The sequence below is a fragment of the Megalops cyprinoides genome, chromosome 12 (assembly GCF_013368585.1).
Source record: "Megalops cyprinoides isolate fMegCyp1 chromosome 12, fMegCyp1.pri, whole genome shotgun sequence".
NCBI classification, from domain to species: domain Eukaryota; kingdom Metazoa; phylum Chordata; class Actinopteri; order Elopiformes; family Megalopidae; genus Megalops; species Megalops cyprinoides.
Window position 1 is genome coordinate 16,407,992 of NC_050594.1, and position 274,677 is coordinate 16,682,668.

The 274,677-nt window shown below is 41.9% G+C and overlaps 5 protein-coding genes and 1 non-coding gene across 6 annotated transcripts; 3 read left to right on the forward strand and 3 right to left on the reverse strand.

Annotated features, from left to right (window-relative positions):
• Positions 1–50,711: 50,711 nt before the first annotated feature.
• On the forward strand, positions 50,712–133,962 carry ldah (lipid droplet associated hydrolase). Its single transcript, XM_036543028.1, has 7 exons — positions 50,712–51,327; positions 55,546–55,710; positions 82,540–82,674; positions 98,247–98,413; positions 112,456–112,696; positions 126,318–126,400; positions 131,401–133,962. Exons 1-7 carry the CDS (start codon positions 51,144–51,146, stop codon positions 131,590–131,592), a joined length of 1,167 nt encoding a protein of 388 aa, XP_036398921.1. The 5' UTR covers positions 50,712–51,143; the 3' UTR covers positions 131,593–133,962.
• Positions 133,963–145,444: 11,482 nt separating this feature from the next.
• gdf7 (growth differentiation factor 7) lies at positions 145,445–151,148 on the reverse strand. Its single transcript, XM_036543025.1, has 2 exons — positions 150,766–151,148; positions 145,445–146,561 (listed from the first exon to the last, which is right to left on the reverse strand). Exons 1-2 carry the CDS (start codon positions 151,091–151,093, stop codon positions 145,570–145,572), a joined length of 1,320 nt encoding a protein of 439 aa, XP_036398918.1. The 5' UTR covers positions 151,094–151,148; the 3' UTR covers positions 145,445–145,569.
• Positions 151,149–152,611: 1,463 nt separating this feature from the next.
• On the forward strand, positions 152,612–152,693 carry trnas-aga. The gene has a single exon. It is a non-coding gene; the product is annotated as a tRNA-Ser (tRNA).
• Positions 152,694–152,935: 242 nt separating this feature from the next.
• hs1bp3 (HCLS1 binding protein 3) lies at positions 152,936–179,938 on the forward strand. The gene is made up of 7 exons (XM_036543027.1): positions 152,936–153,105; positions 155,730–155,895; positions 157,145–157,352; positions 159,396–159,630; positions 170,770–170,945; positions 171,431–171,569; positions 179,527–179,938. Exons 1-7 carry the CDS (start codon positions 153,080–153,082, stop codon positions 179,768–179,770), a joined length of 1,194 nt encoding a protein of 397 aa, XP_036398920.1. The 5' UTR covers positions 152,936–153,079; the 3' UTR covers positions 179,771–179,938.
• An 81,370-nt stretch (positions 179,939–261,308) lies between these two features.
• Positions 261,309–263,265, reverse strand: LOC118787460 (rho-related GTP-binding protein RhoB). The gene has a single exon (XM_036543030.1). It carries the CDS (start codon positions 263,072–263,074, stop codon positions 262,484–262,486), a length of 591 nt encoding a protein of 196 aa, XP_036398923.1. The 5' UTR covers positions 263,075–263,265; the 3' UTR covers positions 261,309–262,483.
• Positions 263,266–265,479: 2,214 nt separating this feature from the next.
• LOC118787459 (b(0,+)-type amino acid transporter 1-like) lies at positions 265,480–270,433 on the reverse strand. The gene is made up of 6 exons (XM_036543029.1): positions 269,729–270,433; positions 268,988–269,121; positions 268,356–268,485; positions 267,895–268,019; positions 266,375–266,462; positions 265,480–265,710 (listed from the first exon to the last, which is right to left on the reverse strand). The coding sequence occupies exons 1-6, from the start codon at positions 270,428–270,430 to the stop codon at positions 265,480–265,482; spliced, it is 1,410 nt and encodes a 469-aa protein (XP_036398922.1). The 5' UTR covers positions 270,431–270,433.
• Positions 270,434–274,677: the final 4,244 nt, after the last annotated feature.

Here is a 274,677-nt window from a genome sequence, read left to right on the forward strand (position 1 = left end):
AATGCTAAGTGAAACTAGTAACTGATGAGTGATAATGTCATCAATAATTATCACAATTATCACAATAATAATCAACAATTATCATCAATAAGCTATTGTTGCTTGTGTATGTCGTCACTGCCACTGCTGCTGAACATTTGTCCTTAAATACAGAACAAACTCAAACACTCAACACACATTCTTCCTTTTTTCATGAGACCTTTAGTTAACCACAGTTAGCACAGCTGTATTTTTTTCTCTACACTGACTTTTGCTTTTAGCCATCTGATGGCACTGTAAGACAAACTCACGGGTGCACAGTGGTCAAGCTAACAGACTCTCCCTCTCTGCTCCCTCCCCTCTTTCTGTCTCTACCCCCACCCCTTTCCCTCTCCACTACGTGAATGGCCTCTTGGCCTCTCCATTATTACGCATCAAATTCCCTCCGCTTGTTCCCCCTGGTTACCTGGTAGGAAACTGTACCCCCCCACTGATATTTCATATACCCTCCTGAAACAGACCCATAACAAATGTTGCTAAGCAAGGAGGCTGCCACCTGTTAGGAATCCGGGGTCTGGGTGCGCGCTGGAGCGTGCTGCTTTTCCCACAGTAGTCTGTTAAAAGGTTACAGATCATCCCAGCATCTCAGGGGCTGGAGCGCTGCCCCTGTCTCGGGCAATGCTCATCTGTGCTGTTGTGTCCCGGTGCGGATCCTGTCCCACCCCAGCTCTGTCCCACATCAGACACCACAACAGTGGCCATTTGCCTCAACTGTCCATCGGTATCAGTTTTACTGTTGATGATTATTGTGATGATTGTCTACACCTTACAACTCTTTAATGGATAACTCAAGTGAATGCCAGTCCCTGAGATAAGTTAGCACATTTCCAGGGTGATATTATGACTTCTAATGCAGGTGTGGGAATTGGAGCATGTGGACTGCGATTAACTATTACCTGTGTTAACTGAGGCCGCCCAATAAGAATGAATGAAATTTTCACTTAATTTTCTTTATAAGAAAGTGACTCTGATCATGTTGTTTAGAAATGAGTGCCTTGTTGCAGGTAATTTATTAACCATGGAATATTCATCAGCACACTACACAAAGCAAACACTACAAATAAAGAAGATAGTGGACATTGGTTTTGTTCATATTCTGCATGTGAACACCACTGGCCAAGGAATTAACAAAAAAGATACTTTGATGTCACTTATTTAATTAAATATCCCCATAGCTGACAGTGTGGAGGACTGAGTAACCGTCCTTCAAATAAATGTGAATGTCACTGTTTTTCAAAGCTTCGGCACTCATCAGACCATGGAGTGTACCTTGCACCTTTTTGTTTTCCCATCTCGTTGTGTTCTGCTACATCACGGTGTGAAGTAGCCGAGAGGAAGTGTCCGGCGGAACCAGATGTCCGGCGGGGGCCGCTCAGATGGGATTCCTCCCAGAATCCCCGGCATGCGAGCACTCCTCAGGTGACAAAGGGAGCTGCCATCATGGAATGTGAGGATGTATTTACCAGACTGGTACGCAACATGCGCCGACTGCCGGGGCGGCAGCTGGAAAGCCCTCCCTACGGTGTGGGCCTAACATCTGCAGCCTGCGAAGGTGGACTATTTACTCTGAACTTTCAGGGCTGTTTTGATTTCCTCTTCAGGGAGAGACTGTGAGGAATAGGTCCTCAAGGAAAAGCCAGGGCCAAAGGTCTTTACTTGGGTCCAACAGTGATGTGGAGTATCTAAGGCACTGGATTCCTGAACAGAGGACAGTGGGGTTGAATCTCCTTGTCTGACATTAGAGACAGAGAAGCAGAGTTCTTTACCTCTGATACTCCAGTAAAGCTCCATATGAAACGTGTAACAGTATAAGCTGTGTACATCTGGTTACAGGTGATTTTAATAATGGGAACAGGCCATTCAGTCTGGCTGCACTTGCCATTCCACTTATAGTCTAGACTCTAGAGTGTACCTAACACTGTCTCTCTGACAGGTCTCTGCCCCCACTAAAAATTATGGTGTATTCACAACTCTGAGCATAAAAATCCATCAGCTGGGCGCATAATTGTTCCACTGTTTCTGAGATCACAGGTCTGTTTGAAGGTGTGCCGGCCAACAAAAAGAGAATCCTTCTGTTTCCAAGGGCCAAATTGGGTTTAAATTGGCAGGTAGCTATCTGCCGGTGCTACAAGGATCTGCCACTGCCCTCTGCTCTCCTGTCTGTTCATTGAATATCTCTGTAAACAGCTGAATGAGTCAGACCCTGCTCCTGCCTCCCAGAATTCATAGAATTCCAGCCTTGATTAAAACCAGCACTAGCATGATCAAGGTAAAGCTCCATGTTGTGCCAGTGATGAGGGCTTTATTTGATCTAAAGTAATTGATTGATTGCAGACTACTTGTCATACGATTTTCACAAACATCATCAAAAATAAAATGCTATACATGGTTTCTTGTATTACTTGTGTTACACACACACACACACACAGGTGTGCACATACACTGCTAAAATACCCTAGAGTTCCCACATTCCATAACAACTGATACATTAGATGAGCTTCAAATGATTGTCTTAACATCTTTATAGAAAGGCCTTTGTCTTTTTAACCAAAGTTAATTCAATTATTGAACTACCTGATAAGGTTAAAATGTCCATAAGTAACAAATCATCCTCTACAGCAGCAATCAATAAATTGAAATAAATAGTTCTGTAATAATGAGTAAAACTAATTGTATTTTTGTTTAGAAATTGTAAGTGTTTAATTAAGTTTTAACTTTTTTGTATACAACATTAAGGCTATCTTTTGAAATTGAAGGTACTATTCCTTGGAACAAAAAAAATAATAATAATGATCCCTGATCATAAATTACATTTCATGATATATGTTGTCCCCTTATTAACCTAGTTCATGACAACATCAATCTAAATGTAATGCTCTAATATTCTACAAATATGTTACTGAAGTAGTGCCTTCTTCAAGAACCTGCTTTTTATATATAGCTACTATGAAGGAGAGTTAACTGAAAACTCATAACATTTGACATTAAGTGTGTTGTCTAAGTACAGTGGATACCATTACACATGGAAAGAACAGACCTTTATATTATGAGGACAGTTTGAATGAAAGAGGCTGTTTCAGCCCAGTAAAACTCAAGATTCCAGGGACAAATAAGTGAACTACCACATCTAACAAAACAATATGGAAAAAAAAACTGAGAGGCTTATTTCACAATAGTGCAATGGTGGAATTCCATGTTCCCTTTCAATTTTATCTGACTTTGACCTTTACACACTGAAAAAAAAAACATTTAAACATTTTAAACATTCAGAGGAACATTGCATCCCCTTGTTTTAGAACAATGACTTGAAAACTTTGCTGGAATCTTTATTGTGTATAATTAGGCTCTGTTCCCTGAGATTCCCTTTGGGTGCAAGCAGATTTTAGAATTTGCACTTCTAAAGCGAATGATAATAATTTCCTCTATAAAAATGCTTTCCACAATATACCCATTTAGCAAAATGAAATACATATTTTTACACCAGTTCCAAGGGCTCTGTGGGGACCTGCAGAAAAGGCAACACCACGCTGGAGTGGCTCACTCAGTTTGTATAATATGTCACCATGGACTTAAGGGCAATAAATTGTCAGTGTGATGGCTGTTCTTTGCACGCATGAAAAATGTCCCCTACGAAACCCCAGACAACTCTTTGATTACGGCTTGATTTGTTTTCCTTCAGGCTTCTCACTTTTACCTTTCAATACCTCTGTTCATTTGGTGTGGTGCGAATGAATGGGCAGTGCATGAGTGGAGGGAACTGTGCCGTTGGCCTTCCTTTTGCACATGTGGCTTGAAAAACAAACAGATTCTGCTCTCAGCGAAAATCCACGGCTGATGTTCAGCAAAATATTGTCACAACAGTATAATACGTGGTTGCTAGGCTACTGTACACACACACACACACACACACACACACACACACACACAGACTGGCACAGACACACACGCATGCACTCACATGTACACTCAAAGCCACAAGAGCTTGTACACATACATATGCACACACAGGCATACACACATACATGCAAAGAAATATACAAACACATATACACACATTCAGACATTCACACATACAAACACACTCATATAGGCACACACACACACACACACACACACACACACACACACAAGAAGGCACAGACGTCTCATGGAACAAAGTGCTAAAATTGCATCACTCCTTTTTCTGTATCATTTCACCAAGAAACCATTAAAGGTAAGTGGTGCCTTTGAAACCAGTAAAGAGACGGTGATGTATAGTACACAGAAGGCTTGCCTGTGCCAACACCAACACATTTCTGTTTGAAAGCAAATATCTGCAAAGAGGAAAAGGCCTCGCATGAGATGGACCAGAACCATAACAAGATGTGGAGCTATAGCTTTTGTAATGTCTCTCATCTTTGCTTGGTGAAGCCTTAGGTCTGAAACACAATAAAAGCCTGACCTGCTAATCACACACTGTACTTGACTCCATGGCCCACTTAATTTAACGAGCTACAATGTTAGCACAGTAATAGTTGCAACAAAAATATTTTCCATTATTTTTGGTAGGTCTCCTTTCAATTTTGCATTCATTTATTAGCCAGTTGGTCAAACGTTTAACTGGGTCTTCAAAATATGAAGTACCACATTTATAACATTATTATTCTTACAATAATAAATACTATTAAGTGCTTTTCAAGATCCCATAGGCAGACTGCAAAATTGTTAGTGAATGTGAATTATGAGAAATCCTTTTCATTTATTGATAATACAAAGTGTCATATTAATTATAGCACTTAAAGAAATGTTACACTTGTAATCATTAATCTTTACCAGAAGGTGTTTTTAATATCGGCGATTTGAAACTCATGAATGCTCAGAAACCTTACCCCTTTTTGTGTCTCAGAAACTTCGCTGTCTGTATTTCTATAGCTGTTGACCCTCACTGACCTTTTTTCTTACCTTTCCAGGGTGATTCCCAAGTTCCTGGAAAACAATAGCTCCCTTCAATGTTTTATTTATTTATTTTTGTTTGTTTTTGCATGTGTCATTCGATATGATTTCAGGATTTGGGCCTGTGTTTATGAAGTCTGCCCCTCAGGATGTTGTTTGGAGATTGAAAGTAGGAAATGACAGAGGGGAGATAAAAGTGTCTGGTTTGCAGTGATGCGAGTTTCATAAATAAATAATTACCCTGGACAGAATGATGAGTCATTCCCATGAGGGAGATGTTTTCTCTTGTGGTAATGCTTGGGGATTGACACATTACCACTGTTCTCCATCGGATCGCACGGCAAGTCCCAGCAGGGCAGCTGTTGGCAAACATCTCAACAGGGGAAATCACAGCACAGGGGGGACCCATTCATAAATTGTCCCTTCCCCTCCCCCTCTCCAGAAATCATATACTAATTTGTTACTTTTGGAAAACAGCATGCCTTGTTTACAGATGCATATGGAATGATTTATTTTGATTTCTCAGGATGCTGGCATATATACCGATATATAATACCATCATTATGTCTACGTCCCAACTCATGTTGAAATTAGTTGTGGATGATGTGCTGAAATATCAGTACTACAGCTTCTTATTCCTCTAGTGCCAATTTTTACATGCTTTTAATAATACGGCTTGGGTGTGTTGGGCTTAAATGTTTGTGTGTTTAGTTATGTTTTAAACTGCTGTACTTGTATTCTGTGAGATGGTAAGTCTTTGTATATGTATTTTAATTGAAAGTCAAAGAAAAATTTTTGATTAAATACAGAGGTTGACAGTTTGAACATTTGGAATAACATTTTGGGGGAAATGGAAGCCAAAAAAAAGAAGGAAACAAAACTCACCCACCACCCAAATGAATATCTTGCTGTGTTGTTCAACATCGTTGTGGATTCTCTAACGGAGGCACTGGCTTACAAACACGCTCCTCTCAGCTCCCAGAAAAAAAGTCCCACAAGGCAAAAGGTTTTGCTTGACTCTGTTTGTTCTGAGGCCTGTACGGAATCTGTAAGAGTTCACCGTCCTCATGTCGTGAGAAAACTAACGCATACGATGACAAATGCACTGGCAGAAGGTCCCTGCGGAGAATTAATTCAGTGGAGATTAAATCCAATTATAACAAAATAAAGGTGAAAAATATCCCTCTCTGTTCTCCAAACATCTGGATCCTACATGATTCCTTACATTGCGATTCAAAACACATTTGTCTTAACGCTATGTACACAAAAGCACTCCTGAGCTGCGTACTACCGTTTCTGTCTGTCTGTGCACACACCACATCCATTGCTCAGTGCATTAGATCTTTCTGCTTTGGTGAATCCTCAAGGATTTCAGCATACAAATCTTTCTTTCAGTACAGTATTTCCATCTGTCCCTGACCTTGTTCATCAGGACACAGTCGAGCAGGCCCGCTTCTGGGCCAGAATTTTCTGCAGCTTGCGGCCGCTATCCTCGATATATTCTCACAAAACGCTGTTTACGGGTAACTTTACATTTCTGTTTGAAATTGCATTCAGCATTGCCTTGAAACTCAGAGGCAGTGCCTACATGTGATTTGTTTTTACCTTTGACTGATTTGTGTGCACAAAAAACAACCATAGTTGAATGAGATAATTGCCAGTGTCGGTTACCTATCTGTTACATGAAATGTGTATGAAATACACCAAACTCCGCCAGGTAAACAGACAGAGTCGCTCTAGAAGAGCTAGTGCAGAGCGCACAGTGCCTGGACCATCTCTGTATCATTTATGGAGTGGTTTAAAAAATGTATCATGCTGCCCAATATAATGAGCTCCAGACTGACGTTGTTCATTTTGATGTTGTCCAGCTCCTAATGGCGGAAATAATAGAGTGAGACCAAACTGGCTTAATTTCATCTTCTCTTTATAGCACAAGAATGCAGACCTCATGTGCTCACTCAGCTGATCACCAGAGCATGGGTCCTCAATCCTTTGTGATTGAACTGTACGCCAGCTTCTGCAGAAAATTCACCAGGAACTGTTTTTTTTTTCCACATATTCCACAAAGTTTTAAGATAGGACACTGATTATAGTTCGGTTCAAAGCAAACATGCATGTGATATTGTTCTGAGCCCTCTGAAATCAAAAACACTTAGTGCAAACAAAAAAAAGAGGAATATAATATGAATATAATGCTAGGACGTTGACGAGACTGCTTGCTAAAGAACATTGCAAACATGTTGAACTTGCACCTGTCTGAGTAAATGGATGTGCACATTAACCTTGAATGCAATGGCTACAAAATTATTTGATTCTGACCGGCCTGCAACTTCAAGCTCAACTCCTAGCGCCTAATGATGTGTGATGCAGTGTTGAGCATATGATCTCAAAGCCAATCACATAGTAGATGTGAACTTCCTTGTTTTAAGATAAAACTTTTTTTTTACTTATTAGGGTAAATGCTTTTATCCAAAGCAACTTACAAGACTAATAGGGCTTTAAGCATTAAAGACATAACAGCAGAACAATACAGGTACAGACAAGCCAATTTACAGTAAATGGGTATTACTGAAAACAGAATTAAAACAAAAACATAACAATAAAGACTAGTCTCATGCAATTATCCTTAAAGACATCAAAATTCCACCTTACTGAACTGACAATGATCTATAAAAATACTACTTTAGGTCATAGTGTTTACATGGTGCCAAACAATGATTCATAAGAGCAAAAGTAACTTGCATCATATTACCATACATATAGTCACTGAAAAGCGACCAAGAGAATGATGCAGAACTACATCAGAATTCATTTAAGGACTCAGTGATCCAATTCTGGGTGTTACTCCTGCCATGTGGATATTTTACATGCTAAAAATATGTGTCAGATCTCATGAAAGTTTTTAAACACATTTTAAATGATGGTGTAAGGAAAGTCTAAGTGGGTGAGACTCTTATCATGTCGCAGTACTGTTACACATGCAGGGAATACCATTGGAACAGGAAAATATTTGAAAGATTGTTCTGCAATAAACTTGCTTTTCCTTCCAGTAGTTTTACATTAATTCTAAAACAATTTTTATGTCTTTTGTGCCATTTGTCTACTAAACCTCATGCAGTTTGTAGCATGAATGAGACTCCTGATGTTTTGCTGGAGCATAAAGCTACAATAATTATTAAAATTCAGCATATCCATTCAATAGCTATAACACATTAAAATATGTTTTGATTTGGTATTTCCATTGCATGAGAATGGATGGATGGACAGAGGTACGCAATTGAGATTTTAAACTTGCTCTTGATTCATTTTTTATTAAAATATCTTTTACAGGACTAGGGTAATAGGTGTATATTCTTGTATATGGTCTGCATGGTATGCTTGTTTTGTAGAACAAAGTGAAACATACTGTACTCATCTATCCTGTACAGAGCAACATCTTTTTCCATTTTCTAAAACAACACTTGCTATCTGTGTTTCTCTCTATCCACCGCAAAGACCCTTTGTCTTTCTCCAAGTCAGTGCCCACGTCCTAATTAAATGCCATCCACAAAGATTCTTTTGTCTCTTGTAGGTGTAAAGCAAGAACAGAGCATATTGTTCTGCAGGTGGAGAACTCTTTGAGGTTTGTCTTGGGACTTTCAGGTAGAGAAGTCAAGACTTTTCATTGTGCATTGCTTTGCATAAGTTGGGACTGGGCAGCAATATCAGATGACTTCTTCATTGCAGATATAAATTAATGTTTTTGTTTTGCTTTGCCTTTTCTTTTCCTGAGGTGGGCTCGGACGTGCCTGTGGCGCCGTATAATGGCCTCCATCCTCAAACGGATTGAAGAGAGCTGCCACCTGAGCCTCAACAGCACACGAGCAGATGTGTTCTGAACTCGCCTACGGTAATGCTAACCCCTTTGTAACATCTGCTCAGCTTCAGAACAAGCAATCCCCTTTCACGCCTTAGCCTCCTTTCACAAGAAACTTTACCAGGACCCTTAAGGTCAAGCGTGGATGAGTTTCCTTCACAGTCCAGATTGTTTCTGTAGCAGTGTAGCTTAGTGGTAAGGAGCAGGGGCTCATAATCCAAAATTTGCTGATTCAATACCCAGGTGGGGCACCTCCATGGAACCCTAGAGCAAAGTGCCATAAATGGATGAATGGTAAGTCATGCCAGTTGCTCTGGATTAGGGCTTCTGATAATCAAAGGATCTAATGTTTGTGCAGTTGATGACACTTCTTGACTCATGCAGGTCCATCATCAGCTGAAAGACAAAGCAACAATTCTTAGGTGCCCAGGACAGCTCTAAGAATCAGAGGGTTCCCACCATGGGTTAGGGTGGTGATGGAGGAACCAGGGTGAAAGCCAACTAAGTGCGACTGACCGGGCTGGGCTTTGGTGAGTTAGTTACCAGGGTCCATTAAGCAGCTCCCTGTTTGGATTTTACAGACCCATCTTGACAAACCCCTGTTGATGGACTCCTGTGATGGTAGGGGGTCAAGGACAGAGCTCATACACAAGCAGAAATGGGTTTAGCTGAAATACAAGCAGATCAGATTCTCTCAAGGAAAGTCCCGTACAGCATCAGATACCAAATGAAAAACCTGTGGTTTTCCTGGCCACTGTAAGCCATGTACATCAACACTCAGGGAAATGCCATCACCCACTTGATGAACAGCACACACACACAAGGTGGAGAAGCAGGTGCAAGGCAAAGGAGATGCAAGAGTTCCAGCACAGGCTACACAGACTATAATTTTTTTGATTTTCTGTGTGAATTTGATGATCTATAAACTCATATGCAACATTTGCAAGTCCAAAGTGTCCAAAGTGCAAAGAGTTTATAAGATTTCAAAACTTCTTACAAATTGTTATGGAAGTTTTGGTTACTGACTTACTGTATACTATATAATTGCCAGCACCTTAAAAGTACAAAAGAATTTACATAAATTAAATGCAGTGATGTTTGTTTGTGAACGCACGCATGCACGCACACACGCACACACGCACACACACATATGTAGAGTGAGCGGTGACCTCAGACAAAGTGAAAGACAGGCCTGATGGATCAGTGCTTGAGTTTTGCCCTCGCATTTATCACCGTGGCCTAAATGAGCCCTGCTCATAACACAGTCATGGTTTGCAGGAGTGTATATCCCCGTCTTTCGACAGCGGCCAGTTTGTTTAGGCCCTGCGTCGGTGTGACATCACTGCGGTGCAACCTGTTGAGGATATGTGAATGTGGTGACAAGCCAGTGGCATTTCAACATGTGAGAGGCTCTCCAGGTTCATGGGTAATTTAGCCGCTGCCAGTCCCCCTTAGCCCCCACTGCCCTGAGGGTGTGAGAATAAATCACTCACTCAGTCTGTGGCATTACTCAACACCCCTCAGAACTACTACTTTTTACAGGATTTATAAGACTGTGTGGTAAGAACTGCCTAGAAAATTCAGTTTTGGTGACTGAATTCGCTCATGTGTATACTTTCTTGCCTTGGTGGGTAAAATACAAGTTTTCAATCTCTAAAAGATCTGATCTTTTACATTTTAGCATTATGCTGATCCATTTTCTTTACATGCTCTAGTTAACTTTGTCTGAAAATTTTTACTGATCCACCTGTGTGAAAATGTATTTACTAAAATACAGACACACGTGTAAAACTGTTCATTACTAATGTACTGTACCAGTAATGTATCAGTTGTCTTAAGTTATTTATTTCATTTGATTTTGGTTTCTATCTTTTCTTCATAAAACATCAAATGAAATCCCATCCGAGGGACTTAGGGACTTAGAAATTAGCCTTTGCTTCTGAAATTTTGCATAATGCTTCAGGTAGCCAATTTTTTAAACAGTCTTTAAAACAAATTAAAAGCGTGAAGAAATGAAACACATGGCCAGTGCATTCTGGGCTCTTCATATTTGAAATGAATTCATACTTTTCATTGGTACTCTTACTTTGTAAGTTTCTCTGGTTAAGGGCATCTGCAGGGGACCAGTGCTTTGCAGAATGGCTCTGTTTGATGTGCTGTTGAAAGCATGCGCCATGTGTCAGTTAGGGTTGCCAGCTCACATCCAGACTGGGCTGAACCACAGTGGCTAAACATCAGGTTTTGGTGTGCGTGTATGTAATCCCAACATTATCCTTCCTGTCAGTTTTTCTCAGATGCAAAAGAATCAAAAGTGCTGTACACACAGAGAGACGCATATTTATAAGTCAACACCCAAAATTCCATGGACATCCTGCCTACTACAGTTTCTTTGTGCATTTATTTTTACATAATTTGGATTTGTTTTGCAGGGGACTTTATGCAGTGTATCTTACACTTAATTTCTAAAGTAGGTATGTACTGAGGCAATTAAGGCTCATAAGTAAAACAGCAGTACCCCACCTAAGACTTGAACTTTCTAGTTAAAAAATCACTGCCGTAATCACTGCACAGACCTGTTACAGATTTCTTACTGAGGACATCGCACACTTGCAGCTGCTGTCCAGACCCCTGGTCTGCTTGTGAAATACATTCTCCCAGCATGCACCTTGCCATAAAAGTCCTGTTCCTTGCTATGTCAGGCATTTTGACGCTTGGGATAATATATGTATCTGAACGTTGTCAGAGCGGATTCTGCTGTCACAGGGTTCAAGGATGAGAAGCTGTAACATTGTAATGACTTTGTGCTAAATCGTTGAATGACTTTGTGCTAAATCGTTGTTACATAACACCTGAATGTTCTGGGAGCTGCAGAGCTGTTTGATTTTTACAGGCAAGACACATGCAACAGATGTCTGGGCCAAGATCAAGCTATTAACAACTGGTTTCTATTGTCACTGGATCCACTTGTGCCGGCATGCCTTCCCCCTTGCATGTTATCGGATGTTTACATTATAGCCTTATGCTGTTTAGAGCCTGACAAACGTATATTTCTAAAGGAAGGGGAGCTGGGCCATGGCTGCACACACTCTGTTTTCTTTTTAAGAGCTTAGTCATCTCCTTTCAAGTGAAACCAGATGTTTTTGCCTTAAAGTGAAAGCCAATCATTTCTTTTAATTATGTTCACTGGTTAGGCCACCAGGAATGCCCAAATGTGCACACAATGATTTGATTAAAATCAAAGACATCGTCACAGAATGCCAAGGACCATTGAATGACAAGGTCTGTGGTGACCCAGGTCTCCTGCCAGTAACACACATGTTGTGTTTTGCTTTTCTTTCTTTTTTCATGTGTCTAACCTCTTCCTTTTTTATGAAAGAAACACAGCAGACACACAGGACACTATCAGAAGTTGCAAGCATCTGACTGGTTTCCACATGGTAGCGCTAACTGTGCGCTAATGGTTTTCGTCCATGGCCATCCACACACATGGAATGTAATTGCACCCATGTTCCAGAATCTCAACTTATGAGGGCAATGACAACATGGCTGCTGTAGTCCTTGGAGTTACTCCTTTCTTTGTCCTTCGGCCCTGTGAGGGTTTAAGCATGGTCAACACAATCACTATCTTATCATCAGGTTCTCCATCCTCTCTCAGTCCAGGGAGTGTTCATGCTACCCAACCACTTGCCTTTTGAAGCATGCATTTGAAACCTTTTCTTGGTGCATGTAATACATTTATTCTGATGACACATATACAGTAGACAAACATATATTTGAATGGTATTTGGGATTTGACTTAACAATAGAAATGTGTGCCTTATATAACTGTGTAAAGTGTAAAATATTAATACAGCATTATTTATCTCACCCTCTTTGAAAAGCAAGGCCATACAATGTGTTGGTGTGCTTCAAGATTGTTGCCTGTTCTCTAAACCAACCGCTGCACATCAATGAGTAGAGACATGTATTGCAACTAAAGATATGTTGCATTGCTAAGAGCAAGAGCATATATTTCTCCTGGGTATTTAAAAAAAAACCTTTAAAAAATGGACCACACAAATATCTCTGCAAACTACTGCAAAGCTTCAAGGCAAAACAGTGATGGGAACACATTACAAGAACAGCCCTCACAGAAAAAATATAGGAAGGTTTAGAAAAGACACAGAGGGCCCGTGTCAGAAAGTCACTCAGGAACAGAAGATATTTTTCTTTAAATATATTGCCTCTCTTCACCAGCAGGAAGTACCATCTGGAAAAGGAATTTCCCAAGGAAAAGTTTTATTTAGAGTTATTTCTGTGATTTTTAAAATATATGTCCCTCACTATTATTTCTTCACATGTGCTTTCTGTCTGACACATCAGGTCTTTTTTAATCCAAACATGAAATGTAAGACTGAGGTGAGGGTCTTCACTCGAGACAGATGGCAATGCACCTGCTTTTGAATGACAGGCAAGTGTAGGCTACACAAACAAGACATCAGCCCCCTAGAATCTATGCAGAAATGACATTTTATGTGAAACTAACAGGGGCTATATCCACGTTTTTACACATACATACCAGTGTATGTGTATATTAAAACAGAAACAACATCAACAGCGCTGTCGCCATAGAAGGTTTGTTTTTTTTTAAGTAGACTCCATAGTGTTTTGCTTTAAATGATGGCAGTCTAAGCCAGACTTCATGCTGAACACCAGACTGGATTCAATAGAGAATTGACCTGTTCCTGCACACTTGATAAACGATTGGGACGGAAGTGAGGTGCTGCATGTTCACCCCTTTCCCTGGGTACTTGATTGAAAAGAGCTGTGACCTCTGACCTCCCCCTGTCAGCAGGTATGCTACCTGTCTGTTCTGTGAGATTTAGCTGCAGTCGTTTGGGCTTTACCATTTCTGGGTCACTGGTATCCAATATTTTCTCCAGAGTCCATACAGCTGCTTTTGTGTTTATGTGTGTGTGTGTGTGTGTGTGTGTGTTTGTGTATGCACAGTTGTGTGTGTATGAGTGTGCCATAAAAGGCTGATTTAATGAATTCAGACAATGAGACACATTGTGTAACACAAAGGCAACAAGACAAACAACAACAACCATGAAGGATTTGATCCACTATGAACCTGGTGCAAGGTGAGTGTGACCACAGCTCAGTATCACACAAGATTTTAATGTCAGGCAATCTGATATGATGAGATAAAGAATAAAACCTGAGATGTGTGATAATGTAAGCTGATCTGTCATGATGAAACAATAGTATTACCCAACCTGAAGTTTGACCATATCAGGTTTGCTCACGTATCTGAATCACAGAACATGACACTTCTTTAGTTGTGGTCGCATCAGTTGATTCTCATTCATATGGATGAGGGACACCAGCAGATAGGAGTGAAATTAAAAACAGTGTGAGACACTGTTGGGGAAACGTGATACTTCCTCTACAGGGTACAGTAATTACAGCTACATGACTGTACACCACAAATCTCACTCGTAAGGTTTCCCCTTCTTCTGAGATGTCACTTAGTTACTATTGATTGCTGGGTTGATAGACAGAGGTGGTGAGCAACAGACAATGAATCACAGGGCTCATTATTTTCTGACTTAAAACAATACCACCATTCACAATATTTTAGGTGACGAAGTACGAGTCCCTTGTACTTTAGTTCCAAAAGCTCACTTCCCTGAGGAGATGACACATTGAAGTCAGCACGTAGTGCACTGACGCCATGCCATAAGAAGCAGGTGCTAACAACAACGAGATTGTACCTGACTTCAACAAAGTCCGCAAAGTAAGTCACTAAGCATTCCTGCAGTCCGATTCATGTCCATGCTCTACAATTTTTTTTTCAAGAGGAAAGAGTTGAATCTTAAATATGACAAATAAATACAATTAAAAGGTTTTCCTTTGGGGATGAATCAGTCCATTGTGATAGTGTGACTCAAGGCATTGCCACCTGAGTACGGATGCTTAACCTCAGGGTGAGTTTAGTAAAGGTGACATGAAAGAGTTGTGGCTTGACTTTTCCAAGCATTTATTCAGGTAACACACACAATGGCCGTGCTTACATAAGAAAATGAGAAGTTTAATGTTGAGAACAGGCTATTCAACCCAGCTAGGCTCGTTGTTTTGCCTTTGAGAGTGTATCTAGCTCTTTGTTAAACTTACTATAAGATTCTAAGGAAAGGTTCTCTCCTTCCATTACAAATTAAGTTTGTCCTCAAGGTCTTCATGTAATGGGCCATGATTGTGTGCCTGAATATTTACAGCTTTTCAAAATGGATAACTACTGTGCTAAAATATAGTGTGAGGAGCAAAATATTAAACTTTAAGTTTAACACACACCCATCCTAGAGGAATAAGATCCTGTTGACCTGGTTTCGAGCGGCCGGTTCTGAGCTGTGATCTCACACTACAAGCGTCCCCTGATCCCTGCTATTGGAGCCCATGTTCTCACATTGTTCTGGAAAGGGGTGGGGGGTGGTGGTGGTAACGACCTGCATGCGCATTACCCACGTGCCTTTGCTGCTCAGCCCATTGTAGCAGGTGTTTGAACAACCTTGTGGCCCCGTCGCTGCCAAGGAATGTGTGACCCCAGTAACTGGGGTGCCCCCTCCCTCCTGCTAGGACTCTCCAGAGTCAGAATGAGCCTCACTAAATCTGGATTGAAAAAAGGTGTGAGAGCAGGGACCTTAAATCAAGCCACCCTAAAAGGAAATAATTAATACAGGAGATAAATCATGGCGGAGCGAGGAGACGCGTCTGTGTTGTGCACGGAACGTTGCTGAGAGGAGGCTAATTCTTCCTCAGAGGCACCTGGCACTGTTGGGGAAAACCCACAAACCAGGGGGAGTTCATTCACAGGGGCGCTCGGGCTGGAATTCAAAAGCACCGACCCACCTGCTAATTACTACGCACAAACCTGGAGCTATTATCTTTGTCTGTTTTACGTTTTAGGGGTCAAAAAAGCAGGGACCGTAAAACACAACGTGCAATGTGCAACTGGTTTGTGTTGTGCATTTTTTCTGCTTTTTGATTAATTGGAGGGTGTTTTTGGTGTGTTAATTCAATCTGGCCCCTCGGCTGTGAAGCAGGTGGAGGCCCAGAAAAGGAGCCGCACACATGAAGAAATGGTGGTTTGACATTCATCTTCAGCGAATTTTACATGAAAATATCGTTTCAAAGCAGTAGTCACAATCACTGCCTCTCCATGTAACAGAACCACAAAAGCAGTGGATGGTAGACAGGTGTCTTTGTCCTGTGGGGCCACTGTTATTGATCTATCCTACTGGGATGCAATAGCAGTGGCCTGCAGCTTCACCGCCCTTCCTAGATGTGTCAGACATGGACGGGGTTGAGTTATAGGAGAGCTTGCATCCAGGGTCCCATTCTTCAGGGCTGGATTTCAGAGGAGGCGTGGATGGTGTCTGCTGAACCACTTATGAGTATCCAAAATGACCCAGGGAAGAGGGGAGAGTGGGAATTTAGGGTGTGTTTAAATTAAATGACCGTGGTCACCAGTGTTTAGCTTCCTTGGAGTGTAGTACGTATAACCCCGAATTCATTCTACATTTATCGTTAACTGTGACTCATAATGTAATATAAGTGTTTTTTTTTGTATTTCTTTCTCATTGATACTGGTGATCACTGAAATCAACATATTGTGTTTGGATGGGAATAGCAAAGCTTGCATGTAATTGTGAATCAAAGTCAGCAATAAACGTACCTTGACTGAATTTCTATTGTCCAGCCTTTTGGTGACTCACTCTGTGATTGGTTTGCTGGAGCCCTGCATGGTTTCCACACAACAGTCTATCTTACATCAGAGTCAAGGAACTGTCTCTCTCTCAGTATGTAGGTGCACTTGGGCAATTTACGCATTTGAGAATGGCGTAAAGAACTGTCTCTCAGTTGGTAAAGGTAGGAGCAGTTCAGCAGTGCTTTACATAAGAGGGTGGAATGAGCACAAATTAGATGAGAAGAATGGCTTCCATTTGGTTAGATAGAGTTACATTACTCTCATGACCACAAGGGCAGCTTGTGAGGGCATTGATGGGGGTTATTTGACTTTGGGCATATCACTCTTCCAATACTATGGATGACTAAGGTTAAAAAAAAGGCATTACTGTTACAAGATATTTCATTTTTTATATCACCTTACCTTTCACCTAATTTGTTTGAATACATAAAAATCTTCATAGCAAGATGAATTTTTATAACATTTAGCCAACGAGACTGGTGCCAAATTCCTATAAGATCAGGCTAATTTACTGAAATGTCCAACAGTTTATTTTTAGCCATTCCCTCCCCTGGCTCTCACCTCCAAAATTCGCAGGTTATTTGTAATCAAGTGTTTGTCATGCACAATTGCTCCACAGCTGGCCAAAGAGCATTCCCCTGTCAGTGCCTGACTTGGAGAAATATGCCCGTCGTTATGTAGTTATGCACACTTGGCAAATACACCATCATTGATACTTGACTGCCAAGCAGAAATACCTCCTTTTTATGTCAATGGGAAATCCTTTTTTTTGCAGGCCCATTGTAAGTCAGGGCACTCAGTCAATGGGACCCAGTTGAGTACATAGGTATACATACACGTGCGAAATCACTCGCCTTTTTCACCTCTGAAAACAAGGAATCCCTGACATTTCTCTCCGTGTTTCCTTTTTCAGAAGAACGAGAAGCAGAGAACATCAGATGGCACGCAACAGTTACGTGGGATCAAACAATGTCTACGGTTCCTCAAAGGCTGCCAGCACTTTGTTTGCAGGGGAAATACTTGCGAGGAACAAGCAGGCAGGCGAGAAATGAAACGTTCCCCTCTTTTGTGGAGCGCGGGAATGTGACACGGTTCACATGAGTCTCCAGGGACCTACAGTCAACACAGTGAATACATTTTCAATAATAGTCAAGGACTTGAATCGCTTTCCCGTTTCCAGCTCTGTTTTTGTCCTGACAACGTGTTAATGTGCAAGAGTTTTGTTTTTTATGATAACAAATTTGTTATGTTGTCAAGTTAGAGGCTTTTTTCTTGTGTCAAAGAATACTGACCTAATTCTGTCTTTTGTAGGGGGAATTGCTTTCTTCAGATTTAAATAGTTTTGAACCATGTGGCTTTCTCATTCCAGAGCAAGGAAGGTAATGTACAATATGCATAGCACATAAAACACTGCAATCGTATGTGTGTGTGTGTGTGTGTGTGTGTGTGGTGCCCTGACAAAACCCTACTTATGGTGAAAAATGGGACTTTCACATTATGTATGTCTGAATCTTGCAGCTATGTATTTATGTAAAAGCAGGACTCGATTATCACTACTGTTCTCTTAGTTTACATCTTCAGAATTAAATAAACATTTTTACATTTTGTATAATCAAAAAACAATTTGTGCAATCTTTCAAAAATAAAGAAGCATACCAAGTGACTTCAGACTGGCTTCTATAGGCTATGTATATACTTGGAAAAGTATAATCATAAGTCATATATGGCCAGTGTGCTCTGCACCCTTGCAGGGGCACGAACTGGCAACACCCATTCATCACATGGCACGGTCTTTCCTGCATGAGACGAGAGTTCAGACCACCTCTATGCCAAAAGACCCAGGTGTTCGGCCTGGGAGACACTGTACGTACTCCTGGGGGTGACATCACCGCCTATAACGGACTCATTACATGCATGAGTGGGCCATGTTAGACGAGGAAAATGAAGCCAGACTGGAGAGGATTCCAGGCACTCATCCACTCAACAATAACAAATGACAGAACTGAAGGCCGCTAACAGGCACCCTCCAGAGTGGTACAGCACCTATCTGGGGAAGAAGGGGACGTGTTTGTGTGGTGATATTAAATCATATTTAAAGGTTTGTATGTGTGCTGTTTTCTCCAGTTGGTTTGACCTCCATTTATACAGGTCTAGTTTGGGCACTGCATCTGTGAATATGCCTTAATTCAATTTAGACTGAGGGACACAGAAGCTATGCTCGCAAAAAAAAAAAAAAAAAAAATCATAGTCATGTCCAGAAGAGGTTAAACCTTAACCTCTAAACCTTATATTCTTTAGCCTCGGTGCTTTTGTATCTTTCAACAAGATAGGCATTGTCTTGATTTTTCAATTATCTAACATGAGGGATCATTTTCATTGTATGTTGTAGGTATAGCAGTGGCTGTTGACATGTTTATAAAGTAGAAGATAGATTGTGACTTCAGTGAACTCAGTCCATGTAAATCATACTCTGATGTGTCCTTGAGACATGATCTGAAAGAAGACCCAAAAGTGCGGTCTTAATTACATCTCCATGGAAACATTAACTGTTCTCGCTATCCAAAAAGGAAAGTCGAAGAGAAAATCAAGCATACCTCAGAGCTGTAATAATAATACAAATAATAATAATAAAAGTGAAAACCATAGTAACACAGTCATTCTTTTTTTACCCAGCAAAACGGCAAAAAAGAGTATTGGTGAATTATGTCATTGCATATTAGGGATAACATACTTGAGAAAAAGAACAGCTTTCCCTTGATTTTCAGCAAAAACATCACCCACACCCCTTCACATCTTTACCAGGAAGTTGAAGAATGTAGCTCTGACAGTGTCTTGTAGTCTTTCCCAGCATCTGAAAAGGAGAGCCGTTTCAGCGCCTTTGCACAGGCCATCAGTGCGGCTCCAAGGAAAGCACTGATTAGCACCGGGACGTCAGATCTCCTTTCTTCACATGTCCTATGGACAGAACACTGCCAAGCTTATGCAAAAATAGAAATTGAAACTCAGGGAAGGGATGGTTTGGGGTTTTCTTCGGCGCTGAACAAGCCCAGAGCCTGCCGCAGATTCAGGCCCCCACACATATTCAGCAGAGACTCCAAACAATAGACTCTTCCCAGCATGCACCATGCTATTGAGTTCCATTGATGAAAAGTACCTCATCAATAGGACAAATTGATGTGAGATCTTGTAGCATTTATACAATTAGGACATTTGGCATTAGGCTACTGAATGTACCCCTTAAATCTAATCTATTTTTTTGAGAGGACATTTATATCATATTTGACACACAGCTCAACATTTCAACATTTTCAAAACTTGCCATTGTTAAAGGGACGTAGACATCGCTGAGAGTGAATCAGCTAACTTCAGTAAGTCGACATACAACATGAATCACAGACAGGAAATAAAATTACTCTTTTCTTACCAAGAGCTGAGCTGATTTATGGCCACTAGATTTCATCATATGACACCCTTTTGTGATGATTAGCAAAGCTTTATTCTGAGTTAGAATTTATCACTCACAGTAAACAATATTTAACATGATGAATAGACTGTGGTTATTGGAGTTTGATAAACTAGAGCGGGACGCGTTCAGTGTAACACAAGACATTGCACAGATGTTAGAGCCATGTTAGCGGTCATAAATAAAGATTTCTATTGTTGAGTACTCCCCCCCCAACACACCCTCCAGGCTGTGCTAATGCCAGTTGTGAGTAATCTCATTTCTGTGAAAGAGTAACAAGGCCCTGAAAGAAAACAAAATGTCAGTGAGTTATAGGGTGTGTAAAAGGCAATAAAAACATCATCTGTTACACCCCCCCCCAACACACCTTGTCCAGCTCCCACAGTGGCAGCTGTGAGTGGAACGCACCACGATACTATCACACGGATGACGGTTTCATGCCATTTGGTCCTCCCAGACTGGGCTTGACCTTCACACAGATCAGATGCTGACTTGGCATTTGGGCCTCATCAGCACCTCATGCCTGGATCATATTAATCAGAAGGTCACTTGTCATTTCCAGCGCCCACCTAATCCCCTTTTGCAATGAAGACGCGCTGGCTCTGAAAGGAGACGACGGCGGCGGCGAGGGGGGACCAGCACCTGCCAGTCCGCGTCCCTCCCTTCAGCCACTCCGCTCTTGCTCTCTCTTTGAAATAAAAAACTGCTTTGTTCACCAAGCGTCCCATGAAATGACTCACTGGGACACACACACACAGACGCATGCATGCACACACATGCGCACACACAACCATGGCCATTAATCTGAGGATGAACTGGCAATTTGCAATTCACAGTCATATCACAGATACAGATTAATTAATTTCATTTTTCTAAGATGAAAAGGCCTATTACGCAATATTTTTTTAATATATCCTTTTATGTTGTACCTCAGTGAACTGGTTTAAATTCTGAGCAGTGCCCAGACACAGAGCGGTAGCATCTCTTTTATGAAGTGAGAGTGGGGCAGTGGGATTGGCCAGGCCCCCTGCTGCCAGCTGTAGATATGACCGCATTCCTCAGTGACAAAGCCGATGATGCACATAACAAAACACTACACCACAAATCTGGCTTTGAATTCAGCCATTCATTTCCACTACAATGGCATAAAAAGCCCATGTGGTCCAAACCTACTGCCATTACTCTTTACGGTGAGTTATGATGACATAACTCCTGGAGACTGCAGTGTATCCTAACAGGCAGGTCTGAAGGATTTATATCACGGAGATATTGAATGACCAACAGGGGGCGAAAATATTACAGGCCATTAGTCTAGGTTTCAGAGTCGAGCGTTTTGGAAACTTGAAAAGTTTGGGGGTGCGTGAGCGTGTGGGGCCTCATTCAAGTATTTGGACAGAGTAAGCGCAGACGGGCGAAAGGAGAAGTCAGCAGAAGGGTCCGAAGGACATTTTTTCTTCCACCGACCCCGCGAAATGAGATTGACACAGTTGCAACACCTTTGCCGTTAACAGCACGTGGGAGTGCCCCCAGCTTCTGGGAGTTGTACACTCAGACTGTGGAATGCATTTCATATTTTTTCAGTTGCTACATAAACACCATTTATGATTTTCCCAGCTGCTGACTTGAATATTCGGGGATCCTTCTTTTTTCACTCAGTTTGAACCTGTATAGAACGCACACAGATGCATTAAATTAGAAATAATGTTTTTGTAAATTTCATAGATCTTCATCTACAAGAATAATACCCATTTGACAGTGCTCAGCTGCTGCTTAAATCATGTCCCGTGTCTAAAATAGCATGACGGACGAAACAGCTGAACAAACATCAGCATATTTTATTATTTTATTATTTATTCAGAGTTAGAAGGTGCATTGTTGTTTTTCTCCTGTTTTCTTTGACATTCCTGAGACACTGTCCAGGGATAACATTTGGGAAAGCATTTAAATATACATATTACAATATATTACATTGAAATACTTTACAAAATCCACATATATTGCTACATTTAGTATTTAATGTCTCCTCTTTAAATCCGTAATACATAAACACTCCACGCGACTGGATCTGAGACCTAATAAATTATCATGGTCTGCAGTAGCGTGCACATACCTTTATGGGTATGATCATACTGAAAAATGAGATTTCAGTAAGGTAAAGCATTGATTGATGGAAGGGCACGTCATTTTGTCGTGGCACACGGTCATTCTCTGATGATTTACATTTGGCGTATTGATGAAATTAGAGTCCAGGCGATTAAAGCATTTCTGAGAGCTTTTTGTTGTATAACGTCATGGCTACAGAAGCCAAACCCTGTCTGTCATTCTCATCTCTACTCTCAGTCTCACACGTGTTACAGAACTCAGTTTGCTCTTTCCAAAAATTACAGGGAAAAAAGTCCATCTACTATACTCAGTGATAATAAAGAAGAAGAAGAAGAAGAATTTGCAGTGGTTGCTGTAAGCAGTAACTACAGACAATTCATAACAGTAGAATTAGAGTTTGTGGTAACTAAAGTAAATTAAAAATATTATATAAGAATATGAAATGAAAGTACTGACAGAAAGTTGTTATATTTAAGGATCAAACTGCAAAGTGGAAAGATTGAATCTTGGCCTGACTGTGCTTACAGAGAACTCCCAGGTTTTGCTTTTCTTTCCTGTTGTGTTCTCATTAGCCTTTTGTATCAGTTTTTCCACAGTGCACTATATCCTGTGCCTTAACGCTGCCATCCAACACACCGTCTTCAAGCTCAGGTGTTTAGCTTTGGATCTGATCTCACTGACATTGCCCTGTGATAATTCCAGATGGAGCTGGTACTGCGTATTCACCTACCGCCTAGGAGCTCCTAAAAAAGCAAGCACAACGATTCTTTTCTTAATGGAAAAAAACCCCTTACTGATAATAGCACACTGCAGAGACCAGATGTGTGCTGGAAAATGAACACTGGGTCTGACAATGCGCTTTTCTCCTCTGCAGCTCAACATCTTAAAGCACTAAAGCGACACCACCGCGATGCTAACATGGCACAATAGAATTTCTTGCAGCACACATCACAAGCAATTCACAGCCGTCTGAGCGGTAACCTTTTTTTTTTAACACGTTCTTTAAAAAGGAAAATTACAAGCAGGCTGTGGTCACAATTTATCAGCCTTTCCACAGCGAGCAATTTAATCAACATTAACAGGAGCCGATGCTATAGCCCTGCTCTCCACAGATTCCCAGGGCTAAGCTGGCAGGCAGGACAATTGCAGTTGCTATTGGTTTCAATTTGAATGTCTGAGAGGTAATAAAGATCTGGTTGATTAAATCATTCCAGACGCTTCCCAGGCAGGAAATGGGTCAATTAAACCAACCTAGGACATCGTCAGGCTTAAAGAGCAAAGCAATTCTGTCAGGAAGGGGAGAGAGGCACCGAAAAGGCAGGACAGTCCATTAGCGAGTCTGAAGGAGCAAGCTGAAGATCTGACTTGAAAGAAGCTGGGACGCTCCTGCGGTGGCCCCCATTTCCCTGGCCGGGTAAAAAGGGCAAAAGCGAATGTTTCATAAGTAAATGAATGAGGTAAACATCCTGCACTCTGTAAACAGTCAATTAGAAGACATGTCAAATTGTCACCAGTCAATATCCCCCCCATCCTAACACACACACATACACAGACACGCACGCACACACACAGATGCGCGTGCACACACAAACAAGGAAAATCACTGCCACATTACAAGAGGGCATGGTCCCATGAATTTGTCTCAGATGTCCCTGTTTTCTTCAGTCAGGGTAGGCATGGACTTGTTCCTCACCCCCATTCTTTGGTCTGGAAGTTCATACTATTTGTCTTTTCTCAGACAAGGTCTTTGATATTTGCCTCAAAGGACAGTGACTTGGTCCCATTCTGTTACCAAACAAATGACAACTTATTGCCATGGTTTTTTGATTTGCTTGTATTTTCATGATCAATGACAGTCTGTGTAGTACAATAACACTTGCCTAAGCTTTGTTTTTTTTTTTAGTTTTGACTTAGGAATGGTTATCTTATGCACATTTATTTATTTCCATAATTAGACTGATTGACTTTCATAATTACAGTGCTTTTACTGCTCACCCAAAGGATGCCACGCACATACAGTGTAGACCTATGTCTTGTAACTGGAAGGAAATGGAGAAAGATACAGTATATTGCTGGTACAAGCTCAGTTCTCTCTCTCTTTTACTCTCCCTGTCAATCTCTCCCTTTGTCTGTAGCTTCCTCCAAACACCAGGTCAGTGCAGATGCTGGGCAGAGTTGTGTAGGGGGCGTTGCAGCAGTAGAAAGGCATGATAGGGTGGCATGCCAGCCCTTTCCTGTCTGTCAGGTGATCCTGGGACTCGTTTGACAAATACATCAGCTGCCTCTCTCTGACAGTTCACAGTGCATCCAAAAGTTCAGTTTGGTTTGGCAGTCTAAAACCATGTGATGGGTTAGGCTTAAAATGCAATTAGCACACATATGGTACGCTTTACTTCTCCCTGGCTGAGAGATTGAGAGTGAAGTGTCCACACCCTCCTGAACCCAGCCCCTTTCTTTCCATTCAACGGGCTCCTCTTCAGCACAACCGAAACTCATTCCTCGAATCGTAAATCACACAGTAAAGATCATTAGCATTTACAGCCAGGCAAGGCATTGATGTAAATTTAATCCAACCTTTAAATATTTTCCCTGAAAGCCTCAGAAAAGAATGTTAAAATCCTTAAATTCGATGTGACGAGACTCGTACTCTGCTCAATAAAGTTTTACATGTGACAGGTAGCTCAGCAGAAGAAAAACACACCTTTTGGCCAGCTCTTCAAAAATTTAACTGAAATTGTAATAATGCACTTATAAAATGGTTTAGAATAAATTTAGGCCTGTCAAAGATCTAATGATCCTTTTCCACAGAAAGAATTAAAAGCTGATATCCGTGTTACGGGTGATTGCTCAATGTTTTAGTTCTCTTGTCAGGACATTTGCGCTGAAGTCGACTAAGGAACAGTAGACCGCAATGAGCTAAAATTACTGACAAATGTTGGATGAAACATTGCAGGCTAAAAGTGTTTCTTTGCATAGCATGTGGTGAAGTTTTGATTACTTTTTAAATGCCCTCATGCATAGGCATAACAGAGAAAGGTGTCAGTCATTACTGGGTCATTATTGGTCCAAGTGATATGAGACGACAGAGACGCCAAGTGCTTCGAATTTGCATTTGATCACCGCTTGTCTAGTGGATTGGATGACCAGTGTGTTGGCTGCGGCCCTTCAATGAGACCCTGCCAGGGATAGCCCATAATTTTGCCACATGACTACCCCCTGGATTTGGAGAAGCTCTTAACAGCAGGCCCTGCAGCCCCCCCCCCCCAACTGACTTTCCTGACCTCCGTGGTCCTGTGGGCTCCATGTGCGTTTCCCACCCTTTTCATTTCCTTAAGAGGGAATGACAACGATTTGGGAAAACATCACTGCCGTCTATCCATATCGATATTCCGCGAGGACAGCTGACGAGGAACATCAGTGCGTTTGCGGCCCTGATTTGGCCTCCAATCAAAACACCCCAACCATTGTTTGTGACCATGCCGGCCACAACCGCTGTACACACTGCAATTGGAAACAGCTGCCACTGCAGGCGAGGGCCGTTCACTGAACACGCATAGGCAGGCATGCGACACACATGCACTCACGCACGCACACGTGCACATCTTTTAACCCTGTTTCTGATACTACCGCTCAGCCTTCCTCCGTCCTCAGACTTGTAATAGACTAGGACAGGAAGCAGCAGCACTATAGGCCAGAGTGTGGAGCCTTTTTTGCAGGCAGTCAGCCTAAATCCATATCTTAAAAACGGTCCCAAAATCCTCTGTGGATCATTGCTGTTGTCCATTCCGCTGCGGTGCTTAACACAATATCCAGCTGGCCGTGCTCTGCATTCTGGATGTCTAACCTGATGTCCATACATGGGTCAGGTCAGAGCAGGTTGGCTCGGGTGAGGATGTCTGCCAGGAAATTAACTCCCTAATGGAGAGTCTGTAATATTGAGCATGAATAGAGCTGTGTCGCAATTCACAATTCACACAGGCGCACAGTTAAGGGGGCTTAAGAAACAAAGGTGTGATGCCCACCCACCAAGGCCAAATAGTTTAGGATAGAGGATCTTATCAATGAAAAATTATATACAAACTGTTGCTCTTATAACAATTTACATACCCATATACAGTCTTCTATATAATTTGACTCTCTTGTCTCTTCCCCATGGGGGAGCAGGCTTCTGGCCACAGCACTCCACCTCACTCTCTCCTCTGCCAGAGTTTCAGCTTATTGCGAGTTGCTCCCCTCCCTGCTTTGTCCAGATGTGTACATACAGCACACCAAATGAACCCTTTACAAAAGGACATGTCATTTACAAACGATGTCCTATGCTGAAAAACATATAGATGTTCGGAGCAACTTCGGGCCAGTTTTAGATGTCTGGCAATTGTTCTGCCGCTTGGCACGGACAGTGCTGGAAATGCCTTGTACTTGTTCGGGATGAAATATTGGTTCAGCGAGCCCTACGGAGAGTCTTTCTGCGAGGTCTTTGTAAATCTTTTCACAGCCTGTCTTTCACAAGTAACTGCGAGCGGATTTTCTGTGTGCCTCGGGCCGACACCCTCCAAAGCCATTCTCAGGCCTCCCCTCACGGTTCACTGTTGCCCATGTGACACAAGGGGTCAGGGACGGTTTACTGCATTACAGTGTGAGAAGAAAAAAATGCTTGACATTGAAGATTATCTCAGGGTCCTTTGGCCTGTCCCAGCCAGAACCTCCGGAACAGCACGGTAACTTTAATCCCGAACTTTTCACAGGCAGCCCTATAACTCCCTTCCCTAAGCTGACAGAACAAAATAATTTAGAATATTTCTGCATCACCTTGTCTTGTATCTTATTTGTAACGTGCAGAAGTCCACATATTCTTCTAAGGGCTACCAGAGATTCCTCTGTCATTGGAACACTATTACTGGAAAACAAACCCCTGAGTCATTGTAAGACATTGTTGTATGGCTTTGGATAAAAGTGTCTGCCAAATGAATAAATGTTAATGTAATGTACATGTAAGACCTTATGGACACGATTTGTCTGAATTTTGATTATTGTAGCATTTGTTCTGTATGCAGTACAGCATTTTTTATTATAGTGCTGTGTGACAGACTGTTGTTCATGTGGGTTTATTATATGCATTTAAACACACATCTGCAGAGCTTGCAACCGTAATACAAATGTAGAAGAACAATCCCGGAGTGTTTATTCACTATTCTGCCTCTCTGACTGGACCGCGCAACCCCAGGTGCCCCTTGGAAGGGTTCACCTTGTGGCTGAGACGGTGATAATCCTGCTGAGAGCATCCCCCACCAAAAAAATTCACAGAAGCCCAAGCAGGACCTCTCACACTTCCTCTAGCAGCGGGAGGGAGGCACCCCCGCAACCACAGAGGAAGGCATTTACTGCCAATGTGCACACACACCCGCTGCAGTGGCATCTTCTGCCTCTCATCTCCCTGGCCCTGCCGTTTAATGGCTCACGGCTTGTGGCTCCCAAAAAGGCATTTCAGGCTTTTGCTTTTTTTTATCCCAAAAGAAAACAGCAATACCACCACTGTTCCCCCCCCCCCCGCTACCGCCGCAACCCCCGAAAACTCCCACCCGCCCTCCCATCCCATCCCCTCCCCACAGTGTTGGCCTAGCGCCAGCCCATTTCCAGGCCTGGTTCTGCATGAGGTCTCAGCAGCTGGGGTGAAACGACTTGCAGGTGTCTCCATGGGCAGCACATCACAGGGTCCGCGTGCTGTCTACCCCTCAGCTGCCACCGGGGGCACCACCTTCACCATCACAGGGCCCAGAGCCGACCCAGAGCGAGAGCAGGCAGGAAACGTCTGACAGCCTTTGGCATGAACCTGAGAACTGCAAGAGAAAAAAGAGCAAAGCCTCACGGATAAGAGAAGGAGAGACAGACAGAGAGACAGAGAGAGAAAGAGAGAGAGAACGACAGAGAGGGAGAGATAGATATTTAGAGTTCACTCTCCATGAATGTTATTGTCATATAAACATGTGCGTGTGTGTATGTCTGTGTGTGTTGTGTGTGTGTGTGTGTGTGTGTGTGTGTGTGTGTGCACTTGCGTGTGTGTGTTTGTGTGTGTGCATGTGTGCGAGGGAGAGGAAGACAGTGTGTGAGAGAGACTTATGATTTTCATTTAATCTATTTTTTTAAGCAGAAAACATGGAAAAGACACTATTTACCTTTGAGAAACAAAAAACATGATAAAAATTATATATGTAAACAACAAAAACTTAACCAAATCCAAAACAAATACCACAATGGACCCAAACAAAAACAACAACAGACAATCCTTTTAATACAAAAGGCTAGCACGGTCACTTTGGTTAGCATGTCACTTTGATTTCATCAACCTCATTTACTTTGCAGAGTACATCATTTACTGCCAAGTGCTGCAGAACTGAAAACAATTATCATTTAGTTTATAAACAAATTCTCCAGTTTTAAATGAGGGAAGATCATAAATTTCATCTCTGCAATACAGACACAGGACCACTGCTTCTCTAAGCCTTGTCTTTTGAGTCTTGAGAATAGCCAATTTAACTACACAAAAATTACATTTTTCAGTGTACAACTGTTTTTCTGATATTTTCTGCACCCGGCTCCAAATACAAAAGATCTTTTTTGAAGAACATTCCCCAGTCTTAACCAATCCAATCCTCTAAACCCTTAAACAGTAATTGCAAACTATGGCAGTTGGTGAACAAAAGACAACTTTTCTCCACCAATCAAGCATCTTTCCTCAGTAGTGTGGTGGTGTACATATGATGTACATTGCCACAATGTAGTGTTCACTGCTGGAGATTACCAACTTGTTTTGGGAGTTGATTCTTAAATATTAAGGTCCTTGACAGCAGAATCTCATTATTAACAGCCAGAGAGAGACAGAGATAGTGACAATCAAACACACACACACACACACACACACACACACACACACACTATAAATGTTATTGATATAAGCACTTGAGAAAGTATGTGTGTGTATAACACATAGAGAGAGGGAGAGACAGACACAATGAGAGAGAAAAAAGAGATTAAGGGTCATACACTATGAATGTTATTGCTTGAGAAAGTATCTCTTTGTGTGTGTGTGTGTGTGTGTGTGACAGAGAGAGAGAGGGAGAGAGAGAGAGACATTTGGAGGTCACACCTTATGATGGTGTTGTTTCTGTACACTCGCTTTCAAATTGGCTGTTTGGGTGCGACAGTAATCCGTATCAGACCATCAGATCTGAGGAAGGCTGTGAAGTTTAGGTCTGAATGGTGAGAAACAGATGAGGCCCAGACCTGCTTGTGTTAAAGTCCCAGTCGTACCCTCCCACGCACACCCCAACTCCGCGGAAATAGGCTTTAGCTCAGGCCACACATTCACCGTGCTCTCATGTCCAGGACTGGATCAGGCCTTCTTCAGCTGCTCGACCCACATGAAATTCAATCGCTTTTTCAGACCACAAACTTAAAATAAATCGCGCTGAGCACCTTCAGTGGAAACAAAAGAAATCTGCTTCATGATTTAGGATTACAGTGCTGTGATAACCAGCTCTCTCCTAAGTATATTTTCATGTCTCTTTTGCAATAAAAAAGATATGATATGATGAATTAGAGCACAATCACCTCCATATTTTGTTAGTGTGCAGCTTGTTTTCCAGTTGAAAAAGCATTCATTCCAAGTGAGACCAGATGGGAAAATCAGTCCTTAATCACTAGGGAAGAGTAGCAAGATTGTCCTTGATGTCAGGCGTGTAGACTTGCAGATTTATAAATGGCTTAAAATTGGTTTCCAGGAGTCAACATTTCCTGCCAATGTGTTCTGTGTGTTTAGAAAAAGATACAGCATTTTTTAACATAGCAGTATTTTTATATCAGCGTAGTCTTGCTCAATACATGTCAGCAATTAGTTAAGATTGTAGGTGATTATTTTCAAAGGCAGCAACAGCACACAGCCTCAAGGTTTGAGTTTATTAATAAAATCCTAGTAATATTTTAAAATATTCAATTTTGAGTGGAACTCATACAAAGTTTCAAGGAAGACTGGGCTGTATGGGGATAATATTATGTTATATAGTATAAGTATTTCTTGCTTTGGTTCAAATATTTTGTTTTGCTTTGTCATAATTTGCACCAGGTGCTATATGTTTTCAAAACCCATTTTGCCTCATACCTCCAAATCTCAATCTACAGGGGATAATTAATCAATTGGAATACGATCCCACACAGCTAAGGATGGAGCCTGACAGGCCCTTGCCGCCCTGCTTTTGAGGCCAGGCCAAGGCAAGCAGCCCCTCAACCACTGATCCTCGCATCCGATATCTCTGGGAAGTGAATGTGAAAACCTATGGGCCAAGTTATGACAGCTCTCAAACAGCAACACACAGAAAGACGGGGAGCAAATGTGCCAGAGAAAGACCTCAGAAGCTGCCACGTTCCCCTCGTCCATCTGGATTTACCCAAAGCCCAGTAAACACCTGTTCCCCCGGCTCCCCCAGTCTCGATGCGCTCCAGTGAGGCACCCGGCCATCACACTCTTTTATGTTACGCTTCTTTTTTTTTTTTATGAAAGGCATTTTGGTCTCCAGCCATCGTGTGAAACTGCACAGTAAAACGGTCGAATTCCTCAACAACGTTGCACTGTTTTATTAAATCTGGCAACCCCAGCAGGCTACATGGAGCAGAACTTCAAAAAAATGGGGGAGGGGGGGGGGGGGACTCAGCAGGCATTGCCCTCATCTCGAGAATAGGGGGAAGATCATCAACCTTTTCATCGAGGCAAGAGACAGGAAAGGTCCTCCAAGGCTGAGAGCAGTGCACAGGCTATAACACATGCACAGCCAATGGGATTGCAGTGTGTGGAACCACATCGATGTGACCTTTATGTCACCATTTGTTCTGCTATAATAATGAGCATTATTGTGTGTACAAGTATGTCATTATTTACACTTCTGTAAGAAATTGGCAAGGTCTAAGCTTTTACACCTTTGTTGCGGTTGTTGATTTTGAAGCAATAATAAATGTCTACAGAATTTTAAAGAAATGTTGAGCAAATGGAAGAAATGCAGTAACGGGTACATCCGTCAGTCACAGGCAGCATAATGCTGACAGTTTAGAGGAAAATCTGCTGCATTTCAGAAGCCGAGAGACCTGTAGAGAAAGATGAGGAGAGGCAGCCAGAGAGGAGCTGCTCCAAGGGTGGAATTCCAATGTAAAAGTCAAGCTAAAGGACAGATGAGGGCTGGCAGACAAGATGAAAGAAAGGAGCCATCTGGACACCTTTTGGAATGGATCAGCACATCCAAGGAGTGTCAAGCCGTACAGTAATACCTGAACACCTGAAAGGAGGAGCTGGTGCTCAGAGGATATTTTTATATGTGATTTGTCAGGTGTCTCTTTGTTTAGGCACCACGATGATCAGCTTTTCCCCTGAAGCTGAACATAAGTATGATATTTATATAAATATAAATATAAATATAAATACACACACACACACACTAACACACACCATGCATTACACATACACACACCTGCACTCTGACAGCATTATTCTTATTGGCAGGGAGCAGTCATGACCTATCTCAGTTCTCTTTTTTTTGTCTGTACTTTACAGTTTCCTTTCCTGGAAGTCACCGGTAGCCCACAGAGGGGAATGCCAGATCCCGCGTCAGGTGTAAAAAGAGCTGGAGAGGCTGAGGCAAGTGAACAGGACGGTCCAGGTGTTGGCAGGGTAGCTCTGCAGCGTGCCTGAGAGGAGAGAGATCTGAGGCCCTGCCTGGCCCCCAGAGTCATAAATCACAGTCTAAACATAAAGAGAACCTCTCTGTGGCCATCCTTGGACATTTCAAGAAAGGAAAAAAAAACAAAAGCCTTTATTGTTGCCGGGTACAATGAATCTTACAGAATGAGTCAATTTGATTTTATTTGCGTGCGTGTTTATGTGTGCATATTGTGGTTTTTTATTCAGTTTCTTTTATAATCCACAGTTAACGGAGGACAGGGAAGACCATACTCTGCAGAACACTGAGGGAATCACTCATCCTTTTGGGTCTCTAGTGCCCTTAAATCATTTTGCCATATATATAATGCAGGGACAGATACATTCTTCAGTAGGGCTATAAAATAACAGCCAGTCACTGTCTGAGAGACACATAGAAACTGAAATACGCTTGGGATCATGGAACATGTGTGGGACATGTATGAAACAGGTAATACAGTGTTTCATCACAATACATTTCACAATATGTACTATGTTGTGAATGCTCCCACTTTACCCAAGAGCAGAATAACAGTTACAAGACAATATCGCTTTGACTTTCACATGGATGCTGGTGATATTGCCTGGCTTGACTTGGGGGCAGTAGTAAAACAAGTCTCCATGTCTGATTAACATAATCACTTGAATTTCCTCTCCTCTCAGTTATCAACAGCCTTTGGATTTACCTCCTAATAGTACATACTGTATCCGCATATTACACTTGACTTGCATTTTAAAAATTCCAGCCTCAGTAAAAACACTGTTGTGTTTACATGCTATACATCAAAAACCCTTTGTCTCATAAAAAGCTCGGATTCCCCACAAAACTCAGCCACCTCATCCTGTGCTGAAATTCACCTCTGGGAAAAAAGAGACAAACTGACAGAGCCAATAAATTGCCAAGGAGAAGATCAGCATTTCACGCAGGGTATCCATAAATCTGCCCGCCTCGGAAGCGCGGTTTTCGGTCAAAACGGCATGCCATGTGTTTCGCCCACAGGGTGGCTCAGTTAAATCTGTGACGGGGGCGATTTCCACACCGCTGTGCACGACCACCGCTCGCGATCAAAACCGCGGCTCTGCGCCCAGCACGCAGTGCGTGTCCAGCACCAGCCGCTCCTCGGCCCTATTGCTTATAAGACCCGGGGGGAGGGGGGGTGAGGGGGGCTGAGGAGGGGAAGCATAAATCTCTCACTCGAATTTATTGATTAAAGTCTCACATGCCTTTGGGCTGGGGTGGGATACACCTCCTGTTGAAACGATGCACTTGTCGCTGCAGCAGGCTTGAGTGGATTATGAGAAAAGAAAGGGTCATGAGGCCTCCAGAACAAAGTTATTGTGCATGCTACTCTGTTTAAATGGCCTAAACAACATATTTTATCGTATTACCAGGATTTTATCTATTTTAGTCTGGGCTGCAGAAATAACAAAATACCTCCTGTGTGTTTACTCAGTTTATAAATCCCCTCTCAAGGTCTCTTTACATCAAGAGGCCACAGTAACATATGGCCCCTCATGGATGACTACCTATTGTTGCATTACTTTGTAATGTAATGCAACAATGTGTATTAAAAATGTATTAAAAAGAAAACAGAATGTGACAATACTAAAATAGGAATCAATCAGACTTGAGTGTTTAATTCATTTAGAAGGTGGTTTCACAAGAACGGAATAAAAAACACGGAGTTGGAGCAGTGGTGCCAATACTTGCTGCAACCAGTCCTCTGGTCTTCTTGCACTCTGGTGCCTCCAGTGTTGAAAAGTCATTACTGCAGTTGCCTCTCTCAGAGCCCATCAGTCACTCAGTCAGTGAACGAGGCTCAGTGCTGTTTCTTGGGCTTTCTAATCCAAACCCAAAGGGTTGCAGGAAATAACAAAAGACAGTCACAATGAAATACATGACCTGCAGACCCATATTATCTAGGCAAGGATGAATTAGCCCCACAGTAATCAAGTAAAGGACAATGTCTGGATATAGTTCGTGGGATTTTATCTCAGATGACTAATTACAAGTTTATTGACTGGACTGTATTTACCTGGGAGTATATGGCACATGCTAGTATAAATTCAAAAATTCAAAAACATTCACAATGTTGAAATGTCTGGAAACCTTTCCAAAATTTCATCAAAAGTTTATGCCTCTACATTTGGCTCAATAAGAACCTCTACTTGAGTCACTTCTGAAGAGTTTTCCTCATTGGGCAGAAATGTGGAGGTCAATGAGATTTGGTTGCTTTTTTAACTCAGACCAGAACTAGGACAAACCTCACTGATTACACTTAAGGGCCACAGAGGCCCTCTGAGTGCTGTTGAGCTCCCAGAATGCAGCTCTCTGGCCACATCAGGACACTGCTATGCTGTCCTATCTGTCTGCTTCATCCCCAGCCTCCTGAAGCAAAGGTCTAAGCTCCCAGATGCTCTTTTGCAGTCCTGGTGAGTGCAGTTCAGAAAGCCCTCTTTATATTACTTGGATTTTTTTGCGTTCGGGTCTGGAAAACAGATTAGATACATAAGAGGTACTATATGTTAAAAAATGTCAGTCCTAAATCTTTGTGGCTCTCAAGAAATGCTTTTTTGATGTCTTTGCTACTGTGAATAATAAACCTTGTACTCTTCCTCTCCCTCGTTTGGGGGTTTAAAACAGGCTGTCATACAATAATGTACAGTCATAGGCGTCATTTACGCTGGGGACGCTGGGGACATGTCCCCACCACTTTTTGTCGTGGCCCATTTCGTCCCCACCGCTTTTTGAAAGCCTTTAGTCAGTTGAACACATCGAACCCGTTGTTGTCCCCAGCACTTTTAAAAACAAACTGACGCCCATTTGTACAGTAAGTAAATAATTCAGGTGCAAAAGGTGTTAGCAGTCTAGGTATTATTATACAGCTGAGAGATGACTGCAATATTTTTATAGGCAAAGTCCACTTGTCTTTAGTGATACAATCATTCTTGAAGTATAATAGTAAATGATGTTTTCTACAATAGAAAAATACTAAATAACTGACGTTTATTGCTTTCCAGGTAATATATTTATAAAGCATTTTAGTGAAATTAAGCATTTTAAGTGGATCTTAAATATATAAAGAAACCATAAGCCATGCAGTTCTTTTTTTATAAACTGGCTGTTCAGTTTTCTGATAAATAAGGCCCTCCCGTACTCTTATTCATGATTTTTTTTTTCATTTTTCTCCATGTTTCCTTTTTTTCTGTCCCTGGAGTTCCACTCTCCAGTGTTGAGTCCTTCACTCCTGCAGCTGTTGGGTCAGTGAAAATGAAGCGTATGTGTGTACACGGCAAAGCTGTGTGCGATTTTTCAAATTGCTTTGCGCCTCCCCTCTCCTCCCCTTCGCCTCTGTCGGTCTGCGTTCCCCATCACGGTTCCTTTGGATGGATGTCCCCGCTGAATCGGATGGGGCTGCTCCCTCGTCTCCCAGGTGATGGGTGTTCTGGGGGCCCCGCCCATTCTTCATGCCTGTATCACCACCGCCTCACAGTCAGACCACATACTGCAGAAAATCATATGTAATCCGCTGTGTGTCAGCCAGGTCTTTTTTTTCTCAGCTAGGCAAGTGGCTGTTTATTGTGCAACAGGAATCCTCAAATTATTCTGGCGTGCATAATTGCAGGCTATTTCCTTTTATATGTTTTACAGTATTGTTCAGCCAGTCAAATCAAGGTTGATGCTGCCCGAAAAAGAAAGGAGTAAAATGATGTTGGACCCTTGGCGTATCTGTTGGGGGCAAAAAGCCGACAACTCCGCACTAGCGCAGTAATTATTTCAATATGGTTATGAAAGCAATCGAAAGAGATGTTGAAATGTGAATTTCATAGAGGGAGCGTTTAGAGAAACAGCCCAGAGTGTGTGATGATGAGTTGCTTGTATGTTATGCTGTGCTGTGTGATGCACTGGGGGATACCCCTGTATTCCTTTTCCAAAACATTTGCAAGGGCAGATTGAAGTTGAGCGAATCTGTCTAATAAACATTTCAAAGGGGAAACATAAGAAAAAAAAACTAAGCAAAATATATTTTCCAGCCTTTTTTTTTGCCTGTGTGCAGGGTGGGCTGAGAGCTCACAAGACTCTGATAGATCTCTTTTCCATTCCTCTTGTGAGCGCTCTGACCTCAATGAACAAGACCCATTCAGGTTTTGAATCCTTGGTGGAATTCAGGATATTTGAAAATCACGCACTTGAGAAATCAAAACCTTTCCATCAAACGGAGGCCATCCCGATTGGCTGGATGGGGTCTGGCAGACCTGCGTACTTGAAAGAGTAAAACTGGAAAAGGACATGACCTGCGCGAAACATGTGGAGCCCCTTTACTTGGTTCCCTAAATCGCATTAGAGAGCCTCGATACACCTGTCCCAATCCCAGCCGCCTTCTCCAAAATGCGATTACAATCAGCTGGGCCACTCCGGTTTGCTTCAGTTTTCACCAGCTCCCCTTGGAAGTCAAATCAGCGTTGCATTCTTGAGTGTCAAATGGCTAAAGCGTGATTCCACGTCTTTAATTACATGTCAGCCGCCCGAGCCCCCCGAGGTGCGTACAAAAAGCAGGAACTCGCTCTTCTTTGGAGGACTGCGCATTCCTCTGCACCTCTGCACAGCTTTAGAGCCGGGGCCTGAACGTCAGCACGGCCCAGGGGATTCACACCAGAATTCTGCTCGAGCACGTTAAAAAGCAACAGAGCACTCGGAAGATGAATGGGGAGGGGGCCAGAAGGGGCCAGGAGGTTGGGGTGGGTGGTGGCAGCAGGAGCAAAAAGGAAAAAAAAAGAAGACTTGAAAGGTAAATGATAACTTTGAAATTATGTGTGGCTATATGTGGGTCTGGAGGACCTCCGCCCCGCCCCTACCCTAAGTAAACCACATTAGCAGGGCACTGATCCAGACACCTGTGTGAAAAGTAATTAGTCTCCAAGCTTTTTGCTGGTAATTAGATCACTCCTCACTCATCACCGCAGCAATATCACTCTAACTCTAAAAAAACAGTCAGGTCTTGGCTTGGACTTGAAAGTAAGAGGGGACACGCAGCAATTACCATAATGGGAACGTCTGTGGCGTTCTAAAGCCATCCCTGCGGAAGCCAAGGGGAGCAGCAGAGGAAAAGTGAGGAACAGCAGCCAAGCTGCCATTGGAGGATTAATGGAGTTTAGAGCAGACCAGCCTGTCACTCCATCTCTGCTGTAACAGTATTCGGGGGTCAGCTGTGGGTGTGATGTCTCCCCCAAGGACCATGCCGCACTGAGATCAAGCAGATGAATCGGCCGAGATGCTGTTTCCCCCAGGGGAGAGCAAGTCTTAGTCGAAAGAGGCACCTTTTATGTCTATTAAGAGCTGAAGAGGGTATGTCCTTGACCTCGAATGCTTCCGAACCTGTTCAGTTACAGTGGCACTCGAGTTTTTACTGCTGTCACGCTTAGGTTACGCACGGTCAGAGGTCATGTGTGAGTTTAAATGTGCCTGGTTAAAATGTACTCTTCAAATAGGGACCAAAGTGAGCAAAGTGAGTGTAAAAGCAAAGACCATGCCATCTACACAAAAGCAATAGTTAAATAATTCATCATGACCAGGAATGCCTCAAATTCAAAAATGTCACAAAAGGATGCAAATCAATGTTCACATCTGGGATGTGAATTTACAAAAGCCATGACTATGGGATGGGAAGGGCCAAAGAAAAAGAGGTACTGGAACGATATTCGAATTGCTTCGAAATGACTCAGTGGGAAAACATGATGTCAATCTCATAGCTAATTTACATATCCCATGTCTGCCTTCTTCTCCATTCTGTGTAATGAATGTGGCGTTAAACTAGAGATTGTAGCTTGCTCTTTATGAAATCATCATCAGCACCTCTTAAATGTCATGCAGTTTCAGAAGTGACTTATTTTTACCCCCTTGCCACCTGTGAATCATACAAATTTGGGAATATTAAATCTAAACAATGCTGGGTGACTGCATCTTAATGAACCCCATTACACATTATGGACTCTGAGAGAGAATCAAATCATCATTATGACATCTTATGACATCATTGACCGTGTCTGCAGACTCACACAAACTCTGGAACATCAACAAGCGGGAATGGGGCAGGTATGGGGTTGCTGAATCCATCTCCCTACCAACCCCCTAATTCCAGGCACGTTCAAAAGCTGAATGATTGCCATCCAGGCGCATTTATCAGGTATTAGCTAACTTATAATGGAGTCATTGTTTCAGAATTAATGAGATCCAGATTGAGGCGGCCTGAAAGTAAAACAAACTATTTGTCTAAAATAAAATAAATCTCCTGCTCAAGTGCCGTGCCTTCTTTACAAGTCATCCGTGGGTGGCAGTAAACGTATCAAACATTTCACGTTATCGTAAAACACACCGTGAAGAGGTGATTATTTTATTCCCTACCTGTACCATAAAATGTTTTAGCATTGTGCATGGATTTGGATGATTAGTTAAAGGTGGGTAAATATGAAAGTATTCCCATAAAAATTGTGGAGGGTGTGCATGGAAGATATAGAGATATGTTTTAGATTTAGAGAGGTTATAAATTTCAAGACCAAATCTTGCTTAATCTGGAATATATTAACGGACTGTTAACAGAGCGTTAGTAGAAGTGGACACCCAGTAATGATTAATTGGGGTTTAAATGTCAATAATGACTTCAGGCCTTGTCATGTGCCACCCATAAACCCAAACTTTTAGTAACCTGATGTTCTGCTGAAAGGACAGCTTTGGGTCGATCCACAGACAGTGGGGTTGCCAGCAGCCCGCCTGTGAAAGTTCTGTTGCCATGGGCCTAAGTGTTGACAAGCACAGAAACACCACTTTGGGTGTTTCATCTAAACACCCTTGACAGTTTATGAGCCAGCTCATATGTGCACTGTACAAGTAAGATGTTGACGAGGAAATGGCAAAACTTCCAAAACGAAAAATGCACTAATGGAATGTGCAGTATTTAAACAACGACAGAAGAGCGATCTGGATGGAGCATCTTTCTGAAGCAGCTGTGTGCGCAGATCAGCACAGAGTAACTCCATAATTTATTACCATTCCATCACTTTCCCTCATCTGTCATCTTGTTCTCCAGTAATGTCATTTCTTTTAACCATTAACACACAGTATTCTAATTTCATCCCTTTGTGTCATAACTCTTTAGATGTCTGGATATTGCATGTGTAATGCATTCCAGCTAATCCAGCTAGACCAAGAATTTGGCACTACTCACAAATGGCTTCCTCAAAAATAAATAAATAAATAAATACCAATGGGAAAAAATTAGTAATAAGACAGGTTTGGTTTTATGTAACAGGAAGTTTTAAAAAAATGTGCCTGTTTCTTGAAGTTTCTCCTTGAAGTTGACCAATGGCCCTGCAGATATTTTACAATGTACAGACTGCGATCTATTTGCTGGAAATGCTCCTGGGGTGACATCATTTGTTGTCTGCGCAGCCCGGGGGTGAATCATGCTGTCCTTCCTGGTAGAGAGAGGGTCTGTGGCGCTAATTAAACCGAAACCCGGCGCTTAGGTTATGTCTCGTCCCTGCAGCTGGACGCTGCTCTCTCACCGTGTGACCTCAGCCAAGGTGAACAGGGACGGCAAGTCGCACAAGCGCTGATGCTGTCACAACCAAAACAAATATTGCTCAAAAGAAGGCGATTATGATAAAGACATGTTTTAAACATAAATAAAATACCTTCATTTTTAAGTCTCTAGAATTAAAGAATGAAAAAAAGGAGGATCTTTTGCCAGCCCCCCTGTTTGTAAGCAGCCTGTGTAGCAGGATATGGCAGTTAAACTGGGAGCTTCCTCCACTTATGTAGCAGGCGCTCAGGGGCTAAGTGATTTGACCTTTTGACTTCATTGTCTGCAGCATGAAGCCATCCGTGGGCGTAGCAGCCAGGAGGCTGAGGGGGAATTCTCACCAGAGGGAAAATGTTCTGCTTGGCGTTCTTTCCTCTTTCTCTTTCTCGCTTTTGAGAGGAAAAAAAAGAGGATTAACATATTATTGGAGCCATAAGACCTATGTGAGAGAGGAGAGGAGAGGAGCACTGAGAGACCTGCAGTTTAACTCACTTTGCACCTTGGTTTAGGTTTGCCTCCTTTTTTTTTGGAAACATCAGAGAAAACAAAAGGCCTTCATAAAGCATAAATAACACCTTTATTAGCAGAGCACTACCACTTTATAATGCCACTATAAATAAATGCCAGGCTTTAAGATGGCCAACGCGAAGTGGTACACCTCGCGTTTACATATATGGTTTCTTTTTTTATACAACAAACCTTATATTACAATGTCAGCCGTCATAAAGCATTGCAGCTCTTTATGAATGCTTTGCAACTTTTCACATCATACGTGGTGTTATGGGTGCTTTAGGAAGTTAAAATGAGACAGGAGGACTATCAAACAGGACTCACATGTGCTGTAGCGTACATGTTTCCTGTGCTGTGGCTCGTTTCTCTCCAGCTTGTGCTTCAGCCGACTGCTGCACTCCTTACAAGGGCGTGAAACAACCATGACCCAATGTTTTCATGTCAGACTGTGAAAACCCAAAATTTTACAAGACTGGTTGCTTCTATAAATTCTGTCAGCTTGCATCAAGACATTAGATGAAGATGTTCAAATTGTCTGAATCATTTTTTTTTTCCTTTGTCCTTTTTTTGTCTTGACATTTTGAAAGGGGTTCTTCATCGACTCCACAGACCATCTAATTCCTAAAAAAGGGGAGCACAGTTTCAGGTCTGATGTGTTCCTGTTTACAAATGAATCAACAAATCAGCCATCTTGATTACACGGAATAATCCAAACCACGCATATGATATCGGATACCGCAGTGTGATGTTTTACATATGAAACTAATAAATTGTTGGCCTCTTGTCATGCCTATTTTCCCTCCTCCTCTTACAAAAAAAAGATCAGTTGTAAAGGAATTTGATTAATGCAACTTCTTTCCCAAAAACAGCGTGGAACATCTGGGTATTAAATTCATTTATTAAATTATATCAATATGCTCTTTAATGAGTGAAAGATACTTACTCTGTCATCCATCAAAATAAATTCAGGAAATACTTAACGTTATAAACATTTTTTCTTGTTTGAAAACTGGTTACGGATCCCACGAAGAACACTGCGCTTGCCATTATGATCAAATGTGTTTTCACAGGTGCACTAAATATTCCCATTTTTCCCCTCACACAGAACAGTTAAAAATGCATTTGACTTTGTGGTGAGGCCCTTCCAGCGGTTGCCAGCGGTGAACGTTCCTCACGTCCTTATTTGTACCACAGGGGCTCTGAAGTGTCAGGTTTAAAGGATAGAATATTTTTCAAGATGTTGTGACAACAAAATTACAAGGTAACGCACCATATGGAACTAAAGCCTCTGGCATTTTTTTTTTTGTTTCTTCAGTGAAGATGATAACGTAAGATCATCTTGGGCACGCTAGTGAGCATCAGGCCTCAAGAACTGGAAATTTAGATTACTTGCCTCAAAAGAGTATTCTGCTCAAAGTATTACTCATAATCTGTACTGAAACATTATGTGCTCACAGTGTGGATATGTGATCATGTTTTTTGTTAATTTGGCAGCATAAGCATCTTTCTTCTTTTTTTTGCACTCATCAGAGTGGTTCCCACAGTTCCTGGCCTCCTTCTGACTCTTGCTGTCATGACAACTTAGAGAGATACATTCCTGTGTCTTCCTTTGACAAGCAACAAGCCATCAAACACCCCTACTCATCCACTGCCTTTGGCAGCTAGTTGTCCTGTTCATATAAGGATTGATTAGTGGTGTCTACCTCTATAATAACATCATCTTCCCCTGTGAGCTGACATTCTGTCTCTCACAGGCCCGACAACCCTCTCCCATTGGTTGTTGCACCTCTGGGGTCTTTCTCTGGGGAACCATCCGCTTTGACCGTCCATTACATGGAATTAACCACATTCAAACACAAAGGGTAGAGACGCCCTTGGGTTTCTGTAATCTTCTTCTGGAACTCGTCCTGGATGTCTTGAAGCCATTTCTATAGTTTTGGAGCATTTCACTGTGGCGTAGCATGTGTGTCAATTTTTCATCCACAAACACAGGACAGGAAGGACATCCTCTCTGCAGAATTCCACAAGATACAGACAAGGTTTTGCAAGGGGACATACAGAGATCGGCCTCTGAGGACACTGTGTTGTATTTGTTGGCCAATGGACCTCTCTTATGACCATACTGCATTCAGGATCACAGTCCTCCAGATCATGTTCAGGATGTTAAGAGTTTGCGTGAGATGAACAATATCAATTTAAGAGTGTAAGCTGAAGACGAGGAAAAAAACCCCCAGAAAAACAGATGAAATCACACAAGCAGGTTCAAGCTGTTTCACATAACATGGCTTAAAAGGGAGTGAGTGACTTATTAAAATGCTGAACTCAAATTTGCTCTGACGGGACATGAGGTAAACCTTGGATTGTGCTTCACTGTGAACATGACAGAGTAATTTCATTTATTAATACACATATTAATAAGATAAACCATTCTGGGGCCCCTAAAGAGAAATCACTTGTGCAGGAAAGAGTCACGGCTCGTCAAGTTTCACCAGAAGGCCTGCCTTTAACAAGGCAAACCTGATGCTGTCCCTTGAAAGAAAAATGCATGATTGATATTGCACAAACTATGCAGATTGCCCTTTGTCAGTTTTCAAATTTTATAACCAATTATCCCTTTGAATAATTGCAAGCCAAACTGGAAACTTCCTCTCAGACAGGGGTGTGGCTCCAGTTCACCCTGGGAGATTGCTGGGCTCCACAGGACTACAAGGGCTCATATTTTTTATATGAGACAAATGTTGCTTAACAAATAGAAACCAGGAGTTGCATCGGGGGTGGGGGTTGACAGAAGTTGATCTGATATTTGGCTTCACTAAAGTAAGTTGGGGCCAGCTATTAGCAGAGTTATGTTAACAATAAAAAGCAGGTCATCAGGGAGGAAATACAATAGTTCTTGGCTACATTCTATTTACTAAAACATTACATTGCATATTTAGCAGAGACAGACATAAGTCTCATGAACAGGTCCCTCCGACTGGTCGGAAACAGATACTGCACTGAAGAGAAAAATCCATAAATTGTAGATGTGGAAAACTTTAATTCAGTCTGATCTTCAGGGTATTGTGTTCGGTGATTGAAAAAAGCATGGAAAAAAAGATACCGTGTTTCCATCAATAAAGATATAAAGGTTGATTGAAAACAGACTATAACAGTTTGATGCAAAGGAAGTAATGTAAGGAACATGTTTATGGTGAGGGTTTTGGAAGCCAGTTTATGCTAGTTTCTTTTTGGCCTGCATTTCTCTGCCCCAGCAGAAGCAAGAAAAAATGGAATAATTCAGTGTAAAGCCACTGTTAAACATCACCAACATCTAATTCAGCAGGTCCATTTTGTCCAATACTGAGGAGAAAAAAAGGTAAATAATAGTACTTTTTCAAATCAATGTGATCTGAATAGTTGTTGGGATATGACTTCAAACCCTGGAAAAAACTTAATAAATAAACTAATGGAATTTTGGGGTACATATTCACCCCAGGTTATAGTAATTAAAGATATTTTTAGGATGCTAGCTGTATTACACACAACGATGATTAGATGAAAATGAATATAAATACTGTGTATGATTAATGAATGTACATTGCTTGATGTGTTCCATCATATTTTACTGACAAACTCAAAAACCAAACTTGCAATCCATCATAATATGGCAATCATCATAATAATAATACAATAATTGATCAATAATAATAATAACAAAAACATTTGGAGAGCCACAAAATTCATTCTCTACACAAGCACGTAGCTACATCCCCAATGTCCCAGAACCCAAATTTTATTATCACATGGTCATAATAAATTAGTTTTTTCATGCCATGCCGCTGTTTTTGTGCACACCTCTTTGGATCATGTATCATCGGCATCATACTGAATATACCCATAATCCACTGCCTAAAGAACCAGCTACCTAGCATCAGGGAATAAAACTAATTAAAAAAACAATGCTGACAAATTTAGCTGTAGCTAGATAGTTACCATCATAACTCAGTTGAATATTAATGTTATTACACAGCTACCATTATGAATCATTCAAAGTATTATAAAGAAACAAAATGACATGAGCTTATCCTGTTATCCTTACCTTGTCTCCTCAGCTCCCCAAAATGAAGACAAGAATTTACTGTGATGACATAAGGAGATACTACTTTGAAGGTGTGGACAAAAAAGGAAGGATGACACATCAGTAGACAAGAAAAGGGAGGTGTGGCATAGCAGAAGTACTTTTGTTGTGCCACTATAATAAATTTGGATTCCTAGATATTTGTATCATAGCTACATATTTGCCTGAAGACTGCAATGGTCATAAAATGACAAGACAGACAGTGGACTCTTTGTTAGAGAGGACTGGTAAGGAGGAAGGTCTGGGAAAGTATTATTTCAGGAGGACCTGCAAGGGAGAACCTAACTGTCTGGACGTATTCCCTTTTGAAGAAACCATAGGGGAAGTGCTCCAAAAGTGGGTCATCATTAATTTACTGTAGAGGAGATAGAGGAATGGTTTGGAGAGCATTACGGGCCAAAATAAATCGGCTAAAAGTTCACAACTGAGGATAAAGTGATAAAAAGGACATATGCCTATTAAAGAGGTTTTCGGAGGTGTAAGGTTACCTTAAGGCAGCAATCATTCAGCAGTTTGCTGAAATGTCCATGACTTGGCGCTGCAAAGATAGAAAGAGGAAGTGGTGGTCAATACACTGTACAAGTAGCTAATGGTACAGTAGGAGCAAAACACCTTGCTGCTGGAATTGCATTGTGAAATGGCCTTCAGAATGCCTGCCATAGTGGTCTTTAGAACCTCCTGGTACAACATATGTTTGACGTAACTTGACAGACAGAGGCAAAATTTGCTTAGCAACACAAAAACATCTAATGGGAGCCCCTCAGGCTTGGTGAACATTACACCGGCAAACCCAGCCAGTATGCAACCTCATATTTATCTTTTATATTTTGGCTGTGAAATTTGAGTTTTAAGTGCTGAACTCGGTTGTGTGAGAGTAAGCGTGCTTCAGTGGAGTTTGGTCTTTTCTTGATACCATTGTTTGGTACTGTCATTAATTCAAAAAAGTAATTACCTGGTGGTGTAGTGAAAGTGTGACACCATGATGGCAAATATGATCTCGCTAAATCACACTTCTTAAAATTCCTAGCACCAACATTTGGTTTGCTGCCAATTTCTCAAATTATGGAGGAACCACAGTTTACAATACAGAGGCAAAAAAGATTCTCAGTGGAAGAGATGGAGACAATTGTGTGGGACGTGGAAGCCAGAAATCAAACTATTTTGGCATACTCTGCGAAATTCTAGAAAACTTTCCCACAATGTTCAAATATTCATTCAAAACAAATGGCGAGCAAAAGAAAAAGGAAACAAATAATCTAATTTCTAGTGGCTTTTTGTTTTGTTTTCGTGGTTTAAAATAAAGCAACAAAATAAAAGAACACTCAATACCTATTTACTGATGTGAAGTTAATTCATTTTTCAAACATGCACATAAAACATCAGTAAAGCAGCTTACTATCTGGGGCAAATCTCCACAGCCAAAAGGTTCCTTCTCTTCTGGACGATTACTGCACCCTGGTCATCTGCTAACCTTAAATGCAATTCCGCCTCATGTCTTTTTAAGTCTCATTACGTATCCTTTGGGAAATGTATGTTGCATCCATGGTTTATGGCAATGTTGTGCAACATGCAATAAGCCACAAAAAATGCACTTACTTTCTGAAGGCTGTATTGTAATTTACCACCTGATCTATCCAGACATATGAAACGAATAAGTAACACAAAAGTTCACTCAATCACAGAGACCTTATTTAACCTTGAATTGAACGCATGCTGTCTTGTCACAATAGGCATGATAAATGGTGCTATCAGCCATGACTTTAACAGGTAGCTATTGTTACATATCAGCCACCCATTCAGAGGGGATGTAATTCCCGCAGGAATGACAGAGCTGGCCAAGATTAAAGAGTCATAATGGCAGAACCTGAGAAGTTAGTGAAAACGTGTCACACCATAGTCTGCATCACAAACCACACACTAATGGAGTGGATGGTTGACATAGATGACACTGTTGTCCGGAGGTGCATGGAACTGTACATGAACATAATCAATGGCACCTAGGGGCTCTAGGGAGGCCAGCTGTGTTGATGAAGCCTCCCTTTGTTTGCTGTTGACACGGAGTTAATGGAAAATGAATAAACCTGTCTTAATGTGGGCCTGAAGCTGAAGTGACTGCAGGCACAGCAACCACTGGTGGCTAATTGTGAGACCCACATCAGTGAGGCCAGGGCACGCAGTGGCACAGAACTCAAAGGCTGAGCTTACCTTAAGGACAACAGGAGGAGCAGAGGGATCTGGCATTGTGAGCCATTGAATTGCATACTTCCGCCACCACATCTCCAGAAAAGCAGTTTTCTCATGAATTTGGATAAGCTGCGGGATGCTTTTTTCATTCTGAACACTCTTTGCTTATTCCTCTGTCTCATCATATGGTGGGCCAGGATGCATTCCATTTTGCAAATTTGTGGGAGCAGAAAGGTGCAAGCTGTCATCAAATAGTATTAAATATGAATTGAGCTGTGGAGGCGAAGTTGTTTTACAGAATGTTTCACAGCTCATGTTGTTTGCTCCAGCTGAATGGGTTACCTAGATATAAACCATAATCATGTGCTTTAAACTGCTTACTTTTTGGTTGGTGTGACATAAGGCTGTAAATAATAACAGCCAATGATTAATTATGCTCATGATTGCATGGGTGTGCCTAGTGGAAGTGAGACAAGTTCTTTTGTATGATAAACGATATAGTTTTCTGGCATCATCGCTAAGGTTGTTAAATGAGGCTTATAAATTAACACCAGGTTCTTCAACCAGACATCTACTGGAATGCTGTGTAGTACTTGTGTTGCTTATTTACAACATCCTGTTTTAAACAGTGCTCTGTGCAATGTGGATATGTGCAATGTTGTTTACTTTTTTATATTCCTACAGAGATGCAACACAAAAAGTTCCTTTGGGAAAATAATGTTCTTCTCTCTGTTTTTTCTAATCTAATCTATGTGCGCTGGAATTGGATAATTACGCTATGACCATTCCATCTCACGCTTATGCAAAGAGGGCGTTCTGGTCGGCGTAAGTATTCTGGCCAGAGTTTTGTTATTCCAGTTTAGTAATCCTGGTGCTCACAGCGCTGTGCCATTCACCTCGTTCGGGAACACCTCGTTCTGCCCTTCAAGGAAACTGCGGCTCATTCATCTCTGTCGAAATAGTCAAACAGTGGCAATACTAAGATATTAACAAGAGTGACAGTAGGAATTACCAATGAGCTTGCATTTGTATGGTCTACCCCATAATACTGGGTTGAAATTCAGTGTCTTACATTTTTTTTAGCAGGTTCAGTACCCAGGTCAGGTATTGCACTCTTGAGCAAGGTACTTAAAATTCCTGCTTGTAAATTCCGAAATGTATAAATGCATAATAAATAAATTAAGTAAAGTAAAAAATAAAAATAAATAAAGTAAGCATCAGGACTCATTCTGAGCAAGGAAGACTACCAAGCCAATATTAGTGGTGTAACATGAGGAGGATAACACTTGGGCACTAATTATTGGGCACTAATAACACTTGGGCACTAATTAATATGCATGTATTAATATCTATGTATTAACTAATACATAGCACTTCAACATGTATGAAATTTTGCATCACAAATATAAATATGTGACAGTTTATTTACAAATACATTTGTCATGTAAAATAATATTTGGGGGAAAAAAAAGGCACACTACAAAAACGGATACAGTGGTTCTGTCTGTAAAGTTAGCAGGCGAGTTTATTGAATTCATATTGAGTACCTTTGGAGCATTTTTGACAAGCTCACCGCTTCAGACCATCTGTTTTGATTTAGTGATGTACTATTTGTTTTTGCTGTTCTGCCACTGAAAAATATTCTGTGTTGTGTCTCTTAATTGAAGCTGACAGTTGCATTGGAGATATGAGGAGTATGTGTTTGAAAAACAGCAGCTTGAAAAGGGGCCAGAGCTGATTGAACTCAACACAGTAAGCATTCAGGAATTGATCCACTGGGAGAGTGAGATACTGTCATCCCCATAAGACATTAATAAGGTAGACAGGAAAAAATGTTTTGTAGATTTGTTTGCAATTTTCGCCATACAGTATTATGCCAAAAAAAAATGTTGTTTTACACAAAGTGATTGTTGACTTACACAATATATAACATTGTTACCTTTTGTTGTCTGGTACAACAAGCAAGCTTTTTAGCAGACTTAAGAACAATGGGCAAACAACACAAATATGACTTTTTTCCTTCATATGAGAGAGGTCACAATTTAGCCTACTGAGTCCTGAAATATTAGTAATAAATTTAAAGTGCCATATTTTTCCAATACACAGCATCAGGCAGGCAGATAGTTAGTTAGTTTGTCACTAACATCAATGAAAAAGAAGGGATTTTTAAAAAATGTAATACTTGCCTTTTGATTGATTTTTAATGTAATGTTAAGGACAAAACACTACAGTGGCAGGACTGAATCTGGGCCTATTCTGCAATTTTGGTATGGTCTGCGCTTCTCAAATTTCTTTGTACATAAACCTGTGGCGCAATCACAACTGCATGCCTTTTTAACTCCCCTTCAGAAATAACTGTCAAGCTCACAAAGGGTTAATTTCTTCATTCAAAGCAAAGCATCTCAGGCTTGGAATAGGTGTCCTGCTGCCCAGAACACCAAGCCTGCTGTAGGCTGGCTATGTGACCGGAGTAAATGTTTAACTAATTTATGCCTGTAAAAGCTCATAATCCCTCTCGTCAGCCTTTAAAACCAGAGCAAGCTGCCTAAAGTAGTGATTGTCCAAATGTTTATTTTTCTGTCTCCCCCTCCCCTCCAATTCCGTTTTAAAATTCAGCTTTTCAATGAAATTTGTGGAAGTGTGCAACAGGAATACTTATACAAGATGGCACTTGCCAAAACCCATTCTGCTAAGATTAAAATACTTTCTTTTCCGCATAAACAAGTGGTGCTTTAAGTGGTTAAAAGTCTGACCTATGGACTTTTGCACATTCTTTTCATTTTCAGTGCTTGCTGTATTTTTGTTGGCCAGGGTCCAAACATCACACCTGTGCGTTAGCTTAACAATATATTGTAGTAATAAAACATGTTCTTCCATTGTTTGACTTGGACCTGGTGTTGAGCAGTTTTGAAAATACATCTGTAGCCTGATCTTCATAGTAAGCAATACAGCCCTAAATCAAATAAAAATGAAATACAAGATCAAAATATTGAGCATTATACTGTGTTTTACACTGTGCAATGTGAGCCTTTGCTAAAGGGAAAAGCAAACAATGCTTTGCATGCTATTCACTTGAGCAACAGGGATGCAATGCAGTCCACCTTGAACCAGTTCATTTCTCCACCGAAACAATAGCGAAGATGTTTCTACTGGAAACAATGGAAATTCCGTTAAACTGTTGCTGTTGGACTCTGAAGACATTCCTACAATGTTAACTTAAAGGTTCAGTCTTAAGAGAGCTGCGTGTCTGCCCCAAGCCCCTCTGTGGACGACACCAGTGGTTTCTTTGACAATGAATGTATAGGTTGCCTATACTTTTTAGGGTGTTGTGGGTGGTGTGTGTGTGTTTGTGTGAATGCTTATTTGAGGGATTGTCATAGCATGCACATTGTTGTGTGCCATTTACATTTGCATCAGGGAGACCCTCAGTGTCCTTTGATATTTTGTAGTGAAAGGATACGTTTATTATTAGTAGCGCCTTGTGAAAACACATCGTGAGAATGACAGAATGTTGCCAGATGTGAATTGGTGTGTGGCTGGATCATACATGATTATCTTTCTCAGATCTGAGTGAATGCCCTGGTTGTACTTAATGGTGTTTGCCAATATGTACAATAAATATATGCAAAGAAAATGAAAAGAAACAACTGTAAAGTTACACATCTAACAGAACATGTGAAGTATTTACATCCTTACTACAGTGTCATCCAGCTGGTGCCTTATTATATTATCAGTGTCATATGCACATGTTTCCAGTTATTGTTGTCTCTGTCACTTGGGCGTAGATTTTCCTTGATTGCCTGGAGCTTCTGGTGTATGAGGTAATCTGTGTGTGTGTGTGTGTGTGTGTGTGTGTGTGTGTGTGGGGGGGGGGGGTGCAAAGAAATGTGTTAACTATTTACGTAATGGCTTACATTTATGAACAAGCACAGCAGCTGGAATGCTCACATTCATGAAATTCAGTATTGCAGCTTTAAATGGCCTATCAAAGCAACATAGATGACAGACAGCTGCCTGTAAGGGTTTGATTATAACCAGTTGGTCAGAATGTGAGAAAGCAGAAATATTTTAACTAGTCATTTCACTCTTGATGCATCTGAGATAAGAATTTGTAAATCCCACATAATTTCTCCACATACATTTTGATGAATCACTTTTTGATTTGATTAAGCTGGAATTGAAGATAATACATGAACTATATGCTGTACAATAATTTGGTTATAATAACTTAATAAAGCAAACACATTGGAGTGTATTAATATTAGTATTATTATTATTATAGTTCTACTAATACTACTACTACTACTACTACTACTACTAATAATAATAATAACAAATCAAAATCTGTTCGTTTTACATGACACAATAGTCGGTGGGAACGCATACTTTTCAGCCCTTGTATTACAGTCGGACGTGTTTAAACAGCTGTACGCTACAGTCATGTGACATAGGTTAGAAAATTTAGAGTGGCTGGCTAAATCATAAATGTTAAGTTTGGCGGTATTTTGTATTTTTTGTATTTTGTAAGTGCATCAGTAAGGTCTTGTTTCACTCTACGAACATAGCTGCGGAGGTTTTTTTACGCAAAAGTGTGCGGCAAGTGAAAATATAATTACTACTTTTTGTATGAATAGCTAGCGTTAGCAAGCTAGCCAGGTGACTGTCATCGATTAGCTGCTCCACTTTGCGGGTAGCCTACCAGCCAATGTTGAAAATACGGCTTTTCAGAGTTGATCATTGAGCCTCTGTCAGGTTATCAGGCTAGCTAATTAGCTAGTGACAGCTACTTAACTTAAAAACACACGCGCATTGCTGTAGCCAACAGCCTGTTGTCCCCTTTTTGTCCTGTCCATCATACGCTTGTTACCTGTGTATGTCTAGGCAGCTTTGCTGTAATATTAGAGTAGTTTGTGGACTCTGCACCTGCCACGTTCCAGGTCCTGCTCACAGTAGCTACAGAACAGCCCACCTTTCATACTCGAAGAAAATATCAAAGCCATTTGGATCGTTTCGCATCTTCCTCAAACGAATAAAGCGGATCTGCTTCCACAAAACAGGTAAACCCATCAGTTTTTCGCATGCATTTAAAGTTAGGAAAAAATGCACTTACGAGCTTATGAGCTGAAGTTGACAGTAAGTCCAATCTTAAACATCATGAAGAAGAGTACTGCATTTGGAAACATAAGCGCATGCGTTTACATCTGCAATCCGGAAAACTGCAGCCTGTAATTCTTATTTGAATCACAAATGCATTTCCACAAGACAAACGAGTATTATTGACAGACAGAACTGGGCTTAAACTGCTATCTTTGCAGAGTCAGAACGTTTTGAATACAGTGCGTGTCGTATGATGATGCTTAGCGTGGCGATATTTAGTCCATGCAATTTTACATGCAAGATTTTCCGTTACTTCAAAACTTAGGATGTGATTCATACTTGAGGCCCGCAGGTACAGACTCTTCATAATACAGTCTGTTAAACATCCTCCTCCGTTGCTGTACACACACACACACACACACACACACACACACACACACACACATTAATGGAGCAGGCACAGATGCAGAGTGATGTCATCTCTGTCATTACAAAGTGCTGTGGTCACTTGTATAATGGCCTGTCAAACTTTTTTGGCTGTAATGTTTTAGTAGGTTAGAACCTGATGGCTCTTATTATAGAGCACAGCAGTGGTGCAGAGGCATTGTTTCGTGGCAGGTTAAGCCATTTCACCTATGCCCAGTTACCTTTGTGACTAATGAGGTGAGGTACTTATTACATAACAGTCAGTCATGACTTATACAGTCAGGTGTATAAGTCATGATAGGCATGAACACTCCGTTTGCCTATCCAATTGCCTGTTAAATTCAGAACTTACATGTATGAAAAATTATGAATTTGTTTCTCAGTATGTTGCTAGTGGAGTATCTTGTGTAACTAAGGCCAAATAGTCAATACAGGTACTTTTAGCCTGGGTTTGTGAATGGATTCAGGGTAAGGTACATCTGTCATGTTACGTTCTCAGCATATTTCCAACACTCAGTATGAGGACTGTCACACTTTGAATCATCATTACTTAATTGCAGTTTTGTACATAGAAGAAAGGTACTCTTCTAGACCTAAAATGCATTTTGATGCTCATTTCATATTATCCCCAGCTTAATGAATGAATGTGTGAATGAACACATGTGTCATTGAATGTCTGTTTCTGTTGTGAAGTCTTAGTGCAGGCAGATTAGGTCATCTGTGTTCTTCCTTCACACCACCAGGTCATTTTTCAGAGTCCTCAAAACCTGCTGTAAAATTGTATGTCCTCCCCTCATTTGCTGTGAATTTTATCCTTTTCAGAGATTCACAGATTTTTTTCAGTTAGTATCTGTTTTTGTTAGATAAATTAAAGAAGGGGAAATCCAAAAGTCCTTGGGTACGGTATGTGGAGGAAACCTCATAAATGCACATAGGTCAGTGTTTTACTGTGAAAATGTGTTTTGTCTTTTTTTTGTTTCTCAAGACCAATAAAATGTTAGCAGGTTGTACTTCATTGTAAATGTAATATGCTGTTCCTTACCTTTACTAAACCTCATACAAAACTCAGAATTCACTTCTCCCTCTGGTTTGAAGCAAACTACATTTGCAAATCAAGTTGTTGCTAATTTGTTAAGACCAAACCTAATCACTTACTCTGCACCTTAATTTACATGTACAAAAGTTGTATGCTGAAAATATATTTTTTTAGTTTAATCCATTTATTTAAAATACGTAAATGAATGCTGTTTTGGTATGCTGAAATATATTCCAGATTTGTGTTAATATATTTTAATTATATATCCAATATATTCTTGGACCAAGCAAGATATTTTTCAGTGTATTACAGTATATGTCATTTCCGTACTGCATCATACTCTAAAGAATTTGAATTGAGACATGCTGTTGTTGTGATTAAGAGGCAGACAGGAACAGCGTGAGACGAGTATATTCAATTTCCACAAAAGTTTTAATAAATGCCACAATTTTGAATAGAAATGGAACTGCTTAAGCCTAAGTTTTAGCACAGTCACCTGATACTGCTTTGAAGGCTCATATGGAGATTGGGGAAAACAGAATGTGGCTCGTTGCAGGGAGGCCTAAACAAATGTCCCTCCATGACGCATTAATGAGGTAAAATGTCATGCACTGACGTTAGAGCATGGCGAACACATGGGAGGAAATGGAGATTTCTCAGCTGTGAAATCGCTTTCTTGCTTAGTCTGTTGAATTGTAAGGTACACTTCCTCTGACGTTGCCCTTTCATCTCTAACCCTAAGTGATTTTGGGGTTTAAAGTGGTCGTATTTCTGCTACTCCACCACCACCACCACTGCCACTGAAAAACAAACAAACGAAAAAACCCTAGGGGTACATTGATGAGTAGATATTTCAAGCGCTCAGACAGTACCGGAGACCACTTCCATGAGTCATGAATCTCAGCAGCAGCAAGAATGTTTTCTAATTGTTATGCTTTTTGAACACCAATGCTATATCGCTTTCAGTGAATGGGAAATAATTACATTGGTATGTGCTTGGCAAATTCCTGGTTACTGGACTTGACCTGTTCCTTTGTTAAGCGATTCTCTTCATTTTCTGTAATCCATAAACATGATGACAAAGTGCTCAGAGCCCATTTCCGTTAGAAAACAACAACATGGTGTTTACCCTCTGTTTACGGAAGGCTCCCATTAAATGCAGAAAGATCCCTAATTATCCAGGGGAAAAAAGGTCATTAAGCAGGGAGCATCATTGCAGATACCCTGCCGTGTAGGTGCCTGACCTCTGAATCACTTCAATAAAGGCCCCTGCTTTATTCTGGAGAACCTTCGTGACACGAAGGCTTTTATTAACAGCACCGTCTGGGAACGGATGTGTGGCGGACATCGCGGTTATTTCCCCATGCGCCCCCCCGGCCTTGCAAATTAAAATCCATGTCCTTCTCCTGGGCAGAGTGTCTGCTTTTGGGATTCCACACTGAAGAGGCCCGTTAAACGGTAGAGATACGCCTCTCTTCCCAGGACAGCTCCATGAGCGAGAGAGGGAGAGGGCTGCTCTCAGATTGGAGAGCGTTTCCGCTGTGTCACTTTTCATTCTGACAAGGCGAGGGAGCGGGAGTTAAGCCCTGCCTCCCTCCGTGCACACAGGGAAAGGCATTCCCCACCGCTAGGCGCATTCTTGCGGCTCGCAATAATATGCTCAGCAGGTATGCGGCATTGTGGGAACGTATTAAAGCATTTCTTTTTTTTTCCTTTTTTTTTTTGTTACCGGTGGTATTTCAGAAGTTAACATCCTCTCCAAAAAGAATTTTATGAGGGTTGACCTTTAAAATGCTCTAATCAAGGTAGAAAAAAAAGCAAAAAAGAAAAAAAAACTGAAAAACAAAGTGTCCACATTATCAGAGAGATTAATATAGCTGTTTGTTGACACTACATACACTGAGTTTTCACTGAGAGTGCTTATGTGCTTATACTGCACCTGTGGAGTGGTCACAAATGAAATATCCTGCTGTGGAATGGTATTACAGTACTTGTGCTTTATTGCTGTGTATTGTGGAACTTTATTGCAGTCATATATGGAGAATAAAATTTAACTGTAAAACTCTTCTCTTGTCAAATATGTGGAATTGGTGTCACCCCCTGAATTGCAATTGTTCCTTCTGTCCTGTGGTTGCAGCAGGTTGTAACAAAGTACTGAAGTACATTTGACTTTGGACAAAGATTCTTTACCACGCAGTTCTGTTTGAGGCATTTCATATGTCTATCTATTGTTTTTAATGCAATCAGGAACCATTCTGATAATTCTTTACCTGTGGAAGGCATGTCATAAATCCCACATCTTTATTCCTCTCCAGTAGTGGGTATCATAAATGTTTGTTAGTAGAGACTTGGTGTTCCCCAGTGATGCTTCTCGCAGAGTTAATTACAGAAATAATGTTTGAGATTGCTTGTCCAAGCATTGCTGCATAGTGAACGGGAATGAGCCAAATGATATAAAAGGTTAAAAGAAACCCATTACCTTTCAGCAATGACTGGGACAAATCCAAATAATTCATGGCAAAGTCTCATTCTCTTTACTGTTGAGTGTTGGAGTTGAACAGCGTTAGTAGCTGTAACCAAACTACAGAGACAGAGCACAAGAAATCAGTGGTCTTTGATGGAGATTTTGGAAATGAGCACTTTTATTTGGAGCTGCGTCTGGGATGTTCAGATCCCTCTCCAGCTGTGATATTTATCCTCTCTTCTCTGCACACAGCTCCTGAGATGGGATCCCCCGATGCAGAGGACAGAGGCGAGGTGTTCGAGGAGCACATATACTGCTCCGGTGCACTCACAGAGGTGCTCAAATTCGGGGCCCGGGACCTGCATCCCATCAGCAGGCACCACAGTCCTCCCAGAGTGCTTTTCCTCGTCATTCCAGGTACGGCGCTGCACTGTGTCCGGCACGTTTACCATGCCAGCGCGGGGCCACAGGGACATGTCATTTCCTTACATTTCTCAGTCACACTTTATTTAAAGGACCTCTTAATACTGTTATAAAATATTTAATAAAATGTCACGACTTGTTAACTGAGTATAACTTGTTTTTTTAAAACAGTTGAACAGATGGAAAGCACATCAGTCAGGGGACAGTAGGATTTCTGTTTTGGTTGCTAGGAGACCTATACCACTTTTGTTTGGAAGTGTTTACATGTTATTTAAGTAAATGTTAATGTTAAAACTTGGCATTAATTGAAAACAACACATCTGAACATACCAGAAACAATTACATCTTATTTCACACTCGTGAATTGGATTTCATGACCTCTTTATTCCTTGATCAATATCTGTTGGCTAACTGCTTTGATAATGCCATATGTAGTAGATAGCAGTGTGTTTATCAACATTTTTAAAAACCTATAAATCAGCCCTTCAAATAAAGTGTGAGGTTTTGTCTTCACTAAAGTAAAGGTCTAAGTTATTGTGGTTAACTCTGTATTTTGAGGTCATTCGTAAAATATGATATACTTTATATAAAAATCAAAAGGCTATGTAACAAAAAGACTGAGTGAAAAAGTAAGTAAACTGAGGTATTTGTGGATAAAATGTATGTATGGTAAATATATCAGTGTGATGTGCTCAAAATGTGTTATATTCATGTTTTATTTTCAACGTGTGATTTAAACACTATGTCTTAGATAGTTGTGACACTTTCAAATCACAGTTTGCCAAAACCCAAAAGAGCTTTCCAAATATTGCCTTTTGTAAAAGAACAAAACATGGTTGTAGGACAATTTTATGTGCTGCTCATGAGATAACCCAGATTTCATTGTGTTTATCTTTGGAAAATAAGCTCTTCTGGGGGTGAAGAGTGCAGGCCTACACAGTTTTAACCAAACCAAGATGTATTAATTACAATTATTACAAGATGTGTTAAAGGACTAAGGGATTTTTTTTTAATCAGCATAATCAAAACCTGTTTAATTTCCTTGATTACACATGTCTAATTGTTGACTTATGTATTAGTGTGGCCATGTGTCTGTTTCATTTCTCTATTATTTTTTACTTTATTGACATACAAATAGGAAAAAAGGAGCATTTTTGGCACTGTTGACAGCTCTGATGGAAAATGCCAGAGCAGCCAGAAAATTTCCCAGCACTCCCAGTTTTTTTTACCCTGATAAACATTGTATCCCAGTTCCTGTCTGTTCTAGTGGCACCCTCTGCTTTTAAGCATACGCTCCACTGAATGCCAGCACCTTAGTGCCAGCTTAGAGACGCACTTTCGTCCCCAGATACCACCCTTCATGTGTGGTGTCTGATGTGTGGTATGGTTTTAACAAGCATCGCTTTGCTGTGCTCTCCCGCACAACTGTTAACTGCTTCGTGATGTTGCTCTGTTAGTTTTGAAATGGGGAAACCATTTCATTCTCACTGATGCACGAAATAGCATGTGCAGTGCTGGAGATCTGGGAAAATTTGTGTAAGTCTGTTCTGTGTTGTCGAAATATTCAACAGTTTGCATACTGCATACGGAGGCATGTTTTGTTGATAGTGTGAGATTTCAGAGGGGTTTATGAAAACTGCTTATGTCTGACAAATACAGCAGATCATTGCTGGTGAGTTATAAGGGGGAAAACATCTTCCAAAAAATCTTGTTTTTCTGAAATACAACTTGGAAAGAAGCACAGTGTAAAATGGAAGTTATTTCCCTGAATAAGTAAAACTATTAGGAAAGCACATGAAGTGGCAAGAAAAAATATCCCAAAAGAATAGAAGCTGAGCTTATATTGTAAGTAGATTGGGCCTCTAAATTAGTATCATTTCCTGGTGCCCTCTATAAAAGTATGTTATTAGTACTCATAGAAATAAGGCTGAAGTAGTAATTAAGTCATTGATAGATAGATTGATAGCCCCTTAGTTAAGTCCCCCTCCCCGCTTAAGTAATCCCCTTTGACCAAACCTGCCTTTGGGCTGAAGAATTAAGTTCAAACAGACTCTTTAGTATCAAACTGAGAATAAAGCAGTGCATTTTATAGGGCCACCAAGATATACAGGTTATTACTTTCTGTTCCTTGATGTGTGATCTGCTTTCCTGGCCAGTTTCTGGCTTGCAAACAGTGTACCATCCACACACACTCTGCGACTTCAAAGGAAAGGGTTTCCTCGTGAACGCCATTAAAGTGGCATAGACAATAATGAATCGATGCGCAGTTGAGATGTCAACCATATTCTAAAGGCTCATGATGTCACCAGAGCGCTCGGGTTGCTGTTCCCTCCTATAAATCTGTCCTGATGCTTTTCTGTAATCACCCAGGGCTTACTTATTTTATGTTGTGTTGTATTTTTTGTTGCTATGCAGTGTAAACAAACACAGCCTTTCCCTGTGGCTTGAGTCCAAAGCTGCCCACATATCATCTCTGCATGTACAGGTGGGACAATTCAGCCAGACTTAGAGTGAGCAATGCAACTCCGACACATTTTCACAGTATGAATAATAATTGAAAAGAAAAAAAAAAAACAAAAAACAAACAAACAACTTGTCATCAGCTATGAGATGGACCTTATTTCTGTGCCGTTGTACAAAAAAGAAAATGTGGAAAGCGACTGCAGTTTTTTTTTTTTTTCATCTGCCAGTAGCTCCGTAGCACATTTGACGCGTAAACTAAACAAAAATGACCTTATGGAAAAACTTGTGTTGACCTTCAACAGATGTTAAAGCTGGAAATATACTTGATCACACAAACCTTTCAAAGCTGTAGCCAGGAAAATGAAAAGAAATATGTGACACTCTCAGGGGAATAGTGGCACATCTTTATTTGAAGTTTAAGTGGAGTTTGTTCAGGGAGTTGGCTGTATAATTGTCTTCTTGATTGTTTATAACCTGCTTAGCTGGCCATCCCTTTCAGAATATGCAGTGAAAAAAGTAGAAAAGAATTTTAAAACCACATGTTAATCTCTCCGTTGACATTTAAACATTTTAATTCCAGAGTTTAAGAGACTAAAGAAGGATGTATAATTGTAATTCTCATATCATGTTGTTTTGATTAGAATTTGATTTATACATTTTTTTGGCACTCTTTGGAGAAAGAACGATTTTTTTTTCCTGGCTCACTCCGGTCTTGACATCTAATTTTAAAGCAGGACTGTAACATTATTCTTTATTGATGATGCCACATGCTCTTCCTCCTGTTGGGCAGGAGATTATCTATCAGTCAAGTTTGATTCATATGTCTGCTTATTGCTTTCCACTGTGTTTTTTTCAAAGCTGTGTTTTATTTTTCCATCTCTGGTTATGTTTGTGGCACCTGATCAACCTGAGCATGAGAGGTGTTAGTAACAGTGGGAGATAAGTGAGCCGAGACTTTGATTTATCCTATTTCCTGTTTTGGCTGAAGAATAGCTGTTAGGCCTAATGTACTGTAGGAGGCTTGTTCATTCTACTTTTATCATACCTCTAGAAGCACGGTTTTTGAGTCCTAGAGAATAATAGCATTATTACAGTACAGCCAGTTTTCTCAATGATTACTGCAGTGTAACCAGAATATTCCGTACAGTGTTACATCAGTGGTGAATGGTTGTGCGTGTTCATCACAAACAGGCTGCTAGATTTAGTTTTTACAGTTTTGTGAATGACAAGGAGATGCTACTTATGATGATTAAGTGAACCAGGTGTACTGCAGGTATTTGGCATGTGAACCCTTCATATGCCCTCCATCCATGCTCTTTTATGTTTGTGTGTGTGTGTGTGTGTGTGTGTGAGAGAGAGAGAGATCAGTGGTTTCTTCACATCAAAAGCAAGATAACTTCACCTTACAGAATTACAGTACCTTTGTGCAGTTCATATTCATTCATTTATTCATGCATATGCTTTGGTAAATCATTTTTGAAACAAACACATTTTTGTTGTTATCTAAGTACACTAAGGTAACGTTGTCACAGATGTAATTAAGTAAATCGGAATGAAGTCCGAATGGGTGATCGTTTTAAACTGGCACGCTTGTTAATGGTGGGAAACACACTGGGAAATATCAGTGAGTCCTAATGCAGGGAGCCATTGTCGTGGGCTCTCCTGCCCGCTCTGTGTCTGGCTCCACAGCCAGTGCATGTGCATGTGATCATGGCTGTAGGGGTGGAAAATGAAAGCTGTGGCGGCTGCTCCTGGGACGGCAGACTGCGCGATTCAGCTGCAGACAGGATGGACGTCTACTCTCCCTGCTCTGGAAGTGGCAAATGTTAGGTAGTCTGTGAGGTAAACCCCTGTCGTCCCAGCTGCACCTTTGAGTCAAACGCACTTTGAGTCATGTTTTTCTTTTTTTATTCTCCCTCCCCTTGCTTTTTGTAATTTTTTTTTTTTTTGGTAAGGGAACATTAAAATGAAATATGCTCACTCTGCCTGGATTTACAGGTCCTTCAGCTTTGAGACAGTGAGCTGTAAGAGAGTTTTCACCAAGGTGTGCTGTGCGGTAGGAGGTCAGAGAGATGAAAGTACACAGCACTGAGTGCTGTATGTGGAGCTAAATCTGATTTATTGGATTGAATCAGGCTGCCAGTATATCTTTTTTTTCACAGCAGCAATTCAACTCATCACAAGAATTAGCTTATTTGGGGTTTTTTTTGTGGGTGTGGAAACGAGCACACCTCCTCTTTTTTTTATAATGTAACATTGTTAATTTTTCCTTTACAAAAGTGTCCTTATTCCGCCCCTGTCTGCTATCAACCCTTAGTCGTAAATTGTTAAAAGCAGAATGGGACTCTGGAGGGATTCTCCCCAAACAAGACTAAAAGATATAAATTCACCTACTGCTCATGATTACAGTGGGATGAAACAGATTTATTCTTTTAAATAAGAAGAAAAAACTTCATATGCACTTCATATGATTTTTTTTTCCAGTCTAGTCATTTTTTTTCCTCTAGAGGAGCACAATTGACATATTTATAGGTATTACTCATTTGGGGACTGGTACATTTTAATAGTTAATGAAAACAGGAGTTAAGCTACCTTTCCATAAGTTGATTAACAGTGTGCTTTTTCCATGCCTGTTTTCATCATCCTTTTGGAGTGGGAGGTAATACAGGGAAGGAAAGCACTTAGTGTAACACCACATGTACCTCGTAATGGAACAAGCAATCCCAATTACAATCATAAAAATACCGCCCATTACCTGGATGCAGAGAAAGGGTACTTAAATCACAGTTGGCCTGTGGTGGGGAAGACAGAAAGAGATTGGTCTAAAAATAGGACCAATGGTGAAGAAAGGGGCTACTGGGCTTTTTTGGCGGGGAGGGGGGTGGGTGCTATGAGGGTATTACTTTTTTTTTTTCGGTAATAGCACTCTCTGATCACATTAGCCATGTGGTCTCTTGAATGAGGTGCTTGAAAGTCATTGAAGGCCGAGCGAAATGTTTCCATTATGTCATGGATGCGTAGCGATTATAAATAGACTGCCTCTAATGATCAATTTCGCCATTTTCCGGGTTTCTCGTGTCTCATGATATTTTCCATCAAAAGGCCAAAGCTTCATGGTTACTCAGGGTCCTTCGGCCAGTGACTCTGTCCCCCCTCTCGCCACCCGAAATAGTAAACATGAGTAGTTAGGTCACTGTGACTGATGAGCAGTTCCCTGTACCCATTTTGCAATCACGAGGACACCCATGCATTTGTGTGTGTGTATGTGTGTGTGTTTTCCCTCCATATTTCCTCACAGAAACTATAAGATGGTTATAAAAAAAAGAAAAAACTGTCAGCTGGGGATAGAAGGGTCGCTCGTGCCCTTTCGGAGGTCCTTGTGACTTGAGCCTGTTTGTTCATTGTCCTCTGAATGTCATTGAGCAGGAGCTCAATGGGCCCTTTATGGGTGATGGGGGGGTCCCGAAGGGGGCCTGTTACTGTAGACCGTCTGCCCTTTCTGCCTGATAATAGCAGTGATCTCTGTGTCCTGCCTCAGGTACCTGGTTTCATATCCACCACAGCTGTAGCCTTATTCACATCATTTTCCATACATCCACGCTTCACACGATTCAGTATTTACTGTGTATTTTAGGTTTAGGGAGATAAAATTAACATTTTAGTAATCAGTGCTTATTTTCATTACAGTGTAACATGATCAGGTCCTGATGGATAACAGTACGTTTAAAACACAGCATGGTGGCCAACAAATTTTAGAAGTAAGTTCACAATGGTTGGACCGTCTGGCTTGAATAGACTTTTTCAGGTGTGATTTTATTCATTTGTTAGAGTTTAGTGAAATAATTTACTGATTTAATGTTCAACATCAATTACTGGTCAAATTGATTCCTAGAAAACCTCCCTCAACCCCCCAGTCTCTCTCTCTGCTTCTGTCCATGTCAGATCAGTAATGCCCTTTTCATGGACAAACACGTGAGCCGTATTGAGAGCAGACTACCATTCCTTTCCTACCCCTACAGTTTGATGAAGCAGTAGTATTTCTCCTCTCACTTGCTGCTGCTCCCAACACAGCACTGATTTCATGCATTGAGGATGGATGGAGGTGGACAGCATTAAGATATTTATACTGTGTGTGAATTTGATAACGGTAAAAGCGAAGTATATGACATGATGCCAGTAAATCCCCTTAAGTGCCATTGGGACAAAAAAAGAAACCACGGTCGTGTTTCCTGTCATGTTAAAAGTGCGCAGCACAGATTGGGAGATAGGCGCTAATGTGAAATGTTTCTTATCTGCCTGGGTGTTTCAGTCATTAGGGAAGAGCTCTCTGACAGATGTAGCAGACGGGATAGGGCTGATACTGAGGTGCTCACTGTGTGATACAAAGAGCCAAAATGGAACGGGTGGATCCCACTGGATCTCCAGTGATCTTTGACTCCTCCTCTCAACCTGTACTACTTGGAAGCTGAGCCATCTTCTTCTTCGTTAGCATTTATGGTTTTGTTTGTTAAAATACCCCTTTTTCCCCAAGTCTGCATATCTGTATCTATATATGTATATATGCCTATATCTATTGTTGCTTTTCATCTTTTAGAGACCTAAATTCAACATGTATCCTCATAATTTTAGAACCCAGGTTAGACATTATATTGTGAATTCATTATTTAGTTTTGTATCATTCAGTATTTGGTTCTTGGCAAAAAATATGTTTCTCTTTGGTGGGGACTGGGGGGGGGGGGGGGGGGGAGAAGGGTTAAAATTTGTTTTAGGATATGTTATGTGTGGCAATTAACCATATTAGCTGAGTTCAAAATAAGGAAAAGGCTATTTATCTGTGCGTCATCAGTAAAAAGAATGGTCGCTTATTAAGCCTAATATTAAAACCATAAAAATGCTAAATCAGTAAGAGATCTGTAGCATCTGTTTCTGATTTACAACAACCTGCTGTTTAAGCCCTGAACTTGCTGTCCAACTGTTTCCCTGTACCCAGCTGCATTCAATAGCCCTAAGTACCACATTGTTTTATAACTCCTGACTATCTACAAAGACCCTTTTTTCCTCCCCGTCTTGCAAAATGTATCCATATTTTTCTGCAGGACCGGAGGGAGATGTCATTTTATTAATCAGTTATGCTGTCTGAAGATTTATGTCTTTAATAACAACCGAAAATAATGCTGGCCTTTTTTCCCTTCTTCTTCTTTTTTTTGTTCTTATTACTATAAACACTCTTTGCCACACAGTGGGTTCCGTGTTGTTTTCAAAGATATGCGCAGAAAAGGAACACCGCTGTGTCTGATCAGAGTCCTGCTATCCACTATCAAACATGTGCGCCCTACATGCAAGAACGTCACGTCTTCCTCCAAAGGCAGTTTGCACTACAAAAAAGGCAAGAAAGAAAGACAGACGGAGAGAAAAAAGAAAGAACGGGAAAGAAAGAATGAAAGAAAATCAACACAAAAAAAGTATTAAGCAGTCTGTGTTAATGGTTGTGAGCCAAATATCTGTTGCTGGTCACATAAAAAAGTGAAAATGCGGTGATACTGCCAGGTGAAGACCACCCTCCAAGACTCTGCTGATATGAGTTCAGGAGAAACAGCTTGCGTGCTGTGCCAGCCCATTAGGTCTTTGGAGATTGCACACATCCCCTTGGATTGCAATGTGTTCTGGCTGAAACTGCCCTTAAGTGTGCTTTTGTCTGGTTAAGAGTCAAGAGATCCGATAATAAAGCCTTAATCTGGGTGAACAAGTTCAAGTAAATTAAATTTTGCAAAAAAAAAAAAAGCCCAAAATGGACTGCGTCTCTGAAACAGGTTTAATGCTCTTTTTTGTTTTGAAGTACCAGATGACCTTGGCAAATGATTCTGGCTGGGAGACAACAAGGTGATGTGGAAATTATTTCTTGTGATACTAACACTAAAGCTTTACACACTTTGATTTACTTCCCACATATTTTGTGCCACAATTATTACTGATCATTTCCCATCTATTTGGGCTCCCAGTAGCAAGTCAGGAACACTTAACTCTCCCTGCTGGCGCTGCCAAGTAATATATACTGTATGATCTTTATTGTAGTCTTAAATTTAATTCTAGTTAGAATTTGAAACTCATTTGAAACATATGATAATAAGCATTACAGCAGACCTAACACAGCTGTTGTATATTTTTTCAGAGCATTAACAGAGGCTATTACCTGCTGATAGACCCAGGTTTTGTAATGTAGTGTTTCATTAGCAGGTGCATTGAAGTTTCAGTTGAATTTGGGATTGTTTTATTTTTTTCGTTGCATCGGTCTGGCATCAGGTGAAGTAGTTTCACAATGTAGGCAAAACTCTGTTTGAAAATAATTATCCCCTTTTTTCTTGACCTTTCTATCCACAGATGACCTGTTCACTTCTTTATGGGAAGCAGCGGTGGTGGACTAGAGTAAGGGATTGAGGACAAATGGAGGAAAAGAGAAATGGTGTGGGAGGGAGAGGAGTGTTGGAAGAGTGGTATCTGTGGGCAGATCTGTGGCCTACTGAATCTGGGTTTGATTCGATTTAAACTCATTAGCATTATTTTGTTTGGGTTTTTTTTTGTTTGGTTTTTCGTTCAAGAGCAATCGAGTAGACTGCCAGCTAGCAGTCTGGCGCACTAATTGAATCAAGCGTACTTTTGTGTTCCACTCCCAAGCCATTGTGTCTGAAAAAGAGTTGCGGTATTGCACCCCACATCCTAGCTTTCAGCCCAGACCTCCCCCAAAAACGGCCTGTGATCCCCTTAAAGCCTTTTTAATGAACTGTGTGAAGCGTGGTAATTATTTCGTGATGGACAGACCCGACTTTGCACCGCATGGGTATTGTGAAGTCTTTGTTGCGGCAGTGCCCGTCTCTGGTAGACCGCGGCTCATCTGGAATTACATACTTTGTGACTAATAAACAGCAGGGTTGTGGTGTGGAGGCACATGAGGCCTCCACCATATCAATTTGGTCTCTTTTGTCTGCATGATTGCCAAAGTCATGAAAGTGGTCTCGTTTGCACCTTCACCCCTTCGGTCCAAGACTGGCTGCCCTTTAGCAAGTGTTCCAGCACGGTTTTGATTACCCCATGTAATGTGCTCAATAGAACATGCTCAGCCCAGGTGTCTAAAATTTTGTTGAAAATTGCTTGTGACTGCCTATTTGTCTGTCTCTTTCTCGCTTTCCTGTAATGCAAATGAGGGATACTTGTGGGAAGTTCTCGGTGGTACGATATTGGGGAAGATGTGGGCGGTGAGACGTCAGGGTGAAGGGCTGGGGAGATGTCCATCCGTCTACCTCCTTCACCGTGAGATGGAGCTGTGTTTGGGCTTCGTGACTTGCCGGAAGCCCTGCTGTGTGTCTGACTGTCATGTGGAAGCTATGGAGAGTAAGAAGTTCACCAGCAAAAAATGTCCCCTACGTGCCTGGGGTCACCATCCTCATCCCTCTCAGTGAGTGATGTGAAACACATCCCTACTTCTTGGCTACTGCTCAGCTAGTGCTCAGCTACCTTTCCGCTAATGCTCAGCTTCTGCTAGGCTAGTATTCAACTGCTGCTGGTCTCCTACTAAACTATAAAATAAAATTTAAAAAAGCAATCTAATGGTTTAACGCACTTGTTAGCTTTACCTGCTAGTTTCTACCTTGCTACCTGCCTCTACCTCACTTGTAAGTCGCTTTGGATAAAAGTGTCTGCCAAATGAATATATATAAATGCAGCTACATCAGATCTCTGTTAAAGGCTCAAAATAAACAGCCACATTGCAGAATAGTGCTTTATTGGTGCCAGCTCTATTGATATTATAGCACACAAAATTCAAATTTGCTAATGTTTAGTGAAAATTGGTTGTGTAGTGTAGTGTAAAGCTGAATCCCAATGTCGTAATATTGTATATGTGCCTGTGTTTTATATATCCATGTTTATATGAGTGTGTTTTACTTTCCCCCATGTTTTGTATATGCCCCTGTATTGTATATGCCCCTGTATTTTAGTTGCTCCTCTGTCTTTGAGAAAACCAATACACTGTAATGTAAAATCACATAAGAGAAAAAAAAAGCAAAAAATAAGACAATTTCCTTTTTTTGTGAAAGACAATGACGTATTTTTCTTTGTATGAGTATCTTAAAATGCCCATGAAGTGATAATGGCACTTTTTACAGTAACTGTGTGGGTCTGGGTTTAAACCGGTTCTGCCAACAGTGTCCACTGGAGTGTCCTGCAGGTCCTTCCCCAGCCGGGTTTACTTCCCTGGGCTCTGCCCCCCTCAGCCGCAGGTGTGCGGGGTAGCCGTCGCCTCAAATCACTCTCAAACGGCCAATTGTTTGCCAGGGGCAAGGGGTCTGTGCAGCCAGGTGCTCTCACTTCACACTGACGTCCCTGGGCAGTGCTAACCTTTAACAACGTTCCCCAAACGTCACCGCCGCGTCTGACCGTTCCAGCCGGCGCTAACCTTTAACAGCGTTACACAAGTTTACAATACACCCATCTGATGAAATCCAGCTAGCGCTCGACTTCATCCTCTGACCACAAGAGTAGCGGAATGCGCTTTGTGTCTTTAAGCAGACCCCGAATTTGCTTTTGTAAATGATTCCCCCTATCCTTCAACCCCATCCAATCATGTCTGTTCTTTCCCCTATTTAAACAGCCCTGGGCCTGGTCTTTTATAAGTTACATTCCCATGACTTTGTGAGCATTATTTGTGACCCACCGTGAAGAGACTGTTTAAAACCCAGAACAAATCCGTCTGGACTCCAGCAGGTTATCTTTTAGACCGCGCTGCGTGTCTTGATATAGACGCAGCAGAACAAGATGCATTGAGTTAAGCGCCGAGCATCCTCGGCATATGCACCTACGTGCGGATACCCTGTCAAAGCTGCTTCGCATGCTTGGCTGACAGTGATGAGTGGGTCTCATCAAGGAAACCGGTCCTTCTTTATCTTGAAAAAACACACATTAGGAAGGTGGACTCAGCAGATGGTTTTTGCAGTCTTTTCGCCAGACTGAGTATCTGTGTGGGTGCAGTGCTCTGGGGATACTCAAAGCCTAAGTGATAAGCCCTGAGAGAGCTGCGCTCACTTCATGCCTTCACTGCTGGCCTGTGAGTCCATGTTCTGTGGCAGAATTTTTGCCTCAGAAGGTGACCACTTGTTCATGCTTTGAATTTTTTTTTTTACCAGGTTTGAGCTTCATCCCTAATTCTTTTTTTTTTTCATTGTGACTACACTGAAAAAGATGATGAGGTTGAAGGGGGATAAACTCTAGAACAGTAATGGACGTGATATTATAGTTTCAGTGTTAGGGGAAGATACATGGCTATTTTATGATTTACTTCCCTCTGCTCCCAAGCATTCCTCTAGTATTTTCATTGAACTTTTAGCTTTTTGTGTAATCAGTAACACATGCCCTTCAGTGACATATTGTATCATTTTTAAAATGGAAAACGCTGTTTCATAGGAGCCCATGCATGGCCATTTTATCCGAATATTTCAGAAGGTACCGTTGCACTGAAAATTACTTTTAAGTGAAAAAAAAACCTTTTAAAAGTTGTTTAAAATTCCTAGTGGGTCAAGTGATTCTGTCACCTATGAGGATGTGTACATGCGCTTTGTTTTTCAGTGTGTAGAAAATGAGAGAGCTGAGTGCTGAGGTGAATGGTAGACCAGACAGCAGAAAATTAAACATTCTCGTAAATTGTGCTTGTTGTTGTGCTTTGAAGGCTGAGACTAAGGACCGGTGAGGTCATATGGAGTCATGGCTGGCACCAGCCCGTAAGGGAGTTTCTCATTGGAGCAGGTCCTGCAGCTCTAGCATGCTCAGCCGTTCATTTAGCACAGACCGAACACTCACTCACTCACATGCACACAGAGATTCACTCACACGCACTCACTCTGTCATGGACTTACTCGCACACTAACTCACTCACTCACTAATTCACTCATACATTCACTTAGTTCATACTCACTCATTCTTTGCTCATTCTCATTACTCATTTCACATGCTCACGCAACCACACACAAATTAACTCACACACTTGCACAGTCATATATGCTTATGCAGTCTCACACACACTCACTCAGTCACCCATTTTCTATCTCATGCACATACACAGTGTAATACTGCTCAGCAGTGATTGACACGGCGCTCACAGTATGTTTTATGTCCTCTTTACTGAGAGAGAAAGAGAGGGAGGCAGACTGATGTGTGTGTGTGGTTTCTGAATAAATTCCTCACCCTATCATCAGTTTGATTTCTAATATCACTGGGGCCGTAGCGACATGTAAATGTGACTGATTTAGTCAATATCCACAATGTACTAATTTTTTACATCATGTTTTTTGAAAAGTGTAACTGTAACTCAGCCTGTGAATTGAATGGTTCAGGGTCTGGATTTTCCTGCACTCATAGGATATTAATGCATCTTAAGCCAAAGAGGCCCATTGTGAATGCGGAGGTTTTATCTGTTAAAAAGTCTACACACAGTAACCCAGTTGCATTGATTTTGTTTCTCCATTGAGCAGATGGTATTGTACAGTGCATGTTGAAAATGTCTCCAGATGAGGAAAGAATATTTAAAACTGCCTGTTTTCTTAAGCTATTACAGAATGTTTCCCAAAGGAGTGTTTATGCATTCATTAAAAAGAAAATTCAGCTGTGTTACATCTTTTTTATTTCTTAGGTAATTTTGTGTGTGTGGCTGAATAGTGTGTAACGGTGATTACATTGCGTAATGCTTTCAGTGCTGCTAATTTCAAATGGCTTCTTGAAATGACCTTTGCATGTCGTAATCCTGCGCTAGCCATTTTGTAAAAATGAAAGCATTAATGGGGAGAGAGAGAAAAAGAGGGAGGGAGAGAGGAAAGTGTTTGGACAGGAGGAACAAAACTCCGAGAGTAGCACATAATCTTCTTAAAGTGCAATAGCAGCTTCCTCTCACATCACTGTCAAGTGTTGGCTACTGTATTCGTCTTAGGCCTCTCTGCCCAAACCGCACTTCAAATAAATCCTGAGCTTAAAACTACAGCTTGTTGCTTTTTTTCCTGTAGACACGCTGGGGAAATCTGACAATGCCTTTGTGTGACCATTGCAGTAGCTCAGGGTGGGTGTATGCTTGCATGTGTACGTGTGGGGTGTGCTTTTGTGTGTGTGTGTGTGAGAGAGAAAGAACATTTGTGTATGTACATGTACGTGCCTTTGTTTGTACATTTGTGTGTCTTTGTGTAAATATATGTTTTGTCATGTGTTGAGGCTAGTGTGAGTATGTACGTATTGGTGTTATGCATTTGTGTGTATGCTTGTGTATGTGTGTTAGTGTGTGTGCGTGTATGTGTGTACATGTGAATTTTTTGTGTGTCTGTGTACATGTATGTATGATGTTTGTATATGTGTTTGTATGTATACACATCTGTTTGTGTGTGTGTGTGTGTGTGTGTCTGTATGCGTGTGTGGGTGGGTGTGTGTGTGTGCACCCGCATGTGTGTGTGTGTGGGTAGAGGCAGTCTCGCACGCTCAGAGGACATCAGTGCAGTCTGCACCTGCAGGGCTACGTCAGTGCTGCGGTGCTCCAGGCGGTCACAGGGTCAAAGCCGCAGGGGAGGGGGCCTGCTAAATGTTCAACTGAACAGCCCCAAATTTATAGACTCTGGGAAAACCGCCGGCCACTTTTTTTTCCCTCTGCTCTTTCAAAAAAATAGAGGGAGGAAGATAACAAGAAGTGGGACTGACGAGGAGGATCCTAGAGTTTGTTTTCTTTCGACGGATCAGAGGAAGGGAATGCAAGGAGTTCAGTGGTTCTGTCAGGCAGAAGTGGGAGGGGATGACCCCAATCACACACACCCCTCCCCTCCCCTTACCTTTATTTCTGTCAGGACCAGTAGGCTTCAGTGATGTGCCGCATCTCCTTGTGTTCTCTCTTAAGAAAGCTTGTTGTAAGAAGCTACAATATATTTCTGTGTGAGTGTCTGTTTGGGTCTCTTTGTCTTTTCTGCAGTGTGTCATCTTTAGTTGTTTATCAGGTTGTCAAAATATGAATGAAGGGGAAAATTGTCCACTAAAACCTAAGCTGAATATGTCAGCCTCTTTCTTTACTTAGTTTTTCCTCATTCACCTCTCCTGCGCCCAAAGATAGAGCATACATGCTAAAGCACAACACAACGAGAAAGATGGCAGGTTAAGCTTGATTACCCTAAGGCATATTTTGTTGGGATGTATGGGATGGTCCAGTTAAGGTTTGTCAGGGTCCCTGGTTCTATTTAAATACTGATATAACATTAGATATGTATGTGGTGGCCTAGGTCAGTGTCATGGAATGATTATTTTAGAAAGCTTCCAGAGAAACTGAAGAACAGCGCTTTTGACAATAAGGATATAATTTGAGCAGAGAATCCAGCAGGCCGTGGCATGGCCCCACCCTGCCTTGCTTTTACAGCCTGGTCTATTTTTCATGCGGAGAGAGGACCCTCAAATGCACCCACGCTCAGGGCGTAGGGTTGGAGTATTACGGCTCCTGGAAAATAGAATTCGTATGGGAAGTTCATTGAGATGCTTCTGAAAAATGCTGGGAGTGGAAATGTTTAAGGAGTCTTAGGCCTGTGCTTTCAGGGATTTCTGAGGTTAGATCTGAGGTAGGCACTTGGCAGGGTTGGTAGAGGTTTGCTGGCTTCTGTACCATACTAATAAAGGTTATACATTGGCTTATGTGATTTTACAATTTACTCTGCACCATTCTGTTTTCTAAATGGAGAAATGGGTATTGTTACTGGGAATGTACTCTTCAAGACATTGAGACCACCTTGTCCTTTTCAGTTGTCTGCTTATTTAAATTAATCTTTTGTAATTATTACAGAACTTTAGAATGTGACTGCACATTAGTGTAAATTCCCAATACACAGGTCCATTGATCTGAATTTTGTACAGTGATATGATATATGAAATGAGACATTTTGGCACTTTTGTGAGTGATAGTGAATATTCAATTTTTTTTTTTTAGGAAATCCTACGATATATGTATGTTTCAGCAGCTGGAAGCATATGAAGTCATGTGATATGTATAAAATATAACGCTGATATAGCATTATATACATACATTATATGCATACATTACATACTGTATTACATACACAAAGTGCACTGAAATACAGCAAACAGGGATTTAGGCTATTTGTAGATGATGTCTTCTATGCTGCGAGTACCTCTGGAAACTGATAATGTCAGGTCTGAATTATGTCCATAGCTTACACTTTTTAGTGACATTTTAGCTTTCTGGGATATTTATTTGTGTTCAGCTGTTTGGTTGAACCCTTCACTACTTATTTATGTGCTTCAGTTTTCTTGATCTTGTAAGGCCAGGATCTTAGAAGCTAGATAATCAGAATGTCAACATGCTAATCCTCAGATTTAAACTTACTTAGTTTTTTTGTCTTTTTAATGTAAAATAAATTTATTTTACAGAAAATTTCATAGCTCTTATTTTACATATATTGATGCAGACAGTTCAAGAGAGGTAAGTTGCTCCAGATCACCAAAAATGTGCTCCACAGGGGATTCATTCCTGCAACCTTCTGGTTACGATCCAATCCTTCCTTACACAATATGGTTCTCTGTGAGTTAACTGGTTTTACTTTTTAGTATGCCTTTTTTTTACTTTGAAAGACAGCAAGAAAAATTAAATCCAGTTAATGTTTCGGTGATCTTTTATCAGACTCTTTTGGATGTGCAGTTTTGAATTTCATTTTGAAATAGAGCTGCGAAGTAAAAGGGGGCAAGCTATACTTCTGCCATTCTTTTTGTGGTCCTCGTGGATGTTATCCAGTTTAGCAGCAGAAACACACTAACTCATCATTAAAATTGTTATGGCAATCCTGGGGAAAACAAGATTGAATCCGCATGTTTTCTGTTTTTTTTTTTTTTGTTTTCAATGGGGACACGAGGCCTGTGGACCTCAGCACCCAATAAATCTGAAACTGCTCCCCTTGTACATATTATAAAATCATATCTTTCAGCATGGGGTCCAGTGCATTGTTTTCCAGGAAGGGGTCAGAGTAGAGGGATATTGCTGATGTGGTCAAACCTGTGATTCTGTCAGAGATGCTCTTTTTACTTTGGTTCCCAGGCTGCTTCCCACCTGTAGAGGGAGTGGTTTTACTGCTGCACAAACTGGAGTGCATTGCCCAGCCGAGCGTCTCCTCTCCCAACCTGCCTCCTCGCCCTCATGCCTGCTCTTTAAACCGGCACAGTCCCTCCCCTGCTATTTGATACTTTGACCTGTTGATCTCTTTTAAAGACTCTGAAAGTAAACACTTTCTTCCCTGGGTTGAATAAAACACCATTAGGCCTTAATAATTTGTCTGGGTCAGGACCTCAGGTTACATGGTTTGTAGTTCGCTCTGTTAAATAAACATGTTGTGTTTGTCTTTACCCCTTTTTGTTATGCATTTACATTTTTCATACTGGAATGTGTCTTTAAAAATATAGCCTGAATTTGAAATAATGTGGTGACTTGGTAATGTGTATTGCCCTTACTGGTATGTGAGCATTTATAAATGAATGATAAGCGTAGTTTAAATATTTTGTGATGTCCATCTGACACAGTAATGCGCTTATTTTTTTCCCATAATTCCTACTGGTAGCCTCTACTTAATTCAATTTCAATTAATTCAATTTCAATCAGAAAAAAACTGTTTGAACAAAACAATCAATACTCTCTGTCTGAGTGTGCTCCTCTGATAGATTGTAGAACAGTGTCCAGACAGAGGACCGAACCATTTAGTCATCTAGTCGAAAACATGGTGTATGTTGGTGTGTGTTTTCATGCGTACATGCATGTATGTGTGTGTGTGTGTGTGTGGCTGCATGTGTGTTTGCATGTGCATGTCCCTCACATTGTGGGGAACATACACACATATTGCGACATGAGGAGTTCCCGCTGGTGCTCTGCTGGCCTGCTTTCCCCACAGTACATCTCTGTGGCTGTGTGCTGTGTATAGTCACAACCCTGAACAGGAGCAGCCCAGCAAGGCCCAGCACTCCCCTCTACCTCCCCATTGCCTACTGTCATTAATCAGGTGAAAGTGCAGTGTTACTAGCCAAACTTTATTTTACCACTACTCCTTCTTGTCGGGACCTCCAGTGCTGTGTATTTGTATATATGCATGTATATACGTGGATGGGTATCTGTTTGTATGTGTGTGTGCTTATTTGTATATCTTTGTGTTTTATGTATGTCTACATGTTACTGCATGTGTTTGCTTTCTGTGTGTGTGTGTGTGTGTGTGTGTTGGCATGTGTGTTGCGGGCGCACACGTGTGTGTTTGCGCATCTGTGTTGGGTGTGTCTGGTGTCTGGGTATGTGAAAACCGAAGCCCATGTGTGCTGTGGTTGCTGGTATCAGGCAGCTAGGCTGTGTCAGGATGATGAAGTCACCACAGAGTTCAATTGATTCATGGGTTTCGATTACTTATTTTCCTCTGCTTAGCCTTGTGCGGCTGTCTCCCTCTCTCTCTGTCTACAGATGTAGTATAGACAGGGTGTGTACCTCATGGAGTTGTGTCAGTTCCTTTTCTGAAAGATTTTTAACTGGATACACCCATATCGAAGGCCATGAGGACCTAGTCAGTATTCTGATACTGTACTGAAATAACAGCATCCCTGGGTTGGTGGGAGAAAACCTGAAGTACAACCACATCTGCTGTACAGAAATTCATTCTACACTTCTGCCACTCAACGCAGACATAAGTGTGGTTGTATCATAGCACCACTTCTGGTTACAGGCTGTCCTTAATACTGAATCAGAAAAAGAGCTTCCAAGAACACTATTGATAATTGCATCAAACATTCGCCCACTGGATAATCATGAACTGTTCATGTTAATGGGTTTCTTCTGGGACAGTCCAGTACAAATAGCTCTCTGAACAGAAAGAAAGAAAATGTAGTATTTGTATTATTTAACCGCCATTGCCATAATTTGATTTCCCAGCAATATTGTTTCTCCCCCCGGCAGTGACACACTGCTCTCAGCAACACAGTGATTGATAGCCTTTTCTCCGCCTCTCAAGCGGTCCTGCTCTCCGTCAGTGACCGCTGGCCTGCGAGTGCCAAGCGGGTTTGTAATCTCTAGCTGCAGCTCTGCGAGTCTTCCCTCCTCCGTCTCTGCGTCTCATCAGGTCACTTTCTCTAAGTGCCAGTGAGAGTCTGTGTAAATCCGCACTTTGACACTTCATCTGCAAGTACTTTGGATCCGCTGCGCTGCGTTTCTCTCGTTCCCTCAGCATTAGTGAAAGGGGGGAAAAATGGCTTCTTCCATAAATAAAAATGTTCAGGCCAGCGCAGCCCTCGCCCCCCCCTTTCTTTGGTTGCTGCATTTGATGCTGTGTTTGTCTTTCCATGGTCCTTAGACACTATATTGTGGCTTTTATGATGTTGGAATGTTTTTTTTTTCACAGAGGAGCCTGAAGAGTTGAGCAAGCGTGTAGGCTGGAGATTGTCTTGTGTCTCTGCTTTGCTTTGGTTGTCCTGAAGCAAGCTCAACCCATAGACAGCAGTTCTGCAGCGACTGCTGCCGAAGGTCAAGGCTTTTTGGGTTTACTCTTTACATAAAATACTCAGTCTCTCTTTCTTTGTCTTTCTTTTTTCTTTTTTTTGCTTCTTCTAACTTTACTGAAGACCCCCAAAAAAAGAGCTGAGTCTGACTGAAAAAGGTGTCTCTCAGCACTAAGAAAAGCCCTGATACATCACAGCGCAAGGAAACAGCCGTATCCTCGAAAACATTGCGTGTTTCCCAGCGAGCTGACATCACTATCGGATTACTCCAAAGAAGCCTAAAGAGCGTTATTGGTTTCAATCAGCGTAATGCGCTGTGCAGGACAAGGGGAGTGGAGGCCGCGTCGCAGGGCCTGCGGTCGGCCCTGTCCAAACTGCGCTCTCGGCTTCATTTCCTGCGCTTGCACACTCTGTGACGAGGTCTACCTTTTTCCTTATGTTTCCTTTTAAGTGTAATCATATTTTGCACGTTTGCCTTTGCCAAAGCCGAGAGCACAGCGCATACCAAGCTGATGACATGGAAGTGCATTGAAGTAGCCAGCTATGCACTGTGGCTAAATTATTTCAGTGGGTCTAAGGAGAAAAGTAAATAGATTTGCACTGATTCCCTTTATAAAAATAGATGTAATTCCAGTAAACCATAATGAAATGATCATTCTATACGGCAATTATGTAGTCCCTGGGAATTTTCATTGAATAGGCATTCCTGTCCTTGTATGCTCAGCGCTCTTTTGTAGACCCCAAGACGAGCATACAGAATTCACTCGCACTCATTGCACATGTCTGGAATCTTCTGTAAACTCCTGTGATTGTCACCTGTCTGGCACCAGCTCCCATCGTCTCTATGGTGACTGAGCATGGGAGATTGCGGGAGACCAGGTGTGCCTGTCTGTACCTGCAGTGTGTTCCAGACAGTCAGAGACCCACACTCATCGTGACTTGCGCTCCTGAAGGCAGGACAGAGACTACAGTTGGTTCTCACAGCGAGGGACCTGAGTCCTCAGCCCTTGCCAGAGTAGTGTCGTGTGATATTGCAGGCCCTGTCTCCTGTGATGGGATCTCTCGGCGAGATTCTTTAAAAATGACGCCCTTTTCTACCCCACACCAGCCTCTCCCGCAGCAGTTAAACAAACAAGGCCCTTTGTGCAGTGCTTCTGTGGGAATTGGGAAGTCTTCCCTTCGCCTCTTCTGGGACAGGCAGCAGCACGGGGGGGGTGCCGCAGCTTTATTGTGGTGCTGGGTGAAAAAAAGTGTTGTTTCTGATGGAGCTGCCTTCGTCTTGCGAGTGGCTTTTTTTTGAGCATATCTAACCCATCTGGGAGAGATTTGGAACCTCAGCATGAATAAAAACATACAAATGTATTTAATCAGTTTAAGGGGCGGGAGGGGCTGTGGAGCGTTGCCATGCTAGTGACACTCGGCACCCTCCATGTTATCGGCGTGGAGCATGAAGGGACAGGCACACGGGAGGGGACAGAGGCAGGGGACGTTGCTGTGTCCTCCCAGCATGTCTTAAATAATGAGTAAAGGTAGTGAGATTGGTGTACTGATTGAGGTAGGCGTGTATGCAGAAAGTGTAATTTGTAAAGGCTTTGTTGGGCTGATGGGAGAAATCGCAGGCAGCTGCACTGTTTTGCAAATGTTTTCATTTCCACCGAAAGGAACGCCTTTCAGTCTTCCCCTCCTTTGTCCAATTTTTAAACATTTTTTATTGTTCCTCTGTGACAGTTCTGTTGTGAAGGTCACTGCACCTATAAAATTTGATTGACTGATTGACTGAACTTCAGTGCTCTGTAACATTTACATGACTGTGATTGTGCTGTAGTGCTGGACAACACCAATATGAGAGTAACCCTTTACTTGTTCGGTCTTGTCTGGATTTTGGTTGTCTTTTTGTTTAATTGCTAGTCCTTTATAACAAGGTAATAACAGTAAAATTATGGAAGACAATGAATTTTGCTTATTTTATGACATTCTTTTGAGGCTGCTGCAATCATCTTTCCAGTGAGTTGTCTTATGTTGTATGGAGAATTTTTATTGCAGTTTCTGGAAAAGGACATACCTGAAAATAGTTTTGTTGAAGAAAAGGATGGACTGTGTATTTCACTATGCAACATTTAGATGGTACTCACACATATGTTGAATGAGATGTGAGCTGAAAGGAGTCGGTATAAGAGTGCAGGAATCTCTGACACTAGATTTGAACCTAATCTGAACCCAGCTTCTCCCCCCTCTGTAAACTCTCTCACACACACACACACACACACACACACACACACACACACACACACACACACACACACACACACACACACACACAGAGTAAGTCCGAACACAGTCCTCTTTCCAGTGGCTTCCTTGCAGGATCCTTTGGACCAACTCTGTGTCTAGCACCTTAATGCCCTACACCTCTGTCTCTATTGCTCTGTATTGCCCCCTCTGTCCCTGTCTCCATCGCTCCCTCTCTCCCCCTGTCTGGTTTTGCTGTTTCATCCCTTCTCCCTCTCTCTTTCTCTTCCTGTCCTCTGTCTCCGTCGCTTTGTCCCTCCCTCTGTCTATCTCTCTCTTTCCATTGCACTGTCTCTCTGTTTTTCTCTCCTTTCTCAGGTCATTAATCATTGCAGGAATGCTGCCAGACAGATTCAGCAGTAAAAAGCAGGTGCCTCATATCTGTAGATTGTGTATGCCATATTAATAATAAGGATTATAATGATAAAGAAATCTGTGTGGAAATCGAGAGAGAGAGCAGCAGGCAGGATTTAGTGAACTTTGATGTTGGTGAAACACTAGGGAGGAGTTATTAAGAGTCAAAGCGATTTGGGCTGCATGCCTGCATGCTCAGCATACACACACACACACACACACACACACACAGAAGTTGTATAACACATTCAGCTGTGTTGAGCTCTTGATTAATGACTCAGGATATGTGAATGAAAATATCAAAACGAGTCCGGGAATCATGGAAAATGTTCTGAAATTGGCCCCACAATGTGAAGGGAATTGATGCCATAGCGATCTTCAGCGGTTTTCCTTTCTCTTTCTTTGAATCTCCACTAATATTTAGTCATTGTTCCGGGTTCACTGGTGGTTTATTTTGTCAGACTAAATCCCTCAGAGAATTCATATGGAAATATACTTGATCTTATGAAGGCATGAAAGTTTTTTCCCTCCTGAAACCCACCTGCTAATCAGACATCAGAAAATGCTAATGCTTTGTGATTGGTCCTCCTTTTAGCCTTGAGGGCAGCAGGTTGGAAGCTGCTGTTGTAGCCTTGATGTCTAATTCCTCTACTCAGTTTCAGCTGTATGTATGGGTATTGAGAATGTTACAGCAAGATGTTGTAATACTGGATTACAGCATCTGGTAGGCACATAACATAAGGAGTAAATGCTGTAGGTCGGTCTGATTTTTGGGAGTTGTGGATGGGGGCTAGGTGTTGGAAATAGTCCAACTTGAGGTATCCAGTAATAGTAGGTCTAAAATATCTTAGACCAACTTGACTATTCCTTATGTTGAAGAAATTACTGTAGCGGGAGACGGCTAACTAACAGCAAGCATGATTTTTGTTGAGCGCAGCCTGAAAACTCCATTTTTATGCTTTGATTGGCCTCTATGTGACTCTGTGTAATTGAACATGGCTTTAAATTGGCTGGATCTGCGATTTTGGATAGGATGTGGGGCTTCCCCTATTTTTATTTCCATGCTGCATGTTTTTAACATCGGCGTTTAAGCCGTCAAGCGTCAAAAGCCATTAAACGGAATAAGTGGAAACCAAGTGTTTTAATAGCTGCCATCAAAAAGAAATCCACTTTTCCACTATTAGTTTAAGGACATTTTCAAATTGCCCTAACTAATCTCTGAGCAGCCTTTAAATCTGGAATATCGGTGTGTGCTGATTGGCTGTGTTGTTTTAACACCCCATCTGTTAATCAGAGACGAAGGCTTTACGTGTCTCCTCAGAGCGCTCTGTGCAGGGCTCCAGCACACCTGTAGCGCTCCCTCGCTTTCAGTGTATTTGCACTTGGCCAGAAACACTCTGTGAAAGGGCATCACTCATATCAAAACAGAGAAAATGACTGAACTGAAATTAGACACGGAAGGCCTAGTTACTCAGCGCTTCCAGTGTGCCTGGTGCTGAAGGATGGTGCCAGAATGAAGCCCGTTCCAGGGACCTATTAGCAGTTTTTCATCTGCTGTATGGCCTTACGTCTCTCTCTCGCCTGCTCTCACACACTTGTGCTTATGCGCGCACACACACACACACACACACACACACACACACACACACACACACACACACGCGCACTTGCACACTCATACTCATACACACTCCTTCAGACATATGCACACACAAACTCTTTCCCTCTCTCTCTCTCTCACACACACACAGACACACACACACACACACACAGAGCGTTTCTGTCATTCTCAGTTCTCAGCCCTCTCCGGTTATTGTTGTTTCAGAGTAAGTGAACGCGGTCGACCACACAGGCTGCCCATTGTTCACGGCCAGCTGCGTGTAAAGAGATGCTTTCTGTCTCCTGCGCGGGGGCTTATCTCGCCAGGCTGCCCAAAATAAACCGCCTTGATAGACTGTCCTATTTACCTGCAGGATAAAAGTCTTCCTTTGTCCCTGAGAAGACATTACTCACAAGTGCCATGAGCTAAATAAAACCCAGCACCTGACACAGGCCCTCTGAAGTGTTGCTCTGGCTCAGCCTGTTAGATTGATGGCAGAGACCAGGGGACTGCCTGGAGCTGGTGTGTGCACCACTGTGTTCTCCTGCATTACGTTACATTACCGCCACAAAGTCAAGAGGCAAATGCAGGAGTCACAAGGCGGTATGGGGTGGCGTTGGGGGGGTGGGGGGTGGCGGGGGGGTGAGGTAAAAATGAAGGAAAATGGATCTGCCGGTTTGTGCGATGACGGAGTTCAGAGCAGGAGGGCTGTTTGTTTAAAGTCACTTAAAGTGTTTCCGGCTAAGGTAAATCCTTTTAGGGCATTATGTTACGGAAGGGTCCTGTAATGGGGTAGTTGCTGAGTATTGTTGGGGTACAGTGACTGACCGTGACTTGTCGTGCTGAAAGACGTGTTAATGTTAAGCATATTCTCCCTGTTTTTCTTCTTTCTTTTCCACTTTCCAGGTACCACTTAGGTGGTGCTTGTTGAACTGAGTATTGGGATTGGTTTTGTGTGTCGGTTTAACAGAGTTCTCTGTTGATCTCTCACAGAAAAATAATGCTGACATTCACAAATACACATCGCATCACTTCACATACCAACTAGGTTTGTGGTCAGTTGCACCCTGAGAGAGTGTAAGCAAAGGGCTTTACTGCCTGACGTTTCAACATCAAAGCACCTTTTACAGGTAAAGACATATTTAAAGGCTATGCTCTGAGAAGTCTAGTCACACACACACACACACACACACACACACACATATTCATATACATACATGTGTTTGTTATGGTTAGGACCAGAAAAATGAAGTCTGAAGTCTAGAATTCTGTTCTTGTTTAGACAGTCTGTGCAACTGTCAGTAAATGTTGATGGATGAAATATAAAAAGCAGTGGTGTGAGGATATCATGTCCTGAGGAGCTCTGTGGAGAAGGAAGAGCCATGGTAAAGGGAAGAGCCATCAACATGGAGGAGCCACAGTAAAGGAAGGTATGCCAAGAGGGAAGAATCACTGAGAGGGAAGAGCTGTGCAGAGTGAAGATCCATCATAACAGAAGAGCCATGGAGAGCTGTAGAGAGGGATGAGCCCTTAGACCCCATTCAGGAAGTCTCTCCTTTCTTCGCCTAGTAGTACAGCCGTAAAGTCCGGCTTTATGAACTGAATTTACACTGACCCCGAAACAAGCTTGAAACTCATTTTGAAAAGCCGTGTCAGGTTACCCGTTGTTCCTCGTTAAACCTTTTCCTTATTGCGTCCTCTGCGTTGGCTTGTGGGTGTTTTCTGTTCGTTAAACGTGTTTCCCGGGATTCTTTCTTACGGTATTAACATATCGAGATTCCCTTTGTTGTCTTAGCCAAAATAAACGGGCAGGGAAATTACAGCAATTAAAAACACACACCTGGCGGGCACCCATACGCGTCATTGCATAATAGAGCCCTGTGCCCATAATTGATTCCTCATGAGTGTCAAACATTTTAATTGGAGTGTCTTTGTTCACCCAAAAGGGCAGTTCATTTCAAAGTCGATGCAGTTTGTGTGACTGCCTGATGTACAGTGAATGAAGACAAGGTTTACAGAATATAAACATTTTACTGTACGTGATCAATTGCCACAGTAAATGCTAAAGCACAGTAATGATGGCACAGTATCCCTCATCATTTGCCAGATGCAGGAAAAGCCATTTGGACCTGTCATTGTTGGTGCTATTGTGTGGTATGAGTGTAGAGTTTCCGTATATATCACATAATTCTATTTGTCTATGTGTAACATTACAAAACATCTCATTTCCTCCACATTATGAGGCATAATGCAAAATATTTTTCAATGCTGAATGTCTTCATAGAAGTTTTCATTTTCTGCTTTTCACATTTTTCTTTTCAGACATCGCTATGAAAGAAATGTGTGCTGCAGTGTTCAACATTGCCTTGTGAGTGTTGTGTAGGGAAGTTTTGGTGGGCAAAAAAAGTGAAATATGTATTTGGAATGAAATAGCCTTTTAATGTGGCATGTTGTTCCGGTGTTTCCATTCCACCTCTTTGTGTCTGAAGTGGCAGCAGCTGGAATGGTGACCTGCTATCCCTGAGTCACACACAAACACGTTACACCATACTTTCCTGCTCCTTTCCTGAGGCGAGTGCCGTAGCGTGTGTACAGTATATGGTTGCCACCGACGTGTGGCATTTAGTTGTGTTCACAAAGCTGGGCCCCCCAGACAGATAATTAATTTATCGAGTTGTTTCATGCAGTCTTTCATGTGCTGCTCCCATGCAGTGAAGTGAGTGTGTCTTATGCAGGGGGTGGTTGGTGGCAGTGGGGTTGACTTTTCTCAGCACTTGTAATTTTCTTGGCGAAGGCTCAAAGCAAACAGTGTCATGGTTATCTCAGAGATGGAGAGGATGACACAGCGCTGGTTCAGACCAGGAAACAGAAGGACGGAATGTCAGATGGCAGGGGGAATGCCCCTACTGGCGACCCAGGCCCATGACGTAATGGTTTCTGACGCGAGTTCTACCCAGCTGACCTGTCTCCCTTCCAGCCATCCACATTTTCTTTGCCAGCCCAGCCTGAGAATGTATGATTGGAGGGAGAGGTTTTGTTTCATGAACCCCCAGAGCAGTCAAACATTTATACATTTGATAAGTGTTTTGATTGGTTGGTTCAAGTCAGCAATTGATGGTGCATTGCAGCTTTATCCATGGTGGGGATCATGAGGCCTTAGGCTGTCATCACTATGCCATCACTGTTCCATTTTTTCAGCTTAACCATGCATCTCCCAGCTGATTCCTACTTTCCCAGCATGCTTTCTTGTGTTCTTTCACTCCAGTCAAGGTGACCCTAACTAAATCCATCCCTTTCGACTTCTTCCTCTTTATTTGGTTGTGCTGGTGCTCCCAGCGCTCTGTTATTCCCCTCATCAGACCCAGGTGTGACAGATCTGTTATTTAACATTGCAGCTATATCTTGTCTATTCCCACTGATCCCTGGTCCCGTCAGTTGAGCGATCTGATCCTCCAAGCTCTCCTGTATGTTCCTCCCAGCTGATCCCGGGTCCCCCCAGAGTAACCCATTCTTTTCTCCCAGCTTTTCCTTTCCTCCTGCTCTCTCCTCAGTTAGTGATTTCTTCCATCTGCTCCCTTTCACAGGTAACCCGGGTGTGGTGGGCTTCTACAAGACCTTCATGCAGGCCATCCATGAGGGGTTTGACAGACGCTTCCCCGTGTGGGCTGTGAGCCACGCGGGACACTGTGTACCCCCAGACAGGATGGGCATGACAGCAGGTGACTCAGATTTATCCTGTAAATCCCTGAGGTCTGGGATGGGTCAGCATTATATACCTGGGCTCCCCAGTACTGGGCTTCAGGCTGCAGTCCAACAGATTTCCCAGCTGTCTTAAATATGCTAACACCCTCAGAAACTGGCAGGGGCGGTCAAAATGGGTGTATTGTTGATGATAATGATTATATTAGATTATAAAATTACCCATGGGATGGAAACCTGTTGAAAGCTGCATCCCCCCCTCCTCCACAGGAGGATCGCAGGAGCCTCAGCAGAAACACACACTGAAATGTGTCAGAAACACAGTTTCATGTAGGTGTGTGGTAGGTACATCTTCAGACATGGTCTGTCATTTCCTGTTTACACTGTTGTGAATTTGACCTGAATTGAATGTGCTTTTGTTCCTTTGTTATGCAAATTACTCTGTGTAACAGCATCTGTTAGGTGTAAATGTGTATTGTAAGTAAATATATTGCTTAATACCGAGAAGAGAAGTAAAAATGTAACAATGCAGGTGTTTCTCTGATGAGTGAAAAATGCGGGGAGACAATACAGAGCACAGGATGGTCTGGTATCGCTCAGAACCCGCACAGCAGCAGGATGTGAGGTCACAGCCCAACACGATGCGCAGGATCCCGACGACAGATCCGCGTTGCGTAACCCGAGACAGGGCTTAGCCCGCGTTGAGACCTGACAGAGTGCTGGGAGAGCAGCACCACCACGGGGGTTTCAAGGTCAGCAGAGCGTAGACTTGCCTCCAGCCCTGCGTGCATGTGTTGCCGAGGAACCCCCGACCTCACAGGAGGGGTGGCGTTCTTCCTCTATGACGAAATTTCCCTGATCCTCCCGCTCCGCTCACGGCAAGCCAGAGGTGGCGTTCATGCCGCCTTGAGTCTGCACGCGAAGGTCTGTTTAAGGAATTACGATCAGGTGGCTGGCTGAATAAGAGGTCTCACCTGGTTAAAAGAAAAAGTCAGATGCATTTTTATGATGAACCAGTTTCGGAGGTTCAGAGAGTAGTCACATGAGGAAAAAATAAATGCTGTGAAAATTACAATAGTCAGATTGATAAATTGACGTGAATTTCTGCCTGATAATGTCTGTAATATGTAATCTTCAATACGTCCCCCACCATCTAACATTCCTTTCTGTTCTGTCTATTTGTTTAAAGTCTGGACCTCAAAGGTAAGAGTTTATGTGGCTTTAAAAGAAATGCTTGAATCCTCTCTACAGAAACCTTATTTTTTGTGAATGGGGTTAGTGGCACAACTGCAATAACCTGACCTGCTGATTGGCTGGTGACTCAGTGATTCTTTTAATTTGGCAGTGGGTGAAAGTGTTACTTTGATTCGTGCCCGTCGTGTGCTGTGTGTCGGATACCTCTGAGCTTGATGACATCACTGCTGTTCCTGTGGTGTCAGTAGATGGCAGCAACTGATTAAAGAGCCTCTCTTAACTGGCAGGCAAACAGCAACATGCAGAATGTGCTGTCACATCTCGGCTGTGCATAGTCATTCTTTGCTCTTGAGGCAGGGAGCTATTAACACCTAATGAATGTACTGGGAATTATTAGGTGGGATACCCCTGGAACCTTCTCAATGGACCCTGAGTTCTGACTGGTTTGCATGGTCAGTGGTGTTGACTTGGCTTGACTCATTCAGCAGCAGCACCTCCTGTCCTTTCTGTTTATTGCCTTGATATTGCTATGCATCTCTATCATGGCACGATTGGCTGAGGTGTGGTTGTGCTGCATACAGGGTGACCTGTGTGGAAGCCAGGCCAGCCCTGACGTGGAGAGTGCAGGCAGGAGCTCAGGGGGAGTGCCGTATGAAGTTGGCTGGACAGGCAAGTAGAGCCAACGGCCTCTCCCTGTCCTTGAAACGGCAGTGTGTAAAAGTACAGTATATTCATCCATAAAGCGCCAAAGACATTTTTATTGTCCGCGGTACGTGGGAAAGACATTGCCGAGCCCTCACCTGAAACAAGCCAAATTGCATGCAGATGTCCGAGATCTCTAAAACATCTCTTCCCCGGGATAATTTGATGGATACGAGGGCTCTCTCTGCTCGCCAGGTGGATGCTGTCCATGATGGGTTTGTCTATACCGGCAAAGGCTGAGAGCAGTCTGATAACCAGCAAGAGGCATTTAGGTTAGAGGGGGCTCTCATCGATACCGTTTATGGCTGGATTTAAGGCATAAAACCATAACTTATGTTGTTATTTATATAAATACTCTATTTCTCAAATGACCAGATTACTGAACACATGTGTGTTAAAAAGTCAGATAAGACTTTAACTTGATGAAAAAGTATTTTTCATGCATACAAGACAAAGGATCTTTATGTGAGCTGAACTCTGAATGGACTCAGAGCCAGATGATTCAGATCATATAGATATTGTTACAGATTTAAGCATTGAAAGGTTCCTATTTTTATTATGAACATATGACATATTCTTTTGGAGACCCACTGTCATAAATTATTCATGGACACGCAGGCAGTTTTCCGGAGATGTTCAATATATTTAGGAAATCTGTGACATCAAGGAAGTTCAGGCATGATTACAAGTTTGCCAGTTTGTCACATCTGAGAAGGGCCTGCTCTGTCTTCACAGAGCGATGATTAAAAAGCAAAGCCTTCTGGATTGACTTGACCGTGTCTTCCATGACGACAAGCAGAAGTCTTTGCCAGTGATACACAGATGAAACACAAGACAAGTAATTAAAAACTTAATTTGTCCCCTCAATGCAGGATCTGACTGACACATTAGATTACCATCAGTGGGCTGGTTCTAATGCAAAAAAAGAATGTAGGCTGTACAGAAACGATAAAACAATCATTCTGTTCAACAGATGCCCTTATTCAAGGAGATTTGCATTACTGCATATGCTTTTGGAGAGGATGTGATTGTTCTGAGGAATAATTTGGTAGCCAGTTTCCCCAATGGTAACCAAATGGGATATGGCAGTGCTGTAACTTTACAGTTCACAGACAGTTTTCCCACACAACGCCACTTTTATAGGACACCACGTATAGGAGACTGTTTGATAGTTTGGTATAGAAAGAATGTCTTAGTTGTGTTAAACGTAGGGCTTGAGAAATGAGAGCCCTGTTACAAAACACTTCTGATATTGTTGACTCCCTATGGTTTTTTGCTTGCGTTGTACTCTGCCTCACTTGTAAGTGGCTTTGGATAAAAGCGTCTGCTGAATGAATAAATGTAAATGTAAATGAACAAATGCAAAATGCTTAATATAGAGGAGCTTTTTGATGAAGCACTGTATTCCTTAACTCTGTACACTTCAGTGGCACCACATGTTTACTGGAGTAACTTTGATGATATGACCGTTGCTTGAGGGTGCGGCGATGCTGCTTCGATTAGGATTTCAACACGTTACTTATTTTGGTTCAGAGACTACTCTAGTGGTCAGGGACGTGCGGCGCTTGGTCCGCGCCCAGCGTGGTGTCTCCTCACCGTCAGCTGACGCGGAAAGGAAAACACGTCAGACAGTTTGTCTTCTCCCTGCTCTCTTTTCTGTGGCTTTTGCCTCTGGTCTCGGGTGACTCCCACCAGAGCCCATTCTGAATGGTCACATTGATTTACGCCGCTCAAAGGGAGCCCAGTCCAATGAAGGCGGCCTGCGTTGTACCGTAGCGCTGTCGAAAAACCCCGGGTCCATCCAGGAAAGGGCCCGCGGACACAGAGAAACCTATACACTATTGATTAGGCTTGCCTCTCCCTTTCCAGTACTTTCGGCAAATTAAAGAGCGACAGTGATTAGCAGCTAATACATAATGCAGGTTATGAAGAAAGAAAGAAAAAAAACGCTCTTTGGTTTTCGGAAAAATAAACAAAAGAAAAAAAAAACTGAAAAAAAGAAAAAAGCAAAGCTTTTAAGTTTATATTTAAAATCTTCCAGTGGAATAACTGTTCCTGTGGCGAGCAATTTGTGCTTGATGTTTTTGATTACAGTAAAAATATCTGTTAATACAAACACAGGGAATATTTCGCTCTGTGCCAATGTCAATAACCCTTCCGGGGTCAGGCTTTCCTCTTGAGTTGAAATTTCATTCATTTTGTCAGAAAGAGTTTGCAGGGCTACCGCTCAAAAGCCACTTTTCCTCTTTGATATGGCTAAATTGCCCTATTAATGTCCAGACTACTAAAGCGTTCATTCAAAAAATGTCATTTTCCTTTCGCAAGACCCGCCAAGGTCTAATACCACAGCAAATGGATATTAATGAGAGGTTTTGTTGATGTGTCTCTGATTCCAGTTAGTCTCAGTCCTGCTCCTGTTACCACTGACTGGAGCCGTGCAATATTGGTAGATCACTTGAACATATCTTTTGAAAATAAACATCGAAGACAAATAGCAAGAAAGCTTTCTGAAACAGTCGATATAATGACTTCTAATGTTCAAATTCACCTTTCCTGTTTACGTCAATTTGCTAAGTATTGGTACCATGCCCAGTTTTCACATTATTTTCAAATATGTGATCCAAGACAACCACCCACTCTGCACCCATTCCCCGATAGATTGCATTGTATGGACACTGCCGTTGCCCAGATTTTGAGCCTTGCCCATGTGTATGTAAGCGATTCTATATATGAAAAGAATGCACAGGAACCAAATCTGGAGGGAGCAGTTGCTGTGATCTGCCAGGATTGAAATCACTGCTTGGCACCATGTGAATATGATACACAAACAGACCTAATGTTTACATGATTCATAGCAGGAGACGGTCAACAGAAACCGCGTGCTAAGTGAAATTGTCTTTGCACTCTAACATTGGGTCATGCCCAGAGGCACTGGCCTCCCCTATAGTGAGGATATCAGATAGCTGAAGGACGCACACTTAAGCAAGAGTGCAAATGAGATTTACATATAGACACACACACACACACACAGTGTGAGTATTCTTTATTCTTACCATTTTCTACATTTTAGAATAATAGTAAAGACATCAAAACTATGAAATAGCACAAATGGAATTATGCAGTGACCAAAGAAGTGTTATATTTCAGATTCTTCAAACTAGCCAAAAAATACATTTAATTTTTTTTTTTTAAAAGAAATTCATACACTTCACTATTCATATTTGTCTAAGAAACAATTTTCAAGCATTTAAAAAAAAGTCTTTAAGTCAAATGTCTTTGAATGTATGTTTCCTATTATCTTAATCAGGTGTGTCCAAACTTTTGACTGGTACTGTATATATAAAATTACACTACATACAGTATATAAAATCAGTAAGCTTATACTGAGATGAAAATGGGGCACACATTTATTGCACATTTGCAAAAGCTTTCCTCGTTTTAACAGCCTGCTCCAGTGCTGAGCTCTCTTTGCCAAAAAGATCATTATTTAGTATGGGGAATTTGCCTTTGCCATATGTTATTCTTTATTGACCCATTAATCACAATTTGCACAAGTTTTAGCTAGTTTTTTTCCCTTTTTTGTATATGCATACCCCCCACCGCACACACACACGCACACACCATATATCCCAACGATTTGTAAAAAAAAAAAAAAACAGGTCAAAATTCACTCTAGTGTAAAATATGAACTCTTTTATATATAAAAAAAACAAACTTCAGTAGAGTTTGAGTTTCATTATGTCAGTGATTTATCCTTTTTAAAATTTCCTTTCAATCAGTGTTTTGTTTACATATGTTTACATAAGCAAATATCTTTGACACTCACTTGCTGATCAACATCAGAATACAAAGCATGCCATAATTCAGTGATAGACCATGACATAAAATCCAAATGTATGTTGGTTTTAAATTACTTATTTACAATGGCAAAAAATGGATCCTAAGAATCTATTGTAACATGTATACTATAACACAGGAGCTGGCAGGAATGGATCAGTGCTTGGAACTTTTTTACCTTAAAGGTCAGACCATTAGTAGCTGAGAGTACTAGTAGTTGTAGCTGATGACAGAAGAATGTTGAAAAATATAGACTGACAAATGTGCAGTTGAATTGGGGTCATATCTGAAACATATCATTTTCCACACACCTTCTTCAGATGCATAAATCTTTTTCTTTTTCCTGTCCTTTAGAAAGTTTTGTTCTTTTTATTTGTATGATATGTGCATGAAAGAAACTATTGGATGGTAAGGTTATGCTTGTACATGAACACCAAGCTTCATTTAAGCTTGGTTTGGTTCTTCGATGGTTCTGAAACAGGCACCGTTTAAATTGCAAGGAGAATAGAAGCTGCATTCTGGCTGTGTGGTTTGATGAAATGGTTTGCCAATTGAATAAGAGTGTGTAAGTGATGTGAATTATGAAAGCGCTCTGTAAGTGTGTAATTAGTTCTCTACATATCCTGTCTGTAATTTTTGCAACATGCATGATGTGCTACTTGTTATGGGCCTCTCTTATGGTCCACATATGGCAAAGCTATTTTTTTATCCCTCCCCCTCTTTTCCTCTTCCTCTTTCCCTCCGCATAGCTAGCTGTGAAATGTGAAGAAGCCACAAAGGGGAACATCTTCATATCTGGTTGTCCTTTGTCTCTGTACCACAGCAAGTGCCTGCTTTTCTGTCTTGATTAGATCATACTCTGTGGCTCGGCTAAGGTATTGACGTGATTGATGCCTAGTGGTCCCCATATGTTCACACTGAAAGACACCCAAAGTTGAAGGCTCTGGTTATAAATATCATGAGATTCTTTGTGAGGGAAGAAGCCTGTGGGCTTTGGAGTGTAATTATTGGACTGCGTGATCCAGCATCTTTAAGGATGACAATTATCATTGAAAGGGGAAATAATGGGGAGAGTAAACATTCTGTCCAGTTAGTGTTTTACAGCACCCTGCAGGTCTAAAAGGTCGTGTGTTTCGTGTTTTTCCAACATCGATCTTGATATTGGCTGGAATGAATGGGTTTTTTTTTCCTCAGGTGACACTTCTCGCAGATCAAAGTTCCTTCAGCGAGTTTTCAGAAGTCCCTCACAGGATGTTTGCTTAGTGTTAAACGCGTTGCCCAGGTCCCAGAGCGATGTCAAAGTCGGGGGAGCGGGAGCAGGAGCGCCGCCAGGGCTAGTTGGCGCTATGAAAACAGGAGCCGAGTGGCGGCGGGTGGCAGGTCATGCATACGCCGGGATTGATTGGGTGGTCCTAATAGGGCTGTTATTAGGCTGAATAAATGCAGCTAATGGTGTCGAGGCTGCTGAACCAACACTGCCCTCTCTATAAAGTTAAATAAACAGAAGGCTGTGTCACGTAAAAGCCAGGAGGCGGGGATGAGGGAAGTCCTAAAAAAGTTTAGGTGAGGAGCATGAGAGCGTCTGAGAAGCTTTTTGCTTTACTTAGTCAATGAAGTGTGTGCTTTACAACAGCATCTAAAAACTGATCAACAGCAGGTTTTAGTTTAATCCTTATTGATGTATGATACATATAAAGAAACATAAATACACAACAGATCTGAGTCCTGTAGCACATGGTGCATACCTGATTAAATATTAAGCCTGAGCAGAGGACCATACAGTTGTTGGTAACTCTAGAGAAGAGCACTCGAACCCAGAATCCCCAGAGCCCAGGCCTCATGTGCTCCCCGCTAAAGTGAGGTCACTCGTTCTTGGAAACCGAAATTCCTCCTAAAGTCTCGGATCAGACCACAAGAACAAAATGAGGCTGCTTAAGAAAAGGAGGGGACGAAGAGTGCTATTTCTGATCCCTGCGTGTCACTGTTACTGGAAAGCTTTGGCGTGTGCTCTTCGGTGTGTGTGTGTGCGTGTGTACGGTGCATGCATCCCTTTGACTAGGAACTGGCAGGAAGACACGCGTTTTAGCGGGGGGAGCTGGTGGGGGCAGGAAGGGTGCTGTAACACTGCAGTATTATATAGTACAGTGTGTCAAATCTGTCACGTTTAATGATGTGGGTAGACATTGCCAAAAGAGACCACTGGCTCTTAGCGGCTTTTCTCCACCGATGGCTGCCCTGGAGCTTTTCCAGGCTCTTGAGGGTTGTGTGGAGACTGCAGTGAACCGGATCACTTTTAATTTTTAATGACCACTTCCAATCTCTGGTTTTTCTACTGTATTCTTCATGTCTGATGTCTGGGTATCATGGGTGCTACTGCTTTTGATTCTCTTATTTTGCATTTCAGACAACTTACAGCGCTCACGATATACATTAGAGCTGTCATGATTATCTGATTGATGGCATCAATTAGACAGCTGTAGTTTAGTTAATATAGATGTATTATAATTCATTAAAAAGCCGTCACAAATACATCATACACACTATTGGTAGATTATAAAAAACAGTGACAGTAGTGTGCATGGTGAGGGAGTAACTGACTATTTTTGTGAAGCGTCTATCCAGGTGCCTGACTGTGAAGTGGGAAGCAAGACTTTATGAATGCAAGTAGTCAGAACTCTCTGTTATAACATTTCATCTCAAGTGTGGTGCCTCCTATATCACATCATCCCCATCACTGCTCTGGCTTCTACGGTACCTGGTCTGTAGTCGAGGTCGCCCCCTACTGGCCAGTCAGCGGCAGACAGATTTTTTTTTTTCCCAGGGATTGCCCATCCCAAGTACAGAGGGATCTGGATTTTCACTGCCAGACCTTATGGGTTTTCCAAGAGAAGGGTACAGAGCTGCCAGAATGGGATGACTGCTGCGTTTGGGCTGCTCCTCTGCCGTCAGATTTTCCAAAGCTCAGTCCTCCACGGCCTCTCCCTGGATTATGGCAGAATTCTGAAGGGTGACAGGGCGTGGGGTGTTGGGTGTGCGGGATACAGGTTAGGGTGGTGGGAGGTGGTCCTTTCACAGCTGATTCCTGCCCCCGTAATGAGGCCCAGCTGCACAGACAGCCACAGCGCTCTTTAAGAGTTTAATCTGGAGAGGGAGGCAGAAGGTCAGAGGTAGCAGTGCGGCGTTATCTCCTCTGAACCCCCCCCACATGCCTGGTCCCTCGCAGTCTGTCCCCAGCTGTACTGCGTTTAAGTGGATAGATTATGTGTGGGATGTGAGTTTGTACACCTAGTTCCACCCCCCTCCTCACACACACTTCTGTACCTCTCTCCCACCAATCCCTACCCTGTCTTCCACATTGTCCTATTGGAGAGAGGCAAATGAAACATGCCTGCAGCTCTGGTTATTTTAACATCTGGTTTGAAGCCAGTGATTCAACATACAGAAAAACAGCTTCAATAACAGCAGTTCCAGTAAGAACAGATTGGATGAGCACATACACTGTACTGTACGGACCTGAGGGTGATGCCCATAAATGTTGTTCACTTCTCTCATACCATACATGTCTTAGACTTAAAAAGGAGATGTGCTTTTCAGTTGTTTTGTATGGTGAATTTCTCCCTAAAGGCAATTGATTTGATGCTTCTTGCCCAAGATTTTGACAGCACTGTCTTCTTGCCACTCACTCCTTGTCATAAACAGTATTATCCCCAGCAGTTTGATAGGAAGAAGAAAGTGCTTTCTCACTGACCCACTGACTCGTTTATGCTGTATGCGTATGGTCAGCATGGTGGTTGTTTTCCCTTTGCTTGCCTCAGAATGTGAAACAGTCAGCAAGGGGGTTGCATTCTCTTAATTTACAAGCAGTGTGAAAAAAACCACATAATTTTTTTTTTTTTTTTTGGAAGCCCTCAAAAGAACATGTTACTCCCCTGCAATAAAGGGTGACTCTTCTGGACATTCATCATTTATTTCTGTAAATGAAGCTGAAAAGAGCTCATGGAAAACCATGACATCACCAAACTTCTGACTAGAGTGTGTTGTGTCTGCAGGTGTCCTCTTCAAGAGAGTAGAGTTAAAGTGTAGAATATATTGTGCGTCTTCTCTTCTGGCATCCTCAGGGACCACAAAAGAAGAGGGCGCGACTTATATTCTGTATGTGCCTATGTGGCATAAGTTATCTTATACTCTTAAAATGGGACAGATTTCTGTTGGGCATCGGGTCTAAAATCTCTCCAAACCCAAGTTTTGTGTAGCTCATTGTGGTTAGTAATATATCTTTGCAAAAGTGAGTTCTGCCAGGGATGACATATTCTGGCACACCATATGCCATTTAGGTTTGATATATTTGATATTTTAGCAAATATTTTATTTAAAGTTGGGAGTGACTAATATAAATCAGTTATGTGAGACTTCATGATTTCATGATTTCATGGTATTTAATCTGAAACCCTCCTAGTTTAGAGAATTGCAGGTAAGTCTGGATAAGAGCTTTAGCTAAGTTAACAGATGATGTGATGTGATGTAATCGTAAAAGCTTTCTGTTGGACATCACGCCGTCCCTGGGGTTTGTTACCTTCTTGGCGTTAGTGTAATGTTCTTGAAGCGCCCTGCTAACAGGCTGTATTGTTATCTCTTTAGTGTAACAGAAGCAGATCAGGTCTGAGACAATGCTTATGTGCAAATGGGGTTTATCTCTCCTGAGGGACTGGCCTTTAAATCACTGCGCTTACTAAGCTGCTTTAGCGAAGTAATATAAAGGAACAAGTTTAGACTGTGTTTAAAGGTTTCCCTTGCGTGAAAGATTTTCACACCTCAAGAGCACACATCCACGCACACACACACAATTCAGGTTTTTTGGGCCTCATACTCAGTCAGTTCCGCTGTTGGCTTTAATGGCTGAATGTTTCATCATCTAGTTTCAAAGATTGTTAGTAGAAGACAGTGGGAAAATGTGCCGTGCAAGGGCCATTTAACAAGCGTTAGCCTTCCTATTGACCTGGAGCAATGCAAACACAGTGGAGAGGACTTGGTTCACAAAAAATGGAAGAAAAATACATTCTTCCTTATGTCATAAGTAATAAATAAGAGCCTGTTCTTATTTGGAACAAATCAGAGTTGCGTAGTCTTTCGATACGGACCGTGAGATTGCACTGTGCAGTACATTGTTGAATTATGCGCTCTGTAATGGATAGTCTTGTTGATTCACAATTCATAATTATAATGGTGTTTTTTCAGGCCCTATATTTCACATTAGCTCTTTCTATTTTCCTTGGATGTGCTCTCTGGCAGTCTGCACTTGTCACTATTTCAGCATTCCTTCATAGTTTTCATTGAGTGGTATCAATGGGCGGTTTGGGTTTCTGTGGTGTTAATCCAAATTAAGATGCACTTCAAGTAATCTCAGATTGCAGTAAACTCAGGTGGGAGGTGAAGAAACCTAGGTCACTCTGCTAAGTGTTAACTATTGTGCAAAGTGCACTCTATGTCCGCACAACTATATGTTTACATATTTATAACACACTGGTGTACATATAGTTTATATTCTGGTGTTCTTTGTGTGTACAGATCTTTTTATATTTTATTTTCTACTTAAAATTAAAAAAAAAAATCTTTATGGTGGTGTGCCAGAGGAGGACCAGCAAGGTAAGAATTTCATTGCATGGTGTAACAACACATTTTCACTGTGCATATGACAATAAAAGACTCTTGACTTGACTCTTGACTAAGTGGGTAACCTTCAACCATTTAGCGTGATATCAAACTGTGGTGAGCTATTAAAAAAACAGCATGGCAAATAGGAATTGTCTTAAGAAGTGTCTTAGAGTCTTTAAAAAAAAAAAAAAAAACAACACATGGTCATATTGAGTCCCCTGACTGTCCCCAAACCAAGGCTGCCTGTCTTTATTGCCATCTGATAAATCACATCTAATACCCAAGTAGTTCTGTTTTTACATCTCCGCCACTGAAATACAGCATGACATTTTGTCTTGGCAAGTCTCCTAGTTTTGGTAATTTGAGTCCATGTACTCAAAGAAAGAAGCTAATTAACCATGTTTAAAAGAATCTTAAGAACTATCCCCCGGAGTACAGAAAGGTTTAGCAGTGGGTCAGGGATCATAAATCTCTGTAACTCGCTTTCGGAAGTGTGCCCTGGTGTTTCTGCGGGCTTGCCTGCCTGCCTGCTCCGTATTTCACAGCAATATTATTATTCTTCCTGATAGCACTGAAACGGCTCTCCGAAAGACCCGCTAAACGGGTGACAGGTTTCATTGAATAAAAACAGAGATAAAATTATGAAATAAAAGAGATCCCTGTCTGTTCTTTGTCTCTTGCAGTTCAGTCCAACTGAGGAAAAGAAGCATTGCTTTTGTGTTTTCTCTGTTGATTTCTTTTCTTGCAACAGAGCCAGTTAATCAAAACTTGTTGCTTCCACCAAAAGTCAGTTTGTCTGTCACTTGTAACCTGCTTTGCTTTTCACAGGAAATCTTGTATTTCGGTCTCTGTGAGTTAAGATGAAGAAACAGTTGTTATGATGAGATGCCAGAGGAAGTTGATAGGAGAGGTTGTGTTTTTCTTGCTGTGTAATGTAATGATTTAATCACAAATGAATTTCAGCTGCGATCTCTGAAAATAAAAGTGCATTTAATATGTAATAATGATTGTAAAAGAATAAAAATGGAAAAAAAAAGAAAAAAATGTCTGATTTAAAACAGGGCTACATTATTCTGACAGTGGAGTCCTGAATGGTTTCAGGACTCTGTCTAATTGAAAGGATCAGTTGCTTGATTGGTTGCGTTCAGCCTTAACTTCTGAGAGTGTTGCAAGTGAGAGTGTTGGAGGGTGTAGATCTGTGCACTGCTCATTTAAAATCTGAGTAATCGAACAAAGTTCCAACAGAAAGCCAGGTACTAGAACTGTTCAGCCCTTAAAAATGATTAGCTCAGTGCTGGGGGTTTACAGTATGCAGTCTATCATGTTGCACAGTGTTGATGTGTAGTGCCTTTCAAGCAGGGCAAAGCTCACTCCACAAGGGTCAGAGATCACACACACCAGTATGCACGGATTATTAGGTCATAGCAGGCCGCAAGTGAGTCGTAGTAACAGGACTAAAATTTGAATGGATTTTGTGCACCAGATATCGCTGCTGTGTAATTAGCTTGAGTTTCTGTGTCTCTACAGTATGTAAGTAGTGGGGTGAGAAATACAGTGAGACTCCAGAGGACATGGCTATGCCCTGGAGTGCTGGAGACCCTCAGAACCGAGCCTACCTCTCTGAGAACCCCATATCTCTATCCAGCCCTTGTATCTTTATTCTTTTACTATGAATATAGAGCTCCCTGATGCACATAATCCTGTGGGATTTGTGTGCAGCCTGTGACGTGACCAGGGGTGGACTACAACGCCCTCCTTTCATGTCTGTGCAGAGGGAGCTAATGGCGGCCATCTTGAAGAGGCTGTGAGCCCTGCTGTCGGCTTTCATTTTCACGGGTATTTCATGCAATGAAAGTGATTTACAGTGCTGAACTTATCGTTCGGTTTCTCCCTTTCTGATCGTAACATTTTTTGGAGGTAACTGGAGGGCTTTAGGCAGGTTGGAAATGTTAATTGCTCCCTTCCAAGCATTGTTCAAGGGCTAATTTAACCAGGGATTATTTCAATAACCTGTAATTTAAGCCCTTTTTGAGCAAAAATAAAGAAATAAAATAAAGAAATGAGATCAAGATGTTTCGAAAAGTAATACACATGGACTGCCTCTTAACTCGAAGTGCCCTTTAAAGGTTTCTTTTTTGAATGAAAAAATCAGCATGCTCATTTTAAACAGCCACACCTAAACAACAAAAACAAAGTGACTGTAATGGTTGTTACTTATTTCCAAGAAGTTCTGATTAGGCTTATGTTCAATGAGGCTATTTCAGTATATATTGTTTATAACAACTGATACCCCCAATTTTTAGGAGCTTAGGTATTAAGACGCACATCATGCTCCCAAGGGTTTTAAGTGCAAGAACATTTTTGACAAAAATGCAAAGATCTTTGTCTGGATTTCACTCCAAATGTATAGCCCACATTCTCTGGTCAGTTGAGATGCAGACAGCAAACCCTGCATTGCTTCCCCGGGGACCCCTGTGGGCCCTGGGGGACCTTTCGCAATCTCAGAAGTCATTCAGAATGCGGGATTGAGTGAATGAGTGAGTGGATGAGTGAGTGATGCATTGAGGTCGGTCGGACTGTGCTGGTTCTTTAATGGGAGCGAGGGCTGAGAGATTCGCCTTAGGTGGAGGGTCGGAGGAGTTGGACCCACTCTGGGGGCAGATCTGGGAGGGCTAGGGGCCAGGAGGCCAGCCTGGACGGGGGCCCTCCCGCCCCGGGACTCCTCCGGTCAGTGCGGAGGGCCTGGCTTGTGTCAGGGCCCCTACTTCATATTGATGAATGAGCAGTAATTGCATTCCGGCCCAAGAAATAGAGGAGGCAGCTGGCAGTGGGGTACCCATAAAAACACTGCGATGACAGATTTACTAAACTACTCTTTGGGCATGTTTCTCTTCTTTCGCTAGATGCAGAGCCATGCATTACTGGCGGGAGAAAGCCAAGTACAGTCTTTTCCCATTAAGTCTACCATCAGCTTCGTTTCGCGTTAGGGCCCTGGCTCTCCGATTTGTCTCTTGCACGGTGCTGTCTCCTTCCCAGCAGCCTCCTCAGCGGCTTCAACTGCAGCTGTTACTGTTGCGGTCCGCTGCAGGGCGGAGACACACCGCGGACAGGTAGTGGTTCCTCATTTCAGAACTTTAAATTTAGAAGGCTCCCCTGTATTTATTTATGTGTTTGTTTATATTTTAAACCTGTGACACCTGCACGACCAGGCTGGTCGGGATATTTCGGGCAGGGCAGCACAGAGTGGCTTTGTCAGGGCTTTTAGCTGACCGCTGGGAATGTTTGTTTGCGGAACATGCAGGGTCCTTCCTGCCATTGCCGTCCCGCTGGAGGAGGAAAGTTCAGGTGAAGAGACCTGTGTTTGCACAGATTCTGCTGCCGAAGCAGGGGACGTGTCAGCCGACATGCTCTCAGAAGGACCAGGCTCACCCCCAGTAACATAGTGACTTCTGAGCGAGGAAAAGCCAGGCTACGCATTAGGAGCAGGGAGGCGGTGTTACGGGAATGTGGGGGGATTTTTAGTAACCTGTTTTCAGAGACACGTGATTGATGGTCTCCTTTGTAGGTGTGCCCGTGGCAATGCCCAGAAACTTAATTTGGAACACCAGGTGACTTAGGTTGGTATTTAGGGTTGTGTGTCCAGTAGCTATAGTATTTGTCATAATACCACAGCTACTTCTCTATATAAATGAATAGTCTGTCAGTCTATTCACTTATATATAGGTTATAGTACAAACTGTACGATTGCCTTCAGAAGGTATCCTAAGATGTTAATCAAAATAAAATTGACTTTCTGACATGCCATCATACCAATTGACATAACCAACTGACATAACGCCATGCATGGTAAACTAGCCTGTTCCTTATGCTTGATAATAAATAATCCTAACCCTCTAAAGAAATGGATAGTTTCAGTTCTATGCTTCCTGGAACGTGATTAAGCGTTAGGAAATGTGCAATATGAAAATGGAGGAAACATCAATATCAGAATAAATGGCCAGACTGCGCTCAGTTCACCTGTTAATGATGTGTTTTAGCAAGAATTTGTTTTGCACTCTCTTATCCATATAAACAGCATTAGTTTTGATCACATAACATACTTCACTTGAGTACAGTGATAGTGTCCCACCCTGGGCCTAGTGTCGTAACCAATACTGTTTCCCTCCACCTCTGGTAACGCCCTCTTTGTGATTGGCTGTTCCCACAGATGCCTTCATGGATGTAGAGGACGTGTTTGGGCTGAACGGGCAGGTGGAGCACAAGCTGACCTTCCTAAGAGAGCATGTGCCCCGCGACACCAAGCTGGTGTTGATTGGCCACTCCATCGGGTGTTACATCATCTTAGAGCTGATGAGGAGGCAGCCGGAGCTTCAGGTGAGAAGATGCCACTGCCCTGGAAAAGAACCGGGACTGACTGCTGTTCTGCTGAGCCTGGTGAAAAATCATGAACGCACATACACATGCACACACACAGAGACAAACACAGGAAGGCACGCACACACACACACACACACAAATTACCCACCAGAGGGGACAGGCATTCCCTATTTTGACTCACCGAGTTCATTCAGCACTTTGGATCCTCCATGCCAAGAGTAGCCAACCCTGGTCCCTAAGAGCCACAGTGTGTTCTGCTTTAATTAATTAAAATGCCAGCTTTCATCAGTCCAAGCAGCTTTGCAGTGTAGGTGGCTGCATGAGCGCCTTTGGTTAAGCCTAACGCAGGACTAATTGTGGTTCTCTTGAACCAAGGTAACCTTCTTCCCACTGCTTAATACACCGCACTAACACAGTAATTCTTCCTGGGCTCCTTCACACCACTGCTTCTTGCTCATTGCATTATTATTGCAGGAGAATGAAGATATAAATGGCCCCGATAATGATTTACTCCACTTGGGCTCTCACAACATCCGCTTTCCTCCTGGAAAACGGGGCCCTGGAAATTAGCTTTCGGAAATAAAGTGGCAGCAGCGTGGAAGAAGGAGACGTTTAAAGTGCTGTGAAAACAGTGCAGAGCGAGACAGGACACCACCCCCCTCCCCGCGCCGTGCTAAAGGTTAACGCGCTAAATAGGAGAGGATAGCTTCCCTCTTACTCAGAGTAGCTCTTCATCATTTTTATTTTTCAGCTCTCATTTCAAGGAGGATGTGGCCTTCTTGTAAAGCATTAGATCATCACTTTGTTTCTCTCTCTTTTTTTAAATAATCATAAGAATAAAATCTCATTAATTCCCCCCTGCCCTCCAGGGCCAATCTCACCCCTCAACCTTTCCAAAAGGCAAAATCACAGGAAACCCCCCTTTCCTGCTGTCCCTCCTTGTTCTGCATCCCGTCCCATTACCTGTACAATGAAACACGTTTTTTTTTATAGCCTGAGAGTCCTAGTTAGGCTGTGGACCCTGCATTACACACACCTGGCCCTGCAAGCATCCACAGTAAACCGGCCAACTCTCACTGTCTCCTTCTCTTCCTCTGGTTCTGTGACCCACTATCCTGGTGTGAGCTTTGGCATGGCCTGCTTATCCAGGCAGGTCTACCATACTTAAAGGAAAAAAAAAACAGAAAAGATTTCCCTTTTCCCGCCAAAGATTGCCGGCTGCCAAGAAGCAAACACAAACGATTATGTTCTGTAACATATGATGTGTGATAATCAGAACCTCCTGTTCCTCTCAGCCCAGATATTTATGTTGGAGTAATGGATCCCCTCATGGGTTTGGGCACAAAGGTAGGGGATCGGTGGCGGGGGTTTAGCGTACTTACGGACGGAAAGGAGCAGAGTTCAGCGTGTAACAGGGAGCTGCCTGGGGTGGGTTAGCACACTTACAGGGCCTGGCGCCCTGCCCAGCACTAAAATGACATTCTGGAGGGGCTGGAGACAGCGTCTGGGTCGGCCCGGTCCATTTCTCACAGGCATGCAGTCCAGCTCAGTGGTCCGACCCCACATTTGCATCCGTTATGGGTTAATGAGGCGTGCGTGCGCGTGCGTTTGCGCCGAGGCCGAGCGTGCGGGTGATGTGCGGTGGGTGGGAAAATTTGGACCCGTGTGGCTGTTTGCACGTCTGTGTGAACAGTGTGGAGGCGTGTGTGCATGTTTGTGTGTGTGGGTGAAGTGGTGCGTGTGTACGTGTGGGCTACACGGTGGGTGTATTTGCTTGTGTCTGCATGTGAGCATTAAGGAAAAACACTACAACAGGCTGACCAGGGCCAGAGGCCTGTTTGCAGGATTTGAGTTAACCCATCAGGTTTCCCTTACTGAAACAGAGCAGTCTGCCCTACAGTCGCCCTAGGGACACAGCCGAAAACGGAGGCTCAGAAAATACGTATGTTCCATATTCACCTCCACTTTGTTTTTTTGTACCTGCCAATTACAGATAAACACAATCTAGCATCGATTTTTTTAAAGCAACAGATGGTTTTGCATTTCCTACATGAGTACGTAAGGAGTCTCTGGTGATTTTGGAGACATAGGAACGCTGTACTTTAAATCATTCTCAGCCCCAAGGGCGGGTAGTTCTGAATTGAATTTAACTGATGTAAAATGACAGGCTAGCTCATGAAAGAGAAAGAAAAAGGAAAAATGAACCTAAGTCAGATAGTAATCAGATAATCTGTATATATTCAATAAACCATGTGTGTGTGTATGTGTGTGTGTGTATGTTTGTGTGTGTGTGTGCATTTATGAAAATATATATTCTAGAAAAACCAGCTGCGGTCAGTGTGTCTCGCATGGTGGCTGTCTAATTTGACATGGCTGGCTCGTTGTTGTAAAGTGAACTTCTTTCAGTGCCCAGTGTTTTTTAATATCATCGCTGGAGATGGTGGTTTCCTAAACAGCCACTGCTGGGAGCTGAAGAGTGCCAAGTCTCTGCTGTCACACATTGCAACCCCTCACTGTGGCAGTGTCTCTGCTGTCCCCATAGTGAGCCTTGCGCTGTAGCTAAATTTAAGCACATTTCCTAAATTGTATATATAAAACTCATAACTTTGCACTTTGCTAAAAAGAATTAATACAGGATACAGCTAACTGCAGATTTACTTTTGTGTTATAGCAAGCTAACTGCCACATCAATTGCTGAATGAAAGCTTGAGAACCCTATAAGCTTATGTCATTGCTTCCTGGTTAGGTGCTTAGGTGTCTACACAGGGGTGGTATCTCTTGGGGACAGCAAAGACAGCAAAGAATCCAGCAAAGAAATCTGCCCCTAACCCTAACCCTAACCCTAACCCTAACCCTAATTTTTTTAAAAACCCCCCCGCCTCTTGAGAGGCTCGGGTCAGGATGGTCACTGGTTGTAACTGTTATCAAGCTCATTACAGTACATGTTTAAGGCTATCATTAAGCAGGCATAATTTAGTGCAGCGGGGGGGAAGGGAAGTCACCCTCCCACATTGATGGTACGGGAAGTGTGTCAACTATGATGATGCGTTAAATCTGTTATTCATAGTTGTTTGCGGGCCTTCTCTGGAGATATCATCCAGGGCGGGCTGAAAGCAGCAGCAGACTAGCTGGAGGGTGCGGCAGCAGCGTTCCTCTGGGGTCTAAACCCATGACCCATCCAGCTGGGAGCCCAGTGGCCTGAGGGGGTCGGGGGTCTGTGCGGCACTCTCCTGGGGCTCAGGCGTGAGAACCGACGGCCGACGCAGGAGCAGGGGGTGTTGGGATATGGCCGGACTGTGGCCTGGGAGCACTGATAGCCCGAGGGTCAGTGGAAGTATGCTGCAGGAATGCAGCCCCCCCCCCCCCCCCCCCCCCCCCAAAGCCTCATGGGGGCAGAGGGGATCTGTGAAAACAATGGATGCAGCTCACAGGCCATGCAAGAGAATGAGAGGCTGTGTGTGTGTGTTTTTGTGTCTGGGTGCATGTGTGTGTATTTATCTGCATTTGCTTCCATGCATGAGTGTAGGTGTGTGCCTGTATGTGTGTGTGTTTGTGTGTTTGCTTGCATGTGCTTTTGTGTGTGTGCAGGAATGAGTGTTTGTGTATAATATTTTTGTGTGTGTGCTGTATTTGAACATGTGTACGTGCGTGTGTGCATGCGCGCGCGTGTGTGTGTGTTGTGCTGTTCTGGGCCGATAGGCTTCGCTGGTGGTATGGTGATTACAGGAGCTTAGACTGGGACACTTAGGAATCACTTAAAATACTTCAGTGGCTTTTTACACTCACCTCACTGAGAGGTGAAAGGGCAGGAAGCAGAACACTTTGCTGGTCATGCAGAAGAAAACAACACCAACAGAACACAGCGCCTTCCATATTTCATACAGTTATTTGTGAAACAAAAATAAGTCATAGATAATATTGACAATACATCTGAACACATTTTTCATGTAAGATCTTCTTAATGTAAATGGAATCATGACAGTGGCATCAAATTTGAAAGGAATCTTTAACATAAGGTTGTGTTGGTGTTGTCGCTGAACACATCCATGCTCATTCAGCAGAGAACAGCACTGGGCATGATACCAGGAGCTTTATTTTGTACTGTTTGAATAAGCAGATGGATTATTTTGTTGCAGAGGGGAAACACCTTTGTCACTGCAGATGAAATCTAAAGCACTCCTTTGTCTCAAGCCACAGTGTGATTTACAGTGAAAGTTCATGAAAATAATAAATAAGATAGCAATAATAATAAAAATGTTTGGGATACGACTTTGGCTCGATACATGAGCCGGAACAACAGTTTAGCATGCACTCTCCCTGTGCGCCTTTAGCTGAGGGAAGCAAGGCCCGTGACTTAGCAGCTTTAGCACGTCTCCCAGACGAAACGCCCGCAATTCCTCCCGAGCGGCTCGTTTATTTTCTCTCTCAGAAGATTTAGGCAGATGGAAAGGAAGCAGTTTGTGAATGGGGGAGGGGGGGGGGGGGGTTCTGATCCAAATAAACATGGCTAATGGTTGTGAAGTGTGAAGTAAGTGCTGTTTATCTGCGGGATTACGGAAGAGTAAACCAGTCAGGGCGAACTGGGAGCAGAAGAGCAGGGACTGTGTGTGAGGAAAGGGAACCTGCTATTTTCAGGGTCACCGAGTTCCCCACAACAGCATGAGAATTTCAGCTATTCTGTTACAATTAAATCTGTTCTGTTATTTAAAAGCATGTGAAAGAAATAAAAAGCAGTAAAAAAAAAAGACCTTCTAGTCCGTAACACTGTTAGGTTTGACTTCGATACGCTGTGCTCTTCAGATTTATAAAGATTTGTGATTGTGCTTGTGTGTGGGACATAGTTCATAGGGACCTGTTTTGGGGGGTGCTCAGGTGGTACTGCCATAAGGGCTCGGAAGTGTTTTGGATCTGTTTGAGGTTCCGGCTCTTTCTGGAACTCGTTACGGTTCGAAGGAAGCTAGTGTCCCCCCCAACAAAAAAACTGTACCTCTTGGGATGACTTTAATCAGGGTTTAGAAAATAATAAATTTCCAGCAATCGGTTCCAGAAAATGGGCACGAATCCCAATTCCTGGTGCGTCGGCTCCAGTTGCGAGGAAGCCGATACTCCACAACGTCCAACATCCTCTTTGTGCCGGGCCCAAACAGGAGGTGATCTCGCTGCCCCTTTCACATTTGCTCCCCATCCTACGTGCTACATTTTGTGCGCAAAAAAAAAGAAAAAAAAAAACTGCTGCATTTTCAAGGTAATTAATGAGGTAAGGTCCAGACCCTCACTGAAGAGTCAAGTTGCTTTTTAAACAGACTTTTAACCTTTTACAGCCCATAAACTGGTACGGAACAAGAGTTTACGACCTCACTGGTTATTAACGGCCACTAGTGCCAGCCATATTAATTAAACCTTGTCTTATGTTAATGGTTATTCATGTGTTTCTAACGCAAGCATGGGAACAGCGTGTGCGTTTTAAGAAACGTCAATGTAATATTAAACAGTCTCCAGGTTTGCACCGAAGTGCATGTTTCTGGTGCTCTGTCGCAAACACCCCTGTCTGCTCGGCATCTCTTGTTGCTCAAAGTAATGTTTCTGGACAGACTCTGTTTTTCTGCAGCATGCAAAGATGCTATCGTTTGAAACAGTCCAGCTCATGAACCAGGATGTTTTCTATTTACTTAGAACCAGGCTACGTGAACATGTGCCACATGCAAATGTATTGCGACTGCTGGCAGTAAAAATATGAAGGAAATGACCAAGTCCTGCAGAAGCAAGGCCCGAGATATAGGCTACACGTTTGTGGTTTTTCAGTCCTATATATTACAGTGTTACTGCGTGTATACGCTTTCTTGTGAACCTTTAGTGAACCTTCATTCAGTGATATTTCTTAGGCCACAAGATGAGCCCAGTGTGGTTAACTCCTGCAAACATTACACTTGGCTCCACAAAAGTCGGAAAGCTAAATTCGCATGCCTAAGATCTTACTGTCTCATTGTTTTGTGATTTATAGGCAAAATGTGGACCTTAGATGGGCTGAATGGCCTGTTTTCCTCATTAAACCTTCTTATGTTTCATTGCATTTCTGTCTTATTGGTGATATTTGAAACTGCTAAAATCGTTAGAATTGTATGATATTCTGGTGCTGGCTTCCTCAGCTTTCATCAAGCTAAGATGTGACTTTGTGGCTTAAAACCTACTGTACAAACAAAACCAATTGAACTGACTTACAGAAGACTGACAAGACACTGACTAGTCAGTGTAAGCGTGGAAATAAGCATGCTGTAGTTACCACGATCATTAGTTAACCCCATGAAATGCATTAGTTGCAAGTAGAAAAATGAATGGTGGCTGAAAGCACAAGCGTACTGCTCATGTTTTCATTTACTTTTGTGAGAATGTTTGAAGTGAGTGCCAAAGGTTTCTCCTGGCTTACACAAAGCAAATGTGTGTCAAAAATAGCATCTAATGGGCCGTCTGTGTTAACATTGAGAATATAAACATTTTACCTAATGGTATTTTTAATTGTCATTAAAATGGTAGTATATTCCAAGCTTATTAAAAGCTACTTACCTCTTATACTTAAAGTGTATGAACAAGACATTTTGATCCTGGATTAGCCAGGTTGTTATTTTGATATTTTATTACCGCAATAATTAAATCTCCAAATTAAGGCAATTTTTTTGAACAGAGTACAGGCTGCCTTTGCCTAGCCGCCATAGGCGTTTTAATTGTGAGTGGGAAGCTGGTGCCGCTCTGCTGTAAAAACTCAGGTGAAACAAACATGTTGCTGTAAACCTTGGGCTGCCCTATAGAGAGGCAGTAGTGTGGCTTTGGTTAGGTGAGGATAGCCCCAGCCCCCTGCAGAATGAGAAGGGAACGTTTTGCAGGTCCTGTGTTCCAGCCCAGCTGTGTGGAGCTATGGGTAAGGCTAGGTAGGAGCTCTCAGGTGAGAGTGACTGACCTCAGGTTCAAACCTGTAATGACATTTGGAGGAGCTCAGAACACCAGGCCTTACACTGTTGATTGAGACCTTTGTGAATGCCAAAGTATGCCTTTCCTTCCACCTCATCTTGTATTGGCATCCATCATTGGGAGATAAAGTAGGATTGCAGACGTCTGGAATAGACAATGGGGTATAATGCTTCATAATGGTGACTTGGGAGCCACAAGCACACTCTTATTGCAGTTCTGTGTCATAAAATGTCATGTTATGAGAGGAGAGGGTTTTAACTGTGAAAGCGAGATCACTGTAAATAAGAAGAACATGCTTTCATTGCACTTTCAAAATTTTAAAAGCAGCGAGAACCTTCTTTGGCCTATTTAGCAACCCTCTCATGGATGATAACAAAAACTTTCCTCACACATTTGAGTGCCAGTTGAAATTTCATATCTGCCTTTTATTGTGGTGCCAAATTGACCCAATGTTACATTTCATCAGTTGAATTCAAGTATATGCTTAATTTTTTTTCCAAAGATTGCGTTTAAAAACAAGGGACTTTGATGGTAAACAGACCTGTGTGCTTGTGATCCCAGGTGTCTCCATCAGTCTCCATCTGTTTTAATTTGGTGGCAGATTTGACTGACATGTCAATGGCAAGAGAATGGGTTTTTGAAAAAAAAAAAGAGGCCCACAAGAAAGATTAGAAATTTTCCTTAGGTTCAAGCCGTTTTTCTTTCCCTTCTGCTAAGAAATTCCATGGCCGCGGCGTGACTGAGAGTGCGGTGTGAGCCGTCCCACCCAACCGCTGCTTTTATGGAGTGAAAGAGGGGCCTGAGGAGGGCTTCAGAGCGACCACTGCGGTCCTGGCGCTCCCAGTTTACGGCCAGGCCCACGGCGCGGCTGATGTTAGCAGTCAGTTAATTTGCGGTTTTATGATCAGGAAAAAAAAAGAGTACCTGTGACTAATCCGCGTTGGCGGTGACAACGGTGACGCGGGGGTAGCCCACCGGACCTTGTTAAAAGAGCGCGGGCGGTGAGCAGGGCGGCCTCCCCGGTGGACCCGCCAGACCGCGCAGCTACTTTCTCCTTTTGTCACCCCTCAATTACCACAATGGGAAATTATGGAAAACCTGGAGGTCAAGGCTGGTGATTGACAAATTATTCCCAATTGGGGAGAGCTATTAGGCCTAATATAACGCGGTCTTCTGACAATGGGAAATGTCACATAGCAGGCGGAACAGCTGGAAAACTTAACACGTTTCACGAAAGAAAATGGGCTGTTGGTATCTCAGAGGGGTTTTTAGTGGGGCTGGCGTAAAGGAAACCTCCAGGCCTTCTTAAAGGAAAACTCTGGTAAACTCTGTCGTTTGACGTTGATGTGTATTCTGTATCCAAGGTTTACCGCCCGTGGCTGGGAGGTGCTTTTGTGACCTGTAGGCTGCCTCACCCGTGATTAGGGCGATTGGTGTGGTTATGGAAGCACAAAATGAAATGGTTTAATAGATTAATGAGGGATAGAATGCAAACAAGTGTGTTATGGGTGGGTTAAAGGGTAAGGCTATGAAGCACAGACACTTGTGGAATGGCTAGGGCCATTAGCCACTTCTCTATGTTGTCTGCCCCCACCCCCCTCCCCCCGAATTCCCATGTTGCTTTGCCATCCAGTGCTTTTGCAATCCCTGTCTCGGCAGGACTATGTCTGGTAAGAGCTCCGTGCCTGTAACCCTGCCCCCTTCTGTTCTCAGAATCAGTTTAGAGGGTCTGGATACTCTACTGCCCCAGTTAGTGTAGAGTTCAGAATACTCTACTGCCCCGGTCAGAGTAGAGGACTATCTATACAACCATTCTCTGCTACTTTGCTGCAGCCCGATGCATCTGCACGACATTAAAATTCCTTTCCTGTTGTATTTATATCCCGGGTCTTTTATTGTGACATCTATACTCGGCTCACTCACTTCCCACTCAGCGGCAGCGAGACGCTAAATAACAGGCTGCAGGTCCGAGCGCTCTCTTGACTCCAGCCAAGCCAACCGGCCAATTTGTTCCTTGATAAAAAAAAGAGGATGGATAGAAATGTGAACTTGTGTCTGAATGCGGCGCACATCTCTGGTCACCGTGAACTGTGCGTCTGAGGTGTTTCCCTTGTAGACCGAGCGCTTCCTCTGCATTCTTGCCTGCATTCCTCAGCCCACTGGAAGAGGAGCTGCTTCTCATCAAAGCTGCTGCTTTACACATCAAAGATCACCTGCGTCCGTGTCCACCATCACCAAGGCCAGCATTCCTCCACATACTGTTACACACACATGCGAACACACACACACACACACGCACACACTTTCTCACACGCATGCGAAAACACACAAACATGTATACACACATGCACAAAGGCATGCTCACGTACACTGACACATACACACACACACACACACACACACTCAGATGTTTGTGCCCACAGCAACTGCTTGTTCCTTATGAACATCTCTACATAAGAACACACATACACACACTGTATTAAGAACAAAAAGTAGGGATGTGCCATCCATGAACACACTCAAATGAAACTCAAACCCAACAAGTAAACACAAGCATGCACACTCGCATGTGCTCATACCTATGTGCAGTTTTCCACTTGCTCAAAAGTTCACAAGTAAACTCAATTAGCCAGAGCTTTGACTGAATCTGTAATGAAAAAGCGTGCAGGCATTCCCTCTAATTTATGAGCCCATCCCCTTTAAAGAGGGGTGTAATGGACTGTACGTCCCTTTACAGAGATGTTTCATCCAGGACTGATAGATGAGCTGGGAGGAATTCTCTGGGCTGTGGTGCACAAGGGGCTGGGGCCGACGCCCCAAGGTACCCAATCAGACACGGGCGTAACACTAGGAAAAGTGTATCTGCTTTGTCATTGGCAGCACCTTGGACTCACCCTTGTCTCCAGCACAGCTGTGCTAATAGAACCCCTTCTCTGTGACCTCAGCCACATGGCCCTTGGGTCCAAACACGTCGCCCTGAAAAAAGGAGAAACCCTGATGAATGTGAAGGATCTGTCAGATTCCTGCTATAGATCACCATTAAGGACATTATGATGTTATCTTAGAAAAATGCAGTCGCTTTTCTCCTGCCTGATAATAGCCTTTCTTCCCTCACCTGTCCTTAAGGGCAAAATGTGTTGAGGAGAAAAAAAAAATTGCTAACTAGAGGAATACTGTACTGCTCCTGTCTTCACTCCCTGAAAAGGTTTCTAGTGTGACGAGAGATTGGATCAGCATTGTTGTACTGTACTTTGAAGCTCACATGGGCTTCGGAGCAAGGTCAGTTCAATATCAGTCCTGCATTGGTTTTCACTCTGCTCTCTCTACACCCTTAAGAGAGTCGGTGGGACATACGTTATGTTGAGAAACGGCAGGCGCGGAACGGCTTTACTTCGTTGACAAATATTTGGGCTGCAGTGCGAGACAGGACCCAGGCAGAGCGGACCACGGCGCTTCTCGCCTGCAGAGTCTCGTTGAGTTTATTACCGCCGGCCAAACGCAGGGCAGGTGCATCCTGTTGCCGAAACGTGTACACCGCTCTCCCTCTCCCTCTCTCTCTCTCTCTCTCTCCCCCCTCCTCTCCCGGTCCTGTCATTGGAAGCACAGAGACGCTCCTTTCTCCCGCAGAGTCTTAAATCCACCACGGTGGCAGGGCCTGTGGTGTCTCTCTCAGCAGAACATTCGGGACGGACGAGAGCGCTGATTGATGATCTGCTGGTTTGTCGTCGGGCTTAGGCCGTCCGTCTGCGTTATTTACTGTCAGAGAGTCTGCGGCCACCGACAGTGAGGTCCTCTACAGCACGGCGAAGCGCGGTGGCCTCAGCTCTCCCTCCGCGCAGCCTGGCAGGGTGACCTGATGCCGCCAGTTCACCCCGCTACGTAAAACCTGCAAGTAGTAATGTGAAGGAGCCCCCCCTCCCCAATCCCTGATGGGCTTTTTATGTTTGTGACTTTTTCCTGATACATTGTTTTCTCAAAGTATTGTAATGGTTGATTTTGTGAGTGCGATGTTCAGCTAAAAATAGAAGCCTCAGACATTCAGACACTCTGCACATCATATTGTGTCTTCAATGAAGAATTTAATGTGAAGTTATGTATCAAGATTTAAATTTAAAAGTTTTTTAAAAGGCTGTTTTCCTTCCAACTATTATCCAAACTATTATTAAATTAAACAAAAAGATTAAATTATTTATCAGGAAGTGATTGTTCAACAGATAATCTAATAACAGACCCATGAGATTATCAGTAGAAAGTGATCACTGATATGATATGATTACATGATAAAGACAATGTATTGCCAAATAACCACTTGATAATGTAACAAGTTATCGGGTATCATTCACTGATAATGTAATAAGTCATTATGTTATTACTAAAAATTAGCCTGTTGTGTTTTCCAATAGAATATTTTTGAGTCATTATTTGGCAGGTGTTTTGCCATTATATGTTAGGTTGTTTTATTATATTATTAGTCAAAAGTTATTACATTGTGATGAGTTATTACGTTATTGTCACAGTTGCAGCAGTGCTCATTGGAAGCAGTGTTTGGTGCAAATACTGTGCCTAATTAATGTTACAAAATTTTTTTCAGGCTGTGGCTTGGAATGTTGTTTCATTGTTGTTCGTACGGGTGGGTCGTCATAGTGACCATTTGCTTTCACATGGCTTTTCCTCCAGCGCACATGTTGATCATTACATGTCAAATGTCTCCATTCCGTTCAACCAAAAGCACCTGCATGTTTAAAGTGTGCTGTTTTAGCACCTGAGTGGGAATTGCACCAACAACAAACACCTTACATGGACTTTTGGGCATTTTTTTCCTCCTCACTGGCCTCATGTTTTTTTCTTTCTTTCTTTATTCCCTCACATAAGCTTAATGGCATGGGTTGGCTTCGGTGTTCTGGAGAAAGGAGTGGATCAGCACTGACCCCGTCCGCTTGCACTCCGGCCAGTTCAGACAGAGAAGGTGTCAGGTGGAAAGTGTGAAAAAGCTGATGTTGTTCAGAGGCCCGTTCGGTAAAGGGCTGTCCGTAGAGAGCCAGGCAAGAGCTGCCGCTGCCGCCGCTGCCAGAGAAGGATGTGGAAAAATGAGGCAAACACGAATGGGTCGGCCCCAGCTGTTACGAGTGAACTCCACGAAAACCTACCTGGCGGGTCGCTGGCTGTCCCATGTCCGTCGTTATTCTGAGGGCAGTGTCCCTTCCCATGCGGCTCCTCCGTTGCCTGCTTGGACCGGGATCACTCGGGCCAGGGGTTGGTGTTGGCTGCGGCGGGCGGCAGGGCGGCCAGCGCTTGAGCCGTAAGCAGGGGGAACGGTGCAGAGATGTTAGCTAATAAGTTGTGGGTAGGTAGAGTGCTGCTCTGAAAAGCAAAGGGCGCTGTAATTAAATAGAGAGATCATTTTCTCTCTTAAACTGTGAGAATTAAGAGCAAGGCAGGGCAGGTTTCGCCTTCCAGCAGCACACGTGTGAGGCAACTGAACGGGTTGTCTACCGCGTGTCTCTTATCAGCGAATCGGTTCTGTTCTGTGCCGTCTGTCACTCACAGATTCGGCTCTGCACATGGTGTTTTTCAGTCACTGAGTGGAACCCCTTCACTGTTTTTGTCTCCTTCAGGCACTTTTTGTCCCTGCTCCATGTGTCTCAGTCACTGGCTCTGCAGAGCCCTTTATGTTTAGTAGTACAGCCTCTGTCTGTGTGGTCTGACTGCTGCGTCCCTGGTCATGTCCTTAGCACCAGTCTGCCTTAGGGGAGGCGGTACTGTAAAGCGCATGAGGGACCAGGGGCTGATTTACACCTCCAGACCGCACTGCACTGAGGGATTGTTGGACTGGAGTTAGCTGGGGTAGGGCAGTCAGAACAGCAACAAAGCGGCGTGATGTTAACATCGTGTTCTTGTAGCCAGTTCCAGCTGTATGTCACCTAAATGGCACACTCACATGGCAATAAAAGGGGAGAGAATGGGAGTTCACCTTTCAGATGTGTGGGGATCTGAGGGTGAAGCATGGTCCCAGTGCGTGCAGCTGTAGTAGAATCCAAATTTGTCCGTGGACAGACACTGAGAAGCAGGATGACCAGCCTATTCCATCACTTTTCCTCAGTGTCAGTTGCAATAACCTCACACTCTGTGATGCAAGGCTTTTTTTCCCTTAAGCTTTCAGTATGTTGTTTATTGTGTCATTTTGTGGAACAAATGTGTTTCTCTAACGAGCACTTTCATGTGTCATTCATGTGTATAAATGCAGTTTTGGGGTGAATGCTTGCTCGTCCCTGGCATTGAAGTGATACGATGTGTGTCGGGACTTATACTGCTGTCCCCCTGAGATTTTCTGCAGTTCACAGTGGGGTATGTTGCTGCTGGGGTCTCCTGCTTACGGCATGGAAGCAGTCTGAGCTCTCTGCGTAAAAAAAAGGCCAATCACTGCAGTGTGCCCCACTTCCGTCACAGCGCCCCCTGGTGGTGCCAGCAATGCACATGGGGAAGCCGGGTGGTGAGGAGAATCGCACCTGCTCCTCTTGCAGTGGGGCTGCTTGACTCACCTTCTACCTGCTGGGATCCCGGGTACATTTCTCTGCCGTCAGAGTGACTGAACCAGCCATGTTGGCGCGCTCCTTTTAGTTTAAACAGAGGGATTATAGCTTTAAAATGAGTAACACACTGTACACTCCCGTACATCTGACTGCAGGGGCATGTTTCATTACCATGAGAGACAGAAGTGTCTGCCCCCTCCCTCGGCTGATATATCTCCCCTGCAGCTAGTCAGCAGAGAAAGGTAGGCCAGAAGGCTGGGCTGCAGAAATGAATGTGGGGCAGATTCACAGCAAGCCCCCTATTGCACAGAGCATGCTTTTAAGGACATTCTGACTCAAAGAAGAAGAGGCATTTGGATCGTCCTGTGCGCGGACCCTAAAGCTCTTTGTCGGTGGCGCCTATGTGTTCTATCCCTGTTTTGTACAGGACAAATAACTTGATAACTAAACTAAATAACTAAACCAGTCTGTCATATGTTTTTTGCTGTTTTGCTGTTTTGGTGACGGGGAGTTTGGGGAACCTGAAACGGCGCTGTCCCGTTGCAGGTGGTGAAGTCCCTGCTGCTGTTCCCCACCATCGAGCGCATGGCCGAGTCTCCGCAGGGCAAGGTGATGACGCCGGTGCTGTGCAGGCTGCGCTGCGTGGCCTACCTGCCCATCCTGCTGCTCTCCCTGCTGCCCCACTGCCTGAAGGCGGCCATGGTGAGGCTGGCGCTGCGGGGCCTGCGCTCCCTCGACCCCTCCATTATCCCCGCCACCGTCAGCCTGATCAACGTGCACTGCGCCGGTAAGACCGCCTGCCTGCCTGAAACCTGCGTGCTCTCCGGTGCGGCCCACATCGTTAACCCACACTCACACTATCAACCTGTGCTCTACACATTTACACTGTATACTGTGCTGTTCACAGTTATACCCTACACCGTACACACTCATTCCTACACTCTACACACTTACACTCTGTTCCATTTGTATTTAAATACTAAACTTTACAAGCTTATATCCGACACCAAACACACTTATATTGCACACCATACACATACGCTGTACTGTACATATTTACATCCCACACTATGCACATTTACGCTGTAAATGCTAATATCCCATGCCACACATTTATGCTGTAAATGCTTATATCCCACAAGGGTACAACAGCAGAATTGATCTGGCAGCCTGTTAATATTAATAACCATTAATGTCATGTAATGGTCCCGCTCCTTACCAGTACTGCTGCCCTTCTTTCTGTGCCCTACAACAGAGAAACTTACGCAATGAAGGACACTCCACACAGCCAGTCCCACCAGCAGAGCTCCTTTCCCCCAGCCTCTACTGTGCTAACTGCCCTCAAGCCCCATCCACACTTCCAGGAAAAGGCATTTTACAGTAGTTGAGTTGTACATAAAGTATTTGTAATCGATTCATTCATGGCTATTTCTTTTATGGACTATTACCCACAACTGGAGTGCCAGTGGATTCCTGAGAGCATTCAGTTTAACCGCTGTGGCACAATATCCTGTTTGTGTACTCACATTTTGCTTGAAAGCAGACAGCTAATGGAGTGAGTTGTTTAGTTTAAAAGAATCAGTGAAAGAGAACAGTTTAGTATTAGATATTTATTGAAAGACGTAATCTTTGTTTTGTTGTACATCTAATCTTCCCCTGCATGTTCCAAATTGCTTTCTCATTTCTTGAGGTGTAACTGGACACAAAAGTAGCTTGAGGCGCTTAAATGGTTAATGAATATCATCTTTACTGAGGACATTAAAAGGGGATAAACCATCAGTTTTGGCAGGGAAAGACACATTACAGCAGCATCAGAAGATATGATGGTTGTAATTAGGACGACATAAAAAATAAGTGTAGCGGCAGCCGCTGCCAAGAAGGCATATTTTTCTGCCGTAGATTACATTTTATTTATTAGAACTCCTCCTTTCATATCTCTCCTGTTCTTAATTATCCAGATAACTGCAGGGATATGGATCAAACAGAGTAATTATAACCATTTTGAGAAGTTTGATCGTCCTGGTACAGACTCTGGGGAAGTGCGAAGAGGTATTTTCCTCAGTGAAAACACTGTACTGTCATGGTCTGACTTGAAATGAGACTGATTGATGAAGTGCTTGCCAAAGCTCTTTCGCCAAGGCTCTGTATACCAGAGTAGCTATGTCGTTAGTTTGGCCCAAACACTCCACAGTTTGGTCTCTTTGGAGGCAGAACATTTCTCCCATCTGATTTACACAAGAGTCTGCTCCTGTCATTGTGGCTTTTTAATAACCGTAATAAACTGTGATGGTTGTAATACATTGCAACCACTTAATTCTTTGATTTCTCTTTTGTATTGTTATATGTCAGTTTCAGTCCATTTGGCTCAGTTAAAATTACTGAATGCTTTTAAGCAGTTCGTTATTTATTTAATTTTTCTTTTTAAATTGAGTTTTTATATAGTTTTGAACATGATTTTTTTACATGGATGTCAAAAGGAGAGGTGATTTGAATGTACAAAAATTATCCCTCTTTTACGTGCAGTGTTGGTGTATGAGATGATTTGTATAAGTGTAGTTTTGCACATTTTGGCATCTGTCTTTAACAAGAACACAGAATCCCTACATTATATTTCCGTAATATTTTATATGCAGTGCATGCTGTAATTAATGATCAGAATGTTATAAATGCTGTTTTATATATTGTAGGGTAATTATATTTAAAGCAGTATCCTGTGTAATTACAGTAATGAAACGTCTTGTAGTTATAGTCATAGGGAAATCTCCTTCCTCTGAATTTTTTCTCATGGCATACAAAATAGGATTTTATAGAGCAATAATACCAGTTCCATAATAAAAAGGCTGCATTATGCATGTACTGTTACTCATTATGTTTGATTATTAGTATTAATGTTTTTAACAGTTATAATAATAATTCTCAATCATTATTGAAATATGAATGCTAACCTGGCTATTTTTAGGTAGCAAACTAGAGCAAGCAAAGTCCCATTTTCAAGAAACATGTCTATTTTTATTAATATTTAATTCCACCTTTGGTTAAGTAGGGAGATTTAAAAAAAAAAGAAAAATCAGCAAACTGGTATTACACTCCTGATACCTAGCCAGTGAATAGTCAAAAAGATGGGCAAACGTCAGCATCTGAAAGTAAACACTTCTCAAGTAGTAATAGATTATCGTGTTTGCTTTTATTTTAGGGAGTTTTTTTGCGGTATTTTTCTCTTGCATGCATGCACGCGCACGCACACACAAATGACTTTACGTCATGCAAAAAAATCTTGGAATTGCTTCAATTAGAGTTGGCAGACCTGTGTGAAAGCAGAGACAGGCCGTGGAAGGCTGTCTCCGGGCCTGTTGCTATAGGTGGTTAATATCCCACAGATCTCAGGTCCAATAGGAAACCATTAAACTCCCAACCTGGCACCTTGCAAAATGCGTAACAATATAATTTCCTCTTTTACAGCTTAAGGGATTTCTCCGGGACACCTGTTTCTGTTTGGGCAGTAAGTTAGCATGGCAAACAACATCCTCACAAGAGTGAACGATGCTGTTTCTCAGTGAACCCGGGACAGACAAACTTCAACCATGGCAGTGGCAATCAGCAATTTAATAGTAACCACGTTTAATTTCGCGCTTCTTTTTGTAAAACATTTTGTACCTCATGGAGATTACCCAAAATTAAGCCTACTGAGAGACAGTCTTCTCAGTTAGGGCAGTGAGAGTGTAGGAAGCTGTAGGCTATCATGGATGTTTTTTTTTTTTTTTGGAGGCGGGGTAAGGTGTTATTTTGCAAAAAAAAAAAAAGTACTGTAAAGAAAAGTCGTCCCTGATTCACACAGTTTGTTTTGTTATGTCTGCGAGTGTCGGCACAGAGAGAGCCTCCGCCTAGATGGCCGTGCATTGTTAAGGAACAAACATGCCAATATTCTCGATGAGAAAAAGCCTCCATCTTTTCGCCTTAGCCTACAGAGTGCACGGAGTTGGGCCTCCTCCTTAAACTAGATTAAAGCTCCTTTTAAGGCCGGCCACTTGTTTTGGGGTGTGTTTTTGTCAGCCGTGTTGTTGCTAGGAAGCCTGAACGTGCAGTATGCCCCCAATAGGAAGAATCCTCGATGCCTTTCCTGATCTCTACCATCTTCTGACCTGGAAATGACTGGGCTTAGCCTTTCCCTGTTTAGTTTGGCCCTTGCGTGTTTATACATTTTTCGCCTTAAGAATCCAGCTCCCAATGCAGGCACTTGTACAGAAAAAAAAAGCATGACTTTTTTGTCATTGGGCTGGTATGTGGAAAAAAAAGACTCATTCTTCGTTTTATTGCAAGACTTTTGAAAAAATGCTTGTGTTTATTCTGTTGAGTTTTTGAGACAGCTTCTTATCTTGTGTGACTGTGTTGGTGAAAGGAATCGATGTTACCCCTCCTTACAAGTCCTGTCCTACGTCACAGAAGCGCTTCACATGTGATAGTGTCTTTCAAGGTGACTATCAAAGAGATGCAGGGTTCTTATGTACTGTGTATACATTCATGTGTCTCTGCACTGTGAATCAGAGAAGACCCACTTGTTGGGACTCTCATGCTGGTTGCTGCCTGCAGAGTGCTGATAGGGAGAAATGTTTTCGTCACAAAATGTAAAATTAGCCTGACTGTCATTTACAGTGACAACTGTTGGCTGTATTTTTGGTTGTGTGGTTGGTGGAGAGGAGTAGGTCACCAGAACCCTTACAATGTGGTATTTATTGCCTTATCGCCATACAAGTTGTTTTATGTGACTTGTCATTAGTCATCTTCTCTGGCCGGGGTTCATCTCCATGGAATATCTTCCAAGTTGTTCTACACTCTGGGGCTGCTTGGAGCTTCTTTGATAATAGTATCTGTGTATACATAATGTATATCTATGTGCATATACATATGTATAACAAAGAGTTAATAATGTCTGTTGCTTCATGTCTAGGCTGAGACCCATTCCATTGGAGACACAGTGGCAACTGATAGCTGTTTTTGCACTGTTCTGGTTATGTTGCGGTTCTTTATTTCAACCGGAGGACATTATGTGAGTGCGGTCGAAGCCCAAACAGTCTGAGGTTCATGGTTGGTTGTGAGGGGGTCGTCTCTCAGTACCCTTGCCTCTGAACACTTACTGACCTCTTAGCTTTATCTAAAAAAGATCTGGATTGTAACATCACAAAGTGGCAGTTGCACAACAGGAAACTGGATCCTCTCTCTATGGTCGCAAGAACCAAAGTCAAATGGCTGACTTTCAAAGACCACAATGGAATATGTAACAGTATACATATGTTATTATTGCTTTTATTTGTGTAAGTAGACACAGTAGTTGAAGAGAACCCACTGTAATTATTGCCATACATACAGAGAATTATTACAATTGAACAGTGTGAACTAAATATGGTTAAATGGTACTGTTTAGACATATTAAACTGAAAAAAAAAACAAATTGAATTTTTTGTAGTTCTCTTGTTGTTGCATAAGTTGCGTGTGATGTTTTCATTAATACAGTGTTTGAAAACAGCACAGCACTATTTAGATTGGCCCAAAGCAGACACAACTGGCACTAAGTAGTCGAGGGGCATGACATTTGATTAAAAATCACTTCACTGCTTGCCAAAAAGCAACTCTAGGGAGAAGTGGTCTGAAAGACTCGGGAAAAATCCATTGAATGAAAGCGGTGACGTGACGCTCATTGTTATTGAAACTTAATGTCAGAATGGGGCTTTGACCTGACGGCGCAGATTCCTGATTTTGCACACTTTTTCCTGCCGTGTGTATTAAGTTATATTGAAGTTATGTCCGTGACTTCATACTCTGGGAGATATTTGTTTTAGGAACCTCCGGGCACATCTCTGAATCTATTAGAGGGGGTCAGAGGGAGTTTTCCTCAAGGTGCCCTCCACCGAGACGTGACCCCAGCTGTCTGTCGTCTCCGTGGAGATCAGTAAAATACCGAGAGCAGTAACAAAACCAAGAGCAACCGCAGCAAGCAAACTGCGGAACCAAATGGTTCTAAATCAGCTTACACTTCACACAGCTAATACCGTGCCTCTGTTGCTGCTGAACTTCGCCGCATGCGCCCGCCCCTTCCTTGCATCAGCTGCATTCGCTTGGATACAGTGGCTGACCACGGAATCCTGCTGGGAAAAATCCCGGTGTTGAAGTGTCCCATTGACACGTTCCCATGTCTGTCTCTCTCAGGCTGTAGAGGGAGCCGTAACCGGGCCGCGGGGATTTCTGTCTGCTGGCTTGAGTGCCGTTCTCTCAGCGGGACGCCCCGCGGCCCATTCATCGCCCCGCCGACACACCGCCCTCGCAGACACATCCTCCTCGGACCCTGTGGAGAGTGGCCCGGGGGTCTGGTGCTGGGGTCACAGTCCGTCTGGCCTTGCTGACACCAGTGGCTGACGGGCCCCACACTGTAATTAAAGCCCCCTATGGGGCCAGCGCACTCCTCAGACACTGTGGTCAGAGCTCATTTCTGCCTTTCTGGATGGGAAAAAGGGGTAGAATGTGGTAGGAGAGAGACCAGTGGGATTTGCATATTTGGATGCTATTATTATTTATAGTAGTGGCAGTAGTAGTATTTCTGCTTCTTTTTCTTCTTCTTTATATTATTATTGTTGTAATGATTCATATTGTTATTCCTAGTCTTCTTATGATGCTGTTCTCAGATTTGGATGCCGTGTGTGGCTGTAAGCCATGGGTTTTGCAGGTTTAGCTCACCTGGATGAATTGGAGTCTTGCTGGAAAAGAAATCTGCTAAAAGCTGTTTCGTTTTGGAATTATTCCATTATGAATCCTGGTGGAATACTTGGTTTGCTCTCGTCAAGGATTATTTCCAAGATGGAAATAAAATAAATAGAAACACATTGAACTCTTGCTCCGGAGGAGCACTGTTTGAATCCTGGCTGTTTTTAGACACTGCTTTTTATTGAGGGCCCATGCATGTTTTCAGTTTGTGCTGGCTGTTTTGCCCAGGCCCTGGATGTCACAGACATCTCTATCTCCTTCCGACTGTGTTGCTGGATGAACTCAAATGTTCAGCTATGTACCTCACACAACACTGACAACAGATCGCTTATCGCCTCTCATATTCTTGTGGCTAAAAAAGGCATGCATGCTTCCAACAGAATAGGTTGACAGTGGGAACTTTAGGTAATATTTTTGTCAGCTGTTTATATATGCACAGTGGACGTTTATTCTTTATTTTTATTATTACTATACTATTTTTGCTATTTTCCCCATTTTAGAATAATAGTAAAGGCATCAAAAATATGAAATAACAGAAAAGGAATTATGCAGTGACCAAAAAAGTGTTAAACAAATCAAAACTATCTTATAGTTTAGATTCTTCAAAGCAGGCAAAAAAAATTTAATTTCTTTTTGGAAAAGAAATTAATGCATAGGCATCAACTTTTCTCTAAGAAACAAATTTCAAGCATTTAAGCAGAAGTCTGTAAGTCAAAAGGTCTTTGAATGCATGTTTCCTGTTATCTTAATCACGTGTGTCCAAACTTTTGAGTGGTACTGTGTGTGTAATTTATATATACACACACATTTGTTTAATTGATATTTGGAATTCATCACACATCCTCCTGTGATAGTCGTTTTCTGTATGTGTAATGTAGAAATTCTGACCTGGCTTTAGCCGTGGGTTGAGTGTGGGAAATCCAACGGCCTGGCACACGCTTATACCTTTTATGTGAACCCAAAGACTAATCAAAGGTGTATATAGGGCATTTTCTTTTCACAGTAACCTTTTTGTTGGTATCTTAAAATGAAATTACCATGCGCATGTTGGTTTTTAAGACTGTGGCGAGGAAAACTATGAATGCTATTTCATTTGAAAAAAGTAATAATGTGTAAGGCTTCTGTGCTTCTAATGTGAATCGGGGCAGGCAGTGGCCTCAGAGCTGTGGAACAGTAGAAGAGTGATGAGTTACCGTAGCTCAGGGCTGATTCCAGAGGTGTACCCCTTCAGCGGACAGTAACGAGGGGCATGTGTGAGGATCTGTAAATTAGGTGGAATGCTGCACTCTGCCAAGAACCCAGTGCTCCAGAGATAAGTAAGACACATCAGGGGATGTCTCCCAGATCACTGAACTGATTGGCACTCTCTCTCTCTCTCTCTCTCTCTCTCTCTCGCCCCCCCCCTCCTCTTAGCTTTTTTCTCACTTTCTTCCTCTAGTCCTCCTCCGGTTGCTTTCTCTCTTGTTTTCTCACTCTTTCTCTTGTTCATTCACTCTTTTTCTTTCTACCATGTGCATGTGTATGCACGTGCACTCTGTGCATGCGTGTGTGTGTGTGCATGTGTGTGTGTGTGCTCGTTCGTGTGTGTTTGTGTTTACGTCTGGGGAATTGTTCCTAGAAGACAGAGCAGAGGCTACGCACTGCTGCCGTCAGTAAATGTGTTCTCAGAGCAGGTTAATGATTGACGTGGAGTCTTTGTTCACTGCACTGGTCTGGTGTACTTGGTGTGGGAAAGAGAGCAGCCCTCTCCCTTGCACCTGTGAGCGCTTCACTGCATTCCTCTGTCTGTAACCAGGGGGGGCTGGGGGGCTGTGGTGAACTTTCCACCTGGCTATGAGGACCACCAGTATATCTCCTGCGCAGGAAGTGATATGGCCTTGTGTTTCCTCTTGAGTTTGAGACCGGTCTCCCTCTCTGTCACAGTAACAAACTCACGAACAGTAACATAGCCCTTGTGTTCGAATGGAGGACGTGACTCCAGAATATTGCTGCATTGTTTCAACATCGCAGTAAAACAGTCATATTAAACATTTGCGTTTCAGAAGGATTGTGCAACCCTGAGTCTCTCTTTATTGTTGAGACCTGTTTATATTTTACTTTATTTATGTGCTGAAAAGACTTCTTGCGTAGCTTGCATTTGCTTTTTTATGCATTATCCATTGGCACAGCTGTATAGTTACTGAAACAGTTATGGTTAAGGACTTTTCTCAAGGGTACTGTCCCACTTAGGATTTGTATCTACAGGCCTATGCTTACACTGTTTGCAATGTCTTCCCCCTCACATATACTACATAAGTTGTTAATATACAGTTAATAAATGTAGTAATGTTTATGTATAACTACTGCCACATTGCACATACTCTATAAACTGTTAATATAAAGTTTATGCAGTCATTCTTATTTTGTTTAAACCCTGCCACCTCACACATGTTATATATAAGATTGATATACAATTCGTAGATATAGTTTTACTTTGCAAAGTGTAATTAATGTACAGAAAATAGACATTAAACAGGAAGCCATGAATCTATGACCTACCTGTTTGAAATGTTTGAGAAAATTGGATTTTTAACATTCTTACATTTGTAGTTTTTAGTTAATGTTGGGGCATTAATATTACTAACTACAGTGAGTATGAATAATTATTTCACTTGATGTGACTGAGCTGGTGTACAGTCACCAAAGAATGACTCATTTACCTTGGTTACAATGAGTTTAAATATATAAAATACATAAATTGTGACTAATAAGTAATTAATTATCACGTGCTCTGTAACTCGAGCATCAGACCCTTAAAATAAAAACCCCTTATTCTTAAGCGTGCCATCAAGCAAAGCCCAAAAAGGAACTATTTCATTTATTAAAAAAGGTGAGTCAGACAACCATGGTCATGTGTTTCATGTAAACACGGCTTATTTTGACATTTTTAATATATTCCATTTGGCGGTGATGGACGATTTTGGTAAACTCAGTTTAATCATTGTTCCCATCATCACTAAAAATACATGCTTTTCGGAATCATCGCGTTTTTAAAGCACTGTCTGAGCTCCGTCCATGGCCTCCCCACCCTCCGCGGTGCAGCCCACTGCTGTAAAAAGGCCTCATTTAACTCTGTTCTCTCACTGCGGCTGAGGCACTGCAATAACAATGAATAACGGTCGGCGAGAAGGACTCACACACGCGGTCACATGCGTGTCACCGAGGGGCCTACGCGGTTTGCGGTACATTTGAGGTTCCCGTTAGTAAAGCGGCCCTTTCTTTGTTGCTCGGTAACCGAGGATAAAACGTACACCACGATGGGTCACTACAGTGTGCTTTTTGTCACTAATATTTCAGATCATAAGCGTCAGTGTTTTCCAGCTGTGTGTTAGTCACTGGGGTCAGTGGTAGAGAAACGCTGCTCAGTTCTGAGTCAAAGAGGGCAGAAAGCTTTTTTATTCCTTTTTCTTTTTTCGTAGCCGGCAGCAAACTGGCCATTTGTTTGGAACCGAACAACATCCAACCCAAACACTTCTGTCACTTTGAACTGGTTTGGGTCATGTTTGCGTTGAGGAGGGCCTTCAAGTTTCTCCATATAACCTTAGCCTCCAAACAGCAAGCATCTGTTTGAAACATGATTTGGTGTGTTATTGTAAATAACATCTATAGGTACAAAAGTTCATGTGGTATATGATTCAGACGACTGCATTAATACATGGTGGCAGACATTGAGTGTATTGAGTATATGATTATATATCCCTAACTTAGTTGCTGTAGCAATTTCATCAAATTGTGGCAATGATTATTTGCACATGTATTTTAGTTTAAGGCTTTCCTCTTCAGTTACCTTTATTGAAGTAGAAATTTCTACAAATTCTTTTGTAGACACTTCTACAAATTTCTACATTGCTGCAAATGATTTGCTGAGAAACAGCTTCTGAGGTCGTTAAAAGAAAAATTATATTCAGCTTGCATCTTTCTTGCATACCTGAAAAATGGTACAAAGTCCAGCTAGTACATAATGTGTTCCTGGAAGGCAATAGCAATATGATAGTATTGATGCAAAATCAAAGAATGCCATCATAATGCTATGCTCTTGATCATTGTTTATGGCAGGATCAAGGCTTTCTATAAGAAACGCCTTATATAGTATGTAATGGCAACAGTTTTTTTTTCTGAATGATAAAGCTGAGTGAATGGAGTGCACATGTTCTTGTTGCCCAAAATTAACATGCCTCTCCCCACACATTCACGCTGAGGTCTGAAATGTTTGGCTGCTTTGTGAGCATGATTAAACTCACTGCATGCCAGCTTCACACCAGCCCAAGAGTATGTGCCAAAACTGAATGCTGGACAACCAATGACATCAGCAAGTTTGGCTGAAAGAGCAAGTCACTGACAGCCAATGACGTTCTCAGGAAATGTGGTGGAAAGACGCACTGTGTGTGCTTCTGAGTATTAGAATGCGGACGCCAATATATTTTGGTGTCTGTGTAATGTATTTACAAGGCCTGCAGAATGGATTTATTGTCTTGCACTTGCCTTAAAAATCTGGTAGTTTAATATTGTCAAATGGGTGTATCGACCTGGAATATAATAGGGCTACAACTCGATCCGTGAATTCAAAGTTGTGCTAATAGACCAAAAAGTTAGATCAAGATAAAAAAAAAAGTGTTTACCCAAAAGAGAGGGGAGTGCGTTCGGCCTCACATGGGGTTAAAGGCCTTAAGAGGCAAAGGGATGTTCTTGCGACAGAATTTACGCACCAATGGGCGAGGAGATTTACGTACAGAGATAAAAAAGCAAGCCTGGAATGTGGGATCAGTACGTAACAGCACAGAACAACGCCTCTTGTGAGTTTACTGATGTTAGCGAACGAGAGAAATTTCAAAAAACCAGAAAAGCATTACGTGGGTTTCCGTGATGATTCCTGGATTCCTATTTGAGTTAGACTGAGTCACATGTAATAGTTACAGAGTAGTACCGCGTAAAGGATCAGGTCACTGCTGTTGTAAATTAAGGCTCGTTCTGATGAAATCTTAGCCTCCCAACACAGAATTGCATCTTTTGAGACTGCATCTTTTGCATGTATGCATGCAATCATTGTCTACAGATTTCTGTCTTTAGACCTCCAGAGATTCATTTTTTTGGGGGGAAGAATCAAGTCACATTATAGTGATATTAACAGGAAGCAAATATTTGACAAGTCATGTAAAACTGTAATACAGCTTTGTGTGAGTGACCAAAAATAGCCAATGGATTTTTGTCAAAGTTCACATTTTTCTATCAGGCGTTCACTGCTTCATTTTTTGGAGTGACCTAGCTGTTAATTGAAACAAGGTTGCTGTGGAGTCTGAAATGACTGCTATTAAGGTTTCATATTATTCAATCAAGCTCTGACTTTTTTTTTGCCCTCCTCTTTCAAGTCATGACCACGCAAGTCGTACTCTTTGAAAGCCTAGCTCACGGAAGCTGTGTGCCACTCATCTGGGATGTAATTTGAATTACTGACTCATTAGCCAGAAGATAAACAGATATGCGTTTGTCTGAAAAATCAGAGTGGTAATGTAATATCAATTTTTTATTTAATTTAAGGGGACCGGCTGGATTTTTGTAACATATGTGGCGCACATCTGTTAATCAACTCCTTTTGATTCTGGGAGTGCGTGTATCACCCCCGATCGCACACACAATGCCCGTATTCAGAGCCCCCCTCTCCCCTCTGTCGCCGCTCCTTTCTGTCGTAAATTAGAAGCAAAGCGTGGCCCTCTCTGTGTGACGCCCACGGAAACCCAAACTATCAGGTTTTCTGACGAATAGACAAACTGCACTAAACAGCCTCTCAAAAGTAGGAAATTACATAAAAGAAAAACAAAACTTTGATATATGGATGCATCACCCGCTCTTACTCACTGGGCCCTGTCCATTTTGACCCTTTTTCTTTTTTTTCCATTTGTGGCCTTTTTTTCCCTATTTTTTTTTAAAGAGGGCCTTGTGTTCCAATATTGGGTACAAAGTGTCTCACGGTGTGTGTTCGCAATGCAAGGTGACACAGTGCCCAGATTATGATTAATTTGCACGCAGGCAACGTGTACGCATACGGGGACCCGCGTTTCCTCGTCACTGACCCAGCAAGGTGGAAATACGAGGAGGCAAGTGATCCCAAAAGCAGCGGCCAGGGGATAGGCGTGAGTGATCGTTCGGAAGAGCGCGGAGGTAGCGGGGCTCGGGCAGGATATTAACACTTTTCTCTTCCATATATTTTTGCTTCATGGAGCAAGGCGGAGATCATTCTTACTGAACACTTCCCAGGGTCACAATGTTAATCTCCTTATATGAGCTCATGAATCTCGGTTTTTGTGTGTGTGTGTGTGTGTGTGTGTGTGTGTGTGTGTGTGTGTGTGAGTGTGTGTGTGTTTCTCTCCAAACCAAAAAAAAAAAATTCTACAGCCTTTCAAATTTGTACATTTCAGAGCGGAAAAGACTCACAAAAAAAGCGTTCCTGGACTAATGGTTTTAATAAAAAGTACATGCTGCTCAAAAGGAAATAGGATCGAAGATAGGATCAAAGACGTTGGGCTACTTTCTTCTCCAGGGAGTTTTTTCCCCCTCTCTTTCCTTTTTTTCCATCATACCTTCTAACACTTTGTGAATATCTGTTCTCATGCTCTACCAGCAGTTTTCTGTGTCGTGCTCTATTAAATTCAGACAGACAGTTTGAGTATGTCAGGCCAACTGGAAAAAAAACCTTAAAAGCACTGAGATATATATTGCATTGCATTGTTTCGTGTCTGTGTGTAATTTCATCAACACAAGGAACACGCTCTTCCCAAATAACCATTGAGGCCAGCGGAAAGGAACTGAAACGGACCGACTGTACAAAAGACGAAGTCTCATGAAATGCTAGTGTTTTGGTAAACAAATAAAAACAACAACAAAACGATGCAGAAAAGATGCAAAATTTGACGCTTAAATGTTATAAAGAGTTATAAAAACAGCCGATTGCTACCCCCTCTTAGAGACAGCTCTGTTTTGGAAAATCTCACTCATGGGACACATTTAGATGTGTAGCACGGTGTTCCCAGCCCACAGTCATAACTTAGTTCACGGATGGCTTGGAAAACAAATTTTTTACGTTTATCATTTTCAGGAAATGTTACAACTGTTTTCATAAAATGTATTTTGACTGGGGATATGTCTAGTTGGGTATTGACAGTTCACACATTAAGACATGAAATAATAATATGGTGGTTTACACCACAGAGAAATTCATTTGACTGTAATGTTTATGATGATTTGATTAGTTTATCCAAAGATAGATTGTTTAATATTATTCATTTTCACACCCGACCAGTGACTTAAACATTTCAAGCTAACTGCAGCATTGCCTGACCAAGGACTGGAGCCCACAGTCTTCCCATCTGAAACGCCAGACAGCCTCCATGTTGACTATAGTAATTTTTACAGGAAAACATTTAATTTTAAGAGATTATTTTCTCATCTGTGTTTTAACCCCTCCCGCAATATCATTTTATTGTCCATTGTGTTAGTTTTATGATTGCACTGCACTGCAGATGTGGCTCACTGGTAAGAGACAGCTTTTCTTCAGCTCTTTTGAAGTGGGTGCCATACCGAAGACTGAACTTGTTTCTGCTGTTGTTGGGTGCTTCCTCCAGCTAATGCCATGTACATGGGGAGTCAAGAGATGGTGCAGGTCCTGGACAGAGACAACTCGACCATCCATCAAAATCTGGATAAGGTAACTGCGGAGCTTTGACTCAGTATAATGAGCTAGCTAATCCACCTTTCATATTAAATGTTGAATATGAAATTGTGCCCAGTTCCCAATGTAAAATATATCTAGGCAGCTTTGCTTGTCATATAATAGATATATTATATATAAATATTTACAGTGCACACGCACACACACATATTAGAATATGCAAACATAAGAAAGTTTCATGATAAAAGCAGTAAGTCAGACAGATCATTGTCTATATTCCAGAGTGTGGAGTGTGTCTGAAATTGCGCCAGCTCTAGTGTTCATTTCAATGTATCACTCTGATGCTTCACCATGACAATAGAAAAGAGAGGCTGATGGCCATGGTAGTCCTAGTAAAAAAGGTTTGCTTTGTGTTCAGAGGTGCAGTACATGTCGTAGGGCCTGGGCACCCAGCCGGTTTATGGCTCCCGATTGACGGTGTCCTGCGGGATCCAAATGGCAGTCTGGTGCACATTAACCACTGCCCCTAGGTGGGGTTCATATGAGGCCAGGACAGAGGAAACTCTTTGAGCTGCTCCAGCAGGGCCCAGGACTCCCCAAATGCAGGTCAGAAGAGGCAAGCAGGCAGGCAGGCAGGCAAGCAAGTGGGCAGACAGAGATAAGTTACAGGTACGGGGCAATAAAAATTTATTTGATTTCTTTGTTCCATTCTCTCATCACATTCCACCCTCAACATGTTTTACAATGAAGGGGGGGCGGGGGGGTTGGTTGGGGAGGGGGGAGGGGGAGAGGGGGATTGGTTGGGGGGGAGGGGGGGGTAACTCACCTCAACCACCATCAATGTGTAACACCCAGCTGGGTGATGCACAGCAGCCATTTTATATCAGAAGGCTTACAGCACATCACCTGAGGCTGAGAGAAGGGGAGACTTGCTTTATGCAAATAAATGGTTGGAATTTTTAGATGGCATGGTTACCATTTGGGAATTGAACCAGAATCCCGGGAAACTCTCTGCACTTTGCAAAATATACTAAATATTTCCATGCTGAATATTTCTCTTCCCATGAAGCTGGATATTTTACAGTGTGATGAAAATGGTCAGTGTTACTCCACATCATACAGTTGACTGCCCAGCTTCAGAATAGCCATAGTATGCCATGTCTGCATTTTCACATCGGATTGAACCACAGTTGATGAAAGGACACCGAGCAGTTCCGTTACTCCTATTGCGCGGTGCAGCCAGTACTGACACATCACCTTGCTTTATGAGAAAACAGGGCATACTGTATGTATTCATTTTCACTATTTTATTCACCCTTTTCCTGATAATGCATTTAAGGCCATGGCACACCAGTAATATCAGCCCCCGCCTCTTTTGTGGGCATCCAGAGAGATCGGAGAGGAGAAACATTGGGTGTTGCCCCTCGAGCAGCCAGGGTGACGCTAAGCACAACCCGTGAGCACCTGGGGCAGACGGGCAAGGCCTAGTGGACTTAATATCTCACCTTTTAAAAAGGGGATATCGTCCCACTCTTAATGTTTATCCTTACCTAACCTGACCTTATCCATCGCAAGCGTACTTGTGTAGGGGAGTGAAAAATACTGAGCTTTGAGTGTTTTGACTGGGGTTGGTGTGTTTCAGCCCCTGGCCGCTGATGCAAGTGATGCAAGGCAGCGTGTTTACACGTTAGCACGCCTCGCGCTGCGCGCGCTCTGAGTGCAAGCGGCCGCCAAGGAGACATCACTTTCAGGATGACACCGGGAAGTCCTGCCCCTGCCGATCCGAGAGAGAGCAGCGGACTTCCCCCGCCTCGAGCGGTGGCCGTGATGCACCAGAGTGTGTTTCTCTTTTTGTCTTGGTCTGGGCTGCAAATTGAGGGGTCGGGCCATAACTGCTCTTCATTGAAAGTGCTGTGCATTTGCACGCTGGCCAGTGAGCGTGTGGCCACGGTCGGTGAACCTGTCAAAAATAAGAGGTTTCACCTCCAGAACAGTTGCGAATACAGTACATGCCTTTGTAGGAGTGCTTGTTGGCTCAGACAGTGAGGTTAGTGATGCACAGAAGATGTCTTTGACCTTTGGAGTAGTAGTTAGGACACCAGACATTCGAACTAAGAGTTCCCTGGTGGAATGCTGCCGACTGACCCTTTGACCCTCAACCTTGCATACCACAGCTGTATAAAAGTGAACGTGATATGTGAGCAGGGTGCCAGGATACCTGCGGACTGAGCGGAGTAATGCCACGTGTCATTTCTAACACTGCTGACATTGGCTGAGTGAGCAGGGATACCTCCGTCTGCATTCCCACATTCTTTCAAGTTCATTGAAAAATTCATGAGAAGTAGTCAGATATCCACAAACAAAAATTCCAGATGCACTCTTTTTCATGTACAGCTAGTAAAGTGAAACACGTCCATATTACCTTGCTAACCTACTAACATAATGTGATACCTACTACGCCAAGTTTTGCTGTGCCAGTCTGCTGTTGCTGATTAACTGGTTGATGAATCAATGTCTGGCTTGTACGCTAAGCCCACTATCAGAAGTCACCAATGACTTGTATTTGCCTTCAAGAACATCGGCCAATTTGTGTCTGCACAGATGCAAGAGCTGTGTTTAAATAAAGAAGTGTGTTTCCAAAGGTATTTCCCCCTCAGGTCCATCTCCAAAGGAGACCAGTTTCATTGGAATTTGACTGTTGCAGAAATAATAATAATCTTTGAAACATTTATCCTTAAAATGCGATGGAAAATGTTTTGAGTGATTTCAGTGTGAATGCCACTCAGTGCCCGTACTGCACTGGCTCACTGTAATATTCCTGGGAAACCTGAAGGTGACCTTTGGTGGCAGGGTATCACCGAACCACAGCGTGCCGCTTCAGCCAGCCCGTTTCCTTCCACGGCGGCTTCACCAAATACATCCTGGATGTTTTCATTTGCGGTGCCCGAATTTCCGCAGGCCTGCCCAGCCCATTCAAAGCCATCAATCACATACTTATATTAAATTTTAATTCAGGTGTAAACACACAGACTGACGTTTCCGAGCACATTTTAACTCCCAAGACCACATTAGAGTTTGCTGTTTATACGGAATATTCTGCTCTATAAGGAATGTTATCATCAATAAATGGAAATTTGTCATGTACTGTATACAGCTGTCTACGGGAGTCTGGAATATATGCAAAATAGACCACAGCCACCAAGCTTAAGAGGGCAAAGACCAGCAGTTCTGCTTTGGACAGGAAACACAACCTTACTGTGAAGGTGGCTTGTGTTTGACTCTATGGGTGTCAGGATTGAGAGCAGAGTTGCTTTAAGACATTAATTTAGATGTCCAAGTCATCAAATGTCAAATAAAACAGGGACGCGATCAGCTGCAGATAATAATCTCTACATTAAGTATTTTTTGGACGCAGAGTCTTGAAATGGTTTCACTTTTTGTGTTTTTGTTTTTTCCTAATAAAGGCCAACATGTCTGCCTGCCAAATCAGCATGTCATACTAATATAATGGTTTTAGCAAAATATGATCGCTTTTCCTTTGGGCATTATGAGCGAAAGCAGAGTAAAATGCGGTATTAAAATGACAGCCGCCTCCTACTCGTCTGTTTCTCGGCCCCGGTTTTGGAAGCACATGCTGGTTTGTGCCTGCTGGTTTTTGGTCCGAGTGCCAATTAGCTGAGTCTAGTTAAACCGTTACTTCAATTCTCATTTTTATTTAATACTGCTTGTATGTTTATCTGCTTGCCCTGTGTGGAGAAAATGTGTTGGAGGTGTGGTTTTCCTAGAAAATGTGCAGGTAAAGCTGTGTAGGTCATTTTTATTCACCTAAATTTATTAATTTAATTAAATTTAAATTTAAAATTTATATTTTATTTAAATAAAATTTATAAAATGTAAATCATTTAAATCTGGGGGAGCTGTCTTAATTGATCAGTTTAATTGATTAGATTAATACTTTAATTGTTTGAAGTCCTAAAGAAGTTAATTGAACCTGCCGGTTAATCTCATTTACATTTTAGTACCAATGTGTTACAGTAACTTATAAAAAAATTATAAAAGGTAAAAAAATTAATAGAAAATTAGAAGAATACATTTACTTGTGTATTTCTTATAACACAGCTAGCCTTCAAAATACTCTAAATTGTCTTTCACAAAGGACTAACTGCAGATACCTGCCACGTACCAACAGACCCAGATCAGTGCCCGATTAGCAGCTCAGTCTAAAGCCAACCCATTATAGCTCAGCTGGAATGAAAACCAGCATACCCAGTGTGATCATTTCATGTGATTGAGAACGGCAACTGCATACCAGACCACCATATGAGAAAAAAAAATCCCAGTAGATTTAGGGGGCACTGTAATTGGTCTGTCTGATTGCTCCATAACTTGGCTCTGTGGAAAAGGTTGGAAAAGGTCCACCCTCTGTCGATTATATTGTTGTAGGAGAGAGAACACAGAGTGACTGTGTGGTATAATGGAAAGGCATGGTTTCAAATCTGTAAAATAAGGCGCAAAGGTTCTAGAGATTGACTTGACCCAGAAGGTTTGGTTCAGATCCTAGATAGGGTCTCCACAGATGCGCTCTACAGCAAAGTGAATATTAAACAAGACGAATTGGTATTATGTTGAACAATACCATGTGAATAATGGTGCAAGCAAATAAATTATCATATGCAATATAATACTAGTAAATGCATATAAGTCCAAATAGTCAAATAGTCACAGTCAAAATATGGGTTTTCATTGCAGCACAACTTGGTTCAATACCTTGAATTGAGCCTTGGTTAAATTCTTCTGCAAACTTGTCTCCAGATTAACTCAACATCAAATTAATTAAAACTAAATTGCCTAACTTGACATTAATTTAGAATTTAATTGCTGGAAACATTACAGTTTCAAGAATTGCATGCAGAAATACACAGAGCATCATCTTGCTGTTGGAAAAGGGGATGCCGATGTAATCAGTTAAGGCTGTAGTTGAGAGGAACGCGCATGCCGCTGCTTTTTCTGAACAGCGTCTCTTTTCCCTTCCCCAGCTGATATTTTACTATGGAGCCTGCGACCATTGGTGCCCAGTGCAGTACTACCATGACATTAAGAAGGAGTTCCCGGACGGAAACATCCAGCTCTGTAAAAGGGGCATCCGCCACGCATTTGTTCTGGACGCAGGGGAAGAGATGGCCTCCATGATTGTCGACTGGGTCCACTCCGACCTGGAGAAGTTATAGCATGGGACTCCGCTGGTGTCTACGCTGCGCTGAGGATTATGGAAGGCATCTCCATCTGGTGCTGCGTGGAGGAACAAAACCGTTACTCAGTCTGAGGCGCGATCTTTCTCTTTCTCAGGAGGAAAGAAAAAAACATTCAGCAAAAAGGTTTTCCATACATATAATTTTACATTGACAGTTTAACTATGTGTAACACGCACATCATTTCAGTAAAGGATTTGATTCCTAGGTAGCCCAGAATTCTTGTAGGCCCTAAACAGGCCTAAATTGTTTTAGTTAATATCTGTCTGTAAGAACTGATATGTAAAAAATGTTAGCTATGTAATCACTTGGTACAAGAGTGTCTCCTAAGATAAGAAATTAAATAATCTATTGTAATGGTTACCATTAATATGAAATAATACACTGGCAACAGAGAAAGGAGAATGATGTAGTTATGCATTTTTCTGATGCAGTTGGCAACAAATTTAATTGTGAACACAACTGACATTCCAAAATTTTGATTGTGATCCAAACTTCAGTGTGATTTTAAGCATTGTTATACGGTGAAAAGTTTTAGCTTTAAAGTATGCATTATTAATATTGTGAATATCCCAATCATATTTTCCTTTCGGGACCTGACTATAGCTGCCTCAATTAATTCATCAAAATTTTCTTTTTTTAACATCCTTGAATAGTACAAAAAATGTTATTCGCTCATTATATATTTTAGCGGGTCCGATGTTTGCATCAGTAATTAGAGATCTCAAAAAGCACATACAGTTAATTTCGAAGACACAGAATTTTGTCCCCCTCTGAAACACTAAGCAGGTCCAGTAAACATTCAGATCATACACAGTAAGCTGAAATCCTTTCCCTGTGATTAGGAAATGTTTGGAAATCATTAACAGACATGTGTAAAACTACCAGTGGGCAGATGGAGCATTAAGCCCTCCTGGTGAAGCTCTGCCGTGTCCTCTGCTGCTGTTGGAAGCAACATGGAGGCACTCAGCTTTGACCAAGTCCGAGTTCACAGAGAAATCTGTGCGTCGACGCACAGAGGAACGTTGTGGCGCTGACAGAGGAATCCGCATGCACTGGCTGCACACGCTCACACTCCCACCTCTGACCTCTGACCTTTGACCCCACACACCCTTCTAGGGGTTGGGCCCTGGCCACTGGTGATGTAAGAGGTAGCTGACCTAGCCCTCGTAAAAACTTTCCTGGAGTGTCTTTAGATCGTCTGCATGCCTTCCTGGATGCCTTCCGAACAGCACGGTTCTGTTACCGGTCTGCTGTTTGTTATCTCTATAGATGGCCACATATAGAGATGACATGGTCTCACAGAATGTTACCCTAATGGCCAATGGGAAGGTTAAGGGTTTGATCCAGTGAGAGAGTTGCTTTTACAGGCGTGGTTGTGGACATTGGGCCTGGTTTGTGGGTGGAAAGAGTCTTACGGGGCAAGAGGGATAAAGACACATCCTCAATATCTGAATCTTCCAAGCTACACATGTTTCTTTGATATATCCCATACTGTCATCCTGCGGGACAGTGTTCTCTGTGTGAACCCAGTGTGTATGGGTGGAAGGCAGGAAGAAAAACCCCTCAGAATACAGCAGACCAAAAAAAAAGAACAGCAACAACATACAGGGCTGGTGTGATCAGTGATGGAGGATGCTGATGGAGGGGGTAACCTGTTGTAAGTGTTGTTGCAATGTTTTTGACACATGCAGTTACGCCACTTTTCTGCTCAGTCCTATCCAGGTGCACTTAATCATGACCAAGCTAAAGACACGCTTTGAACATAAGAGCTACTGTAGGTGAGAGTTTGTTGAGAGCCAGTCACTCCGGTTACAGTGGGATACCTAGTACTGGATGTGGCCAGGGCACAGTTTTATTACAATGGGTAGAAGAAGGCATGTTTGTGGACCAGATGAAGGAGGTAGTAACATGGCCTGGTGCCAAATAAATGGTGCGGACTCCAAAGAGAACATGCCTTTCTGTAAACACTGTTGAGTAAACAGTGAACATGTCCAACCAGACGGAGACATAGCTAGCTATCTTTTAGCAAATACCAGGGTGCTAGGTTTTTTTTTGTTTGTTTTTTAGCTGACTAGCTAGCAGTTGTACTGGTTCCTAACTGGCTGTAACCAACTTACTCTAAGGAAAGAATGCAGCTTTAGTAGATGGTCCTGTCTACTGGCGTTGCCACCCCATCGGTTATCCTGATTTACGCAAGCAGAGTAAAATGTCAGATCACAAAGGAAAGTTTTATGAATGACTTATGTGTCCCTTTTGATATTAATACAGGGACTGTAACAAACCTTGTGTAGGGGATTGCTCCAGATGGTAGACTTGCATTGTTACAATACAGATATTTCAAAATAAAATCAGTGCTCACTTTCTGTTGTCTCCACTGTTATTGTATGTGTGCCTGTGTGTTTCTGTACGACAATGAAATGTAAATGGACTCCATTAACGTCATTTCCTTGTACAAGGCAATTAGCTCGTTTGGCATTTCAGTCGAGCCTTTAAAAGGCATGGCCACTTTTTCTTATCAGTCAAACTACAATTCAGAAAATCCTGGGGTACTTCATTCTTCCTGCTTTTCAAGGCGGTCGTTGGGGTGGGGGGGGTCCTCAGTTTCTTCCATAAAAGTACAACTTGATAGTTATAGAAACAAAAATGCAGCCAAAGCACACAGATGGGGGCAGTGGGTTCCAGCCCCACTGAAGGGGCGGAGCTACAGGCGTGAGGCCAAGCCATCTGAAAGCATGGATCAAGAAAGAACCATTGCCCACACTGCCCATGTCCAGCATCAGAATATAAGAATCCACAACACACAAATTTTATAGTTATAGTTGAATAAGTTGGTAGCCTGCAGTCAGAACACCCAGAGAAACACTGGAGAGAAGGTCTCAATTTTTTTCTGTAGTGTTTCACACACTAAATTAATGTTTAATAGCCAGCTACAAATTCCAAGCCCCTAAAGTCATTTTCTCTCTCTTTATCTGGAAACACTTGAAATCTAATAATGTCTATTTTTGTGTGGTATGCCCAGTTCTGGTCAAACTGACATGCTGCAAAATCCACAATTTGGACAAACTGCAAGATTCTTTGGAAAGTGGTGTGTTTGAAAATATTGAAACATTCACACTGGAGAGGAGTAAACGAATGTCATGGCAGAATGGAGTCCAAGCAGAACCATCAGTGGGAATCCCACTGTGGGTGCAAATTAAGGAAGGTTGACGAGAGCTGGTTCAAAAAAAAAATGGCCCACTGGCCCCAGGTTAAAAAACAGAAATATGGGACTATGTGTAAACCATGTATTGCATCTGTCTCATGGTTGAGTTTTCTGAATTAAATATTAAACCCAACATCTTTGCCCTCCTATTTCTCTCTGAGGACAGTTTTTGACCGACCAGTTTGTGAATAAATGAGCCCTTTTTTAACTTACACAAACCCAAGCAATGCCCGGCATCCAGAAACTTGGAGGCCGAATGGAACCTCCCAACGTCCTTGGGCGTCCCTAGCCATTCAGAGAGATTTCGGAATCATAATTCACCTGGAGTTGCTGCTTTTTTCGCCCCGGCTGAGTGAAAAATATGGATTCCGAAGCCCCACCAGGGAACCAAAGCATCCCAAGCGGAACGTTTGAGGGCGAGAAAGGGGAGAGTTCCCGTGAAAACTGCCGCCTTCAAGGGCGGCGGACTCGCTCCATCAGAGGGCCGCAGCCGCGGTTCTCACGCTGCCAGTGACCGTGTTGTTCTGCGAGTGGTCATGTGGGGGTCGTCTCCTTATGTGTCTGAAGAAACCCCCCCCCTCGCCCACACACACTCCCCCAGTACAAACCCTCTAGGCCTCCAGGCCTGCTGCTCACACAGGGGCCCTGTTCATCCCAATCCCAAGAAGTCTTCAAAAGAACGTGCACATAGGAAGAAGAGTTAGGGTAAAATTTCCAATCAGGCTACGGAGAGTAAGTGGCACCAGCCCCTTCCTTTCCCAGAGAATTGAGGAAGAAGATCCCGCTGTGGAAACCAGCCCTGCTTTAATCTCCTCCTTGGCCCCATCAAACAGAATGACAAAGCTTCTTCATTTGCTTATCCTTGATTTAAACCATGAGGCGGGGAGATTTTTTTTCATATAAGGAAATGGAGTAATCCCAGCCTGGTGGATCGCATTGTGGCAAAGCAAACAAGCTTTACTGTTTTACGTCTCGGAGTTGTGCGAGTCCTCTGTGGTGACTGCGAGCCGTTCCAGAAATATTTTGGCACGTCACTGCTGCAATATCATCTGCAACAGATCAGAATTTTACAAAGCCGTTTTTTTTTTCTTTTGTTATGTTTTGTTTTGACAGTGTAATAGCCTCTTTTTTTCGTTTTTTTTTTTTAACCTCCAAATGTTAAAGCAATGTAAAATCATAGGATACATTCACTCCGTGGTAATCACAAAAGCATCAGCGTGGCAGGAGAAAATGCTGCGTTTGTAATGGAGAGCACACTTTGAAGGTAACATCGGGGGTGGGGATTCGAGATGCTTCTCCAACCCCACGGCCGCGCTTTCCGTCGGACCCGAGCGAGGATAGTCCTGCTTGGAACCGAATCGCACGTTGAGCGCCACCTCATCCACCGCCACCACGGAATCTCGGGGCAAATGGAACACTTATTACGCAGGGATTGGACGGAACACCACAGGCATCCGTTAGGAAACTCTCTCGATCCAACGGCAGACACTGATCCATTTGTACTGTAGCGTCACATGGTGCATGGCGCCTATTTCCAACATTACTCACCCTTTCTCTCTCTCTCCCTCTCCTGCGTGCAACTCATCACCACTGATTCACAAAAGAGACAGTGGACAGGCGACTGCAGTGCTTTACGCTCACGCGCCACTAGTAGTGGCGGCTTTTCGGAACTTTGACGCCACCAGCAGCTTAGTTCAGCATTCCAGATTCAACAATATTAGTAACATCTTACTGGTGGCAGTACATCTTGTTTGTGAATCCGTCCTGTTGTGACTGTGAATGTTAGGCAACATGCCGCCAAATGGTGAAACTTAACAGGGTTTACAGGTACACATTAACAGAGCATGTCAGAGAGTGCTGTACGATGCTATGACTGATTTACTCCTGTGTTTCTTTACAGATTCATGTCCACGAGAGGTCAAGCTCTGTGGCTTATCGTCCATTACTTATTGAATTTGTTAGGGTGGTGAATCAATTTGGAGACGCATACGCTTAGTGTAAGGGTCTGCTTATGAGAAGGTCTGTGGCTAGCATTAAAGCATCGAAGGGTACATAATGTACATTATTGCAAGTGGGAAAACAAAGCATTTGAAGGAGGCAAATTAAGAGCATGGTGTTTGCCTGTGTTGGCTAGACATTTCAAGACTGACTTGGATATGAATGAAAACATCTAATATAAAATGTTTGTCTCTTTCTCTCTCAACATCAATACTATATGAACACAAAAATTCAAAAAACAGTCAAAATTCTACTAAAGTTTAGTTACAGTTTAATTGGAAAAGGCCAGAAATATGAGGGTGTCATGCAATGGTAAACTACATATGACTGAAATCATAAACATGTACATTTACTTTTTATGAATTGGCCGATCTTCCCATGATGACCCTTTCTTTGGCCTTCCACCTTTTTATGTCCTTTCCTCATGTGGAATACTCTAATACCTGGACTCATAGAGAAACGCACTGTGCGGAACTGGGCCTTTTTCCTACGTCATATATTGGTCCCAGCACAGCGCTTCCTACTGTTACAGAGCCTCGCTGAACCTGGATCCTGGCACCGCTTGAGAAAGGAACATCGTCCAAAGCTGCTATATGATAAACAGATGTTTATAGTATTGAGCAGTTAGGCTCTTTTATTTGTTCATGTTGGCAGCAGGAGACCCACCTGCAGGTATCACTGCTCGCCTCAAACCAGCTTCCCCCTTGTAAACTCAGCCGGAATCTGACATTTTTTAGGCATGGGTCTGAGAAGGAGGGGTTTTCTTACACAGACACACACTTGCACACTCAAGACACACACATACACGCATCAGAGTGTTGGCTTCTAAACTAACCTAACAGTAACGTAATGTAGAGCCTGTTCCAGCCTTGTACTTTCAGGTAGTTTGCACGGTATGTGTGTACCTTAATCTGATATTTCATTAAATCAGTCTAATGTTTCTTGCATCTATGCATTTAATGTAGGGATCAAAGCATTAAATTCCAGAACTCTGTTCTGGGCACAGATCCCAACAGATTTCACTGCTCTGATACCTTTGAGAGAAAATCATTTCCTGATATGTAATATAAGGGAACAGTTTTGCAGAATGTTTCGCTATTGGGTTACATATTACACTATCGTTAGTATTGTAGACTTTTACATAAAAAACCGTTATGTATCACTGATTCCTTGGTTTAAAAAAGGACAGTTTTGAATCCTTATGAACAGCTGGTTTCCTAATTTGGTCACAAACCACATTTTCACATCTAAATTCATTATACTGTACATTAAGTGATAAAGGTTTCTCACCTGTCTGGCGAGTTTCAGCTCCATTCTTCTGTTTTAAAAAGACGCCTTGCTTTACACTGCAGTTTCTTTTTAACTTACTGGCATTTCTGCTGCCGCTTAAGTTGTTTCTACATTCAGTGGTCAAATAAACTCAGGATGAAGGAGCAATGCATCCACCTGCTCTTCCCATTCAGTTGGAGGCCATTTTATATCATGCCTGTTCATTTATATCAAAACCAGTCTGAGATCAAGCTGCTTTGAATTGTTTCACTTTTATCCTGAGGTGATTTTCCAGGCTAGAGTGACCCCTCCTCCCAACCCCAAACTCCATTTTGCAAAGGAAGTGACTTAATGAAAAGAGACTCCAAACGCTCTCCGGGAAGATATAATTATTTTGAAACTTTCCTGTAAACAACGGCGAAGGTTGCGATACGTACAAGGAAATAAAGAATTAATGCTGCCGAACTGTGATATTAACATCTTCCTGTTGCATTTCAGGTCTCCGCAAATTGATTTTGCCGATTCCGAACATCAAGTCTGAAACAAGAAACAAAAACGCATCAAGGATTTTCATTGGTGCCAACACGCCTTGAGAATTATTGATACTTTTCAAAACAAAAAATACTTTACAAGAAAATATGTTTCAGTCTATCTTTTGATCTTTTGGAGTGCATCCCTTCTCTCTTAACTGGCTCTGTAGAAATTTGTGAAAATGCACTGGGTAAATGTAAAAGTGTGAGTGTACTGGCAGATTTTGTTTTGTCTCTTTGTTTAAAATTGTACTTTTGTTGTTGAATGAGTCATTTATGACTTATAATGTCGGTAAAAATACTTTAGTTATACCACTTTCCAGATGTAGGATGCTTTTCAGATCCAGAATTGATAATCCAGTGACATATTCTCCCCTAAAAGGGGTTGAAGAAGTGAGGTTTCTGTTTTCCTTTCCTCGTAAGGAGGGCAGATGTCCACTCAAAATATGGCCACCATTTAGTCTGTTGAAATTTCAAAGGCACAAAGAGGGAAGAAAGAAATCCAGTTCTTCAAATGAAGAAGAGTTCTAACAATGACCATCAATGGGCATTTAATCTTTGTAAAATGTGCCAAGCATTTGCATAAATATACTGCTGGTGCCCTGACCTAAGGGGGAGTGGTTGTAAGGGCTCTGGACTAAACCAGCAGGCCGGGGGTTCAAATCTGTTCAGTCAGCTGTAGTTGGGTACCTAACCTGAATTGCACCAATAAAAACACAGCTGTCCAAATGGACAAAAATGTCAGATATACGCAGGGATAAGCCTTCCCAGATAAGAGGGGTGTCTGTCTGCTGAGCAAATAAATAATGTATTGTTGAGTTGAGCCGCCTCAGGTCAGCTCTTCCTCAGCCTCCTTCTCAGAGACAAATCAACCCTATCCGGCCCCTTCTTGCTGCTGGGCTATAAGTCAACATTTTTAAAGCCACCTTAGAGATTTGAACCCCCCACCTCCCTCCCCAAAACCCCACCCGTTACCAGCGCACGTGATGTCTCCCCCTCGACTCCGGCGCTTATTGGAATCTCATAATTCCAAACACACTCCTCCTCCTGTTTTTTTTTTCTGTCTTCCTTATGGAGTACGGAATTCTGTATCACCTGCAAACTTCCTGCATATTTGCTGGCAAAAAACTGAGACAAAACACCAACCCTATAATGGTTCCAGGAGCTGGGGGTGAGGCAGACAGTCACAAAGGGTTCACTTTCAGATACATGTCTAGGAAAACAGACTCACAGCAACTGTGCTTTTATTATCAATAAAATATTTAATAAAAATCATCTGTACAAAAAAGAAAAACATAGAAAGGTTAATATTAGAGGGGTACAAAGTGTGCTTACCTTTTTTGTTTTCAAATATATACTACTATATAATATTTCCAAAAGAAAAAATACATTGCTGTTTACAGTTCATTTACAATTCAATTATGTACAGTCCTTTATAAACCATAGATTACATACACACAGTGCATTTTTATATCAACACATGTAGAGTTAATGGCCGTCTAACGGTTAAATCTCAAATGCTTCCCTTGTCAAAAACAATGTCACACGTCCTTTCGAAGTTTCCTCCCACAATACATTTTTTGATGTCTCATCTGATGGTTGTTAGGTAATTTTCATAATGTTTAATTGAGATGAAATTGTTATAAATAGACAGACCAAGAGGCCAAACAACAGTAACACTCAAGGAATATATGGGGACTCCAATATGCATTGTTGTACACAAGATATTCAATACCTATTGGAGTTACTGTGCATGGGTGTCTGTGCATATATGGACATGCAAAAACACACACATACACACACGCATACAAACATTAACATACAAATATATTTATAATGAAGACATTTAGGCACAGTGTGCAAATGGCAGTTGTTGAGTTCAACTTGACTCACTCATCCCTTAATCAATCCACTCTAAAATCCAGTAGTCATCTAGATTAATTATTACATATAATTCAATATTTTAAAGAGTCAAATTAGGGAGTCCAAATACAAAGTCTATCTAATCCAAGATATAGTTTGGACATCTCTTTGAGTGATCTTTAGACACCCCACATTTGAAACAGCACTTCACTCTTGGAATGAGTTAGTGGATCGCCTCCACATAAAAGGAAAGCTTTTGTACACTCTGAAAAACAACTTGCATTTTACAGGATTTTAATTTACTTTCCACATATTCCACATAATCTGGAAAAAACCTAAACAATGGTTTTATAAGACATTACATAATGTTTGGTCATCTTGGAATAGCCATTAAGGAATGTGTACATGATGGAAAATACAAGGCTCAGTACTGACATAGTTATCTGCATGCAAATGAAAAAATACTGTATACATCTCTATGTTAACTCTCATTATTATTGATCAATAGTATACTTTTTCCTTGCTGGTAGCCTCTATAGATTCTACAAGGCCATTAACTACAGCAGCACTTTAACTGAAATATGTAAGTTTAGCAAGATGATGCACGTTAAAGCTAAAAGTAATGCTATTACCGAAATTGGCGCACTATAGCACACTCAGTCACACGATAACCTCCTCCATGACATTTGCCTGCTGCACTACTGTTTTTGCTGCTCCTGGCGATGACGCTGTTGACGAGGAACACTAATGCAGATTAATTGTGGCCAGTGCTGGCCTTTATTACATTTCGGAAGTGGTGGAGGACCACCCTCTCTGCACGGTCACGCTGGGAGAAGAATCATAACGGGGAAGTCGCTGCTTAAACAACCAAATCAAAGCCAGTCATTCATCCCCCGCCTTGCCGAGCACAACTGAGTCCTGTTTGTTAACACCTGTTAATATTGAGCCAAAAAAGAGTCACAGCCATGGTGACATCATTGACCATTCAGGCATCCCCTGTTGGGACCACGCAGTCTGACCCAATTGTAGGCCCGCGACGGAGCCGATCAAAACTCTGCAATGAATGGTAGCAATTTCCATGATGACATGTCACCACTTGTCCCGGGGAATTTGCCTGTATTTTTTTCTCCTAATACATGTCAACAAGGGGAAGTATCTTCTTGCTAAGCTTGTTATTACTGCAGAAGGCTCCATAGGGTAATCAGCAAAGTAAATAAATGGGAATACAGAGAATGGCACTATGCAGCAAGAAAGGAGAAGCCGAGCGAGTGAGAAGGAGGGAGAGGGGGAAACAGAGGGAGAGGGAGAGAGACAGCCTGTTGAGAAAACCCAGGGGCAAATGTCGGGAGGATGCCAACTCCACGGACTAAAAACACACACAGTGCAACAGAAGGTTGTAATATCCCTTTACACGAGCCATGTCCCATTTAACAGCCTTTGAAGCAATGTATTCTCTGTTGCTTATAGCTGACGTGGTTGTGACTGTCTGCATATTCAAAATGGCGGTTAAATTACAGCTGGGTTCATCCCAAGTAGTTGTCAAAAACCCCCAGCAGTACCTTCCTCTTTGCCCTTGAGATGTGCATGGTCTCATCTCTAGATACCCAATCTGCAAACTGCTCTCTGGTAACAGCATGGCTTACATAAAATGGAGAAACCTGAAAGGGGCAAAGTTCATATCTTGCCAGGAAGTGACACAGCACCTCTTACAAAAGATCTGTGCATTGTGCAGGGTTTTTTTCTCTTTTTTTTGCTTTCAGCGGTAAGTGTGTGACAGAGTGGGAGTTCAGCTCGTAGGGAAAGTGGAATGGAATGGGACCTCTCTTGCCCAAACGGTAGTTTGGAGTTCTCCATACTCCTCAAAATCTCACTGTCTGGGCCACAGGGCATTTGTGTCTGGGGCACGGCTCTCTCTCCTGCACAAACACACACATTGCAACAGGAAAGGAGCTGGATGCTGCTTTGGTTCAATGTTCTGTCCCTGACATTTTTCATTGAAATGTGTTTGCCATTATGGTTCACAAAAAAGCCTCCTCGTAACAGGGTGAGCACACAAACAATGAGAGTAAAAAACATTTGTGTGATCACGTAACAGAGAAAAAGAATCATTTTATACAAGGACATATGGCAGACTCCTACAGTTTTAAATATATCCTCAGCTGAATTATGCCAAACTGCGTCTGCATTCATATCCTTCGACATATCCAGGTATCATCTGGATATGTGAGTCAATCAAATATATATAATCCTAGCTATTTTGTATTTGTAAGCAGGATGCAAACATTCACCGTTGCCCACCAGTCATTCAGATGCTTTTTGTAAAAACGTCAGCTGAACAAGCATAATAATTCAAATTTACTGTTGAAACACACACATATGTGGACTATAAAATACACAGGTAAAAAGACCCCAGGGGGAATAGGGTTTGGCGGTCAAGAAAAGATTTACTTCGAGGACACTGCAGACTGGTTAGATCTCTTAAATCATTTAATATTGCCATCCTACTGCTGGATAAATCTTCAACGTGAAAAAATGTATTATGCATGCTATCACTGGTCAATAACTTAATGGAGAGTTCTAGAATTTGGAATGGGGGCATGTCCAGGCATGTCCTATAGTAACAGGTCTCTTTAAGGCAACCACATCAATATAGGTTATGTTCATGCACGTAATGTGCCACTGAATTTTGTTCTTTTTTTGTAAAAGGGAAAAAATGAACAGATTGTCTTGTGGTTGGTTTGTTTCGGAACATGGTCCTTATTCATAAGAAAGCTCAATATTGTTTCTCTGAATTTTGCTTTAATTCATAGACCCAGACTGGTTGAAAGTAATCGTAAAAGAAAACCATAAAAAAACAAACTCTGGTTAGGATTAAAAAGCATGGAGTGAAAAAAGAGAGAAAGCTGTTTTGCATTTTGTTAAAAGATGTATAAAACAGTATTTCAGACGCAAGCAGCTGGCCCTCCAATATTGCATTACAGAAAATTCACTCACAGTTATCTAACTATAAAAGATGTCTCACACACTAAATTACATACCAACTACTGTTGAAAGGTTAATGTAGCTAAACACAAGCTAAAGAATCTGTCTTTGTGTTCAGATGAGTAAGGATACAGTTGTATATTAAGAAATATATTTTACTAATAATTACTGTCTGGTTTGAACCAAAAAAAAAAACTTTATTTGAGACGTCTTTTTGTTACTGCCTTTAAGTCTTGCTTCTGAATCTCTTCTGAGGTATGTATTCCAAAGAATCTCCAGACCATGGATGGATGAAAATAAATAAAGCAAGCTGAAGCAAGTGCTGACTATCTTCACGTAAAAAGGAAGCTGTGAAAACCGGCAACCAGTTTAGCCGCATCAATAAACAGGAGAAGGTGACCTTTTAAAGCTCTTAATAGCCTTTTTTTCACGGTGTATTGACATAATTCTATAGCGCTTAAGTTTTAAAGTGACTCGCACCCTGGGTGAGTACACTGTATTTTCGCAGTGAGGGAGCACGATTTTCAAGTTCTGGTGACACTCTGGTGAACTATTGTATTGTATGCCTTGCGTAACAGGCACAGTATTCACGGAAATATTCATGGCAAGCTGTCATAATTGTGGTGGAAACACCAACCGGTTTTTATTTCAAAATAAAGTGTTTACATTAAGTGCATTTTTTAGTGACACAAAGTCATTTGCAATTCACAGCAATGACAGATTTTACTCAGTCCATCACTGACTGTCTGTTTTAGTAACAAGGGTTAGGGGACCACAAACAATAGTTATCACGGCAACACATAACAGGCTTTCAATGTTACCGTAACATTGTAGCAGCACGGTAATGGCAATACAATGTTAGGGGAATGTTGTGCTGTCTGGGTTGCAGTATCTCAGAGGGATGCACACAGTTTCACAATAGCACAGTAATGCTAAAGATCGCCGGGCGGGGCCGGAAGCGCACTGACATGTTCTAATAAATTAAGCCAAGCGGGAAATGAGATTACGTTCCACTCAAACAAACTTAAACAAACTCTACATGGATGAAAATACATTTTAGTTGACATACTATGCTTTAAATAAAAAAAAGAAAACAAATTATACTTCTAAACTATATCCCCTACTTTGCCTTTATGTTTTGTTCATTCTTTGTTTGTATCCCACGTTCACTCTCCTCCAGATCACTTTGCCAAAGACACACTGTACAGGCAACAGCAGAAAAAAAAAAATTAAGAGTTAATCTTATTTGTTTTCCACATTGATCGGACCAAGAAAGTGAAGATGAATCCACCGTGTCAAGTTAGATATAATACAGACAGACCATGCTATTTCCTAGTGGAGCAGCTTTCATCAATTGTACATTATCCTGTTTCTTGGCCTCTGTGAGCCTGGCCTCTGCAGATATCCATTCAAAGCTATTCCCACAGCACTTTTAACCAGCCTGCTCACACACTGACTGATCTGAAGAACCTGATGCATTCACTGTCTATGACTCAAATGTATGTTCAATGACTACTGAAGTAAAGCTTGAGGTCAGCCCCGTGTGCAAATTATGGTAAAAAAACATGATTCTGTTTGGATGTATACAAAATTCTACTGAGGTCACTGAATCTTGGTGTGTTTTGGAATGATGCTCTTTATGTTTTTGCAAAGTTTGTCATTCCTCAATGACAAACTTTTTTTTGGCCATTCTAATGATAACCTACCCACGAAGAGAGAGGATTTTATTTTATTTTTGTCTTTCACCCCTATTATCATCTTAAAGGGTATTTCTGGTCAACTAAAAATACAATCAAACGAGCGCTGGGTGTGGAAGATCCCCCGCTCTCTGTCCTAATAGTTTAAATCAGGACCACTAATCAACCCCCTCTTATCACTCCCAAACACACCCCCTGTGCACACACATAAACATACACACTTGCCCGCAGGTACTCACACGCACACACATGCACACAGACGCACGCACACACAAACCGTCACACACTTGTCCGCAGAGTTGCACACACGCGCGCACGGCGCCCGGTCTCGCGGCACCACACAGCGTGCCAGGGAACTGACGGGAAACGCCGTTTTCTGTTCGAGTACACGAGGGCCGCACGCCCCGCGGTGCTACCTGCACCCGCAGTTCTCCACCACCATGTCCTCGTACTGCTTGTACACCACGTTGTTGCCTGAGTCGATGTAGAGGATGCTGATGGGGCTGAGCTTGGAGGGCACGCAGCAGCTGGGCGGGGTGGACTCCGGGTCCATGGAGTTCATGAGTGTCTGGATGATGGCGTGGTTGGTGGGCTCCAGGTGCGAGCGCAGGGGGAAGTCGCACATGCCCTCGCAGTGGTACGCCTCGTAATCCAAGGGAGCTATAATCCAGTCGTCCCAGCCCAGCTCTTTGAAGTTAACGTGAAGCGCCTTCCGGCTGCAGCGGGTTTTCCTCCGCCCGCCCCCCCTGCCCCCGCCTCCTCCTCCTCCAGTCCCTCCTCCTCCTCCTCCCCCGCCTCCTCCCCCACCTCCTCCTGCTCCACCGGGGCGGCCGGAGAGAGCAGTCCTCCTGCGTCGCCGCCGCCTCGGGGGGTGACCTTCCTGGCCGGGGTCTGGGGGGTCCAGGAACCCCATCCCCCCCATGGCCTTCATCTTGTCCCGGATCTCCCTGAAGAGGTTCTCCTTCCTGCGGGTGCGGGAGAAGGCCACAAGGAGGGCCCTCTCCTGGGGCTGACGTGACCAGCGGCCCAGGCCCAGCGCGGAGGGCTGGGCCGCCTCCTTGGTCTGCTCAGAGACGACCACCAAGTGGAAGCACAGCGGGCTAGCTGTCCTGTGGCCCCGACGCTGGCTCTTCACACTGGCCCACACGTCAAACACCTCCCACTTGGCCACCTCCATATCCAGGATGTCCACGGTCCTGGAGTCCAAGAGACGCCTGCTGAAGCTGCCCTCGGAGCAGGTGTAGAGGAGAACGCGGTACAGGTTCCCACCCTGGGACAGCGCCAGTGGCAGGTTCGGAGGCTGCTTCCTCAGGACTCGAAGCTCCGCCCCCACCAGCTCGTCTGTCTTGGAGAGGCTGGAGAGGTCGAAGAGGTACCGCTGACCGGGCTCCCCGGAGGGGTCGTCTGTGAACAAAAAAGGGGTAAAATCGAGTTGAATGCACACTTATTGTGAACATAACAATCGCCAAAAAGTGACACACAGGATGAATCCCTAGGCTTTCGAAAGCCATTGTGAAAGAGCCCCTCTATTTTCCCAGATATATGACGTCTGAATACCTGTCAGTGAAGCCCTGCTGCTGCTCCTGACCTGGGAGAGCTATATCCTGGCCCTGAGTGTGGCATATGGAGACCGTGTGGGAGCGAATGGTTTCCCCAAATGTGAGCAGCGCTGATGCGCTCGCCAAACAGGGCCGAGCGTGGAGCACTTGGCTGACCTGGCACCTGGCCTCTGCGCTTGGCTACATCTGCTAATTGCTCTGATTGGGTGACAAGAGAGCTTGGCGAGACAGTGGAAACTGTAGAAGCCTCTGCACTCCATTCTCCATTTCCATATTTCTTGTGAATAGGTTGTAAATTGAGGAGAAGTGGTGGGAGGGGCCGGGGGCTTCAGCGCACCGAGTGACAGAAATGTACAACCTGATGTGTTCAACAGATTATTTCATATTACACTTGATGCTTTTACAACACGTTATTATAGCTTTAAAAAAGCAGTTGTGTAAGACTCACCTGTACATTAGGTCATCCTGCACTCTACCCCATTTCAGAGTTTCTTTGTTACACTAGCTGTTAGCCCCATCATCTTGCCCCCAGGAAATGCCCACAAATCAGATTTCTACAGACACTATTTCTACTCCTCTCCATCTTCCTACATCCACTGTGTGGCCGCAGCCATGCTTGTGATGCTGCAGGGGAAGCCTGTTTCAAGGAACTCACAGTCACTGCCTTGCCAAGAGTAAAAAAAAAAGAACTTGTGGCGACCACTTTTACTGCCACTTCAAAGTGCTCAGACTCACAGAGAGCTCCAACATCCTTAATGTCCAGGAACATCCAGCTTAGGGATCCCATGCAACCCGAGGAAGAAACCGCGGTTCCATGGTTAAAGCATAAAGGGGGCTTTTGCACGAGCGCAGCATGGGAACTCCAGGCTAGCTGCTGGTATCGCGTTGATGTGACTTTGCAAAGAGCCCCCCGAAAATCATGCCTTACTGCACACCACGAGGCTTCGGGAAGAGGTGAGCGCCAGACCGCAGAAAGAGCACCTGCCTCGTGGCGCGGTGAGTGACAGCGGGAAGCGCGTGCCTCCCTCTCCCCTCCTCTGCAGCAGACATCAGAGCGGCCTGCTCTTCAATGGAATGCTGAGACAAAGAAAGGTCAGCAGAGTTCTAAAGAGCAGCAGCATCTTCCACCGAGCTAATATCCGTCCTCCAGACAAAACAACAAGATAACTGAGACAATAAACCAGAGGGAGACCCCCGCCACCTCGTGAAAAAAAGAGTTGCATTCCTCATCCTTTTTTTTTTCCACCTGATAATTGTGTTGAATGTGCTCCTTGGTTCTTACTAAACCCAAGAGAATTGAGTCAGCTGTAGGTGGAAGCAAAAGGGCACACTTACACAGATTATAATATAACTTTCAATGCAGTTCAAAGGAAAGGACAGTGAATTCTGTCCTTCAGTGTATGAAGCACATTTTTCTGAAGAAGAAGAAAAACTATTCATCTGGAAATATTGCACTGAACTTCACTGGCATACTTTTTCATACAAAATGGCATTATATGTAATCCGGGTGTTAATTCAAAATAGAACCGAGTCAAATGATCTAGGCAGGAAAACTGAGAGTGAAAAACGAACGGCATGCCAAGTTAAATGCAAACAGCATGTTAATTAGGAAATACATGTATACGAACAAGCAACATCCATTCTGGCCGGGGTACAAATCTTTGATGTATCCTTTTGAGAAGTATCACGTTGCACGTAACTTAAAAAAGTCAGGACAGGAGAAACGGAGGTTACAGCGTATTTTTTTCCTTGGCGTTCGGACTGAATTAGTAAGAAGACAAAAACAGTCAACATTTCAAGTGTTCCTTTTCGACGGTCTTTAAAATCTTAAGGTTTGCCACCTTTTAACAAGATTATTAAAAATTTACAGTCCCCAGCCATGTGAAACTTCCTATTATACCTCCAATAATATTTACTTTGAGGAGAAGCACGGAAACTGTTTCCAGTAAATACAGTGCGGAGTTGTAAGACGCCAAAACCCAGCCGCAGAAACTTCCCATTTTTAAATTTTACTTTATTTTTTTCATCTTCAACTTTTTACACCAATACAACAAATAGTAGTACCGCTGTGACATATGCTAATACCACTTCTTGTAAAGCAAACAGAAACCCACGATATTTGCGTGTTTTTACTCCCTTTCTGCATCCCATAATGTAGCAAACCCTATCGACGATATGTCCATTTAGTACAATACAGAATTTTAAGATGGAAACTTCACAGCTACAACTTTTCGAATTAACCTATTTAATCTGTGAACACCAGCTTTCTTTTTCCTTTTTCTTCCCTTTCTTTCTTTTACCAAGCTTTACTTAAATCGATGTTAATATAATATTCTAAAAAAAAAAAATAATGAACAGTGCATTGTAGAGCTGCTGTTGTGCTTCCTCAGTAAATTGTATTTTATGCAACGTAGTGTGCAACAATACACTACGTTGCATAAAATATTAGGCTACATCAACAAAAGTTACAACATCCGAAATGAGATACACTGTTTTCATTGGCAAACATTTTTCAAAGTCTGAACAGACGTAATATTTTAAGCAGAGTATTCTAACAAATAACTGCCTTGTATAAATAATTGCACGTGTCTTAAGCACCGTTTCTTTGTGTATGTTGCGGTTTCTACAAGTATTAGACTTTCTATTTGTGGATTGTGGACAACTGACAGAGTATATTTGTCAAAATAAATATTCTACGTGACAATCTTTATTTGAACACCAGTTTTAAATTACACGTATGTTTCCCTGTCTTTATCAGCAACACCTGGGCTTGGGGGAACGCAGGGCCTTTCGAAGTGTTTAGCTCAAGGTGCCAGTGAAGTTTATTTATCGCAGATGTTGGAAATCCGAGACATTTGACTTCATATTTCGTTGGAAGTATTTAAAGTATTTTGAAAACACCCATATCTGAATATCAAAAGCACCCAGACTTACTTTACCACCCAAATGACTTCTCTCGCAATGAAACAATGCGCCAACTCCTAATTTTAGACCAGTTACTTTCATCAACACTTACGGCATATATCATCCAGCAAGTGGATATCTCAATAAAGCAATGTTTCTGGCATCTTGTCAGCTTGTTTAATATGTCATGAGAAAGTACCAACAGTTAGACACCTAACAAATACTCAGCAAATAACATGCCCGGTGTGCAGAAAAAGAATGTAATATGGTAAGTACTGATACCAAGTGGTACGCTCTGGCTGCTCGGGGAAGCACAACATAAACGCGCCTCATTCACTTACTCATCTTTGTCAAACATTCACACAACACAATTAATGAGATAGTAAAAATGCAAACAAAGCATATAGTGCGTGGTGTTTTATGGCATTTTCAAAACAATAAAATAACAATATGTGCCGTATTAGTAGCTATCTCGAAACAAATGAGGTTTATGCGACATGAAACTAGTGTTTTCAGTGTCGTTTGTTAGTCTAGCAATTTGTATGACAGTAGAATAAAGCAATATTATTATATTAAATTACAGTCTAAAACATGAGCAGTTTCAGCATTGTTTGGGCTTGTATATCTTATATAGGCTAAAGGGAGACATCTAATTCCAGGTTAATGATTTGAAGAGTCTGAACAGGGCCTAGAAAAAAAAAAAAGTAAAGTTTGCCCGGGAGCCGAGACGCACATAACCCACGGTGCTAAATCACATACAGCAGGTTGCGTTGATGTAATGAGATTACTTTATTGTGTCTTGAATATTATGAGCAATAGTGAAAAGAGGTCGCACAAGACAGCGGAAACATTATTTTGATTTTAAAAAATATATATATAGTAAAAAAAAAAAAAACAATAAACCAACTGACTGCAAGATAAAAAGAATGCGCATTTCACGCTTATCTCTAATATTTAAATGAAACAAATGCATCTACTCGACATTCTGTGAACACGCTGTGTAATAAGTGTAAAGAAAGCGGTACTCTAAAATGCTGCTTAGTTGGCGTGAACGTAGTACCTAAAAAAATGACCGACACAAACATTCTTTCGTGAACCGTAGCGTTAGATTTCTCACCCACTCGCGCTCATTCAATTTCACTCACCTTTTCCTTGGTCCACGAAGCTGGTCACCGTGTTGGCATGTCTCGTGGAACGCGAAAGACTAGTATTCGAGCCTCTCCTCTCGATCTCAGAGAGGGTCCTATACAGAGATATCATATACTCGTGAGGGACAACAGTACCATTCCTCAGAGGGTAGTTTCTGGAGATCGCATTCGATTCTCTTCGATTCCGCTCATCCAGATGTGAAGCTAGCCCGTTATCACCCGCGCCGGAGGGGTACTGCAATGATCCAAGCACCGCTGCTTCAAGAAAATTCCCAAAGCAGAAGGAAAACCATAGGAAGGGAGCCGCAGCCCTCATAAGATCCATTTTCAGTGGTCTCTGGCCGAGAATGAGAAAGTTGGAGGGGTTTGATGACTTTGGAAACTCCCCTTTGCTCTTTAGATTGTGTTAATATCAGGGATCTGACTGACACCGAGTAGCTATATTGCCTGTTGCGCAGCGGTCAACCAGCGCCCCCAGCGAATATCCATAGCTTTAAAAGTTTTTTATCAAGTTGCTATTTTTTTGCTTTCCCGTCCCAGCACTAAATTCCCGAAAGGAACTTCAAAGACACTAAAATATTACGGCCACTGACCAGTTAAAACCTATCTCATGAAATTGATAGCAAATCTATAATACGAGGATTATACGTGGTTGCTTCATGTTCAGAGTGGCTTTCGGATCATGACTGCAGTATTTATATGTAGCCTACAGGCGAACAGGTACGGGCAAGGGGCAGTCTATGTAGGCAGCCCACACGAACAAGGAATCTGTGTCACTGAGTGTGCATGATCATTCACTCGGGTGATGGCAAGGGAAATCCCCAAGACACAACTACAGCTGTGGAGAGTGTCGCCTTCTAGTTGAGAGACACATCTAGGACCAATACATGAGCTACCCGGCTTGCGACTGGATGTCACTTTGCTTGCTACCGCTTCCCTAGAACGTCCTTCGTTACAATCAGTTCTCCACAAATCAGAGAAAGAGCTTGTGAGAAGATGCAACACAAATTATGTAGGTAAAACCCATACATACAAATTTCTGTATTTCTGTATTATAACTAAAGTATTGGTATATCTGCAAACATAGCCTACGACACAAACATTCAGTAAGTTGCGAAGAACCGAGTGAAATACTGAAAAGACGCACAGCACGAATGTTTCCTTCCATGTGTCAGTACATATCGTAAATTACATGATAAGGAGTGCGTCCAGTAAAAAGCCACAACCCCACTGTCACAGGACACCGAAAATTACATTCGCATAGCTGTTTATGCATTTACTGAATTACAGTGGAAAATTAAGAAATTAATTTTTGCGTTCATCACAGCAGAATTCAACGGGGACCTCAAGCATAATTCCATTTTAGCTTATTTAAATAAAAAAGACAACCTGTGGGGGCTAAGCCTACTGTAGCTATGAAGTTAGCGTTTTTCCAGGACTTCCCTCATATGTGCGCGTATGTCGTCCCCTGGTGTTGGATGCAGAACTAGGAGATAGCAGATGTGTGAAAACGGTGAGGAGATGGAGGAATAAAATAGAGGCGTATTATTTTTCTTCGTAAGATAGTATTGCTAATAGGCACGGTGGCAATTTTTCCTTTATAGGGTTCTGTTTAAATCAATAATACTCTTTTTAGACTGTATCTAATAATATTTGTATTAGCACATCTCTTTTGTTATTTCATGTAAGTTGCGTGTATGATGCTGTCTTGTTTTTAATCTCACCAATTTAATAATTTAAATTGACTCTATTTAAACATACGGTTTGATATTCAACTAATTAGCGAGTACCGATTAAGGACTCAATTTTATGTGCCTTGTTACTACGTTTATGTTTGTAACATGTAGTCGTGGCCGAGTGGTTAAGGCGATGGACTAGAAATCCATTGGGGTCTCCCCGCGCAGGTTCGAATCCTGCCGACTACGCATCTTTTTTCATTCAATGTACTGTTTTGTTTGAGTCTCAAATTATGACTAGTATAAGAAAATATAAGGCAAAACCCATTAAACTTACACGCATGTTATATATGATTTGAATCGTATCAAAAATGTCCGCCATGTTTGTAAGGGAACGACACCGTTGTGGTGCAGAGCGGTTTATCTTCCGACTGCGACCTTTGATTTCAGCTCGTTTACTGCCTCTCGCTGGGATCTCGTGACTTTGAGTCACAAATAAAGGGGTCGGGTTGTAAGGAACTGCACATTCGATTTTGAGCAAAATATGACATGTTTGTGCACAATAAATTAATTGAGAAGAATCTGAGATTACCCTTTAGTTTAAAATAAGGAGTATAACATACTACTTTTGCGTAATGCCAGACGGACTTGTTACAAGCAGGTAAGAAAAAAAAGTTTTGGTAACTTAGTTCCGGAGCATGTAATTGTAGCAGGCAAAACAACGAATTGGTAAAGAGCTAAAGCTAGCTAGCTAGGTACTGCAACATGTTTTATTTGTGTGCATGTTGTTTTTAATAGCAAACTTCTTACTACCTTGTCAGGGTGTCAAAATACGCTTCTTTCGCTTTTGCATGAGAATACTCAATTTACGTGCTCAGTCGGTTAAGCCTGTTTTTGGGTAGGGGATCAGTACCTACTTTCATCAACGGGGATACTTGAACTGGATTATTTGACTAATCGGTTGGGGTGATGAATCAACGCTGTTGTTTTCCATATATTACCCACTTGATGCTCAGCCAAAATATGACTTTAACAGTAGGCTAAATAACAGCTACACGATGTAGCAACGCAGTATTGCTCGCAGACATGCAAACAAACCTGAACAAGTGTGGACTAGCTATTCACCTTGGTGGACTACCATTCTACGGTTAGTATGACAAATAAAGCCAGTTGCACTTTTATGCGGAATACAATACGAGCATATTTGAGTTAGGTACACTATGTTTTCACTCAGTGAATTACACCACTCATGTACAGCGATTGTGCATGATCGTTTTCGACAGCCCAGTAATTGTAGGCTACATCAGTCCATCGTATAGGCTACATTTCTAAAACAGAGCTTGAGTGACCAGTTGACCATTGTTTGTAATTTCTGCTGAAAAATTATAGCTCATACTATGTAATCGCGGTTTGTATTACACCAAGGTAATATTCAGATAGCTCTTTCTTTTCATTGTGAACACGTTTACGTTGCGAGCATGCCACGAAATTATCATACCCACTCACAGCTTGTCATTGTATTACAGTTTTGAGAGTGTCCGTATTGTATCACTCACTTCAGCTGTCCTGACATTACCTCTTTCACAGTGTTCATTACGTGTACACTTTTCAGACGTTGAGTCATCGAAAAGGAGGATCTTCCGGCACATAATAAAAAGCAAACACGTTTGTGCATGGAAGTGGTGTAGTCGGCACTTTCATATCCTGAGTTAGTTCAGCGTTTTCTCATCGACAAAAAGTAATAGCAGATAAATTAATGACACCCGTTTTCCGTTGAATAGTTCTCGATGTAATTATGCAGTAATTGTTTTAGATTGCTGCCGGCTTTATGCTGGATTTATGTTTCATTCACACTGCGGCTTTTAGGTGACCATGATTACATTAATGAACTGTGCTTCTTTCTAATTAGGATCTAGCCTGTCCTACACATTCAACTGCAGTTGCGTGGAAACCAAGTTATACCATTGTGCTGCTATCTTCTACTTTAGATACAGGGCCAATAATATCGACCCTTTTCCAGGCTTCTCTGTTATCGTCTTTACAGTATCCTCTGCGTTTGTGCCATTGAAGGTCAATTTTCGTTACACTCAATTTGTTTCAACTCTGATTCATTTGAGTACAGAAGCGATCTTTTAAAGCAATGTCATGGAATCATGGACACTCACAGTCTGGTGACCTTGTTCAGTATTTCCACTGACTTGGTCACTTGTATCGCTGACCTATTCAACATGTTTGATCAAGAACTAAAAAGTAGCCATTTTGGACAAATGTCAACTAATGTTCTTATGTTGATCCATTTGTGTTTTATCTAGGTACCTTCCATTTTTGGGACAAAAATGTTAAATGGAAACTTTGAAAACATAGCCTTAAAGTAAGACTCACAAAACAGGAAGTGTGAGAGACTGGTGCATTTAAATAGAATAGTCTACATTGTACAGTTTGATTTCCAATGCCATGTAACTGAGAGGCTTTTAAGCATTTATTCAGACAGTGCTAGTGCATTTACGATAGTCTTTTAATAAAAATTTATTTAGAGATTATAGATTTTTATTGAATCTATACCTCAAGACTTTACCTTTGGAATTACATCTTGTAGATGACACCCCTGATGGCACTATCATCGTAACTTAAGCTATATATTTTAAAGCAGTTTTGAAACAGATTCAGTTGTCATGAAGCATTTTCTTAAAAATGCCCCTCTCTGTTATTTCATGCTTAGTTGAAGCCTGGTTTGCAATACTAAAATTTGCATTTTTTCCCCCCAAAATGACATATTACACATAGGCCTTGATTAATCGTGAATATTTTAATATTTGTAATCACCATTGTTATTTCAAGTAAGTAACGGAATGGGTTTTACCTTCAGTTGTTCCTGGCATTTTGTATGCATTAGTGCTGCTGTGGATTCATAAAAGCTTTGAGCCCTGGGTTTGTCAAATTACAGATGAACTTTAACCTCTAGCAGTTTCTCTCTTATGAACTGAAAAAGCAGCTACCATAATGCTGCCACAGTTTTTTAAATGGCTAGGCAAGTTTTGATTTGATCTAAGATGCCTATGTATGGACATAATCCCTGAGTGAATCATTAGCCTCTGTGTTTGCTGATTAAAAAGTGGGGCCAGCACCAACATTCCTGTCAAATACTGTAACAAAGCTTTCAGCAGTGGCAGGGTTTTAAATGAGTGAGAGTGTTTAGGTTGCAGTGATTGCTACGGTCTCAGTCCTGGTCCCTGTCATTTGTGGAGTCAGGCTTGTGTTTGATCCTGTTTCATCCCCATTTTCCAGACAGCTCCAGAATGAGGCGACGGGCATTGACCTGCAGGTGCCACTGTACCAGGAAGTCCGGGGCACCATGATGACGGGTCATGTGGAGTACCAGATCGTGGTGGTGACCCGGCTTGCTGCCTTCAAGTCTGCCAAGCACAAACCGGGAGACGTGGTGCAGCTTGTGGTAGGGAGTTATTAACATGCGCCTGTTATGTTGGCCTGGATATGTAATGTCTGCCTCTCCTATCAGTGAATGGCCCAGTGCCTTAGTTAGAACTACGACATTACAGACATTACAGTGGTGTAGCCCTGAGTCATATGAAGGTAATGATTGCCTGTCTGCTTGGTCTTTTACGGCAAACTGATCCATATGTCATATGTCATCCATATGTTCTTCCTCTTGTTGGTAAATCAGCATTTTTTTTGCACTAGTTAAGAGCAGCATTTCAAGAGATAATCTTTTGAGGAAAGTAATAGATGAGGACCATGAAAGTGGACATATTCAAAATACAGAAAAAAGTCTGGCTGTTGTCACTGATGCATATAATGGAGAAACATTTAGTATAGTGATTGCAGTGTAAGCTACAAACACAAAGCTGATGCTTACCCTAAGGGCTAGCAAAACCAAATCATACTTCTTTTTAATTATCTTTCCTCTGTCAGGGTGAGAGAAACCCGTCAAGTGAAATGATTCCACAGTATGTAGGTCTGTAATTGGCATCAAAACTGAGCTGAGCCTAGGTAGTTTAGTCATACCCACACGCATTATTTTTATTCACCACATGGTGTCACTCCTGCCATACAAATCAAGATATAAAGAAGAACCTTTAGTCAGGGCAAAGCAACAGACAAGTTGCTTAGGAATATTATCTAACCATAGTAAGAGTAACAATGACTGATGTGTTTAAACTGAGCATTTCTAATTCCAGAAGGCATTGTCATTGTCCCAGTTTGCAGAAATAGAGTTGTGTCGGATAGGCCCAAATGCTCTTTACAACCAGATCTAGTGCAAGGTGCTGTTTGAGGCCCATCAACATTTGGAGGCAGGCAGAATGATTGGACAAGTGTCTGTAATCAGACTGAATTTTTCATTAGTCAGGGAGTCAGGATACAGCTGCGTAAAGTCCTGCTGTAGTCTCCCTGACTGCTGCTGTTGTTCTACAGCAAGCTTGTAATTAGGCTGTAACCTACTATGCCCAATTCAACCCAATGCAGGGAAACTGTGTGTCATAGACGTCTTACATTTACATTTACATTTACATGTTGTCACGTGGCAGACACTCATATCTGATGTTACTTGCAAAGTGAAGGTACGAAAGTGCATATAATAAAGCCACTTGAATAAGAGTACATAACAGAAAATGACAGGCCACATCAGAACAATGCGTTAATCTGTCACACAGTAACCAGTGGCATACTGAATTATTTTACAGGTGTCCAAAAAGTACAGTGAAATCGATGAGTTCTACTACAGGCTGAGCACCCAGTACCCCAAGATCGCCCTGCCCTCCATGCCACGAAAAGCCCTGTTCGTGAGCGAGTCGGACATCCGGGAGCGTAGGGCGGCCTTCGACGAGCTCGTCAAATTCATTGCCAAGAACCCCACCCTGGCCACCTGCCCCGAGCTGCTGGAATTCCTGGGTAAGAGGAACGTCGCGTTCTCTCAGACCTGATGAATAAGGAGCTGTGTCTAACTCGATAACCGAACTCAGTCGTGAACAGCGCGACCTCGTTCTTTTCTCCGGGACACCTGATGACAAACACCCTCTGTCTCCGGAGGGCCTTCAGTCTGGCAGCCGTAGCACGAGGGAGTAAAATTCATTCATCAGTTTAATCATATTACTCAACTTATGGTCTGCTGACTGTGTGAAAGACTCATTTGATTTAAGCCCGGTTTAATAATTTGGAATGTGTTTCGTCTGCCCGCGTCAGTAGCTCCCCGCTGCCCCTCTAGTGAGTGAGGCTCTTGCGGACCTTGCAGGCGCTTGGGAGACGCGGCTGTGTTTCTTCGAGATAAACACTGGTTCTCTCCAGCAGCGCTCCTCATAAATATTCTAAGTTCACAAAGAGCGGTGTGTCAGGCTGCGATTGCAAGGCAGAGGTGGACCTCGAGATTAAGTACCTTTTGAAGAGGGCTGGATTTAAATTCAGAACATTCTGTACTCTTGAAATAGAGAGGCATAATTATAATTTGCGTTAATACTGGCAGGCTAGTGCTTGGTATTTTAAACAGACATTAAACAGGAATGTACTGTAGCAGAGGCCAGAGGATGTAGTAGGTATTTAAAGAGATATTTCCTTTCACTGAGTGGCTGCTCGATGAGCAAGCTCTAGAATTGGAGTCTTTCATTGACAGGCTGGGGGAAAGTTCTAGAACAGCTTCAGCATGGCTCAAGTGAATGTTGAGGGGAAACCAGAAATTCTGAAGACAGTGACTGGATAGGTTGCTGTGATACTCAACCCGAGCACAAAAACAACTGTCAGATCAACTGTCACATCGCTTCACTTATCTTAGCCTTCATTGTTCAGTTTAGTCGTCTTGTTAATAGGTAGCATGTTAAATTGCTCAATGGTAAACATCTTATGTGATTAGTCATTTAAGTCTTGTTGGCAGAGGGCCTAGTTCCTGCCATTGCTATTGCTAGCACTGTGTAATGTGCTATACTATATTGTTTATCTATAGTCTTTATCCAGTGTGACTTGCTTAGCATAGAGACCTTTTGAATATTAGTTTAAGTACCTGCTCAAGGATACAGCAGAAATGTACTGTCTGGGATATGAACCATCTGGTGACACATTCCATTACTTTCCAGTATATTCTATATGTAGGCAGGTGACATTCCCTTCCCATGTCGTCTGTGCTTTGTCCATGTATCCTACAGCTGTAAATGTGCATTGGACTGAGACAGGTCATGTGATGTGATACCACACCATTCAATGAAACTTCTTATGAGCTCAGCGCAGACGGAGACATTTGTATATCTTTTTAAAATCTATTTTGTCAGGACCAAGCATAGATGTATTGATTTAAGAATTCCAGAGTGAAATTAAAAGTGTTTTGTATCAAGAGCTGCTTTACATAACGCCATGGGCGAGGCACTGTGTTGAATTACGTATCATCAAAGAATTACAGTCGGACATATGCGGGTTCAATTTATTACACTGAAACAGATGTCTTTACAAATTGTTTGGACATGTTTTCGTTCAAACTACTTGGCATAATCAAATTTAATCTCTGGTGAAAGCAGAAATCGCTATGGGAAATTGATGTACAGTACATATTCAGAATCGTAAGTGGTTTTGCTGGTAAATAAAACATGGATTATTTTTCTAATGGAGAAAAAATAAAGTTGAAGCCAAATTCATGCACTGTGCTTTTGTAGATTTGAAGCCTTCTTCTCTTACAGTTTAGACGGCTGTTAGTGTACCATGCACTCAAGCTGCTGTGTTATATTTTGCCTGGACTAAGGCCTCTATTCAGTTTCACCATCATGCTCTTTGTCCTTATCATGCAGTAAAAAAGTTAAGCTTTTTTTTTTTACACAACATTGTTACAATATTTCCACTGTAACTAAATTCAATTTAGTTAACACGTAAAGACTACTAATGTTTACATTACAGATGTATATCTGTTGCACGCTGTCGATGATTGTTTTCTCATTCTGGCTGGTATTGTGTTTGTAGGTGCAAAGACGACAGATGTGGCCGACTTTAAAACCAGGAATGATCCAGACTGGGAGGAGGAGGAAGAGGAAGAAGCCTTTGACTTCTTTAAAAAAGGCTTTAAAGAGGCTCCAGCTGCCAAAGCCACCCCTCCACCCAAACCAGTGAAACCAGCAAAACCAGTGGAGCCTCCAAAGCCCAGTGAGGAGGAAGAGGAAGAAGAGGAGGAGAACCTAGACCCACTGGGAATTATGAAGTAAGAGTGATGGAGCATTATGAAGTAACAATCTGCCGGGAATCATGAAGGAAGAGGGAGGGGCATTATGAAGTAACTGTCTGAGGTAGATTATGGTGTAAGAGTGGAAAGGAATACAATGTAGCAGTCTGAGGAGGCTTGTGACGGAAGAGTAGGAGTGCGATTATGAAGTACCACCCTGAGGGTGATTATGAAGTAACAGTCTGAGGGGTGTTGTGAAGGAAGAGTGAGAGAGATTATGAAGTAATAACCTGAGGGGTACTATGAAGTAACACTCTGGCAGGGGTCATGAGGTAACAGTCTGAGGAGGGATTATGAAATAACTATTAAAGGAGGGTTGTTAAGTGCTGTTGCTTCCTTTGGGATGGCATTTAATTTTACAGGATCTTCTTCAGAGCGTTCAGTGAGGAGTGAGTTGTAATGTTCATGTTAAATCTGCACTAATACACCCAGGTGTTGATAATCACAGACTCTGAAGGTAGTAGCAGTTGTTAGTTTAAGGAAAGTTCAGCTACAGTGCAGTGGATCAGGTTTGTCATGTTTCAGTTGGCTTCAGATGCCTCCCCTGAGTTAAGTGGGGGTATGGGTAGAGGTATAACCTTCATGCTGGTGTCATAGGGATCTGGGACTCCAATGGGACTGTGGGATGCAATCTGTCAGGGTCATCCAGGGGTGGAAGTGGGAAACGGCCAAAATAACAAACATTTCAAACCCTGCTGCGCTTAGACAAGAGTTTTTGATGGCCAGTATCCTTCAGTGTCAACAGTAGTAAATCACAAGGGGGAAAGAGGGTTGATGGTTTTCCCTGCAAAAGAAAATCAAAATCTCGGTGTTTGTGGCTCCCAGTAGAAAGCTGATATCTGAATACAAATTTGTGCGAAGCCGTTAATCTGCCTTTGAGATTACTCTGTGTGCTGCATTTGTATCCTCCACTTGAAAAGAATACGAGGAAGAAAGGAGTCTTGTCCAAATAAGTTGGGAATGATTTTCATGATCTGACGTAAACATTGCGCCATGCTTTGTTTTTGTGCTTTTCTGGGGCTTCTGTGTGTGTGCGTCTTTAGCTCTGAATAATTTAGCAAGGGACTGGAAAAAAACAAAACTAAAAAAAAAAAAAAAAAAATTTAAACGTCAATTTAATAGCGAGACTCCCATTCAGTTCCGTCTATCAGTGCAGCCTAGAATAACACTGACAGAGACGGACAGCGCCAAAGCAAGCGTCCCTCGATGTCTGAGGAATGAGGCAGAATGGTAAAACCGTCCCTGTGGAATGCCAGCTGTCTGGATGTGTTATTTCATTACAGTGACAGGCTGGAGCTAAACAGAAGCAGGGAGAGTTCAGAGACGGCAGGTGAGTGACTACAGCAGGGAGACACCGGTGCTGCTGAAGTCCTGGATGCATGTGGGGATGCAGACTTTTCGTTTGCTTACTGTGATACAGCCAAACAATGGATGTAACAGCTAACCACATGATGCACACGCGTTCAGTGATGCAACGCCATCAGTGCTACCTTAGTGTCACAGGACCCCTGGCTTTTGGTTTGTTCTGTTATGGCACTGGGTTCCTTAAAGTTTTGCTGTAGCCTAGCCTACCCCACTGACCAGCGCAGTCTCAGACTTTTTGCTTTCTCCCTTTGATTTTAACAGTATTTTGGTTAAGTGCATTACAGACTGAAGCATTCCCCCACTCTACGTCCCCTCTTGCCTCCAGTTTGAGGAAGACTGCGAAACACATTTAACAGGACTGATGATTCTAACAATAATAATAGCTGTGAAGGTATAGAATTGCTTAAAAAGCTGGAACACAGAACAGTACATTTTTTATTTTTGATGCGATGGAACTAAGGACAGAGCTTTGCCATTTCTTTGTACTGAGATGCCTGTGATTTCCCAGGGTTTTTGGGTTTTGTCAATCCCACAGCCATATGCATCTCTTTATAATTCTATTCTCTTCACGATTAGTGTGTTCCAGTCCTTTCTAAAGGTATCTGGAAGCAAGACTTTCAGCTAGCTGCTGAAAAGAACTTAAATGCTGTTGACATTTACTGGAAGGGCCCTGGTGAAAACTTGCGCCTCGAGCATCTTCGGCCATGTTTAGGGGTTTAACAGACATCTTAATTAGCTCTTGAGCCTTCTCAGTCCCATCACACAAACCTGTTGACTGAATTTAATGTTTTTTTTCGGAGGGCACAAAGGCTGGGTCAGTTACACAGCCATACAAGTGGTTTGATTCAGCAGCAGACAAATCATCCTCAAAAGCAGAGGATGCTCCAACTGGAGTTCACTGCTTACATTATAAATCTCTTCTTGCTTTCCGAACAGGAGAGGCTCCAGTTTAGACGGATTAATGCAGGAGGTTGCTCGTCACTTTGAGGTAGATCCAGAGGTTGTGTTTTAAGTCATTCTCCAATATGCCATCTTGTCTATACTTGTGCGAGTTGTCTTTCTGGCCCTCTTGTGATGGGAAGGGGTTGGCTTGCTCATCTGTTCCTCGAAATGTTTGGCAGTAGGGTGTGTACAGATGTGTGTGTGTGGGTATCTGTGTGTGATTCTTGAAGGATGGCTTTGTGTGTATGTAAGTGTCATGGCATGCATGCAGTCATCACATAAATGAAGTTACCACTATCTCCACTAATAGCAGACTATACATAGGCATTAAAAGGTATTGATGCATAATTATAGCATATTGAGATGGTCCATCCTTTAATGGACCTGTGTGTAGGTGTGTATATGTGCCCATACAGAAATTAAATGGATTGTAATATACTGAGAAACATGTTGTCCAGCCCAGCTGGCAGTGTGTTGTGTATAATATATGTGATCTATTGTGTGTGTGTGTGTGTGTGTGTGTGTGTGTGTGTGTGTGTGTGTGTGTGTGTGTGTGTGCGCATGTGTATAATAAACAAATTAGATCAGCTTATATTTTAGATTCTTCAAAGTAGCAAAAAGATATTTTTAAAATTAAGATTTTTGTTTTGGAAATTCATACATAGGAATCAACTTCACAATTTATATTTTTCTAAGAAACACATTTCAAGCATTTAAGGGTTAGTCTTTAGATCAAATTGCCTTTTAATGCATGTTTCCCATTACCCTAATCAGGCGTGTCCAAACTTTTGACTGGTACTGTGTATATATATTATAAAACATAGTGACCTGCTGCGGTGCCTCTCTTCACTCTGGCACCATGGCACTTACAGTAACTGAATTTCTCAGGAGAAATACATACACAAATACGGATAATTTGTTCTAGGACAGTGGTATGTGCCAGTAATCTTATTGAGATATTGATATAAAAGAAAAAGAAACTGAAAATGAAAAACAGAATCCAATGCATATTTAATCAGCAGGTTTCACAATTTCCAGTTTGGGTTCAGGTTCTGGCAGCAGAGGCATCGATTGGCTCTCAGCATTGCAGGTGCCCCCTGAATGGGGGAGAGAGGGCACTGGCTGCAGTGTCTAATACTGATTAATGAAAAGAGCTCACAGCATGATGTCATCCCTCTGTCCTGCTAAAAGCATTGTGGGATTCCTAGGGGACGCCAGAGTGATGGTGAATCACGGTCTATTCATAGCTGTGCCCACTGCATTACCTCATCGATAGATAACCCTGCTTCGCCCTTGATGAGAAGAGCAGGAAACAGATTCCCTGAGTCATTGCTTTCCAGTGCAGCAGGCCCTAAAATCTTAATGATGCCCCCCCCCCCCCCCCCCCCCCCCAGCTTAGACGGAGAGAGAGGCGCGGTGACTGCAAAGATAGCGTTATTCTGGAACAAGCGCTCGCAGCCTGCTGCAGTTTCGCAGATCTTGCTGAAGTTGCCACTGAATCAGTGCTTTCCTCGCCGCTTCTCTAAATTTAGTTGAGGCGTGGCCTGCACAGCCGTTCGTGCAGAGCAGTTCCCAGAATGCAAATGAACCGAAGCGAGTGTTTGTTGTGGCTGCCGTTGCCATAATCCTGTTAATTTGATGCTGGTGGGCACATAATTGCAGCATTACAGTTCATTACCATAGGAGATAAGAGCTAAACACGCTGATGTTACAGAGGCAGACTTAAAGATGATATTTTGCGGACCTAAATCTAATTAAGTCGATCATACAGACTTGAAATTTCCTGGCTTTCCTGTGTGACATAAGCTTCATAAAGGGCTGAGATGTAGGTCCTTACACTACAGGCAGTGTCGAAGTGTGTATGCTTACTCTGGATGGTCATGGAAAATTAAATTAAAATTCAGTTATACACTGTTACTGTCCATAATCTTGAATTAAGCATCTGCAGAAAGTTGCATGTTTCATTATGACATTTTGTAGATCAATCTATAAAAAACTGAGTGCTGGAAACTGTAGTGCATCATGTTCTTCACCATATGGTTGAGTCTCTCTGAATCTGTAAGGATGCCTTTTGTCTGAGGGAAAATCTAACAATACCAACAAAAAAAGAAGTTACAAGGGGTGCAGGGCATACAGCTAAAGATAACGGTCTGTATAAGTTTTACTGCCAGTTTAAGAGTCTGTCTTTTGAGTCGCCTCTACCCAAAAACATTGTACTGAGGTGTCTGCATTATTAACTTGTCAAAGTTATAGTGTCACTTGTCAAACATCTCTTTGAATGTTTTTTGCTTGGTTCATGTATAAGCCTACACCGATATTCTGTCAGTAAAACTGATCGCACTGATGGTCCACTTGTGGGGCTAGCATATAAATGTGGTTGTACTGGTATATTATTATTTACGGAAATACCTGGATTATTTTTGCATTGTTTTGATGTAACACGTATTCATAAATAGGGCAACAGCATTTATCATTTAGGTTTGCCATCTCTCTCTTCTTTCTCTGTTGTATCTATCAACCGTTTGTAAGGCAAATCACTGAAAAGTCTGGTATTGAAAGAAGCTGAAGTCATTCCAAGGCCATTTTAGTAATGAAGTCTCAGGCACTAGGGGCCTGAATGCCTGCAGCTTTCACACTGTTTCGCAAGGTGAATGGGAAAAGTCTTTTAATCAGCAGCCAGTTTATTTTTACCTCCTGCTCGTGTCCTAACACTGTGTTCTGCATGTCTCTAAAAGTGGGGTGGTAGTCACGCGAAAGGCCACAGGAGTGTAACAAAACAATTCCCAGACAGAGTTATGCATCTGCAGAACATGGTGAAATTTTGTCAGAGACTCTGTAGCTCATTTATTTATTTTTACCACAACAATAATCATTGTGTACCCACATGATGTTGAAATTGTGTGTGTGTGTGTGTGTACGCACGCGTGTATGTGTGTTTATATGTACATACATACATACATATGAAGTACTCTTGTGCTGTAACACTATCCTAGCTGAAGTTGTCATACTTCCAGCTTAGTTTTCCCATGAAAACATGGTTGTGACTGATCGCAGCAAGGTCTGGTTATTTTCAGTGTTGCCTTTGCAACCATTGGTTACAGAGTTGGCTCAGACAAGCTGGCAAATTCTGTGACCAGGAAGAACATGCCGTGGACTCCCAAGATATCCTTTCTTAGAAAATGTGTTATTTATGTTCTTTTGGAAGGTTTTTTTCCCACTTCCCGCAAACAGATGACTGTAGCTACCAGCTACTTTTAAACTTTGTCTGAGTAAATTAGTTTTTTAACATACTATTTCCATATGACACACACCTTGCGAGTCAGTGAATGCATACCATCAGCACAGTAGGGTGCCACGATTCAAGTGGTGAAAGGCAGTTCTCTGTTTGATCCTCAGGCTTACATAACTGCATGATCGACACTGGCAAATGAAGGTCTCCGTTCTTCAAAATTCCAAGCTTTTAATAGCAAACTATAAAGGTGATGGAATGAAAGTCTGCTATTGAGTCCAGGAGGAAAGATCGATCATCTGTTCCACACGTGTTGGCAATCCTTCGGCTGAAGCAAATGGAGAAATGGCAGGCATGAGGTAATAAAGTCAGCTTCTGACAGGTGAAGCCCTGGCACCTGTGGTCCTGGTTCTGTTCTCAGCACCAGGGGTGAACTTCAGAAAGCAGGGCCTCGTTTTCAGAAGGATGCTCTTTAAAGCAGGGAGCACTTGAGGAATGGAATCGGGCAGCCATCGTCTGCTCACCCCAGGGTTCCAGAAAGCAAAGCCGCAGGTGATTTATGTAAAAGATTAACTGCGTATCTCTGATGAATGATTGAGGAAAAGAAATTTTTTGCACTCTCTCGCCCCAAAATGAGTTGTCTTTTGGCTTGTCTGCACCCGTGAATCACAACCTTGACTTCCACAATGTGGATGCTGCCTGTTTGAGGCCTTCACTTCAAAGCAAACAAACCAAAAAATTTGCTTACGCACTCATGCCATTGCAAAACAGCTGCATATAAATTGCTTGACTGTAGAAAGCCGAAATGGAAAATGTCTGTTGTGCAGCTCTGTTTTTGGTACCATTAGTATGTTATTTTAGTATGTGTGTACAGCTTTTGCTTTACACTTTTTCACAACCGCATGTGTTAGCAAATGGTTCAAATTACATTAAGTAGAAGTAAATTTGTCCAACTGTTGGTAAAACCTGCTTCTTCCTCTTGCACGAATGCTTAACTTAATTATGAGTGTGATACGAATCTGTGGACATGAGGCTGTGGTAAGGCTTTGTCTCCTATTTGGAAGGCGTGAGAAAAGCAAAAGGAGGCATCAAATCCCAGGCCACCATTAACTAATGGAGTGAAGAAACCAACAACCCTCCGGAAAATGAAGTAAAAATAACTGGAAAAAGGACATTCCAAAGGAAATGAACCTGTGTAATAAAATGTCTTGGATACGTTTTGTCTTGATGTCATTTTTTTGTGCCTGAGAAATGTAGATGAGGAGGAAGTGGTGTGCTTGTGACGTCTGCAAGTGCAGACGCATTCCTTAGTCCCTGGTGCGTTGGTGAATGATGTCCCCAGCTCCCCAGCTACGGGAGAAGAGCTGAGTCATAGCATGATGGTAGTAGGGAACAGAGGGTTGAGGGCATTGTTGACCTCTCTTTCCTTCGGGATGTTTGAGAGGGAAAATTAGCCAGCAGCACAGTTATGTTGCCAGGGGTAGGAGTTGTTTCCCTGCCCTAAGATCATAACAAGTCCCTCTGCCTTCCTTCAATTCATTGTGGGAAATCACTATGACTAATAATGACAGATACCATTTTGTGCTGAAGAACAAAAGCATAACTTGAGTGCTGTTGCTTTTGGGAGGATGAATCGGCAGATTTTATGTGACTCATATCGCTGGTGTTAAACTGGTTTATTCTTGAACAGATCTCCCTGACCATCTTAATATCTTGAACTTCCTGCAGAATTTCAGATATGCTATTAATCTGTTCTCCCTGTTTTTCAGATGAAAAATGAAGTGGCTGCATTGTTTTGAGTGCCTGTAAAAGAATTCTTATGAAAGAGAAGAAGAAACAGAGCATACTTGTGCAAATCTGTGCTTTGCTGAGTGCCTATGCCATTCAGCTCAACCGTTTAAGGAAAGCTATTCTGCATCAAGGCACATCCTACTTGCCTGTTGTTTATTGAATTTACTTGCTCATATTTGCTGTGTTATCTGTGTTTAAAATCAGCTGAAATTGTTTTGATGACTTTGTTATTACTATTATCAATACTAGCAATAGCACTAGCAGTCGTAATGGCAGTAGAATAAGAAGTAGAAAAATAAGATCTTAAAACACTGCTAAAATAAGGGTTTAATATGTAACAGTCATTGAAAAAAAATTGATCTTCAGAGAGAATGGCAGGCCTGTCTGTCCCTCATACAGTACCTGTGATTTACTAACAGAAGCCAGACAGTTGTCTCATAATGTTTTCAGTATTTCTGTAACTGGAGTGTATGTGTCAGAGGACTGCAGCTTACAGGAGCTGTGAAATGGGGGCACCGCACAAGAGACATTGAAGTGAAGGGTGGGGCATAGAGCTCATTTTCAAAAGTATAGTAGAGTCAGAACCCCAGGTGGGGAACCTGGGATATAAACCCACCTTAAGACCGCTGTCGTGTTTAAGCCCTCGCTCGATATAGCAGTATAGCTGGTTGGATGTAATAGGTCAGCACTGCAAGCTTCCTTTTCTGAGTGTGAGATAAATGGGGAAATTCACTGAGTCAGTGAACTGTCTGGACGCCAGCGAGGGGTGGAGGTTTACTGCAGTCATGCATCAAGTGCAGGAGATGCGGGCGTGTAAATGGAGCAGTGCATCTCCTCAATGGCTCTGGTACTTTTCCCACCAGGACCTCTCACAGTCAGCAGCATGGGCTTACCCACAGGGTTGAAAAGATGGACGTCACAACAGATTTTGAATTTTATAAGCAATATTGGGCATTTCTGGTTGCCCCAAAAGTTATAGACTGAGAACACAATGACATATATATTTGGTGCGTAGTAGGCATTTGGTAAATTTCTGTACCAGGGATCTTGAGGTGATTCAACTAAAGGCAACAAATGGGCCATGCTCTATGCAGTATGCAGATTTTGGTGTTGTTTTGTGGCATGCATGAGTTTTTTTTCCCCCGTGAAAAATGTAGTCATTATATCACTCAGCGTGAGGTACAGTACACCCAAGACAGCACACCGTCCTGACCCTGGATGGCTGCAGTATCTCCTCATGCCTTCAGTAATTCTGCCTGTTGACACATCTGATAGATACCTGGAGAACTGCAAACCTTACAGGACTGCGGCCCTACTGGGACCTGGCTGTTTGAGCTGTAATAATAAATAATACCCCATTTATATAACACTTTTCATACAACAGTTGCTGCTCAAAGTGCTTTGCTTTTGCTTTCCTTGTTATACACATGTAAAACCAGTTTAGTATCTTAATAAGTGGTAAAATAATATACCATGGTCTATAGTGTACAAAAGCAGTATTTACATCCAAAAAAAAGGATTGCTACATTGTTGCCATCAGTGATTAGACTAATGTGATTAACTACTTTGACCAGAGCTGTCTCAGTGGTACGATTAGATCTTAACCTTGATTTTTTGAATATAGTTTTCCTTGAGGAATTTTTTAACATCTTTTGTAAACTACTGTTTCCCAATTTTTACTTAAGAACAGTAGGTTAGGCATGGGACTGAAAATGCTGAGAACTGAGCGTGAAGATTTTTCTTTAGTAAGGGTTTTACTCATGCAGTTTTAAGGGCAAGAGTGTCTGTTACTAAAGAGCAGTTTACTAAGCCAAACATACTTTGTGACAAATGGTCAAAAGTTTTAAAAAAGGCTGTTGAAAATGAATCAGGAGAGCAAGTGGAGGAATTCATCTGGAAGATTATTTTGTGTCGTTCAGTTTTATTTATCATGGAGCAGGAGTTAAAGTTGGTTGAAAGCAGACTAGATGGTAGATCTGGCTGTGCTCCGAGGCTTTTGTTAGACTGTTGTGAGTGATTTTTTTGTGGAGAATTGTGTTTGAGCATTTTTTCCCTCTATCAGAAATAATTTTACAAAAATGGGATTGTCTTTCAGTTCTTACAAACTTGTGACAGGCTCTTTTCAGCTGATGGGTAGGTCAATTTTCCATACCATGTTTGGACTGGGAGATTTTCTTTTGGGTTTCATAGGAGCTACAATGTCTAAGGCAGTTTTTCATTCTGCAGTTAAAAATGTTGAATTAGTAGTACTTTTCAGTGATGTGCTCTTTTTTTTTCCTTTTTCTCTTTTTCTTACCTGCACACACTATGGTTCAAAAGATAACACAGTAGTGGTCTGAGACATTGGCATCAAGAGTCATCAGTATTCAGCCCCTGTGATATTACATAGTCTAGCATGTGACCGCAGTTGTGAGTCAGTCCAGTAACCTGTTGAATAAAATCAAGGCAGTGTAAAAGACTGATAATCTTCATGGCTGTAGAATCAGCACTGTGATCATCATGTAGATTAAAATCACAGAGTAGCAGCATCTGGTGATAGTTCGTGATGATAATGGATAGCACTTCAGATAATTCAGACAGGAAAGAAGTATTCTGCTTGGGTGGTCGATAAAGAGTGATAGGGAGCACTGATGGTGTACTCTCAGTGCAACACCCAGGTATTCAAAGGAGGAAAATACGGCAAAGAAGCTATCTTTACAACTGAAGTAATGATCAAAAAAAGCGGCTTATCCCTGACCTAGCTTACCTCGCCTAGCAGACTGAAAAAAGCTGTATTTTGGGGGAGGTATGTCAATGAGGGAAGCAGACCCATCTGAGCCAAGCCATGTTTCCATCAAGAAAATAGAATCTGAGCCTGCGCTCAGACATGAGATCATTTATGAGAAAGGTTTTTACTACTAAGTGCTGTACCATTCAAGCCATTTTATGTTTCTTTGAACGGAGTACCTCTGAACATTTCATGCATGTATAAGGAACATCAGACTATATTGCTAGCACATAAACCCGATCCAGCTTCCTTCCATTAGATTTCCTACACTGGCTAATCACACGCTGAATGCAGCATACATCAGGACATGTCAAGGTGGATGGTACGTTCTGATAATTGGTAGTTTCAGAGTGAGAATTACATCCTTTCTGAATGCAGCACTCTTACATTTCTAGTGTCATATTGCAGAGTACCAGAGACATTGGTCAGCTCATAAATCCCTTATTGTTAGGTAATTCTAGTTGCAGGCAAATGGCACTCATGAGAATATGGCATTGACACATTCACAAGTGAACAATCACTAGTAGCTTCAGGATTCATGAGGTGCTAATGCTTACCGATATGCTGAGAAACACATACTCCCCAAATTACTTATAACACAATTGAACCACCTCTTTTGGGATGGAGACCATAACGTTTCAAAAAGCAAGGCCTTTCCCAAAAGCTATAGACGTTGTCAATCCAAGCAACATCAATGTAATTGCACCGCTTTCTTAGTTGCTGAGTGACAACAAGTGGCTGAATCATTCATCTCCTCTCATCTTCTTAAGATTGGTGTCTGTTAGAGATGTGAAATTATTTTTAAAGATTTTCTCATTTCTCATTGTTGTTCAGCATGTACAACGACAGTCCCTGCATTTTCATGCTTTGCCAGCACGGAGACATCCATTGCAATTCCATAGACCTGTGCCCCGTGCAAACGGCAGACAGCAGGTTTACCTGCTGTGCTGCCGAACTTGGTGTCGTTAATGACTTGCCAGTCACGACAGCATCCTTTGTCAGATTCTGCATCACTTATTTCCAGGTCAAAGAAGCCCAAACCGAGGAAGCGTGTGGAACCGCAGGCATCGGCTCCCCCTCCCAAACCGGTGCAGAAACCCTCGTTCTCCCTATTCGACGAGGAGGTGGACCCAGACGAGGCCCTGTTCCAGCCAGCAGCAGGTTCGAGCGCAGCTGGGAAGCCTGCATCTGCCAAGGACAGTGAGTGGCATTGATTACCTCATGTTCATCAGTTTCAGTGTATCCTGTTGCCTGGCAACTGACTTTGCCTATCTGTGACATCATAAACATCACCTCTGGAGTGATTTGGCTAAAACGGCTTCATGCAGTGTGTTTATAGTCTGCCATAGGGGATTCAAACCCATGTCCTTGTGGATCAGCACTGTTACCTCTGCTTCTGAAAACTTCCCCCTATTGTGTGTGCTGGAAGCTATTTTGACATGGACTGACTATTGTGAAAAATATATTTGAATGAATGAATGAATGTGGTGTGCTGTACTGGAATGCATTTGTACAAAATGAGTGAAAAACGAAGGATCCAAAGGTTTTTATTTGTGTTTTTTATATTTTCTCACTGTTAAAAGCTCTTTAAAAACTGCAGCGTTGCTGCTGAGAGTGCCTATTACAATGGGCAGCATAGTCTCTGTGGTGACCGTCTGACTTGTGTGTCCTTTCTGTGGTGATAGGTGACATAAAACTGTTCGAAGACCCTGATCTGGGAGGAGCAGTGACGCTGGGGGACTCCCTGCTGCTCCCGACAGCATACACGGAGACCGGGCCGCTGGCCGACACAGGACTCGACATCGACACAGACGAGCTCTTCAGGTACAGAGGTCAAGCACTTTGTTAGATCATTGTCAAAGTCACTGGAGGTACAAAGGATCTTAAATTCAGTCTAACCTACAGTGCTATTCAAAATGGCAAAGAAAGAGGTGGATGGAAGAGAACCCTCTAAATGAGCCAAGGACAATACTAGGTCAGGATTGTTTAATTTTTAAGGCAATTTAAATCTGATGTTTTTTCAATGCTTATAGAAAACTAGAATGTCCCACATGAAAAAGAAATACATTTTTGGTCATCAGCTTATAACATATTTACACTGAAAGTTGACAGTGAAACAGTGTGAACATATGCTGTCAGAGCTACCTGATGAATTTTAAATTTCCAGTTCAGGAATAGTTTTGGATGGGATAAAAACCGTAAGCATATCTGTGTTAGGCAAACAGAACTGCCAGTGACATGATGTATCCACACACAGGCATTTTATTAAAGTACCTGCTGGTGCATGAGGAGGCTACAGGGGGCGCTAAACACTAGCGTTAATGGGACTCTGGTGTCTTGATGCTGTCCTATGGGGAGTCCTGGGCAGAGGGAGAGGTGGACAGCTGAGGGTGGTGTGCAGTCTTCACGGCCCACATAGAGGCCTGCTGCCTGTCAGCCTCAATGCCAGGGGGTCAGTGCTCCAGCTTAGCCTGAAATATATGCTGATAGGGAGGCCATTTGAAGAGGAGATGCCATGGGTTTCAATATGGGGAGGTCCTTTAGAGAGAAGCCTTGGGTTTAAGTCCCAGATGTACACCGATGCTGTGCCTTTGACTTTGAACCTCGTGCTGAGAAATTTCAGCAATGACCAAACTGTGACTGAATGATGAAGTTTTCGTAGGTAATATGTGAGCATTGGATGCACACACTTAGCACTATAGTGCTTTAGTACAGCCCTGCTTGTTAGCCCTGTATATTCAAAGCAGTCAACTTTGTATGATGTGTTTTTCATTGTTTTTAGGTTGTTTTGTGGAGGTTGATCATTTTTGGTAGACATTTTGGAAAGCTGTGTGTGACACCACATTCTGCCTTATCATAACAGTGTGGTGGTGGTCTCTCATTTGGAGGCTGTGCTGCAGAGTGTTTGTAGAGTGGATAGCAAACTAGAATGATTCATAATGGACGAAATGTTCTCTGTACCGTAGCCACTACTGTATCTTAAGAGTCCTGCACATGCACACACACACACACAGATACACACACACACACATGCACGCAAGTACACAAGCACACATTCCCTGCTGATGGTGAGGGGCTTGTGATTCAGCCCCCCTGAAACAGGATCATCTTGACCTTATAGAAATGCCTTATAGAGTGTGCTCCTTTTACTGGGTTCCTGTCCACAGCAGCAGGCAGAATTTACTCTCACTTTTTATTGGACTTTAAAGATTCCAAGTACGTATAAATCTGGAACTTGTTGACAGGTTGGAGGGGGTCCCACATAACAAATGTGTTTTCTTCCTCTCCCTGCCACCCAGGGCTGCCTGTCTTCACAGGGTTATGTAACTCCTAGAAGCAGCCCTTGATCCCGAATAAGGCAGACAGTAATGTATTTTAAGTTCTTGTTAAGTGAATGCTGTGCTGTTCCAGGCCCACTGCCTCTCCAGACAGTGTCAGAAGTGATATTTGGAAGTGTGTGTCTTATTTAAGGGCCTTTGGGCTGTTACTTCTTATGGGGGCAGAGGCCAGGGCCACAACAAAAGGCTGTTGACCCTTTCTCATTCTATATTCCCCCTGTTGAACACCCCCCACCACCAGCCTGCACCACTTATCCAAGATGTATTCATTTAATTTTTGTTTGACGAAGCTAATGAAAAGACAGCAGCAGGTAATACATTATGTGTAAGTAGCTCATTCTACATTCTTTTCTTTGACTTGATAGAGTTTTTGATTAAAAATTGCTTTCAGGCAGAGCAGTTAAAGGAAGACATGTTTCAGAGTGAAAGCAGCATTCAAGTGAAAGCAATTTAATGAAGGATTTTATCAGAGATACCAATGAAAAACAGAAAAGAAACCATTAAAATTCAGATGTTATATTACAGAGTAATGGGTTCTGTGTCACTGTACAGTATTAGAAAAGTGCTCCCTCAATCACCTCATTCCCTATTTCTTTAGGGGCCGATTCAGACTTAGTGGTTGAGCATTTTTTTCCACAAATCTCAGTTGTGCCTTTTTCAGTTTTTGGGATTCAGATTTAACTTGCGCACAGGTATACAGTGTCTCTTAAAATGGGTGGGTTTAACTTGTGTGCTGTGAATAAATGTAAATTGCCCTGGAAAAATCACGCCTCCCTTTCTGGAACCTGTTAGTCAATAGATTTTCTCACTGAATTATTACTCATTGCAAAATGCAACTCAACATACTTGTTTGAATCATACTTCTGAGAAAATAAAGCAGTTCTGGAACCAATATGAGCCTTGTCAATGCAGCATAAGTTGGTATTAGTTAAAAATGTCAGTATTAATAATTTTTATTTTGAAAAGGAACAACACCACATGCTGCCTAGTTCGAATTTGTTGTTTTTTTGTTTTGTTTTTTTCACTGTTAAAATGTTAACGTTAGATCAGTAATACAGAGAAGCAAACCAGTCATGAAGGTTATTTGAACATATTGAATTATGTTATATGAAATTATCAATTTAATATTAATGATGGAAGGTTGTCTGAACTAGTTTGTTACTTTTCAGACGACTAGCACAATATTTGAACATATCATTGAATTATTTTATATGAAATTATCAATTTAATATTAATGATGGAAGGTTGTCTGAACTAGTTTGTTACTTTTCAGACGACTAGCTAGCTACCTTGCTAAAACAATTGTGTCACCTGTCTCATACCACTGTGTTATTTTTCCATTTGCAACTATATTTATACAATGGCTCTGTTATGGTCATCAGTATGAATGGGCCTATGTTCTATGTAGACTTGCTAGCTAGCTACTGTTTCAGTTGTTGCGAATGATATAGCAGTTGGTATGTTGCTCACCCCCTTCAAACATGACAGCATGAAAATGTAATGTATATAACACAAGAGTATAAGTTTTATTCTCTTGCTAAGCTAGCTAGTTACTTCATTTTCAGATAAAATGAGCTGGCTGTATTCATGCATGAGTAAGTTTCCGCTAGGTCATGGAACTACATTGTGAAGATTTTAGAAAAAGAACAAAAGTTATAATGCTCACAGGACATGGTGTAGCTCACGCAGCATAACAAGACAACTGACACAAAAGTATTGCCAAACCACTGCGCAATTTACTAGCAAGCTACACAAAATATTGCCACTGGGTTTTCAAAAAACAGCAGCGTTCCCTGTGTCTCCCTTCTTGTGATTGGCCCTGTCCTCTCTCAAAGAAGCGCAGCACAGAGGTGTGCAGCATCGGGATTCTGCCTGTCATTCCACTGTCAGCCTGTCTGCTCCTCCATTTCATCCCTGAACTCCTGAACTGAAGCCAAAGGCTGGCAACCCCCGTCTTCACAGGGGCAGAGACGTGATTCATGCTTCCTCAGTGGAAACGTGTCAGTCATTCCAGAAGGTGCTGAGATTGGCTGCACTTTGTACACTCTGACAAAACGGGCCACACCCACAACAGGCTTTTTGCTGCAGTGCAGTAATGGTTTTGTGCGGCGATTGCGGCACTGGGCAGTTGTTGGCGAGACGGTCTAGTCGTATACCCAATTAAGCGCCTGCATTTCTAAGCTTTTCCCATTTGATTAATGTATCAAGCAATGCTTCATGACAGAGAGTCTGTGGGGGCTTCACTTGAATTGCAAACCAGAAAGCCTTTAGATTCAGAGCACAAAAAACCAGAGAAGTAATCCAAGTTTGCTGGTATAATAATTTTTCTGCGGTTTGTTTAGAATGGGGTGACATTAGAACAACAGTGAGCTGACTGGCAAGGCTCAGAAATCTGAACAAAGTCATTAGAATAACAGATGTGTCACTCTCTACTTCATGAGGCAATAAATGAAATGAATCTCAATTTCTGCTCTGCTATGAGCCAGAAAAAAAAACCAAAAAGCCCTCTCACCAACAATTGCTCTTTCACTGCCGTCACTCTTAACCAGCAAAAACACAGAAAGAAGGCATTCTTACCTGTTGCTCACAGTGGGTTAAGGAAAGGCCATCTGGTCTGGCTGTCTGGAAGTTGTGGTGAAGCTTTTAAAAAATAAAACTGATTGCTGTGCCATTCCCTACAGGAAATGGGGATTTATGAATGAGAAACATTCTCCAAAAGCAGCCCCCCCCCCCCCCTCCAAGCTTTGTGCTCATGGGTCCAACAAGTTGTAAGGACAGCCCCGTCAGCAGTAGTCACTGAGCATTTACGGTGTCAGTGTCGGTGTCTCTGACTTCATGAAATTCAAGTTCGTCTCTGTGGAATATTGTTTTTATATTTCACATTTATATGTGCAACTTGACTAGACTTGTACTGCAGCTCTGTTGACAGTTTGAATGCACTAAAGTGCTTTGCTGTTCCCAGGGTACCGAGTGTGTTTCTCACTGAGTTACATCTAAGCATAAGAAGTGCAGAAATCAAACCCCAGTCAAACTGAGTTTGCACCCAATTATGTCCCATTTCTATAATCAAGCATAGCTAATAAATTGTCAAGCAATAAAGCCATTCACTGTGTAAGGTATCATGGCCTCTGCTTTATAAACTATATTTTACTTTGTAATATAAATATTAATTAGATATTTTATATTCAGTTGTTTATATTTAAGTATATATAGAATATATATAATTTAAAAATATAATTAAAGTATAATTAAAATTATATGTATGTGTAAATAAAATGTAAGAAATGATACCGGCACAGTCTGGGGAAAAAAAAAAAAAATTAGATGATGCAGCTAGGTAATCATTGTTTTCTAGAATTTTTGTAGAATTGTGGAATGGAGCTTAGTTACTAAACTTGCAACATGAAAAAAAGATTTTTTGTGAATGATTCAAAGATTGAGGCCCCAACCTGTGGATGAAAGGCATAATCAATATCATGATCAATATTACGAATTTGACCTGGTCATTTTTCTTGTTGTAAAAAATGAAACAAACCAAAAAACATCTCGGACAAGTGCATGCATTTCCAAAGCCTCTTGGAGGGAAACGTTGCCATTTAATCGACCTTGAGTCTCAGTTTCCTTTTTTTTTCAATTGATGGATTGTTTTTGTTTGTTACAGTTAAGCGGCATTTCCATTCCCAGTGCATACCCAGCTGAGCCTTTATTTGGGCCTGCGAGTACAGCTTCCCTGCTGCCCTCAGCCTCTGGCACTCGGCCTTGTTTATTTTCACAGTGGAGATACTTAAACTGCAGGGACTCAGCTCTGCTGCCTTCTTCTGTAAGGTTGGGTTTGTCCTCTGGGGAAGCTGGGGTGAAGTATCAGGGCTCCCACGACCCTCAGACTTCCCAGTGCTCTAGGGGCATTCCCATCAGCAGCTTTATCACTCTCCTCAGCTGGCTGTGCAAAGCCTAGTAAACTACACGCAATACAGCGTTATCCTGGATATAGCTCTTTTAATAACCACTGTTAGTGAGTGTGATGACTCTTGCTGAAACCATATATCAGCTAAGCACCACAAATTGTGTGTGTGTGTGTCCCACAGCCAAATCACTGTTTCTCTGGAGGTCCTGGCATGGATGGCTACAGGGGTGAGGGAACCCAGTTAAACACCAGTGGGTGGAGAGTTGGCCATCCTTTAGTTCCATTGGCCATTCTCCAGCGGATGGTGATGGTGGTGATGATTAGTAAGAGGGGAAAGGTTGTAAAAACAGCAGCAGTGAGTCATGACCCTCTAGGACAAATCAATCTATTCATTCATCTGCCAGTCACAAAATAATGAGCCAACCCAGTGCAAACTGCCAAGGCCAGGTGCCTCTCATGTGGAACTTTTCAAGTGTGAAAGGAAATTATTTAGGTTTTTCTTTTTTCCAGTTTTACAAAAAATCCATAAGGGAGCAAATATGCCCTTCAAGAAGTTTTTCATTGACTCCTACATTGCCTTTTATCTGTGTGCTGCAGTTTCTGCTTCAGAGAAGATCTTTTCCTATCAACCCAGCTTACATGGAACAAAATTTCATTAATTTTCGATCAATTGAGAGCACTGAAATGAACATTGTATTTCATCAGCGATAAAGGTCCCAAAGGTATAAGTTATTATTTTATCAGCTCTCTTATATAAATCACTTTTAACCACTGAAAGCAGTCAAAGCTGACTAACCAGCCCTGCTTATTCTCTGATGAGAATAGGAATATGGAAAGCCTATGAAAGCATCTGAGTTGTTGTGCAGGTGCACAAACATGTGTTTGTGTGTTCAGGGGAGTGTGGCGTAGTGGGATGGGGGAGTGGGATGTGTGTGTGTGAGAGAGAAAGAGCATGCTTGTGTACGTGTGGGGTAGTGGGATGGGGGAGTGTACTATATATATGTATATGTGTGTGTGTGTGTGTGTGTGTGTGTGTGTGTGAGAGAGAGAGAGAGAGAGCATGCTTGTGTACGTGTACTTAGCAGGGGTGGGGGATGACGGGGGAGGGGCAAGTGTGTGTGTGTGTGTGTGTGTGTGTGTGTGTGTGTGTGTGTGCGCTCACGCGCATTTGCGTGAGGGAGCGGATGGGGGATTAGTCTTCACTGTCTGACTTACTGTTACAGAGCACCACTTGCTCTCTTGTTCATGTGTGGCTTAAAAAAATAATTGACAATGTTCTGTTGAACCTTTAGAAGAACAAAACATGTCATTTGTTTTATTGCAGCAATTGTATTGAAAACGATTGTATTGAAAGTGATTTGATGTAGGGGGATGGGAGGTGGTGGAGGATGTGCAGAGCACTTTGCAAATTGGTGAGGCTCATCTTTATGTGAGGCTGAATTTTGAATTATTCACTTGCAGATTTCCTGTCAGTACCAGCATAAGTTATTACATGATTTGATTCTTCATGTTCATGCGGTTCTCACTTCAGAGTTTAAAGGAATTAGATCACAATGTCTTTCTTGTGTTTTTCTTAGAATGCTTAAATTGAAAAAACTCATTGCACTGGAAAATCTTACAACTTATACTATATGTGATAGAAACTTCAGCTTGAAAATGTTCTTGTATTACAACCAGACCATGGAGAAAGAGTCTATTCTTATGCTGAATAAAACACAACTCAAATTCATATGGATAAAGATTGCTGTGTTCATATATCAGCTCTGCAGTTATCCCAGGTCCTAACTGAACAGTGTACAGTGTTCATATTCATAGTGCTTACCCTGTTCCTACACTCCGACTTTAGCGTCCAATATTTTAATGGCTATTTTTGCCTTGTTACCATGAATGGCCCTGAAAGCTTTCATTGAAAGGACTTTCTCTCAGACTCATAACGTGATTCATTTTAAGTTGTTTCTTTCCAGAGAAAACACTTGTCAGTGGTTTTTTGCCTTGTTTTCCTGGGAGGAAAATGAAGCTCTTATGTAATATTGGAAATGTGTTTTTTTTTTTTTATTCTTCATAGAAGGAAAAGGTGGAGCATGTAACGTATCCACTGAGGTCAGGCACTGTGTGTCACCGGCTGTACCAGGCTAATACACACTGGCGGTTTTATGTGCTTCTTTAATCACTCCAGCCCCCTCACCCCTTGTCACAGTCCCCTCATCTGTAAATGAGCTCTGTCTTACACACAGAGCAGCTCAATACAGCTCAATATGAGCTGTAAAGGTCTGCATTCATGTCTCTCTGAAGGGTGTGACCAGGGTCTCTGTGGAGACAGAGAGCACCTGTGATGTAGTCATGGTAACTCTCTGTGTTTCAAAAAAACAGGGAAACATCAGTTACACCACAGTCTGTATTTTCTCATCCTGTTCCAGCTCTGAGCCTCAGACTCAGCTCGGAGGTTCCTCTGAACCTAACAAACTGCTTATTGCCCGTCTTTTCTTTTGTGGTTCTAGTTGTTTCTGATGGTTTTTTTTTTTTTTTGCAATCTCAACAGGGTAGAGGAAGACTTAGACAAGCTGCTCACAGTCAGCAAAGGTGCAAAACAGAAGCCTGCCCTCGCCCCCAAACCGAAACCAGCCCTGCCCAAGAAGCCCTCAGCTCCATCCGCGACCAGCGCTGCAGCTGGCCCAGCAGGCCCGTCTCTCCAGAGCAAGACGGAGACCATGGGCCAGATGGATATCCTCAAGTACATCCAGCAGAACGAAGCGGCCGCCAGCGATGACCTGGACCTGTTCTGAGTGCGAGGGGACAGGAAGACCGCGGCGGGTGGTAAGGGTGACACAGTCACACAGCCTCCTGCAGCGTGGCGCAGTGCAGTATCGCAGTGGGGAACGGTGGGAGAGGCGGCTGTTCTCAGCTCCTGTGAGAACTGCGCCTCCAGATGTTTTCGGATTGTTTTTAAAGGATGACAGACGATCAGAAAAAAGAATTTTTTTTATCCCTTTCTGACAAAAGTGAAATTAAAATACCGTTGTTTTGTCATGGCATATGATGTAAAGGAATTTTCAATTTTTAGCCAATGTCTAATGGGATGTTGTTGAAGAAGGCAATTTTTAGTCCAGTTATTAATATCATTATACAGTTTTTGCTATTTTAAACAAAGGTTCAAAAGCGATATGTGAATGTAATTCTCATGAAGAGTTTCCTTTCTTCTTCTCTGTCAGCTGTGTTTTCTTCAGAAACAAGCTCTCTGGGGGCACTGTATGGATTTCCCTTTGTTTCCATTCCTTTGTAGTCAAATGAAGTGCTTCCTGTCTCCAAAGGAATCGTGAAAGTGACAGAATAGTGACATTTCCTCCCTCCTGACCGTCACACTGACACACACGACAGCTTCTGATGCTCTTTCAGTGTCTCCTGCAAAGAGATTTACGTCTTTCCATTGTGCAGGAATCGCACATACCTCACGCATTTTCAACAAGCCGTAAATGGTGCAGACGCTGTTGTGATGGATCAAATGCACTCAGTGCAGATTTGTCAGCCACATATATCAGAACCTGTGTTCTAACAACATTGACAGCAAAAGTGCAGGCTGACTTTGTTGGTGGTGAAATACAATGTGGAACAAAACAATCAGTTGGAAAGTAATTTCAGAACTTCTAAGAGTTTGGGTATGGAAAAAAAATACAGTGGAACCTTTCATTTGAAAAATTACAATGTGCAAAGGTGCAGTGAGCAGATGTTTTTTTTTCTTTCTTAGTGTAAGGGACATTACTTAACGATGAAGGATTAATGTTACAGTCCTGTAAAGTACATTCTGTTCTCTGGAATACACCCAGGGAAGATGAAACAGTTTCAGTTCTTGATTTAGACACTGGATACATGTTTTCATCTATATTCTGTACAGTTGGCTGCCGTCACGTCTTCCCTCTTAAATCATGTCATGCCTTCTCTTCAGCTGATATAGGAAATCAGCGCTGGATAGGCCATCCGGAATTTTTGGACCTTGTTTACTTCATAGTTTTCCTGAAGTGTGCACTCTCTAGGTGAGAAAAGATAGCAAAGCTGTCTACACCTCTGTATTTTGTATTTTGTATTAATTCATCATACTTAAACACATGAACTCATGTGTTTTTCCCTGAACAAGAACAACAACAGTGACTATGGCTGAGCATGTGTGAGCATTTGCTCTATACTGTCTTGTAAGGCACAATATTCTGAATATCTACAGGAAAAAATTGCATGTATACTCTGCCAAACCACACAACAAAAAAACAAGTCATTAAAGAGGCTAGCTGAGTGAGTGTTAGAAGAGCTGTGTTTACACATTATCTGAAAACAAGCAATATGTATTTAGTTACCAGTTAGTGTTTTTTGTGTGTGTGTCATGGTGTTCAATTAAAGGACAAATATGAGGTGTATATGATATGTAAGCTGGCAGTGAAATGTATGTTAGGGCTATCTCTTTCTCATCCACCTCTCACCAGATTGTGATTTTAAAAGCACTTTATACTGTTTTGCTGGAAACCATTCAGAAGTTGCTGTTGATGTCAGTTGAGGAAAACAGACATTGTACACTGTAACTGAATCACAGACAGGTCAGCCAGCATCTTCAGAGTAAACTTCTTACAATTCACAGATTATTTGTAATAATGATAATTTTGCACCAGAATGCTCACTGCACGTAAGATGAGATGGAGAGTGAGGCTTTATTTGGTAAGATGTACTTGCATTTTTGCTGCTGGTCTGTGTCATATCTGTTAAGCTGTGTTGATTTGCCCCTATCGTAACATTCTGAACACGATCCATTTAATGAAAACTGCAGCTGCATTCACCCCACGTCCTCAGTGGAAAACTGGATATGAACTATTGACTGGATCTGCCTATGGGGACATTTACACCTCCAGCTACTCTGCAGTGTAACTGTGGAAAAAAAAGATCCACCCACTAATACTCTCACTGCCATTACATTTGCTCCTAAACAACAGTGCCTTCCTCTCTACCACTTAGAAAAATCAAGTTTTTCAGTCTAATGTCCATGGGACTTTGTCCTCAACTTTGAGTTTTGACAAACTTAACAAAAAAAGTAAATGTGTATTTTTATTGTTATTGTTTTTACATATCAGCAGGGGTTCACCTGCCACAGGAATTTTAGAAAGAAAATGGTTTGAATGAATTCGAATTCGATTCAGTCTAACCTGAAGTTTTTTTTTTTTGGTTTGTTTTTCTTTTTTTCCATTACTGAAGGTCACAGTGACACTGTGGTTAAATTGATGGCCTGTCTAAACTGCATAGAGGGGTCAATGTGTACTGAAAGATTCTTCTTTATAATGACCATCTGTATATTCATTATCAACTACATCAACTATAAAACACTAGCAGGTAAAAAGTAAACATGCATTTTCATTATGTTTTTTTCCTGTCAGGAATGTACTATATCTACAATGTACTAAAAGCAATTAAAACAGAAAAATCCCAAATACAATCTGAATGATTCTCTGAGTCAAATTGCCCAGCCGGTTTATCCTTTGGTAGATGACAGACACGAGACATTTTTGTCCTCACTGTGACAGTTTAGACCCATTCATTGTTGGGATTTGTCATGTAATTCAATGTGCCAAGTGTTTGTTGAATAGTGGTTGAGGATTGTCACAGTCAGCGTTTGCACCTCTCTAAGTTAGGGGTCTGTTCAGACCTGCTCACAGCCAATAAATCAGTGTAATTTAACCATCGGGCAGCAAGAAGGCATTACTATCAGTTGTGAGGAAAATGTTCAAGTTGCAGGGTGCTATGAATTTGGTGGTACTTAAACGGATTTAAACTGACTGATTCCAAGATGTTTCAGGACATGTAGTAAACTATGGAAGGTGTATTGTGGTCATTCAGTATTTTTAGGTGATTTGCTCATTGGAAGTTCAAATCTGTTTCAGGGTTCCAGAACCTAATTGAAGGTACCATAATGGTCCTTGACTAACACAATCTCACAATTTTTCCCATCCATGTAACAAAATTATTGGGCGTGACTGAAACATGTGAGAGAAATATTTTTAGAGAAATTGGGAAAAGGGAGAAATTGTGAGTGTAAGCCACTAAAAGAATTTCCAAGCTGTTGTGCTTGTGAAGCCAAGTAGGCTTCATTTATTCTAACCTCATAAACAAAATTGCACAATATTTGTATTAATACAATTTTGAAATTCAGTATGTTTAAAATAAAAAAAAATGGACATAGTCAAATTCTGTCTATAGACTGTCTCGTGAAATATCTGATTTTTCTTAAACTATTCTAAATTCAACAAGTTTCAACATGTACCCACCTGTCAATAATGTGTGTTGACAGGTGGGTACATGTGTAATAATGAGTTATACAGTGCATTGTTCTTTTCTGAGTTTATTCTGTGATAATCAACTCTAAAGTCATTTTGGGGGCATGTTATAGAATTAAGTGATATGAATATTCGCTGTCTGAGGTTTTCCTTAATTCTCCTTAAAGACATGATGCTGATCCTTTAACAGGTTGTCAACGTCCAGCATGTCCAAAATGTCTCCCCCATACCTGATTCTTTCCCATTGGTTTTGATTATACTGCCAGCTCCAAGTGTTTTTCCACTTTCAGCAGTGTTGATATTTTAGTGCTGCTTTAATTTGAAGTAATATTGGAACTGTATGTTTGCACATAGAGCTGTTTGATGTTGCTGCTTCTCAGGAATACAAATTTAGTCCCAGCATAAGTGAGTTCCTGCCCAGGAAACTCTTTTGACAGACAGAACATTCCCACAAATCTATGAGACAGCAGCAGACTGGTTTTTTTCCTGACACTGAGGGTCACATTACACATCAGGGCCAAGCGATTCACCAGCTGTTTTTTATTTTTTTTTGCCTTCTCTGGCAGTATTTATAGGGTTTAGTGCTCTGCTTGACCGGTATCCTTTACATGTGATGTATCAGGAAAACCGGCCACTAAAAATGACGTTGAGTCATTGAGTGAGTCAGACCAAGTACACCACAATAGTCGTGTTTCTGCATCTTTTTTTCTCTGAATTAAAATATTTTTCCTGCTCTTGTCAGCCCAGAAATGGGCAAACATCAGTACTAAATTAAAAGAAAATAAATAATATGCAGCTAACAAAGAGTTTAGCTCCAAGTATTTATTTATTTTTTCAATTTACTTAGTGTGTGTGTTGAAATATTCATGGAGGGGGTTAAAGAGGTATTAATGTGGTATTATTTGGATAGCTTTGACCATTGACTTTAAGGAGAAGGGCTATTCATGTTAATGTGTTTCTGTGTTAATTCAATGGACAAGAGCGATATAGCCAACACAATGCGAGAGTTTTGGTACATAGTCTTGCAGAAAGGCAGTATGTAGTGACATTTATGTATCTTTATGTCTGTTCAATTTAATTTATGTATTAAATTGAACAGAAGCCATAAACAATGATACAAACCAGACAATGCCATGATTGTGATGATTTTGTTGAAAAATGTTCGTTATAAAAAGCAAATAATCCCAAACTTGTACTGAAACTGACCAATGGCTTTGAACACAGTTATTGTAAGAAAAAACATTATTGCATGATCAGTAAACTTGACTGAATGGATACTGCCAATAGAATGGATATTTCCAATGTTAGGCTTTAATGAATCATACTCTGTATACACAATGTGTATTCAGTGGTCATACCGTGTCTTCTCCTGAGCTCATAGCTATTTAGAGGCAAAGAACATTGAGGGCAAATCTAAGCCCTTGTTCTCTGAGACTAGGGTGAAATATGTGCTGTCAGATTATGTGGAATAAATTGGGGGGGGGGGGGGGTGAGGTCATGGGAGGACCAGATATGAGTATTTTTGGCTGTCTTTATCTGAATATCCATAAATAGAGATAGAGGACTGTTGTTCCTCAGAACAGCCAGAAAGAATGCCGAGGCCCAAAATAACACCCTGACGAGGAGGGCGAGAACGATGTGCCATGCTCCTCTGTCAGGACGGCTCTCTGCTTAATTGAATAAACGCATTCCTGCAACAGGGAGTATATGGGTCAAGCAGACAGTAAGAAATGTAACCATGCTTTGAATTCTATTTTAGGTGAGCAGAGTTGTTCAAAGCCATTCCAGGGAATCAGGGAACCTACTGTAAAAAATGCTAGTGCTCAAGTGCCTCAACCACTCATACGGGAAGCAAAACACATGGCTAAAGTCTATCACAACCAGTTGAAGTGTACTGAAATGCAATGAAAAATAATGTTGTGGGTACAATTATCCTTGTATCGTAGTATACTTGCCTTTTGTCAGAGTACACAAGTTAACTTGTGGTAGGGCTTGAATGGTGTTATGCTCACACGTCTTGGTCTGGGAGTGTTGTGACCCTGGTCTGACAATGTTGCTCCTTTAATTTGAATGGATACACGTATGTTCTGTTGTGATGGAAGTCACTCTGGATAAGAGCATCTGCTAAATGCTTGTAATGTAATATAAATCAACAAGCAGCAAATTGGGAAAGCATGGTTTAATGCTGAAAGTTGACTGTGCATGAGTAGCTTAAACCATAGACACAGTACAACCACAACCACAAAGTCAGATACTGGATTGGATCCTGTCAGCCCAGTTCTGGCACCTGTAGGCTGTTTGCCGTCACAGCACACCTACGAGACATCAGCAGTCCACATTTGGTCAGACTGCGCTTCATTCACCTGTAATTGGCCGCAGACTGGCTGCCTTCCCAGTGCCTGCTCTTTGGGAATTTCATTTGTGGGAACTCTTATATAAGGCCATGCCATCCTGGTTAGTCACTCAAGCTCAGACCCTAGCAGCACTGCAGTTACTGTAAATCAGCTCAGAGCTCTCTTTCAGACCAGACAGGACAAAGCAGGAATCAAAAGGGAACAGCAGGAAAACCTGCACACTTAAGGACTCCAGGGACTCTTAACTGCCTCAGAGACCATCTTGGTGAGGTTTAAAATACTGTTTCCCGGTTTAAGAGCAGGAATCCCAGCTCATTTTGCAAGTTCGGAGGACACAGGTGGAAGCACACTGGCTCTCCAGTGCAGGCCAGGCATAGCAAGAAGGGCTCTTTTTCCCTGTCTCTGGCCCTTCACCCTCTCCAAAGATAACATCTTCTTCCAGGCAAGGAGTTCTGGATCGTGGCATCTGTGATCCGCACTTTTGAAATTGGCATAATCTCACAGAGGGTTTGAACAAACAGTTGTCATTTCCAAACACTCTGGCTCCGCGGGCTCAGGCTGGAATGTGGAGTGAATGATAGCGGGCCCACAGCAGAGCACAGCTGCTAGAGGGAAAAAAACATGACATAAATTTCAGTAAAATATATTCAATGCTCTGCTCCTCTGTCTCCCCCCCCCTCCCCTGCTTTGGAGTAGGTAGAGCTTATGAAAGTCCTCCCTCTGGGAGCATTGCCTGGTGGAGACTGGGAAAGATTGGAGGGTGCAGTTTTGGTCCCTGTTTTAACTAGAACTCCCGGGTGCACTAGTCTGGGGGAGTTCGGCTTGGACCACTGCCCTGTAGTGAAGAGAGAGCATTTTTCACGTGTTCAAAGGAGCTGAAGAGTGCTGTAAAGAGATCTGTTTGCAGATGGATCTTTACCTGAGGAGATACATAATGGTGCTTTTCAATTCAAAACTGCTTCAAATTCACAGCCAGGTCTGGAGAATTTGTGTGAGACTGCTTTCAGACTCTTTTACTAACGTGATATTTCATTAGCTGTCTGAAATGTCACAACCAGAGCAGCACACAACAACAATACGCTGCTACCCTCTGATGTGCTGAAGAGCATCTACTGAGTGTGTCAGTGCCTGAGGTGTGGAATTGCCTTATTATGTGTTAATTATGCAGGTGCAGCTGTTAGCTGTGCTCTTACCAAATATGCCATCCGGCCAAATCTCCCAGGACCAATAAATGTTTAACCGAGCACATGCTTTTCGGATTGATGAACAGTCCAACAGTATCTCAATAACAGAGAATATTCAACAGCATTGGTACCAGTCTCAGCCAGATATCTTTCTGATGTCACTCCAATGTGTCATTCCCAATCTTTCAAATGGTTGAAAATGTCATGACCAGCTGACTTACTGATCCAAATCCTACATTGATTAAAAAAAGACCCATCCACCCCAACTTTAAAAAAAAAAAAGAAAAACAAAGCACTGCAGATAGCACTTAAGGATAACCTAACAGAGTAACTAATAATCAGACCAAGTTCCCTGCTGGAAGTTGATTCAAAACTGTGATCCAGAATTATCCAGTTTTCTGGGAGGTCTAATTCTGGAAACCATGATTATGCTATTATTATAACACAGACCTGTAAATTGTGCAACTGTATACATTTCCATCTCAAGCAGCTCTGAAAACACTAAAATATCTCATGGGAGGCATCCAACTCACAGCTCACTATCGTTACAACATTGATTGATCACTAGAGGGCGCTACACTCAAATTTTCGCTAAGTTTCTACCCTGTCAGCAGGGTTTAGCTATGTTCTACAGGGCAGGAGGCACCGAGTTCTGCCGGGTAGATTTTTCCCCAGTGAAATCAGTCCTATCTAATGCATCCTTATCTATTACAATTAATATCTAGGTGTCAACAGGGACCTAGAGGGCCGACGCCTCTCTTTAGATCCTCTTCGTCATTAAAGCAAGCGAAACAGGAAGCAAGAGAGACGGATTTGAATCGGGAGTGTCGCAGGCCGGGATGGTGGGGTATTGTTTGGAGTGTTAATGCCTCAGCGGTGAGGCAGCCCTGTCGACACAGCTGAAAAGAGGAAGGGAGAGACTCTGCCCAGCTGGCACTGCGGCAGTGTGCTTGGCATCAGCGCGAGCACAGCCTGGCACTTTGGAGGACAAAGCGGCAGGGATGGGCACCCTCCCCCGCGCCAGACAGACCCACAGCAGCTCCGCAAAAAAAAACAAAAAAAAACAAAGCAGACACACTGCAGCTGTGCCCAGCGCCGCCCCTACACCCGATCCACTCGCTCTCTCCCACCCGTCTACTGCACCTCACTGCCACACCCGCTGACGCCCGCAAGATCACACTCTCTGACCCCTCACTCCATCACACGCACTCAGACTCACTCACTCACTCACTCACTCTTTTTCACTCACTAACTCAGTTGTAGGCCTGTACCCGCTGACACGCACTCACTGCCTCACCCACTCACTAAGCCCCATGAACACACATCCACCCAGACTCTTTCAATCCCATGGACAAACATCCATTCTCACCCACTACATCCAGACAGCTCATTGGACTCTGGCTCCGGCCGCCATTTGTGCAATCTCAGCATCTGTTATTTGTGCAGAAATTGCAAAGCCTTTACTTTCTGGTCTTGAGCGTAGTATCACAGCAACGATAAACTGAAGCGCAACAAAGGCTTCCCATACACGCATGCAGGAGTGATCCGCATACTATAAACACAGTTAACTTGGGGGCTGATTTAATCTGAACACCTCACAAAAAATCTCAGAGTCCAATTTAACAGAGCTCTGCGGGGAAAAAGACAGATAAGGTGCAGCTTTGTGGGAATTATTTATACTGTACGTATTGAAATACAGGCAGCCAGGCAATTCCTCACAGGGAAGAGCAGGATGAAGCCGTGAGAAGAATTTCATCTGTTCAGGGCTGCGGGTGAGGCTGTCGCCCCTGCGGCAGAGAGAGTCCAGGCAAATCTCTTTCAGGCATGAGATTCCTCAGCAACAAGTCCGGTAATGCAATAGCATTCATACTTCAAGCCTTTAGCAGTGAAAAACACAGGAACTGGTAACTTTATTTTATCAGGTGAAGCAACAGCCTCTCTGGTGTGATACTGAGGGGCCTGTGTTGTGGACAAGGTGTGAAATGATGCTTGGGTGAGAGGGAGAAAGCCATGACGAATTATCCTCCTGTGCCCCCCCCCCCCCCGCCCTCCTTCAGCAGTCTACACTGGTGTATGCTGGGAGGGAGTCCAGGAGGAGAGTCATATGGGTATCTATGAAAGCTGTGAGATGAGTTGTCACAACATACTTCTCCAGGACTCTGTACCCCTCCCTGGCAGTAAGTCTGAGATGGCATGGCCAAAGAAGATAATTATATTTTATCTTTCTCAATTCTCTATTTCAGTAATAAGTTATCATTAATGTCTCAACTCCAGCAGCTTTGACATATAATTTTGTCCTAAGTGCATGCTGTGTAATGTATTTTGACAACACTCAGGAGAGTCTAATTCAGGTGAGAATGTCTTATTTAATTTGCTAATATGATTCAAAGTAGGTCCACTCTAAATTATAAATGGCTCCCTGCATCTTAAGGGCAGGAATGAATACATGCCCAGAGTATATGTCCGAGATGAAAACATCTTCCAAAATACAAGAAAATTATTAGTGCAAGCAGAAACAGTCAATATTCTTTACCAGAGTGAAGTTAAAGCAAAAAGTGGGCTACACACTATGTGATTGTGGACTACCATTGACCTGTGAACTGCATTTTGTTTTGATGATTCTGTGCAAGCATATTTGATGTTGTTTTCATGGTCCCAGAAATTATGGATGCATACATGCCAAAGAGCCCTTGGAGAGAGAGATCATGCATGGTCATGTATGGAGCGCTGCCCGTAACAGCTCGGCTGCTGTAAAACTGGGTCATCATTTGTGCCATCAACCGTGCCACAGTGTATGCACAGGCTGTACACCCAATGAAAGTGTTGGATTCTGGTGAGGATTCCACAGACCAGTTCACCAGAAAGCGCAAACAATGGTGAGCCACTGACTCAGAGACTGACGCTTCAGCTCACTTCCAAAGGACGGGGTTCGGTTCCCTTTCAGTCCTATTTCCCTGACATTTAACATAATCTCAGCTCTGTTGCTGTATGATGTTATGAATTTGTCCCTTTCACATTGTATTGAGACATACAATTCCTATGCCATTATGGAAATGAACATTTCTTACTGAGCTCAACCATAAGCAAATCATAACAGATGAGAATTTTTCATTGTGTGACTTGAAGATGTGCCCAATGTGTCCATATACCAACATCCAAACACCACAGCTCTACAGCAGTCTCCAGTGGGCATGGTTTTACTCTGTTTTTTTTCTTACAGTGTTAAAAGGTTACACAGTACAGTGCCTGAATGCAGACCCAGAGCTGATTTCCACTGGGAGTCTGTGTGAGAACCAGGGACTTGCTTTTCTGCAGCAGGCCTAAAGGAGCCCATATCTCCTGGCACATTTCACAGAGCTGTTAAACGATCCTCTCTACAGCACAAGGTCAGGAGTGATTGCCATCAAAGCTGTGAAAATTCCCTATTAATACAGATCGCAATCAAGTGGCCAGGCAGCCTGAATCCCCCCTTCTCCCTCTCCAAGGAGATTGCGCTGTAATTGACATTTTATGAAAACTTTTCAGCGGAGGCTGTGTGAGGCTGCCAGTGTGCCAGCAGAATCGGATGGGGGAATAATGATGTTTTGAGAATGTCAGATACAGCGCACCGGGATGCGTTCATAGGATGCTTTAATGACATAATTGCAGGGGACCTTTTGCATTTTGGTGTGCTTGTGTGTGCACATGCAAGTGTATGCATAAGCGTGTGCTTATGTGTGTGTGTCTGTGTGCGTGAGTGAGTGAGTGTGCACTCTCACCATGCAGTTCAGACACCACTGTATTGCTCTGTGCCTCTTGCCATTTCCCTGTTTTATTTATCCCTGTAATGGCATATTTCATAAGATGTCAGCCTACCTCTAACCAGAGTGACAGCTCTCTTGAAAACATTCCTACACACAAACACACACATGCACACACACCTGACACCTTCACAAAAACAGCTTCCACAGGTTTAGCCACAGATGGAAGCATTCATGTAGGGTGAGGGAATAGTGGGGAATCATGGAGGGGGTTGGGGGTCAACTGGACTAGAAAGGGTGCTGATTCATATGTTGTCATGCTAATTCAGACAGCTGCCTATCCACGGGCAGGCACTTTAAATGTTAAACAGGGTATTGGAAATGTAATTAATGACATATGGGCCTACCTTTGATCACCCCTTAGCTTAAGCATTCATCTGAAAATGACAGAGGAGAAGGGAGTGGACCCAACATATGGGGTGAGAGTGGGCATGGTCTAGTGTTTTTTGATGGGTGCCAACTGCAAGACTGGTGGCTTAAAATGTCTTTTCCTTTTCTCATATGTTACTTTACCCCTTTATACAAAACGTGAGAACATAATTGAGCAACAAAGGTGTGTGTGTGTGTGTGTGTGTGTGTGTGTGTGTGTGGCTGTGTTCATGAGTGTTTACGTGTTATTGTGCAGTTTCTTTCTCTTAACAAAGGAGGTCAATAGAATAGTCTGCTATTGGGCTTCAGTCAATCAATACTTCTGTATACCTAACAATATTCTTTAGTCAATGATATGCGCTGTCACCCAGCTGAGGACGTGTGAATGTCCTGCTTGCCCCTTTGATTGGTTCCCACATCCACTGCGCTCCATAACAATGGGGAACTCAGATGTCAAAGGTTTTGAGCAAATATTATAGATGGTTCATATTGCTCTGGTCACCTGTTCACTAGAAGACCTCAGTAACAACCGCAGGGCAGCAGTAGCTGAACAGGTTGCACAGTTGTATGTACATTGTGAACACATGGGTCTGTGCAATGCACTTCTTTTCATGTACATAAATGATACTGTTGCTTGAATAATTGTTTAAGTTTCATAAGCACGATTTGTGCATCTGGTGACAATTACAGTAGCTATTTTACAACACAAGAGAAGAATGTTTGTTTCAAAACATCTGCTGTTGGGAAATTCCATTGAAAATCTGATGCCATTTGTACAGCTGCGGAATTGGAAGCCTACATCCCTGGCGCACTATGGAGACGCATGGCTGAAAGTTTAATAATACAGCCTGCATCTGAAATAGACTCAGCAGGGAGAGAACAGACTGTGCACACAGCTCTGAGGGTTGCCTAAATGAGCTGCTGCTGCAGAAGTACTGAACTGCGTTAGAACCAATGTCCCCTCTGTGGCTGACGCTGTGGGTCGCCCATATTGGAGCGATCTACGTCTCAATAAAACTGCAGTCTGTGGCAATGTTCACAGCTTTAAGATGACAGTAACCATTCCACTCTTGAAAGCCTCACCTCACTGTACCATAGGTATAGTCCAATGATTAAAATGAGTCAGAGGATATTAAAAAAGTGAAACATGTCTTTGGGTTATTCGATTTCAAAATTGCCTCTGATTGGACATGTCACAGGGTGTGCGTTGTGTGCTGAGAATTGAATAGCCCAAACTTTTTGTGTATGTTTTTGTCTTTGATTTATGGCGTTAGAATTGTGAGTGGATAGGATTACCTGAACAGAGAACAATCTGCTCTAATCTTAAATCGATCAACTTTCATGCAAGGTTTCTCTGAGCTATGCAATGCCTTCATTTTTTTCCGGATGGCAGTTCTTGGTAAGTAATAATGAACAAAATAGCCTAAACCAGTCATTTCCTGGGAATTTACAGGTTTTTTCAGGACAGGTATCTGACATCCTCTCCAGTACATTGAGTTCTGGCCTGTTGCAAATCTTGGTTCAACTTTCAAGTGAGGGATATGCCAAGTTAAAGGGAATGACAGCGTGTGAAATTGCATTGCTACATCTGAAGTATTGCAGTGTTATTGGCCCATTGCACATGGTGGCAAAGGTTATATTTTCATCACAGCATAAATGTGGATGACTTCAATAGGAGCAGAACTGTTGTGACTGTGCATAACTCTAATTACCCTTGACCAAGCTGATGTGGAAGAGAAAGTACATTTTTACCAGTATTTTGTCCCAACCATTGCCCACTGCCCACTTTCCACAATGAAGTATTTTACTACCAAGCGTAGCTTGCCATAGCACTTCAAAACATTAACAACAACAAACAAAACAGCACAGTAACATTTCGTACCAGAATCCCAACATTTTAAATTTATTAAGATAATGAGAATTCGGGATGGTCATGTAGCTAAGTGGAGAGATTCATGCTGACAATTTGGCCAAGCCACCAGGCAACACCCCATACCATTAAAGTGCTACATTTTAATGAACAGGTACCTAGAACTTTTGCTTTAACTTCTCCTGCATAATAACAATCCCTATCTTTGGACTAGGCTTGTGGTTTTCCATTTCTTCTAAAGGGAAGACTGCCCCCAACTGGTCCGCCAATACCATCGACAGCAGCATGTTTTTTAGTTCTTTTCTCTAAATTTTCTGTCTAAGGTCACCCATCTCAGTAGGTCATCCATCCCCCGCATAGTTTCAGTTGTTTGCCAATAAACGACTGCAGGATGGTATGGTAGCTGTGGTTCCCATGACAACTACTTCTGGTGGAAGCATGAAAAGTTTGTTCACCCAGACATAAAGCGAAACACATATAGATTGATATCATAATTGTTACTGTTACAGCACGATGACATGAAATGCATGAAAACACACAAGAACACCGTATGCAGTCGTATTTGGTGATACATTTCATTTTGCATGCTTTTTGTTTGCGGAAGGTATGCACGTTACATAAGCATTCCGATCTCTGGGACTGTCTGAGCTAGTTGCATAATCTGGAGCGTAATCATTTTCTGCACATTGAACAGAATGTTGAACGGTTCACGCTGGATGAGAAATGACAGAGGCAACGCTCTCACTGACGCAGGTATTGTCATGCAGATTTGTGATGCTCCTGCTAAATGGGTTAACCTCTTTGAGTCTGCAGCGTTATTGGAGTGCAGTTCATTTCGACTAATGGAGCCTCTGCCCGTCTTCTTCCCAAAATACCCCTATTGTTCCCACAGATGCAAACAGCTCCCTTGATTCATGACAGCATAGACATAAGAGGTGAGGGAGACCAGGCTTTCCTCTGCAGAGAATGATGTCAGCTCCTTCCCCCTGCATCTGACACACCTGGGAGCGATTGCTGAGGCAGGCACAGAGAACAGGCTGTGCCCTTACTGGACAATTGGAGGAAGCGGATGGGGATGAGTTCACAAAACACCAAAAATAAAAGAACTTGAGGCACTGTGTGCCATGCAGGAAGCCAGGAGAATATGTTGGCAATAGTCAAATTCACACCACAAGCAAATTTCTATGAAAAGACTAATTTCTGAGAAATTGCAGGAAAATTAACAGGAAATCACGTGTAGGTCTGTATTGCTCAGTGGTACCTTTCTCTAACAGCAAGAGGTTGCAATTTAAAAATAAGAAAATGAAGAAGAACACATCTGTCAGAGACACAGAAATAAGTACATGGATGACACAATCAGGTCATGTGACATCAAAAGGGAGGATGTCTCAACAAGGGATTAACTGCCATTATCTGCCGTCAAAAACCTTTTGTAATGATTTCCAATAAAGCACCGCATGACTTATGAGACAAATGGGAAACCAGTCCCTTCCAGGGATGTTACACGTTCAATCAGGAGGTGGAAAATGTCCTAAAAACAGAAAACACACGATGCAAGGAAGGTGCAATCACACTACAGAGGACCTGCACAGCTGCAGAGCCCTTACCTACACTTGTCTGAACTCAATGTGTCAAGTTTTATTAAGAGAATTTAGTCACATTTTTGTATTACACAGGCACGGTCCCCTGTACCTCCTCCTGTGGTCTGACCTGAAAAGAACAACCCAAGCAAGGTTTCGCCAAAGGCTTAGGTGAAGTGACAATGTGCTGTCAGTCATTGCCATCAATAATTTCAATCCAGGAAAGAGTGTAGCTTCCAGGGTAAAACACAAATTGGTTTAAATGTGCTTGCCCCAAAATTTCAAAATCCTCATATTACTGACAGAAGCCCCATTTACAGGTCCCCACATTACTGATCGAGCCTAGACCCTTTATGCACAGGTTGCCCGGACCACCAGGTGATTTCTGGTGGAGCTGCTGAACTCTCAAACCCGGCACTGCTCTTCTCCACCATAAAAAAAGGCCTGGGACCACTGGCGGTGGGGGGGGTTGGGAGATGGTGACAGCGGGAGAGGAGAGCAAAGTGGCCTATCCGTGTGATTGCGTGCTGTGTGGTTCCTGAGAAACTGCATCTGACATGTGTTACATTAATCCCCTCCCTCGTCTCCGACATCTGGTGAATGGCCAGCCACTTTTACAGACCAGATGTATTGTCCCCCTCCAGGGTTCCCTACAGAACACTTTAAATCAGCAATATCTCTGTGACTGAAAGGACTCAGAATGGGGGTGGGGGTTGGGAGGGGGGTTGTGGGGGAGGGGTTTGGGGAAGGGTTCTAGTTTGAGTGGCCTTCCTGTACATGAGAGCAGGGAAAAATATATGTCCAAGAGGCAAGCTTTAATAACATACACCGATAAAGATGTTAGCTCATGATTCCCTGAGAAATGTCCATTCACTCGTTTAAATTAGGTCATATTTCCTGAGCAGAGACACACTAAAATCAGATAATTATGTCTTCTGACCCTAAGAAAATTCAACAGAATTTATGTAACTTACTTTACAACCTTGACAATGAAAAAAAATCATAGCATCAAAACTGACCACATCTCTATTTTTAATCTTTGATTTTTCAAAGACTATTTCAAACGGAGTGCGTTGTGGGCCTGTTTCACAAAACATTAGCATCATCTTAAATTTATAAAGGCTTTATTATGAAGATGTGACATTTTCTGTGAGCTTTCATAACAGCAAAAGAAAAAAGCAGGCTGTGATCCTAAGATGTTTTTTTCATGAATATTCCTCCATGAATTTCGATGGCAGCAATGCTAATCGCTTCTGTAATTAAGTTCCGTCTTTCTGTCTCGTTACTTGGTTCTGTCCTCTGTCAGAATAGCACAGTAGAAGATGTTTTTTTTTTTTCAGATTGACGTGCCTTTCTGCACCTCGACGATGGTTAACTGATGAAAGTCCAGTTTTCTGTATTGGCGAGATGAGTTACCGTCTGGGGTTGTGGTGATGTCATACCAGTCTGACCCGTACATGGCTGTGTTTAGTCTAGGAGGAAAATAAGCCTGTTCACCAGACATCGCATAAAAATGTAAAAGAAACAAAAAACTTCCGATTGGCTTCTGGCAACAACACTGTCCTTCCATGCTCTCTATCCCCTCTCTTTAGTCTAGGGTCTGTTGTTATCATCCCAGTACTTCCTATTGTCAGTTAGCCGCTCTTTTGATTTTTCAGTATTTCACATTCAGTTTGTAGTTAATTATTTATTATTATTATTATTATTATTATTATTATTATTATTATCATTATTATCATTATTATTTTATTATTAACCTCCTGGATTTGTCCTGAGTTTTAGAATGCAGTGAAATGAAGCTGATATTATGGGATGGTTTAGGGTTTCTATTTATGTGGCTGTACTCCATCTGACAGCTTTGTTCTTGATTTGGGCATTACGTTGTATGCTAGGGACGGGTAGGTGGGTCATGACTGGAACAATGCAACTGTTTTCCACTGTGATCTTGCAATCCTGTGATCATTTATTTTTCTTGTTATTCAGAAGACAGGAAGTATGCATTGTACTTTATGTTAGTGTTTTGATGATCTTTCTCAGAGAGAGGACAACAACATGCCTCCCATTTCATCTTCTCCACAGTGAAGAAAGCTGAGACTGAGAGATGAAAAGAGTTAGTAACATTCAGTTCTGGGGTATTCTGTGTTGCAGTGACACTTCAAAAATGGTTTAGCACTTAAAACCCTGGACATCTTGTAACCTTAAAAATGGCAGAAGACTTCAGCCAGAACATAGCCAAGACTGTCTCCCACAAACACAGAAAAATCTTCTCAGGCATCTAAGTGTCACCCCACCCAAGATTACCCACCCCCACCTGTTAGTCAAATCAACAAAAACAAAAAACTTCACCATCAGAATCAGAAAACCATTCTTTCTGAAATGACTCACTCAGATTCCACAGACTGCCTTTGCCGGAAACCATTCACAAACTCACTTGTCCATTCTGTTCAATTTCTATTCACATTTGGAGGGACTGGCAGTATTTCATTCAAAAATGACTCCCAGAAAATCCTCTTGCTCACAGAAATATCCCAAACAGATCCAGCTGGTATGCTGTCTTTCAGTTGTCACATTCAGAGAATTTAACAACTGTGTTTAAAAAGCACAAAGCAGCTAAAAAAACAACTGGACTCATAAAAGTGTTTTCAATATTGTTTATAACTATACATTTCTTAAAAGTAAAAGAACAAAGGAACTCTTAAGTACTGAATGCAGAGGTTGAATGAGGACAACCTGTCACTTTTCTAAGGAATGGTGTAATGCCTCTCTACCTTCTGAAAAGTGAAAAATATTTTTAGGCTATATAATTTAAAAGAGCAGTCTGCCACTGAGAGGTCAGTGCTGTAGGAAGAACTTAAAGATAATTAGAAACCCTGAAGGCCGGGCTGGGAGTCATAACCCTCCTTCAGCTTTCTGTAATCCATGATGCGTGTAAATGAATGCTGAAGACATGCTTCACTCAGAGACATTTTTCATTGTTTATGGTGAGATGAGGTGGGGGTGGGGGGTATTGTGTACCCAATGTGTTTGTATCGGCTGTGACGGTACCAGAGGAGTGGTGGTGGAAGGGTGGTATATTCCTTCAAAGCGGCTCCATTCCCTGACTGAGTGAGACCTTACCATGTCTTCTAGTCAGCCTGAGAGAGAGAGAGAAAGAGGGAGAGAAAACAAGACTTTTTGACTTTTTAAAGCTTCTTATTAGAACTAGTTAATACAACAAAGAGCCACTTACTGCAGTATTCAGAAAGATTATTGTTAATGTTATTGAGAGAGAGGAATGGGGGTTGTGGGGAACCATTACAAAACAGGAATACAGAGGTATTAACACTTTACCCTGCATGTGGAATTCTGCAAAACAGACAAACCCCAAACAATGCATGCGGGGCTTAATTAGGTATGTACCCATTTATTGTCAACATACAGAAAAGAGCATTAAAATTCTCAATCCACCTGAAACACAGTGATCCACACTCACTCCATTATATAGTTATATTTATTCCCTGAAATACCAAGAGCTGAACCCAGAAAATACCCCTCAGTGTATGACACTCCCCGCTGTAACTGTACACAGTTCTTATCCTCCTGAGTACACAATATAATCAATTATATAATTTTATAAACATGTAATAAATTTCCTTTGAAGAGTTTTTATTGGCTCTAGTCAGCCTGTTTTTCATCTTTCTTTTTTATTTTCCCCAAAAACGCTTAGTTCATTATATTACATTATTCCATCAGTACTGTGGTGATTTAAGTGGGAAAAGAATCTCTGGGGAGCAATAGCTCCTCAATATCATACACAGAACCAATGTCTAACATTTCCAAAACATAACAACATGATAGAAAACACTTTTAACAGTAAACAAACTTATCCACTGCACAGAATGGGGCCAGGTCGTTATGTGAAAGACATCACGTTTAACGCACTACTAATTTGAAAGCAAAACTAAATGTACGGTAAAACGTGGAGATATTGTAACATTTATGCTGTGTTTGAAGTCATGGGAAATCACTGTAAGTGAAACGGTTTTGGCAGTAGACACTGCATGAGGAATCGGCCAGCTCGGGCACCAGCGTGATGAGTCCAGGACTCCAAGCTCGTGCCGTATCGCACACGTAATAATGACGAATGGCGACCTTCTCTTTTGCAGCGGTCAAATTTTTCATCCGGGTTTTTAATCTGCTGGAATGACGAGGCATGTAGGCGGTGCGCATTCCCTGTGCTCTCTCCCAAGTCACATCTGTTTTCCTGCCGAGCCGCAGCACGGCACTGACCTTTTGATTCCACTCTGGCAGTAAAGCACAGAGAGATCACTTGCTATATTTTATAGAAAAATTTTGCTCAACTGCAGGATTTCATTTCTTTTTTTTTACCACAGCACTAAAACCTTGAATTAATTACAGAGGGACCGAAGACTAGGAACAGCTGTTTGGTCTGAAATTGGTCCTATATCACAGGGTCATTATCCACAACACATTCCCAAGGTAAAGAGTTTCCTACCTTTCAGCTGCCCAAGTTTCCTGTTTGTATTCCGTACTAAACAGGCATTGCAAGTTTAGGGGAACCATAAGGCTAAGGGAGAATAAGGTCTGTTTCTGCCTCCGCCCCATCTGGCCAATACCCTCTTACATGTCGTTTTACAAATAAACTGTCTCTTCACCCCCCCCCCCCCCCCCCCCCCCCAAGGAAACTTGTGGGTTGTCCATCATAATAGGAGCCAACTGTTCACTTCCTGTGTGTGGCAAGAAAGGACACTTGAGATAATTTGTCAGTCAGGGAGGGGGGGTAGGGGATGGGGGGTGGGCATTCAGGAAGAGCCCATCATTCAAGCCAGACAGTGGGGACCCTTTGCTGTGCGTAACTTGAGCCGGAGTGTGCGTGGGAGTGTGAAAACTGTGACTCCTCTGACAAAATGAGTCCCTCTGTAGCACGGAGGAGTCCCGCTGCTTGCCTACTCTTTCTGCTGCTGCTGCTGCCGAAGTCGAGACACAGTGAAGTTCACTTAGGTCGCTCAACTCAAAATTCCCAGACATTTTTTTTTCTCTTGGTCCCCGATCAATAGCGCATTGATCGGTTAAAAATCTGTCGAGACTGGAAAAAGTTGTAAGTTTCCTTTTTTTTTTTTTAGAACCCTGGAGATTTGAGTTATCCAGACTCCCTTATGAAAAAGTTCTCTCGACTGTGCCAAATTAATTCTCAGCACTTATTCCTGTCCAAGAACATTCCAGCACACAGAATATTTAGCGGCTGCGGCTCCCACCACAGGACACAGTGCATCTGGAGAGTACATGCTTTCATCTGGTATTGGAGTAGACTACTGTCCAAAACCTGAGAAAACAAGGGCATTACAACAAAAACATTTACAACTAAAACAAAACATTTGCTACAGTAATACTGAAGAGAACACTGTCTTCTTGCTATGGAAGTACAGAAAATCCCTCTGATCCAACAAAGTTTTTTTTTTTTTTGTGAACATCACTTAAAAAAATGAAGATCACATTTTCCATTTGCTGTAAATATTTTATGATTTTCATATTGACAGGGTATGTTAAATGCTATGTGTCGTGTGGGGATGTCTGATAGGTCAACACAAAAATGGTGTACATGTGCCGAATGAGAATATAGATAATATTTATTTTATCCTCATCATTTCATCTTCTGCCCAAATAAGTGTTGCAAAAAAAACCCATCTCATCCCCTGACCACAGCACCATCAGTACCCGAGTCTGAGACTCTGAGAATAAATGAGGCAGGGATTAAAGCTGCTTTTTATGAGATTCGGAATTGGAATGGGATGGGGTTATAATTCATCTGCCACAGTGATGCTTTCAAATGCAGCGTGGAGACCCTGTCGGGACAGGATTTGACTGCAGGAGAGGGTGCTGCTGCTGTGATGTTGACAGTGAATGAGGATATGAGGAGATTTTGTGCGTGTGTGTGTGTGCGTGTGTGTGTGTATGCGCACCTTTGTATATCTGTGTATGCCTTTGTGCCCATGTATATGTGCATGCACGCATGCACATGCATGTGTATATGTGTTTGTGTGTTGCATATATGCATGTTTTGGATTTAAGGTGAGCAGTAAAGAGTCTTCAGCTGATCTTTCCCTGTCTGCTCCTACAGAGGTCTCTAACCCCACCAAGACTGGACTCAATGTCTGAGTCAGCATTGGTCTATATACTTGCATTGAGTGCAACTGAATCGCCCTATCCATTCAAGAAGAATTGACAGAGCCTTGCTCTGTCCTGAGAACCTTATTGTCAGCTTGTTATTACCAAAGTTTGAATTTTACCCAATCTATTCATCTGATAAGGTTTGTATTGTTGAGTGTGGCGTTAGATGGTGAGAGATGTGCCTGGCTTCCATTTTACTCCTCTGGTGCACTCTGTGACTTGTAATGTAGGGAGGATTGCATTCATTATGCCCCAATGCTCCTGTGCAAAAGCAGAGTATGTCCTGATGAGCTGAGCAATACAATTGGTGATTCCTATGTTAGGAATGAACAAGGGGGTAACAGCAAGAAAAGGAATACTGGCAGGGAAATCATTTATAATGTTTTGATGTTTGATGCCTTGAGATAGATACATTGAATTAATTCTGCACAAACTCATGCAAAATGCATTTAATATTCCGTTGGTATACATAAAGGTTACTTTCTTGCATGAAAAGAGAAATTATTTTTGGTAACCATAGCAATCCAGTCTTTTGCAAATGATACTATTTTTCATGCAACATTGATAAGAAGTCTCCAAAGATCAGAATTGTGAGAAAAGAGAAGAGGGATGGCAATCAGTCTAAAAATCTCAATATCAAAGTCCCCTCACCCCCTTTCCCAATACACACAATTTTTTGCCTTTTTACTTCTAAAATGAAAGAAATGATATTTGTTATCCATATCTAGACCCTTGAAAAATTCCCCTTTGATGGTTTCTGATGCCTTTTTTCTACTGGCAGTTCATTTTATAAATTATCACTTATTTTCTAAATTTTCAGACAGTTGACCTAAAAATGAGGTCCCTTGAGCCTCTGCTTTCATATGCAGCTGCTCTGGCTGAGGATTCTGTGATCCTTTTAGAAAGGAGAGCTTTTCCCCAGTCCACAGCTCATTTCCGCTCAAACCCAAATGTAAAGACCTCATTTCTGTGCCCTGGCACTGAGTCGGTGCCTTTTCCAGGGAGAATGAGCCGCCTCAGCAGCAACGATCTGTGTGTGTCAGTTTGATTGTGAGGAAAGGGGAATGTTCGAACATGCTGTCCCTATTTTCTTCAAAAGAAGGGAAGGAATCCAGCAGGTTTTGTATTTATGTATTATATATTTGGAAAACAGATATATGCACACAGTAACAGGTGCTTTAGAACTTTTTTTATAACCACTGTTACATATATATATAGACTTGTTGGTCATGGTCGCAAGCAGGAGAAGGGAATGGCGGAGCAAATGTGGTTAAAAGGAAGAAGTAGGAAGAAATGGGTCCATCACTGCTTTCTTTAGACCTGCATTCTTAAGGAAGGAAATCCATGAAGCTGACGGGAGTACCTTTGGGTGATCTGGCTACAGTACGGAATAGTGGCCTGAGGTAAAGGGCATATGGCCAGCTAATGGCAGAGTTAAACCATGCAAGGACAATGTCCTGCACTTCCAGGTGTAAAGGAAAGTGAAGGGAAGCAATATGGAAGCCACAATTTCCCAGCAAACCACTGTAATTCCATTAAAAAAAAAGCTGATGAAAGGAACCAGATCAGATGGAGGCTGAGATTATTGATGAGCACAGAACACACCCAAGGAGGAGGGGCTTTGCTCTATGCTTTGTTCATATTCTTTTAAACATCTGTCAGATCAATCAAAGCACAGAAGCTTCTGGTTTCACCTGCGGCTAGTCCATTCTTGGAAACGTATTGGGAAGGTTCTATCGGCAAGGCTGGATGCGCACACACACACACGTTCCCATCCCTGTCGACACCCAACCAGAGCTGTGTCACGACACAATGCGAGCATTCGCGTTCGTCGCAGCTGAGCTGTGGTGACTCAGAGAAGTCCAATTAGCATTTTAAATTACGGGATTACGGGCTAGCCTCTGAGGACTTGGATGCACACCAAGACCTGCAAAGCCCACAGCAGCGCCGGCAGAGACGGAACATAAAAGCCTGCAGCCAGAGTGAAAGTAGGTGAGAACTACAAACGGAATAATAATGAGAACCGGGGAGGAAGCTGCATGCAAAGCGGATGGGACTGAATGAGGGCTTAAACACCACCATGAGCTCATTAAAACAAAGCACTGCGGGCGATACGTATCAGCCCGACATCTGAAATGCACACAATGCAACTACCCCAGGGGCAAAAAGGTTTGGGCTGTAATGCGGTGTGTGGGCCAATGGGGCACGATCTGATAGTTCATTGGTCTGAGCCCCTGGGGTGGAAAGCCGCTGTTGAAACTACGAGCAGGGTGCTTGGTTTTATTCGTAGTGGTAGATTGGTCCAATGGTTAAGTGGCTGAGTGACTGACACACAAAATGTGAGAGAGTGCACTTCTCATGATGTCTGCTGTACAAATATGTGAAATATCACAACAAGAAATCCCAGAAATACATAATGTAAATACTGTAATTAAAATAATAATAACAGTTCTGTGTGCTGCCACTGGCTGGCTGATTGGTGTAATCATTTGGATCAACAAATTATGTCTTGTTCTCTATTTATGCACATCCCTGGACAACAGTGTTGTCATAATCTCCTCAACTAATTCACTTATGTCTCCATTTTCACAGTTTTTGTTTCTGTATGTGGGGTGCATGTTACACAGGCCCAAACAGGAGGCGTACAGGATAGGAGAAAAAAAACAAAGCCTAATTCATATTCCAAATGGAGCATTGCAAATTTTCATCTAAAGCATGAAAGAGATTTTTCAAACTGACTAAAACGGAACAGAATTCATCACTTATAGTCACAGTCTGCTTGTTACAAAGATGAGAGAAATGTACATTAACAAACCATTTAGCATTGAACATTTCCAGATATGTGACCTGCATCAGTGCTTTGCACAAAATGATCAAATTTCATATTCATGTAATTCATAAAATGTAATCTTATTGATGATATGGTCAAAATTATGAATGACAGTATTTTGTTTCCACATCATTTCAAGTTCCAGTTGAGCATGGCCTCTGATGACCATTAACTATGATGATTTGTTTGTTGTTATGCTATATTCTTACTATATTCACAAAATTGTGGTCAAGTAAAATATTACTGATTGAATAAGATTGGTTTTATCTGAGTATCTTAGGGCTCAGCTCATTCAAACCACATTTATGTAAATAAACTACAAGTTTAACTGCCTTATATTTACATAACTCACACTTCATCAGATCCGTTCCTTTGAAGGATTCCGGAACAAACACCACTGGCACGATAACTCCTCTGATAAGCTTTGTTGCATCAATAAGAATTGCAATCACGGTAGAATAATTACCACCTATCATTTCTGAATCATGCCTGTAAGCGATACCGCAAAGCTCGGAGAAGAACGGGAGGTGTTTACTGCATGTGATCAGACTTGATGGATAGCAATTCACGTGCTCATCACATACCATCTGATTAGATTCACAAAAGGCAGCACTCAGCAGCTAACAAACAGTCAGTGTCTGTCACGCACTATACATATTGAACAGCAGGTGACACAATGCATCAGAAGAGCATTCTGGGATCGCAAAGCTCCGGTAATGAGCGCTTCAACCTTCTGTTCTGACACTTGGATGAAATTAACTCACCGTTCAATGTCACGGATGCCTTAGATGTGTTTACTTTACTAACTGTGGCTGCTATGAAACTGTGCTCTACAGCAACGTGCTCTACAGCGGTCTGTTGCCAAGGAGTGGGCTGTCAATCCGGGCAGCCTGTGATCTGATGTGTTAGTCACACGCACGTTGAGTGATCGTTGCTTGATAAATGGAGTGACGGCATGAGACGCGGCGCTGGGTCTGCTGCATCTTTGGAAACGAGCATTTGCCCACCAGAGGATACGGGAAATAACTCTGCCCCGAAGGGTGTTTATGTTTTGTGTTTCATCGCCTCGGCACACAGTTGTCTGTAACTAATCTTCATTCGCAACAGTGGGGCGAGTGAGAGTCAGATGATCCTGGAGAGATTACATGCTCTCAGTCCTGAGTTTGCACACATAGATCTGAGGGGAGAAAAAGCCTCACAGGAAAATATCATTTTTAATATGCCGCCTCTGATGTAGGACAGAAGGGAGGATTTCCTGGAGGCTATGATGGCCCTCTCTCTCTCTCTCTCTCTATCTGACTTCCTCCCTCCCTCTCTCTCTCTCTCTCTCTCTCTCTCTCTCTCTCTCCCTCCCCCTGTGATAATGTCTGCCTTCATACAAATGTCTCCCTAAATACAAAGGCCTTTGGACTGAATTGAGATCAGTGCTGATTGCGTAGCCCAGCTCAGCCAAGACACACATGGATAACAATTTTTTGAAGAGTGGGTTTGATGTGTCCCTCCACCCTTTCACCACCTCTTCTCTTTCTCCCCCTATCCCCTGTCATGCACAATCGACCGTAGGATCAATAAACCCACAGCATCAACCGATGACGGTTAATAGACTATTACCATGACATTGAGCTGCCTGGAATTTTATAGATGGCCTGTTGTGTGGAAGGAGCTTTGGGTGGCGATTAACAACAAACTGACCCTACTCCAATCACACATACACACACACACACGTACACACACACACACACACACACACACACACACAAAATCCCTTCCCCTCATCCCAGTACCAACCCCCAGCCACCCTTTTCTTTAGAGACACCTTGCAAGAACTTTTAGATACAAATTCTGATTGAAAACCTGACTGGAGATCCACCATTTTCTACAAGCCCATCTTAGATCCTCATACTCTTTCCCCAGTAACTCTCCTTCAGTTTAAGCATCTGAGCAGAGTGCAATGCAGTCTACTTCAGATGCTTAAAATGCCTGGAATCCTCCTTGTAATGTGTTATTAAGATCAACATGTGAGGCATGCATATATGAACATCTGACTGGGGAAAATAATCATTTGAAGAGTGGAGTTGTGTGTTCAACAGTAGTATGTAAAACACTTGTATGCTCTTTTGCTTAAAAGATGCTTTGCATGTTTGCATGTTATCAGACATATCTGTGTGACACTGTTCAGTGACTTTCTGGGTGCAGGAAAAAAATGTGACTGTGACCACACAAGACTTTTGCACCCATTTTTTTTCCACCCACCACATGGCACATCTTCTGATAGTCCTTTTCACAGTGCCATGGGTCACAGTAATTTTGAGGAAGACATTATTCCATTCATGATTCCAGTGTTTCTCTAACTTAAGACAGGATAAGTGTCTGATAAGAAACATGCATTCAGACTCTGGGAAAGGCCATATATTCTGACCTCAGAAAATTACTGCAGATCAGGGAACAGATGTTTTGTGATTCTGCATCATCCGGAAACTAGCAAAAGACAGCTTCCAAAACTGGGATTAACTTCCCAGTGTGTGTTCACCCCTTAATTGCCATGGAAAATAGAAGCTGGACAAGCAAGCTAAATGTCACAGGGCACCTTGGAGCTATGTGAAGTAGGTTAGTGAATGGCTACCTTCCATATACAGCAGTGGAAGTGTCATGTGTGATGATCTGGGATTTTGCAAGGGGGTGGTGGTCTGGACAGTCATAGATTCCCACAATGCACCGCTGCTGTGTGTGCTGTATTTTGGACACATCTGCTGAGGAAGTAATAAGGTCATATGTATGGGACATTTGGCTTCAGCAAAAGGATTCGGTCTATTATTAGATTTTGTGACAAAACAGACAGGAAGGCATCTCTGGGTCAGGACTGTAGGGCTTTGAAGACTGTTTCCTCACCACGTACTTAAATCCAGCTGCATCTGAGACATGCAATTGACTTTCAATCAAATTCTTCACCTAAAAACTACTACGGTTATTTCCCAATGGCATTCCAGGAGCCCATAGCTCATATATTCAGGTAGAACCGTTATGACTGAAACCATGCTGTTGAAATGGAAAACAAATAAGTAGTGATGTCTGTACAAAATCGGGAAGTTGCAAGATCTCTGAAAGTTCCACTACAATTTTTGTGGGCAATACGTTATCATAAGGTATGACAGGTGAGGCTCCATTGCATAAAAAATCGTCGATGTCTGATTGAGAACGACAACCATCTCACATCCAGTTTAGAATCAGAGCATGAGACAGCATCGCTATTGTGTGGGTAGGCCGTGGCTCAACCTCTTTTATTGCATTCACGCTAAATTGATTTCCTGCTTGTTCTCACAAGGATACCAGTGTTTTTCTGTCTTCACTCTTAAAACACTGTCTCCACTAGACCAAGTCCAGCTGCACCTCGGCCAGGGCTAAATCCATCTCGCAATTAAGCTGACCTTAGGCTCACCTGAGTGTGGCAAGTTAAAAGGCTCAGAGTCTTCCATCAGTCTGGTTTTCTGACAGCTGAGGGGATGCCAGCAATGATGCAGGTACAGGGTGGCGAGAAGGCCTGCTAACATGTAAAGCTGCAGGTTCAGAAAGTGATAAATGAAACACATTGCGACATTATGAAGTGCACCTTTCTGTCATGGTATGCTTGCAGTAGACCTGAAGCTGCCTGAAGCCACTGGAAACACATTCCACACACATTTCAGTTGGCCATTACATAATAAACCCAAGCAAAGGGGATGTGTGGAGCTCTGCAGTGGTGAACAAGGGACAGCCTCACCTTATCAGAAATGAAAAAGGGGAGATTAATGAATTAATTAGAGAGAAGAAAAAGAGCTGGAGACATAAAAAAATGCCTCAAGTTGATTCTTTCCTGGCAATCAATGGCAATTAGCCCTCGCGTGTCCAGGCACAAGGGAGATGTAAAATTCAAATGATTCCCTTTCTCTTCACACACTCTGTCTGACAGCTGGTTTTAACTATGATCCTCCCAGCACAGACCCTGGGGTCTCTAATGTTCTGTGTATGACTTCATTCTCCAATCTTGGTTGGGTGTGGGGGCTGAGTGTTCTTAGTATGTGGTCTCTGTCTATGTATTACCTTCCTATGCATGTGAAGACAATATATATTCAATTTTGTCTATTTGTGGCACTGGAACCATAACAAAAAAGTCACAACTGTAATGGCACATATGTGATTCCCAGTGATGTATGTATTTTCATTAGTTGATTGATTACATACCAGATGTGATGTAATCTTCCTCTGCTTTGACATCCATCCCTCCTTCTGTTAGTGCTTGCATTGAAGAAGTCTTCCTAACCAAAAGTTTATTATCATAATAAAGCCTAACATTTACACTTGTCACTCAAAAGTTACTGAAATTTCTGAACTTAGTGTCTGTCAGCGTTCAACATTTATATCAGAATGTTTTAAAGTGAACAGTCCAATGTGAATAAAGTGGTTGTTAAATAAACAGTGTATCATATTTTTCTTTAGAAGAGGCAGATGGTGCTGTAGATATAGTCTGAGCTGTAACCTTGAGCAAAATACCTGAATGAGAGCTCCTTTAAGGCAATCCATCAATTCCTCCATTTCTGGTAAGTGTATTCCCTTTCAGAGATTTGCACTAATAAAGAACAGTATGTACCTGGCATGGAGCTTTTCATATGAGAATTTTGGATTCTTTTGATTCCTCTCCCTGCCAGCATTATTAGCAGGATGTTGTTACTGTATATTGTTGACTATGTGACTTAATGTAAAAACTTGGTTTTGTGTAATAGTGTGTTCAGATCATGCATATGTGCATACTTGACACAGAAAAAGGCAAGACTGAAAACCATGACCTTGAAGCCATTAGCAAGACAATGCTTCGGGTTTGCCTTAAAGGATACATGTTGTTTGCCACAGAGAATGAATCATTTACCATGTTCACTTACACCTTTTGTATACTGAAAAACAGGCTTTATTTCACTGGCACATCTGACATTGCTTTTAACAGTGTGGGAGAATCTAAAGAGGAATGGAAAACCACAGACATCTGTTTCTTACACATTGAGTCACACCGCCACTGGCCGTCGTCCCCTCCTCTGTGTTCCTCTCGCGCACCTGTTTGTCCCTCGCTCTTTCTCTCCTGTCCTCTCCTCCTCGGCGCGGCCCATCTCCGCACACCCTGTCTCTCGCGTCCAGCTGGCGGCCTGGCTGTAAATGACAGGCCTCAGAGGGCGGGTGGGGAGGGAGGGATGACGGGGACGTCGGGAAGCCCAGCTGTGACGTCTCCTCTAAGGGAATGTGGCTGATAGGAATCTCCTGCGTCACGCACAGCTGCAGCCGCCACTGCCGAGAGGTTAATGACATGGCAGAGGCTCCCCGCTGCTGACTCATCCCTACCTGAAGAGCATTCCTGCTCCCGGTACCCTGGAGGGGTGATTCCTGTGTGCTGTCTGTACACTAGAGAGGTAATCCTTATGCAAACTCTGCAAACTAGACAGATAATCCTTATGCCATCTATGTAAACCTGAAGAGTGGTCTCTGCAGTCACTGTAAACTTGAGTTGCGATCTGTGTTAACTAGAGGGGTAATCCTTGTGCAATTTCTGTAAACTGGAGGGGTGGTCTCTGTGCAGTCCCTGTGAACTGGAGTGGTGATCTCTGTAAACTGGAGGAGTAATCCATGTGAAATCTCTGTATACTGGAGGAATAATATAACATTTTATTCTATATATATAATAATAATATTATTATAATAATGTTATGTGCATGCTCATTGAGTGGTACACAGATACCAGCATGGCTGTGTCACGTCTGTCATGCAAGACCATTAGGCATTCCTTGTTTTGGCAATATGTCTTTTTGGGTTCTCAGAGGAAGAGCTCCAGTTCTCACAGATATAACAAGCAGATGCCAGCTGGACACCATCTGACTGTAGGATTATCATTTTTAAATTAATATAGCCAGACTGCCTGCCCAAGAAATGTATTGGGAGCTTTTTTGATGCAAGTCAGTGTAAATAAGAATGGTTAGTCTAGTTCTTCCATTGGCAACGGTGAGATCTCAGAAGTCAACTTCAGTCACTTGTTTTTTAACGTTTTTCTTACCAGAATATAGAGTCTCACTCACATTCACACAATGCAGAGAAATGGGTCAATGACCCCCCCACCCCAGCAAAACCCCACAGTTCTTTTTCATTCAGCAGTCAGTGTCAGCAAGGTACAGGTGAAAATAATAGCCACAGTGTAATGGGAATGTTCCTCCCAAGAAAATACATGCAGTGCCCACAATCAATAAATAAAAGTAGCACAGGGAAACCCCTGAATTACTAGATCAGTGAGTTCAGAATGGTGGACATGCAGGCTGTCTCACTGATACAGTACAGACTCAGTGAAGACTTAGAACAGACATGTTAAAGATTCAGTGTAGACTTGGTACAGATTCAGCACACACTGAACCAGCACAGTACAGATACATTTCATTTTCTTTGGTGACATTGTCTGACTTTGAGATTGTACAGACACCAAAACATTCCTTCTAAGCTTTGTGCCTCATGTGATGCTCAAAGTTCATGCCCTGACAGGCACGTAGTCTGGCCTTTGTGTCACTTTGAGCTGGATGAAGAATGGTGCCTTCCACTCTGATGTCGAGACAGAGGGAGAGACAGGGAGAGGGAGCACTTTGAGAGTTCAGCTGCACCCAGCAAAGTTACCATACATTCAGATATAAAACAAATCATTGATGTATGACTGGCTGTGTCTGAGTCATCCTAGGAAGGCAGGTGAGGGAGAAAGTCTCTTGCTTGAATAAAGGCTTTCTTTTTTATTTGAAGTGGAATGATCTTTCACCACTGCTGCCAGATCTCTTGCGAGTTGAATGGAATAACCTTTTGCCTGTTGTCTAACCTTTAATCAATGCCATAATTTTCCATAAAAGCAAAGACAGGAGACATTACCCTAAGTGTGAGGTTTCGTCAACTCTGCTATACTTTTTAACTGATTTGATTGATTAACATCACTGTCCATTATTGACGTTCATCATTTAACTAACGTCCAGTGTTACCATGCTTTCAAGAGCTTACAGGACTGTTCTACGGAACTTTGGCTAAATTGTTCAAAGGAATTGGAATGCTGTTTAATGATGCCATGAAAAAGATAAGAAAAAATATACTCCAGCTTCGTCTATGCTCAATTTAGTCGATATGTTATAAGCCTACATTTCACAAATGCAATTTATCGTTTGGTGAATTACTACTGTACTGTAAGGATGACTCAGAGTTTGGTGGAACGGAAGGCCAAAGACCAAAGCTTTCACTGACTTTGCAAATAAGAAATGTGCAAGCAAGCTGACAAACAAATTTTACAGCCAATACAAAAACACTGACATCAGCCAAATTTTGATGCAAACTTTCAATCAGGTTTAGTTTATGAAATGTGAGTTTGTGAAATGATTTGCGATGGTTGCTCAGAGCAAATATTGAGGCATATGGACCTGCATGTTTTCATGCAGCCCCCTACACTGCATGCAGAGCTCACTTACTGGTCATTATTTGCAAATTGTTTATACACTCAAAGAGAAAGAACAAAACTGTTAGTCTTTACTGTTGTATGCCCCACTGTCAATGTTATTTGTTATGACGTTCCTCAATTCACATATCCATCTGTTGAGTCGTGGACAGACTGTTGATATTTGGCAGGAGCTATGAAAACAAAACAAAACAGTGGTACGGTTTTCTGATTTATGCATGTATTTGTTTGGCTGACAGCCTCATCCGATGGCTTTAATTAAATAATTTTTTTGCTGCTCAGGAGAGGACCAGTTGGCCCAGCATTGGATGGGCGCCCGGTTTTTTTTCTGTTCAGGCCGTCTGTGTTTCTCCGCTCTCATGACTCACCCGGTCTCGAACAGAGAGTACGCGCCGCGCCTGCTGAAGGGGAACCACAACAATGAAGGAACTGTACTACACCCAGACAGAAAAAAAGATGAATATCTCCATGTCCCACACTGCAAATCAACAGCTGTTACAAAGGGCAGTTGAAGAGTTAAACTGTGGTTGGAGGGCCTGACATGAAGCTCTCTTCTAAAGTCAGTAAGCCATCTTAAAAACTGAGAGATGTGGTCTGCGGAGATCAGAGAGGACAGTTCTGCTTATCTCCGCAACTATCTCTCAAGAACAGCAGGATCCTACAGAGCCTGGGGAGTTTTTCCCTGTTCTGGAACAACTGAAAAAAAGAAACAGTTTAAAATGGAAAGTGGAGATTTGTCACTGTGTAGCAAAATCTACAGTCTGAAGTGAAGTGCTACTCAGCAGCTATAGCAGTAAATCAGGAAGTCTGTCTCTCGCAGATGCTCATCTCCAACACTTTCATTTCCTTCACCTCCCCTCTCATTTTTTCAACGTTGAAATCAGCAAAGCTGAAAATTTACTACAAGAAGAATGGAAAATGTAGTCAGACAAAATTGAATTAAAATATAATGCTTTCTGTTGTTCTCTCTGCACACCCCTAGTACCTGACTGCCTTCAAATTATGATTTTGGGTAATGAAGTTCAGCATTAAATCCTTCAGTGTTACAGTGTGGTGGGAGGGGCTGAGATACACTCGCAGGAGCAGGCCTCCAGGCCTTCAAAGCTTCTCTGAAGGGAGAGGCAGCTGCAGATTTTAGTCATTCTCTGGCAGTATCTGTCTGTGCTAATCTCCCAGCCGCAGTGCTGTCTCCTGCTGTAATTCCTCCGTGACGATTGGGGGGGGGGGGACGCACTGAGCCAATACCACTAGGCCCCATCGCCACAGTGATCCTCAAAGGAGCAGACCCAAGCCTGTGTGGCCAATCGGGATAGAGCTTCTGGTACCCATCAAACCATAACATGCCTCAGAAATCAAACCCTAACAAACCATCAGACAGCTCAGAGGGGATCCTGTGGTATGAATCAACCTGTTGCAAGAAGAAGCGTTTCCTTTGTGTCCTCAGGATTAGCACAGCTGATCCTCAGCATTGTGCTTTTGTGGGTAGAGGCCCTCACTGTCAAGGTCTCTCAGCTGCTATCCACACATTGACATTGACTTCATTAGTGCCAAAGCCCACACAGAATATCAATCTATATACTAATGGAATTCAATTCACATTATTGGTTCAATGAAGGTCATTTTTGAAAGGGTTGCACTTATCAAGAACACTTCCATTGTGTCTATTTGTGTCTGTGGTAAGTAGCTACAATGGAGGCATGTCTGGAAGTAAGATATGTCTGATGATATGATTGTTCTTTTTCTGGCACAGAGAATTAAGTGTTGTTTATGATGTATGTGGTGCTCAGTGCACTCAAATTCAAAGTACATTTGTTCAAATAGAGGTTTGCATTAAATAAACTGTCAGATGTAAAGCTCCACTGCATTAGCTGAAATAAGACATGAACAGAGAAACAATGAGAGACTTTGACATGAGGGCATGATGAGTGAGGTAACACTTGGTTTATGTGAATATGAAGTGGAGCATTACCCAGCCAATGGCCTGCTTGTTCAACCGGGGCAACAGCCCCTCACCCTGGGGGCCAAGGATACTGGCGAGACAAACACCAAGCAACCTAAAACAGTGGCCTTTTCATTGGCTGCTGGAAAGGGGGTGGGGTTTCACTTTAGACCTTCACACCTATTAAATCTTCATTATTCTGTTTCACTCTAGCTATTCCGATTCACGCAGGAGCAATACACGGTCATTGGTTAAGGCCCCAGACCTGTTGTGATAAGTTTAAATCCTAGGGCAGAGACTCCAATTCAGTCATTCCAATGCACCAATTCATTGCTCAGTTGTCAAAATGACAATGTGAAAATTTTTGCTACAACTCAGCCATGATAAACATTTCTGTGATAAACATAAATAAACATGCTAAAAGGCTAAATAAACTTCTGATAATCAGCACATTTGTGACTATCAATAATGAGGCAGTCGTGCAACATTTCTATCTGTACATTCCTGTGTATGTGGCAGTTGGCAGCTGATAGTTGACCCAGACTATACAGGCAATGAATGGAGAAGAGGCCTTAGTAGGAGGGAAAAGTGGGAGAGGGAGAGAGAGGGAGGGAGAGAGAACTTCCAGTCCCTTGGTAACAGTGTTGGCAGCGTGCCCATTCTCTGTCTGAGGGGGGCAACTCCACCATTCTTCTGCCCGGTAACCTGAGGGGTAACAGGCCGAGGCCAGGAGGCTTGCATGGGCATCCTGGAGCACCAGACATTAAAGCTTAATTAGTTTCCGTCTGAGTTTTAGGCGGAAAAGCTATTAGGCTTCCGACATTTGAAAAAAAATAAAACAAAACAATGCATATTTGATGATGGATGGTGTTTGCTTGGCTGTAACATACGCCCGGTCAACCATGAGCAGAAAAGCAAACGAGGAGGAGTGGGAAATCCACTAAAGCAAAAATGAGGTATGCTGTAGGGCCTGTTTTATTGCTTACAGAGTCTTCTGTTCCCTTTTTTCCAATCAGGAAACCCCCCCTTCAAAGTACCCTGCCTTCTTACCAAGCGCGCTCACTGCTCAGCATTTGATTTGTCAGCTCATAGGTGTCTACACCTTTTCCCACTGAGGCAATCCAGGTTTGACAGGCACTTTGTCCATACTGCAGCAGTGACCCACAACAGGTTAGACTTTGCTCTGTGGCTGAGGGTTAGGGGGTCAGCTCCCACTCAGACATGTGCACATTCCTTATGGAGGTCTGCTTAAAGGCCGGTTATGTAACATGACTTAGTGTCAACCTTTCAGATTAGAAATTAAATAACCCCTCGTCCGTGACAGAGGCCCCTGCGGGAAGGAGGAAACCCTCCACATTCTTTGAGGATTAAAGGAGTTTTCACATTCCCCTATTTGTTTTAGTGCTTCCACCCAACCTGTATGGTAACTGCAAGGCTATGTACAGAATTTGGGCAAATATCAACCAGATTAAGCAAGGTTTAACTCCTTGATGAGAAACTTTTGTTCCAGTTCGACATTATATACAGCTTACTGACTTGCTGTGGTGTCATCTGTAATGTTGTGAATAGCATCACAGTGTGCCTTTCAACACTTACAGATCGAGGCTTTGCTGAGAATTGAGTCTTGGCATCTTTTGGGAATTAAAGAAACGGATGGGCCCATGTGTGCACATGTGAAGAGATGAGGGCCTCAGCAGTCTGAGGGCAGACTGAGAGGATGATAAGCCTGGGAGGGTACTTTTGGGAGCAGGGCCATTTAGGATGGATCATAGAGAATGATTTTGGCCAGGGGGTATGGGACTTAACGCTCATTTGAGCATCCCGCACAGAAGCAGAGAAGCAGAGACTGAGGCTGCTTGTCATAGACATGGGATCCATGTGTCCCTGAGCACACAGCATCTCATTCCCAAAGAGTAGAAGCAGACAGACGCAGTGTTTGCTTTTAAAAAGGAAAGCTAACACGCGGTTGCTCAAGGACACTGAATCAACCCACGGCAATGAACACAGTGCTTTAGGTGGCGGGGTGGAGGGGTGGGGCCTGACTCATTTCCTGGCAGGTGAAATGGATCACGTCTGTCCTTAATTGCATTACTTTCCAGCATGCCCATCTGTTGAAGTCAGGAGCATCCTACAAGCTTGTAAAATGTGAGGCCAGATTTACTCTCTGTACGCGAATGAATGTTGTTATGTGTTGGACACCTTCTGAATTTTAGGTGTCATAAATGACCTGTGATTAAACATAAAATGATTCCATGGTAAAAGCCAAAAGCAAATCCAGCAACATCTTTGGAATTTTGACTAGTCTGGCCACCACTAAAACTACAAAGGGAGGAAAGAAAACTAGCACATCCCTCTGCTAGTCAGGAAATCCTAGGAGCCAAGATTGACATAAAGCTAAACAAACTACAGTGTTCTCATCCTGGTGTGGAGAAGATGGGGCCCAATGTATCTTAAGATAGACATTCATAAAAAAACAAATAACACTCCAGACTTAAAAAGGTCATCTCCTATTGCCCCAGTGTGCAGGATATTGCCTCACTGGGGAGTCTTGGGAATTGCAGATGCAGTAGATGTGCTCACAGCCACACACTCCTCATATCCTGTTTACAGAGACATATGGAAAGAACATAACATGGACCTGAGCAAAGCTGGTGTGTTTCCCCCTCTGACAGACTCTACACTGGATGTGCAAATATTAACGGGCGGTCTCCTGCAATTACAGCTACAAGCAGGCAGAGATAGAGAGGCTTGGTACAGTAACAAAAAAATGATAACTTTCTCATGTCTCATGTTCAAATGTCTCATCAGCTTCCATTGGAGACCCATTTTACATACCTGTCCAAGCAGTATGTAAAATGGGTCTCCAATGTCTCATCAGCTTCCATTGGAGACCCATTTTACATACTGCTTGGACAGGTATGTAACCCATAAGTTCGACAGACCCCTTCCTGAAGTGCTTCAATGTGTAAAATTTCATAGGTTTTTTTTTTTTTAAACCAGAGTTCTTCTATTGTGGTCTTTGATGGCCACAATCAAAGACTCACAAAGATTTAGGAAATCAAACTGCTACATTTTTATGGTAGACGCAAAGAGGATGCAGTGATGAAAGCCTAAGTCAAAACAACAATGCTCTTAACCACCATTTGTATAATGCTGCGCAATGAGTACATTTCTACCGCTTGAGCCTGATATGTGATATAGTTGCTTATTAAGTGAATTTGAGATAACTTTCCTTAAAGCCAACAGTTCTTTTAAGATACTGAAAAGTCTGGAGAGCTTTCTTAGTTGACTTATGCATGTAAAGGGTCATATCCTACCCAGTTAAAAATTACTTTAGTCCCCACATCCCCTTAAGCTAGCCTTCCAGTCCTTGCTTAATCTAATTGCCTCTTTGTTGAAAGTTTTTCTGTCACTGACTTGCATCACATTTCTCCTCCCCTACACCAAAGCACTCTGTGCACAGGCAGACTGGAACATGCTTTGTGGATCGCTGCCCAGAGCATCAGCCAATAAGATGTGGGTTTCAACACGGCTGCTGTGTTCAACACCACGTAGCTTTCACCCACAACTTCCACCTGTGGGAGACATACCCTACTCAGCACATGACAGAGGTTGATTTCATTGTAGGGCATCTTGTTTGAATGTGAAAATGTTCAACTACAACATGATCAACACATTCATACTAGGGAATAATGTGCTTAATTGTACTTTGTCAAAAAAGATATCCCCCCTGCTCGAAACTTCAAGTAGCTGTAACATGGACGTTGCTTAACAGTATTACATGGGCATTTAATCCGTTTTCTCATTTTGAAACATGTGAGGCAATCTCTGGTTTTGCCCTGTCAAGCTCAAGAAAAACATAATGATCAATTGCTGACCATCCTGTCCCTAGCTACCCGCATAAGCAAACAAATAAAGAAGAGTGGAGAGTGTTAAGTCATGTAAGAGATTCGTCAGACATCCTGCCACTGTGGAACAAAGTACTACTGTTTGCTTTGCAATCAAAAAATAACTACCGCACTGTAGCATGGGGAAGTGTGTGTCTCTGTTTCATCCAAACAGACGTCACATGCTGCTTTGAAAAAACAATCAGATAGACTGACTTCACGAGGGGCTTTTAACGAGTTTCGGTTTGAAGAGCAATCCCACAAATACAGTTTGATCATGATGATCATGATTTTGACTTCGATTTTTTTTTTTTTTGCTTGGTTTATGGTTGGTATTTCTTTGAGTGTGAAGAAATGTGAACCTACTCTTCTGGTTCTTTGTCTAATTTATCTTCATCATCAGCATCATCAATCACCATCAATTTCACCACTGCTCAAACAATTTCCTCTGTCATCACCATCATTATTCACGTCACAATCAATTTTATAAGTTATGTATATTTTTTAAAAGCGATTACGATTTTGCACCTTTTGGGTTCCTTTTGTACAGATGGATGTCTTGATGGTTTTAAGGGAGTCAACTGAGTTGTCTAGAATTCTAATCACTTCACAATGCTCTTCTTTTGAATTATCAGGATGCGTGCACGAACACTGCAATACCCATATTGCCCCCTTTTTAAAGACTCTTATCTTCTTTATGAACCTTTACACTGTCCGGATGTATACATGCAAACTTGGAGTGAAAAACCAGCAACTGAAGTGTGCTAGGCTTTTCACATTGTTTGTAGTACTTGCCAACAGCTGGTCATTTTGGACCTCAGGACTGAAGCTTTTTTTCTAGCTGCAGTACTTTAATCTTTCTCCCCTCTGGACTGTGTAGTATATCCTTCCTCCATCCTGGCCCTGTCTTTTATGTTCTTTCAAACCGTGGAAATTTATACTTGTCTTTATCAGATGGCTGATGCTGAAGTAAAATTGCCTCTGATTTTACACGCTACATATAAGAGATGAATAGTCTAAGCCTGTCTGAGGGTTTTATTATCGCTATTAATCGGTTGGAAATTGGCTGCAGTATGACATTAGCAACTACAAGAGGAAGTGGATATCACTTTTTTGTATCGCTGCCTGCACATTTGAATGCAACTGTAGGCCACCACTCACAACTGCACGGATTACAATTTGTGCTGTTTTGTAACTGACATGATCAAAAGAGAAACACTCTCCAATATAAAGACAAAGCTCAACTGATGTTGTGTGTTGGCATTGTTCACAGTGTAAGCACTTTTTGGCAAACACTGTTTCTGTAATTGCTTTTGAGTTAGCAGCATTTCTCTCTGAGCAACCACAAACAAATATGCATATTTAAACATGTTTTAAGATTAGTTTGAGCCTTGTTTTGTATGTTTAATCTACCTTTTTTTTGTTCCCTCAGCTAATATTTTAGGAGTGCATGCTGGGGTTGAGCATTCGGACTACATGTTTCAGAGAAAACACAGGTCACAGGGTAATAATGTAGACCCTATTTATTCTGTGTTTAACAGACCAATAAGATTCAAGTTCTATTTTGTCCGTTTGAGTTGTCCCTTTAAGCCAAGTGCCCCATCACTGCTCCTAAATTCCATACATTCCAATTGCTTGTTGTGATGACTTCCTGCCCTTCACAGGAAAGTCTGCTCTTAGGTTGAATTGTATAGTGGGAAATCCCTGAAATAAACAGCCCAGACTAGTATTTGCCATTTAACGTCCACGTACTTTTATGTCGCGGGGTGCTTCTCTACAGTTCCTGCATTTTTTGAAAATTGCGCACATGGGCAGACCAGCTGGGATCAAACCGTTTTTTTTTCATCGTGGCTTCAAACATCAGGCTACAGTGCAGCAAAGCTGCGGGTTCAACACCATTATTAACGAGTCATCCCAGAAACAAACTCTTACGGTAACCAAAGTGATGGCTGCTAATGACACACTGAGGAGAGCCGCTTGATCCCACAAGGCAGAACAGATTCACATTTCATGGGAAAAGCAGCGCGCATTTGAAATATGTGTGTTTTCTGCAAATTGATGATGATTGCAGTTTAATGACTGTTAAGTATTTTATTACACCGCAGAACAATGAACTGTCTTGTGCAGCTGTTTATTCAACAGTGTGTTTGTGTTTTTGTCCAGATGTTCTGCAGGGATGACTGGCGTCAGACCCTTAACCAGAAAATTGATGGTCACGGAGTTAGCGCTCTATAAATTAGACACATCGTAGCCAAAAAATCTTTCATTTACTGTGTATCCCAGACTAAGTGTCTTGGATTCTCTCTGGGATGTTTATTTTTAAAAAAAATCAATAAACCCATTACACCATGCATTAGCTGGATCAGGTTACTGTGAAGTAGGCCCTGTTGTTTTGTAAAAGGAAATAAAAAAAAGGAATTCCACATTTCATACTTGTGTTGAAGTCCTGCAGCAAACAAGTTATAATTCTCACTAGAATGTGCAGATTAGGTGAAGCTGTGGCCTGATCAGTGACATTGAGGTTCAGCATGACTGCTTCCCTGCATTCTCCCAAGACTGCAGTGAAAGAGCCACCCTGGCACAGAAACTAAATCTGTGACAAAACAAAGTTGTGGGCTTAAATCTCAGCTTGGTCATGGCTCTTGAATCATTAGGCAAGGTACCCTGCTTTGATTCTGATGCCATCTTCAGTTGATGCATGCCAAGCAAAAATAACCTTCTTTACTGTATCAGAAAAACATACAATAGATGTGATGGGAATTAGTGGCAGAGACAGGCAACCACAGGCTAGAGGTTACCACAGACTAAAAATGGGTTCTCTAATAACCTTACTGGTTAATCCACCACCCTCCTCATACCAAAGCCGGGATGTTATTCTCTGCCCCCATTGCGTGCAACCAGTCTCGATGTTGCATTCATTACCCAGTGCTGTACAACACTTGCACCTACTTCTTCTACACATATGACAAACACAACACAACACAACACAACACCCCACCCCGCATACCCCACCCCGGGACACATGCCAAAGTATGTAACAGTTAAGAAACAAACACAATTATTTTTTGGATTAAAAGTGACAAACACTCTCCCTTGAGCAACATTCTTTCTTTGTTTTTTTGTTTTTTTTTTTCTCCCTGGTCTTGTTAACATTGCACTGATGCAACCTGCCAACACAGGCATCACCTTGAACAGAAATGCCACTCCTTCTGTCAATTCAATGTGCTCAATTACTATATTATTATTATTATTAGTAGTAGTAGTAGTAGTAATAGTAGTAGTAGCAGCTGTAGTATGAACTGTATTTATATATTTCCAATTTAAAGCTTCCCTTTATCTTTGTTCTGTTCTGTTCTCTGATGTTCTGATTACATTTTAAATATCATGATTTAAACATGTGAAGGATTAGTGTGACCATTAAGCAAATAAATAATAACTATAGCCCACCACTACCTTGAAAAATAGATGATGAGATCTAATCGATAAATCAAATCATGTTTTTCAAGTGATCTCCACAGGTATTGTCACACTGGGCTTAACCTAAATGGGTGGAGGTATAGAACTGACCTCTTGAGTTGTGTGTCAAAATGGCCCAACAAATGGAATGGGAATGAGAAGTCAAAGGTGTGTATGGGGAACAGGCTGGGTCTGTTGCCAGACTCCAGTCTTGTCTAATGCTTATGTTAATACAGTGGTCTAAAGCATACCTCACTCTGCAAGCATTATGAAAGGCCTTTTCTCTGACTTCTTTCTGATCGATCTCTTCTATCACAGCTTGATCTGAAGGGCTGCCATAACAAATGTGGAGAAGAATATATAAATATGCTCTTAAACCTGGGTATGCATGAAAAATGAAAGAGGCCAAGGACATTTATCTCTGTCTCTCTCTCCCCCTCTCTCTTTGCCCCTGTCTTTTTAGGAGAGATACTCTTCAGTTTGTGCACAGGGCTTACATTCCAAAAACTAGTAGGTGACACTCATAATTTCAGAAACATTGTATTCATGGTCTAACTCCAGCAACAAATTGAACTTTGATCCTTCAGCAAACAACATTAGACAAATTACACATCTGCAAGGCCCCTGAACCTTGACCCAGGAAACTGTCATCAAACATTCTGTTCTCATGTAACAGATGAGCTTTCAGGGAAATGAGAAGCTATATTGATTATTGGTGCTGATATACTGTGCCATCTGTACAAAAGCACCTCAAGGCTCTACTTTTTGTTGAGTAAAGCACAGGAGTCTCTGTGCTCTTCGGCCCCTTCTCTTTCATGGTTGAGGGCTTTACAAAGGGCAGTTCATTCTGACCTCACACATGAAAAAAAATGTGATGTTTTAGTTACTGATGGATGGCTCCTCATAGCCTCTGTATAAAATAGAATGAGCCAATCATTCCAACTGCCTGCACCCACCTCCCAGAATCCTCTTGTCACCATGACAACCGCTGTGTCTCACATCTCTGGAAAATGGACCCAGTGTTCTGGCTTTGACACCTATGTCACAGGTTTACTGTGGCAGAGTTACAGCTGCCCACCGTCCCTGAGACAAAACCAAGGACCATATGGTCCTGTTGCTTCTCCGACCTCTCCATTGTTGTTTCTGGTCAGTGAGAATTTTGGCAGACTTTCTGTTCTGTTGTTTTTTTTTTTCAGTTGACATAAGGCCAAAATTCAACAATGTACAATTTGGGCTTCTCATTAAATGTGTTTTTTATGGCGCCAAACTCAATTGCTGGGGAAACTCTCATTTGGAGCTCCACTTGCATATTTTGTGCACTTCTGTTGTCAGGGTGGAGTAAAAAGCATTTGAGCTGAAAGGACAGAGCCATTTGCACCAAATTCCAGACAGCGCACGGACCAAAAGCATTGACAAAGATCTTTCACGATGGTCAAAATGACTGAATAAAATAGCATTGTGTAAATAACAACAAAAGCTTAAAACAAATTCTCAAATGTCAAGGCTTAATCACAAGTTTGCAAAGTTTTAATTCAGCCATGACATCATTGAGAGTAGCCCATGGAAACAGCCCTCATTTGACCCACCCCAGTGGTTACATTGAGGATGCTCTGAGGTGCTCTGATGCTCTAGTGAGAGAAACTTTCCACTGCTTTGCTCATATTTTCAGCTGAAGTTGTCTTCTCCCGGAAGGAGTGTTTGACATTTGTGGTGTGTGCATCACGAGCTACTCCCACATTGGGTGGATAAACATGGAAAAGATCCAGGTGGTTCCAGCTTCCAGCCCTCAGTGTTACTTCTCTCCTAGCCGAACACATCCATTTCACAATCACAGGATCAAGTCACAGTTTGCTCCCACAAGCTCCAATGGTGCAACAGACAGATATGACGATTAAAAAAACAGACCAACCATCTCAGCTTTCTTTCTGTATACTTCTACACTTGGTATTTGATCCCTCCAAAAAGAGCATACAATGACCAATAAAACACACAGACAAATTTTACACTTTCAGATACACAGAGACACATTTAAATTTTCAGACATAACATAGAAATATGTATTTGAAGGTAACAGTAATGAATTGATCATAAACTATAAACAAATGCTAATCATAACCTATGCTGTGAAAACAGCTGTTCTGACATGATTATAACACCAGCCCAGTCAGCAATAGCCCTTGCTCTGCAGTGTGAGGCAGAGGTTAGGGCACAGGACAAGAGCCCGCAGAGTGCCTCTCCAATCCCTGGATTTACCGTCAGTGCCTACATGACCCAAACAGACCCAAGCAGTATGAATGGATTGCATGAGGATGCTTTGCTGTGTGATAGAGTGATCTGCACCATAGTCTAACCACCTTCTGTGTTCTACTAGGTGGTTGGTTTTTACCAGTGGTGTGGCATTATCTAAATCTATTTATCCTTTGCTGTGTATTTAGCTATCAGACCATTCCAAGGCTGGGTTTGGAAATTATAATTTACCCCTACATGCTCTTTAGCTTGACCGGAACATGCAGTGGCACAAATCAGTTAAACTGACCCGTGTTCTAATTTATGGCGGTCACAGGGTGCCCGCCAAGGCTTATGCAAATGAATAAGTACATTGCTAGCATCTCAACTGCCTTACAGTCAAAACAGGGATAATGGAGACACACAGCTCTGTGCACATAGGTGTGCCTCACAGTGCCTGTGGGGCTGAGATGGTCTACAGGCCTCGTGGTGAGTCATTACCACTGGCTCATGGGTAATTAGACTGGTATCTTTCAGACAGATGTCCTCTGTAGTGTGTGGTGTTTCAGGCAGACCTGAGAGACGACAGGGAGGATTAATTATTCCTGTGGGGCAAAGGAACACCATGTGCTCCTCACAGTGTACCACTGAGGATTAGGCCTTCTGCTAGGGGTTCACAGCAGAGCCAGACACCTCGCTCCCTGATGTGCAAGGCACAGTGACGACTGAGAAATGTTTCCCATAGTTGGGGGGGGAGGTTATCAGTTATGGTTAAGAGTCATTATCACGGAAGAATTTTTTCTTCAGGGGCAAAGCACACTGGGTTCCTAAACAGAGATTAGCCTCAGCAGATGTGGCCAAGTTTGTAAGGGAGAAGTACGAAGGCCACAGGGATGATGCATTGGGGTGGATTAATATTTCAGCGCTGTGGCGTCCTAACGCCCCGATGAGTCACAATGTTGTGACGCCACAGCCGTCCGCAATCAGAGTGTCTCTGCCCTTGAAGAATGGGCTTTGTAAATGTCTCTTTTTAAGGGTGTCATGCAGACAGAACAACTGAAGAAATTCATGCATGCGTGGTCACTTAGTCTCTCACTTGAAGTCGCTCGCACTTGAGGGATAACAAGTCATTGAACACTTTGGGTGGTGCCCTGGGCCATGGAAGTTATTGAACTGCCCCTCCACCTGTCTCCCCATTTAAGACTGGAGAGATCAATAATCAGCATAAATAATACATTGACTTCTTGACCCTGTCAACAAAAAAGTTCCCTCTGTAACAAAGAAAGGTAGAAAAAACACACAGTGTTATAAATTACTAATGAAACTAGATGGAGCCACATTGATTCAGTGTCAAGTTCAAGTTCTATTTGGGATTTGACTCTGTTTGAAGCTGAATGTGCTTGGTGCAGTGGGTTTTCACTTTCCTGTCTCCTTTTCTCTCGGGATAGAGGTAGTCCGTTCTCTAAACTGTTTGGAAAGAGCTTGAACCTGGGGCTTGTTCCATGGAAACGTCCTGACAGGATTCTGTATTTAAGAGAATTCTTGTCTTTGAAACATCACAATCAGAATGTATGGTTTCAACAAACTTCAACAAACCCAGGCCCACTGTTAGCATCAAAACTCTTCTAAATGTCTGGGTAGTCACGTGTTGTATGTAACTGATGTTGAGCTACAGATGTCCTATCGAAAAAAGAAATACAACTTCAATTTCCAAGCCGTTAACTAAGAAGACTTGCAGAGTGTCACAGTCCGTTCTAATTGTTGGTATTCTGCTTATTCCCTGTTACCTATCTATTTTCTACCTGCTTAATATCTGTTAGCAAACAAAAATAATAATACTTAAATAATACTTAATCATTATTTTGTTAGTATTACTTAAATTGTTGGCAACACGTTTTATATATATATATATATCTATATATATACACTATATGGACAAAAGTATTCAGACACCTGACCATTACATTGTAATGACATTGTATTCAAATACATAGACTTTAATATGGAGTTGGTCCCCCTTTTGCAGCTATAACAGCTTCCACTCTTCTGTGTCTGTGGGAATTTGTGCCCATTCATTCTGTAGAGCATTTATGAGGTCAGGCACTGATGTTGGACGAGAAGGCCTGTCTCACAATCTCCATTCCAGTTCATCCCAAAGGTGCTCGATGGGGTTGAGGTCAGGGCTCTGTGCGGGCCAGTCAAGTTCTTCCACACTGAACTCATCAAACCATGTCTTTATAGTCATTGCTTTGTGCACTGGGGCACAGTCATGTTGGAATAGAAAAGGGCCTTCCCCAAACTGTTTTGCCAAAAAGTTGGAAGCATAGCATTGTCCAAAATGTCTTGCCCTTCACTGGAGATAAGGGGCCTAGCCTAAACCCTGAAAAGCAGGTATGGCCAAATACTTTTGTCATGATTATAACACCATATATATATGTATATGTATGTATATGTATATGTTAATGGAATAAAGATGCCATGCATTGTGAGACAAACTGACCAAAGACTTTGGATGAAAAGCATCAGACAAATCAATAAATGTAAATGTAAATGTAAAGATTTGCCATCACTGGCTTGTACACACTGCATCTGAAAAAGTAAAAAAAAACACCTAATAGAATGCAATATGCATTAATACCCCCCCCCCCCCCCCCCCACACACACACACACACACATGCACACACAAAAATTCAAAAATTGATCTGCCATCATTGTCATTAAAGAATTTTATGTCAAAGGCACACTGCACACAGTGGATAAAGCGTATCAAACGCCTAACACAGTGGAGGCCACACAGGCATGTTTTACACCTTTACAATGCAGCACTCCAGCACAACAGCTGTATAATCTAACCTCCTTGCTTTCATGTGCCTACTGTTTCCCAGCTGATCCCAGTTAAAGGAGGATATTGTCACTTCCCAGCAACAAAGCTGGGAATGAACTGACCCGCGTTGCTTTACAAGGGGTCACAGCTGTTATCTGGACAAATGTTTCATAGGGCATGTTCACCGCAGCGAGCCCTGAAACGCTGCATCAGAGATCCATCTTCTCCTGCTGCAGAACAAAAGGAGCTCTGTCTACGCAGATTAGTGTTATGAACCTCAAATGAGACTCCAGACTAGACCGCGACCAATTAAGGAAGTTATCTGGTTTCAAAAGGATATGGGGTGGGGGGTGGGGGAGCGTGCTGGGGGGGAGACCCTATTAATGCAAGAAGAAATCAAAGAGCTAATTAACAATATGTGTGTGTGTGCGCGTCTGTATGTGTGAGAGGAAATCCAGTTAATATTCAAACGGAATCTTCAAAGTGCCGCATATTTGGGACGTTCCATTGATAGAGAAGAGACGAGTCACAATTCTGCCTTTTATTTCACAGAGAGAGAAAGAGAGAGAGAGGGAGGGAGGGAGAGACAGAGAGAGGGGAAAGAGAATTTTAAAGTGCATAAACAGCTGTCTTTTGTATATCCACCAAACCAGCCTTTAGCAGCAGCAGCCTGAGCAGCTTGGTACTGTTTCTCCCACTGGATTTTTTTTTGCCCTTTATACTTTGTAACAGCGACGAGTGGGAACTTGCTCCCGTCTCTCCATTAACTCCAGCTCGTAAAACTGATATTACAAGTAATTATATTTCCCACTTACACTGCTGCCGCTGAGACTTTTTCTATTAATCTCCTGTGGCTAACCCTCAGTGCACTCTGAATGTTCAGTCCCAAAGCTTCCTCTTATGCATGGTGATTGGAGGAGAGCTCATGTGAGGATACCCTGAAAACACATTAATTGAATATTGATCGCTGAGCTGCCAGTCTGTTTAGTCCCCAATGCACATAGCCTTTCCATCGATGCCTCCCTGACTCCTCTCCATTCGGGCTGTTTGACACAAATGTTTGTACTAATGTGCATTTTTTTTTCTCTTCAGCAGCTTGCAAATAGAGAGTGCATCCCAGGATATTAACTATTATAAAATAACCTCACAAGCTCAAAATGCAAGGACACTATGGAAAATTGTGAATAGAAAATCGTCCTTGCTGAGAACCGCATGATCGTATTTGCTGCATTGTCGACATGTTGAAAATACCTTCCTGAAAGAATTGGCTATATTTGTATAGCTGCCTCTGACTCAGTTGCAATTTATTTTGACAATGATACATTCCAATACATTCCATCAAACCTATTCATAGTCTTTGGAGTAAGTTGTAACTTCTAGAGTTTGCTTCAGAATATACTACAGACAGGTCACACAGTGGGAAACCTATATATATATCGATTGAAATAAATCTCTGAATCTAGAGTATGTTTTCCATCTGGTATTTTCATTGTGAAAAGAAACATACAACCCTTTGTTGGTAAGGTAACATATAATCAAAAACACACTATATTGTTCTATGTTTCACTGTGTTTTGCTGTTGCACCAAAAGGCACACTCACATGGACACACTCACAAACACAGCAGCCTTTATGGATTCCCAGTGTTGTGGAAAGTGAGTGCCATGCGGGAATACCTGAAGTGATGCTAGAAACCACACACAAGGCCCATCTTCACCTTGAAATATTAACTTCCTTAGTAGTGTCTGAGTGACCTTGTTTCTCCTGGATGTTTCTCCCTTTGAAAAAATTGGCTGCCATTCAGAAAATTGCTTTTTGCCTTGAATGGAGAGGCACCTTGAGTGAGAGGCTATGCTGAATGACAGGAAAGTCCAATGAAGGCCCCCGAAATAGCCCATCACTGGTAGTGGAGGTGAGCGCTCTTTCCCCCCCAGGGGCATTAGGCATGCCGTGGAAGACGGCAGAGAGTGCTAAATTTTTAACGAACCCCAGAACATATCCGGCGAGTCAGACGGAGTCTTGCCCTAATGGAATCTGCAGATGTCCTGTTTGTTCTTCCCTGCTCTGGGACCCGCACACTTCAGGCATGTGATTAACATTATCTTGCATGGGGGACTTGCTGGAAAACCGCTTTTTTATCTATTTATTTATTCAAACTCTTTCTCAGGGTGAATATACTAAACTACAGTGGTCAGCAAAACAAACCATGGTGTGCCAAAGTCGGATCAGTGGCCATAAGGATAACATATAAACACTTACAGAAAGCCTTATAAACACTTACAGAATGTCTTACATAATACTATGTTTCATAAGGACAGCAGACAGGAACAACATAACATCTTATAAGGACACTTCAGTTTCAAAAGTGGCATTGTCATGATACACAGTAGACAATTCAATACTTTAATCACAGTAATTGTTGCTTCAAAGAAACATTATTTCTTTATAAGATATATATTGTGTTACTTACTTTTGTAAAGCACTGTTACATTTCCTCTACTATCAAAACTCATTGAGCTGATGTAATACTGTTAATCATAAAAATTCAAACTACCCTACTGCGTTAGGGAAATACTATTTCATATTATAACTTTGTAACACCATATTTTCATTTAATTTCCAATTAAAATTTAAATAATTATGGTCACTTGGGCGTCAGAAATACCACTGCATATGACTTTCTTTCCTACTGAACACCCTGAAAATTACACCATCACATTGATATATTATGGTGGAATGCATTATGAGGGAGAAGATCTATCCAAGTCAATCAAATACTAATGATGAAACTCTGTCATGCAAGGCCAAGTTTTTCATTGCTGCTGTAGAGAGTAAATAACTGACTATCAATTTCCTTGATGAAAGGCGGGCAGCTGGCTGATGTGCTGTTCCCTTCCCTCAAAACAGAGAATATTTTTTTTTAATAATGCTGACTCTTCAGGCTCTGTAGGCTTGTAGGACTGAATTTTGTGAACCCTGTAGGATTTATCAAATATTCATTTCCTATAAATATTACATTCGTCTCCTCCTTGACCATTATCCACTATCTGCCTGTCTGATGTCCCTGTTTGGTCACATCACGTAAGGTAAATATACTCCCCAGTAACTTTCACTTTTCCATTACTATTATTTTTTAATGGACTATCACACTGAACAAATAAAATACAATATGAGAGTAAAAAACAAGTACAAAAATTTTGACCACTCCACTGGAGGTGACAGTGACCAGTGCTCTTTGTCCCACACCTCAGAAAGAGTAGGTCTCGAGATAGCTCTCATCTTGATGAGAATGTCAGCTCCAGTATGGATTGTGTTAGTGTGCGGTTCTGAGATTGCCAGCCAGGGTGGCCTGGCTGGATCTGCTCCTTAGCCACCCTGGTATTTTGGTGACTCTTCACCTTGTCACCTTGACACGTCCCTGCCACAGATGCAGTGTCTCTGATGAAACACATTATCAGCCGTGAGAGAGGGGACGCCACAGCCATACTGTGCAGGCTTTTAAAAAGAAGCAATTTAAATGTCTGCCTCTTATGGTTCAGGGCTGGAAAGAACAGGCCAAATGCCATCAACATGGAGTGCTGCTGTGATGAGAGTTCAAGACATGTAACATCTGTTGAATGATAATCAGAGCACAAGTCTTATGCTTCAACATAGATATGATGAATGTGAATAGAGGCTACCAATGCTTACAAATGGCAGTCAGCTATTGTGACATAGTGTTATCCTAAATACCAATAGCACCTGTTCATCTAAACAGTGGGTGATGGAAGGGAAAGTGAGAGCTATGGTTTGGTTTCGGGCTAGGGAGTAGGTCGAGAGGGCATGGTGGTGGAGAGGAGGTCGTCAGGGTGACACAGGCCTCTGGAATGGGTGACAGAATGAGGGTGATGGTGAATGTTTAACTCCATGGCCTGTTTGTCCTTCCTAGGAATTTTGCCCCCTCCCCCCCTCAACAGTGGCCAAACGTGACAGCTAATGGGTATGCCGTCTGTGAGTGTGTCTGGTGACCACAGCCAAAGTGTTGACTCACACACACATGAAACAAAACACTACACATGAATTCACACAGGCCAGCCAAGACACTCACGCACATGCACACACACACACACACACACACACACACACACACACACACACACACACACACACACACACATGTACATACACACAAACTCACATACTGGGTAGAAGTGCCCCACTGACAGGTGGACCTGTCTGTCTTCTGCGTTGTGCAAGGAGGCACTCTGTGTCCTTTATATAATCCACCTTCCTCCTCCCATGCTGATGCTTCTCAGCACCAGCTCTCCTACAAGAACAGGCACCAGGCTGAGGAAAGTAACTCCCAGCTAGCCAACATCAACAGACTCTCTTGTAAGAGCTCCTGCCAAAGAAAATTGACAGAGGATTACCAGGTGGTAGGTGTGACAAACGTGTTTGTAAGGTCAGAGAGCAAACCAAGTGTGCCTAGACAAGCATTTGAGAAGAAGTGGATATCCGTGATTGAATGTTCTTTCCCGTCCATTGGCAAAACAACACGATTTGAGAAGGAGGATGATCCCTGATATTTGTTTTTTAGAGAAAAGAACGTTTTGTCCTGAGAGATATTTACTCTAGCCATGACCTCATAAATCATTGACAGCACAACCAGTATCCAACACCCTAATGAACTCACTTAAACACAAGCAATATGCAAAAACAAAGGTGGTACCCAAAATAAAAAAGTCATCAGCTCCTCCAATCAACTTTCATTAAAGATAATAGTGCAAAGTATGTATATATGTTACTACATACGATATATTTTTCTATGTAACACATTATCACTTCCTGTGAATATTCATTTACTCGAATGTGTTTAAATACACACCAATAGATTGTTAGGTTCAGGGGTGCTGGGCATTGGCTGTAGGAATGTGACTGTGAGGCTGCGTTCTTGTCGGCACAATGTCGGGCGCGATATTGCAAAGCCTCTGATGTGACCACAAGGCCAGGGCTGAAATCACGCACAAAAGGACCTCTCTCCAGCTGTCAGGTTCAATCATGTCAACAGCGCTGCCACAGCCTGCAAGCAGTGGCACACGCTTTCGCCTTTCCTTTCTGGAGTTTTCAACTCAGATATCGGCCCCCGCCTTTCTGAACCGCCCAGCCTCCTGGGTATGTGTAGAGACTTCTGAAGCCAGGAAAGGCTGTTAATTACTATATACAGTTTACTGTGTATTTCTATTTTTACTTTATATAAGATTATCAGTTAAAGGATGGCTTCTGGCACATTATTGACTTCATAGCAGTGTTATTACCATTGTTCCAAGATAGCATTTTAGGGCCTGTTGCAAGTTGTGGCACGAAACGTGACCTCTGAATCATTGTAACCATCATTGACACCCAAAAAGTGTGCTAGCCCAATAGAGCTCTGTAAACCACACAATGAAGCCCCTCCTTTGCTGCACCATGCAGGAGAATGGCAGGATACACGCTGTGAATAATGTCCTCTGTGGATGTCCCCACCCAGCACAAATCAGCATTACGGAACACTGTGCTTATGGAGCATTTGAATTACGTGGAATGTGTACTGGTCAAGAACGACCTTGTAATTCCATTACATCAGGCATACGCCGTAACCATGTGGGGGTCGCTTGTATTTTTGTGCTGAGAAGCATGTGATTACTCGTATTTATATACACCGATTCTGAGCAGTGGGCATTCACCTTAGAAGTTGGGCAGCTGCTCTAAACTGGATCAACAATGATAACAATGCTGTTATCTACATGTACCAAAACAGCTTGGAACATAGCTGGTAGATGATAGACACCAGGGTAAGGTACTCTTTTCAAACATTTATTAGAAAAGGTGCCCAGACATTGTGGGTAATTATTATAATAAATGTATAATTTAAATTCCTTCTTTTTCAAAGGGGGAAAAAGACTTGGCTGGGTTGACATTTTAATCCCCAGGCCGGCAGGTGCAGTTTATGGAAATGAGATTCACTGAAGAATTAGCAAAGTGAGCTATAATCTATCTTCCTGGATTTTTTAATAATAAAGGCCAGCATTTGCTCCTTTGTTCGGTCCAATCATTGAGAGTTCAGTGTGTAGCTAGGCAATTGGTACTCACCTGCAGTTTCTGCACCCTCCTGATAAAAACTAGGGATACCCTAAATCAATTTAATACCTCACCTTTAAAGCAATAAGCAATAATCTCCATTATGGGGAGAGGGAAATTGTACATTTGAACCCCTCCCCCGCCAAGCTCAGCTCAGGAAATAAACCCATATGATGAAAGTGCTTCCTCCTTCCCATTCCCCAAATGATCCCAATCAACACCGTTTCCGTCTCTTCGTGTATTTTCAATGACCACACTTGTTCATGTCAGTGCCGGTAATGAATTATTTATTACTGTGAAATCCCCCGCTGCCTCCTCTCATGTCAAGGAAGCTTTGGGAGAGAGCTGGTAGTAAATGGGGTTCAGGATACAGCTCTTGAGGCATTTAGCTGGAAGCTCTCACCCCAAGCTTGCTTGTCGTCCATTGGACACACATTTTCGATTTGAGGACTCACAGTGAAGATGTACTGGTGTGTCCAGGGGCATGGATGGATCAGCCACTCTGTGCTGTTTTGCATTATAAAGGCTAATAAGCATCATAAAGATTTTCCATATATTACTTACACATTCAGTATTTCCATTCCGAATAGAAGAATCCTTAATAGACAGTGCTGGTTAAATGTACTCAACGGTTTTCTCAATGAGTGGAAAGATGGGTGAAGATATTGGTGGATATATTGGTGTGGATGAGTGGAGACACACTCATGGTTCAGACCCAAAACAGATCTATTTTATGCTGAATGCAGTAAAACAAAAGGGCAGATGGATCAATGCGGTCCTCTTTTAGATTGGATCCTTTGAACCTTTGTGCAAAAAGGGAGATTTTTTTCTCATTTCAGGGCAGTTGTTCATTCACAGAGTATCTTCATTATATGTTTTACACCCTGTTGTTTGAAAATAACTAAAACTAGCAGCTCATATATCACTTTCATTACCCCTCCCACTGATTGCCACCTAAGGAGCGTAATATTTCATACATACTTTTACTGGCGTTTTTATATCTTCTACGCCCTCTGGCATTGCTGCCTCTGAACGTCTATGTGGTGGAGAAATTTAATATCCTCAGACTGGACATCTTGGGATTTTCAGCAACATAACGATGGTGACTAGTATTTTAAATAAAGCCTCTTAAAGCCTTTTAAATGAAGAGTCCACCGGGTTCTCACAATGAGAGTACAGGGCTTGTAATCACTTTATTTATCGCTGTATTTGAGTGTATAACATGTGTGATAGCAGTGGCAGCTCTGGATACAGGACACTGATTTACCTTTTAGCAAAAGGTCTCTCCTTGACTGTTCCACTGAACGTTCAGCTGTGGAAAGAGACAATGGGTAAACAGGAAGTGATCTAAATCCCTTGGGGGACAATCAGATGTGTTCCTGTTTGTGCAGGTCCATAGTTCAGCCGTGAAAATGCGTGAAAGGGGTATGAGATGAGGAATGCAGCTTTTCTGAGCAGTGACCTGTCAGACCTCACGCTTCAGGTTTCCCCGAGGAAACACACCAGGTCCCCTGACTGAGCACCTTCCTGTGTCTCCATAGCGCCTTCCTTATACCCTGATGATTCCCGGCTGAACCACCCACAGCTGCGTCTGGGAAAACACATGACCCTCGGCGTCTCAGTCATGCAATGACTTGTAATGGTGGGGCCCAGAAGAAAAAATGGATGGCAAAAAAAGGCGGTCCATATACTTTCATTCCATTTCAGTTTCAGATTATCACATTATGTTTGTGTGCTAACTAAATGGTTTACATATATAAATTGAACCTCTGTTTTAGAAGGAATTATGCAATGATTTTCAGCAGAAATTGACTGAAATCATTAATGACTTGCTGCAAATGTGTTGTAGCTTATCCTCATATAAACGTCTTTGATGTAATTAGAAAAAAAACATTTAAAAGTCTGAAAATAATTGTAATGTGTTTCTTACCAAAAGGCAAAGATAGGGATGCCAGTTTTATGGAAGTTTTAATACATAAATTAAAAACATTTCATGAGTTGAATTTGCTTCTTATGGAAGTGGTTTACCATTTATTTCAGACTGGGGTGCCTCATTCAGGAATTTTTGGACAGAACAGTCTGAGCGGCCTATTGCAAATGATCTGTGACTCTACTGTACTTAAAATACACTTTAAAATACACAAGAAATGTTTAAATACACTGATCCATTTTTATCTTTCTAAGAGCTCTCCATGAATAAGTCTAAACTCATCCACACTCTGTATTTTTAAATGAAATGAAAAGATTTAGATGAGCTGTAGATCACTTGGGAAATGCTGTCCAAACCTCTATATGTATGTTGATATATGTTCTATGTTAAAAGTGAAGGGGAACGCTACAATTCCTTCTTCCAATAAGCAGCCTTGTTTTTCAAGCCAAATTCACTGTGGGTGCCTACCCCACACCTCCTTCCCACCTTTTGGAGAGTGTCTGCACTTAACGACTGAGAGCCACAATGACATGCTAAGTGCATTTAAGTGCTCGTTTTTTTTTTAAGATGGAGCCTGTCAGAGCGGAGGTGTTAAAGGAGGGGGGTGTTGCAGACCACCTGACTCTGAGATTTACATTTGAGAGCAGGTGTTAGGGAGTGGAGGGGTCAGGTGCAGGTAAAGCGCCTGCTTCTGTGTGCTCCAGGCCGTGTGGTGGCCCCTCTCATACCACTGTGTGTCATGCTTATATCATTATGCAACCCTGTTTTTTTCTGCTGTGCCGAGGGCAGAACTTAATTAAAAAACTGTCACACACCAAACAGGCTCTTGACGGACAGTGTTCAGCATTTCCAAATTGTGCTGACAGTACCAGAATTTTATGGTTAGTAATTAGGTTTGGACAAATTTGATTGAATGAGTCAGATTTTTTTTTCTTTTACAAATCACATACATTTCATTTTTACATGGCAGAGTGATATGTAACTCATAATGAATGGAGCTGCCATGTGCCGTCAATCACTGACTTCTTTGAACCAATCAAAAAACATCACTTTGGTCTCCACAGGAAAACAGTGGGAAGCTGAAATCACTGTACCCATTATGGGGTTCATGAAGCCTTAGGCCTGGTTTCCATGAACAACTGGCATTAAGGTTGAATCAATCAAATGCTTGTGTTTTTTTCTTCACAAAAACAGCTCAGCAAGTTTAGTGATCTCCAAAATTAATGTGCTTCTGTAGATATAGAAGCATACTTATATTCTTTTGTAGACATTCCCATCAAACCATCAAAGTTGTACTTGAAGTGGCTGCAGTGATACTTGTATTTGGCTTGGAGACCAACAAATGTATCATACCTGGCCACAGGCCGAGGTTGTTGACACCCCATAAACAGGGAAAAGAATGGAATGGAAAGAAGAGATGGAGTGGATGAGGGATTCCATTACCAGCTTTCACAGAAAGGAAGTTGGATTTTCACTTATGGACAGGGCTGGTTTGTCTAGGTTTAGTTACTTGCGCAATGATTGTCTGAAAAGGACAATATGTGCACAACAGCAGGTCATTTCTTTCAGCACATGCGTCTCCCTCACTGAGCCTCCTGTTACACAGGAGAAGCTGCTCAGTGTTGCTGACAGGGTGTTGCCGGAGGTCACAGGCTGCAGGCTCCTCCCTTTCCATTCCCGAGAGATTCCACTTACTCAGCTCTGTGGCCCATTGGCATCAGCTGCTGCGAGCAAGCTCGCGAGTCTCTGTCAGCGCAGACACGCGCCCCCTCTTTCACCATGCCATTGCGACGTCCCCCAGGCCCATTACCAGCACTGTTAATTAATGACAGATAGATCTGGGTCAGTGCCATCGGGGGGTGGGGAGTGGGTGGTGGCAGGGGGGACTCTGTTGGAAATTTGTAGTCAGGGACCCTGAGGACCCCACCCAGAGAATTCCTCTTAAATATGAACAATAAATACGGGTTATGGACAAATGAGGCCATCCATATTCAAATAAATGCATGCAAACAATGCATCACGGACACAGGAACATACAGGAATAGTGAAAAGGGAAAAAAGTGAAAAGTCCTCTCTGTTTGTAAGTGTGGAGAGAGAGCCCCCATACACATGCTGTTTCATGTCTAAGAAAGAGTTCAAACCCTTTTAGTCTGGGTCCAAAAGACCATGTAATCTTTCCCATTACCATTACTTGAAATATAGCTTTCCTGTTCGAAAACATGCACTAAAGCATGTTATGTGGCATTCAAGGTTGAAGTAAAGAGCACCAAAGTCTGAATCAAGATCCTGATCTGTAGGAACCACCTTCATTCAAAGGCAATGTTTCTATATAAATGAATATGAAAATAATTTATTGTTTTTAGAATGTTCCCTCATGTCCTCCTACCATACACCAAAATTCATGGAATATAAATTTTGTAGCAGGGGCATGGTTACTTTTAAAAAGGTTGCTCTACCATTACATATTTGTTTTGTCTGCTAATGTGAAACAGCTAGCATTGCACAATACAGCAGGATGTTATCCACATCAAAAATAACAAATATGAACACAGCAGAATAACAGTTTGAAAACAGTTCTTTTTTATTTGCCCCAATTCATTCATCCATTCCGACTCAATCCTCATTCTCCTCATATATTTCACAAACCACAGCTGATGCACAGTGAATTGTCCTCTGTTTGATTTTGACACTCAGTGCGCTGTTTGAAGTTGTTGAAGTTTGCTGTTTGAAGGTGTATCGTATTAGTTGTCCTATACGCTGTAGTTGTACAAATCTGATAGTACTGTGTCCTCAAACAGACCTTACTCTCAGCTGAGAACTGTCTCATTGTGGAACTGTACACATCCTGTCCCTGTACTGTCGCTATACTTACTGTATGCACTTTTGTAAATCGCTTTGCATAAAAGCGTCTGCTAAATAAATAAATGTAAATGTAAATTTTGTAGTGGTATCAAATTAAATTAGATTAATAATTAGCTCTAGTTTATGGAAATGTTATAAGTATTTTGAAACCCTTAAGCATAGCTTATGCTAGTCATTAGAGATGTACAGTACATTCATTTAAAACTCCCTGGACTTGTTACCCTGCTGTAGGCTGTGATTTCAGCCTACTTCTGGTCCACTGACTTTCATGTCAAGGTACATTTATTGTGTCTGTGGCCAGTGCAGACAGAATGATTCAACACTCAAACCAGAGCTGGTGGATAGACAGCTGTGGTACTGATCTGAAACTCTGAAATGAAATGCCATGCAAAGGTCATTACTATTCAGTGTTTCACGCTTTTCATATTACCCAGGTTAATGTGAAACAGTGTCATAAAGCCTTTTTCCTTTTGCTTTTTCCTGCCCATGAAGATCTGTGGGCTTTCTTTTTCAACTTATTTTGCGGGAGACTTTGATTTGTGGGAGACAGAACCAGGAAATAAGACTAATTTTACATGGAATATTTTTTTCTATTTTGTGTCTTGGTGTTGTTATTTTAAATGAACTGTAATCATTCTTGATACACTATGTACATCTGTTTGGTGACTTCTGTAAAGCAAAGGTAGCACTGACAAAGAGTCACTGATTTCTTCAAAAAAAAAAGATTGCTCTATTTCCAATCACTTTGGAGTACTGAGCATTTGATGAATGCAGTTCTTCTCTTTTCTTGTGTGGTTAACCAAGGACAGCAGAAAAAAAGTGATTGAGTTGTCCTGATTATATGGAATATCATGTGTCTCTTTGTGAATCAATCTGTTTTTTCCTGTCATTTTCCTTCCTTTCCTTAGCTTAGTGAGACCCCATTGGTACAGTAGCAGTGCTTTCAGATATTTAATATTTCCAGGGGTTATTCTTTCTTGTTGGCTCATAAAACTATGGCATCTATTGTAGAATTGTAGATTTCGCTGCACATATTTTATTCTTTACTATCCATTGCACTCATTAGGCAAGAAAAAGCATAATGTCATGCTGTTTAAATATGCTACTTGAGGTGAAGGATAAATATCATTGTGCTTAGACAGAACAGAGGCCTGTATTCAGATGCTGTAATTGCTAACACACAAAGTAAACATAATTCTCTGCAGTCAAAATAGTAAACAGGGCACAGGTTGTACATGTATGTATACATTTGTAAAAGTATTTCACAGATTGTAAAAAGCAGTAAATAAATAAATAGCAGTTGATTTGTATGCAGTGATTTTCTTCCTTTTATAACCTTTCACATGATGCTTGAACCCAGGTTGCATCCTGACCTAAATCATAGCTACAGATGTGAGGCATCATTCAAAATAAAAAGGAATCACAATTGAATCCCATTTTTTCTCCTTCTTTATTCTAGCTGACCTAACCCTTTGTCTTACAAGGTCTTTTGTGCACTCACATTTACTGGCATTTTGCTCCTCTGTTCCTGTCGGGGGGTCTTAAGACTTAATCGACACACCATACAAATGGCTGGGGCACATTGCAAATCAGCCATGAACCATGAAAGCAACATCATCCGTTACTAATAGAAGAATGTAGGGCAAGTCTGCACCAGCCGAAGATGAGGCACCCTCAACGGGGAATGCAGAGAGGCATTCTAGAGTGATGGTGTACTCAGACTGTAATAATTTATGTGCCTTTCCCAAAATTATGTGTTATATCTACAGACAAAAATCACTGGACCACGCCTCCTCCTACAATCAAACAGGTGCAGGCAATTTGACAGGCACAGTGCATTGTGTTTAATTGCAGATTAGATTTTGATTACGATAGCCAGATTAGAACATTGAGCCACCTGCAGTTCTGGTCCTTATTAGCAGTCAATTATTTATTGACTTGGTGTATGGCTTCATTCAGGGATAAAGAAGCTAATCATTTTAAATTTACTTCCCGCGTGGTTTGTTCTGTGATGTTCCCTGTAGGGGGTCGCGATGGCAATTTCCTTAAGACTATATATCAGGTAAAATTTGATTGGTTGATTCACACACAAAAGTGCAATATGGGTACCTTGTCTAGCAGGCAGCATCACTCCTAATATTCAAACAAAACCCTGGGGGTCCAGAGTGCATGCTGCCTATGCACCAAAGAACATGAGCATTCTGACTCTAGTACTGAGCATATCTGCAGAAAGATTTTTACTATGCTCATCACACTTTGCTTACGGAACTGAAGAGCAAGAACAACATTAAAACTAATAAAACAAAATGTATAAGCAATTCATTGTTCTCTTCTTTTCTGCTGCTAACTGTAACTTTTTATGTAATACGCTGTGATTTGGTCTTGGGTTGAATGGCCTGTTCTTCTCATTGAAGTTAAGTTTTATGGTTGTTTGCATCTTCTTTTAGATCAGCTGTTCCCGGGGATAATAGAGTTTAGTTGGGATGCCCTCCGGATAGGCCTTGCCAGTGTTTTATGAAACTTTAACCCCCTTCCCCTCTAATTTTCGGATGTCATCTGGCAGTATCCAGTTGTATTCATTGTTTACTGCTGTCTGTCACTGTTCTAGCCGCCCTCATTCTGCCCATGTCTTCTACGCATCTATGTTATGCTGTTGTGACCTATGTTCAGTCTGTCCACTGGTCTGTTAGATATGTTGTCGCCAGTTGGTGTGTTCAGTCTTTCCATTGGCCTGTTTGGAGACTGCCACCAACTGGCAAATTAACACATTATTAATCAGCTTGCCAGTACGCCGCCAACCAGCAGCATAGGAAAAGAAACGCAAGGAGCCCCAGAAAAGCCTCAGAGAGCATCTAATGAATGCAGCCACCCCATTCATCATTCCAAACGTCCTTCTCAGCCCTCTCCCAAATCTGCAGTGATCAATCCTTGTGTCATTAAGCCATATTTACACCAAGGTGTTGCATTATTATGCTTTTCTGGAGGACATGTTTTGGTTCCACATAGTTCCTCTGCATAGAAGTCTCTGAATACTTGTCTGCAGACTTTGATGTGTACTGGGGCATCCCATCCAATGCTGGTTAGCTGTGGCGTGTACTGAGTTATCTGTTCTACCCTGTTCTGCTATACTGAAAAAATGCAAATGCACTGTGCTAACAGTGTTGAGTGTTTGAGTGTTTATGAATAGAAATTATATCCCTTATTTTGGCTCTTCACATTAGTACACGGTATATAATTAGTTGCTTTACTGTACCACAGACAACAAACGACAGTACATTTTTCTATCATATCATTGTAAACACAAATCGGATGCTACACTGTTCTTGCCATCCTCTGAGGGTATGGATGGCCCTCTCAACCCTGGGAACACAGACCGTATGAGAAGATGCAGCTGCTAATACTGTCAGCCTGCTTCTCAGCTCCAGCCAGGGGGGGTGCAAACGTTTTGCAGCGAGCGTTCGCCCCAGCCTTTACATATTGCATTACAGCCCTGTTGCTTGCTGCGGAGCCATAACTCACAAACAAAACCCCGTAAATCAAATTCGCAGTCCCGATGGGGTGGTAATACAGTCGAGGACAAGCTGTTTGCCTGGAGAGAGCGGAGGAGGGATCCAGCGCAGAGAGTAAATCACAGACAGGCTGCTAGTGAGTGCTGCGTACAGGGAGCAGAGCCGGCAGCAATCTCCCACTGCACACGCTAGGAGTTAAGACAACGCTATTGAAAAAAGGGCCTCATTAAAAGTAAAAAAGCATTTAAAAAAACTGAAACTGATCATTTTAATGGGGATGTGGTGGAGAGATATAACACGAAAGGGTCGGCAGACATGACACACAAGTTGAAGCAATATTGAACCAGTAGCACAGATAGTCAGATTTAAAGTCCAAACTAGGACCAAAGCTGAGAGTATTGTGAACAAATTGGCTAGGGAAACATTTTTCATGCTTACTGTTTTTTATTTCAGCTATGCAGTAACTGGTAAAGCTGCCTTACTAACTTACTTTTAGTTTGCTAATAATGCTAATATCAAGGTTTCCACCTTTGCTCTTGTCATATGCTAATAAAATTGAAATTTATCCTTTTTTGCTTTGCTGAAAATTTTGATCACCATAAGTCTACAGATAAAGACAATGACCAAGGAATCTTTTAATAATATCTGCAGTATCCACATGGTTGGTTCAAAATTTGTATGTGTCTCGGCTGTGTCCCAAGAATGTGGAATTCTGTCATTACTGATTCCGCCACCTCAGAGGTTCCTGCCTTGCTAAGCTGTGACCTTGTCCAATCGATCCCTCCCAAGCGCTTAGAATGATACCATCTGCCTTTCCGTTGGACTTCAAATTGAACCAGGAGCAGGACATGAAGGGTATTCGGTGCTCTGACAGAGCAGATCCCTGGCGATGACAGTTCAGCATTGAATCAGCTGGATCATAACTGAACCCAGCAACAAGGATTTTATTTGAAGTGACCTTTAGAGAACTGCAGAGTTTAATCATTAATATGAAACCAATGCGTGACACATGCCGATCTGTGGATTGTACATGCCCTGACATCATTGCAGAATGTAGAACATCAATGTTTCCAACATTTACTTTCCATGCATAGATCTATGAAATTTTCTGCTCTCATTGTCACAACCATCATCATTCACAGGACCTGCACAATGTATATGCCCATCGATGTACAGGGTTCATTGCTGTTCATGTAAGCCTGTGGGTAAATTTCTCTACCGTTTCAGAATTAACTAAGTTTAAGAAAGTGATGCTTGCCATGCAAACCGAAGCTAACAGGAATAAATGCTATGATAGTTTGCCTTTCAAAATCATCCACCAGCCATCTAGTATGTAGTCAGGGGAAGGAGGGGAAACTGACAGGGTGCTGATAAGGTGCTTGGTGCAGCAGAGATTTCCATCTGACCTAAGTGTTAGTATGATTCCGTTCCAGAGCTGGTAGCATTCTGCAAACTATGTGTGTATAGAGGAAGCACTGCTGCACCTGGGAACACGCCCAGTACTCAGTTAGCTCACTTAGCAGCTTATCGCTCTATCATTGCATCATGCCATAAGAAATGGAAGCAGAAAAGTCAGATTAAAAAGGTCCAAATGTTTTTCAAATGCAGGTTTGTAATGGCTTTCTCATTTTTGCCTATTGAAAAAAATAATAAAAAACTGCTGTCAGCTGGGTCAAAGTTTCAATTAAATTTCAGAGTTTTTGCATCCCGTAGGAAAATGTTTGAAGAACGATTTAAAAAATGCACACCTGGCATTGCTGGCAGCATCTGCTGTTTCAGGGCCACAGGTGTTCCCCGTGGATACTCACTGAGGTGTAACTAACGCTTTTAGTTTTCTCTCAAGAATATCCATGTCCACATGTGCAATATGTAGCATTCAGGAAGGTAGCGCTCGAAAATTAATTGACCATATCCTTACACACAAATGCATTTGCATACAATGGAAATTAAATACCCCATTCAAGATAACCAGCCCATTCAGATTTGTGCACACATGTGTGTGTGTGTTTGTGTGTGTGTGTGTGTGTACCTGGCTGTGTGTGTACGTGTACATGACTTTTTCTGCGTGTCAGATTGTGTGTGTGTGTGTGTGTGTGTGTGTGTGTGTGTGCTCAAATTAGATCTGAGAGTGCTATCTGTTTGGGAACACCCTTGATGTCTAAGTATAAGCTCTAAGCTAAACAATCCCATCACTATGAAATAGAAGATAACACTGAACACTGAGCTATGGCCAGCAGGAAAAACACATGAAAGAGACAGACAGAGAGGCAGACATAGTAAGGAGTAGAGTTATGAATTCAACTACACCATTAAACTAAACAAAGACAGCTAGTGGGGGAGGGGGGGAGGGGCGTATGGAGACATAAACAGAGACTGTACACTGTCCTGGTCTTCTTGTATTTATGACCTTTTGGAAACTTGGAAGTCCTGCCTTGGATTCTCCCATGGGAGGTTAGAAATGGGACGTTGTCCCAAGGACTACCCTTATGTTTATTTTATTAAATGAGGAGGAGGAGAAGATCCTGATAAAAAAGGGGATCAGTATCAATCAAATCTTGCTTCAGAAGAGGGAGGACAAAAATAATAATCATAATACAGAATGTTTTTTAAGACCGGAACAGAAAAGGAATTCTCAGAAAGTGCTAGCGAGTTATACATTTTCCTTTAGATTTGACAGGTTGATTCTCCAAGGCCACATATTTCACTGTAAGGCCAGGTTCTGGAGTGTAGTGTGGGAGATTAAACTGGAGACCCCCCACATCAGTTGCCTTGTCTCTAAAATTTTTCCAAAGAGAAACCAAGCTTTCTACAGCAATCTATGGGATATAAAGTTGTCGAACACTTTCTGGAAATACACCCAGTAGAAGCAATTAAAGCAAATGGACACTACATTATTTTCTTGCCTGGCACACACCCTTATTCCAAGTAACTTGCATGTTATCCATTTATGAAGCTTGATAGTTATTGCATTTATGCTTTTAAAGCTATCCTTATACATGTATATATAGTGAATTAGAGGGGAAAAGAATGCAGAACATACATATTTAACAGACTTGGTTTCCTAGAGCTCCTCTTGTCCATATTTGAGGGTAGTCTTTGTGTGTACCTCACAGCATTTGTGTTTAATTTTAGCTGAGATGGACTTCACAGCAATACCGTGTAGAACAGTGTTTCTTACCCCGGGTCACGCAGGCTCTCGGTGAATGCTGGGTTTTGTTCCAACTGCTTTTAATCAATTATGTTTCATTGAGCAGCTAATTGAAACTGATATGTGCTCAACATCTCTTCAAAATTAATGAATTAAAACAGCCTGTCAGAAAGAAATGTGTTGGTGGAGGTGCATTTCTGCTAATATAATGTAAGCTCACTGGTTTTTTTTTTAACACATTTTTGAATATCTGCCCTCTACACAGATCTGTGACAGCTATTTCATTCATACATTTTCAGTAGGTGCATTGTCTGTTGGGGTTGCCATGAGTCAGAGCCAAAGAGAGCAGGAACAGAGCACAAAGCAGAAACTATGATATGTACTACTCCATTACAGTGCACACACACACACTGCACAATGCAGATTCATCTAGACAGCATGTTTGTGGACAGTGGAAGGAAACTCAACATGGACACAAAGAGATTTTGCTTTACATTAAACATTTACATTACATATTTCCCTAGCAGACAAACTTATCCCTTACATAGTCTACATTTTATATTCACATTTAGTTACTGATAAGACACTTCAAACCAGAGTGACTTACACAGGTTACTACTTTTACATGTCATCCATTCATGCAGTAATATTACTGAGGCAATTCTGGGTTAAGCATCTCACCTTACCAAGCATCAACTCAAATCGGCAATATTTTCTGGCTTTCAAGCCCTGTTCCTCTTAATATTTTCATGTTACTCATATACATAGCAGGATATTTACCCAAGCAATTCAGGTAAAGTGCCACACTCAAGAGTACAATATCACATTCTCACCAGGAAATGGAGACAACAACCTAGGTTATAAGGACAACTTCTTAACCACTGTATCACAGTGCTAGCTACACCACGCGCAAACTCCACACAAAGCCAGACTCAAACACAGGGCTGTGAAGCTATGAGACAACGATGCTGCCGAACGTGCCAACACACTGCTCCCAGCAGTTGCAAGTAATGTTTAATTAGTTGTTCATGAACTAATTGTTCTATGCCATGAAACAGTTCACAGGACAACTAATTAATCTCTTCCAATTAAGCCGAATAGAAATTAGTTTTTTGCAAGGGGCACAAATGAACAGACGTGAGATGAAGAAAATACATTTGCTCGTATCTTTCTATTAGCACAAATACCATTCCAGCACAGTGTTTCTTTAACAAAGGACTAACAGCAGATAACTGTATGGTGAAATTTAAACTGAAGGTCAGATCCGTATTAGAATAACAGCTCACTCAAATCTAATTTGGGGTTCATTTGGAATGAAACAAGCTTACAGAATTTGTCCCAGGGACCACAGTCAGGAAATGCTGTTAGGCAGGAGTGTATCAGCAGAGATATGACCTGAATATGTGACAACTTTTCAGGAATGAACAAACATATGGAGCTGAAGCTTTGATTCATGTCAACATTCTCCAGTCTTCTTTTATCTCTGTCTCTCCTCTCACTCTCTTGCTCTCTCTTTCTCTCACTCTCATTTTTCATTTAATATTCCCATAGCCAAAAACTTACCCATTACCCTACACCACTCACTTTTAAGAGGATGGTGAACTGCTGATGTCTAATGCAATCGGTTGCATGTGATTGTAATAACAGATCTGAACTGTGGAAAATGGAACAAAAACAAACCCCTCATCTATCTGTTTGAGTTTCAGTAGAAGATTTCAGTCCTTCCAAGTAACCCATTAACTAGATCTTGGAGTCCCAAAATAGATTCCCGTGAACAATACACAGGCATTTTTTCACCTGAATAGGACCATCTGACAGAGGGAGCCCCCATGCATGACAAGTGCCACAACATTCAATATTTATGTACGATCTGGTGTTTCTATGGGAGGGTAAGTCAAAATAGACTAGCAACAAAGGCTACAAGCCATCAGCTGCTAACCTGTTTCACTAATATGCTAAGCCTAAACATTGGTCCATATTGACTTATAATGCTTACACTTTCATATCTTATAGCCTGAAACTAATTTATACAAATAACTTTACTGGAGCTCTTGAGCTGTGCTCGAGAATAAGGGAGAGCCTTTTTCTCCTGGAATTAAATCTTACAGCTCTCTTGGTTCAGAGTCCAATGTTCTAACTACTGCATGTCTCCTCATGCTGTCCTGCTTATAATGAGCAGTAATGACCATCTTTATTAAGTTGGCCTGCTAGCATGTGGTTTTCCTGGTTGCCAGTACTGTAAATTGTCACATGGAGCTCAGGCCTTAGCATGCGTTTAAGAGACTCGCTTGCTTTCGCGTGTGTTCCAGCTCCACGGATGAGGCAATGTCTATAGCACATACTGTACTTTTCTGCTGCAACAGAAAGGAGATGGAGGATAAAGCGACATTGTTAGCTTTTTCAACCATTTCCTGTATAGGTATTATCTGTGTGTATCCCAAGGCACCCTCCTCAGCTAAAGCCATTCTACTCAGACTGGAAAAGAAACAATGCAGGCTTTTTCTGTAAAGTGAGTCATTCCCATGTATTTCAAATTGTATAAGTCAGTAATTATGCAATAATGTGTCTAGTGATTTGATTTGCAAGTCATACTGGCATGAGATGCACTGTGCCTTGTTGGCCAGGCAGCGCTTTTCAGACCAGGCCTAACGGCAAAACGGCTGTAGCAGCATTGAAAATGTGGCAGCTGAGCAGCAAATCCAAGTTCAGGCAGACAGCTGAGTCACTCACACACAAAAGACAGACAGACGGAGCGTGTGGAAAGAGGAGACAGTCACCAATTAATAGAGAGAGAAACCTTGACTTGGCACATATCTTTTTTAATCAACAAGTGTAGGGGTGTAGATGTAAACACCCCTGACTTCACTATCAGTGCACTTCTGTGGCAAAATTTCGGCTTTACACACAAGCTATTCCAAAGGCTGTTTTGTTCTTTCCTGAAAAACATTGTTTGTATAAGTTTTATTTGCTAACATGCAGCATGGGTGTACTAGAGCTAAAATGGAAGTTTGATAGAGTTTGATGGTGATTCAATGATTGTGTTGTTTTCATGGCTGACGGTAATGGTTTATTACTGGCGGTACTCTTGATAAGTTCATACTGCTTTACACACTGTCCCCCCTGCTGTATACGCTATCCCCCCTGCTGTATACGCTATCCTTCCTGTTCCATATACTATCCCCTGGATTGAACTGCTTTCCCTTGTCCCACAGTAGTGTGGTTTGAACTCAAACACGCGCAAGCGTAATGAAGAGGGGCAGTTATTCATTAGACAAGTGACCACAGAGAAACTACAAGAGGGAGCAGAAACTTGGCACATCAGACGCCCCAGGCCCTGTTCAACCACTGCAATCTCACAGCTGACAGCTCTGAACTGAGGCGCTGTTGTCGGGGAGAGACTCATGAATCATACCCCCACTGTGGCGCTGCCAACAGGTCAGGGAGGGGGCTGTGCACTCAGGCGGGACATGTCCATTATGCCACTCCCCCTATTGCCAGGCAAATCCCCCCGGCTCAGACTGTTCCCTTTGTCTGCAGCATTGACTCAAACACTCAGCGCTCTCACACCATCGCATATCCAAACACTCATCCATTCACATTCGCTCCAGAACCCACACATTCACGTGCACACACACACACACATTCACTGTAGCACAGCATGACAAACACAGTTACACAAGCACAAAACACACAGACTGCAGGGTAACTCCCTGAAATCCAAACCTGCACATTCACACACAGTAACAAGGTCACTCCCACATACAGCCATGCGCGCGCACACACACACACACACACACACAATTACACAGTCACACAACATACTCTGAACGGAGCAATGGCTCGTTATTCATGGGGAAATGGCTTTGCCAGTGGGAGATGGGCTTGGTGTTCTCCCTTTCTCTGTCTCTCTGTGGTGGCCCATTGACAGGTGGAAGGCTGGGTGATAGCTATCTGCCCCAGGTATCCATCAGAAAGAACCCCACAGTGCTTTCATGCTCACAAATGTGTCCCCTGGAGCTTGGGAAGGTGGAGAGATGAATAAATCCTATTGTTTGACCATCTGCAAAATATTCATGATACTGCTACTCTCCTTGTCTGCCTTGGGTCTGGTATCAGTAAGGGCTGTGGGGATTATTTTAGTTTTTTCTTGCATTTTATTTGAATTCACAACGCATGTATGCTGTTAGAGTTGGAGGTGCTGCAATGAATTAAGTGGGCTTTTTGTGAGTGACCTACTTTGTTTTAGCTGTTTGACTTCTCCTTGCCCCCAGTTTCAATATTCTGGCTATCGGCTTAACCTGGGGACAGAAGAGTGTCTCTGGGGGGTGAACCAAATTCTAGCCCCAGGCCTATTCACGAGACACAGGCCTCATCGTCTTATATTCCTAATAACCACTTTGAAAAATTGGTTTAAGTGTTTGTTGGTACCATACAAGAGCTTAAAAAGTGATGTTAAGTATGTTTGGAGAGCAGATGGCAAGTATCAGACAATGTCATCTTCCTGCACACATTCTTAGTGGTTATTCCATGTCATGGGTCTCGTGGATACTTTTCTCAACCATTATCTTATCTTTCATTCACATTCAGTATCAGGGGTTTTCTACAGTTTCTGAAACAGAAGTGTTGAAATGGCCATGAACCAGGCATGTAAAACTGAAGGTGAAACACATCAATGATGGATCTGTCATTTCAGAACTGACTGAAGTGCATGGCTGCAGGGAATATTCTCAATGATGTAGCTGAGACTATGAAGCCTGACAGAGCCAGAGGCTACTGGGCTTGTCAGACCTTTCCCATGTACTATGACATCTGTTCAATTTTACTTTATTCATTGACTATTTGTGAGATAGCTGTTAATGTGACCTCTTCACATCAGTATCTGAAAAAACAGCACTATTTCACTGCCTTATAAACTCATCTTAAAATCTGAAATGATTTAATACTTGCATGTATTGGCTTAGGTTGAATATTTCATTTTGATATTTTATGTACTGTATTTCAAGATTTAAAAGGATCCTGTCTTTTGATGTAACACATATACAGTTAGTCATCTTGTTAGCTGTAAGACTACATCATTTGGATAACAGTTCTCACACATAAATATTTCATGAATGACCAAATCAAATACAGTAATGTTTATAATGGGGTAGATGTTTTATGTGCATACAAGTGAGTTAAGTTAAATATGGGAAATGAGTTATGTGAGAATATCATTACATGTTCAAAATAGACATACTTTTGGAAGGGTTCATCATCACAGTAAAGCAGCTATTGAAAGGGGTACAGGACAGATTAAAGGCTTATGATCCCTCTCTTTGACCAATACAGCGGATTGTGGCATCTCATTAAATCTACACGCTCACACAAGGTTGCCCTCCCCCTCCCCACAATCTCTGACTCCTAGCTCAAGTTCATGTCCCCAAAGCCCCCTGAATCCCTGACTAAAGGCTAACCAAGGGCTGATTAACAGCCTCATCTTTTAATTAATGACAGCGAGAGGCAAGAGAAATCTTTAATGAGCAATTTCCACGCTTTTATCTGCCTCTATCGATTTCCTCATTGACCAGAGCTGCTGACTCCAAATTCAAACCGACGGTTCGAGACGAGCCAGCTGTCTCGACCCTGCAGCACCGCAGATGTCAAAATGTGGAAAAAATGATTTAATAAACTTTTCCACAAGCCATACAGGGTGCATCAGTGCATTTTTCCTTTTGTCTGTGCTGTAATGGATATATCATTAGGCTACATATATTCCAATGAAGGCTGCCTCAATTACACGGCTTACAAATATTATTATATCTTACTCATATTCTTGCCCTGTAATATGTGTGGGTGTGTGTTTTTTCCCACAGAGAAATGCCATTGAAACAGCAACCTGCTCAAGGATGAAACAGTCTAATGACAATACATTTCTCATAACATTGATGAAAGCTACACATGAGAAAGTGCCAAACTTAGGACTCAAGTCTTTATCATATATGTATACATTACATATTCTGTCACTCAAAGCAGGCAGAAAATGGTTGGCTTGATTTTAGGTCCCCCTTCATTTGAGGTCTGATTTTAAAGACCCCTCCCCCAACCACTATTGGATGCCTATTGCATCACCTGAAAAGAGGCAGTGATGTGACTGGCCCACTGACGCGCCTACCCCTCTCCAGCTTCCTGTCGATCTGGATACTAAGCATAAGCCCATCATATTAACAGAAGAACCTTCCAGCAAGCTGGTCTGAATCCACATGCTACAGCCAGAAAACATCCCTTCCCCTGGAGACGAAGCCTGGTCCTCTCTGCTGGGTTTCACAAGAGAGGTCTCTTCCTGCATGGACAGCTCCCAGGGGGAGTGGAGATGGAGAGCGGGGGTTTGAGGGGGGAGGGGTGTTTGTTGCCTTGGACATTCCTTAAAGGGATCTCCTAAATGATAAATTGAGAGATACCACCCACACCCCCGCCCCCAAACCAGAACCCAGACAGTGATCAAGGCACACCGACTCCCATTAGAATTACTTGCCAATACTTGCCCTGGGTCAATCTGGGAAGCTATCCAGCAAATTTTTTGTCATTATTTGTCATGCAGCAGGGAGTTGTACAAGTAATGTTCAATTACTTCTGCGTCTTCCAAGTCTTCACCTGAGTTCCTCCTACAACACAACTTCACAAACCTGTATATTGATAATATCACTGCAGATATTACCAATTTATTGGTAATTGGAGTTAATTCTGTACACATGATATTAAATGTTTATTGCTTCTTTGATGCAACATCACATCACAATATTGCATCTTTGCAAATGCATTCTGAAAACAATTAAAGCTCTTCTAATTTTTTGACAATGACTTCTGGCATATCTGGAATAGACACACAATGTCAAGGAGCCATCTGACAACACTGCACTACATCAACATTGTAGACCATAAAATGTCTGACAACTGTTCTTTTTGTCTTGGAACTAGACTGATCTATTGAGCCCTCTCTCATATGATACACTGCCTAAAGTTGTGACAGACTCGCTTTCCTTATATGAAGATTCGACAGGGTCAGATTCCTCCTTGTGTAGTCTCAGAGTTTATTTTTCTTGAAGTCCTCTTAATTGCCTTAACAAATGAGCTGTACAGAAGGAGAAGGAATGGCATGCTGAAGCATTTGTTGGGAATGAGCTGTGTCAGACACAACAAGTCTCCTCTGTGCTTGTACATAATAAGAAACTGTTCTCCATAGGCCCGTCCACACACAGGGCCTGGAGCTACAGGAAAAATTACAGGAGTAATATATGTTTGTTTATGTTTGTCTGTTTAATATTTACTCACAGTGGAAATTTTCTTTGGTGTTGCTTGAGGCAAAAGGAGATTAAGTCACGATTTGACAAGTTTAAGTCAAAGTTAAGGAATGTTGAGGGCTGAGTTCTCCTACCAGCAGAAGGACCCATTAGTTATTTTTTCAAGGGAGTTAGCCAACGACCAGTCGCCAACTGCAATTCAGTTGTACATGGGGGTGGGGGGTAGGGTTGTTGGTAGGCTGCAGAATGTACATTAGGGTAGATTATCAGACCCTGTCTGGAGCAGTCTAACATAAGCCTGGAGAGGTCACTTATCTTTTCAGCCCTCCCAATTCAGACGTTATGTGCTCCACTTGCTCTCTCACAAAATGCTTTGAAAACAGGCAAGGCTATCATGCACTGCTTTTCCTGTCTGATCGATGGAGACATCAACACTCCTAATAATAACCACTCAGAGGCAACAACAGTAGTTTGGTCTTATCATGTGTTATGAGCATTCTCCATTCTCATTTTCTAATGTAAATAACAACAGCAGAGAAACCACAGTGCTCTTCCCATCTGCACCCATGAAGCAAACACTGAGTAACTGCCGCTATTCAAAACATTCCATCGCCTGCGAATGACAGCCCCGGTGTGTTAATCTGTTCAGGGCTTTGTGCTGAGTGCCTGTTCTCGGCCCTTCCTGTTAGGGAAAGCCAGACTTCCTCTCTGATAAAGTTTCCCTTTGTTGTTGGGCTGTGCAGACATTTGTACTTTTTAGCCCCATACTCATATCCTCTCATTGTTCAAAGAAAGTATTTTTACCCAGAATCGCACATGCTTCTGATGGCTGGCTGCTAAACTTTTTTGGAAACTTTGGATTTCCATAGGCCTGTAGAGAAGGACAGAGCTGTAGTCTCTGACTCTGTTATTAAGGTTATTGGGTTTAATATTGATGATCATAGGTTTGAGGTGTTCAACACTGGGTGGTTCTGGGAGCCCTGGAAAACTAGCAGCACTGCAGCAATTGGGCACCAAGGATATACCTCACATGGTATTAGAGCTGACAGCTTGAATTACCGCAGCGCCCTTGGAGATCTCAGTTTTATCATCAGAGGGGACATGTGTGGTGGACGTCCCCTGATAAGACTGCCCAGAACACTTTTCATGCTCCCAGCTTTAGCGAATCTGCAGCATTACAACATTTTCAATGGAGTGTGACAAATAGCTTAGCTCTTAAAGGTCTTGTGGATAACACTCACAGTTAGCTGCGTTTCAGATCCAAGGCACCAATGACAGGCTCTGGGTTTTCTTCCTTTTTTCTCACTGTTGGTGAGCCAGTCAGTGTTTATGCCTGACACACAAACACACAGAGCCAGAAGCATTTTATCCTTGTTTTTGCAAGATCAGAGCTCTATCTCTCTCTCTGCCCTAGTTTGATCATTATGCGAATCTCAGATTGAGAGGGGGATAGAGACAGAAAGAGAGAGAGAGAGAGAGAGAGAGAGAGAAAGAGAGAAAGAGGGGAAGAGGAGCAAATCAATCTTTGCAACACAAACGATATATTTGCCAGAATGCCATGTGCATGCCATGGAGTCAGCACTCTGAAGCACTCCACTGCTGTGTTTAGTTAACATTAAATCAATACCAGTCTGCTCTTCCTCCATGAATCAACATAATCATAAATATAGAAAAAGGTAATGAAGAAGAGGCCAATTAACCAGCACTGAGCAAATATGAGGACTAATACGTTTTGATTGTGTGGGTTTGTGTTAGTGTTCTTCACTAAGGGCTTACCCCACTAAAAATGAACTTGTTGTGAAAACACCTGGCATTACGGCACTGGCACTGTTATATATAATCCCACCTTGACACAGTGCAGATGTTGAGATTTCAATAGACACATCTGAGAATATGGTGTTGCTGTTTACCAGTACCAAGTAATGTTTCCTGTTTTCACTGCATTCTCAAGCTCCAGTGTCCATGTTTCCGGGTTTTCAACAAGCAAACCGCTGTTTATATCATAAGGGACACCAATGGTTAAGAAGAAATCAATGGATAACCACTATTGCTCTCAAAACTTTGCTGAGGAACATCTTTCTTCACATTAAAGTACTTTATTGCAAAGTTCAAGATATTGTGGTGTCCATTCTGATTAAAGTATAGGATAGAAGATGTACTGTACCTTCTCTCATATGCAGTATTTGCATTTCATTTCATTGGTTCAATAAATTCACAATGCAACTTACATTATGAAAACAATGTTGTTGTGGAATGTAGTATTACGCACTTAGCATTAGAAACAAAGACTGAAATATTATTTATGCATCACTACTCTGCTGGTACCATTTTTTATAAGTGTGAGCAGTGTTATGTCATAATGATCTGAAGTCACAATAGCTGCTGATTATGACATGTCCTGGCTAACTGGGGTCACTGGAGTGTTTTAGGGAAATCCCTATTGTAATATTGTTTTAAAAAGCTGTTGATTTTTTCACCCCAGGAAGAGCCAAGGACATCCCGCTGGAAAAAAAAAACACATGGCAGATCTTTCCTGGACCTGCCCTACCATGCAGAGATCACCATGCCTAGGAGAGGGAAAAGAGAAAATTTGCTTTGAAAGGAGCTTTGACTGGTCTCTTGTCTTCAAACTGTTGCAAACTGCATTTGGACACCAACCATCATTTGCTCTGAAGGGGAAATGGGGCAGTTCACTTCGATTTTGCAGTGCACTTCTTCTACATTAAGTGTGAAGACACAGACTTGCTGGGTAATATTTCAAGAATGTGCTGTCATATAATCTTCTGAGCGGCTGAGAACAGACCCATAAAATAGATCATGATGAATGGCTCATCGATACATTGAGGGGGCGAAGTTCTTGCAGTTTCACCAAGTATATTTCTCTATGTGAACAACAGCACTTCCAATGCAATGCCATTTCTACTTTCCAAATTCCATTGCATCTGATGGCAAATATTCAGTGCCATTTTGTTCATGTTGATTTAAATATCAACTATGTACTTGGGCAGGATTCTTCCATGGATTCCACAAAACCTTTCCATAAACCACACTTCTTTAATTATTGACCAATCCCAAATAAGGAAGATCACATTGCTGGCCTGTGGGGACATGTAAAACAAGAGAAAACAGGATGCACTCATTGAAAATAAGTTTGCACTAAAAGGTCGCATCACAGGATTGATGATACCATCAATACAGTACTGTTGATGTTGAAAGTTTAAAATGAGTTAACAGAGACAGAGATACAGCCAACATAAAAAAACCTTTTTGTACAACACATTTATTTTAATGCAGTTTGAAATGCAATGCCTTTCACCATTTTGCCATGTGAACTTATTATTAGTATTAATATTAAAAAGGGATTGAAATCTACAACAAATTGCCCAATGTCAGAACATGTCTTATGTTGCAAAAGTATTGATTATTTTCACTTTCATATCTGTCACTTTCTGTATGTATTATAGAATATGTAACACAGTTCTATATTATAATTTTATTATATGAAAATATTTCTTACGTTTATTGTTTTAGTATTTGTTAACATATAATTACCATGCAACTGAGCAACACAGCTGCTGTCATAGACACCTCTGTCAGATCTTTCACAGAATGATGAAGATGATCCCAAAATGTTGCAGCAATCACATTTCTGATTGGGAGGTCATGGGATCATGTCCTGGATGGGACATCACTCCTATATTGTTGAACTAGGTAAAGTTGAACTGATTTGAATCTCCCTTGTAAATCTCTAAATGTGGAAGGTCTCAGAGGTGTAAATTGCAATTAGACAAGGGCCTTAGAGAAGCTAACACTGTTTTGGTTTCAGTCATTTGTGCTGTACCATCAACAGAGTAATTGTCATGCGCATTTTCTCAAAGAAGAGGATTGTTGAGACGAAGCCCAGTGGAATGCTGGATTCCACACAGAAGTGCAAGCCTGCTTTTCTTCCCCCTCCGTTTTTTCAAAGTATGTCCTTTTTCCATTGGTCATGCATAACCACTACTGAACAAACAAGGACAGGAACCCCATTATGTTGTGGTCTCTTCAAAGTGCGGTCTGGCCATCATTCACAACTTTGTTTCAACACTGGACTTCTTTCAGGTCCAAAGTTCACCAGAATCAAACAAACAGGAAAGAAAGAAAGAATGAAAAAGACAGCAAAGAGAGTGAGAGAACCCCAGAGAGTTTATTTTTCCTCAGGCCAAACCCAGTATTATAATATGACTCAAGCTTAAACTCAAGGGCCTTCCATTAAAAGAACGTTAATATAGGAAGACAAATGCGAGACTGGTAAGGTTTTTCATTCACACATCAGCTATATCGTAGGCCCAGCCAAGGCTCCCATATAGTGCTCCACTGTCCACATGACCTGGGAAGAGGTAGGTGTAAGGTGCTATCTGCTGCTCTGCCCAATGGCTGAGCGCAGAACCAGCTCAGCCCAAATGTCAAGAAACTTCTTTTTCTCCATATGGGTGATTTACTGCCGTTACTCTCTAATCTAATACATTTTCTCTCATTTGCTGTACCCAGTCTCAATGGTCACAATTTTATCCTTCCAGAGGGGGAGAATGGACATCTTTGTCCAAGGAAAATAACTCGCCTGTAATATGTAGGTCAGAGGCATGGCGTGGTGGTGATCACGGCTGTGAGCATGTGACCACAGGGCGTTCTGCTGTCACCGTGGAGATCTTGCTGCTGCCATACCCTTTTACACAATTCAAATCTTGCCTGTGGGAAGGCTTTCCAAAATCAGTGCAGATTTTTCAGTAACATCTGGACTGTACTGGAAACAGCTCTGATTTAGAACGCCTGCTTGGCATATTGTGCACACCTAATAAATTAAGTCTGATGTGTGTTCACTGGGGTATACAGAGTCTACCGCAAATCTTTCTGTCATGATGAGTGATTTATTATATTGTATGTTGTATGGAATGGCAGCATATTAATGTCTTGTTGATGGATGGGACTCAGTCAATCTTTCTAGTGGTCTGTTTACTTCCTTCATCCAGTACTTGCAGTGTCATGCGAAGTGTTTTCAATCCGCTGTGCATACTCTACAATAAGTATTAAGGTAATACTGAAACATTCTCTTTCTTCACACAATCCTTTTTCAAAATTCTGCAAGTGTTTCATCATTTGTCATATTATTATTTTTTCTGTGTTGCAATTACAATTAATTTTCCTTTTGAAAAAAAAAAAAAATCTATGTTGAAAGTACCTCAGGTTAAGTCCATAAGTAACTGTTCTGCTAAAGCAGTTTTGACTGACAGCTCACTTAAGGCTTTTAGTGGGATGAGAGCCAGACCTACATAGAATACAATGCCTGCACCCAAAGAAATGTTTTGTTCTCAGCCAATCAAATTACATAATTTGATAACTGATAACTGAGTCAGATGATGCTGATTGTTACATATTCACGTATTCATATTCATTCATGGGTTGTCCATTTGTGCTTATTAGTGTGCAATAGAACTGAATGAGGCAGAATATAGAAACACAGGAACTCAAGAATGAAATCAACGATGTTAAGCAGTACAGGCAGAAGAAATGTATTTTTCCAGTGAACTATAAATCTGTACAGTATTGTCAGCAGCTTCCTGCATTGCCGTGGGAAAAAAGAAACTTCCTCGGTCTACCTACATTTTTTTAACAACAGATATTAACCGAAACTTCTAAGGCTATGTCTCCAACCCCACAACAACATCTGTTGAATAATGATGGCAATGTTTCAGTTTTTATTCCACACACACTGGAGGTAGTGTTATCTGTTTGTCTTTTTATCAGCTTCCCTATTCGGTGGGGGGCTCCAAGAGTTCACCACTCAAAAAAAATTAATATCTAGTTGACACATTGTTTTTAAAGTCAAAGCTTCAGAACACCACACACACCACTGAAGTGTCTTTGACAGAACATATCCATTGTTCATGTTTGTGTGATGTCATGTACTACAGCCTAGGTACCACACTGGAAAACCAAGCCAGCCTTGTCAGCTTGGGCTTTGTAGGTTCTGATGGGGCCCAGCTTGACACTCAGCGCTAAATAATACCGGTGAAGAAGGGGGAAAAGTGTGTGTTTCCATCCCAGTCAGCTACGTGCCCTAGTTTCTTTCATTCTTTCTCCATGCAACAACAGCATAAATTGCAGTAGAGGAATCAGACGATCGTGAAGGAAGTGAGTTCAGAGAAAGGCTGATCCTTTTTTCCTCATTATCCGTATCTTATGAAATAAACAATTGAGGCTGCAGCCTTAAGTATAACCAGATACAGAAGAGTGTTTAAGTGTCCATTCTGTGTTCCTTTTCAGGGTGGTTAAGGCAATGTAACTATTATATAGGGAGATACATAATAGATCAGACAATTGGCAGACAGCAGCCTAAAGTAGGTCAACTATCATTATTTCATTTTTTCCCTCTGAACATTTGCCCAGCAACAAGACATTTACTTGATGTTTTCAAAGGGAAGATCTTTGTGCATTGCTTGGAATGTAAAAGCAAAAATAACATAATTTCATGAGGGATGTCATTTCATTTTGTTCAAAATGTCAATTTGTATAAAAGCAATAAATTTCCATCATAAATACCTTGAAAACATAACCACTTCCCAACAAATATTTCAATTTCAATTTTCCCTAAATCTAACTCTTTAACATAACAATAAAAACTAAAATGGTGGAGTTCATCAGACTGTCACTATCTTGTTGTACAAATTGAAACTACAGTTCCTACATCAATTCTGAATTCATTTAAAACTTCTGCAATACAACATATTATCAACATGCAATTAAAACATATAGGTAATTAATCATTTTATTGAGAAAAATGCTCTGAGGATTTTTGTTATTTTTTCTCTATCTCCTATTTGTCACAGACAAGATTACAGTTCTAAAAAATCTTAATAAAAGCATGTGCTCTGTAATTATGTGCAGTCACCCAATCCCATGCTTAATAACTGACTTCATCAACAAGGCAAAATGTTCAAGGATCAATGATTTCCATGTCATTTCAGATTATACCACAATATCAGAGTCTCTCATAGTGTTTCCTGGTGGCACAAAGGAATAATTATGTACACAAGGAAAGTTAAAGTTACAATGCATGCTGTCTTTGCTTGGTTTTCCCTGGGTCACCGGTCATTTTATGCTGAAAATGATGACAGATGCCCTGAATAAATCTAATCTATGACAGATTAGAGAGAAGTACTATGTCTCTGTGTTCTCCACTGTTCTTGCAGATTTCTTGAAGCTTCCTTTCCATTTCATTTTTTTCATTTTGAATATGCTATGAAATTCCCTGGGCTCTTGCCACTTTTTCAATATGGGATGACCAAGTACCGTCTTTTGCCTTCTTTTTTGTCTTGCTTGACAGCAAGATTATGATCAAATTGCTGCTCATAGAATCCATTTTGATCTTTCATGTCAGCAGTTTTTTTCCCGAAGAAGGGGGAAAAAAGTGCCGGAGTGAATGGCTTCATGCGTACAATTTGGGATATGAATATTTTTGGATATTTGGACAATATTAATACTTGGGTGTGCTAAGGCCTTCAATATGTGTATGTGGTATGCAGCTTTTGGTTTTGCAAATGGAACAAAAATGTTCCCTCCAACCTGTCTGGATACTTGGAGTCGTTGTTACAGGTGCCTCAGAGCACTGTTATACCATAATCTCTAATCTAGTGTACTTGTTTGCTAAATAGCAACAAGTTATACCTTTAAATACTTGTATTTTTGTCAGAAAAGGCAGGTAGAAACAGTGGCAAATATAGGATTGGACATATGCTATTCAGTGGACAGAGCTTAGTGAAGTGTTTATTGTCCCCAATCTACTTCTCAGAGTGATGCAGCTGTTACACGCTGTTACACACAGGCTGTTACATGCTGTTACTTGTATTTTTCAAAGTTGGCCAAGTGACCGGAAGCCATCTGAGTACTAAATGGTCTCATAATCTGGGACAATAGGATGTAGGATGCCATAACAACTTGTAATGCATTATGGGATCATACCTTGATCTGGCCACGTCTGCCCATGCCAGGAAGCAGTGACATTTCTAGCACAGACATCCACAACTTGTTTGACAGTCAGTGCCATTCTTCAGAAAAAGAAGCATCCTCTGTTCTTGAATGAAACTAGACAAAAAACTTGTTTTACATGATTGCACTATCTGACCACCTTTCCTACATTGTTGTTTTATTGCAGTATACAGTTATTGGCAGTAGTTGGTTGCAGCTGATTTACAGAATCATGGCAGAAAACAATCACGTTTGCAAGGTTTCAGAAACACAGCCAGTATTTAATCACAGTGCTCTTACCACTAATCCACACTTCTCCTTCCAGCATCTGAGGAAGTTAGGGCTGGAGGTTTGGCAAAGGGGTTAGCTTTGGTTGGCATGAGCAGATGTGGTGGATTAAAAATCAAAGGTATTAAAATGTTGGCTTTGGGTAGGGAACTTTAGAATCGATCACTGTAGTCTATTAGCTTAGCCAACACCTATCACCCAGAGCGGCTTATAGCTTTTAGCTCTGATATCATGTGCAGGTTATGTGACCCTTTTACAGGTGCACAGCTGGATGTTTTTTTGTAGTGATGCAGATAAACCAGAATGTACCCTGGCTTGCAGCCACAGTGGCGAGCCTAGTCCTAAAGTCTTACAGAGCAAGAAGAGTCACCCTGTCACCTCTACTAGATTGCTACAGTACACAACATTCAAAATCAGGATTCTGCCTGTCTAAGCACTTAAAGGGATGTAAAAGAGACAAACCTATTTTATTTTATGAAGTGAGCTGTTGTAGTTCAAAGGATATCATGTGCTGAAACATCTGAGGCAGCCCCTGCAAAGATTTTTTCCAAAAGAAAATATTATTTTTGTTTGACTTAATGTTTGCAGTCTGACATTTAAATACTGTATGTCTGGTGTTTGGCCTGCTTATAGAGAATCTAAGCATAGACAAAAATCAGGACTGAACAATCCTTAATGTTGTCTCAGCTTCATTTCAGTTTGCATGAATTTGTTTGCTAATAAACAGTTATGCTTCATTAACGTTACAACAAGAACATGGCAACCTTGAAAAAAGGTCATTTGGACCTGAAAAAAGGTCTTTTGTCCAAAAGCATGAGAACGCCAGACCTGTGAATAAAGACCAGCGGCTTTCGGCAGGGCCAGTCGGGTGTTATCAGACGGAAGTAGTTAGGGCTGATACCCTGGAGAAAGCTGGCAGCACAATCAAACCTTTATCCGTTTTCATCAAGAACACTGGTGTGAGTAGAATACATGTTTCCAGGCTGCTTTCCAATAAATGCATCTCTCAGTGGAAAAATCTGGAATCTGGACAGAGAAGCCCCAGCTGCTGAGGACCAGGGGAATGGGTCACAAAGTCAACAGGGTTTCAGCAGGCTTTTCCACACTGCAATTACCACCGTCACAGTGAGACTTCTCCCAGCATCATGACCACATCCTCAGCCACACCTAATAAGCTCCTCCCCTGATATTACCAACATGCAGTTTCTGCTGATTCTGAATGAAAGACTTCAGGCTTAACTGAACGGCCAGCACTTTCCTTACCTCAATGTGTGCTTATATCTCTGATTCTAACAGTACTGAAGACACCTCTGTGAATATCTGACTGAATACTTTAGGACATGTTCTGGTTGGCGGGGCATGTTTTTCTGTTTGTTTTTTTTCCATTGGCAATGCCTACGCAATGATGTAGCCAGTTCAGAATTAGTAATTGTTATTTCACATTAAATAAGAACATAATGATGATGTTTCATTTGAGTAATAAAGTGAGCAAGTTCTTAAAGACACACAAATGCACACATACATACACATCGATGTGCACACACACACACACACATACAGAGCTCCCCTGTGCATTGCAGTAAAAAGCTGATGCAGGACTAATTAACTTGGACTCATCTGGTCTCACACAGGGATTTGAAATTGTTTTTCACTCAGACTTCACCTCACCCCCACAGGACCAGTGTTTCCTTTTGCCTTGATGGGTCCAGCCCCGAACGCGCACATCAAACGTGGAGTAGGGTTACCCATTGGTCGGATATCGGAGAGCAGCGGACAGGCCCTGGCTGTGTCCTAATGCCTTTTCCGTCTAGTGGCAGTGTTTGGAGAGGGGTTCATGGGAATGGCTTTGTTTCCATTGCTCTGCTAAGACCATTCACATTTCAACTACTTCTTTTTTCTTGCAGCTATATTGGTGCAACAGGATGAGAGAAGAATCTACAGCCTCAGTGCATACAAGATCTTAATAAATCTAAGGTTTTCTTATTGCAGGTATGCTTTTATTGTACAAGACCACATTTCATAACTGGACAGATATTATAATGTAATCTCACACAATATGACCTGTACCAATGATAATGGAGGTTTGCGTGTAGTGGCGGTGTAGAGTGGATTAGAACTGGAAATGTACAGATGTGCTCTTGGCCAAATTCTACTGCTGACAGGTCAGGTAACATCTGCATCTTTCCTACCTGTATGTTCAAGAAAGATCATTTGAAAGCAAAACAAAGTTTCAGTTTCATTATGCACAATCAAGGAAATGTAGACAAGTGCTTTAGTTACAACCTGAGCTTGTTTCAATGGTTGAAATCTGCCAATTCATCCTACCCCTGCTGCTGCTCCCCAAGTGTGTGTACGTGTGTCCAACGAACTGTGCTGTAGTTAACATGGAAACGCATGCCTGCCAATAAACAGGCAATTTGCTAAAGATCAGCTTCTATATTCTAAGCTTTTTAAAAAGGTATAATCCTGCATGGTAGCCTTAAAACCATAAAGAAAAACAAGAGGGCTGTAGCTAAGGTCGCTTGGAAACCAGCTCTTGAACAAAAGGGTTTTCAGGCACTAGGACCCAGCAGACATTTGTATTGTGAATGAGATGTGACCCCACCCCTGGAGACAAAGACCCCTTCAATCGGCCTTCAGCTTGTCTGTTCAATGCGTTTTAAACAGGCTTTTGTCTATGTTTAAATTTGCATATTAGATCAATTGACGACTGATACCAACGCCACAAAGTTTAATGGAAAGGGAAAAGTCAATATTCCTGTTTTTTGTTGTTGTTTTTACACAAAAGGATTTCAGTCAAAGTTTCCTTGTGTGATTGGTGTTATAAAGTGTTGCAAATAAAGAAAACAAACAAAAGATCATTTTAAACATTTAATACTTTTTTGTTTTTGCAAAAACTGATTATACAGCTCATATACTCATTTGTAAACATCTCATACGTCTTGAAACTTAATGTCAGTCTTTTTAACAAAGAAAATCCTTTGTACCACAGGCTCAAAGACGTATAAAAATAGTATAGTACAATGCAGATCTTTATAAGCCTCCTCTGTAACAGAGAAAGCATAACTTTACATTACAGAGAGAAGTGAGGCCACTGAGCGTTTAAATCTTTCTTGACCAACATCTCAGCCTCATATCTTATGCACAGTGCAATCGTGGCAAAATGATTTGTATGTTGGATGGCGCCAGTGCTCAAAAGGCGTCCGAACGTGGCTTGTTCATCGGACCAACAGAGAAAAAAAAAAAAAAAAAAACATAACCCATACCACGGTGTTAAAGTATAAAAGTTCAGAGGATGTTGTGTTTAAATGCTGATGTACAGCTTTGGGGTAGAGCCTTGGGCTAGCATCAAGACCGTGTGCAAAACAGAAGCATTAAACACAGCAAAGCGGGTGGCTTTCTCTCTTGACATCCACTATAAAATACAGCGTAATTAGTCTCCCAAAAACTGAGACTAAGCCTCACTCACAGAGGATGGTCTCTACACCATACCCGCTTTCACCCCACGTCCACCCTCCTCAAATGCCCACTTAGTGTCTGTATTGTACGGCTTCTATAAGATTTCAGTCCACACGTTTAATTTCACAATATCATTTCTAAGGGTAGCTGTTCCCCGGTTATCTGTGGTCGGCATCACAGCAACCTAGCAAGCCAATATTGCTAGTAAATATATTCTTTTTTAAAAGGGTTTCAAAAACCGATATTTTCCTCACCTAGGTCCTGTCCCATTCAGACAGTAATAGCTTAATGCAGTAGCATGGCATTTTCTAAATCCTCAAAATGCGACAGTGCCGTTGTACACATTTCGACCCCATAAAACCCTCAGTCCGTTGGCTTCAGCGAAGTCTCCCCCACCCGCCCAGTAAAAAATCAACTATCGGTGGTCACTGACAGTCTCGATCACTGGGAGTGATCCAAAGGAGGTTCCGCTCATGCGCCTCATCCTCTGAATGTTAACCCCGCTGCTCTGTTAACAAGCACAAAGAACGCAGGTCTCGTAACTAACGAGTTCTTTGTTTCTTCGATCCTGGCGGACTGATGCCGAAGAGTCTCGTGCGCTTTTTAACTAGTTTTCAGTAGTTATCTGTCATCAATTGAGAGTTCACAGCAGCTTACAACAGTTCACGCAGCCCCCAGACGGTCTCGATCTTTTCTGCAGAGCGGCGCGGGTAGCCGTCTCGAACACCTCCCGCACCCCATCCTTCGTTTTGGCAGAGCATTCCAGGTAATCATACGCCCCAATGCGCACGGCCATGGCTCGCCCATCCTCAGTTTTCACCGGCTCCTGCTTCATTCTGGCCAGCTCGTTCCTGACGTTTTCGTCGTTCCTCAAATCCTTCTTGTTGGCGACTAGAATGATTGGCACGTTCGGGCAAAAGTGCTTCACCTCCGGCACCCACTTCTCGGGGATGTTTTCGAGAGAGTCTGGGCTGTCCACGGAGAAGCACATTAGGATAACGTCAGTGTCCGGGTAGGAGAGAGGGCGGAGACGGTCGTAGTCTTCCTGACCGGCCGTGTCCCAGAGAGCAAGTTCCACTTGCTTGCTGTCCACTTCAATGTCGGCCACGTAGTTCTCAAAAACCGTGGGCACATACACCTCGGGGAACTCATCTTTACTGAAGACAATAAGCAGGCATGTCTTCCCGCAGGCGCCGTCACCGACCACCACGAGCTTCTTGCGAATAGCAGCCATCGATTCAATCTCTGCTCTTTCGCTATAAACAAAAAAGTAATGTTACTTAAATTATCGATGAGTACTTAAGGCTTGTTTTTAATATATCTCGGCGGCTCTCCGGTGAATCTCTGTCTTTAAGCCCGCAAAAGCGTTTCAAAGCACGTTTCCCAACACTCTATCTTGCCTTTCCAGTCAGTTTCTAACTAGGAATCGGCTCGCTTCCCTTTTAAAGAGACCAGCCGCTTTCTTAATATAGCAATCCAATAGGAGCGAACAAGGTGAGGTCACTGTTTCATGACGAAGAGTTGATTGGCTCCACGATATTACTTCTACAGAAAGAGGAGGAGTTTAGGACACTCACCACGAGGACTTGTACACTGTCTAGGGATGAGCGCACGACCACGAACTGTGGTAAATGGTGAGTGTTAGAATTGTGGGATTTGTAGTCTCTAAATAGGAGCCTGAAGAACTGTAATTTTTTTTTGTCCTTTCTTTTTCTTTTTTTGTTTCTCCTTTGAGTTCTCGCTGTAGTTTTCCCTAAATGTTAGATTACTGTCCCGATCATTGCTGGCTCAATTCAACCTTATGTCTTGTGTACGTCTGGTGGTTTAAAATCAGATCAAGTTAACTCTATGTGAGCTTCTCTTGGTAGTGAAAGTAATAACCCTCCCCATATTTCATAAACCGAGATTTATTTAGTAGGGAATTTATTTATTTAGATTGGGAATTTTCTCTTTTTTGTTTTCTTGTAGCACCTCCTGAATCCATGCAAACGGGTTTGGGAAAAAAAGAAGAAAAAAACAATGTGTATAACAGCCTGTCACAGTGACGCCATTCTCACAGCTGTCTCAGCATGAGAAAGGGAGGAAAACAATTAGTCACACACTGTTGATTGTCTCAAAAGAGCATTGCCCTGTATTGTTGCTCAAAGGTGTGTACCGTGTGGTCCACACAGAAACGCAAGGGTAATCCCTGGGTGTATACTCCAGTATTGCTTTGCTTATAGCCAAGTCCTTTTGAACTATTATCATTTATTAACTTATTATTTATTCCTTTTTTATTGTTTCAAGGTGTTAGCACCAAGCAAACAAGTCGTTAAGGACAATGTGAACAAAATTCGCAATGTTATGAGGATGTCAAAGTATTACTGAATATCAGATTGATTTACAGGGGTTGTATTCATCTTTGATAGAGAGCAGCAGTTTATTAATCATGATTGTTAGTCTATGTGGAGTTGTGTTTCAGAATGTTGGACCTTCAACCTGAGTTCAACCTGGTTCAAATTCTGGGTGGAAACAGTACTGGTTTAAACACGAGTTTCTTAAATTGATCACAAAATTGAAAAATTGACAGGGTGTCCCTGAGGCTAAAACAGATTTGTGTGTTTCACTCTCATCAGACTGTTATGAGTTGAATGTATCAGTTTCATTGCGTCATTTGTCACAGAATGATAACTGAATAACAATGACAACTGTGGCAACAAAACTTTGGTTACATTGTCCACCCTGATGCAACCCGCATCTTACTCTGCAACAGGTAAAACAGGAAAGGTTTGGGTGGATTGAGGCATGCCCGCGAGAATATACCAATTTCATAACCAAGAGAGCTATTTCATGTAAACACTTCAGACGCTGGCTGAGATGTTACAAATGTGGCTGATGGTAAAACCACACTATTCATGGTCATTCATGCCTCTACCAATCAGATATTGATATAGCATAGGAGGAGACATGCGTACACAGAGTTTGTAATATTTTATTTACTTATTTTATAAATATGTATACATATAAATATAAATATTTACTTATACTTTGTTTGGAAACAAAGCACCGTTAGGGATAGATATAATCCCAAAGAGTACTGTGAATATATATGTATAGTCATGCCACTACAGTAATGAAATGACACAGAACAGTCTGTAACAGAGTGTACTGTAAAACTACTCACAGAACAAACAAGCTTTGAAATGGAAAATTCCATCAAACATTTGCCTTGTGAGCTCGTCATCTACCCAACAGACATTCTGTACTATTAATTTCTTTTATGAGTTTTGAGAAATGATGATGAAACATTGTTTTATAGGCTTGGATTACATTCATAGTTTTGTAAAACAGCAGTTTTATATTAATACATGCTCCAGAGAGTATTGTTGTGTTTGAATATTATTAAAAATAACCAATCAGCTATTGAAAAAAATGTGTTTCTAGGAAGATTATTTCAGGGGGTACACACAGACACATGTACAAATGGCCAACAACACAAGAATTGTTCCTTAATACCAAATTTTAAGTGTTTTATTTTTATTTTGTTATGTTTTATGAGTTACATATAAATTTCAATTTGGACTTTCACACCAATTATAAGCAATGGAAAGGAATCAGGTGGGTTGGGGGTCCGAAAGGGGTTGGGGGGGGGGGGGGGTATCATAAGTTCTTTTGGGTTGGAGCAACCTCAAGAAAGAGCTGAAGGAAGAGTGTGACTTTGTCCAGTATCCCAGGGCACATCTTGAAGTGGATGAAGGGTATGTAGATCACGATGCCGCTGAGGATGAAAAGGGTGACATACAGATACTCGATCTGGGGGTCATCAACGATGGGTGCCAAGACCAGGAAGATGGCGGCCATAAGGACCAGGATGGGAATGAGAATTGGAACCTGGAGGGATCGTGCTGGAGGTTAAGGACTGCAGTGGTTCTGGTTTATCTTTGGTCAGTAACATGAGCAGCTAATTCCAATCTGAAAACATAAATTTTCTCAATTTACCTATCAAGGCATCATGCTCTAAGAGGAACTAGGCAATAATTTAAATGCAGTATATTAACTTCAAACTTCTGTCCACAAGAGCAACACATGAAAACCACATGTGTTTCCTTATGCTGCCCCCTAGTGTTTTAGATTGTGTGAGGCAACACTTCTGAAGTAATATTTTCCAAGAGGTCCCTTAAAAGCTCAGTCTAAAAGGCAGGTGTGTCCACCAGCTTCCAGAATAACATTAGGGAATCCTCAGTCGTTGCCTCTTTCTAACTTAACCTTTTTCAGTTGCCTCCAATTATTCCCCTTTATTTGAATTTTGCTATGTTTCTTGTGTATTGTTGTATTGTATTTAGGTATTATACTTTAGGTGTGATAGACATATGTGAATGCTTATCATTTAGTACTTACAATTTTTTTAGATATAAGCAGTGTGTAAAAGGAAGAAAATCTATTCATTGCATTCCAGGGGAAAAAAAGTCTGTGAAACGGCTGTTTAGGAATCAATGCATGAATTTGATCATTCATTATACACAATTCTACCAGACTCACCCCACTTTGCTCTCACCTTGTAAGGCCTGGGAAGTTCTGGCTTCTTTATTTTAAGGTAGAGAAGTCCAGAGAGAGTAATTCCATAGAAAAACCATGCAGTAAAACTGAAACATAACATGATGTCAATTGCATTAAAAGCTTATCAGTTACCACAGTACCCCTCTCTTGACCATACAGAAATAAAGCAATTGCAGCAATTCACACAAACCAGGAATGCATCTGCCTGGTGTTTAATCTTTAATATCTGCTCAGTGCAGAACGACCTGCTAAGAATGTTTTCTGATTAGGTTGTTTTTACCACGTGAAAGTTTACATTGTCTGTGCTACTCCTGACTTCTTTTTGCTGCCTCCTAAGCTGTTTCTAGAGCAGAAAAATATGATTATGATCACTAGCCAGAAGTGCATTCTGTATGTGATACAGATGTTTGTGACAATACGGCCCAAAACACTGTTTAGCAATTAGTGACTGTGTGAGGTCAATCAAAATGTAATCAAAGGTACCATACCAACAGTAATCAGGGGCAATGGAAATTGACCACATGCCACCACCCACACAGAATTGGGCACTGGAGATTGATTGTTTCTTTTTTTCTCTCTCTCTCTCAGCATTTCTTCCTTGTCATGACTGTACTGGACTGGAATGGATATTTTTATACAGAAGCTGTACTTTCTAATCCAGGGGAAATGGCTGAGCTGTGAGAACATGGACTTGTCACGTATGGAATAAATGTGGGAGCTGAGCACAGGATTATTTACAGGCTGTATTTCAACACCTGTAGTCTGTGCCTAATAGGCTTAACATCACATTGGGTTATCTGAGGACCTGTTTGCATTGAGAAAAATGGGCTTCTTTCTCAATATATTTGTTTCGTCCTTGTGGCTTCTCTGGTTAGCTAATTTCACATTACACTAACTTTTACTGACACAACAGAGTTAATATAATAAGTGATAGCAGCAAGACAGCAGAGATAACAGTCACTGAAGGGTCATAGGCACTCCAACTGATTGCTGTAGTTCTAATTATTTACAAAAGGCCAATAAAAAGTTACTTTTCCTGTTTCTGTCTGGCAAAGAGTTATACAAATGTTTAAGGACATATACCGTTTAGGTGATGAAACCACACCTATGTACTTCTCTAGAAAAATTTGAGTACATATAAAGTGTATTGCATCTTTGCAATACATCCATTATACCTGTTGCATCACCTATTCTGACTATACACGAGATCACTTAGCTATGTTATTTCCTTCCATGATTTCTGGTATCACTGTTATGCTGATGGCACACTGCTGTTTCTCTTTTTTCTCCCATCTGATACTCAGGCCTCATCAACTATCTTACCAAGCTGACATGTCATTGTGGATGTCTGATCATCACCTGAAGCTCAACTTGGTTAAGAACGAGCTTCTGTATGTCCCAGCTAAATCCTCTCCTTTCCCATACCTCACCAATACCCCATAACACACTACAGTGTCAGACTTCTGGTGCCACATATGTGTGTCATATATGGAGTGCTGAGCAGGGCGCAGTGAGCACCTGAAGAAGTTGACAATACTCTGGAAGTCTCCAGGGATCAGCACTATAAGGGAGATGGCTGTGGTGAAGATGAGAGCTGGTGACGGGGTTAGATGCCGAACATGAGCCATAGACAGGATATCAGGCTGAAAGAGAACAAAAACCCAGCCACAGGACAGGTGGCCAGCATGGAGGGGAGAGGTCTGAGGTTTGAGCCCACAGATCCTTTCTTTCATCCTGTGTTGATACATGACTATCATTACCCCAGCCATGGCGACTACTACTATTACCCTCACAATGGATTATGTCCCTACGGCACCCTACCCCAAAGGTTTCTGGGATGGAAAGAATCAGGAAGGAAGTACATTTAAAATGCATCTCCGCACACGTGCATTTGACAGAATTCACATCTTGGCTTAAAATAGCATTCTGTTCTTCCAGGCTTCCAGTTTCATATGCATGTAACAGGAAGAAGGTCTCACCATGTGGCCTTCTCTGGCTGCCACAAAGCACACTCGCCCACCACTGAAGAACGTCCCGTTCAAGGACCCAAAAGCAGACATTGCCGCAGCCACAGACATTACCCATCCCCAGCTTCCCAGGACCTTGTTCCTGTCACCAAGGAAAAAGGGGTTAGCCAACCCCTCATGCCACAAGGAAGTAAAAATTCAGTAGGGCAAAAGCATGTTGCAGCAGCCCAGTGAAAAAGCCAGCTTTCCCTCATGGCACAGGGTGACAAATATGGTGGTCAGGGGAACGTACAAGTGGTCAGGCTGTCACAAATTTGAAAGCATGGGAAAGATTTGGCAGCTGCATTTGTTAACAGGATAGTTCTCCTGAAATGGCTCAGTAAAATTCACCTGTACAAATGGATAACATGTGTAAGAAAGGTATAACACCTTGAATAAGTGATTCTCTGTCAGAGCAAATAGACAATTTATCATAACACAGTGCACTGCAACTGAGTCTTCTTTTTTATTGAAGCAACACATATCAATTAACACCACTGATGTCATTTTATGCATATATTGTAGTGTACTGTAAAGAGTTACACATAAATATATTTTAAAATACATTGGGCCAGCCCTCTGTCATTTGCTAGTTATGTTCTTACCCCCAGGTGACAGCTACAGCAGTGGATGACATCATTTCCCGGGGTGTCAGGGCAGCCAGGTAGCTCACGTTGACCAGCAGATAAAGCACTGTCACCATGGGGATGGCAATCATCACTGCTCTGGGCAGATTCACCTGAGAGAATACTGACCATTGATGGAAGCACATTCCACAGGAAAAGAAGACCAACCATGAAGAAACATGGAAGAAACTTCCCATTTCCCAAACTGCACACTCTAACTCATAATTTTTATTATTTAGTGTGAAAAATAGTCACCATTCTAAAATTACCCTAGCATTATTGTATAAGCAAAGGTTTTCTTAAGAGAAGAAAAAAGATGGCTCCAAATTTTCATTAGAAGATGTATTAAAGACTGATTAGTTTGATTAGTTTTTTATATAGTTTTAAATTAGAGGTGATGGACTAATTAACAAACATTGCTTATACATGCTCATTGATCCTTGTTAATACTGTTACTGAATTCTTTTGCTTTTAGAAAAAATACATTGCTTAAAGCTATTACTTCTATAAGAAATACTTCTTGGAAAATCCACTGCATATATTTATTTGATTGTAGTAAAATAAGGAGTTGTTTTGCAAATTTAATAAGTGGTGTAGTATTTAGTCTGTAAGACTCCCAGAATGTAAGAAATATTACAGGTCGCTTAAGGTTCTTATCTCCTTTGTTTCATAATAATGTTAAACATGACAGAAAATTTTCTGCCTCAAAAGTGATCTTACCTCTGGTTTTTTGACCTCCTCAGTCACATAGTTCAAATTGTACCACCCAGCAAAGGACCAGAGACCCTGGTAAAAGGCCATACCTATGGGATTCAGTCCCAAACGTGTGCCTTCAAAAGCATTATTGATGCCTCCAGAGGGGCCATCTGCAAGTACCACTATTCCTCCAAAAACTATGACCAGGAGGCCCAACACTTTCGCAACCATGAAGACCACCTGGATGGACATTGTGAGGCGGACATTCAGAATGTTAGCTATTGACACCACTAGTATGCATATGGCAGCAATACACTTGACCACTAGCAGAGGCGGGGTGCAGTCCTGGTAGATGGGAGCAACAGCGTACTCTGCAAAGCTTAAGGACATTGCTGCAATGCTGGCTGGCCTCATGACCAACAAGAAGGTGAATGCCACAAAGAAGGCTGGCAGTTTGCCATAGATGCGTAGGATGTAGATGAAATCTCCTCCAGACTCCTTGATGATGGTTCCAAGCTCAGCGTAGGAAAGTGCCCCCAGCATAGCTATCAAACCACACAACATCCAGATCACAAGGCTTGCGCCTGGGCTTCCAATGTTGGACAGCACAGACTGAGGAGACATGAAGATCCCAGACCCAATCATGGTGCCACCAATAAGGGACACAGCACTTGCCAAACCCAACTCTTGTTTCAGTTTGAGTTTCTCCGTTTTTCCGTCATTCATGTCTTTGGATCTCAGTTATACTGATAAGGACTAGAAGAAACCCGAAGAGACTGTTGCGACCACTACGACTTTGATTTAAGCAAGGAATGCTCTATTCCAAAGTAAATAAAAGAGGGCAGTATAAGCTGGTGCAAAGTGCCAAGTTAATATTAACTTCTCAAGGTGTTTTAAATGCTTTGCTGCAAACTCTTCTTTTATGACACCATGTACAATAGATTTGTTCTGAGATTAGGTCTACCTCACTGGCAATGTCAGGATCATTGTCATTAGGTGTGTGGAAGCTAAGTGGAGGGGCTTTTTCTTTGTAAGTTATATACTGCAGAGATGCAAGCAAGGCAAAAACGCCACAAGTCAGCATCAGAAAAGGTTAACTTGACAACTACAGATTCAACAGGTATAAATGTCATTTGTTCTTTGTTCCAGTGGCCTGCGGTTTGTTTGTCAAGGAGCAGGCCTAAAGTGAGGCACAGTTACATATCAACACCTTTTTTTTTGCCACAAACCTTGACCTAGTACGTCACCCTTCACCACATCTCTGCCCTTCTCTTTATGTCACCCATACGAACACAAAGGGCACATAAAGCTGTGAGCTACAGACCAGAGGAGCTGATCACAGATAAGACACGATGAGAGTGAGTACTGTGAGAAGTTAGCCAGCCTGACACAGATTGCACTGACCTTCAGTCACCCATTATTCAATCCCAGATTGTGCATGTATTCATAGTCCGTTCATGCACATGTGATTTAGCTCATACTGATGATACAATTTCACTTCGAATGCTTAATCAGTGTTATAGAGCATTATCTAAATTTTGGTGAGGTTTTATTGGTGCAGGGTCCATGGGGGTGACTAGATAGCCCTTTGTCAGAGTGTATGGGAGATCAGTAGGGCTTCATTGTGGGCTCTCCAGGCAAGTGGTGGTGTGACTGGTAACATATATATATATATAGATAGATAGATAGATATATCACATAATCCATCAACTGTGATAGTGAACAACAACTGCAGACTACAGAACACTGACAATTTTAGATGGACTGCCTGCACAGGGGAAACCAACACAAACATAATACTATTGCATCACTGACTTCTCAGGGTATTGGGTGAATACACTGATGAACTAGTTACTTTGGTTTCAAACCACACCTTCACCTACACTTTACACAGACAAAATGACAACTGTCAAAATAGCCAAAGCAAACTTTGTGAAGACTGTTTCATAGTTTTTAAAGATTCTTTTAAAACATGTTCCTATAGATCTTAAGAGTGAGACACTAGCATTAGAGAAACGTGTTGTGACATACAGTATTTAAAGCTTTGCTCAGTTTTGTCAGATAACTCAATCTGTTAGGAATTTGTCAGTAATGTTCAATGAAAGTAAGTAAATGCCAGTTTGTACTGATTCAACATGATTGTCGACAGGGTGAATCAAGATTCAGTTGTTTCTCATTGAAGCACTGTTGTTAAACAATTTCTTAATATCATTCCCAACACAAGTCAAAATATCTTGCTGACAAATATAGATGTAAACACTGAAAGCACCCCTCTACATGCATTTGTAATTTGATTTGGTCTGTTTGCTGGCTTCTGCCTAGTCTAGTAGAAATTGCATCCTAATCTCATCTGAAAACAATTGCTTGGATTTTACGGTCTCTTTGGACATAATGTATTTGTAGCTAATGTTAAAATCCTCTTGGGGTGATTCTATGACAAAAAGAAACAAAAAAAAAACAGACAAAATGTTTGGTTTCGATTGTTGATGTAAATAGCCCAACAAATAAATCCTTTTTTAAAATTTCTTTCTAAATAGGATAAGGATTAAGAAGTTTCTTGATTCTGTAACAACAGCGTTAACATGGAAAGTCGGTTCACCTACCCTTATTCTGGCAAGCTCATTTCATAAAAAACAGAGGCAAGGAAAACATTTTAATAAGGCACTGCAAAAAAGCTAAACTTTTGCACTTCCTTTTGGGATATACTAATCACAACAGCATTGTCTGAATTGTGAACACATTCAGAGGTCATGAATACGTGTTTGCAAACAAAACATGCTTACCTCTGGATGCTTCAGTTCCTCTGTCACATAATTCAGATTGTTCCAGCCATCGTAAGACCACAGACCTTGATAAAATGCTACTCCTACTGGATTGATGCCCAGTTTTGTCCCTTCAAATGCATTCTCAAAACTATTAGCGTGTCCTCCAATTAGCAGTGCCATACCTCCAATCACTATCACTGCCAGAGCCAGCACCTTTGCCACCAGGAAGAAGACCTGGACGGACATGGAGAAACGCACATTCAGGCTGTTAACGATGGCCAGCCCAAGGACAGCAGACGCAGCCACACACTTAACCACCATAGGAGGTGGTGGGCAGTCCTGGAAGAAAGGAGCCACTGTATACTCTGCAAAGCTCAGGGACACTCCTGCGATGCCAGCTGGCCTCACAACCAGAATGGAGGTAAAGACAAACACAAAGGCTACAAGCTGACCTGATGTCCGAATGATGTAGATGTACTCGCCCCCTGACTCTTTTATGACAGTTCCAAGTTCCGCATAACACAGAGATCCCAGCATGGCCAGTATTCCACAAGCTGCCCAGATCACCAAGCTTGCTCCAGGACTTCCTATGTTGAATAGAACTAGCTGAGGAGACATGAAGATCCCAGATCCAATCATAGTTCCGGCGATGAGGGACACAGCACTGAGCAGCCCCACTTCCCGTTTCAAGCTGAGCTTGTGCAATTTGTCATTCATATCCGAAGCAGCAGAACTTGGCCTCTTCATTTTCACCTACTCCAGGATCTGATCTTGGGGAGAAACTGAAGTAATCCTTGATGTTATTGTGCCTTAATAGACCAAAGTCGCACATGTGGCCATTAAGTCAGTTAATAATTACAAGACTTGTACTAGAGGTTTTGCGATATCCTCCACTTGAACAACCCAATAAATATATGCCACTTAACACTTTGCAGCACTGTCTTGTTTATAATCATTCAACACCTCTCAATGTCTTTACTCCTTGAGCTGTTTTGTAGAAAGATATTTTTGGGTGAATGAGTAATCTCAGATGAGATAATGTTTTCAAGGCATGGCATGGCAAATAACTATTACTCATGCCCTGATTTTTGTTTGCTCCTTGGGAAAGAGCAGACACTAACATATAATATCAGTAAATACAGTGCCAGTCAAAGTATGGACACACTTTTCTTTCTTTATTTTTACTATTTTTCACACTTAAAGACATCAATAGTATCAATAGCAGCAACATCAAAACTATGAAATAAAACAACTGGAATTATGCAGTGACAAAAAATTGTTAGAAACAAATCAAAACTATCTTAATTTTTAGAGTATTCAAAATAGCCAACACATATTTTTAAAAAGAATGCATAAGCATCAACTTCACCACTTTTATTTGTGTAAGAAACAAATTTCAAGCATTAAAGCATAAATCTTTAGATCAAAATGTCTTTGAATGCACGTTTCCCATTATCTTAATCAATTATGTCCAAACTTTTGACTATTACTGCAAGTCTACTGCAAGGGCTCAAATGAGCACCATTTTCCTAATTTGACTGACTGGTTTGTTTGTTTTCCTTGTCCTTTATTATCTATCCATATTTAGAAAGTTACTGTACTTGTGGTTTTGAATTAATCTGCCAAGACAAACACCGTGGCCAGTCAGAGAAGACGTGATTTTGTTTACAATGGCTCCAGTTTTGCTAGCGTCCTGTAACTTTTAACAGATTGATTTATGAATCCTGTGAGCAGAATCAAATCAATGGTTGCGGGACAAGGATTCTTGCTCTAATGGAAATATTGTGTGGTTAAAATTTTTTACAGCGTAATCATGTTTTATGATCTGCAGTAGTATAGTAAACAAACTATTTCATGACAAAAGTGCATGCGACACAACTGTCGTTGAGCTTTAACTAGTGAAAGATTGTAACTGTTTTGTTGTTGTTTGTTTGTTGCAGTCTGTGGATTGAATCAAAGAATAGATGACTTTGTTAAAAATGTCAATTATAAGTGGGTTTACTTGCCAGTGATTTAATGCGTATGTACGCTGAATTGATTGGTCGCTTTTGCAATCGCTCCACCCTCTCCTGCTCTCTCTGTAATCATGGACCTTGATTGCTTGTGGTTCATTTCACAGGGAGAGGGGGGAGTGGGGAGTGAGGAGTGGGGGGGGGGGGGGGGGTTGTAGAGAGGGGAGGTTGTCATCAGCGAGTTGTGGTTGTACTA

What these genes read in the sequence shown, in the direction of transcription:
- ldah (XM_036543028.1), top strand. Translation starts at nt 51,144, where the DNA reads ATGTCTAGGCAGCTTTGCTGTAATATTAGAGTAGTTTGTGGACTCTGC. An exon ending in CAGGATGGGCATGACAGCAG is followed by an intron (nt 82,675 to 98,246) that starts GTGACTCAGATT and finishes CTGTTCCCACAG; the next exon opens with ATGCCTTCATGGATGTAGAG. An exon ending in GATCAACGTGCACTGCGCCG is followed by an intron (nt 112,697 to 126,317) that starts GTAAGACCGCCT and finishes TGCTTCCTCCAG; the next exon opens with CTAATGCCATGTACATGGGG.
- gdf7 (XM_036543025.1), bottom strand. Translation starts at nt 151,093, where the DNA reads ATGGATCTTATGAGGGCTGCGGCTCCCTTCCTATGGTTTTCCTTCTGC. An exon ending in CTTCGTGGACCAAGGAAAAG is followed by an intron (nt 146,562 to 150,765) that starts GTGAGTGAAATT and finishes TTTTGTTCACAG; the next exon opens with ACGACCCCTCCGGGGAGCCC.
- hs1bp3 (XM_036543027.1), top strand. Translation starts at nt 153,080, where the DNA reads ATGCCAGACGGACTTGTTACAAGCAG. An exon ending in GCCTGCATCTGCCAAGGACA is followed by an intron (nt 170,946 to 171,430) that starts GTGAGTGGCATT and finishes CTGTGGTGATAG; the next exon opens with GTGACATAAAACTGTTCGAA. An exon ending in GACACAGACGAGCTCTTCAG is followed by an intron (nt 171,570 to 179,526) that starts GTACAGAGGTCA and finishes CAATCTCAACAG; the next exon opens with GGTAGAGGAAGACTTAGACA.
- LOC118787460 (XM_036543030.1), bottom strand. Translation starts at nt 263,074, where the DNA reads ATGGCTGCTATTCGCAAGAAGCTCGTGGTGGTCGGTGACGGCGCCTGC.
- LOC118787459 (XM_036543029.1), bottom strand. Translation starts at nt 270,430, where the DNA reads ATGAATGACGGAAAAACGGAGAAACTCAAACTGAAACAAGAGTTGGGT. An exon ending in AGGAGGTCAAAAAACCAGAG is followed by an intron (nt 269,122 to 269,728) that starts GTAAGATCACTT and finishes GTATTCTCTCAG; the next exon opens with GTGAATCTGCCCAGAGCAGT. An exon ending in AACTTCCCAGGCCTTACAAG is followed by an intron (nt 265,711 to 266,374) that starts GTGAGAGCAAAG and finishes CGATCCCTCCAG; the next exon opens with GTTCCAATTCTCATTCCCAT.